The sequence below is a fragment of the Cololabis saira genome, chromosome 10 (genome assembly GCF_033807715.1).
Source record: "Cololabis saira isolate AMF1-May2022 chromosome 10, fColSai1.1, whole genome shotgun sequence".
In the NCBI taxonomy this organism is placed as follows: Eukaryota; Metazoa; Chordata; class Actinopteri; order Beloniformes; family Belonidae; genus Cololabis; species Cololabis saira.
Window position 1 is genome coordinate 4,580,303 of NC_084596.1, and position 225,000 is coordinate 4,805,302.

The following is a 225,000-nucleotide window of genomic DNA, read 5'->3' on the forward strand; positions in this document are numbered from 1 at the left end:
GCCCCCAGTTTATTTCAGAACTTTGGTCGTCGTTGGCAGAAGCTTTGGGAGTGCAGGTACACCGTACCACTGCATACCACCCACAAGCTAATGGCCTTTGTGAACGTTTTCACAGGTCCCTCAAAGCAGCGCTGCGTGCTGCGCTCTCGGATGGTAACTGGGTGGACCGCTTATCGTGGGTCATGCTCGGTTTGCGCACGGCCCCGAAGGAAGATTTAAATGCGTCGCCCGCAGAGCTCGTGTTCGGTCAGCCACTTCGTGTGCCAGGAGAATTTTTGCCTGAAAGCTCGGCTCCGCAAATTCACCCAGCAAGCGGTCCCTTCGCATCAAATCGTTTTTTGACCCCGGGGCCCATTCACCACTGTTTTCCGCGGACATTCATTCCATCGGAGCTCAAGTCGGCTCAGTTTGTCTTCGTGCGGCATGATGCTCATCGCTCTCCTCTACGGCCTCCATACGACGGCCCCTTTAGAGTCCTCGAGAGAGGCCCTAAGGTTTTTTTGTTAGACCTAGGTGGCCGCAAAGAACACGTTGCACTAGACAGGCTTAAACCCGCACACACTGTAGCGGATGAAGCTGTGGTCCCGGCCCAGGTCCCCCGTCGTGGACGCCCTCCACTGAGACCTCCTGTCGATGCTGCAAAGGATGGACGTTCTAATTTACCACTGAAGACTGTTATTTTTTCTCCGCAGCATCCTGCTCACACTGATGCTCCTGTGGTGGTACAGGAAGGACGGCGCAGCCGTTATGGTCGGCTGATTAAGCCACCAGTGAGGGACTGATGGGCCCTTCCAAGGACAACCTTCTGGGTGTTCTGGGGGGGGCTGTGTGGCGGACACAATAACGGACCTCGCACCCATCAGGACTGTATGGAAGGGGGCGTGGTCACAAGCATGTATTTGGTTGCTTAGCAACGTGTGTTAGTTTACAGTTGTCAACTGACAGTTCTTTTAGTTCAGTGGGATTCCGCTGTCACGGAATAAAGACGTGTTTTACCAACCTCTGGAGTCGAGCCTCATCCTGCCACAATATATGAATAGTTTTTATAGTGATGTAATTGTGTGGGATGCTTTTGTATTTTACTATGAGGTAAGGGAACTGTTAATTGAATTTGTGCACATAAATCAAATGTGTGCATATTCTACAGTTGTGCATACATAAATAGAAATGTAATTCATGTAGTTCAGTGCAATAATGAAATTAAATTAAGTTTCATCAAACTTTATTTTCACAGTACAAACATCTGTTGGTTCCTAAATAAGGCTGCTCATTTTGGTTTTAAAATGCTGAGATATTTACTGCAGAACTGTAACCTTCCCTCAACAAAATCATCAATTTTTGGGAGTATGTGAAGTTGGTTGGTGATGGGGGGAGGCAGAGCTGCAGGAGAATATTCCAGGGCTGGTCCTCCACTCTTCATGAGTCCTACAGAGTTTCACCTCCTGTGCCGGTTCTGGAGCGGTAGAAGATGCTGTTGGTGACGGCTGGTAAAGATCCTTCCTGTTGTGTGTGTGTATTGTGATAAAGTTCTTTATTTTCTGTAATGCAATTTAAAAAAAAACAAAAATGTCAACATTCTGGATTCATTACAAATCAACTGAAATATTGCAAGCCTTTTATTATTTTAATATTGCTGATTATGGTTTACAGTTTAAGATTAAGATTCGCAGAATATTCAAATTTTTTGAGATAGGATATTTGAGTTTTCTTAAGCTGTAAACCATAATCAGCAATATTAAAATAATAAAAAGCTTGCAATACTTCAGTTGATTTGTAATGAATCCAGAATGTATGACATTTTTGTTTTTATAATTGCATTAGAGAAAATCACAATATTCTAATTTTCTGAGACAGTCCTGCACTTCATCTTCTTCTGACCAGCATTTCTTTCAGACCCAGCTGTTCTGTCAGTCAGTGCAGGCAAGCCCGGTTTTCCCGTCTCACAGCATTTTCTACCTAGAGAAAAAAAAAGCCAAGTAAACTATGATGTTGTTCGGATACCAAAAATGAAGACATATATGTCAAATAATCTTGTTACCTTCCATAAGATCGCAGCTGAATGGGAACAGGAACTCCAGGTCCAGCAACACGAACATGACGCAGGTTTGATTCTCCAGCTTCAGTTACAGCAGCCGAGCTTTAAGCCCCGCATTGTTCAAACACTGGCCAGGCTCGACATTTGCTTTCAAATAAACAAAACGATCATGTTTGTATGACATGACAAAACCGACTTTGTCTCTGTGCAGATATTGATAAACCTCAGAAACTTTCAGTTTGTCCGTTGCGGATTGCAGGAAGTAGGAGCAGATCAGCTGTCAGTTCTGCTGCTGTCATCACGTTATCATCCCAGTTCTGCACTGAATTCTGGTGGTGAGAGTAACGCCATCTCCAGTCAGAGTATAGAACCGTGTTCCCATGACAAAGACATAGTTGTCGACATTAAAAGCTCACGAGCAGCGAGTCTTTGCTTTAGGTTTGTGTCCACGCCGCTGTGTTTACACCAGTAAACGCTGAACAAACCCCTCCCGCCGGAAATGACAAGCATTGATGCAGAGGAATGGCAGCGCCCGTGTTTTGGCGCGTAAACTTGTCTATAAGATTAAGGAAGAACAACAACAGCAGAGGGCGCTGTTGCTACATTTGGTAACGTGTACAATTCAGAGGCGTCCTGGCTACTTTTGCACCCTGGGTGAACTGTCCAACAATCAGATAAATCAATCACCGCTTAGGAGGCAGGTAACCATATATGGTAAGTATAAAAGTTACCATCCTTCATAGCTCTGTTACTTCACATAAAGCCAGGACAGTAGTGGAACAGGTTTGTGTACTAAATATATCACAGTGAGGTGAAATAAAGCTGCTCCAGACGTAGAATGAACTTGTTGTGTCAACAGGGTTTTTATAACAAGTTGAAGGCGTGTGTTGAGGGCCCTGTGGCTTAGTTGGTCAAAGCATCTGTCTTGTAAACAGGAGATCCTGGGTTCAAATCCCAGCAGAGCCTTTAAACTCATGAAGACAAAGGTAAAGGCTGAATTACAGTTCTGCGTCGCACACGGCGCAGCCGTGACGCCGTCACGAACCGTTCAGACTTCTCCGTCTCTCCATTTGGTCGCGGTGCAGTACCCCCCGCGGCCACTAGTTAGCGATCTTTTTCTGAATGGTTTATCCGACTTTTTCCGGTCACAGTAAATCAAAGAAATAAGGACAACTATTGTGCAAAAAACAAAAACAAAAAAAAATCACACATAAACGAAGAAAAAAGCCCTGGAAGTTCAATACTGCTTCAAACCGGAAACCGGAAATGCTTCGCTTTCAAACGAACCAATCACAGCCCTCTCGGTCTGCGAGTGGACGGCGTCTCCTCGGCGCGTAGTTACAATTTTCGGGAGGTGCACGTCACTGACGGCGCATGTGACGGCGTGTCCTCTGCGTCGATCCAAACCACACGCCGTAGGCACGGCGTCGTTTTGACGCAGAAGCATACTGACACCTTAAGGATGTAACTCTTGTAATGTTTAAAACCATGTACATGTGGAAAAAAAAGTATCCAACTTCTGGGTTTTCCACACGGTTGGATAAAGTCTTCTCCTCCGTTAGGGAGGAAACTGTTTGTCAACAATTACAATGTTTCTCAGTGTAGTAAGTTCTTCATGTGACATTTCCTAAGCAGTAGAAAGCAGACTGAACTCATCACATTTACCAGCCCTCATGAATATTGAGGTGATTATTGGTCATCAGTGAACAGTCGTTGGCTGACCGTCACTGCCAGGGTTCTTGAGAAAGCTTTGATCCAGTCAGGAGTGGGTACAAAGAGAGATCTGTTCATTCAAATGTCAATGACAAACCTCTCCAAGTCTATGGTCTCTTTCTAAGAGGATGCTGTTTCCACATGTCTAACTGAATATACCTGCAAACATGAAGACAGTAATCTAGAAGTTGTTGTATAAGCTGAGGGACAAATGGAGGTAAGTATCTTGTGATATTGGAGAAACATCATCAAATAGTTACTTTCCCTGACATGGAGACTGCTCATCTGGTCGTAATGCTGGAAAACTGTGACGTCTCATTCAGCAGTTTCAGGTTCTTTCCTGCAGCGTTGGTGGTGTAGTGGTCACTCAGCATGGCTGCTTACCAAGCAGTTGACCTGGGTTTGATTCCCAGCCATCGCAGCAAACATGAGGGTGTTAAGAGTTCTCTTAACGCTGGGGGAAAGTTAGCAGTCTTTATGAAAATGAACTCAAACAGTCAACACGTATGTCTACATGGACAACAATACTCTGATCAGAATCACATAAAAGGTGTTTGTGTTTTGTTGAAGTGGAGATAGCAGCTGGGTTTCAGCTAAACATGCGGTGAAGTACCAGGAGAATGCTAGAGACAGACAGGTGGGAGGTGGACGGGTCCAGCATCTCCTGGTGCCGTAGGAGACGATGATGGAGCAGTAGCAAAACCATGAATGAGGTGGAAGATGAGACCTCCATCTATCTGGATCTCCTTCTGCCTGAAGCCTGTTCTTCTTCCTCCCTGATCGGACATCTCTCACATTGTTCTGCTGCAGCTTGTTCTCCGGCTTCCTCCTCCTTATCTTTAATCTGGACTTTCACTAGTTTTTGTCCTGGCTCAGAGTGAACAAGTCCCACTTTGCTGCCATTAACATTGTTACATTATTGTTTGGAAACATGCAGGTCCCTCGGATTAAGAGTCTGATGCTCGACATCTGAGATACCGAGGTCTCGCATGAGAACTTTGTTTCTGTCTTTCCTCCATTTGTTTTTTTAATAGCTTAAGATGAATATTGAAAATGATCATGTCATTACTTAACAGTCAGAAATAGCTGTCAGCAGTTAATCCACCTGAACAGGGACTTGAACCCTGGACCCTCAGATTAAAAGTCTGATGCTCTTCCAGCTGAGCTACTCAGGTCACATTTGGAGTGTTTTGTTTCTTCTTTTTCTTCATGTTTTTTCAAATATAAGGCATTTGAGAGGTTTTGAAAAGTCCTGGAGGAACTTTCAGTGGTTGTTCCTCTTAAACATGACAGGAAATGCTGCTCAATTCTGCTTTAAACTTTGTAGGTTTTTCTTCCATTGAAGTCTTTCTGTCTGGAAAAAGTCAGTCTTCAGTTTTCCAGTATTTGAACTTAATAACTGTGTATCAATGTCATTGGAAAGTCAGTGTCCATCTCATTTTGAACCTTAATATTGTTGCAGGGGATCTGAAAGACCACCATGTCCACCGTGCCCCAAAAGTCATCTAACCACAGAGGGACTCTAACCCTCAATCTTCTGATCCAAAGTCAGACACCTTGTCCATAAGGCCATGTGGTCCACGAGCTGCTCCTCTTTATCATTCCATTGTTGGGGAGAAAACACCAACATGGAGACGAGGTGACATTTGACTAAACTCAAATGTCTTGAGATGAGATGAGAGAGTAGCTAAACTAAAGTGTCCTCTAAAATGTGAATGTGAGTCAGGAGACCAGATCTAACTACCTGAAGGTTAGCATTAGCATACCAAACAGAGGAGAAGGTGAAATATTTAACCAACCATGTGGAAGACCAGACATTGGATACATTTTTCCACAAAGTCTGTGTTTTTTATCATTCCAGGAGTGTATATATGTTTATATATTTAATTTATTTGATGAATTGTCTCTTTGTAGGCCTTGGTCTCTGCAGGGTCTCATATGTAGAGATCTTTATGATTGTTCAGATGCTGCTGTGGTAAGTTTGTTCATTCAGTTGTGTTCAGTGGAACAGGTTTGTGTACTAAATATCTCACAGTGAGGTGGAATAAATAAATAAGGTGGGTTCATTCAACTGATACTTCAGTCATTCTAAAATGTGTGAATGAGTTTTAAAGAGACCTACCTCCACCGACGTAGACACAACACCTGGGTCTTAAAGCTCAAATGAAGGTTCCCATGTTCACATAGGACTGTGGCCCAACACACCTATGGAAACATTTACCGGTAAATCATTAGTATTATTGATACCTGTACTGGTCTGGAGTGAACCCAATCGCAGCACAGATGAAGCAGGTTGTTGTATTTAAACAGTGTTTATTTGGAGGTTATAGCAGGTCAGAGCAGCAGCAGGGACTGGATCAGAGTTGGATCAGTTCCTAGAGGATGTTAGCTGGTGTCGTGCAACAAAGGGAGTGCTGCTTCACTTATTACACAGTTATTCATAATTATAATTATAATAATAATGAAAATGACATATCAAATTGAATCATCAAAATGAAAAAATTCAAACGGGGCACAAGCAACTTATCAGGAAATAATAATAAACAGCTCAATCAGTCTTAATGTAGCTGTTATTCTCTGCGTGCCAGACTGTTGCCAGGGTTGGTGCTATAGAATAACAGTGAAGGAAGTCGTCACTACACACCTACAAAATACCTCTTTGCTGCTATTAACGTTGTGATGTTATTGTTTGGACACATGCAGGTCACTCAGATTTAAGGTCTGATGCTCTAAATCTGAGATACCAAGGTTTTGTATGAAAGCTTTGTTTCTGTCTCTCCTGCATTTGTCTTTTTTTATTTGATAGGTTGAGATGAGTCTTGAAAATGATCCAGTTGTTTCTTTACAGTCAGGAATTGTGGTCATCAGATAATCACCTGAACAGGGACTTGAACCCTGGACCCTCAGATTAAATGTGTGATGCTCTTCCAGCTGAGCTACTCAGGTCACATTGGGAAGACTTTGTTTCTTCTTTTTCTTCATGTTTTTCCAAATATAAGGCATTTGAGAGGTTTTGAAAAATCCTGGAGGAACTTTCAGTGGTTGTTCCTCTTAAACATGACAGGACATTTACAAAGGAAATCCTGGATTGCACCAAATGCTCCAAGATGAATGATTTTCCACTTCAGAGTGTAGAGTTCACCTTCTGGATTGTAGATGGAGGTTCTGTGGCTTAGTTGGTCAAAGTGCCTGTCTAGTAAACAGGGGTTTTGTCCGTTGGCGACACTCACTGGTGATGCAGTGAAGTGCAGAATATGAGGAAACTTAACGTCAACAATAAATTCACGACCACGTGAAGGACATGACAGTCCCGACATCACCAGATAAATTACACAAGAGTGGAGCTGCAACAATCTCACAATCAACCACATGATCTGAACAAACAACTAAAGGAGCTCAACGATGGAACCTGCAAATCCTGATGGAGCTTTGGCTCCGTTAGAGGAACCTGCTGATGCAGGATCAGGAGCGAGTCCTCAGGCACCAAACTGATCTGCTGGTCCAGGACTAAGACTGGACCATCAGCTGGTTTAGTCTGGACCTGCTGGTCCAGGACTAAGACTGGACCATCAGCTGGTTCAGGTACCAAGAGGATCTTCTGGATCTCTGCCCTGAACTGGACCAGCTGCTCCGGTTCAGACCAACATGATGCTTCAGCTGGAGCTGCAGGTCGGACATCTGTCTGTTGTCATGACGACCGTATGGGACGAGTACTGGAGATAAAAGCCAGATCCTAAAACATCCCATAACTGTGTCTGGACAAAAAACATTAAAATACATTTTGCAGCAAAAACCGGTTCTGTAAAGATGTCTTAAATAAAAAAAAGGTGTCACGGAAAGGTTGGTTGAACTGATGTGATTCAGAATGAAATACGTTTTTATTGAATGTTTAGGCAACTTTCAGAGTCTGATATGGACTCGGCTGCAGGTTCTGCAGGATCCAGAAAGTGTTTCTCCGGTGTTGTGCCAAAAAGTGATTGCCTGCCAGAATGTGATTTCTTCTGATTTGTGGCCGCGGGAGCGCGCACAGCAGCCCGTTGAGCGAGAGCGCTAAAACGTCAGAGTTTCAGATTATGAAACTCAAGAATGAGATCAAGTCATATTTAGGCAGAAACAACTTTTCATTAACTGTATTTGGCCTTCAATCAATATTTGGCAGGTAAAAAGACCCATTTTCAGGGGAGAAATCAGATTCTGGGAGGCAATCACTTTTTGGCACGACACCTGTCTCTCCTCCTGCAGATGCAACACTCCGAGTTACAGCAACTTTGCTCTTTTTTTCTCACGTTTGCACCTCGATAATCCCGTCGGCACAAATTGTCTTTATTTCTGCAGCAGAGGAATCAGATCGTAATGCTTCATGTTTTAAATATAAATTGTATATTGTTCACATTGTTATACTTATGAGAGTGGTGATCACGGACATCCATGTGTAAGACTCAATAAACGTGTACATTGGTCTTAATCCGTTAGTATATAATATGCATGACAATAAAGCAGAACGAGGAGCCGTTTTTGATCCACCAAACATTCTGGTACCCGTACCCGTACGATCATAATAAAACCACAACTCTTCACCGAACGCAACGCAAAGCAAAGAACACCATAATGTAGGTGTCAAACTGAATCCCAGAAGGGCCGGTGTCCTGCATGTTTTAGATGTTTCACTGCTTTAACACACCTGATTCTAATTAATCATCGTCACCAGCTTGTCATCAAAGTCTGGATAGTTGTGTTGATGACACAGTCACTTGTATCATGGTGCAATGAAGCAGGGAAACATCTAAAACCTGCAGGGACACCGGCCCTCGAGGACTGGAGTCTGACACCCCTAAATGCCCCAAAATGAATTATTTATTCCAGCTCAGAGCCGATGTTTTCTTTTTTTATTTGTTTTACCTGTTTTTGCACATTTGTTGTTAGGATGAGCAGTTTTTAATGGATAATTGTCTTCATTATCATATTCAAACATATTTGAGGGAGGAGACAAGGCGGAGTGTTGTGCTCCCGCATGTGCGCTCAAATCCACGCTGATTGGGATGTACAGAGAAACCTGCGTGGATTTGGGCGTACGCACAGCTTTGTACATATGAATTTTTGCGTTCTTGTTAATTCCACGCACGGATTCAAGTTGAAATCCACGCACTCTTAGTACATGAGGCCCCTGGTCTCCTAACTCACATTCATTCTTTTACAGGTCACTTTGGTTTAGCTACCCTCACGGAGGGTACGGAGTTCAATAATACACACAATATTTGATCATTTAAAAAAGGGTGGCATCTAAAACATTCAGGATGAAAGGAAAAATTGGGAACGCTGCTACAGAAGATGTACACCCATGTTCCACTCTGGTCAGGATGTACTAAATCTCTCTTGAGTGGATCTGCGTGCACAGCCACCTTTTACAATAAGCAGGCTTTGGTGTTTATAAAAGGTAACTCAAAACGCCAATGTAAGATGAGGAAAGAAGTTTATGTGATAATATCTTTTCCCAAAAATTGTATCCAAAGACAGAATATCTAAGGAGTGAAGCATCACATATATTTCAAGGAGGGAGTAAAGAATCTTTCAAAGGCTACTGCTGAAGTCCTAGTGGCCGAGTGGACAAGGAACTGGCCTCCTAAAGCAGGGATTGTTGGTCCAAGTCGTCCCATCTAATTTTTGCAGGATATGAAAATAGAGGCTCCAATAGAATGAAGAATTTTGTTGGCCAGTTCTGTGTTTTATAGTTCGTTGGTTAGTATGATTCTCGCTTCGGGTGCGAGAGGTCCCGGGTTCAATTCCCGCAATGCGCCGCACTCTTAGTACATAAGGCCCCAGATCTAACTCTCTGACGGCTCAATAACCACAGAGGGACTCGAACCCTCAATCTTCTGATCCGAAGTCAGACGCCTTGTCCATTAGGCCATGTGGTCCACGAGTTGCTCCTCTGAGGTGACCGAGAGGTTAGGGTGAAGTATGAATCTTCCACCGAAAGCCAACGTTATCCACAACGTTGCAAATGTTTCCAAACGTAGTGGGTGTTTTGAACACACCCAGGACGCTCAGTCAGGCTCCCTTCAGCTCCTCCCTCTGCTGCCCAGGTGCAGCATATCAGGTTCATCTGGACCAGGGGGGTATTCCAAGAAGGAGGTTCAACAAACACTGAGTTAAAGTCTCATCTTGAGGTTAGTTGAACCCATGACGACTAAACCCGCTCAGTTGGTTCCAACACACCGGTTATGAATCAACTCAATTGGTTAACCCAGAGTTGTGCGAGTCCATAAAGACATCATCTATCGAGGGTCGAAAAATGGAGCAGCAAGTCCTCCTGGAGGCGTATGAGGAGGAGAGGGCAGTGATTACAAAAAAAGTAACACTAATACATCTGCCAAAGCACCTGATATGGCAGAGGAATTACTGATCGCGTCAATGCGTAAGTTTAGGCCATTATGTGAATTTCCTATTAAACAATGGGCAAATGAATCGAAAAAATAAAAATAAAAAAAGTGAAAACTGTCAACTGTATTTTATTAATTGAAATGATTAAAACAGATTGGATCACGCGCTCTGTGACCATCTGCCATGTCAACCTGCTGCTGAAAGGGAGCGACCGGTACCGGCTCCTCCGGTACCGGCTCCATGCAACAATTCTATCCCAGCCCTGTCTGGGCAGACCCTCAGCCTGCGCAAGCACTGAAACCTCTCCTTGAGAATCCCAAAAGTCATTTAAATCCCCCCCCGGGATCTGCTGTGAGTCACGTTGAAGCGCGTTTCCGCTCCAGCATCTGGATCGGGGTACGGGGTAATGAGCGTGGGGAGGCACGGATATCCTCTATCCCCCAGGAGATAGCCATAAAATTCTCCTGCAATTGCACATATAGCATAAAGTTAGACACATTAATATTTGCAAAACTGATCAATATAATATTAGTAATATAACGCACTCTGTAGAAATTTGATGTTCAAATTTGATTCCCTACATCCTGGCATCATGCACAGAGCCTGGCCATCTCGCCTGTTTGATATTAGATTTCACAGCAAAAAAAACAGGGTTTACGGCTGTGTATACCCCCGTTATTTCAGGTGCTAGCACGGGAATTTATGTAAGGTAAACCAGCCGAAAACTAAAAATTTCCCCGGTCCGGAAACACCCGTATTGTACTGGGACCTCCTGCTGTGTTTGGAGTAGCCAGCTCAGCAGGGTGCCATGCTGGCTATTGTCACACAAAGGTGTGACATTCCAGACTTGAGGGGGGCGGGAACTTCACCCCCCCAAGCCTCACCCCCCCCCCCCCCCCCCCCCCCACACACACACCTCCAAGCCCCACCCCCCCAACCTCCCCCAACCCTCACCCCCCAACCTCCCCCAACCCTCACCCCCCCAACCCTCACTCCTCAGCCCCCCCCCCAAGCCCCATCCCCCCAACCCCCCCAAGCACAGCAACCTCTACTGGTGCAAAAGAAAATTGCACCCAAGAGAGGATTACTGCAAGCTACCTGCAGTTTACCAGGCTACAAATACATGCACATTTCAGAAATCAAATAAGCAACCACCTCAGTACAAGTAAATGTATTTATTGCAGAAAATTAAAACACAGTATTCCAAAAAGTTCAGTGTGTGTCCACATGAAAAAAACAAAAAAGGCACTTTTAAAAGCAAATCTCCGACAAAGAGATCAAAACTTAGTCCAGTCAGTGAGCACTTCTCTCTCTCGCCCTGGAGGCCAGCAACTGCAAAATATAGAGTAGCAATTAAAATGTGTATAATTTTTTACCAATATTCAATTAACACTAAATTAAAAACATCTCAGTTCCATATACTGTAACTCACTAACCCAAATATTGCTGTAACTTACCCTTGTTTTCCGTTGTCTAGTCTTCATTGCATTGTTTAATTTCTTTTTCTGGGGAGCATTTTCTGGCTGATCGAGACGATGGCTCCTTTTCAAAGACTCAAAATAAGTCTTGCAAGCAGCTAAAGCACAAGCGAAAATACAATTAGAATTTAATTAGTTTCAATATCTATTCAAAGCAATTCTAAAAGAACAAGGATGGATGTGCCTTTCTTTTTACCTGTTATCACGTCGCTGTCTGTGTCAGGAAAAGCAATGCCGACCTGCTCCAACATGTATGTCGTAACTGCAAGGTTATGTGGAGAATTGATACTGTTGGGAAAGAGAGGAGCCATGTTAGTTGATTAAAAACAAACTCAAACCCCAAAGCAACCTTTTATTTATTTTTGTGTGGAGAAAATAGATCTAGATCACACGTGACTACACTGAGCACACGTGACACGTTACTAAGAATACTATAGAAATATTGATTTAATATAAATACCATGTCATAGCTATCTGTTTCTGGTTATTTTCATATAAAAGTACGTTTTTCAATGTTTATAATTATTCACAAGTATGCAGTGTCATAACTACATCTCTGATGTTGATAAAAAACCAAACTGTTTGAAAATCTGTTGAGAATTGAGCAAGTTAAGGTTGTTTAAGCAGTACAGGCACCATTAAACACAATGTTAGAGTGAGCGAGCTCTCCTGTGGCAAGATGGCCGCCGTGTGACGACGTCGCTCTGCATTGGCAGCAGCGCGGACGAGTCATCTAGCCTTTAATAAAGTCCATAGACATATATAAAGTTTATATATGTCTATGGTCCGACCCATCACTACTAAATCAGTTTGGTTTTTCAACAATTTCTTTCCTAATGCCGTTTATTCATTTATTTTTTATTTTGCTGTGGTAAATTACAGTGATTACAAACAAAAAACATATATTTACCTTTGTTTTGGATCCAGCTTCATAGCGTTGTTTTCAGAATTGTGTAAACGTCTTACAGCCTCCTGTATAGATTAATAATACAAAGTTAGTGTGATTCTAAAAGTATTTAAGCATTATTACCTCATGTGGACATGCAGTTAAATGTAAAAGGAATTGTGCACAGTCCTTAGTCATAAGCAAACTTACTTACAGCAACACGTGTGTTCTTTGCTCTTTTAATCCGTTTTGCGGGTGTGGAATCGGAGCTGAAAGTTTCAACACGATCAGAGCTTAAGTTCTTCACTTCCTCGTCCAGTAGCTCAAATCTGCCGTCGATGTCCTGTAGTCTGCGCTCTATCTTTTCAAATCTGCTGTCTACTTTTTCTTCGAATTTCGATATTTGTCGCGACAAAGAATTTAAAGCATTAACAACAACAGATACACCTGAACCGGGACTTTCTCATGGGGAAGAAGATGGAGTTGACCGTCCTTGTCGCTCTACTGCAGGTCTGGTCAGAGTAACATCTGCTTCAGGTTGATTTGGATAAAAGCACAAGGACCGTTTATGCGACATGTTTTACAACAATGCAGCAGTATCTCCTCAAAAGCAAAAAAAGTTCTACCGGGCGGGAGCAAAACAAACAGTAACTGACTAGGACAAACTTTAAAGACCCCCGCAACTCTCAACGCTGTGAGACAGGAACCAATCACATTGCTGAATCAATTCTTAGCCACGCCCCCGCAATAACATGCGCTGTGATTGGTCTGTCAGGACTAACAGTAAAAAGTGGGGTCAGTAAACTCCCGATTACAGCTCAGAAATGGCCGTATTTCACAGTAAACTTCTTTCACCAGTAAATTCCCAATAACAAAAAACAACATTTAGTTGAACAATGAACTAAACATAGCCTGCCCAAACTAAGCAGTCAGACTTTGTGTGGTGTCCCTGAACAGCAAATGTAGCTTTCTGGTAAAAATGTGATTGTGTTGCAAAAGTGTTTTTGTAGAAAGAACACTGAACTAAATGAGGTCAAGTTTGTGATCTGTTCATGATGGTCTACACATTCCAGTGATAGGCCCTATGTCCATTTGCTATTCATGTGGGCCAATTGGGCATAAACAGGTTGGGGGAGTTTGAATGGTAACTCACAGAAGTGTTGATGGCCGTTTGATGGCTCTCGATGGCTGCATTTTTTGAACAAAGGCCTAAAGGTCCCCTGCTGTTCCTCTACCCGTGGCAAAAAAGTGGGGTCAGTAAACTCCCGATTACAGCCCAGAAATGGCCGTATTTCACAGTAAACTTCTTTCACCAGTAAATTCCCAATAACATCTACATACACCCAGCAAACACAAACATTACCGGTTAAATGCTATGTCAGCATATTCCCATAAACTCATCTTTTCGTGCTGTGTTTGCAGCATCGCATATCATCCTGGCAAATGAAAAAATATGTTTTCAAACATTAAGAGAGCGCTCAAAAATAAAAGCAGCTTACGGTTCCATTATACCTACTTGCACATGCTGTGGAAACCTTTCCTGGGCGGGTATTCCAAAGGAGGTTTACTGGCTAAACTGGGTATGTTAACTCAGGGTAAATGGTAAACCTGCATGGGATTTCCGTTCCAAAATGGTCAGGTTAAGTAAGTCACCATGGTAACATAGGCTCTGAACCAAACCTGGTAGGGGGTAGGTTTTATGCCGGTTTTGTTCAGATAACCCAGTTATGTTCGGGTATTTAAGCGCAAGTTCAGGAGGGCTGCTGCGTAACTTGTTACACAATGGCGTTTCCCTTTGACGAAGGTCGCATTATTGATAGAGAAGCCCAAATTGTTCGTGCAATTCACCGTGAGAGGGTGATAAGACCACGGTATGACATCTTATCTTTCCCCGATGAGCATTTGCGGGAGCGCTACCGTTTTTCAGCCGAATCCCTGCTGTATTTAAATAACCTTCTCCATCCATATATTGAAAACGTTACACATCGTGGGTCTGCCCTCTCGTCGCTGCAAACAATGTGCATTGCTCTTCGGTTTTTTGCGTCTGGGAGTTTCCTCTACAGTGTCGGAGACGCTGAACACATAGGAAAAGCAACTGCCTGCAGGTCGGTGCGTAAAGTGTGCCTTGCGCTAAAGCGCTTCATGCACCGTTTTATTCGTTTTCCTGGCCACAAACCAACGAGGGTCATTAAGACGGAGTTCCACCAACTGGCAGGTAAGCATCGCTAGGTTTCTCAAATATGCACAGAAATCTTTGCTGGTTAGATTACATTTAATGAGCATTGGCTTTATTGCAGGCTTTCCAAACATCATTGGATGCATCGATGGGACGCATGTGCCAATTACAGCACCATCCCAAAATGAGGCTGACTTTGTCAATAGAAAAGGTTTCCACAGCATCAATGTGCAAGTAGGTATAATGGAACCGTAAGCTGCTTTTATTTTTGAGCGCTCTTTTAATGTTTGAAAACGTATTTTTTCATTTGCCAGATGATATGCGATGCTGGAAATCTCATATCCAACGTGGAGGCGAGATGGCCAGGCTCTGTGCATGATGCCAGGATGTACAGAGAATCAAATCTGAGCACCAAATTTCTACAGAGTGCGTTATATTACTAATATTATATTGATCAATTTTGCAAATATTCATGTGTCTAACTTTGTTTTATATGTGCAATTGCAGGAGAATTTGATGGCTATCTCCTTGGGGATAGAGGATATCCGTGCCTCCCCACGCTGATTACCCCGTACCCCGACCCAGATGTTGGAGCGCAAACGCAGTTCAACGTGGCTCACAGCAGAACCCGGGTCAAAATAGAGATGACCTTCGGGATTCTCAAAGAACGGTTCCAGTGCTTGCGCAGGCTGAGGGTCTGCCCAGACAGGGCATGTGATATAATTGTCGCATGTGCCATATTGCACAATTTTGCCACATTGCGCAATGAATTCACTCCAGTCGTCGAGGAGCCGGTACCGGAGGAACCACTTCAGCAGCAGGCTGACATGGCGGATGGTCATAGAGTTCGAGACCAAATATGTTTAAATCATTTCAGTTAAACACAGTTGACGGTGTTGACTTTTTTATTTTTTCAATTCCTTTTCCCATTTTGCTTAATTTCCTGAAAAGAGAAACATTGTATTAAAGTTACAATATGGAATCACTGACAGGTTGTTCTGCACATCATTTCTCTACCTCAATTTTAACTTTTAGATACTCCATCTCCAGATCAGCCTTGGCTGTCTGGCGCTGCAGATGGAACATCTCCAGATCAGCCTTGGCTGTCTGGCGCTGCAGATGGACCCTGTAGAGTTCCTTTGCCGACATCTAAAATAACAAAGCAGCCATGTTCAGCATTTGATGGAGTTTGGCTCATTTACGCATAAACTATGATTATTTCTTACGTTGCTGTATTGATTGTAGCTTGTAGCCGGCTCCTCAGCATCTGCCTCGTTATCAGTCTGAAGTACAAATTCATTTCACTTAAGTGAAGACTGAACTATAGGTTGAATAATTTGAAATTGATCACGGCAAAGGCTTTACCTCTGTAGAGAGTGTTGGTGGCTCCTCTATGGCCGACAGTGTTTGTTCATCCTCCTCCTATGGGAAACAAAATAGGCTACTGGCTGTGGGCTTGATTAATAGCCTAAAACACTGAAATAAGGACTTACAGCAGCAGTATCAGCATCTATGGGTAGCTGCTCCACCAGCAGCAGTACTCCACCTTGAACTAAGAGGTTGACAAATTGGTCATTTTCGTGTTAAAGCAACACTTAACACACAAGGAGGTTTTTTTATACAATATGGTAATTGAAAAGATAATAATCGAATATTCCAATTGAATATTTTATATTGAATAAGCCTAGGAAACAGCAATAGGTCATACTGGATACATGAAGGGCTGACTATTAGGCGTAATTAGGAATAATACATTGGACAAGAGGGTTGTGCTCCTCCTGGGAGGTGGCCGGCTCTGACGACGTCCCCCCAGGAATCCCCTCCATCATCGGCCGGCCCCGATTTACAGAGACTGCCAGCTCCTCGACAGGGGTGAGGGGTTCAGTTACCCCTGCGCCCGTCCTCCTCGCCTCTGCAGTCTTCTTATTAGCTTTAAAATAGATGCATCTTGTTGGAGCATGACAATAAAAGGACCATATGGGAGACAATAATAAGAATCTTATTGGGCTTAATTTGTGCCAGATCCTGCTGGAACACCTCCTTTTATCCACATTCCCTCGGTGTTTTATTTCTCATTGAAGTTACTCATAGATCGCTTGTTTGTCTATTTCGGATGCATTTAATTTAATTTATTTAATCAGAAAAAAGAGAAGAGGGCCTTTTTCTTTCTCTGCGCTCTCTCCCCGATCTGCTGCGCTGTGTCCCGTCACCGTCTCCATCACCAAGCGGTTTCCCAAATCCAACTCAGCCTGGATCATTTCTCGTGTCCTCTGCTTTTTCCCCACATCCAAGTAATGATCTGACATGTTTGCTGCATTTAACACCACACGCCGCTCACTCCACGCTGTTCGCTGTTTGATTGCGTCACCAAACACGCCGTTATTAGGCCTAATTGTTCGTTTTTTCCCACTTATTCCACCGAATAATAAGCTTGTTTTCTGTTTAGAAAGTACAAACGTAGGGAGATTACACGTAATCTCCCATCTTTTACTTGTCTCTTTACTCTTTTAGGAGTTATTTTCAGAGTTTCTTTCAGGAGCACGGGCGGGTGGTGCGGTGAAAAAAGGCTGATTTATGGTTCCGCGTAAAATCGACGGCGTAGCCTACGGCGTAGTTACGCGGCGACGCGCACCTTTCAGTGCGTGTGCCGCGTACCCTACGCCGTTGGGTCTGCGTTGGTGTAACGCGGAACCATAAATCAGCCTTTTGAAAGGCGAGTTTCAGCTGTCAATCAAAAGAACGTGGTAGAACTTGGGGGCCGATAACGCGTACAGTGTGGACAGAGCGCGTCCGATGCCACGCAGTGCGACGCAATAGTCGGACGCTCGCGTCCATAGGACATGGTGTTAATGACCCTCGTAGGTTTGTGGCCCAGGAAAACGAATAAAGTTGTGCATGAAGCGCTTTAGCGCAAGGCAAACTTTACGCACTGAACGACAGGCAGTTGCTTTCCCGATATGTTCAGCGTCTCCAATACTGTACAGAAACTCCCTGATGCAAAAAAAACGGAGAGCGATGCACATTGTTTGCAGCGAAGAGAGGGCAGACCCACGATGCGTTAACATTAAAAACATTAACAATGGTTAAAGTTAAAACAATTTTTAATGGTTAAACATTCAAAATGGTTGAATTGTAACAGTGGTGTCGCTTTCATTTTTTCTAACATTATTAGCTGATTATATGTATAGTGGGCTGGCATCAGTATTTGATTTTAGAATTAATTTTGAGTATATTTCCCACAGACTATAAGTTGTGGAATATTACTTTTTTAAACATAATATTAAGATAATTTAAGGCAACTGTAAGTGTAATTTTTATTCTATATAAACTTAAAACATTTAGAAATATTTTTATATTTTTGGGTAGGTAATCAGTTACAAAATATTTTATGAGTTCTGTGAACTTATTAGGGTTTACAGTGTATGGATGGAGAAGGTTACTCAAATAAATCAGGGATTCTGCTGAAAAACGGTAGCACTCTCGTAAATACTCATTGGGGAAAGATAAAATGTCATACTGTGGTCTTATCACCCTCTCACGGTGAATTGCACGGACAATTTGGGCTTCTATGTGTAACAAGTTGCAGCAGCCCTCCTGAACTTGCGCTTAAAACCCCGAACATAACTGGGTTATCTGAACAAAACCTGACGTACTTAACCTGACCATTTTGGAACGGAAATCCCAGGTTTACCATTTACCCTGGGTTAACATACCCAGTTTAGCCACTAAACCTCCTTCTTGGAATACCCCCCAGTTGAACAATTTGTAGGCAATGCACCCACACTCAATGTAAATAATCTTTAAACTTTATGGTGACTGAAAACTGCCTGATCAGCTCTGTTTTATAAAGCACATTTTTACATGAATAAAATAAGAATAACAAGAAAATAACACAACAAATGTTGAAGCACAACAGCCATGAAGACCATTTCTACAAGTGTTTGAACCAGCAATTTTAAATGTCTCATACCTGTTTAGATGTTTTTGTATAAGATTAAGGAAGAAGAACAACAGCAGAGGGCGCTGTTGCTACATTTGGTAACGTGCACAATTCAGAGGCGTCCTGGCTACTTTTGCACCCTGGGCGAACTGTCCAACAATCAGATAAATCAATCACTGTGTGAGAGGAGAAGGTGAAGACTTGATTCAAACATGTGGAAGAATCCTTTCCTCAGCCCTAGTGTGTAATGGATAAGGCACTGGTCTCCTAAGCCAGGGATTGTGGATTCCAGTCCCACCTAGGGTGGCAATGTTTAAAATTGCTCAATGCAAGACTAAGTTAATATCTTCACATCCTAATTTCAATACAGCAAGATTTGCACCTTCATTCAATCATTACTGATTGAACCCCAGAAGTTTTTTTTTTTTTTTAATTTACTATTCCTGTTGTTTCGATTGTCAAACAAACTTGACACCTTTGGACATTTTAATGCCTTTTATATATTTAATTCCGTTGATGAATTGTCTCTTTCTTCACAGTGACTCTGTCGATGCTAACATTCCAAGTCAATTCTATATTATAATCACACAGACATATACATATATATATATATATATATATATATATATATATATATATATATATATATATATATATATATATATATATATATATTTATATATATATATATATATTTATATATATATATATATATACATACATACATACATCCACACATACATACATACATACACATCCACACATACATACATACACACATACTCATATATATCTATTATATAATAACACTACTATGCAATAATACCATTATATCTCATGTACTAAAACAATCATATTACATACACAACTATTCCATACCGAGACCATTACTTGGATAGATATTTTTTAAGTAGTATTCTGAATTGATTATTGTTAGCAAGTTTTACATGATTGGGTAAAGAATTCCATTCTTTCATTCCTCTATACAGGACTGTACGTTTGATGGCATTAGATCTAACCTTAGGTATTGTAAAATTCCCAACAGTTGCATGTTGCAACAAATGCTGCTTCGTGCAACGTTTCAGTCACCTTTTTCTAAATCTGCTATCCCGGTACTTTCTACCGTCTACAAACAGCACCTGAAGCCCGGCTAGCTCAGTCGGTAGAGCGTGAGACTCTTCATCTCAGGGTCGTGGGTTCGAGCCCCACGTTGGGCTGAAATCACATTTATGAAGTTTGTTTGAAGTGTAGAGTCCAGGTTGAAGGTGAGCAGAAAGTAATCACCTCCACTGCTGTTCTGGTCACTGAGATGGATTTTACTGGGTGAGACTGGTGACATCATCAATGACATCACATGTCTTTGATGACAGTCCAGGGTTTGATTATTTGTATTTATAACAATGTATGTGAAGCATGTAATTGATTTGTTGTTATCAAATGTAGCAACAGCGCCCTCTGCTGTTTATATTGAAACGTAAACATTTTGCTTAACATTCTGCAGTGTAAAACATAATCTCAGGTATCTGAGACACTATGGAAACCATCCCAATCTCACGCGCAGTGCAGTCACATCAGAAATTATAACCGATGTTGTAGTTTGTTAAGGATCTGGGGCCTCATTTATAAAAGAGTGTGTAGGATTCATACTAAAAGTGTACGTGCGCTCAAAAGCCGAAAATGGCGTGTGCACAAAAAAAATCCTGTGCCATCTGTGCGTAATGTTCGCTTTATAAATCACAGTCCAGCTGGAAGGTTGCGCACGTGTATTCGCCTCATACCCCGCCCTCTACACGCCCACTTTATACCATGAATGGTGAATGCAAACTACTTGATGACTGTATTTGCATATGAATGAGCCTGCTGAGCATGCGCAGCGCCACCTGCAGTCTGTTTCTGCTGTGCGTCAGGATGAATGAGATGTGTCGAGCCACCGTGCCACTAAATTTCATGGAGACTGAGATGGAGATGTTGTGGATGAGGTGGAGGCAGGAAAACCACATTATTTGGTGGTCACAGTAGTGGCATCACTAACAAAAAGAAAGCGAGTGAGTGGCAGCACGTCGTTGCTGCTGTAAACGCCGATGTCGTGCCAAAAAGGGATTGTCTGCCAGAATCTGATTTCTGGCCGTTGGAGCGCACAGTTGAGCGAAAACGTCAGATTTTCAGATTATGAAGCTCAAACCCTGTCCAATAACAGCTAACCTGTCCAATAACAGCTAACATGTCCAATAACACCTGACCTGTCCAATAACACCTGATCTGTCCAATAACAACTGACCACATAGGATCTTTGCTGGAAAACACAAGACCTTTCTTAACTGAACCCTTTTTCGGGGCAGGTAACCATTTATGGTAACTGTATACCTAGATACCAAGCTTATTTCCAGGAATTCTTAACAGAAAAAAAGAAAAGAAATAGCATTGTTTCACCTCGTTCATAGCTCTGTTACTTCACATAAAGCCAGGACAGTAGTGGAACAGGTTTGTGTACTAAATATATCACAGTTAGGTGAAATAAAGCTACTCCAGAGGTATGACGAACTCCTTGTGTCAACAGGGTTTTTGTAAGAAGTTGAAGACATGTGTTGAGGGCCCTGTGGCTTAGTTGGTCAAAGCATCTGCATTAACCGTTGTTGGCAGGATTTGAACCTGCGCGGGGAATCCCCAATGGATTTCTAGTCCATCGCCTTAACCACTCGGCCACAACAACTTGTCTCATGCTTGAACATTTTGCTGAAATAAATGTGTGTTTGTTTGAATCAGAAACATTAGTCTGAGGTTTGTTCCCGTACTTATCTCACAGCTAACCTGTCGGGACCAATTTCAGTGTGAAATATTGATCACAGATTATCAGATGTCCTCGTTAGTATAGTGGACAGTATCTCTGCCTGTCACGCAGAAGACCGGGGTTCGATTCCCCGACGGGGAGAAAGCCTGTTTTGGATATGCATGACTGATACATATGAACAATGGTCAATAAGATAAAAATCACTCTTCCACCCACCAGGCAGTTGATCTATTCCTGCTAAAAAAGCTGTCATTGATGAAGTTCTTCTAATACAAAACAGTGCTGTAAATCTTCCAGTGGATGATATGCTCTGTTCACTGAGAGGTCCTGATCCAGAAGTTCAGCCAGACAAGGACCTTTTTCATGTGAGACAAACACGATAGCCACTAAACTACAGAAACTGTGCAGCAGGTTATTGATCATCATTCAATTTCTATTTCTATTCCCCCTTAATGTTATAAAAAAAACATCCAGACAGGTATGAGGCGTATAAAAATGCCGGTTCAAACACTTGTACAAATGGTCTTCATGGCTGTTCTGCTTCAACATTTTTCTATTTTAATGATTACTGTTATTGACATCCAGAACCATCATCCTTGGTGATGTCATTAATGACAGCACCTGCTTCTGATGATGTGACCGTGATTTTTTCATTGCCGGATATGTGTTTTGTGGCTCGTTGGTCTAGTAGTATGATTCTCACTTTGGGTGTGAGAGGTCCCAGGTTCAATTCCCGGACGAGCCCCACAGATTTATGCAAATTGTGGTTTTTCTCCTCCAAGTAGCAAAGTTTCAAGACTGTAGTACAATGCTTTACCTGAAAACCAACATTGGCATGATGTGTGAATGCTGAAAACCTACATCTTGCTTCTCTTTCATGCCAAGAGGTCAGCCGGTAAGGCGTAGTCCATAAACCCTTTCCCCTTTCTTTAATTGGGCTCCTTTTTTGTTTTATTGCCCCAACCAATGTGCCTTTTTTAAATAATAAAATATTGTTTGTATTATTGAACTCTGTCCCCTATCTCCATCCCTGAGTGAACGAACCTTCGTGTCCTTTTGTAGAGGTGATGATTGACCTTTAGTACGGGTCCTTGGGCCCTAATCAAAGGTGGTGTTGTCGGTAAACAGAAAAAGATCTTCAGATCTTAAACTTAAATAATAGTGAACGTGCCGCCACATAAAGATATATGTTACCTGTCTTCTTGCACATATATGTGTGAGACTATACATCTGATTATATGTTTGACAAGTCATCAATTAGGACCCTGTTGGGCCACATTCCTACGTGAATTATGTGATTATGTGATAATATGAACAGTGGAGGCCTTAAGCAAACTTTAAGGCCTTGTTCTGAGACCAGCCTCAATTTTCCTCACAGACCGCATGTTTGGAACAAAGAAAACCCCCCATGGACTCAAAGCTCAAGCAGGATTTGCATCTAAGGCCCTTCAGTGATAAGGAACAGCACTCTGATTGGACACAGACCCCAAACTGCAGGAAGACTTCCTGGGCCCAGCTATAAAGGGCAAAGCTTCCCTCTCCTCCTCATCTTCTCTTCTCCCCTGCTCCGCTCTTCTCTTTTGCTTTTTTCCCTACAGGATCTCTGAACCTCGGACCTGCCGAGAGAGTTCCCTGGGAGCTGGAACTACCACTTTAGCATGAAGAGCTACTAGCTACAGACCGGCCTCCTCCATGATTGTGACTGAAGAAGCGTCTGTCTGCAGAGCTGCAACGAGTGACCCACGAGGTTCCGAGCCCCAGAGGAGCTGAAACAGGGACCCTGCAGGCCTCGACGTGAACGCCTTTGGACCGACCTGGAGCTGAACGAAACCAGCGGCTGTACCCATAATGCACCACTCATCCATATGGAGACAAGGACCAGGAGAGAGAGAGAGAGAGAGAGAGAGAGATTTTTTTTGATTTTTACAAAAACACTTTATTTACATTTTTGTAAATTTACAGGCGTTTCACATTAGAATGATACGTGGAACGTTTAAAACAGATTAAAATAAATTAGTCCCTTAAAAACTGTGCGAATAGCAGCTCATTGTTTTTTACAGAACATAAAATATCCTCCCAACACCAACAATCTTTAAAATCATCCACGTTGCCAATGTTTTTGCAATACCTAAATTCTAAAACAAGCCTGGCTCTGATATTGGTTAAAAACACTTCTCTGGCCCCCTGCCCTTCTCTGTTCTCAACCCTGTTCTTCCTGCTCACATATATGGCCATCTTTGCTTCACCTGTTAAAAAGTTTAGGAGCTGCCACTTCTGTCTTTCTTTCCGCCTGTAGCCAGCTCCCATGATAAATACTTCTTTACTAAAAGCCACATTAAAAAGACTAAAAACCATGGTTAAAAGAGAGAAGAAACTAGTAAGTCTCAAACACTCTGTAAAAACATGGAAAACAGTCTCTTTAAGATCACAGTAAGAACATTTGCTAGAAACGGCAGGGTTAAGAACGGAGATAAAAGCATTAGAAGCAACAGCACCATGTAAAATCCTCCACTGGAGATCACCAGCTCGTTTTTTGAGGGGAGGTTTGTACAAGACCCTCCACTGTGCAGTCCTGTCCATTTTTTTCGTCCATATAGTGGAGGGTCTGTTGCTCAGTCCGACCTTGTGGATGCTTTTTACACAGTTCGCGTAAACAGTTTTTTTATCCGCTCTGTGCAGCGTCATCTTCTTCTCATTGGTTGTCTTTAGTAGGGGGCCGGTCAGCTCTCCCAGCCCCGGGCTCAGGATGATGTCAGGGAAGGGGTCTGCAGGGTCAGGTTTCTCTGTTTTGGCACAGTAGTCCACCAGGAGACGCCTCTCTTCTCCTGAAACCTTCTGGGCCCACAGCTCCAGGATCCTCCGGGCCACCCGACCGGACTGCAGCCCCAGCAAAGAGCCCAGGGCTCGGGCATCGCTCAGCGCCGGCCCCACTGCATCCACCAGCTGCCCCAGAGTGTGGGTGCCAGACTGGACCAGTGCCGCCGTCAGTCCAGGTGTCGTGTTGTTGCTGACGTCCAGTCTGGCTCCATAGATCAGTGGTTCTCTCAGCAACCAGTGCAGAGAGTCGGCTGCGGGACATCTGTTTTTAATAAAAAGAGCCCAAGACTTAAAAACACCTTGATAAAACGGAGGTAACCCATTTAATTTTAAAAATTTAGAATCAGTTAAAAACAGAACATCATCCAACCCCAGGTTATTGGCACGTCTGAGGATGCAGCTGGTCACATCTCTCCACACCAGATCCGCCGGACCTGTGAGGTATCTCTGTATAAACTGGATTCTAAACGTGGCGGTCCGGCTGGCCAGGTGGACGAGGCCCTGTCCCCCCTCCTCCCTGGCTAAAAACAGCACCCCTTGTGGCACCCAGTGCAGACCCCCCCAGAAGAAATCCACCATCTTCCTCTGGATCTCAGTCAACAGGCCAGAGGGGGGGTCTATACAGTTTAATCTGTGCCACAGCTGGGATGCCACAAGGTTGTTTAAAACCAACACTCTTCCTCTAAAAGACATGTGAGGGAGTAGCCATTTCCATTTGGCCATTTTTCCTTCTATCTTTTCAGTGACGGTCTCCCAGTTTTTTTTTACATTGTTCTCGTCCCCCAAGAACACTCCCAGGTATTTTAAACCTCCTTTCTTCCATTTGAGGTTCTGGGGGAGAGCCGGGAGACCGCCACGCCACTCACCTACAGCGAGGGCTTCACTTTTTTTCCAGTTTACCCTCGCTGCAGAAGCTGTACTAAAATTCCTCACAATGTCGACTAAAAGGTCTGCGTCTCTCCGGCCTCCAATAAAAACAATGAGATCATCCGCATACGCTGATAAAATCATGTTCCCATTAAAACCCGGTAAAAACAATCCCTGTAGGCTAGAGCGTAATTTATGGAGGAGGGGTTCCAGGGAGAGTGCATAGAGCATCCCAGACAGAGCACAGCCCTGCCTGACACCTCTACACACCCTAAAAGGAGCACACAGACCGCCGTTCAGCTTCAACACACCCTCAGCATCACTGTACAGCACCTTGATCTTAGCTATGAAACCAGCGCTGAACCCAAACTTCTCCATTACTGTCCAGAGGAAGCTGTGTTCAACGCGGTCAAAAGCCTTCTCCTGATCTAGAGAAATCAGACCAGTATCTAAACCCAATGAACTGGAGACATCCAAAACATCCCGAATCAGGTGGACATTGTCCACCATGGACCTGCCGGGTACACAGTAGGTCTGGTCCCGGTGGATGACCTGCTCCATAGCCCTCCCCAGCCTGGAGGCCAGTACTTTGGACAGAATCTTGTAATCCACACAGAGCAACGACACGGGGCGCCAGTTCCGGATGTCCCGCAGGTCCCCCTTCTTTGGCAGCAGTGTGAGGACTGCTCTTCTGCAGGACACCGGCATGGAGCCAGAGGCCAGACACTCATTAAAAACAGCTAGGACATCCTCAGCGAGGATGTCCCAGTACGCCCTGTAGAACTCTGTGGTGAGTCCATCTATCCCTGGAGCCCGCCGTCCCTGCATTCCCTGCAGGGCGGCGGTTAGCTCTTTCATCTCCAGGGGGGCTTCCAGCTGTGAGTTGGTCCTGTCGGGGACCTGAGGCAGTCCGTTGCAGAACCCCTCTAGGAAAGCTCGCTCTTCCTTGTATTCACTTTGGTACAACTGGGAATAAAAACTCACAGCGTGGTGTCTTATCTGGCTTGGCTCCATGAGTTCCTGCCCCGCGTCAGATAGCAGTGTGTGGATTACCTTCCTCTGTCCGTTCCTTTTCTCCAGGCTGAAGAAAAAGCTAGAGGGAGCATCCATCTCCCTAATGTTCTGAAACCGGGACCTGACCAGTGCACCCTGTACTTTCCTGTCTAACAAGTCTGCTAACGCCATTTTTTTGACTTTGAGGTTTTCAATATAACCTCGATTTCCTGTGGACTCACTTAAGCGTTCTAGATCCACTATGTCGGTCTCCAGATCCCTCATAGATCTGGTGATGTCTCTTGTGACATTGAGGGTGTGTTGTTGACACAGGAGTCTGATTTGAGTCTTACCATGGTCCCACCACTGCCTAAGACTACTAAAATCACCCTTCCTCTGTCTAAAAACATCCCAGAAAAAAATAAAAGCCTCCCTACAACTCTTATCAAGTGTTAAAACTGAATTAAAATGCCAATATGCACTTTTAGGTAAAAAATTCCTAATAAAAACATTACATAAAAGCAGTGAATGATCAGTAAAACCAACAGGTAAAATGTCACACCGTTTAAATACATTAAAATGATGTTTAAAACAATAAATACGGTCCAGCCTGGCTAAAGAGACCCTACCCTCTCTAAGGTGGGACCAGGTGTACTGCCTGCAGTCTGCATGCATCCTTCTCCATACGTCCGCCAGGCCGTGGGAGTGGACCAGCTGCTTTAAGACGCGCTGTGAGGCTGGATGAGGTTCTGTATGGTTGCGATCTATAGTCGCGTCTTCTGTACAGTTAAAATCCCCACCCAAGAATAAAAAATCCTCCGAAGCGCAGCTATCTAAAACACCATTTATGCGTTGTAAAAACTGCTTCCTCTCTGCACCGGTTGCTGGAGCATACACATTAATAAAAACAGCTTTAAAATGGCCGAACTGAGCTTTTAGCATCAACAACCTCCCCTCGACGAGCTGCTGGACCTCCAGTGAGTTAGGATTAAAAGCCCTGGAGAGGAGGAAGCCCACTCCTCCACTTAAAGGGGTGTTGTGGCTTAAAATGGCCTCCCCCTCCCACTCCCTCCTCCAGTCTGTCTCATTTCTAAAATCACTATGAGTTTCTTGTAAAAAGAGGACGTCAGTTTTTTTTATTCTGGCCGTTTGGTATATTGCTTCTCTTTTTTTTGCTTCCCTTGCACCGTTAACATTTAAAACTCCCACTTTAAAAACATCCATGTTAAATGAGATGATAAAAACAAGTGTAAAAACTAATAAATTAATTAAAACACTTATCCTTCTCATCATCATTTATTTGTTTTTTTGCTTTCAGCACCAGTTGAGTCCAGACTTATCTTTGTTGGCCATATGAAGCCTGGCCGAAGAACAAAATAAGTTCAGATCAGGAAACCCATCTTCAATTTTCACATTATGTTGGTTTTTTGTTTGTTGAAGGAAGATCTTTATTTTTCCTGCTGTGTATAATTTTCTCCTTTGACTGCTGCTGAGCGTCGCCACCTCACTATCCGTGCTCCAGTCCTCGCTGTCCTCATCACTGAGTGTTTTCTGTGATTCTGTTTTTCCCACTTTTGTCTTTGTCTCACTTTTATTTTTCGTTTTTCTCCTTCTCTTAGCTGCTGCCCTTAAATTCACTCCTTCTGCCACTCCCTCCATTTCTACCTCCTCTACTTGTTCTGCCCATGATCCTCTGTTCTCACTGCTGTTTTGCTCAAAGTCTCCTCCTGCTTTTTCTGACTTCTCACTCTCCTGTCCTTCACCTGCCTGCTCCTCTTCCTCACCAGTCATCTCCACCTGTCCATTCTTTTTTTCTGTCTCCTTTACATTTTTATCACACACACGCTCTCCATTTATCACCCTTTCCTCTTCTCCCACCTCTTTTCCTCCTGTCTCATCCACACTCTGTCCTGTCTCCTCCACCTCTCCTCCTCCTATTTCACCCATACTCTGTCCTCCTGCCTCCTCCACCTTTTTTTCTCCTGTCTCCTCCTCATGTCCACCACACTCACTCACATCATTCACACAAACACCCGGTGTATGAACAGAACTCACCCCGTCGGGGTCGGACACAGCAGCGGATCCCCGCGTCATCATCCGCGGAGCTACGATCGGCCGCTCGGACGCCGCAGCCGCCACCGGGGGGGGCGGTGCTCCGGGGGCCGGCGTCCCGGGCGTGGGGGCCGGCGCCGTGGGGGCCGGCGCCGTGGGGGCCGGCGCCACGGGGACCGGCGTCCCGGGCGGGGGGGACCCCCCGCGGGGTCCGCCGCCACGGGGGCCGCCCCCCAGGCAGCGGCTCCCCGCCGCTCCGGCCCCGGCCGAGCAGCGGGAGTCTCTCCCGGGCCAGGCGGAGTCGGATCACCCTTGTCTGGACAGGAACGCACCGTGTGTCCCTCTTTGCCGCAGCCGAAGCATTTCATCACTGACGTGGTGGCAAAAATCACGTATTCATAATCATCTACTTTCACTTGGAAACGAAGGTTTAACTCCTCGCTTCTGTTGTGAAGTATCATATAAAGTTGTCGACGGTGCGACACAACGTGTTTCAGCAGCTGAGACTTACATCCAGACAGGATCTTTCTGACAGGTGAAACCACCTTGCTGTGTCTAGAAAGCTCTCTAATGATAAATTCGTCAGTGATAAAGGGTGGGATGTTACTCAGGACCACCTTGGTCGCAGGCTGCGACAGCGGGAGCACCTGCACTAAACTCCCGGACACCGTGATTCCTGTCCCGACGACTTGGTTCACCTTCTCCACCTGGTCTAGGAAGATGACCACCGCGCTGTTCATCCGAGCAGCCGATCTCACACTGCCATGCCCGACTTTCTCCCCTACAGCCAACCCGATGTCCTCCACGCTGCAGGGGAACCCAGTGCTGATTTTAATCCCGTGTTTCCGTGTCAGGGATTTAAAATCCGCGCCGGCCATGGCGTCAGCCAGGCCGGCAGCGAGACGCCGAAACAAGGGATCAAAAAAAGAAAAGAAAACCCCCAAACCCCTCAAAAGAAACTAAGGGCCAAATCCACAAAAGGATTGCGCGGCTTTTGCGGCCGCTAAACCGGTGCAAATGAGACAAAAAGAGAGCGTCCAATTCACAAAGCACCCGCAAAGGGCGAATTGCTCCACAAACTGCGCTGCCAAGCAAATAGTGGCAGTCTGCGCCGGTGCCATTTGCATGCATGCAAATTAGGTAATATTGATATTACGGCGCGAAATTGCCCCCTTTCTATGCAAATAAGCCTCATTGCAAAAAGCGTCTAATTCACAAAGGCCAGGGCTATTTGCCACACGCAAAAATAGTGGAGCAAATACCGTCTTTCAGAAGCGTGTATTAAACTGCGCGCAAACTCCTCACTCCCCGTCTGTCTCTGTTTCTCTCTCTCTGTTTCAATATCCTTCAAGCCTGTGTGATAATGATATTAAGGGTGAAATTCAGACATGTAGACAATCAGATCAAGTGGGGTTGTGGACTGATTTAAAAATAAAAGTAACAGGACGGAGCTCAGGATTCATCCATACAGTAGGGGCTGCTTTATTACAAACAATTCCACCATATAAACAATCTAGAATGTGTGTGTTTAACAGCTGACCTGTAGGTGTGTGTAGCAAAACACAGAACATGAATTACCGTCAGATCCTGATCTGGGACCTCATCTATAAAGCTTGCTTGCGCACAAAAGGGGCCTGAAAGATGCGGCGACGCGCACTCTACGGTGCGCGTTGCTCTGCGTCGATTTAACGCGGAACCTAAAATCAGCCTTGAACAGCACTGAGGGAGGAGGGAGGAGGGGGAGCGGGGCTCTTCGCACGTAAATCCACAAAGAACAGATTGCGCCCGCAAATAGCGCTGTGAATTGCGCTGCATTAGCGCCCGCAATTTGCCCTGCTTTAAGGTCCTATTCACAAAAGATTTTGCTCTAATGATATACCGGAGCAAACACGCCCATAAAGTTTTGCGGCTGAGTGCAATTTGCCCTTGTCTGAGTAAGTGAGCGGAGCTGTTTCCAGTGTTCTCCATTTCTGCACACACATTGGTCCATAATGAAAACTGCAGAAATAAAAAAATAAAACGAGTGAAAATAAAACGTCCCTCCCCACTTTTCAAACTCATGCTTTTGAAAATGTATTTTTAAAAAAAGTTCAGTGAGTTTATGACGCTAGAGAGCAGAAATATTACATTAAAGCGCTTATGTCCCACTGGTCCTCTCGCCACGATGCGCTTGTTGGGTTGAGGCACAGATATGGAGACATTATGAAGGCCCTTATCAAACTATCCCTTACAAGTGACAAAAAAGATGAGCGTGATGAAGCAAGTGCCCTCAATGCCATATGCAAATTTTCATTCATATGTTTGGTCAACGTGCAGACCAAGATTTTGGAGTGCGTAAACGCTGCCCGGCAGCAAGCGAAAGACACTGATATCCTCAAAGCATCTACTCTACTGAAAAATGCTGTCAGTGTTTTGATGGAGTACAGGGAGCAATTTGATGAGGTAAAGTCCACCTCTCTTGCTCTAGCCACTAAATGGGGCAGTCAAACACAGTTTGAAAGAAGCAGGGCGAGAAAAATTAAGCGTCACTTTGATGAACTCTCTGAAGACAGCCGCCTCACTGACACAGAGAGCAATTTTAGAGTAAATGTTTTTAATGCCTGCCTGGATATAATCATCCAGCAACTGTCCCAAAGATTCAGCAGCTTATTTGGAACTGCAAACTTGTTCGAGGCCATTCACCAGCACACTGCAGCACGCACAGGATGACGAGTTATACCGAGCTGCCCGGCGGCTTACTGACCACTACAGTCGGGATATCGCTCCCAGCTTCCCCGGCCAGCTGCTGTACTTTAGGACATGTTTCAGGAACATTATGCCAAAGCAAAAAACTGTCACGGATCTAGCCAAGGTGCTGATTGTAAACCATCCAGCGGTGACTTCCACATTCAGCGAGGTTTGCGCAGCCTTCATGCTCTTTCTGACTCTTCCCATCACTGTTGCAACCGCCGAGCGGTCATTCTCCAAGCTAAAACTGATTAAAAACTATTTGAGGAGCACGATGGGACAGGAGAGACTGAGTGGACTGGCCATGTTGTCCATAGATAATGATCGAGTGAGGAAATTGGATATACAGCACATAGTGGATGAGTTCGCGGAGCGCAAGGCACGTTGCGTGCCCTTCAAATGGTGGTGAATAAGCCTGGGACATTAAACTGCATTAATACAGAATTAAGGAGAGTGGGTTTCAAAATTATGTCAGGGTCCGACGTTATATAGCCTATATATATATCACTGACAGGTGATCACAGGTGTCACTGACACTGCAGCGCACGTCTCCTGTGACAGCCTGCACAGAGGTGGAGACGGCTCAGTGATAATAATGTTATAATCAGACACATAGCCGCACGTCTTCTCAGGAGGAAGTGCTGAGGAAAAAAACTCTCACACTGATTCATTTACTTTTTATTAATGAACTACGCCAAAACTGACAATCTTCATTGGGTTTAAAGGGCCCGGTCCTTTGCCCCGCCACCCGGCCCGCCTCTGACTCGTTCCGCTATACTGATAAGTCTGATATATGTTGTGATATGTGATGACATTATTAAGCTGTTAAACACACACATTCTGGATTTATATGTTTATATGGAATTGTTTGTAATAAAGCAGCCCCTTAGGATGAATCCTGAGCTCCTGTTATTTTTATTTTTAAATCCGAGATAAGTCCACAACCCCACTTGATCTGACTGTGTACAGTCATGTCTGACTATAGATTTCACCCTTAATATCATTCAGTATCACACAGGCTTGAATGACATTGAAGAGAGGGAGAAACAGAGAGGAGTGAGGAGTTTGCGGCAGTTTAATACACGCTTCTGAAACACGGTATTTGCTCCACTATTTTTGCGTGTGGCAAATAGCGCTGGCCTTTGTGAATTAGGCGCTTTTTGCAATGAGGCTTATTTGCATAGAAAGGGGGCAATTTTGCGCCGTAGGCTCTGCGTTGGTGACGCAGAACCATAAACCCGCCCTGAGCAGCTCTGAGGGGAGACGGGAGGGGAGGAGGGGGAGCGGGGGGTGAAGCGGGTCTGCCGGGCCCTTCGCACAGGGTGTGATTTGCAGTTAATGGCTGATCCTAGCGTTAGTTTTTAAACTGTAAAAAGTGGGGGGGACAAAAACATGATTTTGAAAAGACGGGGGGACGTGCGCCGGGGCACTCACGGCGTTCCGCGCAGCAACGGCGTTCTGCTACTCACTCGCTTTATTTTATATTATTTATTTTTCTACTTTTACTCTGACCACCAAATAATGTCGTTTTCCTGTCCTCCACCTCATCCACAACATCTCGATCTCAGATCTCAGTGAAATTCAGTGGCACTGTGGCTCGACTTTATTTTTTATTTCTGCAGTTTTCATTATGGACCAATCTGTTTGCTGAAATATGGAGAACACTGGAAACAGCTCCGCTCGACTCAGACAAGTGCAAATTGCACTCAGCCGCAAAACTTTATGGGCGTGTTTGCTCCGGTATATCATTAGAGCAAAATCTTTTGTGAATAGGACCTTAAAGCGGGGCAAATTGCGGGCGCTAATGCAGCGCAATTCACAGCGCTATTTGCGGGCGCAATCTATTCTTTGTGGATTTACCCCTAAATGTGAAACGGTGTGAAACTATACAAATAAACTATGTTAAATCAAAACCCATCACCATAAGAAAATACGGAAAAAAAGTCACTCAAACACTCGCACCTCCACCTGCTCACAGCTCACACTCCCAGCATGCACCGAGAGAGAGAGAGAGAGAGAGAGAGAGAGAGAGAGAGAGAGAGAGTGTTCACCAAGGAACGCTGACCAGCCAGACTAAACCACCTTTTTCTTCATTTACAAAGTTGAGGCTGTTTTGTGTCTGGGCAGAGGAACTTAGTTAACACAAGTTTAGTTTTACGTTGTGAGCCGGATTGTTTTCATCCGCTCCTACTAACCTACTTATCTTGGTCATAAAACCTCTGAGCTTGTTTCACTAGATGAGAGCAAATCTCTCTGCCATTTTAAGTCGCGTGACACACACACACACACACACACACACACACACACACACACACACACACACACACACACACACACACACACACACACACACACACACACAGTTTTGTGTTTATGTTAGTTAGTTGTTGTTTTTGTGTAGTTTAACCATCAGAATTTATCCAAAGTGTTGTCTTACCATCTTCTAGACACTTGTGTAAATAAATTCTGATTAATTTGAATGAGAGAAGTTGTTTGTGTTTATTCTATACATATTTGTCACAACTGCTGGTTACAAAGGTCTGTGTTGAAACTCCTCCCTTCACTATTATTCTGAAGAATAACTTACTCTGAGACTGATGTTGCTGTTTAGTTTTCATTTTCCTGATTACATCAGGTGGTGCCTCATTTTGATTACAGTTTTTTCTGAATCCTTAAGCACATTTTTTGCAACATTGGCTATTTTTGCTAAACTCTACACACAAATGAGAAAACCTTTCACCAAATTATCAAAACGTTATAGTTCTCTTGCAAAATCAAACACAGCTTGATTAACTCTACACACCTTAGTAAAAATGGTGTTTTCATATCAGACAGTAAACACATGCCATCATTTACTAAGCACATAATGTGCCAACTACACACTGATGGTATGAATACAAAACACATCTGGCTTTTGCTTTTTCTGTGCACAAGGTGGCTAGGTCAGTTTGAGGTCATACTTTTGTCATAGTTCTGTAAACACACACTTCAAGTATTGGTGTTTATTCACACTCGTCAAAACAAAGACACAGCACAGAACACAAAATAATACATTCACAAAAAAAAAGACAATCAGCCTACATCATGCCGTCACTCTGGGTCCGGCCACAAAATCTCATCCACATCACATGCAATGTCCTCCAGTCCAAGGCACTGGGGAAAATACCTCCTTGCATGCCTGACATGATGCCTGCTCAATATCTCCACATGCCTCCTCCATTGCTTGTAAAAGGGCTGCGTGTTGATGGGGATGGCGGTTGTGGGCTTTCCAGCGCCGGGCAGAAAAGAACTCTTCAATTGGATTTACAGTAAGAATGGAGAGTATGGGGGGAGGTTGAGTGCCATGAAGAGTGGGTGATCAGTGAACCAGTTGCGGACCAAAGCAGCCCTATGGAAACTAACATTGTCCCATATGATGACATATCGGGTCTGCTCTGGCCCTTCTTCTTCCCCCTCCTCGTCCTCCTCTTGCTGCTCCTTATCCTCTTCCTCTAACTTCCTCTAAACCTCTTGCTTCTTCACCTCCACGTCCTCTTCGTCCAACTCCGCTGATTCTTACTCTTCTTGCTCCTTCCATTGTACTCCACACAGACAGCTTACCTGTGGCTTATTCATAGTGCTTAGGCTGATTGCAAAGTGAACTAATTCTCTAAAATTGTTTTCTCATGTGAAAGTGTGCCAGACAGTTGGCAAAATAGTGTAAATAATAGCCATACATGTGTATAATTTTGCTAGGAGTGTTTTGGAAATTTGGCAATTGAGTGTAAGCAGTGAATTGTGCCTACAGTTTTGCAAAGTGTGTGTTACAAAATTACAAACTGAGTGCAAAGCAGTATTTGTGCTTTTAGTTTGGCTAACTCAGTGAGTGGTTTTGCTATGTGTGTTAATAGTTTTAGAAATTGTGCTACAAGAACAAAATTAGCGCCTAAGCTTTCAGAAAAAACTGTAATTCATTTTGATAATTCAATTTGATAAATAATCTACTTTATTATTAAGGATTGTCCTTCGACAATCATTAATAACTCTTTGATAACGCCCTTTGTTGCACAACACCTCAATATAAATTGTCACCTTCATTTTTTAAGTTCAGCCAGATTATTTATGAGACTCTTCCTCCTCCTACCTGTCCATCCTCCTCCTATCTATCCATTCTCCTCCTCCTCTTCCTCCTCCTCCTCCTCTTCCTCCTCCTCCTCTTCCTCCTCCTCCTCCTCCTCCTCCACCACAGGTGCAGCTCTGACTCATTCCAGGATCAGTTCAGTTGCGTCTCAGTAGATTTTGTTCAGACTGCAGAATCTTCATCTTCAACTCTTTGGACTGTTTGAAGAAACTGTAAGTTTAAACTTTGTCTTCAGGGACTTTCCTGTTAGTTTCTGCTCCGTCGTGGTTGGAGAAGGTTTTCACTGCAGACTTTGATCATTCTTGTGTCTGAAGACAAATCTACATGATAGTTAGATGACGGTATTTTTAACTGATTTATTTTCTATCTGTTGTAGCCATTTTACATAAATGTGATTTATGTTTAAGTTGATTAATACCTTTTGTAAGACTTTGGTTTTATATTTGTTCTAACCAGTGACAAGTCAAAAAGCAGAATATTGGATTTCTATTGGCTGCTGTTTGTAGAATAAATATACGGTAACTCAGTGAAAGTTTACAAGTCACTGGACCTTTGAGCCACACAGTCTTTAGACCAGCATACTTTATTTCATACATAAACGTTATGGGTTTGATTCTGTATTTTGTATGATTTTTCAGTTTTTGAAGTAAACATAGAAAAGAAGAACTTTGCGTTAAGACCTTTCCTTTCCTTTATCAGTGTGCTGCGTGCAAAAAACTTTATGGTCCAAAGCTGGTGAGGCAGCAAAGCTGCTGCACAGATCAGAGACACAGTGAAGATCAATGATGATTAGTTTTCTTCATCAATCAAACTGTAAGGTGTTTTTATTTCCTGGAATGAAGCTGTCGTCTCCAGCTTTAAAGTCAGTTTGGTTCCTGGAAGAAGTTGTTCTTTGCTGCTTGTGTAACTACTGAACATGGCGTCTTTTCATCCAGAAGTCTTCCTGACTGAACTTCCAATAGTATCAATGTTGAAACAGAAGCTCCCAGAGGTTCATGCAGACGGGGTTAAAAACAACAGGCTGATTAACTGAAACATTTTTACTGAGAGACGTAAAAGAAGTTCCTTCTCCCAGGTCATAAAACCTCTTAATCAAGACACACCCAGCACTCTGGACTCTGAACTCTGTCAATCATCACACCTCGTATCACATTTATTACTCTTTTTCACTGTATACAGCATGTTTATATCTCCTTATATTTGCACATTGAACCTTTGTCTCTGCAGATCAACCTCTGAGCTTCCTCACATTTGCAGTAACACGATTTTCGAGTTTCTGCAGTAAAAACTCTGTTCACAGAATCACCTCATTGTTGTTTCACACTTGTTCCAGCTAGTTAGAGCATGTTAGTCCTGGTGGACTGATTTGGTGGAGGACAGGGTGATTACTTTGGGACCCTTTCCAAAATCTGGAGGATAAAGAAATAAAATAAAAATCGAGCCAAGTGACCTGTACTGCTCAGTAGAAGCAGAAAACACAAAAGAGGGGAATAAACCAGTGCAGGACCAGCTGTTCTCTGTCCAACACCAGTGATTTGTGTTTCCTCTGCAGGTGAAGGTGTGTGTGTGAGCTGATGTGTGTTTCCTCTGCAGATGAAGGTGTGTGTGTGAGCTGATGTGGACGTGAATTCAGCAGAATGGACCAGTGTGAGGACGGAGAGGACGGAGTCCCTCCCTCTAAAACCTCTCTGTGTGGGGAACATGAGAGTCGGAGCAAAGCTCAGAGGTGAGATGAGCATCTCTAACTGTCCCTGACTCTTCTGCATGTCAGAGCTCAAGACTCCTCACATCACCAAACCTCATTATTACAGGAATCGACCTGGACCTGGACCTGGACCTGGACCTGGACCGGGACCTGGACCTGGATCTGGACCTGGACCTGGACCTGGACCTGGACCTGGACCTGGACCTGGACCTGGACCTGGACCCGGACCCGGACCCGGACCCGGACCCGGACCTGGACCTGAAGCTGAAACTGATCATGAACCCAGCTGTGTGTCCTTGAAGAGTGACCAGTCAAAGAACATTATTATTGAGTTTAAAGGAGACCAAGGTCCTGCTGGAAAGAGGTGATTGAATAAAAATTCTGCCAATGAATGTTTAATAATTTTTAAATAGCCTGAAATAGCCTGAATATTTTTATCTTGATAATGTAGTTTTAGTATAAACAACATTTGTTCATTTGAATTGTTTTTCTTCTATCAGGGTCCAAGAGAAAAGAGACTCTCTTGTAGATGAACCCAGCTGTGTGTCCTTGAAGAGTAACCAGTCAAAGAACATTATTATTGAGTTTAAAGGAGACCAACAGTCTTCTTCAGAGAGGTGGGATGTATTTAAATGTATTAAATGAATTTAAATCTTACTGATCCTGATGATGGACCAGAGTTCCTCTTACTGATCCTGATGATGGTCCAGAGTTCCTCTTACTGATCCTGATGATGATCCAGAGTTCCTCTTACTGATCCTGATGATGATCCAGAGTTCCTCTTACTGATCCTGATGATGATCCAGAGTTCCTCTTACTGATCCTGATGATGATCCAGAGTTCCTCTTACTGATCCTGGTGATGATCCAGAGTTCCTCTTACTGATCCTGATGATGATCCAGAGTTCCTCTTACTGATCCTGATGATGGTCCAGAGTTCCTCTTACTGATCCTGATGATGATCCAGAGTTCCTCTTACTGATCCTGATGATGGTCCAGAGTTCCTCTTACTGATCCTGATGATGATCCAGAGTTCCTCTTACTGATCCTGATGATGATCCAGAGTTCCTCTTACTGATCCTGATGATGGTCCAGAGTTCCTCTTACTGATCCTGATGATGGTCCAGAGTTCCTCTTACTGATCCTGATGATGATCCAGAGTTCCTCTTACTGATCCTGATGATGGTCCAGAGTTCCTCTTACTGATCCTGATGGTCCAGAGTTCCTCTTACTGATCCTGATGATGATCCAGAGTTCCTCAGCTGCTTCATGTCTCCATCAGTTGTCCATGTTCCTGATCTTGTTGTAACTTTTCACTGAGGTCACATGTTCTCGTTGGATCAGCAGGACTAGTAAACCTTCAGCACCACCAGTCCTCTGATGGACTGTCCTCATCCCAACAGGACTTCATGGACCTTCAGCTGGTGTTTGTCTCTGTGAGGACAGACATGATGTGAGCTAATTCTTCCTGGTTCCTCCACAGAGTGGACCAGCAGATCTCAGAGTCCCCCAGCGGTCCGTCTGTCCAGCAGCATCAGACCCAGCTGGACTCCGTCTTTCAGGTCTGTACATGAACAACAACTGCTTCTCCATCTGTTCTGTTGATGTTTGTCTCCATGCTGGTCTCTGGAGACCAGTGGACTGTCAGTCTGTCCATCATGGACCTGATGTTTGTCTCCATGCTGGTCTCTGGAGACCAGTGGACTGTCAGTCTGTCCATCATGGACCTGATGTTTGTCTCCATGCTGGTCTCTGGAGACCAGTGGACTGTCAGTCTGTCCATCATGGACCTGATGTTTGTCTCCATGCTGGTCTCTAGAGACCAGTGGACTGTCAGTCTGTCCATCATGGACCTGATGTTTGTCTCCATGCTGGTCTCTGGAGACCAGTGGACCGTCAGTCTGTCCAACATGGACCTGATGTTTGTCTCCATGCTGGTCTCTGGAGACCAGTGGACTGTCAGTCTGTCCATCATGGACCTGATGTTTGTCTCCATGCTGGTCTCTGGAGACCAGTGGACTGTCAGTCTGTCCATCATGGACCTGATGTTTGTCTCCATGCTGGTCTCTGGAGACCAGTGGACTGTCAGTCTGTCCATTATGGACCTGATGTTTGTCTCCATGCTGGTCTCTGGAGACCAGTGGACTGTCAGTCTGTCCATCATGGACCTGATGTTTGTCTCCATGCTGGTCTCTGGAGACCAGTGGACTGTCAGTCTGTCCATCATGGACCTGATGTTTGTCTCCATGCTGGTCTCTGGAGACCAGTGGACTGTCAGTCTGTCCATTATGGACCTGATGTTTGTCTCCATGCTGGTCTCTGGAGACCAGTGGACTGTCAGTCTGTCCATCATGGACCTGATGTTTGTCTCCATGCTGGTCTCTGGAGACCAGTGGACTGTCAGTCTGTCCATCATGGACCTGATGTTTGTCTCCATGGTTTCAGTCTGATTGTGTCCTTCATGTGGTCTTCTGTTCCAGCTGCTGGAGGACAACTTTGTCATGTTTGTGAAGGACGAACTGAAGAAGATCCAGAGGGTTCTGAGTCCAGATTACCCAGAATCCCTAGATCTGTTGGAGGGTGAGGATGAAGAACAGAAGAGCAGCAGCAGAGAGGCGTTTGTGAAGATCACAGTGAACTTCCTGAGGAGAATGAAGCAGGAGGAGCTGGCTGAGCGTCTGCAGAGCAGTAAGAGGATTTCTCTGAACATTTAAGCTGCTGGATAAATGACCCAGAATGCCTCAGGAGATAAACAACATTCACAGATCAGCCACAACATTAAAACCACTGAAAGATGAAGTACTGCTCTTCTTGTTCCAACAATGTTCTGCTGGAATCAAATCTGCATTCTTGATCCACATGAAGGTTATTTTGACCGTTGACACCCAGCTAAATATTTCTGCAGACCAGTTGCCTCCACATGGTCCCACCACCCCCCTACAGTAGCAGCCTCCCTGTACTCAATAAACATGTTTAATAATGAATTTAAGTTATAATGCACTTTACATTTGTGTGGCTGCCATATTGTGCCAACGGCCCCTCAAACCACCACACATTCCATACACATTCAGGGCAAGGTGGGTAAGGTGTCTTGCCCAAGGACACTATGACAGCAACTGGGATGGAGCGGGTTTCGAACCGCCAACCTTCCGATCATTGGACGATTCGCTCTACCACCTGAGCTACTGCCGCCCTTTTAACTGACCAACACCACAAGATAACTGGAAGATTTTAGTCCTGGTTTTCCTCTTCCAGGAATCCTGCTGAACTCCAGATTGTCTTGATGGTTCTGCATATTATTGGATCAGATAATATTCTGGTGTTTTCCAATCCTAAACCTGGAAAATCCACTTCACAGACAACACAACAATAACAAGAACACAACAACCCACAAACCCACAACCCACCAGGGCTGTACTGCTAACATCCTGGTACTAGAAACTCCAGGACCACCAGATGCTCTTGTAACTTCCACGTCCTGAATGTTCAGAGGTGTTTGGTGGTAAAAGTGATTCTACTCAATATTGGACAGCTCATTGTAACGTTAGAGTCGATCAGTGTCGGTTCACATCCTGATTCTTTAGGAGAATTAAGTTGAACTTTATAAAATACTAATTGTTTTTTTTTTTACGTGTTTTCAGATGTTTCTGCTGCAGTTTGTAAAAAGCGGCTGAAGTCTAAGCTGAAGAAGAAGTGCCAGTGTGTGTCTGAGGGGATTGTTAAAGCAGGAAACCCAACCCTTCTGAAGCAGATCTACACGGAGCTCTACATCACAGAGGGAGGGACTGGACACGTCAACGATGAACATGAAGTCAGACAGATTGAAGCAGCTTCAAGGAAACCACACAGAGCAGAAACAGCCATCAGACAGGAAGACATCTTTAAAGTCCCACCTGGAAGAGATGAACCAATCAGAATGGTGATGACGAAGGGAGTGGCCGGCATCGGGAAAACAGTCCTAACACAGAAGTTCACTCTGGACTGGGCTGAAGGCAGAACCAACCAGGACATCCAGTTCCTGCTTCCATTCACCTTCAGAGAGCTGAATGTGCTGAAAGAGAGAAAGTTCAGCTTGGTGGAACTTGTTCATCACTTCTTCAGTGAAACCAAAGGAATCTGCAGCTTTGAAGAGTTCCAGGTCGTGTTCATCCTTGACGGTCTGGATGAGAGTCGACTTTCTCTGGACTTCCACAAAAATGAGGACCTGACTGATGTTACAGAGCCCACCTCAGTGGATGTGCTGCTGACAAACCTCATCCGGGGGAACCTGCTTCCTTCTGCTCGTCTCTGGATCACCACACGACCCGCAGCAGCCAATCAGATCCCTCCTAAGTGTGTTGACCTGGTGACAGAAGTCAGAGGGTTCACTGACCCACAGAAGGAGGACTACTTCAGGAAGAGGTTCAGAGATGAGGAGCAGACCAGCAGGATCATCTACCACATCAAGACATCACGGAGCCTCCACATCATGTGCCACATCCCAGTCTTCTGCTGGATCACTGCTACGGTCCTGGAGAACGTTCTGGAGAAAGTCCTGGAAACCAGAAAGGGAGGGGAGCTGCCCAAGACCCTGACTGAGATGTACATCCACTTCCTGGTGGTCCAGGCCAAACTGAAGAAGCTCAAGTATGATGGAGGAGCTGAGACGGATCCACACTGGAGTCCAGAGAGCAGGAAGATGGTGGAGTCTCTGGGAAAACTGGCTTTTGAGCAGCTGCAGAAAGGAAACCTGATCTTCTATGAACCAGACCTGAGAGAGTGTGGCATCGATGTCAGAGAGGCTTCAGTGTACTCAGGAGTGTTCACCCAGATCTTTAGAGAGGAGAGCGGCCTGTATCAGGACCAGGTCTTCTGCTTCATCCATCTGAGTGTTCAGGAGTTTCTGGCTGCTCTTCATGTCCATCAGACCTTCATCAGCTCTGGAGTCAACTTGCTGGAGGAACAAAAGAATACTTCCTGGTGGTTTAAAAAAAGACCAGAGACTGACCTCTATCAGAGTGCTGTGGACAAGGCCTTACAGAGTCCAAACGGACACCTGGACTTGTTCCTCCGTTTCCTCCTGGGTCTTTCACTGGAGACCAATCAGACTCTCCTACGAGGTCTGTTGGAACCACAACAAAGAAGATCACAGAACAAGCAGGAAACAGTTGAATACATCAAGAAGAAGATCAGTGAGGATCTGTCTGCAGAGAGAAGCATCAACCTGTTCCACTGTCTGAATGAACTGAACGATCGTTCTCTGGTGGAGGAGGTCCAACGGTCCCTGAGGTCTGGACGTCTCTCCACAGATAAACTGTCTCCTGCTCAGTGGTCGGCTCTGGTCTTCATTTTACTGTCATCAGGAGATCTGGAGGTGTTTGACCTGAAGAAGTTCCGAGCTTCAGAGGAGGTTCTACGGAGGCTGCTGCCGGTGGTCAAAGCCTCCAAGAAAGTTGTGTAAGGACAAACACGGACACATCTGTTTTAGTTACAATCACATGTTGTGTTCATGGAGGAAACCAGTTAAATTCACTGTTCAACTAAGTTCAGGTTCATGTGGGACCAGTTCTCCTCAATGATTCATCTCAGGAAACTCTACATACAGAGAAGAGAAATGCAGTGATCACTATGATCAATACTTATTGATTATTAGTTGAAATAATCAGCATCTATGATATTATATCATTTATTTCTTTGTTAAATGACATAATCAACTTTTAAATAACCTCATGATCTCTCTTTAATCTCCTCTGCAGGTTGAGTGGTTGTAACCTCTCAGGGAACATCTGTCCACTTCTGTCCTCAGTTCTCAGCTCTCAGTCCTCCAGTCTGACAGAACTGGACCTGAGTAACAACCACCTGCAGGATTCAGGACTGAAGAATCTGTGTCCTGGACTGGAGAGTCCACACTGTCACCTGGAGTCTCTCAGGTCAGAATCCACCAAGTGTTCAACTGGTGACCGTTAAAACTGTTTGTTTGGTTGTTTTGTTAGATCCCCGTTAGCTGCTGACCTTTCACAGCAGTTTCTCTGGGGTCTTATCAGAATCATCAGCGGAATTACAACATTGTCATTAATTAAATACATAAACAAAATGGTCACAACTCAGACAACAGACACTAGGAAACCTGCTAAAAGTAATACAAAAAAAACATTATAATCAGCACAATGGCATTATGACTCAGGATGTACATTTTCTCAACTCACTCTCAAACAAAATATTAAGAAAAATCTAATCAATCAAATCAAGAGCTCAATACAGGTGGGTGGCTTCGGTCCCGGCCGGTCCGAACAGGTCACATTCCCGGTTAAAGCCGCTGTGACGCGCGCTGCTCCACCCCGCTGGGGAGAGACGGGCTCTGCGCGGTGGAGGATCCGCACAACGGGGTATGAAAAGTTTATTTACTGTTGTGCAGAAAGTGACTGACACCGAGGAAATTCGGACTGGCGCAGCTGAATTAGCGGAGCTCTTTAATGCAGAAACAGAGGTTTTGCTCCCGCTCTATTTTTTAAATAAGCGCTTGTGTGCTTGTGTGTGCGTTCTGCATGTGTGTGCGTTCTGCAGAAAAACATGATAATCTTCTGTAGTGTTTCTGGTGTGTTAGTCATAACTACTTTATTGATTAAACTCATCAATGGATATTGCCTCCTACATTCTCCACTTCACCAGGATGGATGGGGATTCATTACTTCCACTGGTCTGATAAAGTTGCTGAATGGCTCAGCCAGCTGCTTTGTTCTGATTTACCTGCAGCCTGGCCAGGTTACGTTTGGTTGTACTGGACCAAATCACAGAGCAATAATTTACATTTGACAAGACCGATGCGTGTATCACCTGTTTAATCAAATCATTAGGCAGAAACTTCCTGCAGTGTTTAATCACAGCTATACCTCTACCCATTCTCTGCACTGTTTGGTCAACTTGTCTATTCCAGGACATTTGACTCTCTATAACATCCCCTAATACCTTCACTTCTGTTACTTGCTCTATCACTACTTCACCCATAGTTAAGCATAGCACAGGGTAATTTATTAATAAATGTTTTGAACCTAAAACAGTGCACTTTCTTTTAACCTAATTCAGAACTAATTTGTTTCTTATCATCCATTTTTTAAATCTCATTTTAAATCTACCCTTTAAATCTCAGTTAATTCAGCAGGCACATTTGCCGATGTATAAACTGTCAAATCGTCAGCGTACATTGCAATGGTGGCATGATTTAGAATAAACAGTAAATCATTGATGAATATTGAAAATAAAAGCGGACCCAAAGAACTGCCTTGGGGAACCCCACAGCTCACGCTCTCAGCTTGGAATCACTACCATTAAAGGAAACAGTGCTTTTCCCATCAGATAATAACTCTTACCACATGCAATAGTAGCTGATTCAAAACCATAGCAGCTTAACCTATTTAATATCACATTATGGTCATTATTAACCTAGAGAACATGTGGAGGAGAGCAGACCATACCCCTCCAGTTCTTAGATCTTTAGACTGGTTTCCTGTCTGTCCCAGAATAGATGTTAAATCCTGCTGCTGGTTTATGAATCTCTGAATGATTTTGGATCAAAATACATCTCTGATCTCCTGGTCCATGATGAACCAACCAGAACCCTCAGGTCGTCGGGGACACGCCTACTTTCTGTCCCCAGAGTTAAAACCAAACATGATGAGTCAGCATTCAGCTTTTGCTCCTCACCTGTGGAACAAACTCCCAGAATGCATCAGGGACGCTGAAACTCTCTATAGCCTTAAGTCAAGTTGAAAATATTTTTATCTGTTTACCTTTTTATTGACTTATGTCTGTCTGTCTTTAATTACTGCATTTAAGTTCTTCAATTTTCAAGTCATTTTTTTAAATATTTTTATTTTAAGCACTTTGAGTTGTCTTGTACATGGAATGTTATATACAAACTTTCCTAAATAACCTCATGATCTCTCTTTAATCTTCTCTGCAGGTTGATTGACTGTAACCTCTCAGAGGACATCTGTCCACTTCTGTCCTCAGTTCTCAGCTCTCAGTCCTCCAGTCTGACAGAACTGGACCTGAGTAACAACCACCTGCAGGATTCTGGACTGAAGAAGCTGTGTCCTGGACTGGAGAGTCCACACTGTCACCTGGAGTCTCTCAGGTCAGAATCCACCAAGTGTTCAACTGGTGACCGTTAGAACTGTGGTTGATATTGAAGATTGTTGATGTGTTTCTGCTGATCCTCTGACTTTTCCTTCAGCTCTATCATCAGGTGGACACGAGGACAGAGTCAGCTTTAGTCTCAGAGCAGTTCTCTCATACCCCTTTTACACCAAGCTGGTTCCAGGGCTGGTTCTGGGCTAGAGCCAGACTTAGTACCAGTTCTTTGGTTTTACACAGCCTAAGCTCCGGCTCCTGACTCTCAAAACGGGAGCTACGCCAGCCCCTTTGAGCTGCTGGGCCAGCTCAAAGAACCGCTTTACGTCGGGGGCTGGGGGCGGGGCTGGGGACGGTGTTACTGAACAACCAAAGCAGAATAAACGCGGAAGCGCGCCGTTTTTAAACAACGTAGCGTTGAAGAAGGCGGTTAAGTTAGCAGACTCTTTTATTATTACATCCATTTATTTAATAATGGATGTAAAACAGAAGCAGCAGTGGTCTACGGTACAATCCACCAACAGTAACGTCTGCGGGCTCCGTGCCGCCGATGCAGCGGCGCAGCCTCGCGTCCGAGCCCGCGGGGGAGCGTTCCAGCCCTGGGACGCTTGGACGCGAGGCTGCGGAGCCCGCCGATGCAGCGGCAGCTCCATCCATTTATTTAATAAAAAATCCTGGCCCGCGGGGACGCCTCCCAGCCCGCGGTTCTGGTTCCACGTTACACCAACGCAGAGCCTACGGCGTATGTTACGGAGGAGGAGAGCAGCTCCTGAGGAGAGGAGAGGAGAGAAGCTGCCGGCTCAAATTTCTTAACAGGCGTTATTTGGATAAACTGAGCCCAGGTTGGGGATCTTAAAGGTTACTTTACCTGAAAAAAATATTAAAACTTAATAAAGTGCCATATTAACAGCGCTACAGCTGAAATTAAAACAGCTTTTGGCTCTCAGCTTCCTGATCAGGGTAGGGATGAAAACGAGGGGGCGTGGTGACGTGATGACGTGTCTCTCTGGCCAGCTCCAGGCCAACACCAGCTGTGTAGAAGCAAACGGTTCTTACTTAAGAACCAACCGCGAACCGGCTCTAGCTCCAGCACTAGCACCAGCCCTGGAACCAGCTTGGTGTAAAAGGGGTATCAGAGTCTCTGCATGTGTGTTGTGTTGTGTGTCTGCAGGCTGTCAGGCTGTCTGATCTCAGAGGAAGGAAGTTCTTCTCTGGTCTCAGCTCTGAACTCCAACCACTCCCACCTGAGAGAGCTGGACCTGAGCTACAACCATCCAGGAGAGTCAGCAGGGAAGCTTCTGTCTAGACTGGAGGATGCCCGCTGGAGACTGGACACTCTCAGGTAGGAAGACAAAAGGACATCAGTGTGCTGGACTCTTCATGGTGTTGTTGTGGACATCATCTTTGTGGCTCTCTGGATTTTGTCGTGTAAAACACAGATATCTGCACCCGACATGTGGATGCTAGTCCTCTTAGAGGAAGGTATACATTACAAAAGAGATGTGACCCTTTCATCTGCATTTGCATGTTTTTTACATCCCTCTTCCATCCTGTTCCTTCCAGCTGTTGGCCTTTTGTTACAAACCATATCATGTGTGAATGTTTTCCATGACACTTTGAGCAGAGATCTTTGAGCAGACGGAGCTGCTGCAGCAGCTCATCTGGTGCTGCAGCAGAGCTGATAGATGCAGTTCACAACTCTGAGCCGTTCTTGACCCAGTAAACATCCCAGAACCACAGCAGTGTGGTTTTCAGGCCCATCACAGAATAATAACAGCTGCACCTTCACTCATCCATGACACGGTCTCCTCCTGCTGCTGATTCAGCAGAGATGAAATCAGATGAAAATAATGTGTTGAAACTGTGCTGGAAGGTGACGAAGACAGGACACACTTCCTTCATCAGTGTGTGAGAGCCATGTAATGTCCATGTTTGCTGAGAGAGACTGAGCTGGTCTGACCCCCGTCCTCCTTTCAGGGTGGAGCCTGCTGGACAACGATGGTTGACACCAGGCCTGAGGAAGTGTAAGTGTGTTTTTATTTCATTCACACATTCAACCATCTTCACACTGACACATCACTTTAGTTTAGTTTAGTTTAGTTTAGTTTATTTAGCACATACAATAAAAATAACATCACACAAATACGTGCAGTTAAAAGAAAACTGTGCAAGGAGGAGCGAGCAAGCCAGTAGGCTTATAAGGAGCCCCCACCTAATAACATTTAACAATATAGTTATGAGGATACAAAATCATAAAATAAAAATAAATAATACATCATAAAAATTGCATGCAGAACATGAATGAAAATAAAAAAATTACTGTTGACCTATAAAGACATGATCATGAAAATATGGATATTATGCTGAACAAATGGCAACACAGAATATGAAGTACAAAAGAAACATTAACAGTGGGTAAAGCAAGAGCTTGACTACATTGTTGAATTAAATGCTCTCTTGAGTGACTTTTGAAGATGGATAGGGACCTACAATTGTTTGCAATCTGGTACCAACTATTCCAGACTTTGACACCTCTATATCTAAACAAAAATTGGCTTCTAGATTCCAGACATTTAGGCGGATGTAGGGCTAGGGCCTACCGTGTTGAGTAAGAATGAACTTGAGAGTTTGTAGCGAAGTATGTCCTAAACTGCTCAGCAACATTTCCTTCTGAGGAAAATATCTTGTAAAGAAAAATGCATATTTGGTAACTGTTGACGTCATAAATAGTAAGAATCTGTAGATTTTTAAATAAAGGAGCAGCAGTAGCATCCCAGACAGATCGAGATGCAAGTCTTACAAAACGGTTCTGGAGAATTAAGATTTTTAAACAATATTACAATATGAAAGGTGAGGATAGATTAGACTATAATAAAGAGTAAGTAGACACTGCTTAGAAACAAGGTGTCTAACTTTCCTTATTATGCCAATAGATTTGTTTATTTTCTTACTCACACAATAAACCTGTTCTCTCCAACACAAACGCTCATCAATATTTATTCCTAGAAATCTTGTATCTCATCACTCATTCATTCATCCATCAATGATCAATGACAGATCAATAATAACTGCAGCTGGGTTGTTTGTTCTCTCCATCAGATTCCTGTCAACTCACCGTCGACACAAACACAGTCAACAACTGCATCCAACTGTCTGACGACAACAGGAAGATGATGTGTGTGGAGGAATATCAGTCATATCCTGATCATCCAGACAGGTTTGATTCCTGGTACCAGCTGCTGTGTAGAGAAGTTCTGACGGGTCGCTGTTACTGGGAGGTCCAGAGGACAGGAGGAGTTTCTGTATCAGTGAGTTACAGAAGAATCAGCAGGAAAGGAAACTCTGATGACTGTGTGTTTGGAAGGAACGATCATTCCTGGAAACTGTTCTGTTCTGATGATGGTCGGTACCGTGTCCGTCACAATAACAGAGGAACACCTTCCTCCTCCTCTTTCTCAGTCTCTGGCAGAGTAGCAGTGTACGTGGACGTTCCTGCTGGAACTCTGTCCTTCTACAGCGTCTCCTCTGACAGACTGATCCTCCTCCACACCTTCAACACCACATTCATTGAACCTCTCTGTCCTGGGTTCGGGTTCAATCCTGGTTCTTCAGTGTCTCTGTGTTGAGTTCAGTCTCCAGAGTCTCCTCCTGTCAGAGAAACTGTCTCTGTTGGACAGATAGTTCAGTCTGTACATGTCTGTCTCTGTTTCCATCAGAACACCTGGATCACATGTTGGTGAAATTGTTCTGAATGATTCCTTGGAAACTTCTTCCTCTTCCGGTCCTTTAAAGGTGAAGCTGCTGTTATGCAATCAGCCAAGATGAAGTTACAAAACTGCTGACAGATCTGAGCACAAGGTTGCTGTGCAGCCAGGATTCATCCTGGTCTTTATTCACACCACTTCCTGTTCCAGCCATGACATCACTACTGGACTGTCAGGTCTCTGTCATGGTAAAGAGTTTGTTTATATGTGAGCTCTCACCAAGATGAATAAGATGATCCATCCATCATCTAGAACTAGTTTAGGGTTCCGGGGGTCGGCCTTGTTGATTTTAAATGTACTATGATGATTTTTATGTACATTTGTCAGTAGAAGGAGAAATCAACAACAATAATGTGCTTCTATGGTTCCTAGACTGTAGAAGAACTGGACAAACCCTCCATGACGTCATCTGTAACGTTGTTTTCAGCTCTCATTTTCTCACCTAATGATTTAGTGAGTCAAGAAAACTGTTTGGAAATAAGATGTTTTTATTGTAACCACAGATTTTATGGTCCATCGTCCACTGGATCACATTTCTACCAAATCTATACTTCTGTATATACCAAATATAATCAGCTGTCTCCTCCATCAGAAGCTGCTTCAGCATCTAGATGCAGACTGCAGCTCAGGGAGGGGGTTTTGTGGATTACTGATCAATATTAAAGTGTTTATGATGTCACCACATGAGTGTTGGTTTTTCTTTAAGCCGCTTAGATAAATGTCATTCTGCTTGCTGCCATCTTGTCCGTACAAATCAACCATCAACATCGATGCCAACTACTGTCCACAGATGCAAATGGGGAACAAGTCCTGGTGTCGGCCTCCGTACAACCTGACTGGAACATATTTATGACCAAATAAATGTTGGAAACAGCCAGATCCAGACCTGCAGGTCCTCTACAGACCACTAGGGTCCAGATCCAGACCTGCAGGTCTTCTGTTGACCACTAGGGTCCAGATCCAGACCTGCAGGTCCTCTACAGACCACTAGGGTCCAGATCCAGACCTGCAGATCCTCTACAGACCACTAGGGTCCAGATCCAGACCTGCAGTTAACAGATCATAATCGTACAATTTTAAAGCTTAAATAACCAAATAATACATCTCTTTGTGCAGTTATCTTTTATTAGAGATTTCTGAAACCACTTTTGTGTCTTCACCTCTTTTTGAGCGCTGCTGACCACGACTGCAGGATGCCAGTCAGACAAGTTTCCGATACCTTGAGATTCGGGAGAAAACCCAGATATCCAAACAGAAATTCTGCAATGGAGACGGCTCTAATTCAAAAACCTCCAGAATATCCAATACACCTTTTTACACCTCCAGGAGGTGGTTTTTCAGCTAATAATCCAGTTTAGTGTCAAAGTGGAAAACAGATCTCAGTAGAAACACCGATCCTATGGAAGTAAATCTGTTCCATCAGATTTTGAACTTTACAATTCTTTGAATTTCACCCAGAAAGATTTCACGCATTAAATTAATTGATTTACATTTTTCTGTAACTGAATTAAACTCCTTAATTTTTCAACACTTTCTTTTCTCCACTATTTTTTCAGTGTTTTAAATTTCAAGAGCCAAAGATGAGAAATTCAAAGTAAAATAATTCAGATTGCCAAGAGATCAGTTGGTAAGCCATAGTCCATAAACCCTTTCCCCTGTTTTTAGTTGGGCTCCCTTTTTTGTTTTATTTCACCAACCCATGTGCCTTTTTTAAATGATAAAATACTGTGTGTATTATTGAACTCCGTACCCTCCGTGAGGGTAGCTAAACCAAAGTGTCCTGTAAAGAATGAATGTGAGTTAGGAGACCAGATCTAACTATCTGCAGGCTCTATAACCACAGAGGGACTCGAACCCTCAATCTTCTGATCCGAAGTCAGACGCCTTGTCCATTAGGCCATGTGGTCCACGAGTTGCTCCTCTGAGGTGACCGAGAGGTTAGGGTGAAGTATGAATCTTCCACCGAAAGCCAACGTTATCCACAACGTTGCAAATGTTTCCAAATGTAGTGGGTGTTTTGAACACACCCAGGACGCTCAGTCAGGCTCCCTTCAGCTCCTCCCTCTGCTGCCCAGGTGCAGCATATCAGCTTCATCTGGACCAGTTGAACAATTTGTAGGCAATGCACCCACACTCAATGTAAATAATCTTTAAACTTTATGGTGAATGAAAACTGCCTGATCAGCTCTGTTTTATAAAGCACATTTTTACATGAATAAAATAAGAATTACAAGAAAATAACACAACAAATGTTGAAGCACAACAGCCATGAAGACCATTTCTACAAGTGTTTGAACCAGCAATTTTAAATGTCTCATACCTGTTTAGATGTTTTTGTATAAGATTAAGGAAGAAGAATAACAGCAGAGGGCGCTGTTGCTACATTTGGTAACGTGCACAATTCAGAGGCGTCCTGGCTACTTTTGCACCCTGGGTGAACTGTCCAACAATCAGATAAATCAATCACCGCTTAGGAGGCAGGTAACCATATATGGTAAGTATAAAAGTTACCATCCTTCATAGCTCTGTTACTTCACATAAAGCCAGGACAGTAGTGGAACAGGTTTGTGTACTAAATATATCACAGTGAGGTGGAATAAATAAATAAGGTGGGTTTATTCAACTGATACTTCAGTCATTCTAAAATGTGTGAATGAGTTTTAAAGAGACCTACCACCACCGACGTAGACACAACACCTGGGCCTTAAAGCTCAAATAAGGCTTCCCATGTTCACGTAGGACTGTGGCCCAACACACCTATGGATACATTTACCGGTAAAATCATTAGTATTATTGATACCTGTACTGGTCTGGAGTGAACCCAATCGCAGCACAAATGAAGCAGGTTGTTGTATTTAAACAGTGTTTATTTGGAGGTTATAGCAGGTCAGAGCAGCAGCAGGGACTGGATCAGAGTTGGATCAGTTCCTAGAGGATGTTAGCTGGTGTCGTGCAACAAAGGGAGTGCTGCTTCACTTATTACACAGTTATTCATAATTATAATTATAATAATAATGAAAATGACATATCAAATTGAATAATCAAAATGAGAAGATCCAAACAGGGCACAGGCAACTTATCAGGAAATAATAATAAACAGCACAATCAGTCTGAATGTAGCTGTTATTCTCTGCGTGCCAGACTGTTGCCAGGGTTGGTGCTATAGAATAACAGTGAAGGAAGTCGTCACTACACACCTACAAAATACCTCTTTGCTGCTATTAACGTTGTGATGTTATTGTTTGGAAACATGCAGGTCCCTCAGATTCAAGGTCTGGTGCTCTAAATCTGAGATACCAAGGTTTGTTGTTTTTATTTGAGAGGTTGAGATGAGTCTTGAAAATGGTCAGGTTGTGTCTTTACAGTCAGGAATTGTGGTCATCAGATAATCACCTGAACAGGGACTTGAACCCTGGACCCTCAGATTAAAAGTCTGATGCTCTTCCAGCTGAGATACTCAGGTCACAGTCGGAATGTTTTCTTTCCTCTTTTCTTCATGTTTTTACAGATATAAGGCAATTCAGAGGTAGACTTTACCTTGTAAGGCAGTTTATTAGGAGGTGTGATCATGAAGAACCACTCTTCTGTTATTCAGCAGGCGGGCCATTAGAAGGCCGTCTATTAAGTTTGGTAAGATATAAAGACGTTCACAGTCACGATAGCCAGGAACCGAACCTGGGCCGACTGCTTGGAAAGAAATGTAAAACTAACTTAATGTAGGCTGATGTTACCTATTAATGCATGCTGGGGATAACACAAAAACCCACTGATTAGTTTTGAAAGACATTTTAGTCTATGGTTAACAACTGCAAGTCTTCTAGCATGTTCAAACATTAACCGTTGTTGGCAGGATTTGAACCTGCGCGGGGAATCCCCAATGGATTTCAAGTCCATCGCCTTAACCACTCGGCCACAACAACTTGTCACATGCTTGAACATTTGGCTGAAATAAATGTGTGTTTGTTTGAATCAGAAACATTAGTCTGAGGTTTGTTCCCGTACTTATCTCACAGCTAACCTGCCGGGACCAATTTTGTTGTGAACTATTGATCACAGATTATCACATGTCATCGTTAGTATAGTGGACAGTATCTCTGCCTGTCACGCAGAAGACCGGGGTTTGATTCCCAGACGGGGAGAAAGCCTGTTTTGGATATGCATGACTGATACATATGAACAATGGTCAATAAGATAAAAATCCCTCTTCCACACACCATAGGCATTTGCGCTTTTCCTGCTAAAAAAGCTGTCATTGAGGAAGTTCTTCTAATACAAAACCGTGCTGTAAATCTTCCAGTGGATGATATGCTCTGTTCACTGATACGTCCTGATCCAGAAGTTCAGCCAGACAAGGACCTTTTTCATGTGAGACAAACACGATAGCCACTAAACTACAGAAACTGTGCAGCAGGTTATTGATCATCATTCAGTTTCTATTTCTATTCCCCCTTAATGTTATAAAAAACATCTAGACAGGTATGATGTGACCGTGATTTTTTGTTTGCTGGATATGTGTTTTGTGGCTCTGTGGCGCAATGGTAGCGCGTCTGACTCCAGATCAGAAGGTTATGTGTTCAACTCACATCAGGGTCATAATGAACTTTCAATTTTTTTATTTATCCATCCTCACGAGTTCACCATATATATGGTAAAGTCCCCAAGCATGTGCAAAACCTTGAGTTACAGTCTCCCAAACTAAGTAGAGACGTTCTAATTGAGTTCACACTTGGGGGGGTAACTGACTGTCAGACACACCACGTAAAGAAATACACACTTGGTAAAGAAGAATTGGAGGAGTTCTCCACCATGTGGCATGAGTGACGGCAAAGCATTAAAGTCATAAAACTGACTAGAATATAATTGGTATAATTGATCACACATGGGCAGAATTAAAGACTGAATTATAATTCCTGTTCCAGCAAAAATCAGACTTCAAAGTCTTGAGTTGTTTGTAGCAAATATAATCAGACTACAACCAAGTGTGGGCAAGTGCAAGGCTCGACTCAAGGAGCTGAATGAAGGACAATGAAACACTGAGACCAAGGTTTGAATTTAACTGCAGTATATTGTCAAAATGATTAAAAAAAAAATTACAAAAAGGACACAACATATATCGTAAAAAAAAACAAAGACAAAGGCCTTTCAAACAGGGACTAGATTATCACCTATTATCACCTAGTCCAGGTGGTTTGCAGATTTCCTTTAAGGTTTGAGAGAAAATGTTTGGTGATGGTGCAGGTGGAGCTGCTGATTGGTTGAGAGTGGAGGATGGTGCAGGTGGAGCTGCTGATTGGTTGAGAGTGGAGGATGGTGCAGGTGGAGCTGCTGATTGGTTGAGAGTGGAGGATGGTGCAGGTGGAGCTGCTGATTGGTTGAGAGTGGAGGATGGTGCAGGTGGAGCTGCTGATTGGTTGAGAGGGGAGGATGGTGCAGGTGGAGCTGCTGATTGGTTGAGAGTGGAGGATGGTGCAGGTGGAGCTGCTGATTGGTTGAGAGTGGAGGATGGTGCAGGTGGAGCTGCTGATTGGTTGAGAGGGGAGGATGCTGCAGGTGGAGCTGCTGATTGGTTGAGAGTGGAGGATGGTGCAGGTGGAGCTGCTGATTGGTTGAGAGTGGAGGATGGTGCAGGTGGAGCTGCATCCATTGGCTCAGGGTTCAAAGGGCGTTTCCAGTGGGAGTGTCTAGTCAGTGAGGTAGTGGGCGTGTCCACAGGTAACAAGATTCACTCAACTCTTTTTAGCAGGGTTACATACGGGTCCACGGTGGGAACGGGTGAAAGAAAGAGTTAAGAAAATAAGCATTAAATATTTTTTTTCTTCTTCCGGCTCTCGGTGAAGGCGGACGCTTTTCTGCTCCCTCTCCCTCCCTATCTGCCCTGCTGCTGCTTTTGTCTTGTCTTAGAGCCTCTCTTTTTCACATCCTCCAAAACTCTCTACAATCATGGAATTGGTTAACTGGTCTCTCAGCACAATTGACCAAATTTTTCCGACGAGAAGTCAAGGGACAAGGGAGCCCTCCTGCCCCGACGGGACATTTTTTTGCCGGATACATGATGGACTCCTGGAAGCACTGGAGGATCATGTGTCTGTCCATTCTGTCGGTCGAGGATGTTATTATGTAGATGCCTAAATAATTGGATTAATTATAAAAGGATTTCTGCTTTTTGGAGTTGGCGGTTTCCTGGCATATCGACTAATTAAAGGTATAGTCTGTAATCATATTCAAAAACATTTATTGTTATACTGGGTGAAATGGTCCTTCCATCCTGAGAGTAGCCAGTGAATAATGTGTTCAGAAAAAGGAAAGAAAAAAATCCGACCTCTCTGACAGCTTTAATCCTGTAAAATCCTGTGTAGGATTGGAAGGGGGAAAAGAACCAATCAGATGCCTTCATTTTAAGCCCCGCCCACGCCCCCCTCTGTCCCATGTGTGCACTTGTCACGTCAAAAATCTTGTTGGAAAACTTCACACACTCGAGTCACGTTTGCTGAAGAATGACGCAGAAAACGAGAAAACGCAGCCAAAAATACCACCTCCCCAGTATGGGGGTCCGTGGGGATGGAGGTGTCTCCATCCCGGCGAGGGCGGAGAGCGCCTGTGCGTGTGGCGGTGCGCTGCGGTGCCGTGCAGGCTCTGTTGCCACGGCTACGCCGTAGGGTACGCCGTAGCCTACGGTGTAGGGTACGCGGCGACACGCACCATTCTGCGTTGGTGTAACGCGGAACCATAAATCAGCCTTCAGTGTGTGCTCTGTCTGCTGTTCTGAACTTCTCTGTTGTGCTCATTTTGCTGGGACGTCGGGTCCCTCCTCCGAGACACAACTTCTGCGGTATGCGTTCATTGTTGTGTCTAAAAATGATGCGCAGTGCCGACCCAATCAGAAACGGTACAGATATTCTGTAATATATTTTTAGATTTACAAAAAAATTAAATTATAAAAAAATAATCCCCATAACTTTGATTGGGTGGGCAAGGACGCACGATTCGACTCCTGCAAATGCGCGTTCCCCAAAGTTTGTGGGAGCGCTGACAGGAGGGGGAGGAGGGGGTGGGGCTTAGAGGAGGTGCCACTTTCAAATCTTGCTAGGTCCAACATTAAAGACTATACCTTTAACTAACGTAAGTCGTTGACAGCTGTTCTGGCCCTCTCAAAGCTGCCTGACATGGCTAGAAGGATAAGCTGTGCGACCAACACTCAGACTTTAATGTTGGGGGAGCTAAATCGCAAGCTAGCTGCGGTTTTTGAACTAATTGGCAAGATGGAAAAGACCTTGGAGAAATTGGAAGCTCAGCTTGGCATTGGAATTGACCACAAATTTGTCTAATTGGAGTTACCAATTTATGAACCAGAGACTTAAGGCAGATGTAAAATTACTGGAATCTGTCTGTCCAAAATACAATTGTTGATTCTACAATCTGACCTTGACAGGGCGGCTTGGCAGGCCGCTCCAGTCACAATCTCCCTGGAGGAATGAAAAACAAGATATTCTGCCCCCACTAACCTCCCTTCCCCTCAGGACACCTGAGGCAAAGTTCAAAGACTTACCGCTCACACACACTCACTTGCTGATAACCACACCCCCCTCATCTCAACGCCTTCCCCGGCTCCAGCTCCCCTCCTATCAGCCCCCCAACACAGTCTCCGGGTTTGAGCGCCACGAAGGCCACAGGCCCCCCCACCCCCCAGTAATAACTAATTAAAAAAACTGAAATTCATTGACAGTTCCACAGGACAAAGTACTTCTTTACATATTGGTGAAAGTAGGTTTTGTTCTCGGCAGGGAAAAGAAAAAAAAGAAAATATATATATGAGGGAATTTTAGCACACATCGTATAAACTTCCTGTTTGGGTCTCATGTGAACCCTGATCAAATTGATTTAGATTTAAATGTTTTAATGAGACTCTGGGTGTCACACCGTGGTGAGGTTGTCTTGTCCTGGGTTTGTTTTGTCCTGTCATTTCCTGTTTTATTTTGAAAAGTAATTCTCCTCTCGCTTCAGGTCACCTGCCCTTCCTCATGTGGCACCAGAGCTTTGATCCATGTCCATAGCCATAGTAATCGCCATAGTAATCGCCATAGTAATCGCCATAGTAATCGCCATAGTAATCGCCATAGTAATCGCCATAGTAATCGCCATAGTAACCGCCATTGTAACCGCCATAGTAATCGCCATAGTAACCGCCATAGTAATCAACATAGTAATCAACATAGTAATCAACATAGTAATCAACATAGTAATCGCCATAGTAACCAACATAGTAATCAACATAGTAATCAACATAGTAATCGCCATAGTAATTGCCATAGTAATCAACATAGTAATCAACATAGTAATCAACATAATAATCGCCATAGTAATCAACATAGTAATCAACATAGTAATCAACATAGTAATCAACATAATAATCGCCATAGTAATCAACATAGTAATCAACATAGTAATCAACATAGTAATCGCCATAGTAATCAACATAGTAATCAACATAGTAATCGCCATAGTAACCAACATAGTAATCAACATAGTAATCAACATAGTATTCTCCATAGTAATCAACATAGTAATTGCCATAGTAATCGCCATAGTAATCGCCATAGTAACCGTCATAGTAATCGCCATAGTAATCACCATAGTAACCACCATAGTAATCACCATAGTAACCGCCATAGTAAGCCGTTGGTTCCTCGTGACGAGTGTTTTTTTTGTCTGTTAACTTATACCCTAGCTTAGATTCATAGCCCTTTGTTTATTCCTCGTTAAAGAGTAATTTGTGTTTGCAACCAAATTATTTTATATAGACAGGTTTTGCCTCCATATGGAACGTTTTGTGTTTATTTGTTTCTTTTTATTAGTTATGTTTCCCTCCTCTTGGAGTGTTTATTGTTCTCTTTATAGTCAAAGTATAGTGTCTAGTTTTGTTCATAGCCATTTGTTTGTCACTCAGTCCGAGGTCTCCGGTGAATTCAATAAAAGCCTTTTGTTATCTCTTTTCTCCATCTGAGTCCTGCTTTGTGTCTCGGCCTGACTCTGGGAACCTCCCAGCAGAGCAAGGTCTGGTGTCAGCTACAGGTTCGCACCGGTCCACTACAGCCTGGATATCTCCAATCTTGTTGCTGTGAAACATCCCAGAGACGACTGTGGATTTGGTTTCCCTGTCTCTGTAGTAACGATTCACTCGTGCGGTGAAAGGGATGTTGCTCTTGTACATAACACCCAGCATCTGGACTCTGCAGTGGTGGTTTGCTGGGGTGGTGAGTGTTGTAGAAATGGTGTTGGAGGACTCGTCTTTTATGGTCTGTCCTCTGGAGAACTGGAACGTCATGTCAGCACTGACTTCAACTTTGCTGGAGAAAATCTTGGGCAGTCCTCCTGTGAAGGTGGACCTGACTCCAAACCCAAAGGAGCCGTTGATGTCCCACCTTCTCTCTTCTGTGGTCGACTTCGAGATAGTCACTGTCTCAGTGACTGGCCTGCATTCGTTGTTGATGATGGTGGAGGTATGCATGTTCTCCGGAGGATAATGAAATATTTCAGAATTGTTGGTCTGGTACTTGACTTCAAAGATGTGCTGGCTCTCAAACTCCTGGGTAATGGTTAGGACCTCGTAGTCTGTATATTGATATACAGAACCTATCCAAGGAAGAAGAAAAGCTCTGATTCTCTTGTCTACCATCCCGAGACCATACTTGTTCTTACCTACATAGATATCCTCAGTGGAGCAGGTTCTGACTGAAAATTCTGGCACTAAACCATATGAAGCTGACTTCCACTCAATGACTTCAAAGTTGTCTTCATTCACAAGAATCTCAAAGGAGGATGAGCGTTGCTCTTTCCCATCTTGAGGGTAGTTGCAGTAAGAACCCATGTCAGCGTTGTAGAAGCCGGCATGACACTTGTGTTTGCAGACAAAGTCAGTGCGTCTGGCATAGCTGTTCTCAATTGAGACCACTCCATTTGGAAGAGAACCGGTCCACTCCTTCCATTTCAGGTTGCTGTTGAAGTCGAAGGTGGAGGTCAGGCGACTCGCCTGCCGTTTCTGTCTGGACCGACGTGTCGACAGAAGATGATGGAGAGTCATCGCCAGTACATCAGCTTTTATTTCAGCAGCTGGTTCTGTCAGATCTCTGTTCACAGACGAGTCTGGAAGACACATGCAAAAAGATGCACATGCTGTAATCAAAGCGTTAAACACATTCAATTACAAAAATACACATCCATCCGAAGGGTATCTGTGACGGGGTTCCTGTTGTGCCATAAAAATGATGGCAAGCCGATTTGTTGGTGGTGGGTTTATTCTGTCCCTGCTTTCAAACTTGTGCTCATCAGTGCAAACCAACAAAAAACACTATTTACAAATATGTACAGGAGAGTATCCACTCTCAGGGTGATAGTCCAATTATTTCAATATCCTCTTTTCTTCACTTTTCACACCATCTCACTAGGGGAAATCATCAGCTCTCATGGGTTCTCCTACCGCTGCTATGCTGATGACACCCAGCTCTTCCTTTCCTTCCCACCTGGCAACACTTTCTGATGTCTCTTTATGGATGAAGGACCGTCAACTTCAGCTAAATCTGTCCAAAACTGAGTTTATTGTCTGTCCAGCCAGTCATTCCTTGCCTCCTCAGATAAGCAGCTAGGTTCCACCACACTTGTGCCCACATCTTCTGCCAGGAATCTCGGTGTCATGTTAGACAGCCACCTGACCTTTAATGACCATGTTGCCTCGGTTTCCTGGTCTTGCCGATTCGCTCTTTACATCATCAGGAAAATCAGACCCTACCTGACAGAACATACGACACAGCTCTTGGTTCAGGCTCTGGTCATATCACTTATTGACTACTGTAATTCCTTGTTGTTCGGCCTCCCTGCTGCTCAGTTAAACCTCTGTAGATTACCCACAATGCAGCATTATGTCTGATTTTCAACCAACCCAAGAGAGCTCATGTTGCTAATCTTCTGCACTAGCTTCCAGTTGCAGGATCAAGTTCAAAGCTCTGCTTCTGGCTACTAAACAATCACCCAAGTGGCTCCTGCCTACCTTCACTCTTTCATCCATTATTTCTACAACAATCTGAGTTGACCAAAGTGCTGTCCAGGCTAAAACCAGTCAAAATCCCAAAACAACAATGAAAAGAAACAAAACTATCAAGCAAAACAATACAAAATAAAAGTGTAAAAACAGAGCAAAGGTTGAGGAAAGTTTGAGTCCTGCTGATATCAGATCTCAGCGTGGATCATCAAATACCTCTAGACAGACCAGCACAATCACACGTGTCAGTCAGAGGAGATGTAAAAGCAAATACATTCATAATCCCACTTTTTTCTCACCCTCTTCCTGGATGGCACCCAGCATGGTGTCCGGGAGACTGACAGACAACAGAGGCAGCAGCAACAACACTGGCAGCTGTGAGGAACAAAGAAATAAACTATTGGGAGGTGAAAGCTACAGGTGGATCAGCATCTGTAGTCATGTGGACTGTGTTCTGCTGTAGTGAAGAGACACCTGAGACGCTGTTGACTGAGATCTATGTTCCCCCCTCACCTGTGGAACTGTGGGTAGTGAAGTATCAGATGGAGTTATAAAGTTGATTGTTATATAATTATATAGTTGGTTATTATATAGTTATATAGTTGGTTGTTATATAGATAAAAGTTGATTGTTATATAGTTGATTGTTATATAATTTATAAAGTTGACTCTTATGTAGTTATATAGTTGGTTGTTATATAGTTATATAGTTGATTCTTATATAGTTTTATACCACGGACTGTGTGAATACTCGATTCTGATTGGCTGCCAGGTGTAGGTTAGAACTTATAACCTACACTTGGAAAAACAAGTTTGGTCAAATTGCCTGATAACTTTAATATCATTGCGGTGAATCAACTGCCTGGTGGTAACCACGGCAACGGAGATTCAGAAAAGAAGAACCGGCTACCGCAGGGAGGCGACATGAGTGATTTTGTAATTTATTTTAATTTATTTGGTGAATTTAACTATTTTGATGACTGGGATGCAGAAGAGGTAAGAAAATGAAAGAAACCGGAGAAACGGCACAAGGAGGTGACGTAGCCTCTGGAGCACAGCTGTAGTCGTCTCTCTGATGCTGGGCTGGAAACTGGCCAGATCATGTCGGTGACGGGTCATCGCTATGAGAGCAGCCTGCAGGCTTACGGCGCTCCATCAGTACAGGAGGAGTGACGAATATGGAGCAACATTTTCTCATTTCCCAAAGCTCTGGCAAGCAGGGGCGAGGATCGCAAGCCACAAACTTTAAACGAACAAGCGGCTGCAGACGAGAGATTCAATAGTCGCTCAGTCGCTCAGCTGTGGCTTGTTATAAAACAAATGATTTCAACTGAAAACACTTTAAGCATGAATAACTGATTTAATATTTATGTTTTTTGGTAAGTGACCTTGGTATAAGTGGGATAATGCCCTTCGAGGTGTACATTATCATAAATATATGGACTTCGCGGAGGCAAACTGTCCGATGCAAAGCGGAGGACGGTTCACGTCTCCACGTCGTCCATATTTTAATGTTAATGGACACCTCATCGGGCATTATCCCTTACATATAGTTGATTCTTATATAGTTATATAGTTCATTCTTATATAGTTATATAGTTGATGTCACACAGTGGAGGGGTTGTCTTGCCTTGGGCCTTTTTGTCTTGTCATTCGTGTTTAATTTTGAAAGAAGTAACTCTCCTCTCGTTTCAGGTCACTTGCTCTTCCTCATGTGTCACCGGTCTGATTGCCCTCCCTGATTCCTGATTGTGTTCACCTCCTCCCCATTACCCTCATGTGTTCATGTAGTCTGTGTCTCCCCTTGTCTTGTGCCAGTGTGTTCGTCTTTGTTCATGTGCGTTCACCCCAGCCGTCTTCACAGTTTTGGATCACAGTTGTTGCCACAGTTACAGAGAGATTTTTTGTTGTATTATATCCTAGTGGAACTTTCTAGTTAATTTTTGCCTAGCCTTTTGTTTCCTCTATGTGGAGTGATTTTGAGTTTTGGTATTGATTAACCCTGAACTTCCTGAAGAAGTACGTCATAGAAAATATTTCATAGCCTGCTTTTTTTTCTCAGCCTTGGGATTAAACCAGAATTTCTATTAAAGACTCTGATACCTTGCATCTGTGTCCTGTGTATAAGCCTGTCCTGACAGTTGATTGTTATATACTTATATAGTTGATTGTTATATAGTTATATAGTGGATATATATCTTCTTGCCATATACCTGCACTTTTATCCTTCTTTTGCACAGGTTAAACTTTGTTGATATTTTAAAAGGCGTGAAGAACAAATTCAGTTTTATCTATATAGCGTCTATTACGATACAAGTTGTCTCCAAGATCTTTCTAGAGACCAGAACATGACCCCGATCAATTATTACATAATCAACAACAGATAAAAACTCCCCTTTAAGAGGGAAGAAACCTGGATCAGGACCTGGATCACAAGGGGGAGCGTCCTGCAGACCAGCCCGCTAAAGGAAGAAACAAATCTGAAGCCGATCAGTTCACTTCTTTTGTAGGTTTTTTTTTATTTCTAGCCACAACCATCCTGGTCTGTGTGAGATAAAGAAGCAGACCTACCATCATCATCCTGTTCTCCTGCTGATATCTGGTTCCAGGAACCTTTGTGGTGGTCCAGCATCCAAGGGTACTGGATCCTGTGATGCAGCTTTGAGCGAACCATCAGCTTTTATATTGTTTCTCTCTGTGACACTAACGAAGGTGGAGTTTTATGATGATGATCAGGTCAGGATGAATTCATGATGGACCACATGACCTCCATCTGTTACAGTTTGTTGAACAAACAAACATTTTCTGGAATCTTCAGGTGAGTTATCACACCACCTCTCCTCGTGTTCCTTCTCTGGTGGTTTCCATCGAGTTTCACTTCCTCATAAACAGTTACTGTAAGTTAAACAGTGATCACATTTAGCCTCAGGTGGTTCGGTTTGGTCCAATCCACGAATCTGTCCACCAGTTCCCTGTACTCCCCCTCCTCTCCCCCACGTATACACCCGGCAACAGCCATCATCCCAGGGTTTCTGTGGGTGGCATGAATCACTGTTGTACTGGAAGTCAGTGATGTATAAGGTGTACAGAAACTGAGAAAGAATGGCCCCCTGAGGACCTCCAGTATCACTAACCACCACATCAGACAGAACTAGTGTAGTCCCGATCGATCGGGCCCGATCACGTCATTTTCAAAACATCGGTCAAAAAAGTATCGGCACATATGTTACGGGTCCCAATGGTGAGGACTGTGGTGACAGATATGTTTACCTGTAAAAAGCAGGTGGAGTGTGGAGCAATTAAAGCATGATTTCATTTCTGAAGTGACCGAGGCAGGTGCACCTCCTTTACCGAACCCCGGAACCTCTGGAGCGACCACACCGTTCCGCCCCACTGCTTCCCAGTATAAAACGTTCTCCTTCACAACGGTTATTAGACATCAAAATTCCCCTTAACACAAAATCACTGTCTTCAACAGGTAGTACTCAAAACTCTCAAATAAAATCAAAACTCCCAAACGTACTTAGGAATGTTTGGTTCGTCACTTATGTCAGTTGTACTTGATTACAGCTATTCCCTTCTAACAAATGCATATGGGATAAAGAAACAGTGAATATGGAAACTGGACCAAAGGTGGACCTTGGACCAACGGTAAGTATGACTGTGAACACCACAGGTTAGTAGAAGGTACTGAGCAAGTATCCACTGCATTCACCATGGGCCTTGACTGGTACGTAGGATGACCTAGGGATGAGTAGGTAAGCATTTGGCCTGGCCGCCTCTGTCGAGTGGACCGCCTCAGTGAGGTTGGTGGACTGGACTGAGAGTCTGTTATCTGCTCCTCAGATAACAGACTCTTCTGCTCCTCTGCTCCTCACTACATCCGCACTGAGGGGATTCAGACTCGACATCTGACTGAGGTAGGTTCAGGGCTGCTGGACTGTCACTGCTCTCTAAGGCATCTTTGTGAGTCCCAACTTCATTCCCCAATTGCCACTCATCTTCACCTGTCTCCTCCACCACCACATCAGTCTCTTCCTTCTGACCCTCTTTCCCAACTTGACCTTCCCCGTGGAGCCCAGCCATACCTGGCAGGTCCTCAACAGTGTCTGCGGTCCCCATTACTGGCAATCGTCGCCCAGACTCATCATGACCTCCCAAACCCTGAACACGTCTTCCGTCGGACTGGATCCGCGTTTGCCTTACTGGTTCTCCCCTGCTCTGGCTAACCGCTAGCTTTTCAGGAGTAACTGCTGTTCTGGGTTCAATCCAGGTTTGTGGTATTCTTAGCCAATACCCATTACCTGAGTTATCATCTGAATCAGAGGTCTCCGCTTTTCCTATCTCTTTGTCACTGCCTGTCTGCGCGTTGGTTTTTAGGTTGGCTTAGTTAATGGTTGTGGGCACTCCACTGGCAAATCATTGACCAACAGGAGCAAGTTTCGGTGCAAGGTTCTAGTCCTCCCCTGGCCATTCCCCTCTGGATGGACGATGTACACTGGGTTATCTGAAGCTTGTTCTCTGACCAAATATATCCTGTTCTCCCAGTAAGAGCGCAATTTCCCAGGTCCGCCACACTCTCCTAGGTTCCTGACCAACACTCTATCCCCCGGTTTCAGTACTACTCCCCTCACCTTCTGATCATAGTACAACTTTCCCTTAGCACTAGCCGAGAGGCTATTTTTGTTTAGCCACCTGGTAGGCTTCTGTCATTCTTTTCTGCCATTTTTTCTGCCATCTTTTCTTTGTCTGTCAGGGTACGCAACATCTGCAGCAAAGTTCGGTTAAAGCGTTCTGCGGGGTTTCCTTTGGGGTGGTATGGGGATGTTCGAGAATGTCCAACCCCCAAGTTGTGTTGCAGCCTGGCTGCAACACAACGTCCTGAGAGGAACCAAAAGGACAGCCACCCTAGCGACTTCTTTCTGCTGGGCTACTCGTGTTCCCTCCCAAGCCGCGCTTACCACCTCCTGAAATAACTCTTCTGTGCACACTGACGTGAGGTCGCTAATATCAAGTGGAACACGGGACAGTGTGTCTGCATCTATGTTAAATTTCCAGGGTCTGTACTTTTTTTTTTTTTTTGTTTTTGTTTTTTTATTTACACCGGTCATGAAATCACTACACTGGCTTCCAGTGAGTCAAAGGATAGAGTTTAAAATCTTACTGCTGGTCTACAAAGCACTGAATGGTCTTGGACCAACATACATGGTTGATCTGTTAGTTCCCTATGAAGCTCCCAGACCCCTTAGGTCTTCTGGATCTGGTTTGTTGTGTGTCCCAAGAACCAGAACCAAGCAAGGTGAGGCAGCGTTCAGTTATTCTGCTCCTCACCGGTGGAACAAACTTCCTGTAGACCTGAGGTCTGCTCCAACTGTAGATCCTTTAAATCAGGCCTAAAAACATTACTGTTTACTCAAGCGTACCCCTAAATTAAACTTACCTGCTGTACTCTACTGCCCTTATTTTTAACAGCTCGTGCTTTTTATTATTAGGGCCCGAGCACCTTCAGTGCGAAGGCCCTATTGTATCTGTAGGAATTTTTCTTTTTTCTTTCTTTCTTTCTTTCTTTCTTCTGACGAAAGGAAGGCCTTTTTGCCCCCCTAAACATGCCCAAAAAGTCACCAAATTTTGCATGCAAGTCAGGCCTGGCGAAAAATTTGATATTTAATGGTTTACATTAATGGGCGTGGCGAAATGGCTCAACAGCGCCCCCCGGAAAACTTTGTGACTCAAGCCCCACAATACGGTTTGACGTACATGCACGAAAATCGCTACAGACCTGTATCAGTACACAACTTAAAGAAAAGTCTCTTGGCGACATGGTCGAAACCAAACAGGAAGTCAGCCATTTTGAATTAATCGTGTCACTTTGGCGCAATTTATGCCATTCCTTCGGCAGTTAATACGGCCCGAACCGTAACGTGCCCCCAAGTGTGTTATACATCAAAATATGCGTCTCCATCCTGCGACAACATGCATTACTTTTCTCTTTCAAAAGCGTTACCTTGGCGACGCTAGACGCCAAAAAGCGCGCCCACCCTTCATCTGGTTGGTTCAGACAGAAAAAACTTTGCGCCTCAAGCCCCATAATACGGTTTGACGTACATGAACGAAAATCGGTACACACCTGTATCATGTCGCAACTTAAAGAAAAGTCTCTTGGCTCCATGGCCGAAACCAAACAGGAAGTCGGCCATTTTGAACATTCTGAATTAATCGCGTAATTTTGGAGCAATATATGCCATTCCTTCGAGAATTAATACGGCCCGAACCGTATCGTGAACCCAGATGTGTTATACATCAAAATGTGCGTCTCCATCCTGCAACTACCCGCATTACTTTTCTCTTTCAAAAGTGTTACCGTGTCGACGCTAGACGCCAAAAACCGCGCCCCCCTTCATCTGATTGGTCCATATTTTTATAGTTCCCCAAAAGTCACCAAATTTTGCATGCAAGGCAGGCCTGGCGATAAATTTGATATTTCATGGTTTGTATGAATGGGCGTGGCAAAATGGCTCAACAGCGCCCCCCGGAAAACTTTGTGCCTCAAGCCCCACAATACGGTTTGACGTACATGCACGAAAATCGGTACACACCTGTATCATGTCGCAACTTAAAGAAAAGTCTCTTGGCGCCATGACCGAAACCGAACAGGAAGTCAGCCATTTTGAATTAATTGTGTAATTTTGGCGCAATTTATGCCATTCCTTCGGCAATTAATACGGCCCGAACCATAACGTGCACCCAGATGTGTTATACATCAAAATGTGCGTCTCCATCCTGCGACTACCGGCATTACTTTTCTCTTTCAAAAGTGTTACTGTGGCGACGCTAGACGCCAAAACGCGCGCCTCCCCTTCATCTGATTGGTCCATATTTGATAGTTCTCCAAAAGTCACCAAATTTTGCATGCAAGCCAGGCCTGGCGATTAATTTCATGGTTTGCATTAATGGGTGTGGCCTAACGGCTCAACAGCGCCCCCTAGAATACTTTTCTCTGCCATAACTTTTGAAAGGTTTGACATAGAGAGTCGTGGGTGGTGTCATGGGACTCGGTATTGAGTCCTTGACCATAATTGGTGAAAATTAGCCCCGCCCCTTCTTCTGATTGGTTGTCCCTATTTCCTGCTATAACATTTGAATGTTTTGACATAGAGAGTCGTGGGTGGTGTCATGGGACTCGGTATTGAGTCCTTGACCTTTATTGGGCTGAATTAGCCCCGCCCCTTCTTCTGATTGGTCGTCCCTTTTTTCTGCTATAACTTTTGAATGGTTTGACATAGGAAGTCGTGGGTGGTGTCATTTCTGATATGCTTATGGGGGACGGTGGCCGTGAGTGCGAGGGCCCGTTCATCGCTGCTTGCAGCTTTAATTTTACTTCTTTTCTTATCATCTTATTCAATCATATTTGTTATTTACTGTCTAATTATGTCAAATTATTTACTGTCTAATTATGCCTTGCCACTTTTAATGTCAATGTAAAGCACTTTGAATTACCTTGTGTTGAATTGTGCTATACAAATAAATTTGCCTTGCCTTGCCTTGCCTTACTTGTCTGCACACATATTAATGGTTAATACCATGCTGGTAAGTACCTAAGGCATATATATGTGCATTGTTAATATATTTATCTCATTAATATATTTACATATATATATGCATACATACGCATACACATACATATATATACACATACAAACCCAGTTTTTTTTTGGGGGGGGGGCGCATGTCGAGCACTGGAGATCTGAAAAAAAAAACAGAACAGACACGAAACAGGCATGGAACCGGCAGAAACACAAGCAGTAACCGTCCCAGGTCCCGAGGCCCCGAGGTGTGTGTGTGTGTGTGTGTGTGTGTGTGTGTGTGTGTGTGTGTGTGTGTGTGTGTGTGTGTGTGTGTGTGTGTGTGTGTGTGTGTGTGTGTGTGTGTGTGTGTGTGTGTGTGTGGCTCACGTCACGTCATGTGGACATATAGCCAAGATGGCGGACCACGTCACATCACGTGAACCAAAGGGAAAATGGCAGACAACGTTACTTAGACCAAAAGTAAAATGGCGAAACAACGCCACGTGAGCCTAACAAAATGGCGGAACATTTCACAACCAAACAAAATGGTGAGATAACGTCACGTGGATCTACCTTACATGTGATGGGCTGAGACAAAGGAAAAGATGGCTGACCAAGTCACGTGGTGACTGGGTCACGCGCTGTTTAACTACGGGGAAGGTTTCTCTACCCCGGTCTCTCTATCCTCCCATGCAGCAGGACCTCTGCCACCTGGTCAAAAACAATCATCTAAAAGTGTCTGTAATGTGAGGTTTCATCAGTGTTTCAGAGTAAACCAGTTTTCTGTCTGGACTCCTCTGGACACCCAGACAGTTGAAGGACAACATGTGACTAAACTTGTGATTTGTATTTTCTAGTTTTACACAATTGTAGATGCTCACGAATTTGCTATTTCAGACGTGTCCATTTTTTAGGAGTTGGTGCAGTTAGAAGCCAACTACCTGGTGATGATGTCACCTACTCTCATCCACTTGGCATTATGAGAGCATTTAGCAGGAAAACCACAACTGCCTATGGTGTGTGGAAGAGTCATTTTTATCTTATTGACCATTGTTCATATGTATCAGTCATGCATATCCAAAACAGATACACTCCCCCGTCGGGGAATCTAACCCCAGTCTTTTGCGTGACAGGCAGAGATACTGTCCACTATACTAATGATGACATGTGTTAAATTTTGTTATAGAAAGTACTCAATGGCCAAAGGAAATCCTGGATTGCTCCAAATGCTCCAAGATGAGAGATTTTCAACTTCAGAGTGTAGAGTTCACCTTCTGGATTGCAGATGGAGGTTCTGTGGCTTAGTTGGTCAAAGCACCTGTCTAGTAAACAGGACATCCTGGGTTCAAATCCCAGCAGAGCCTTTAAACTCAAATGTCTTGAGATGCCTGAAATATCACATATCTCTCACTGCTGGTTCTGGCAGTATTTCTCACATGCTTGCTTAATTATAGCAGAGTACTTTGTCGAAAGTACTCCTGCTCTTAGTGAATGTGGATGCTCTCTGTTTTGTCATTCTATTGGAGAACTTCTATTCTCTCCTTATTTTTGTAATAACCGGAGGGTAGCTAAACCAAATTTTCCTCTAAAGAGTCATCGACAGCTGCCCGACGTGGCTGAGGGGATAAGCTCTGCGACCAACACTTAGACTCTAACACTGGGAGAGCTAAATCGCAGGCTGGCAGTGGTTTTTGAACTCATTGGCAAGATGGAAAAAACCTTCCAATGTACGATTTGTTGCTGCCATTCTTTCATTTGTCTCTGTGTATGCCCGGAAATGTACACTTCAAAGGTGCCGCAGGATAGGCCGTCTTCCATAATGTTTCCAAAGCTGCCCCGGCTCATGCATTATGTTTGTCTTTCATGGGACCTCTTTTATTCATTCTCTTCCTTCCTCATATCTCATTTGAAGCAAATGCCCTTACCTGTCGACAGGGGCGGCACACCTCCGTAAACTCTTCTTCCAACCTCACACTGTGTTCACTGACATAACTGCGGAAACCGAGCACATATCTAAAGCTGGGTACAAGTACCCTTTCAAGCTGTGATCGTGTAGTGGTGAGTACTCTGCGTTGTCGCTGCAGCAACCCTGGTTCGAGTCCGGGTCACAGCACCCCTGTGGCAGCAAGAGTGCTTCTCAAATTTTTGGAAAAAGAAAGAAAAGGTGCCACGGACCCCACTAGGGCAGGGATATTCAATTGGCGGCCCGCGGGCCACATGCGGCCCGCCAGGAGCTTTTATGTGGCCCCTGGTCATATTTCAAAAAAGGGGGTGTTTGTTGATTTTTTTTTTTTTTTTTTTTTTTTTTTTTTTTTTAAAATAATATTTTTAGAACTGGCTACTATGGACTAAAATGCTTGTGCTCAATGCTTAATATAATATTCAAATAAGGAAATCTTGGTGGAAAGTGGTGCTTTGTCATTATGGTGTGTTTTATTAAAAGTAGGTCAATATCAACTTCATTAAGTTTGCACAATGCATGGTTTCAAAATGAACTTGCATTTAAAATAATATTTCTTTATCTTAATATTATATTTAACATTCACAATTACTAAATCTGGAGACAATTAATACATAATTCATATGTAAACTAGATATATTCAAATGTATAATACAAATGTATTATATTTACATAAGTCTTCGTCTTTGAGTGCAAAATACATTTTGAAAACCCCCACATTTTCAAATTGTGCGGCCCTCTCCATACAGTCCTTTTGCAGATGTGGCCCCCGGCCGAATCTAGTTGAATACCCCTGCACTAGGGTGTTTGGATAAGATTTTCACACCATTCACACTTCAATTGATTGCGGTGGAGAGGGGGGGTGCTACGGCCCGGACACTTAGCCAAGGACAATGGACTCTGCCAGTGGTAAGGACCCGGCAAGCGGCGCATAAGGGAGACAATAATTCATTTAAAATGTTTCCTTTTCCCAGTTTCAGGCCTTGGTAGAAAAATACACAGAAATCATGGAGCTGTCAACATGCATCCTCCTTCGATAGCTCAGTTGGTAGAGCGGAGGACTGTAGAACCAGTAAAACAGGTATCCTTAGGTCGCTGGTTCAACTCCGGCTCGAAGGATTGTCATTATTTTTCATCTTCCCAGAGCGGGACTCTATTTCATCACTGTACTCGGCTATGGCTTTGGCCACTGCCATCTACTTTGGTTGGGACATCTGAGTTGTTACACCACGTGTGTTTCCACATGTTTCAATCAAAACTACTAGACCAACAAGCCACAAAACACATATCCGGAAAACAAAAAATCACGGTCACATCATACCTGTCTAGATGTTTTTTTTTTATAACATTAAGGGGGAATAGAAATAGAAACTGAATGATGATCAATAACCTGTTGCACAGTTTCTGTAGTTTAGTGGCTATCGTGTTTGTCTCACATGAAAAAGGTCCTTGTCTGGCTGAACTTCTGGATCAGGACCTCTCAGTGAACAGAGCATATCATCCACTGGAAGATTTACAGCACTGTTTTGTATTAGAAGAACTTCATCAATGACAGCTTTTTTAGCAGGAAAAGCACAACTGCCTATGGTGTGTGGAAGAGGGATTTTTATCTTATTGACCATTGTTCATATGTGTCAGTCATGCATATACAAAACAGGCTTTCTCCCCGCCGGGGAATCAAACCCCGGTCTTCTGCGTGACAGACAGAGATACTGTCCACTATACTAACGAGGACATCTGATAATCTGTGATCAATATTCCACAACAAAATTGGTCCCGGCAGGTTAGCTGTGAGATAAGTACGGGAACAAACCTCTGACTAATGTTTCTGATTAAAACAAACACACATTTATTTCAGCCAAATGTTCAAGCATGTGACAAGTTGTTGTGGCCGAGTGGTTAAGGCGATGGACTTGAAATCCATTGGGGATTCCCCGCGCAGGTTCAAATCCTGCCAACAACGGTTAATGTTTGAACATACAAGAAGACTTGCAGTTGTTAACCATGGACTAAAATGTCTTTCAAAACTAATCAGTGGGGTTTTTTGTGTTATCCCCAGCATGCATTAATAGGTAACATCAGCCTACATTAAGTTAGTTTTACATTTCTTTCCAAGCAGTCGGCCCAGGTTCGGTTCCTGGCTATCGTGACTGTGAACGTCTTTATATCTTACCAAACTTAATAGACGGCCTTCTAATGGCCCGCCTGCTGAATAACAGAAGAGTGGTTCTTCATGATCACACCTCCTAATAAACTGCCTTACACTGCCTTACAAGGTAAAGTCTACCTTAAATACTTAAATACTTTCTTGTTGATGTCACCAGAGTTTCATGCTAATCTAAACTGACAAGTGTAATGTTTGATCAATTGTGTCATTTACATGATGAATTTAAATAAAAAAGACCTACCAAAGAACGTGTTAGTCAGTTCTTCAAAGTGTCAGTTCTTCTCTTCAAACATATAAGTTCATCAGTGGACTCTGAAGTTGAAAACCAGCTCATCTTGGATGAATTGGAGCAATCCAGGATTTCCTTTGTACATGTGCCATCAAGTACTTTCTCTGACAAAACTCAAACATTAAACAAAAGTGTCCATAAAGTGGAAGTACATCAGTTATCCTTTCTTTAAATCTGAAATAAATATGTTTGTTTGATTGAATCAGAAACATTAGTCAACAGAATGTAGTAATACAACCCCTTTAAGAGAGCATAACGTGTTTCCCTGGAGGTCTAGTGGGCAGGATTTGCTGCTTTCACTACCATGGCCCAGGTTCAATTTCCATTCAGTTTAGAAATATGATCAGGTTCTTCTTCTATTGTATATATGTTTGTGCTTCTGTCTGATTGTTGTGTTGGCTGCCTAACCTCTTCGTAATTATGACCAATTCCACTGTGCCCATGTCTTCATCAAACTGGACATCATTTCAGCAGTTGAATGTCCACCTGTTCTTCAAGAAAATATGTAAGGAATTAGCTTTAAAAACCAAATACCGTTAGTTTTTTTGGTTGAAACACAAGTCAGACTTGTGCATTAGCATTGGCCCAAAACAAACACTGACAATGTTTCTCAGTGTAGTAAGTGCTTCCTGTTGGTCCATAACATTATCTAAGCATTAGAAAGCAGACTGAACTCTCATCACATTTTAACAGCCCTCATGAATATTGAGGTGATTATTGGTCATCAGTGAACAGTCGTTGGCTGACCGTCACTGCCAGGGTTCTTGAGAAAGCTTTGATCCAGTCAGGAGTGGATACAAAGAGAGATCCCTGTTCATTCAAATGTCAATGACAGTTGTCATTATCAAACCTCTCCAAGTCTATGGTCTCTTTCTAAGAGAATGTTGTAATGCAATGGATGACAACACATGTCTAACTGAATATACCTGCAAACATGCAGCTTATACAACAAGAAGTTGATGTATAAGCTAAGGGACAAATGGAGGTAAGTAGCTTGTGATATTGAAGAAACCATCATCAAAGAGTTACTTTCCCTGACATGACTGCTCACCTTCTCATGTGGCTGGAAAACTGTGACGTCTCATTCAGCTGTTTCAGGTACTTTCCTGCAGCGTTGTTGGTATAGCAGTCAACATGGCTGCTTGCTGTTGTGCTCGCCCATATGCCCATGTGAACTCTGGACTTATAAATGTATGAACATTTTGTGATTATGAAGGCCAAAAGCCATGGTGTCCCTTTCTCCCCCCGTTTTATGACCGCATGCCACATGGCCTCAACAAAGGGAGCAGTGGAAAATCCCCAGAGAAGAGCACCCCTAAAGTTTATGACACCTGGGGGAGGTGAGACACTCTGGAAATTCCACTGAAACCAGCAGGGAGTCTGTGATCCCCTGAGGGGCGGACCGACTTACAGTAAAACCTCCTCCAAAACCTTTAAATACCAGGAGCCCCCAAAAGACTCTCTCTTTCTTCCTTCATCAACCGGTGGGCCAGCACGTACCTTTGGCTCCGGGCCAAGGTCCCCATCTCCCTTCCTCCCCCCGGCTGGGGGGAGGTGTAAGGCCCCCATCGGATCGGGCCGCTCCGTTGGACCTGCAGCCCGTTGAAGCCGCGGTCCGCGGAGCCGCTCCCATTAAACCTTGGTCTCAACTTTTCATCCGGAGCGCCGACTCCCACTTCACGGGTCCCCGGTCCCTGGGAGCTGGAAAGGGGGGGAGAGCCGCTCCTAAGCTCGGGCCCTAGCCCAGGGTGAGACCCGTTCCTCTTTCCTAACTTCTCTCTCTCTGCTCTCGAGTTCACCTGAAAGGACCTGTGGCCAGCCTGCCCAGCGCAGAACCGAGACGCATCCCGCCGCCCCGTCCGGGGCCACGCGCTCACCAGCCCGACGGTAACCCGCACGTCCCAGAAGTGGACCGGCCCCGCGCGCACCCGAGACGACGTGATAGCCTCCGGACCGGGGGGGGAGCGCCGGCTGCTTCATGCTGCACCACCGTCCTGTTTTGATTCCAGAGTCAGGAGGAGGAGAGGTAGAGGCGGGAGACCTCTTGGGTTGGAGACTCCGACCAAAATACCCGGCAGGAACCCCTGATCAGCACCCGGAGACCCGAGGAGGCGTGAGGTTTTGAGACCTGGGTGTATGAGTTTAACTGGGAGTGTTACAGAGCTAAATCTGTGTTCAGAGCTGAGATTACATCATTATCATGACTGTTGTCATTAATTTGTAGTCACCACTTTCTGCTAGTCATTCATGTTTTAAAGCGCCGTTTCGCCAGTAGATCACGGTTTAAACACCGGGATCACCATCCGGTCTAAGTGCACGTGGCGTGGTTACAGTTCCGCCATCTTTAAATGCGGAAGCCATCTTTATGCGGCCACCATGTTTTAAACCATAGAGGTTCGTTGATATCATGTTTATGATTGCATTTGATTTCTTTTTCATTCCATGCATTTAACTTTCATTTCATTTTTATTGATTGTTGTTTTTCTTAATTAATGGTTTTGTAATACGTAGTGTGCCATCGGATTTATTCGGGTATTTCTTTACATCTCCTTTGATACCCGTATGTAAATAAATTCTGATTGATTTTTAATGAGTGGTTGTTGTTATTTCATGCAAGATTTGGTCACAAACTGATTGTTCAGCAGAGCCAGTGCTCGAATTGCACACCTTCAACTGTTATTCTGTAAGTGATAGTGAGATTTACTGTTATGCAGGATAATGCTAATCATATGAGACTGATTTTCTGCTGTTTAGTTATCATTTTCCCCCGGATTAAGGCCCCGGGGGTGGTGCCCCTACGAGAATTATTATCATTTTGATAATTCAATTTGATAAATAGTCGACTTTATTAATTATTAATAATTCTTTAATAGAATTATCATTAGCCTTTGATAACTGGACAGCCAAGCTACCTGAGTTGCACAACATTGCCAAGCAGTTGACCTGGGTTTGATTCCCAGCCAATGCAAGAAACATGAGGTCTTCATAAGTGTAATGCTTTTTGTTGGGGAAGAATATGTTTTGGACAATCAGACTTTATGTATGTGTACATGGCTTCAAACTTTTTTTGGAAATGAGTCGTAATTGTTGACTTGACAGACATTAAATTAGACATATAGTCTCACACATATATATGTGCAAGAAGACAGGTAACATATATCTTTATGTGGCGGCACGTTCACTATTATTTAAGTTTGGGATCTGAAGATCTTTTTTCTGTTTACCGTCAACACCACCTTTGATTAGGGCCCAAGGACCCGGACTAAAGGTCAATTATCACCTCTACAAAAGGACACGAAGGTTCGTTCACTCAGGGAGGGAGATAGGGGACAGAGTTCAATAATACAAACAATATTTTATTATTTAAAAAAGGCACATTGGTTGGGGCAATAAAACAAAAAAGGAGCCCAAATAAAGAAAGGGGAAAGGGTTTACGGACTACGCCTTACCGGCTGACCTCTTGGCATGAAAGAGAAGCAACATGTAGGTTTTCAGCATTCACACATGATGCCAATGTTGGTCTTCAGGTAAAACATTGTACTACAGTCTTGAAACTTTGCTACTTGGAGGAGAAAAACCACAAATTGCATAAATCTCTGGGGCTCGTCCGGGAATTGAACCCGGGACCTCTCGCACCCAAAGCGAGAATCATACTACTAGACCAACGAGCCACAAAACACATATCCGGAAAACACAAAATCACGGTCACATCATACCTGTCTAGATGTTTTTTATAACATTAAGGGGGAGTAGAAATAGAAACTGAATAATAATCAATAACCTGCTGCACAGTTTCTGTAGTTTAGTGGCTATCGTGTTTGTCTCACATGAAAAAGGTCCCTTGTCTGGCTGAACTTCTGGATCAGGACGTATCAGTGAACAGAGCATATCATCCACTGGAAGATTTACAGCACGGTTTTGTATTAGAAGAACTTCATCAATGACAGCTTTTTTAGCAGGAAAACCACAACTGCCTATGGTATTCTTCAAAATTTGAAATTTGAGAGTTCAAATTTTTGGAGAACTTCTAATCTCACCTTATTTTTTCACTGACCAGAGTGTAGAGTTGCAAATGGAGGTTCTGTGGCTTAGTTGGTCAAAGCGCCTGTCTAGTAAACAGGAGATCCTCGGTTCAAATCCCAGCAGAGCCTCTAAACTCAAATTTGTTGAGATGCCTGAAAGATCACATATCTCTCACTGCTGGTTCTGGCATTTTAGTTAATGTGCTTGCAGTTCTTAAATGTACTAAGCGTTAGCAAACCAAACAGAGGACAAGGTGAAGCCTTTAACCAACCTTGCAGAAGACCAGACATTGGATCATTTTTTCCACAAAGTCTGTGTCTTTTATCATTACAGGAGTGATATTCTTAATTGTTAGTTTAAAGGCTCTGCTGGGATTTAAACCCAGGATCTCCTGTTTACAAGACAGAAGTCACTGAAATCACAAAATAAAGTGCAGCTACGGGTGGGCAAAAATATTGATACGGCAATATATCGCGATACATACATTGAATATCGATATCGTATCGGGAGACTATGTATCGCGATGTATATTTTTGCCCACCCCTACCCACGACTCTCAATGTCATTTTGCCACGCCCGTTAATGCAAACCATGAAATATCACATTTTTTGCAAGGCCTGGCTTGCATGCAAAATTTGGTGACTTTTGGGTCACGTTTACGGGGAAAAAAGGCCCTCCTTTCGTCAGAAGAAAGAAAGAAAGAAAGAAAGAAAGAAAGAAAGAAAGAAAGAAAGAAAGAAAGAAAGAAAGAAAGAAAGAAAGAAAGAAAGAAAGAAAGAAAGAAAGAAAGAAAGAAAGAAAGAAAGAAAAAGAAGAAAGAATAATTCCTACAGATACAATAGGGCCTTCACACTGTAAGTGCTCGGGCCCTAATTAAAGCTGCAAGCAGCGATGAACGGTCCTCCAGCCTTGTGCACATTCAGGCTGCAGTGGAAGCTTGTATGACTTGCATGTAGATTCTTCAGGCCTGGACATTTAGCGGATGAACCACCCACGACTCTCTATGTCAAACAGTTTGCATAACCCATGGCTTATAATAAAGCACCTGATATCATTTACAAAACACAGTAACAGAATGTTTTGATGACATTGATAGTTCAACCATGGTGGTACCAGGCCATCTGATAACATCAAGGATAATAGCTGAGTAGTTCTGGGGCAAAGTTCACAGACTTACCGCTCACACACACACATTTGCTGATAACCACACCCCCCCCATCTTCAACGCCTTCCCCGGCTCCAGCTCCTCTTATCAGCCCCCCTAACACAGTCTCTGGGTTTGAGCGCCACGAAGGCCACGGCGCTCACTTGGATGCACCGTTTCTACAGATTTTGGAACAATCTATAATAACAGCACCAACACTCCCTTTTTGGCACAACACTGGCCTGTCCTCGCGTCGAGAAAGATTTGGTCAATTGTGTTGAGAGACGAGCTAACCAATTCCATGATTTTAGAAATTTTTGCAGGATATGAAAAGAAGAGGCTCAGAGAGCATCCACGTTCACTAAGAGAAGGAGTACTTGTGTGAGAAAAACTGCCAGAACCAGCAGTGAGATATATGTGATCTTTCAGACATCTCAAGACATTTGACTTTAGAGGCTCTGCTGGGATTTGAACCCAGGATCTCCTGTTTACTAGACAGGCGCTTTGACCAACTAAGCCACAGGGCCTCCATGTTATAGACAAGTTTACGCGCCAAAACACGGGCGCTGCCATTGCTCTGCATTAATGCATGTCATTTCCGGCGGGAGGGGTTTGCGCAGCGTTTACTGGTGTAAACACACCGGCGTGGACACAAACCTAAAGCAAAGACTCGCTGCTCGTGAGTTTTTAATGTCGACAACTATGTCTTTGTCATGGGAACACGGTTCTACTACTCTGACTGGAGATGGCGTTACTCTCCCCACCAGAATTCAGTGCAGAACCGGGATGATAACGTGATGACAGCAGCAGAACTGACAGCAGGATCTGCTCCTACTTCCTGCAATCCGCAATGGACAAACTGAAAGTTTCTGAGGTTTATCAATATCTGCACAGAGACAAAGTCGGTTTTGTCATGTCATACAAACATGATCGTTTTGTTTATTTGAAAGCAAATGTCGAGCCTAGCCAGTGTTTGAACAATGCGGGGCTTAAAGCTCGGCTGCTGTAACTGAAGCTGGAGAATCAGACCTGCGGGATGTTCGTGTTGCTGGACCTGGAGTTCGTGTTCCCATTCAGCTACGATCTTATGGAAGGTAACAAGATTATTTGACATATATGTCTTCATTTTTGGTATCCAAACTACATCATAGTTTACTTGGCTTTTTTTTTCTCTAGGTAGAAAATGCTGTGAGACGGGAAAACCGGGCTTGCCTGCACTGACTGACAGAAGAGCTGGGTCTGAAAGAAATGCTGGTCAGAAGATGAAGTGCAGGACTGTCTCAGAAAATTAGAATATTGTGATTTTCTCTAATGCAATTATAAAAACAAAAATGTCATACATTCTGGATTCATTACAAATCAACTGAAATATTGCAAGCTTTTTATTATTTTAATATTGCTGATCATGGCTTACAGTTTAAGAAAACTCAAATATCCTATCTCAAAAAAATAGAATATTCTGCGAATCTTAATCTTAAACTGTAAACTATAATCAGCAATATAAAAATAATAAAAGGCTTGCAATATTTCAGTTGATTTGTAATGAATCCAGAATGTATAACATTTTTGTTTTTTTAATTGCATTACAGAAAATAAAGAACTTTATCACAATACACACACAACAGGAAGGATCTTTACCAGCCGTCACCAACAGCATCTTCTACCACTCCAGAACCGGCACAGGAGGTGAAACTCTGTAGGACTCATGAAGAGTGGAGGAACAGCCCTGGGAATATTCTCCTGCAGCTCTGCCTCCGGCCATCACCCAACCAACTTCACATACTCCCAAAAATTGATGATTTTGTTGAGGGAAGGTTACAGTTCTGCAGTAAATATCTCAGCATTTTAAAACCAAAATGAGCAGCCTTATTTAGGAACCAACAGATGTTTGTACTGTGAAAATAAAGTTTGATTTAATTTATTTTCATTATTGCACTGAACTAGGATCATGAATGATAGGCCTTATCTTCCTTAGAGTGCTACAATGTCTTTTAACAGTTCATCATTCATAATAAGCTCATACTGTACATTAATAATGGATGAATTTTGAGTTTTGAGGAAACTAAACAAATGGCTTCAACAAGAAAATTCATGTTTAATCTTAACAGGAATAAAAAAGTAAAATATGGGGTAAGGGAACTGTCAATCGAATTTGTGCACATAAATCAAATGTGTGCATATTATTCTACAGTTATGCATGAATAAAAAATTTAAATATTTGTCAAATCATACATATAGTGTGTATTTTCTTTGTAATCTGTGTTCATAATCTTCTAATCACAGAGAAAATACACTACATATTATATGTTTGATTTGACTTAAATGTTTACTCACTCACTCATCATCACTCACTCACTCATCTTCTCCCGCTTTATCCGTTACCGGGTCGCGGGGGCAGCAGCCTCAGCAGGGATGCCCAGACTTCCCTCACCCCAGACACTTCCTCCAGCTCTTCCGGGGGGAGTCCGAGGCGTTCCCAGGCCAGCCGAGAGACATAGTCTCTCCAGCGTGTCCTGGGTCTTCCCCGGGGTCTCCTCCCGGTGGGACATGCCTGGAACACCTCCCTAGGGAGGCGTCCAGGAGGCATCCGGTACAGATGCCCAAGCCACCTCAGCTGACTCCTCTCAATGTGGAGGAGTAGCGGCTCGACTCCGAGCTCCTCCCGGGTGACCGAACTCCTCACCCTATCTCTAAGGGAGCGTCCAGCCACCCTGCGGAGGAAACTCATCTCGGCCGCTTGTATCCGCGATCTTGTCCTTTCGGTCACTACCCAAAGTTCATGACCATAGGTGAGGGTAGGGGCGTAGATTGACCGGTAAATCGAGAGCTTCGCCTTTCGACTCAGCTCCCTCTTTACCACGACGGTCCAGTACATCGACCGCATTACTGCGGACGCTGCACCGATCCGCCTGTCAATCTCACGCTCCATTGTTCCCTCACTCGTGAACAAGATCCCGAGATACTTGAACTCCTCCACCTGAGGCAGGACTTCTCCACCCACCCGGAGAAGGCATGCCACCCTTTTCCGGTTGAGAACCATGGCCACGGTCTTGGAGGTGCTGATTCTCATCCCTGCCGCGTCGCACTCGGCCGCAAACCGCCCCAGCACATGCTGGAGGTCCCGGTCTGATGAAGCCAACAGGACAACATCATCTGCAAAAAGCAGAGATGAAATCCTGAGGTTCCCAAACCGGATCCCCTCCGGCCCCTGGCTGCGCCTAGAAATCCTGTCCATAAAAATTATGAACAGGACCGGTGACAAAGGGCAGCCCTGCCGGAGTCCAACATGCACCGGGAACAAGTCTGACTTACTGCCGGCAATGCGAACCAGACTCCTGCTTCGATCATACAGAGACCGGACAGCCCTTAGTAGAGGGCCCCGGACTCCATACTCACTCAGCACCCCCCACAGAATGGCACGAGGGACACGGTCAAATGCCTTCTCCAGATCCACAAAGCACATGTAGACTGGTTGGGCAAATTCCCATGAACCCTCGAGCACCCTGCGGAGGGTGTAGAGCTGATCCAGTGTTCCACGACCGGGACGAAAACCGCATTGTTCCTCCTGAATCCGAGGTTCGACTATCGGCCGTAATCTCCTCTCCAGTACCCTGGCGTAGACTTTCCCCGGGAGGCTGTGTTAAATGTTTACATTTCTATTTATTTATGCACAACTGTAGAATATGCACACATTTGATTTATGTGCACAAATTCAATTAACAGTTCCCTTACCTCCATAGTAAAATACAAAAGCATCCCACACAATTACATCACTATAAAAACTATTCATATATAATATTAAAAAATACAATGCACACAGTATTTGTTGTTTATCTTTATTTAATGAACAACATCACTTGTGTAGCAGGCTCGGCCTCAGGCAGGCTGACCGGTTTCAGGACCATCTAAAAAGGGGGATATAAAACATGGATGGAGCAAAATTAACCATGTACCATTTGTGTTTGTGTTGTACATTGTACTCACACACACACAATCATCACAACAGCCTGCCAAATTGCATTATATTTATGTTGCACTGCAAAAACTCAAAATCTTACCAGGAATATTTGTCTTATTTATAGTTAAAATGTCTCATTTTTAGTCAAAAAATCTCATTACACTTAAAACAAGAGTATTTACCAAAAAAATAACTTATTTGACAATTTTCACCTGTTTCAAGTACATTTTCATTTGAAATAAGTAGAAAAATCTGCCAGTGGGACAAGATTTATCTTCTCATTACAAGCAAAAAAATCTTGTTCCACTGGCAGATTTTTTCACACGCAGGCACACACACACACACACACACACACACACGCACACGCACACACACACACACACGCATCTCAAAACCATCAACTGCCTTATAAAAATACCAGTAGCAATGTTAGTGTATGACAACTTCTTCATAATTAACAGTACTGTCAGCTTCACAGCTAAAGTTGCTGAACTTACCTCAGATCCATGTTGTTTCTCCGGGGGAGGCAGCGGATCTGCCGGGTGAGTTTAGTTAACTCCTCTCTGGCTGGGGAGAGTGATTATAAACCAACCACAACTCAGGGAATGGATTATCCTTTGTTGGTTTTTTGTCAACAAAGTGGTGTGAACAAACAAAAATGTTGCGCGGTGGTTTTTTAGATGTAAAGCCTCCAGCCCGGTCCCTGGCTTCAGAAAAAAAGTAAACAAAGCAGCGCATGGACGTGTCTCTTTGTAGCTGGTTTGTGGTCGCAGCTCTCTCTATCCAACCACTCGTTCAGCTGCTTCCTCGAGTCCTTACATCCAACTGCCGAGACATGTCGTTCCCGAACCACTTTTTTTCTTTGAAATATCCATTTTGTCCCTCTTTGTCAGAGCAATGTTGCCATTCTAATCAATGGGAAAACGGAAGTGGACTGCTTAGAGGGGAGGAGTTTAGGAAGTAGAGCGGAAACGGCTCGTAAACTTTTCTATAGGTCTCATACCTGTCTAGATGTTTTTGTATAAGATTAAGGAAGAACAACAACAGCAGAGGGCGCTGTTGCTACATTTGGTAACATGCACAATTCAGAGTTGGTCCTGGCTACTTTTGCACGCTGGGCGAACTGTCCAACATGCAGATAAATCAATCAGTGTGAGAGGAGAAGGTGAAGACTTGATTCAAACATGTGGAAGAATCCTTTCCACAGCCCTAGTGGCCTAATGGATAAGGCACTGGCCTCCTAAGCCAGGGATTGTGGATTCCAGTCCCACCTAGGGTGGCAATGTTTAAAATTGCTCAATGCAAGACTGAGTTAATATCTTCAGAGCCTAATATCAACGAAGCAAGATTTGCACTTTCATTCAATCATTACTGATTGAACCTAAGAAGTTGTTTTTTTTTAACTTACTATGCCTGTTGTTTTGATTGTCAAACAAACTTGACACCTTCGGACATTTTAATGCCTTTTATATATTTCATTTCGTTGATGAATTGTCTCTTTCTAGGTCATGGTCTCTGCAGGGTCTCATACAGTATGTAGAGTTATACAAGATACAATAATACAAGATACAAATACAAGAAGAGTTGGAGGAGTGCCCCACTTTGTGGCACAAGTGAAGATGAAATAAAGCTGATAACAATATAATTGATATTATTGGTATAATTGATCACATACTGGCAGAATTGAAGCCTGAATTATAATTCTGGTTCCAGCAAAAATCAGACCAGCTTAAAGTCTTGAGTTATTCAAATCTAATGACAACATCAGATCTTTGCTGGAACACACAAGACCTGCTTTAACTGAACCCTTTTCAGGGCAGGTAACCATATATGGTAAGTATAAAAGTTACCATCCTTCATAGCTCTGTTACTTCACATAAAGCCAGGACAGTAGTGGAACAGGTTTGTGTACTAAATATATCACAGTGAGGTGAAATAAAGCTGCTCCAGAGGTAGAATGAACGTGTTGTGTCAACAGGGTTTTTATAACAAGCTGAAGACGTGTGTTGAGGGCCCTGTGGCTTAGTTGGTCAAAGCATCTGTCTTGTAAACAGGAGATCCTGGGTTCAAATCCCAGCAGAGCCTTTAAACTCCTGAAAACAAAAGTAAGGATGTAACTCATGTAATTTTTAAAACCACGTACTTTGTGATTTTCCACACATTTGGATAAAGTCCTCTCCTCTGTTAGGGAGGAAACTGTTTGTCAACAATTACAATGTTTCTCAGTGTAGTAAGTGCTTCATGTGACATTTCCTAAGCAGTAGAAAGCAGACTGAACTCATCACATTTAACAGCCCTCATGAATATTGAGGTGATTATTGGTCATCAGTGAACAGTCGTTGGCTGACCGTCACTGCCAGGGTTCTTGAGAAAGCTTTAAACCAGTCAGGAGTGGCTAGAAAGAGAGAGCTCTGTTCATTCAAATGTCAATTATCAATCTTCTCCAAGTCTATGGTCTCTTTTTAAGAGGATGCCTCTCTGGTGATCTGCCAGGCCCGTTAAAGCTTGGTTGTGTTTCCTTGACGTGCATAAAGCTTGTACAAGGTTGAAAAATGGAATGGCGACCGCCATCCAGCGTCTTGAACGTGTTAACGGTCGGCTTATGTACGTTACCCAAGCACACCTCTCCTATCACCACCCAGCCCAGATCCAGACGTTGGGCAAAGGGAGCATCATGTGGTCCGTTTATCTGCCGCCTGACCTTGTGTGCTCTGAGCATGTCTCTTTCGAGTAGCAGAAGTATTTCAGCCTCTGGGTCCAGCTCTGGAATGTGTTTGGGAATATGAAGGAGATGAGGCTGGTGCAAAACTGCGCTGGGTGTTGGAATCTCCATCCGGTTGTTCGGGATCTCAGGACACTCAAGGAGTGGTGGAAGGGACATGAGGACTTTGCTATCCAGTGACTCGATTTGGTATCCCTCTACCTTCTTGCCATATGTTTCTATAATGCCAGAGCAAGTTCTGAGATGATACGAGAATGGTTCGCTCTCCACACTGAACACATCGAAGAACTCTGGTCTAGCTAAGGAACGATTGCTCTGGTCATCAAGAATTACGTAGGCTTTGATGGCTTTGTTCTTGAAACCCTTGGGATAAATCTTTACAAGGCAGATCTTAGAGCATGAACGACCCCACTGACCTAGGCCACAAACTTCATTGCAGCTTGTCGTAACATCAGTCACGTTAGAATAATCTTCTCCCTCCCCGCCATTCTCTTGTGGATGTGGAGGAGCGTTGACGCTCTGAGGTGATGGGCCAGGATGCATGGCTGCATCATGATAGGTGCTGTCACATTCAGAGCACTTCACAGAAAATTTGCAGTCTTTGGCAAGGTGGGAGGTCGAACCACAACACTTGAAACATATCCCTTTCTCTTTCAGGAAGGCCTTTCTGTCCTCGAGGAGTTTGTTTCTGAATGTCCTGCATTTTGTAAGCGGATGCGGTTTGTTGTGTAGTGGGCAGTTCTTGTTAGGGTCGTTGTTGGTCATAGAGACATCTGTTTTCTATACTGTGATGGGTTTGTTGGTATTAAAGTTCTTCACAGTGAATTTATCTGGTTTTGCGAGGGCCGTGTTGTTGCTTTGATGAAAGAAGCTAGGGTAATTTCGTTTCTTTGCCTCATTGCACACAAAAGCACAAAAATAGTCAAAGGGAGGGAAGCGGCCATGGTTGTCTTCTTTGTACCATGACCCAGACGACACCCACTTCTCCTGTAGCCCATATGGTAGCTTGTCCACAATTGGTCCAATTCCACGGGAGGTGTCGAGATATGACAAACCTGTAAGGTATCCATCCTCCTTGGCGCCTTGTATCTCCATAAGCAGATCTTCAAGTTCACGCAACTTGGTGTGATCCTTGGCTGAAATCTTAGGAAAACTGTCCAACCGCTGAAACAGTGACTGTTCAATTATTTCAGGGGCAGCGTAGCAATCATGTAGTCTCTCCCAGGCTTTTTGTAAAGCCAGGTTGGGATTTTTTACATGCACTGAGCGAATGCGTCTCACCTGTTCGCAAGACTCTTTTCCTAGCCATTTGGTCATGAGGTCCAATTCTTGGATTGCTGTGAGATGCACTTCAGCTGCTGCATTGGTGAATGAGGACTGCCATGCACGAAAATTATCTGGCTTATCATTGAATTGGTACAGTCCTGATGTAACAAGATCTCGTCGTGCCAAGGATTCAGGGAGAGATGGTGTGATAGCTGGAGGTTTACTTTGGGAAGTGTGGTACTGAGCGTGTAAGTTTATGGGAGAATCTTTCTTTTTGACTTCAGATTTTGCCTCAACTCTGGTTGGCTCAGGTAGGTTTGATTCTGTAATGTTCACAGTTGGTCGCCATGTCTTGAAGCTGTCATGTGATTGTGCAGGTACTGGAGGTTTGACAGGTGGATCCGGTAACTGTGGGGAGGGAGACTGATTTTGAAGGTCAATCTGAGTTTGAACATATTCGATTCGCTGGTGCGTTGTATTATAACCTTTTCTGATTCGGATTTTCCATTATGGCATGTACTTCTGCAGCATCTTCCCACACCTGTGCTTCCACCATGGCTGCATCTGCTTCTCAATGTAGCATTAGCACTTCCTTTTTTTTTCAGTCAGAAATAGCTGTCAGCAGTTAATCCACTTGAACAGGGACTTGAACCCTGGACCCTCAGATTAAAAGTCTGATGCTCTTCCAGCTGAGCTACTCAGGTCATATTTGTTACTTGTTTGTTACTTCTTTTTCTTCATGTTTTTACAAATATAAATCATTTAAAAAAAAGTCCTGGAGGAACTTTCAGTGGTTGTTCCTCTTAAACATGACAGGAAATGCTGCTCAATTCTGCTTTAAACTTTGCAGGTTTTTCTTCCATTGAAGTCTTTCTGTCTAGAAAAAGTCAGTCTTCAGTTTTCCAGTATTTTAACTTAATAACTGTGTATCAATGTCATTGGAAAGTCAGTGTCCATCTCCTGTTAAACCTTTATATCGGTGCAGGGGATCTTAAAGACCACCCTCAACCCTCACAGATCAGTAATTTTGAATCAGGCCAGACAGCCATGACTGAAGGAGAATCTTCTGAATCCCAATTCAGTGTCACTCCTTTCTTTTTATTGCTAAAATCAGCCTATCTACATACATGTTTGTTCAATTGAGGGCCCTGTAGCTTAGTGGTCAAAGCGCCTGTCTCGTAAACAGGAGATCCTGGGTTCAACTCCCAGCAGAGCCTTTAAACTCACAACAGTAAGGATGTAACTCAGGTTAACTTTAAAACCAAAGAGTTTATAGAGAATTCTTCCACATGTTTGGATCAAGTCTTCACCTTCTCCTCTCACACAGTCATTGATTTCTGTGAGTTATGATAGTTCAACAGAGCAACATTATCTTGGAGCTGTCAGTGTTGGGATGGAGCACAGACATTTGTAGTGCATATGAAAATATGTTATTCTAACATACGTGCATCAAAATTACACTTGCATTGTATTTCAAAAGAACACTAACATACTTGAGTTGAGTCCAACTTTGACCCGGGGCACCTCGCTTTTCTTTGGTGGCATTTATGCTCAATTCTGGGCAGCCAATGTTCCTCAGTCTTGTTCGGTAATTTGCCATTTTATACTTCAAACTAATTTTCCATCCATAGAAGCCAGTAACTGATCCCTGCTCCTTTAAACAAGGATACGTTGTTATGAGGGTCTGGGCCACGTCATCCAACTCTGAACTTGAAGGGCAAACTTTGTATTTGACAATTTCTGATGCCAAACCATCAAGTATACCCGACTTTAATTTCGGACTTGGACTCAAAAGAGTACCACTGTTCAGGAAGGCTTGGTTGGCCCTTTCCAACTGAATCTGTACCTCATAATTAAACTGAGGTATCTGGAAATGTTGGGGCCATGGCTGTGACCTAAGGGAAGAACCTGAAGATGTGGATTCGGAAGAGGAAAGTATATCTGTGTCTGATGCTGTGGACAAAGAACTGTCATCTAACCACCGTGAAACAGGTTGACATGTGGTTGTGTCTGACTCATCTGTTAAGTAAATGACTTTACAGTTTTTTTCAATTGTTTACACGCTATTTTGAAAACTGGGTTCTTTTTTTCAAAATATAATCACAATTATCCAAACACAACACTCAATTTGTATAAGTCCTAGATTGTTTGCAAAATGACACACTTCAGTCAAAACATACACACTTCAGTCAAAACATATACACATATTTGTGAAAATGTTATTCGTTTTCATTTAACCAACACAGTCCTCAATGATCAGACATTATTGCAGCCAGTTTCACACTGCTGTGATAAATAAAAAACACATTTGTAAAAAAACTAATTTTAAGAAATAGCATGTGCTAGATTTGCCAGACATTGTTATGTAAGGGATAATTTAGATGTAAAAAAAAATAGTGACAAACCCACAACATTCTTCATGATTAGTTTGAGATATAGGGAAAATGTACACAAATAGGCCTACTATAAACTTACCAAGCAGCACTGCGCAACACTGATGCTGCAGACTGAATATTTCAAGTATTTATTCCAATGCTTACAGTATTTCTTACCATAATCAGTTACAGTAATCAACCAACAATGAAATCAATGAAACAAATACAATCCGTAAACAAATAAAAATTACTGCATGAAGTACATACACTTTGACTCTGAAAAAAAAAACTACTGCAAAAGCAAAAAGAATAGTGTAACTATTCATCATCTCTCCGTCTGGCTGGATGAGGCCATAAGATTTCATCCACATCTCATGTCTTCATTGGCAAGGCACCGTTGGAAGAATCGCATCGTGTGACGAATCCACCCCTGCACAGAAGCTTCTTCGATATCATCACAGGCCTGCTCCATGGCCTGAATGAGGGGCAAACGGTCATAGGGCCGCAGGTCGTACACCTTCCACCGCCATGCTGAAAAAAACTCTTCTATTGGATTCAGGAAGTATAGCAAGATTCAGTTTCAATGTACAGTGTGGTTAGCTTACCTGTTTTCTCGACGAAATGTCCGAATTACTGACGCAACAGTATTTTTGCTGAGATTAGGTTGAACTCTTTGTCCAGCTTCCATCAGTGTCAGTCCATGGTTGATGACATGGTCAATAAGTGTTGCACGGATTTCAAGAGTCAAATTTGGTCCTCGTCTTCTTTGTTCAGGTTCTATCAACTCTTCAAGTCCTTCTTCTCCTCTTCCTCTACCTGGGCCTCTTCCTCTATTTCCTTCTTCTCTTCTTCCTCTACCTGGGCCTCTTCCTCTACCTACTTCATCTCCTCTTTGAGCTCCCCCTCTCATTCTCACTCTTCTTCTTCTTCTTCTTCTTCTTTTTCTTATAGCTCCTTCCATTTTTGTTGAAGACAACTCACCTGCTGCCTTTTATAGCACACCTGAGTGCTGCGTTTTCAAATAAGCAGATGTGTGCTTCCACACCTGGTGGATGTGATTACCCAATTTGTTCATGAGTGTGGTCATTGGCAATCCAGGGCTTTGTAATGACAAGAAAGTAACCTCACAATCCTTATCTGTGTCTAAGGTGTGAAAATGTGTGTAGAGTTTTACAAATCACTGGGTGTAATGTTTTGCAAAAAGGGTGAAGCAGACATTGTGTGCAATGTTGTGCAAATCTGTGGAGATGTTTTGCTCCTTGGAGTAGAATTTCGCAAATTGTGTGGAAATTTTTATTTTAGTGTGTAAACAATCGTAAAAAACTGTATAGGCCCCTAGGTGGGCGTGGCGGTGTACGATGCCATGGTGGTTCATGGCTGCACACATTGTGATGTTCCCACCATGCTGGCCGGGGACCTCAACAATGGCCCGCTGGCCAATGATATTTCGGGCCCTGCGCCTCCTCTTTCTCTCCCTCCTCCTCCACCTTGTTCTTCTCCACCATGTCCTCCTCTTCCTCTCCCTCCTCCTCCACCTTGATCTTCTCCTTGTCCTCCGCCTCCTTCTCTCTGTCTACCTACTCCTCTATGTCGTCCTCCTCTCACTCTCAACCCTCTTCTTCTCTGGTTCTCCATTGTTCACCAAACAAAACATTGCTCTCAAGGCCCTTTGATAGTGCAGTCCTGATTGCAAATGGCTCACCAGACGTGGATGTTTTGAGATTTGACTATGTGTGTGTTGTAGATTGATGCTTTGTGATTTGATGTGATAAGTGTGTCCAACAACTAAACACTGTGTGTAGTGTTTTGACAACAAGGTTGTGTGAAATTGACAACAGAGTGTAAAGAAGGAAAGTCAGAGTCTAATGCAGATAAGGGAGTGTGATGTAGTGTAAATTGTGTTGATTGATTAGGTACTTAAAGTGATGGTTGTGCAAATTGTGCCAAGTTTTCGTTTTTTGTGTGTTAACAATTGTGAAAAACTGTAACATCGCCTTAACCACTCAGCCACCTTGTCTGTTGTGGTGCATAAGGGAGACAATAATTCTTGTAAAATATTTCCTTTTCCCAGTCTCAGGGTAGTGAGCTGCCAACATGCATCCTCCTTCGATAGCTCAGTTGGTAGAGCAGAGGACTGTAGAACCAGTAAAACAGGTATTCTTAGGTCGCTGGTTCAACTCCGGCTCGAAGGACTGACATTTTTTTTCATCTGCCCCAGAGCGGGACTCTATTTCATCACTGTACTCGGCTATGGCTTTGGCCACTGCCATCTACTTTGGTTGGGACATCTGAGTTGTTACACTACGTGTGTTTCCACATGTTCCAATCAAAAAGGGCTAGTGGCGCAATGGATAACAAAGCTGCCCCGGCTCATGCATTATGTTTGTCTTTCATGGGACCTCTTTTATTAATTCTCTTCCTTCCTCATATCTCAATCGAAACAAATGCCCTTACCTGACGACAGGGGCGGCACACCCTTTATGCTCCTTTATATAGGCTACCACTTTGTCTTCTAACATCCGTAGGATGATCATTCCTAAACTTATAATACGTAACATTTTGATCTGACTAAGTGCTGTCCCATTCTTATTTCTACCATTTGGAGCCCTCACACCCTCTCACCCTTGATCACTTCCAGCTGACGTCACTTAAGTCTGTGAGGGTTCAGGGCTGGAGGGTTTAGGGTGGAGATTGGAATTTGGGCATAGTCTCCCTTATGCGCCCCTTGCCGGGTCCTTACCACTGGCAGAGTACATCGTCCTTGGCTAGGTGTCCTGGCCTCAGCACCCCTCTTCCCCACCCCAATCAATTGAAGTGTGAATGGTGTGAAAATCTGATCCAAACACCCTAGTGGATTTTGTTGTGTCCGTGTCACCTTTTCTTTCTTTTTCCAAAAACTTGAGAAACACTCTGGCTGCCACAGAGGGGCTGTGACCCGGATTACTGTGAATGGTGTCTATTTTGTTCTGGGAAAAATGAGAGAAAGTTGTTGCATCTGGTTACTGTGAAGGAGCTGGAGATGGTATCACTGGGTTTAAAGAGTTTATTTGTTGTGGAGAAGAGAGCCTTGGGGTTGGATGAGCCGGAGTGGATGAGGTTTGAGTAGTAGGTGGACCGAGTTGAGTTGAGGGCGTCCTTGTACTGGTGGAGATAGTCCGTATAGGCTTGGTGATGGATGGTTAAGCCAGTTTTTTTTAAGAGTCTTTTGAGCCGACGCTTGCAGGATTTCATCTAGTGGAGTTCAGGGGTGTACCAGGGGGCTGAGTGTGTGGAAGTGACTATTTTGGTTTTAGATAAAATGCCCAACATGCAACAAATACCTCCGAATCAAGGACATTGAATCCCATGCCAGTACTGGTGGAGCAAAGTAAGTGGTGAATGTCCTTTGCATGTAATATCACATTTATTAGTTTTCTATGATTAGATGGCATTCATTGCAACTTCCATTCTCAGTTTTAGTCCTGTACGGAGCTCGAATGCTGGACCTGAAAGTTCCCATTTTGTGTTGATTCTTGCATCTACAAGAAAATCTAAATCAAAAATTCAAAATCCAATAGATGACGTCTCATGGTAAAAAAACAAAAGGGATCCGGACACTTTACTGCCAAAATATCGAGAAAAAAACGACATTGTCAAGCTTATATGAAACGATGTCTTTGTTTCTTAATTTTTAACCCCCCCCCAAATGTTGAATATCTGTAGATATTTGATTGTTTCGTTTCATTTGCTTTTTGTTGTAAACCCTACAGAATGTTGTTCAATAAAGTTTGTAAACCTCCAAGCGGGAGCTGTTGTTGCTCCATATATGGTCAATTGGAGGCGTTTCTGAATGCAAATGACGGTAACCATGCACGAGCACGGCAGTTTAGAACAGGTGGGATTTATCATCACTGATGTGCGTACGACCAGTGTCCGCACGTTTGATAAATCTGGATTTTTTTGTACTTACACACATTCTAAATTTCATTCCTACGATAGAATTTAGAACTTTTTCTACGAACGGTTGATAAATGAGGCCCCTGGTCTCCTAACTCACATTCATTCTTTAGAGGTCACTTTGTTTAGCTACCCTCACGGAGGGTACGGAGTTCAATAATACACACAGTATTTCATCATTTAAAATCATCTATGATTTAATGGTTGGGGCAATAAAACAAAAAATGAGCCCAATTAAAGAAAGGGGAAAGGGTTTACGGACTACGCCTTACCGGCTGACCTCTTGGCATGAAAGAGAAGCAAGATGTAGGTTTTCAGCATTCACACATCATGCCAATGTTGGTCTTCAGGTAAAGCATTGTACTACAGTTTTGAAAATTTGCTACTTGGAGGAGAAAAAACACAAATTGCATAAATCTCTGGGGCTCGTCCGGGAATTGAACCCGGGACCTCTCGCACCCAAAGCGAGAATCATACTACTAGACCAACGAGCCACAAAACACATATCCGGCAAACACAAAATCACGGTCACATCATACCTGTGTAGATGTTTTTTATAACATTAAGGGGGAATAGAAATAGAAACTGAATGATGATCAATAACCTGCTGCACAGTTTCTGTAGTTTAGTGGCTATCGTGTTTGTCTCACATGAAAAAGGTCCTTGTCCGGCTGAACTTCTGGATCAGGACCTCTCAGTGAACAGAGCATATCATCCACTGGAAGATTTACAGCACGGTTTTGTATTAGAAGAACTTCATCAATGACAGCTTTTTAGCAGGAAAAGCACAACGGCCTATGGTGTGTGGAAGAGTGATTTTTATCTTATTGACCATTGTTCATATGTATCAGTCATGCATATCCAAAACAGGTTCTCTCCCCGTCAGGGAATCGAACCCCGGTCTTCTGCGTGACAGGCAGAGATACTGTCCAATATACTATCGAGGACATCTGATAATCTCTGATCAATAGTTCACAACAAAATTGGTACCGGCAGGTTAGCTGTGAGATAAGTACGGGAACAAACCTCAGACTAATGTTTCTGATTCAAACAAACACACATTTATTTCAGCCAAATGTTCAAACATGTGACAAGTTGTTGTGGCCGAGTGGTTAAGGCGATGGACTTGAAATCCATTGGGGATTCCCCGCGCAGGTTCAAATCCTGCCAACAACGGTTAATGTTTGAACATGCAAGAAGACTTGCAGTTGTTAACCGTAGACTAAAATGTCTTTCAAAACTAATCAGTGGGGTTTTTTGTGTTATCCCCAGCATGCATTAATAGGTAACATCAGCCTACATTAAGTTAGTTTTACATTTCTTTCCAAGCAGTCGGCCCAGGTTCGGTTCCTGGCTATCGTGACTGTGAACGTCTTTATATCTTACCAAACTTAATAGACGGCCTTCTAATGGCCCGCCTGCTGAATAACAGAAGAGTGGTTCTTCATGATCACACCTCCTAATAAACTGCCTTACACTGCCTTACAAGGTAAAGTCTACCTTCAATACTTAAATACTTTCTTGTTGATGTCACCAGAGTTTCATGCTAATCTAAACTGACAAGTGTAATGTTTGATCAATTGTGTCATTTACATGATGAATTTAAATAAAAAAGACCTACCAAAGAACGTGTTAGTCAGTTCTTCAAAGTGTCACTTCTTCTCTTCAAACATATAAGTTCATCAGTGGACTCTGAAGTTGAAAACCAGCTCATCTTGGATGAATTGGAGCAATCCAGGATTTCCTTTGTACATGTGCCATCAAGTACTTTCTCTGACAAAACTCAAACATTCAACAAAAGTGTCCATAAAGTGGAAGTACATCAGTTATCCTTTCTTTAAATCTGAATAAATATGTTTGTTTGATTTAATCAGAAACATTAGTCAATAAAATGTAGTAATACAACCCCTTTAAGAGAGCATAACGTGTTTTCCTGGAGGTCTAGTGGGCAGGATTTGCTGCTGTAACACAGATAACCCAACACTTATATCACCTTGCCATAAGCTTGACTACTGTATTAATTCAGGTTCTTGTCAAGGAGGGAGTGATCACAGTTAGCTATAATGTTACAACACAGAAACCTTTTATTTCAAAGGAACGAGAAATATTGAATTCACATCTGTTATTCCAAATCCTCAATAAAAAATAATAATAAAAGAAAGTGTCCCTTCACAGCAGCAATCTGCTGTCGCAATGTCTCTTTGTGGCAGCGGTCTGCCGTTTAATGTCACTGTCTGTTAAAGTCCGATCCGTCCAAATGTATTCAGTCCGTAGTGTATGTGTGTGCTACCCGGGAAGTGTGTGTTTTGCGCGCATTCTGGTTCAGAGATTCAGGCTTATCTGTTTCGGGAGCAAAGCCTCTGCGATGCAGATAGCAAAAGGTGCTGGATGCCTCCTATCCTGCCCTGGCCTTGGACAGAAACCCTGGTCGCTGATCAACGCTGTCTTACCAAGATGTAGACCAACAAAAAAAACCAACCTGCCATTGCAGGGAATAAAATCAATATTAATCACTGTACAGTATTTTATCTCTTGCTTCAAATCACAGTGTAACTTTAAATACTGACCAAATTCAAAAATAAATCTGCCTCATGGTGATAAGGGAGGAAAACAAACATGGCGTCCCGTCATGACGCAGTCAAATTAACGTTACTCTCTTCAAAATAACCACACTTCCATTAAACCAAAATCAGCTTAATCTTACAAAAACAATATGTCTATAATGTTTCCACTCGACTCCGATTGGTTTTTGGTTATAAAATAAGTTCAACATCGGTAAAATAAAAGATTAACCCATCCGTTTCAGTAACTAGAAACATAACATGCTACAGCTTATACTAAATTGATACACTCACCGGAGTTCACGTCGAGTCTAACTCAAAAGAAAAACAAATCCTCCGGACAAAACAATCTTACATCTTCCTTTTGGCAATCAGGAACAAACTTGGAGTCTTAGAAAACTTTTACAAATGAAATAAAGTAGTATTTATCAGCTGACAAAGTTCGTTTTTTATCTAGTCTTGTTAACTCAGGCTAGACTCTTCTTCTGCGTGCATCAGTACGCAAAAACGGTACACAAAATCAAAACTTATACACAAGGCGCCATCTAGCGGTCATTTTGTAAAACCACAATCCTTGTGAAAAGACGCAGTTATCTTATAGATTCACTCATGTGAGATGAATAAACAAAGTATGAAGGATGATAAAACAAAATAAAATAAAATAAAATGAACTTAACCCATTGTTCAACTTTATGTGGGTTACACTGCTTTTACTACCATGGCCCAGGTTCAATTTCCATTCAGTGTAGAAATATGATCACTTTCTTCTTCTATTGTATATATGTTTGTGCTTCTGTCTGATTGTTGCGTTGGCTGCCTAACCTCTTGGTAATTATGACCAATTCAACTGTGCCCATGTCTTCATCAAACTGGACATCATTTCAGCAGTTGAATGTCCACCTGTTCTTCAAGAAAATATGTAAGGAATTAGCTTTAAAAACCAAATACCGTTAGTTTTTTTGGTTGAAACACAAGTCAGACTTGGGCATTAGCATTGGCCCAAAACAAACACTGACAATGTTTCTCAGTGTAGTAAGTGCTTCCTGTTGGTCCATAACATTATCTAAGCATTAGAAAGCAGACTGAACTCATCACATTTACCAGCCCTCATGAATATTGAGGTGATTATTGGTCGTCAGTGAACAGTCGTTGGCTGACCGTCACTGCCAGGGTTCTTGAGAAAGCTTTGATCCAGTCAGGAGTGGGTACAAAGAGAGATCTCTGTTCATTCAAATGTCAATGACAGTTGTCATTATCAAATCTCTCCAAGTCTATGGTCTCTTTCTAAGAGAATGTTGTAATGCAATGGATGTAGGGGTGTAACGGTATTTGTATTCGTCCCGTCCCGTCACGGTACGGGGGTCACGGTTCGGTTCACGCAGTCATACGGCGAATACGTCTGACTGAGTTAAAAAAAAAAAAAAAAAAAAAAAAAATCAATCATCGTTTTTTTTCCCCCTTATAAATATCAACAGTCACGTTCCATTACAGACCTAAATGTGTGCTAGTCTGTGCATATCAATAAATATATGTGCAATTCATATATCATCATAAATTGTAGGCTATAATAACGATAAAATGTTCTAATTCTTAATTTACAACTGTCCTGAACGCATCAGGGCCGTGTGACAACGCGGATTGGCTGTAAAGCCTGATTTATGGTTCTGCGTTAAATCGACGCAGAGCATACGCCATAGGGTACGGCGCAGTCTACGGCGAGGTTATGCGGCGACGCTCAACCTTCGCCGTAGGCGCTGCGTTGGTGTAACGCGGTACCATAAATCAGCCTTAACAGTCACAGTGAAGGAGATTAGCGCTAAAGTTTAAAAGAGGACTAAATTTGTACAAAGTTTTGAATGTTACCCCGTTTTCCAAGTTACCTGGATTATTTTGGGTTATGGAAGAGTCAACTACCGTTGGTGAGTGAGTGTAACCTTCATAAATAATGTATTTATCAGTTTCTTGACCAGCTGCCTATTTTAATGAGCTTGTGTTGTTGTGAACGAGACCGCCGAGTCTATTCTCTGTTATAGAGCTCAGAAATTATGTTATAGACCGCTGTGTCTATATCTATCTAAATAGATTGTGTAATTTAGACCAGTTATGTTTTTTTTGTATTTAAATTGTATCAAAGAATGAACTGAGTCAGTCCGTGACTACCTGAGTTTTCAGAGCCATGTGATTGACAGCTGTCAGTCCTGTGTGTGTGTGTGTGTGTGTGTGTGTGTGTGTGTGTGTGTGTGTGTGTGTGTGTGTGTGTGTGTGTGTGTGTGTGTGTGTGTGTCTGCAGCATAGGCCTATAGGCTTAGATCAATAAAAGTGAGAATAAATGTAGTTTGATGGGTAGGATGATGTTGTTGAACGTTAAAATGACTATCATAAGGCCCATGGAGAATGCTCCGCCCCCAGACGGCTCTGCCCATATGCAGCAGTAGAGGAGCCCGGGTTCAAGTATTTATTAAAAGTGCTCGAGCCTCGTTACAATGTCCCATCCCGCGCTCACATAAACCAGTCCGTGGTAAAATTAAAAACACTAATGCACAAGTTAAATGTTTTATTCTATTTATTTTACACTTTAATAAGAGATGCTTTTTAGTTTTGTAGCCAATTGAACAAACTTTAACTTTCAAATGCTATGATCAAAATAAAGGAAGAAAAAACTCGTCTTATACATTTGGGACTTTTTGTATTTTTTTTCCCGTTGTACCGAACCCGTACCGAACCCGTACCGAACCGTGACCCCTGAACCGAGGTACGTACCGAACCGTGACTTGTGTGTACCGTGACACCCCTAAATGGATGACAACACATGTCTAACTGGATATACCTGCAAACATGCAGCTTATACAACAAGAAGTTGATGTATAAGCAAAGGGACAAATGGAGGTAAGTAGCTTGTGATATTGAAGAAACCATCATCAAAGAGTTACTTTCCCTGACATGACTGCTCACCTTCTCATGTGGCTGGAAAACTGTGACGTGATTCCCAGCCAATGCAAGAAACATGAGGTCTTCATAAGTGTAATGCTTTTTGTTGGGGAAGAATATGTTTTGGACAATCAGACTTTACGTATGTGTACATGGCTTCACACTTTTTTGGGAAATGAGTCCTAATTGTTGACTTGACAGACATTAAATTAGACATATAGTCTCACATGTATATGTGCAAGAAGACAGGTAACATGTATCTTTATGTGGCGGCACGTTCACTATTATTTAAGTTTGGGATCTGAAGATCTTTTTCTGTTTACCGACAACACCACCTTTGATTAGGGCCCAAGGACCCGTACTAAAGGTCAATTATCACCTCTACAAAAGGACACGAAGGTTCGTTCACTCAGGGAGGGAGATAGGGGACAGAGTTCAATAATACAAACAATATTTTATTATTTAAAAAAGGCACATTGGTTGGGGCAATAAAACAAAAAAGGAGCCCAATTAAAGAAAGGGGAAAGGGTTTATGGACTACGCCTTACCGGCTGACCTCTTGGCATGAAAGAGAAGCAAGATGTAGGTTTTCAGCATTCACACATCATGCCAATGTTGGTCTTCAGGTAAAGCATTGTACTACAGTCTTGAAACTTTGCTACTTGGAGGAGAAAAACCACAAATTGCATAAATCTCTGGGGCTCGTCCGGGAATTGAACCCGGGACCTCACGCACCCAAAGTGAGAATCATACTACTAGACCAGTGTTTCTCAAGCCTGGTCCTCGAGTACCACTGTCCTGCATGTTTTAGATGCTACCCTGCTTCAGCACACCGTAATAAAAGTACCTGTGTCATCAACAGAGCTGTGCAGACCTTGGTGACAAGCTAATTAGGACCTTTAATTAGAATCAGGTGTGTTGGTGCAGGGAAACATCTAAAACATGCAGGACAGTGGTACTCGAGGACCAGGATTGAGAAGCACTGTACTAGACCAATGAGCCACAAAACACATATCCGGCAAACAAAAAATCACGGTCACATCATACCTGTCTAGATGTTTTTTTTATAACATTAAGGGGGAATAGAAATAGAAACTGAATGATGATCAATAACCTGCTGCACAGTTTCTGTAGTTTAGTGGCTATCATGTTTGTCTCACATGAAAAAGGTCCTTGTCTGGCTGAACTTCTGGATCAGGACCTCTCAGTGAACAGAGCATATCATCCACTGGAAGATTTACAGCACGGTTTTGTATTAGAGGAACTTCATCAATGACAGCTTTTTTAGCAGGAAAAGCACAACTGCCTATGGTGGGTGGAAGAGTGATTTTTATCTTATTGACCATTGTTCATATGTATCAGTCATGCATATCCAAAACAGATTCTCTCCCCGTCGGGGAATCAAACCCCGGTCTTCTGCGTGACAGGCAGAGATACTGTCCACTATACTAATGAGGACATGTGATAATCTGTGATCAATAGTTCACAACAAAATATGATCACTTTCTTCTTCTATTGTATATATGTTTGTGCTTCTGTCTGATTGTTGCGTTGGCTGCCTAACCTCTTGGTAATTATGACCAATTCAACTGTGCCCATGTCTTCATCAAACTGGACATCATTTCAGCAGTTGAATGTCCACCTGTTCTTCAAGAAAATATGTAAGGAATTAGCTTTAAAAACCAAATACCGTTAGTTTTTTTGGTTGAAACACAAGTCAGACTTGGGCATTAGCATTGGCCCAAAACAAACACTGACAATGTTTCTCAGTGTAGTAAGTGCTTCCTGTTGGTCCATAACATTATCTAAGCATTAGAAAGCAGACTGAACTCATCACATTTACCAGCCCTCATGAATATTGAGGTGATTATTGGTCATCAGTGAACAGTCGTTGGCTGACCGTCACTGCCAGGGTTCTTGAGAAAGCTTTGATCCAGTCAGGAGTGGGTACAAAGAGAGATCTCTGTTCATTCAAATGTCAATGACAGTTGTCATTATCAAATCTCTCCAAGTCTATGGTCTCTTTCTAAGAGAATGTTGTAATGCAATGGATGTAGGGGTGTAACGGTATTTGTATTCGTCCCGTCCCGTCACGGTACGGGGGTCACGGTTCGGTTCACGCAGTCATACGGCGAATACGTCTGACTGAGTTAAAAAAAAAAAAAAAAAAAAAAAAAATCAATCATCGTTTTTTTTCCCCCTTATAAATATCAACAGTCACGTTCCATTACAGACCTAAATGTGTGCTAGTCTGTGCATATCAATAAATATATGTGCAATTCATATATCATCATAAATTGTAGGCTATAATAACGATAAAATGTTCTAATTCTTAATTTACAACTGTCCTGAACGCATCAGGGCCGTGTGCCAACGCGGATTGGCTGTAAAGCCTGATTTATGGTTCTGCGTTAAATCGACGCAGAGCATACGCCGTAGGGTACGGCGCAGTCTACGGCGAGGTTATGCGGCGACGCGCAACCTTCGCCGTAGGCGCTGCGTTGGTGTAACGCGGTACCATAAATCAGCCTTAACAGTCACAGTGAAGGAGATTAGCGCTAAAGTTTAAAAGAGGACTAAATTTGTACAAAGTTTTGAATGTTACCCCGTTTTCCAAGTTACCTGGATTATTTTGGGTTATGGAAGAGTCAACTACCGTTGGTGAGTCAGTGTAACCTTCTTAAATAATGTATTTATCAGTTTCTTGACCAGCTGCCTATTTTAATGAGCTTGTGTTGTTGTGAACGAGACCGCCGAGTCTATTCTCTGTTATAGAGCTCAGAAATTATGTTATAGACCGCTGTGTCTATATCTATCTAAATAGATTGTGTAATTTAGACCAGTTATGTTTTTTTTGTATTTAAATTGTATCAAAGAATGAACTGAGTCAGTCCGTGACTACCTGAGTTTTCAGAGCCATGTGATTGACAGCTGTCAGTCCTGTGTGTGTGTGTGTGTGTGTGTGTGTGTGTGTGTGTGTGTGTGTGTGTGTGTGTGTGTGTGTGTGTGTGTGTGTGTGTGTGTGTGTGTGTGTGTGTGTGTGTGTGTGTCTGCAGCATAGGCCTATAGGCTTAGATCAATAAAAGTGAGAATAAATGTAGTTTGATGGGTAGGATGATGTTGTTGAACGTTAAAATGACTATCATAAGGCCCATGGAGAATGCTCCGCCCCCAGACGGCTCTGCCCATATGCAGCAGTAGAGGAGCCCGGGTTCAAGTATTTATTAAAAGTGCTCGAGCCTCGTTACAATGTCCCATCCCGCCTCACATAAACCAGTCCGTGGTAAAATTAAAAACACTAATGCACAAGTTAAATGTTTTATTCTATTTATTTTACACTTTAATAAGAGATGCTTTTTAGTTTTGTAGCCAATTGAACAAACTTTAACTTTCAAATGCTATGATCAAAATAAAGGAAGAAAAAACTCGTCTTATACATTTGGGACTTTTTGTATTTTTTTTCCCGTTGTACCGAACCCGTACCGAACCCGTACCGAACCGTGACCCCTGAACCGAGGTACGTACCGAACCGTGACTTGTGTGTACCGTGACACCCCTAAATGGATGACAACACATGTCTAACTGGATATACCTGCAAACATGCAGCTTATACAACAAGAAGTTGATGTATAAGCAAAGGGACAAATGGAGGTAAGTAGCTTGTGATATTGAAGAAACCATCATCAAAGAGTTACTTTCCCTGACATGACTGCTCACCTTCTCATGTGGCTGGAAAACTGTGACGTGATTCCCAGCCAATGCAAGAAACATGAGGTCTTCATAAGTGTAATGCTTTTTGTTGGGGAAGAATATGTTTTGGACAATCAGATTTACGTATGTGTACATGGCTTCACACTTTTTTGGGAAATGAGTCCTAATTGTTGACTTGACAGACATTAAATTAGACATATAGTCTCACATGTATATGTGCAAGAAGACAGGTAACATGTATCTTTATGTGGCGGCACGTTCACTATTATTTAAGTTTGGGATCTGAAGATCTTTTTCTGTTTACCGTCAACACCACCTTTGATTAGGGCCCAAGGACCCGTACTAAAGGTCAATTATCACCTCTACAAAAGGACACGAAGGTTCGTTCACTCAGGGAGGGAGATAGGGGACAGAGTTCAATAATACAAACAATATTTTATTATTTAAAAAAGGCACATTGGTTGGGGCAATAAAACAAAAAAGGAGCCCAATTAAAGAAAGGGGAAAGGGTTTATGGACTACGGCTTACCGGCTGACCTCTTGGCATGAAAGAGAAGCAAGATGTAGGTTTTCAGCATTCACACATGATGCCAATGTTGGTCTTCAGGTAAAGCATTGTACTACAGTCTTGAAACTTTGCTACTTGGAGGAGAAAAACCACAAATTGCATAAATCTCTGGGGCTCGTCCGGGAATTGAACCCGGGACCTCACGCACCCAAAGTGAGAATCATACTACTAGACCAGTGTTTCTCAAGCCTGGTCCTCGAGTACCACTGTCCTGCATGTTTTAGATGCTACCCTGCTTCAGCACACCGTAATAAAAGTACCTGTGTCATCAACAGAGCTGTGCAGACCTTGGTGACAGCTAATTAGGACCTTTAATTAGAATCAGGTGTGTTGGTGCAGGGAAACATCTAAAACATGCAGGACAGTGGTACTCGAGGACCAGGATTGAGAAGCACTGTACTAGACCAATGAGCCACAAAACACATATCCGGCAAACAAAAAATCACGGTCACATCATACCTGTCTAGATGTTTTTTTTATAACATTAAGGGGGAATAGAAATAGAAACTGAATGATGATCAATAACCTGTTGCAGTTTCTGTAGTTTAGTGGCTATCGTGTTTGTCTCACATGAAAAAGGTCCTTGTCTGGCTGAACTTCTGGATCAGGACCTCTCAGTGAACAGAGCATATCATCCACTGGAAGATTTACAGCACGGTTTTGTATTAGAGGAACTTCATCAATGACAGCTTTTTTAGCAGGAAAAGCACAACGGCCTATGGTGTGTGGAAGAGTGATTTTTATCTTATTGACCATTGTTCATATGTATCAGTCATGCATATCCAAAACAGATTCTCTCCCCGTCGGGGAATCAAACCCCGGTCTTCTGCGTGACAGGCAGAGATACTGTCCACTATACTAATGAGGACATGTGATAATCTGTGATCAATAGTTCACAACAAAATTGGTCCCGGCAGGTTAGCTGTGAGATAAGTACGGGAACAAACCTCAGACTAATGTTTCTGATTCAAACAAACACACATTTATTTCAGCCAAATGTTCAAGCATGTGACAAGTTGTTGTGGCCGAGTGGTTAAGGCGATGGATTTGAAATCCATTGGCAGGTTCCCCGCGCAGGTTCAAATCCTGCCAACAACGGTTAATGTTTGAACATGCTAGAAGACTTGCAGTTGTTAACCGTAGACTAAAATGTCTTTCAAAACTAAAATGTCTTTCAAAACTAATCAGTGGGGTTTTTTGTGTTATCCCCAGCATGCATTAATAGGTAACATCAGCCTACATTAAGTTAGTTTTACATTTCTTTCCAAGCAGTCGGCCCAGGTTCGGTTCCTGGCTATCGTGACTGTGAACGTCTTTATATCTTACCAAACTTAACAGACGGCCTTCTAATGGCCCGCCTGCTGAATAACAGAAGAGTGGTTCTTCATGATCACACCTCCTAATAAACTGCCTTACAAGGTAAAGTCTACCTCTGAATTACCTTATATCTGTAAAAACATGAAGAAAAGAGGAAAGAAAACATTCCGACTGTGACCTGAGTAGCTCAGCTGGAAGAGCATCAGACTTTTAATCTGAGGGTCCAGGGTTCAAGTCCCTGTTCAGGTGATTATCTGATGACCACAATTCCTGACTGTAAAGACACAACCTGACCATTTTCAAGACTCATCTCAACCTATCAAATAAAAACAACAAACCTTGGTATCTCAGATTTAGAGCACCAGACCTTGAATCTGAGTGACCTGCATGTGTCCAAACAATAACATCACAACGTTAATAGCAGCAAAGAGGTATTTTGTAGGTGTGTAGTGACGACTTCCTTCACTGTTATTCTATAGCACCAACCCTGGCAACAGTCTGGCACGCAGAGAATAACAGCTACATTAAGACTGATTGTGCTGTTTATTATTATTTCCTGATAAGTTGCCTGTGCCCCGTTTGGATTTTTTCATTTTGATGATTCAATTTGATATGTCATTTTCATTATTATTATAATTATAATTATGAATAACTGTGTAATAAGTGAACCAGCACTCCCTTTGTTGCACGACACCAGCTAACATCCTCTAGGAACTGATCCAACTCTGGATCCAGTCCCTGCTGCTGCTCTGACCTGCTATAACCTCCAAATAAAGACTGTTTAAATACAACAACCTGCTTCATTTGTGCTGCGATTGGGTTCACTCCAGACCAGTACAGGTATCAATAATACTAATGATTTTACCGGTAAATGTTTCCATAGGTGTGTTGGGCCACAGTCCTACGTGAACATGGGAAGCCTTATTTGAGCTTTAAGGCCCAGGTGTTGTGTCTACGTCGGTGGTGGTAGGTCTCTTTAAAACTCATTCACACATTTTAGAATGACTGAAGTATCAGTTGAATGAACCCACCTTATTTATTTATTCCACCTCACTGTGAGATATTTAGTACACAAACCTGTTCCACTACTGTCCTGGCTTTATGTGAAGTAACAGAGCTATGAAGGATGGTAACTTTTATAGTTACCATATATGGTTACCTGCCTCCTAAGCGGTGATTGATTTATCTGAATGTTGGACAGTTCACCCAGGGTACAAAAGTAGCCAGGACGCCTCTGAATTGTACACGTTACCAAATGTAGTAACAGCGCCCTCTGCTGTTATTCTTCTTCCTTAATCTTATACAAAAACATCTAAACAGGTATGAGACATTTAAAATTGCTGGTTCAAACATTTGTAGAAATGGTCTTCATGGCTGTTGTGCTTCAACATTTGTTGTGTTATTTTCTTGTAATTCTTATTTTATTCATGTAAAAATGTGCTTTATAAAACAGAGCTGATCAGCAGTTTTCATTCACCATAAAGTTTAAAGATTATTTACATTGAGTGTGGGTGCATTGCCTACAAATTGTTCAACTGGTCCAGATGAAGCTGATATGCTGCACCTGGGCAGCAGAGGGAGGAGCTGAAGGGAGCCTGACTGAGCGTCCTGGGTGTGTTCAAAACACCCCACTACGTTTGGAAAGATTTGCAACGTTGTGGATAACGTTGGCTTTCGGTGGAAGATTCATACTTCACCCTAACCTCTCGGTCACCTCAGAAGAGCAACTCGTGGACCACATGGCCTAATGGACAAGGCGTCTGACTTCGGATCAGAAGATTGAGGGTTCGAGTCCCTCTGTGGTTATAGAGCCTTCAGATAGTTAGATCTGGTCTCCTAACTCACATTCATTCTTTACAGGTCACTTTGGTTTAGCTACCCTCACGGAGGGTACGGAGTTCAATAATACACACAATATTTGATCATTTAAAAAAGGGTGGCATCTAAAACATTCAGGATGAAAGGAAAAATTGGGAACACTCCACGATTGTGCGTGTCATCCTTGCGCCAGGGGCCATGCTAATCTTCTCTGTATCGTTGCAATTTTAGTACGTGTGCTACCGAAGTAACACAACAGGGAGTTCTCTGTGAGCCCTATTTAGATCCCCCTGGTGTTCCACCCTGGATTCTAATGGTTGCCTTACCGGAGGACAGAAATGGCCTTGGGAGTGTGCTGCCTCTAAGGCATTCTTTTGTTTCTTATTTATTTGTCTCTTAAATAATTAGTTGGTATTCATTACAGTTTGAAATGATGTATTAATCTGCTATAAGTTTAACTTGTTTAAAAGAACGATTTATTTTGGTATTTGGTCACTGATGACATCACGTCCTGTTAGGCACTTCCTGTTCTTGAGAAAATGGTGGCAGACATGTAATGCATGCTCTGAATATAATCTGCGTCCGTCTGCTAGGAAACATCATAGAGGCAATGCTGTAAGTTGCTATATTTAATGTTTAGGATGTTCAAAAACATAAATAGTAATGCTTTGTTAAAAAATTACATTTGATGAACGGTTAAAAAAGAAAGTTTTATTTACATTTACTTACATGTTTAAAAACATTTTAATTTCAACTTAAAGTGCATGGAGTGATGTAAATTAATGTTTAAATTCATGTACAATGCAATATTTAGTTAAATACAGAATATTTTGTATTGTTTTATTCACAGTTTTCACCGCGATGTTAATGAAGAAGTGTGACAGTAAATGCTCAACCTTACTACGACTCTGTCTTCATTAGCGATGGTTTAACTTGGTGTTTAGTCGGAGTTTCAACACACTGAACGAGAACACTACAGTGAAAAGGCACCATTTGATGTTTAGGTGGAGTCAAGATGGAAGCAAGCAACAAGTCGTCTCTATCCAGTTCTAGGAGCAGCAAGTCATCGGCATCAAGTGTGGCCCGCGCCAGAGCTAAAGCCGAAGCTGCCATGGTGAGAGCATCATATGCTAACCAAGAAGCTAAACTGAAAATGGAAAAGGCTGCCAGAGAAGCAGAAAGGATAACAAGAGATGCTCAAAATCAGTTGGAAGCAACTAGGATAGACACAGAGTTGGAAGTGCTAATGCTACATCGAGAAGCAGATGCAGCCATGGTGGAGGCACAGGTGTGGGAAGATGCTGCAGAAGTACATGCCATAATGGAAAATGGAAAATCCGAATCAGAAAAGGTTAGAATACAACGCACCAGCGAATCGAATATGTTCAAACTCAGATTGACCTTCAAAATCAGTCTCCCTCTCCACAGTTACCGGATCCACCTGTCAAACCTCCAGTACCTGCACAATCACATGACAGCTTCAAGACATGGCGACCAACTGTGAACATTACAGAATCAAACCTACCTGAGCCAACCAGAGTTGAGGCAAAATCTGAAGTCAAAAAGGAAGATTCTCCCATAAACTTACACGCTCAGTACCACACTTCCCAAAGTAAACCTCCAGCTATCACACCGTCTCGCCCAGAATCCTTGGCACAGTACTTGGCACGACGAGATCTAGTTACATCAGGACTGTCCCGATTCAATGATAAGCCAGAGAATTTTCGTGCATGGCAGTCCTCATTCACCAATGCAGCAGCTGAAGTGCATCTCACAGCAATCCAAGAATTGGACCTCATGACCAAATGGCTAGGAAAAGAGTCTGGCGAACAGGTGAGACGCATTCGCTCAGTGCATGTAAAAAATCCCAACCTGGCTTTACAAAAAGCCTGGGAGAGACTACATGATTGCTACGCTGCCCCTGAAATAATTGAACAGTCACTGTTTCAGCGGTTGGACAGCTTTCCTAAGATTTCAGCCAAGGATCACACCAAGTTGCGTGAACTTGAAGATCTGCTTATGGAGATACAAGGCGCCAAGGAGGATGGATACCTTACAGGTTTGTCATATCTCGACCCCTCCCGTGGAATTGCACCAATTGTGGACAAGCTCCCATATGGGCTTCAGGAGAAGTGGGTGTCGTCTGGGTCATGGTACAAAGAAGACAACCATGGCCGCTTCCCTCCCTTTGACTATTTTTGTGCTTTTGTGTGCAATGAGGCAAAGAAACGAAATGACCCTAGCTTCTTTCATCAAAGCAACAACACGGCCCTCGCAAAACCAGATAAATTCACTGTGAAGAACTTTAATACCAACAAACCCATCACAGTATAGAAAACAGATGTCTCTATGACCAACAACGACCCTAACAAGAACTGCCCACTACACAACAAACCGTATCCGCTTACAAAATGCAGGACATTCAGAAACAAACTCCTCGAGGACAGAAAGGCCTTCCTGAAAGAGAAAGGAATATGTTTCAAGTGTTGTGGTTCGACCTCCCACCTTGCCAAAGACTGCAAATTTTCTGTGAAGTGCTCTGAATGTGACAGCACCTATCATGATGCAGCCATGCATCCTGGCCCATCACCTCAGAGCGTCAACGCTCCTCCACATCCACAAGAGAATGACGGGGAGGGAGAAGATTATTCTAACGTGACTGATGTTACGACAAGCTGCAATGAAGTTTGTGGCCTAGGTCAGTGGGGTCATTCATGCTCTAAGACAGTGATTCTTAACCATAGGGCCGCGGCCCACACTTGGGCCGCGAGCGCCATCTAGTGGGCCGCCAAAAAGAATTCAGTTTTGTACGTGTGGGCCGCGAGGGCCGCGGGACTGCATAGCAACTCCCAACCAAATGAGGAGAAGAAGACACTCAGCTAGCTGTACGTGTAATAGTAAGAGAAATGGTGTGTCTTTACAGAGAAAATCCTTCATTTTGCACAGAGTAGGTTTAGATCCGCCAGGATTAGGGATCGATTAATTGGGTCTGCGCCTAGAGCGAGCGCGCGCGGCGTCATCATTTATCCCGACGCGTCCCCGCGGCCGGGGAGGTCGGCTGAGCCTTCAGCTGCCGCTCGGGCGGTGGGCTCCGTCGTTACTGCTGAAGGATGGTAGATGTAGATGCGTGGGCTGTCGTGTCTGCTGGACTGGACTGTTCGGGCTTTCGAAAAAGCATCGGAAAGAAACTGCTGCAGCGCGACCAGAGAGCTGCGGTGCGGGCTGTGCCCGTCCAGCTGATCAGGCTCGGATGAACCCGACACACTGAGTCCTGACAACTTATTAATGTAAATAACTTAAAGTAAAATCAAACTAAGTTTTGTCCTCGCTGTATTTTTAAATATGCAACCCGGAATGGACAAATTCATCCTGTTCAGTCTTCCCACTGGGACAAAACCAGTGTCTCATACGTTCAGAGACCGTGCTGTTCAAAGTGCGAAAGTGAAACGCCACTGAAACAAAACACAAAGTTTTTCATCAAACATATCCACTGAAGTCTGAACTGAAGTCACAGAAAATAAGCTGAGCATCTTAAAACACCCATGTTTGAGTCCACATACAGCTGTGAAGCAGCTTTCTCCACAGCGAACATAATTAAAACTAAATATCGTTTCAGGCTCATCAATGAGCACCTCCACATGCATATGAGAACCTGAACCTGAACCTTAAATTGTTAAGATGTGTTTATATTAATTTAGTATAAAAATGTGTTGAGACAATTTACAAAGAAAAGGGGAAATTCAAACTGCTGGTAGAGAAATAAAATAAGATAGCATTTGAAAAATAAAATAAAATCTATTTTATTTTTAAGAGAAAAAAATATGTTTAATTCAAGTTAAACATGTTAATTGGCAAATATGTACTTTTTTTAATATAACAGTCAGATGCAGATGTTGATACAACTATGAGGCTACTTGAATATATACACACACACACACACATACACATATATATATATATATATATATATTATGATGTTCTGGACCTTCGCTTGAGTAAATTTTCTCTAAATGGACCTCTTAAAGTTGAATACCCCTGCTATACAGTGTTAATATTTAACGGGCCCCGGGCCACTCTGTACTGAAAAAATTGGGCCCCAAGGTCAGAAAGGTTAAGAACCCCTGCTCTAAGATATGCCTTGTAAAGATTTATCCCAAGGGTTTCAAGAACAAAGCCATCAAAGCCTACGTAATTCTTGATGACCAGAGCAATCGTTCCTTAGCTAGACCAGAGTTCTTCGAGGTGTTCAGTGTGGAGAGCGAACCATTCTCGTATCATCTCAGAACTTGCTCTGGCATTATAGAAACATATGGCAAGAAGGCAGAGGGATACCAAATCGAGTCACTGGATAGCAAAGTCCTCATGTCCCTTCCACCACTCCTTGAGTGTCCTGAGATCCCGAACAACCGGATGGAGATTCCAACACCCAGCGCAGTTTTGCACCAGCCTCATCTCCTTCATATTGCCAAACACATTCCAGAGCTGGACCCAGAGGCTGAAATACTTCTGCTACTCGGAAGAGACGTGCTCAGAGCACACAAGGTCAGGCAGCAGATAAACGGACCACATGATGCTCCCTTTGCACAACGTCTGGATCTGGGCTGAGTGGTGATAGGAGAGGTTTGGGTAACGTACATAAGCCGACGGTTAACACGTTAAAGACCCATGTGCTGGATGGCGGTCGCCATTCCATTTTTCAACCTTGTACAAGCTTTATGCACGTCAAGGAAACACAACCAAGCTTTAACGGGCCTGGCAGATCACCAGAGAGGCATCCTCTTAAAAAGAGACCATAGACTTGGAGAAGATTGATAATTGACATTTGAATGAACAGAGCTCTCTTTTTCTACGCACTCCTGGCTGGTTTAAAGCAGGGGTAGGCAATTCCGGTTCTCGAGGGCCGGTGTCCTGCATGTTTTAGATGTTTCTCTGCTTTAACACAACTGATTCTAATTAATCATCGTCATCAGCTTGTCATCCAGGGCTGCCCAATTCTGTTAATGACACAGGTACTTTTATCACGGTGTGCTGAAGCAGGGTAACATCTAAGACATGCAGGACACAGGCCCTCGAGGACCGGAATTGCCTACCCCTGGTTTAAAGCGTTCTCAAAAACCCTGGCAGTGACGGTCAGCCAACGACAGTTCACTGATGAGCACTTACTACACTGAGAAACATTGTAATTGTTGACAAACAGTTTCCTCCCTAACAGAGGAGAGGACTTTATCCAACCGTGTGGAAAACCCAGAAATTGGATACTTTTTTTTCCACAAAGTATGTGGTTTTAAACATTACAAGAGTTCCATCCTTACCTTTGTCTTCATGAGTTTAAAGGCTCTGCTGGGATTTGAACCCAGGATCTCCTGTTTACAAGACAGATGCTTTGACCAACTAAGCCACAGGGCCCTCAACACACGTCTTCAACTTGTTATAAAAAACCCTGTTGACACAACAAGTTCAATCTACCTCTGGAGCAGCTTTATTTCACCTCACTGTAATATATTTAGTACACAAACCTGTTCCACTACTGTCCTGGCTTTATGTGAAGTAACAGAGCTATGAACAAGGTGAAACAATGCTATTTCTTTTCTTTTTTTCTGTTAGGAATTCCTGGAAATAAGCTTGGTATCTAGGTATACAGTTACCATAAATGGTTACCTGCCCCAAAAAAGGGTTCAGTTAAGAAAGGTCTTGTGTGTTCCAGCAAAGATCCTATGTGGTCAGTTGTTATTGGACAGGTCAGGTGTTATTGGACAGGTTAGCTGTTATTGGACAGGTTAGGTGTTATTGGACAGGTCAGGTGTTATTGGACAGGTTAGCCGTTATTGGACAGGTCAGGTGTTATTGGACAGGTTAGCCGTTATTGGACAGGTCAGGTGTTATTGGACATATCAGGTGTTATTGGACATATCAGGTATTATTGGACAGGTTAGCCGTTATTGGACAGGTCAGGTGTTATTGGACAGGTTAGCCGTTATTGGACAGGTCGGGTGTTATTGGACATATCAGGTGTTATTGGACATATCAGGTATTATTGGACAGGTCAGGTGTTATTGGACATATCAGGTGTTATTGGACATATCAGGTGTTATTGGACAGGTCAGGTGTTATTGGACAGATCAGGTGTTATTGGATAGGTCAGGTGTTATTGGACAGGTCAGGTGTTATTGGACAGGTTAGCTGTTATTGGACAGGGTAGCTGTTATTGGACAGGTTAGCTGTTATTGGACAGGTTAGTTGTTATTGGACTGATCAGGTTTTATTGGACAGGTTAGCTGTTATTGGACAGGTCAGGTGTTATTGGACAGGTTAGCTGTTATTGGACAGGTCAGGTGTTATTGGACAGGTCAGGTGTTATTGGACAGGTTAGCTGTTATTGGACAGGTCAGGTGTTATCGGACAGGTCAGGTGTTATTGGACAGGTTAGTTGTTATTGGACAGGTTAGCTGTTATTGGACAGGTTAGCTGTTATTGGACAGGTCAGGTGTTATTGGACAGGTTAGCCGTTATTGGACAGGTCAGGTGTTATTGGACAGGTTAGCTGTTATTGGACAGGTCAGCTGTTATTGGACAGGTTAGCTGTTATTGGACAGGTCAGATGTTATTGGACAGATCAGGTGTTATTGGACAGGTTAGCTGTTATAGGACAGGGTTCATAATCTGAAAATCTGACGTTTTAGCGCTATCGCTCAACTGTGCGCTCCCACGGCCAGAAATCAGATTCTGGCAGACAATCACTTTTTGCCACGACAACGGCGTTTACAGCAGCAACGACGTGCTGCCACTCAATCGCTTTCTTTTTGTTAGTGATGCCACTACTGTGACCACCAAATAATGTGGTTTTCCTGCCTCCACCTCATCCACAACATCTTGATCTCAGTCTCCGTGAAATTTAGTGGCACGGTGGCTCGACACACGTCTCATTCATCCTGACACAGCAGAAACAGACTGCAGGTGGCGCTGCGCATGCTCAGCAGGCTCATTCATATGCAAATACAGTCATCAAGTAGTTTGCATTCGCCATTCATTCGAACCCACGCGTGCAGAGCACAATGGATTAGCAGTCCATCGCCTTAACCACTCGGCCACCTCGTCCTTTTCCTAGTTTCAGGCCTTGGTAGTGTCTGTAATGTGAGGTTTTATCAGTGTTTCAGAGAAACCAGTTTTCCGTCTGGACTCCTCTGGACACCACCCAGACAGTTGAAGGACAACATGTGACTAAACTTGTGATTTGTATTTTCTAGTTTTACACAATTGTAGATGCTCACAAATTGGCTATTTCAGAGGTGTCAATTTCTTAGGAGTTGGTGCAGTTGTAAGCCAACTACCTGGTGATGATGTCACCTACTCTCGTCCACTTGGCATTATGAGACAATTGGAGCGCATCTCAAGTTCAGCTTGACTACGTCAAAATGCTAACCAAGAAGCTTGCTATCAGGTTGCTATGCTCCTCAAGCTAGCCTATAGCTAGCTAGTGCAAAATGTCCTACTATCTATGTCTCTACATACCTGTCTAGATGGTTAACAACAATGCTTAATGGGGAGAAAAAGGCTTGTTAAATCTACGATGTCTTAACCTCAGACAAGAATGTGATTTATAACTCATCCATCAGGGGCCTCTTTTACAAAGAGTGCAGTGCACAAAAAATGTCCGTACACCACTTTCTACGCTCACGGTCTGATGTTCAGAAAGTGACTTGAATGTAGAAAGTTGTGGTGCTTCATGCACCGATCAATTCTGGCGTATGCACATTTGTAAAGTTTTTTCTGTTGGCGACACTCACTGGCGATGCAGTGAAGTTGCAGTGAAGTTGTCATGTCATGTCACATGCGTCCCTGATGGTCTAATGGCTAGGATTTGGTGCTTTCACCACCACGGTCCGGGTTCAATTCCCGGTCAGGGAAGAAATGTCTATTTCTCCCCCAGCCGGGGGTGATCAATCCCCGGCTTGTGTCCAAGTAGCGCACCACAGATCCCCCCTACGGATCCACAGCACCGCGAGGCCTTTTCTGTGGCCTCGAGGATGTTCTTGGTGGCTCTCCTCAACTGCAGTCCTTTAACTCCAAGGAGTTTGAGCGAATGTCCTGCGAAACCTCTGCACTCAATTTCAACTGGCTCGCAGCGAGCTCTCCAGCCATTGCTCTGGCACTCTGTGGTGAGCTCAGAGTATTTGGCCCTCTTGCACTCATTGGCCTCACCAATCTGGCCCTCCCAGGGGACAGTCAGTTCCAGCAGGACCACTTACTTGGTGGACTCCAAAGTAAATACCATATCTGGGTAGAGTGAAGTGGCAGCTATCTTAGCAGGGAACTTGAGTTTCCTTCCCAGGTCAACTTGGAGCTGCCAGTCACGAGTGGTAGCGAGGAGTCCTGCAGAGTTTGGCTGGTGTTTTGCATTCTGCCCAGCTCTAACAAACGTGATTGACTGCTTCGGGGCGACCTGGGTCTTGCTGTTCTGTATCGCTGGGCAGATGGAATCCGCCAAGGATTTTAGAACTTGGTCGTGGTGCCAGCGATACCGCCCCTCTCCTAACGCCTTTGGGCAGCAGCTCAGAATGTGCTCCATGGTGCCCCTCCTCTGGCACAACTTGCACTCAGGCGTATCTGCCAGGCCCCAGGTGTGCAGGTTGGCCGGGCTTGGGAGGACGTCGTACACTGATTGAATGAGGAACTTTGTGCGCAGAGGTTCAGCTCTCCAGAGTTCTTCCCAGGTGAGTTTGCAAGGTTCTGCATGCTCCCACCTTGTCCACGCCCCTTGCTCTGACATGCTGACCATCTTGCTGCAGCGTTCCTCCTCCATCTCAGCACGTATCTCCTCTTGGACCAGTTGGCGCTTCTCCTTTCCACGATCGTGGTCGTGGCGTGGCTTGGGAAAGCTGCCAAGGCCTGCCCTCCCAGCTGCCATGGTTCCAACCAAGGTTTTTTTTATATTTAGATAAGTCAGTCACACCTTGTTCAAACACTGGATGTAATTAAAAATAAATAAATGAACAAAGCTCCAAGTGTAGAACATCTCATATATTTTACATCTATTTTTCTCTGCATCATAGCAACCCACTGAACCCCTTGATGGACTGTCTCAGAACTTTAAAACATGGATGAAGCTTCATGAAAACAAGACGGAAGTTATTTGGTTTGGAAGGTGTGCCCGCTATGATCAGATTGGTGTAAAACCTCAGAGAATATCAGAAAAGGCTCTGTGGCGCAATGGTAGCGCGTCTGACTCCAGATCAGAAGGTTATGTGTTCAACTCACATCAGGGTCATAATGAACGTTCAGTTTTGTTTTATCCATCCTCACGAGTTCACCAACCAGACAAACTTTAGCTGCAACAGAAAACTTTGATATGTACCTGGAATTATGCAAGTCTGCACAATCACCTGCCTTGAAGAAAGGAGGAACAATCTTTAAATAAAAGGAATTTGTTTATCTGATTCTGCAGATTCACACATTTTAGAGTGGTTGTTGTGGCCGAGTGGTTAAGGCGATGGACTCGAAATCCATTGGGGATTCCCCGCACAGGTTGAAATTCTGTCAACAACGATTCATGTATGAATGTTAATCCTAATCTCAGGGTCGTGGGTTTGAGACCCACGTTGGGCTGAAGTCACATTTATGAAGTTTGTTTGAAGTGTAGAGTCCAGGTTGAAGGTGAGCAGAAAGGAATCACCTCCACTCCTGTTGTGGTCACTGAGATGGATTATACTGGGTGAGAATGATGACATCACATGTCTGATGACATTCCAGGGTTTGATGAAAGAATTAGTAATTATGACAATGTATCTGATGCATGTAATTGATTTGCCGATGACGATGATAACATGTGCACGTTACCAAATGTATCAACAGCGGGCCCTCTGCTGTTTCTATTGAAACGCAAACATTTTGCTTAACATTCTGCAGTGTCCATGGAAACAATCCCAATCTCACACACAGTGCAGTAACATCAGAAATGTTTCACCTCTATACTCCAAGACTGACCTACTTAGGTCATCATATTTTCATGTTCCTGTGGCAGAATTATTTCCCTATTTCTGTTAAATAGCTCCATGACTTGTGTATTCTTCTACCAAGGCCTGAAACTGGGAAAAGGAAACATTTTAAATGAATTATTGTCTCCCTTATGCGCCGCTTGCCGGGTCCTTACCACTGGCAGAGTCCATTGTCCTTGGCTAAGTGTCCAGGCCGTAGCACCCCCCCTCTCCACCGCAATCAATTGAAGAGTGAATGGTCTGAAAATCTGATCCAAACACCCTAGTGGATTTTGTTGTGTCCGTGGCACCTTTTCTTTCTTTTTCCAAAAGTTTGAGAAGCACTCTTGCTGCCACAGGGGTGCTGTGACCCGGATTCGAACCGGGGTTGCTGCGGCCACAACGCAGAGTACTCACCACTATACGATCACAGCTTGAAAGGGTACGTGTACCCAGCTTTAGATATGTGCTCGGTTTCTGCAGTTATGTCAGTGAACACAGTGTGAGGTTGGAAGAAGAGTTTACGGAGGTGTGCCGCCCCTGTCGTCAGGTAAGGGCATTTGCTACGAATGAGATATGAGGAAGGAAGAGAATGAATAAAAGAGGTCCCATGAAAGACAAACATAATGCATGAGCCGGGGCAGATTTGATCACGCACTCTGTGACTATCATCTTGACCCGGGTTCTGCTGTGAGTCACGTTGAAGCGTGTTTGTTCTCCAGCATCCGGATAGGGGTACGGGGTAATGAGCGTGGGGAGGCACGGATATCCTCTATCCCCCAGGAATAGCCATCAAATTCTCCTGCAATTGCACATATAACACAAAGTTAGATACATGAATATTCGCAAAACTGATCAATATAATATTATAATATAACGCACTCTGTAGAAATGTGGTGTCAAATTTGATTCCTATATCCTGCATCCTGCACAGAGCCTGGCCATCTCGCCTCCACGTTTGATATTAGATTTGCAGCATCGCATCATCTGGCAATTGAAAAAATACATTTTCAAACATCATTAAGAGAGCGCTCAAAAATAAAAGCAGCTTACGGTTCCATTATACCTACTTGGACATTGATGCTGTGGAAACCTTTCCTGTTAACAAAGTCAGCCTCATTTTGGGATGGTGCTGTAATTGGCACAAGATCTCGGATCATTTGTTTTGTACCGTTTCAGAGCGCGATTGCTGTGTTCACATGTACATGTACCAAACGTTCCGATCTTTAGGGGGAAACGTTCCCTGTTCCGGAACAACTGCTTGAAACGGGACAGGTGTGAAAGCACCCTTAATGACCCTCGTAGGTTTGTGGCCAGGAAAATGAATAAAGTTGTGCATGAAGCGCTTTAGCGCAAAGCACACTTTACACACCGACCGACAGGCAGTTGCTTTTCCGATATGTTCAGCGTCTCCAATACTGTACAGAAACTCCCACATGCAAAAAAACGGAGAGCGATGCAGATTGTTTGCAGGAAGAGAGGGCAGACCCACGATGCGTTAACATTAAAAACATTAACAATGGTTAAAGTTAAAACAATTTTTAATGGTTAAACATTTAAAATGGTTGAATTGTAACAGTGGTGTCGCTTTCATTTTTTCTAACATTATTAGCTGATTATATGTGTAGTGGGCTGGCATCAGTATTTGATTTTAGAATTAATTTTGAGTATATGTCTCACAGACTATGAGCTGAGGAATATTGAAAATTGTGAGTGTATTTCTCCCAAACTATACGTTACTTTTTTTAACTATACTTTTTTTAAAGATAATATTAAGATAATTTAAGGCAACTGTAAGTGTAATTTTTATTTTATATAAACTTAAAACATTTAAATATCACTAAAATATTTTTGGGTAATCAGTTTAAAAAAAAACTTGAGTTCTGTGAACTTATTAGGGTTTACAGTGTATGGATGGAGAAGGTTACTCAAATAAATCAGGGGTTCTGCTGAAAAACTGTAGCGCTCTCGCAAATTCTGCTGAAATCTCATCGGGGAAAGATAAAATGTCATACCGTGGTCTTATCACCCTCTCACGGTGAATTACATGGACGATTCGGGCTTCTATGTGTAACAAGTTGCTTAAACACCCGAACATAACTGGGTTATCTGAACAAAACCGGCATAAAACCTCCCCCCTACCAGGTTATGTTCAGAGCCCTAACCCTGTTACCATGGTGATTTACTTAACCTGACCATTTTAGAATGGAAATCCCAGGTTTACCATTTACCCTGGGTTAACATACCCAGTTTAGCCACTAAACCTCCTTCTTGGATTAATACCCCCCTGGTTGTTTCTTTTTAATCAGGATTTGTGGTCATCAGATAATCACCTGAACAGGGACTTGAACCCTGGACCCTCAGATTAAAAGTCTGATGCTCTTCCAGCTGAGCTACTCAGGTCCTATTCAGAATGTCCTCTTTCTTCTTTTCTTCATGTCTTTAGATACATGTGATGTCATTGATGATGTCACAAGGAATAGTGCTCATGTGGTTATAGATAGCAATCATTAAAGTCAGGCAGGAGAAAAATACAAATAATGTTTTAGAGGAGGAAGATTTTTTTTTCATAATGCACTTCGAGAAAAAAGTCCAAATGTCGAGCAAAAGTCGAAATGTAGAGATTAATTTTGAAGTACAATTTCGATAAAAAAGTCGAAATGTAGAGATTAATGTTGAAGTACAATTTCAAGAAAAAAGTGGAAATGTTGAGGCAAAAGGGCCCTGTGGCTTAGTGGTCAAAGCGCCTGTCTCGTAAACAGGAGATCCTGGGTTCAACTCCCAGCAGAGCCTTTAAACTCACAACAGTAAGGATGTAACTCAGGTTAAGTTTAAAACCAAAGTATTGCTTTGGATCAAGGCTTCACCTTCTCCTCTCACACGGTGATTGAGTTATGAGAGTTCAACAGAGCAACATTATCTTTGAGCTGTCAGTGTTGAGATGGAGCACACAGACATTTTTAGTGCATATGAAAATTCTAACATAAGTGCATCAAAATTACATTTGTGTATCTTGTCCTACGCACGTGTGAATTGTTCTGTGCATTTGTGAATGTTGTCCTGTGAAGGGTGGTGTTCCTTCTCCGGGTGGGGGAGAAGTCCTGCCTCAGGTGGAGGAATTCAAGTATCTCGTTGTTCACGAGTGAGGGAACGATGGAGCGGGAGATTGACAGACGGATCAGTGCAGCGTCCACAGTTATGCGGTCGCTGTACCGGACCGTCGTGGACCCTCTGTGGTTATAGAGCCTTCAGATAGTTAGATCTGGTCTCCTAACTCACATTCACTCTTTAAAGCAGTGATTCTTAACCATAGGGCCGCGCAAGCTTGGGCCGCGAGCGCCACCTAGAGGGCCGCAAAAAGAATTCTGTTTCGTACATGTGGGCCGCGAGACTAGATAGCAACAATGAATTCCATTGTCGACAATTGTCGGCAGACGCGTTTTTCCAATGGAGTGAGGCGTCTCCCTTCAATACAATCTCTGCAGTGAGTCGCGCATGCGCGATAGCGTCTCTGCCGAGCGGTAGCGGGTCAACACAAATGACGGCGTCCTGTAGCAGCTGCTGCGCGTAACAAAACTTCTAAAGTTTGGGAGCCTTTTAGCCTGGATACGGTGAATAAAAAGATTACTTATCACGGGAGCACGTCGGTAATGCACTGGATTTCAAGTCCATCGCCTTAACCACTCGGCCACAACAACCTGTCAGCTGTGTGTGTGTGTGTGTGTGTGTGTGTGTGTGTGAGAATCTTCAGAACAAGACAATTTAGAGCCTTTATTTGAAAATGGTTGGTTTTATTTTATCAGTTTGAGACATATTTTCATCCTCATTTTTTAAAAACATTTTGATGCAATGCATTTTCATCAACAGTCAGTGCAGTATGTTCATACATCCACTTTCTTGTTTGCAAAAAGCTCTGGATAGATTTCAGTTAATCTCTCACAGGAATCTCATGTATGAGAGGGAGTCTTAAGTAGCAGAGGATGTTTCCATCCATCCACCTCTGGGTTATGGGCCCAGCACGCTTCCGCTGCGCCACTCTGCTGTTTGACCAGGATGTGACTCCGCCACACAGTCCGTGACTTTGGGGGATGGTTCACTCCTTTCAAATCTTCTGACAGTGTCAAAAATCCTACAACTCTCTCAACTAACTAACCAGCTTAAATGACATCATGTGACCAGCACAATTCTCTCAGATATGAATGAAGCAGATCTCTTCTAAGACTGATTTCTTTCTGATTATCTCTTAAAATTGATCAGATTTGTTTGGAACTGTGAAGGGAAACAACTGTTGGAAATGATCTTTCGTATTGATCAGTGACCATCATTAGCATCACTAGCTGAAAACGACTGTATAAACTGCTTAAACATCATTCAAGAACATACTCATGATATTAGATACATTCATCACATATTTAAGGGTTCTTATGGACATTTTAGGGTAACTCCAGCCCCCTAAAGCAGGTCTAATGGTGTCCATGTTTCCATTTCCCTGTGTTGTCCTTGTGGATACTACAACATCATGTGTGTAAAACCTTGATACCTTTTGTACCTGGTTGTGTGGAAGACTGACAGGTTCCACTGAGATTTGAACTCAGATTACTGGAGTCAAAGTCCAGAGTGCTAACCATTACACCATGGAACCCTGTTCAGCTTTTATTGTGGTTTTATGGTGGTCCTGAAACCAGAACATGAGTGAAATGCAGGGTCTGGTGGTGGTGCTAGTGTACGTTAATGGAGAATGACTTTGGTCAGTTGTGGAACTGCAACAAAAGAAACTTGCATGCTTTGAAAATGGCGGGCATAAAAATAAAATCCTGTAAAAAACTCTGCTACAATTAGTAAGATTAGTAAGATGGATACTGCAGGTTTTCTCCTGGCTGCTCTCAAAGACTCTTGCTGATGTTAACCATTACACCATGGAACCCACTTCTGCTGTTATTGTGGTCTGACATTGGCACCTGACAGAGTGCTGTCCATGAGTCCTGTCCATGGTACCGAGAGCGCCTGGGTGTTTAGGGTACCAGGGCCCTGGTCCTCCAGCTCCACGGGCTGGCTCTTTCACTCCGGTGGCCGGTCGGGGGGGAGCTTAACAGCGGGTCCCCAGGTTCGCACAGTGAGCCGGATCTTTGGGTGGCTCCGGGTCTGGACGGTGAGTCAAAGGTTAGTTGCTGAGCAGCGGGGCGGCAGGAACTTAATAACTGTGTACCAATGTCATTGGAAAGTCAGTGTCCATCTCCTTCTAAACTTTTATATCGGTCCGCGATTCTCGGCTCTCCGTGGTCTCAGCGCGACGGGAATGCAGGTGAAGCCCTGTGAGTCTCGGCTCGGTTTGCCGCAAAGCTCTGGTCCAGCTGGTCCGGGGTTCCCCGCACCTCCGGGGACCCCCTCTCGGAACCTCTGCTGCTGGGGTCTGGTGGTGGAGCTAGTCTACGTTAATGGAGAATGACTGGCTTTTGGTCAGTTGTGGAACTGCAACAAAATTAATTTCTGCATGAGACCCAATGCGAGAAAGAGATGGTCGGCCTTCCTGTCCTGTGCACCAAGAAGAGGACTGGAGTGGTTTTCCAAGCCCAAATAATGTTATTGCAAAGTCATACATGTTTCCACCCAGTTTCGAACAGGGGACCTTTCGCGTGTGAGGCGAACGTGATAACCACTACACTCCGGAAACAGACATGCTTTGAAAACGGCGGGCATAAAAATAAAATCCTGTAAAAAACTCTGCTACAATTCAACTGGATCCAGGGGGGGGGTTATTCTGCTCACAGCGTTTCTAATCAGTCCTCAGGTTCTTCATCAATGCTGAGTGAGTGAATGTGGTCAACAAAAGGTTGCCAAGTTTTGTTAAAGGCTTCCAAGGAACCCCGACGGGAGAACCTAATCTTCTCCAGCTTAATGCAGTATAGGATTTCATGTATCCCTCTATTGTGTGTGGGCGGAAGCGTATGTGTCCATTTGAGGAGGATGAGCCCCAACCAAAATAAAGACAATTTCGGACATGACCAAAACATATGCATGTAATCTGCCGGTGATAATTTACATCTGTTACATGAGTCAGCCCTATCTGGGTAAATCTTCGCTAATCTTGCATTGGTGTAGTGGCTCCTGTGTAGGATTTTGCATTGAATTAGACAGTGTCTTGCACATATAGAAGATGCGTGTACCAGATCTAACATATGATCCCACTGATCATCAGTGATATCAGTCCCAAAGTCCTGACTCCACACAGTTCGAAGTGAGTCCAGTCTGGTTGGATTAACCGCAAAAATGTTTCTATAAATGATAGAAATCAACCTCTTAGAGTCTGTCTTCAGAGATAGAAACGGGTCTAAACTAGAGTTTGGGGGCTGACTAGGGAATTGCGGGTATTGTTTCTGAACAAAATGTCTAACCTGAAAATAACGAAACCGATGGGAGTTTGGGAGAGTGAATTTAGCAGCCAGATCAGAAAATTGAGGGAAAATCCCATCAATGTATAGGCTACTGACAGAATGTAGACCTTTCTCATGCCAATCCCGAAATGTTGGATCTGAGTAAGAAGGGACAAAACAATGATTGCGGTAAATAGGAGCCAGACCTGATGGTACATGTAAACCAAAGTGCTTTCTGAATTGGCTCCAGATTTTTAAGGTGTTAGTCACAATCGGGTTAATGGAGACCTTGAGCGGCAGAGGTAATTGTGCACAGACCACTGACCACAGTGAGTGCCTGGATGAGGATATCTCCATTTGAGCCCATTGGGGTAAGCCAGCTTGTGCAATTTTGGAGTTCCAAAAGAGGAGTTTATTAATATTACACGCCCAGTAATAATGACGGAAGCTTGGCAGCGCCAGGCCACCCTCTGCCTTGGGGAGTTGGAGAATCTCCTTCCTAATACGAGCCTTTTTATCACACCATAGAAATGAATTAATTATTTTATCAAGAGAGAGAAAAAATGAGTTGCGTAAGAAAATCGGAATTTGCTGAAAGAGATATAAAAATCGCGGTAGAGTAATCATCTTGATCAGGTTAGCACGTCCCATTAAAGAGAAAGGCAGGGAGGACCACCTGGCTAAGTCTTCTTTGCAGCGCTCAACTGAGGGATCAAAGTTCTTGGCAGCTAGTTCTGTAAAGGATTTACTCACAAAGATACCCAAATATTTAAACCCTTCCGAGGCTTTCCTAAAGGGAAAAATATTTTGAGGAAGAGCATTAGCCAGATCGTTAACTGGAAAATATTCACTTTTATCAAGATTGAGTTTATAACCGGAGATTTTCTTAAATACCTCTAATATGTTCAAAATTACAGGAAGGGAGTTCGGGGGGTCCGAGATATATAGCAGGAGGTCGTCCGCGTACAACGACAACTTGTGAGTTAACCCTTGGCGCATGATACCGTCAAAACGACCCTCATTACGGAGCCAGATAGCCAACGGCTCCACGGCGGACACAAACAGAGAAGGGGATAAAGGACAGCCCTGTCTATTACCTCGCGAGCGCGGAAACGAGTTGGAGCGGATTCCATTGATATTGACTGAAGCAACCGGGGATGTGTAGAGTAACTGAATCCAGGAAATAAAATTAGCGCTGAAACCAAACCTGTTGAGAGCATAGAACATGTACCTCCACTCCACCCGGTCGAATGCCTTTTCGGCATCTAAAGAAAGAACGATTTCGGGAGAGTCCGCGGTGGGGGTGTAAATAACGTCGAATAACCGTCTGGTGTTAAAGAAAGAGTGTCTACCAGGGATAAAACCAGATTGGTCTGGATGAATAAGAGCAGGCAATACTCTCTGGATGCGGGTGGCAAGGACATTAGCCATTATTTTAAAATCCACATTCAGTAAGGATATGGGTCTGTAACTGCCACACAGCAACGGATCTTTGTCTTTCTTTAATAAGAGAGAAATTGAGGCTTCTGTCAGGGTGGGTGGAAGTTGGCCTTTCTGGAAAGCGTCATTAAACATTCTGACCAGGATCGGAGTGAGTAAGTCTGCAAAAGCTTTGTAAAACTTCGTAGTGTACCCGTCAGGGCCGGGAGATTTCCCAGTTTGCAAAGATTTAATGGCAGTTGTTACCTCTGCTGCGGTCAATGGTGCACCTAAATCGTCAGCGCCTTCCAGGTTGATTTGAGGAAATGCAAGGTCATCCAAGGGGTTACGGCTGTCCCAGTCCTGTGAAGAGGACTCAGAGGAGTAGAGTGAAGAATAGAAGTCGGAGAAAACATTACAGATCTCGGTGGGGTCTGTTTTGATATCACCCGTGGATGATTTTATATTGGGGATCAGTCTAGACGCGCTAGCCGAACGAGCCTGGTATGCAAGCAGTTTACCTGCTTTATCTCCCTGTTCGAAAAAACGTTGTCTGGTATGTAGTAGCTGTTCTTCAACTTTACTGGAGGCTAACATGTCATATTGCGATTGCAGCAGAAGCCGTTTCTTATACAGAGCCGCTGAAGGGTTTTCTGCGTATTGAGTGTCCAAGTTTCGGATCTCAGTTGAAATGTCTGCCATCTTAGTCTGTTCAGATTTTTTAAGATGGGAAACGAAAGAGATAGCCTGCCCCCGAATATAAGCCTTGAAAGTCTCCCAGAGCGTGTCAGATCCGATGCCCGGCGTATCATTGGTCTCAAAGAAGAATTTAATCTGCGAAGTGAGGAAGGATTTGAATCCTGCTTCTGAAAGCAAATGCGAGCTAAATTTCCAGTGTTTTGAGGGAGCTTTGCAACCAGAAAACTTAATATCAACAGTGGTTAGCGCGTGATCTGAAATAACTATGCTATGATATTCACTGTTGACAACGTTATGTAACAATTTACTATCCAGTAAAAAAAAGTTGATCCGGGAGTATGAGTGGTGAACATGTGAAAAGAAAGAGAAAGCTTTGCTGGATGGAAATCTGGCCCTCCAGGGGTCCTCCAAGCCGAGCTGACTGGCGTGAAATTTTAAAGCTTTGGCAGATTTGGATAAAGAAGTTTGTTTCCTTGATGATCTGTCAAGGTCTATATCTTGAACCAGGTTAAAATCACCACCGATTATAATTCAATTTTCAATTCAATTCAATTTTATTTATATAGCGTCTAATACAACAGAGTTGTCTCTAGACGCTTTACAGAGACCCATACCCAGAACATGACCCCCGAGCAGTTATTACATAAACAATGGCAGGTAAAAACTCCCCTAGTGGGAGAAAAACCTTAAGCCAAACAGTGGCAAGGAAAAACTCCCCTTTAGGAGGGAAGAAACCTTGAGCAGGACCAGGCTCATCAGGGGGGACCCTCCTGCCGAGGGCCAGACTGGTGGGTCAGGGACGGCAACAGCACAGCAGGCAGGTGGAAGCAGCAACGGGATGACCGGGGGTGGGGACCGCAGGCCAGCACACAGCTCCCGAAGCTCCGGCCCAATCAGCAAGTCCCAGGTTGGGGTGCAGGGTCAGGAAAAGACTTGTGCTCCGTAATGCAAGCTACAAGCCACCCACGGCCACCTGCAGGACAAAAGAGAGAAAAGGGAGGAGAAGGGGGGGCCAGCAACGGGATGACCAGGGGTGGGGACCGCAGGCCAGCACGCAGCTCCCGAAGCTCCGGCCCAATCATCAAGTCCCAGGTTGGGGTGCAGGGTCGGGGAAAGGTTGAGAAGGGGCAGGGCCAGGGAGAGGAGTCTTGAGGGACGAACATTCTCCCCCGCCCAAAAGGGGCCGTTACCCTGCCCCCCTCACTCCCACACTGCAGGTTCCGGTGTCCGGCAAAGGATGCTGCAACATGGACAAAAGAGAGAAAAGGGAGGAGAAGGGGGGGCCAGCACAAGAAACCACAGGATTATAATCTGGTGATCATCCAAATTGGGTATGGTGGAAAAGAATCTGGATATAAATTTGTCATCATCCCACGTTGGTGCATATAGCGAAGCCAGAACCACGGGAGTATTTTGCAATTTGCCTGAAACGATGACATATCGGCCGTTAGGGTCAAGTACAGATGCTTCAAGCTCAAAAGAAACGTTTCTATGTATAATGATAGCCGCCCCCCTGGCCCTCTCAGAGTACCTCGAGTGGAACAGGTGTCCCATCCATGGCTTCTTAAGACGGGACACTTCAGAGGTGCGAAGATGCGTTTCTTGAAGGAAGCATACATCGCCCCTAAGATGTACTAAGTGGGATATCACCTTATTGGCTTTAGAGACCTCATTCACTCCTTTGGTGTTCCAGGAGACGAACCGGATGTTCCTACCAGTCATTTGTGACTTGGAACTGCCGATGTAAAGATACCTGAGCAGAAAAGGAAGGGGTGGGGTGGGGCGGGGGTGGGGGGTTGTAGCCACTCACACACACATTCATTCAGGACGAAGACAGACATAAACAAACCTAGTCCCTAAGGAAACGCTAAACACTTGTATCTCCTAAGATACAGAACTACCTGACTTAGTCAGTTATAAACTTCCCCTACAAAACCTCTCTTCCCTCAGTGTAAAATAAATCCGTACAAACCCCCCAAGAATGTAACAACGTGGCTCGTGGAGGCATGAACTATAACGAGCACACTCATTTATGTGGTGCTGATGGTAATAAGTCCACATTTCCTAATAATGCCAATCAGAGCAGTATGGAGGAAATGTAAAATAAAAACAGTCAAAGTAAACAAAGACATGTGAACAAACTCGCAACACCACCTAATATGTTAAGCAAGGCATATTAACTGGCAAGAATGCGGTAATAAATTAAAATAAAATTATCGTTAATTGTCCAGAAAGAAAGCAAAAGTCCAAAGGGTAGGTGTCGGACCACGTTGCTCCACTTACAGATTAGGCACCTCCGGGAGCGGAAGCGGCGCCCAAAGTTTCAAGACTGAAACATTAAACATTAAATATAGCAACTTACAGCATTGCCTCTATGATGTTTCCTAGCAGACGGACGCAGATTATATTCAGAGCATGCACCACATATCTGCCACCATTTTCTCAAGAACAGGAAGTGCCTAACAGGACGTGATGTCATCAGTGACCAAATACCAAAATAAATCTTTCTTTTAAACAAGTTAAACTTATAGCAGATAAATACATCATTTCAAACTGTAATGAATACCAACTAATTATTTAAGAGACAAATAAATAAGAAACAAAAGAATGCCTTAGAGGCAGCACACTCCCAAAGCCATTTCTGTCCTCCGGTAAGGCAACCATTAGAATCCAGGGTGGAACACCAGGGGGATCTAAATAGGGCTCACAGAGAACTCCATGTTGTGTTACTTCGGTAGCACACGTACTAAAATTGGAACGATACAGAGAAGATTAGCATGGCCCCTGGCGCAAGGATGACACGCACAATCGTGGAGCGTTCCCAATTTTTCCTTTCATCCTGAATGTTTTAGATGCCACCCTTTTTTAAATGACCAAATATTGTGTGTATTATTGAACTCCATACCCTCCGTGAGGGTAGCTAAACCAAAGTGACCTGTAAAGAATGAATGACAGTTAGGAGACCAGATCTAACTATCTGAAGGCTCTATAACCACAGAGGGACTTGAACCCTCAATGTTCTGATCCAAAGTCAGACGCCTTGTACATTAGGCCATGTGGTCCACGAGTTGCTCCTCTGAGGCTTGGTGGTGACCAATACATTTGTTTCATTCATTCATTCACCTGGTCCTGGGCCCCAGACCGGTCCCCCGACACCAGCTTCTCCTGGCCCTGGGCCCCGGACCGGCCCCCCGACACCAGCTTTTCCTGGCCAAGGCGGATGATGCGGTCGGCCCGCTCGGCCAGCAGCCGCAGGTTCTCCACCTCCTCCGGCCCGAACACGCCGTTCTGCAGCAGCCAGTCCCGGCAGGGGATGAAGGGGACCAGGGACTCCACGGACCAGACCGACTCGTCCAGCCGCGTCCGGGCCCCCAGGGACGTGAGGGGGATCAGGTCCGCCGTGGTCTCAGGGTCATCCTCCATGAGCTAAATGTATAAAAAAATACTTAAAAAATCCATAATATACATTTATATATTACTATATAATAATAATAATAATAATTAAAGCTGCAAGCAGCGATAAACGGGCCCTCGCGAGTGCAATTTTGAAGGTCAAGTACTCAATACCGAGTCAGATGACACCACACACATGTCTTTATCACAACCTGTTCAAAACTTGTGGCAGAGAATAGGGACTATCAAATATCGACCAATCAGAAGAAGGGGCGGGGCTAATTTGCACCAATTATGGTCAAGGACTAAAAAACAGTCCGATGACACCACCCAATAGTCTTTATGTCAAACCATTCAAAAGTTATGGCAGAAAATAGGAACTCTCAAATATGGACCAATCAGCTACTAGTATCAATTCCTGTTTAATGTTGAAGTTTGACGCGGCGCCACGGCCACTTCACGAAAACTCACGATTTTGATAACTTTTTGCGCCAAAATTACACGATTAATTCAAAATGGCCGACTTCCTGTTTGGTTTGGGCCATGGCGCCAAGAGACTTTTCCTTAAATTTCGACATGATACAGGTGTGTACCGATGCACCGTGCATGTACGTCAAACCGTATTGTGGGGCTTTGTGGGGCTGAGGAAACATTTTAAATGAGTTATTGTCTCCCTTACGCGCCACTTGCCGGGTCCTTACCACTGGCAGAGTCCATTGTCCTTGGCTAAGTGTCCGTGCCGTAGCACCCCCCCCAGAGCCGGATTAAATAAATGGACTACACTAGGCAGACTGTGATTTTTGGGCCCCCCTCCATCGATGTTATTTATGAAATCTTAAACTTACCAAAGTTATTAATAAAACTTAATTCACATTTTACATAGCATAGTCATAGTCAAGTTGGTTCTTTGTATTTCAAAATAAGTCATGTGTTGTATATTAAACAGTCTATCAGACTATTTTTAGATTTTTATTATTTATACGTTATTACAATGCTCTATTAAATGCTATTAAATTATCCTTATCTTATCGATTGTGAGCATTTTGCAGAAAATCTTAATTAAATGTGTTGATTAAATTGAATAGTTAAATAAGAAGTCAAATCTACAAAGACCAATACAATTTGCAGTAAGACAAAGTGTGCTGTAGTATGTATGTCTGTATGTGTATATGTATGTATGTGTATGCGTATGCAGAGCCGTTTGAGAGATTTGCGAAGCCCTGTGTGAAATAGGCAGGGGGGCCCTTGCGCGTGAGCGTAGCGAGCGCGCGCGAAATTTTTGGGTTTTTCGGGTCGGATCGGGTGTCTATATGCGCAATTTTAACTCTCCAATTAGCAAAATACTGGATACCTTCCCCTGCCTCATCATCATCTGGGCTTACCTCGACGCGGGGCCCCATGGCTGCTTGAGACCCGGGCGGATCGGTGATTTTTGTAACAAATTTATCAAACGTGCCTTTCAGAGAGGCATTAAACTCTTCCATTTTCTTTTGTTTTTTTCTTTTTTCATCCCCTGATGGAAATTTCCTGAATCTGTCTCGTTCTCTCGACATTGTGTGACAGTTTGTTCCAACTCCACCGTCTGGATCAGACTAGCTTGTGTCCGCGCTTGGTCTGATCAGTTGTATTGAACAACAGACACGCGTCATCATTTCACATATATTTATTGATATGCACAGACTAGTACACATTTAGGTCTGTAATGGAACGTGACTGTTGATATTTATAAGGAAAAAAAAATAAAAAATTGGGGAAAAAAAAAAAACGCCCATAGCGCCAGGCCCCTTGGGGCGCCAGGCCCCTTGGGGCGCCAGGCCCCTTGGGCTTGGGGCGCCAGGCCCCTTGGGGCGCCAGGCCCCGTGCGGTCGCACGGTTCGCACATCCCTTGCGGCGGCCCTGTGCGTATGTATGCGTATATATATATGTATGTATACTAAATATAGTAATAATGCACATATATATATGCCTTAGGTTTTTACCGGCATGTTATCAACCATTAATATGTGTGCAGACAAAAAAAAAAAAAAAAAAAAAAAATTTTTTTTTTTTTTTTTTTTTGTCCCGCTGTGTGGGCCAACCAACCAAAGTACATGGCAGTGGCCAAAGCCATAGCCGAGTACAGTGATGAAATAGAGTCCCGCTCTGGGAAGATGAAAAACAATGGCAGTCCTTCGAGCCGGAGTTGAACCAGCGACCTAAGGATACCAGTTTTACTGGTTCTACAGTCCTCCGCTCTACCAACTGAGCTATCGAAGGAGGATGCATGTTGACAGCTCCATGACTTGTGTATTCTTCTACCAAGGCCTGAAACTGGGAAAAGGAAACATTTTAAATGAATTATTGTCTCCCTCATGCGCCGCTTGCCGGGTCCTTACCACTGGCAGAGTCCATTGTCCTTGGCTAAGTGTCCGTGCCGTAGCACCCACCCTCTCCACCGCAATCAATTGAAGTGTGAATGGTGTGAAAATCTGATCCACTAACCCTAGTGGATTTTGTTGTGTCCGTGGCACCTTTTCTTTCTTTTTCCAAAAGTTTGAGAAGCACTCTTGCTGCCACAGGGGTGCTGTGACCCGGATTCGAACCGGGGTTGCTGCGGCCACAACGCAGAGTACTCACCACTATACGATCACAGCTTGAAAGGGTATGTGTAGCCAACTTTAGATGTGTGCTCGGTTTCTGCAGTTATGTCAGTGAACACAGTGTGAGGTTGGAAGAAGAGTTTACGGAGGTGTGCCGCCCCTGTCGTCAGGTAAGGGCATTTGCTTCGAATGAGATATGAGAAATGAAGAGAATGAATAAAAGAGGTCCCATGAAAGACAAAAATAATGCATGAGCCGGGGCAGCTTTGGAAACATTATGGAAGACGGCCTATCCTGCGGCACCTTTGAAGTGTACATTTCCGGGCATACACAGAGACAAATGAAAAAAGCAAGTAAATAAATGACACAGAAGAAGAAACGTGTACATCAACCCAGTACAAGATCATCGGATCAGTCAAATATTCTTTTTTCCCTTCCAAAAAGACTTCAATAATAACAATAACAGTATTATTAAGCAAAGAAACAAGTTTTATTTTAGTTTTAAACTTACTTTGGCAGTTCTGCAGTGACCGACGACTCTGAGCAGAGCTATGTATTATTATTATATTATGCCGCGTTCCATTTGTCCTTGGAAGTGGGGATTTCCCAGTTTCCAGTCGGGATTTTCAACTGGAACGCCCCTCGAAGTGGGATTTCCCACTGGAAAAGTGGGAGAGTCTTCACCATCCCCGAGTTCACATTCCAAGATGGCTGCCCCGGTTGTAAACAGTAGAAGAGAGCTCTGTAAAAATTCGTAGCACTTCATTCTAGTTTTGGTCACACTAAATCAGTCGTATTCAAGTATTGTTCGGCATATATATGCTGCTATAGTGTAATTTACATTTTTCAGTGGTATATGCGAACTACAAACTTGTTTACCTACTTTGTAACTGGAACGCTGATAACTCGGCTGTGACGTCATTCCCAATTCCGAGTTCCGACTTCCGAGGTAAATGGAACGCAGCATTAGTCTCCTAAAGGGGCGGGACAGTCACGTGACACAGATACAGGAAACAACCGGAGTGGGGGAGAGTTTAATCCACATTTTCAGCATAGACATATATACATAGACGCCGCATTGACTGACGCTTCCTATTGGGGCCGACGTCGGGAGTGGCCGCCATCTTGGATCGGTGGCGCTTTGACTCCAGTGCGTTCACTTCTATTGAGGAAGGAGGTGTATGCATAAGTAAAATAACTATAACTCACTTAATTTTCAACCGATTTTCACGCAGTTTGCTTTGTTACAAACGGCAGACATGTAGCTATGATACAGGATGCTTGATGTACGTTAAGAATGCAGGCTTTCATGCTAAAATACGTTCTGCAGGTAGTCACACTACTGGTTATATGCTATTCAGGTATACACACACATATATGTATATATATATATACATATATATATATATATACATTGTGTTGTGTATACATATATATATATTTTGTATTGTGTATATGTATATATATATATATATATATATATATATATATATATATATATATATATATATATATATATACACACACACACACATGTATATATATATATATATATATATATATATATATATATATATATATATATATATATATATATATATATATATATATATATATATATATATATATATATATATATACAAAATACAGTATGGCATATTAATGAATGTATTAATATATTTTAATAACAGACAAACTTAAAAACAAAAAACATAACGGATGACAGCATACAACTGTCATAATGGAGAAGAAAAAGGAACATTTGGTGTTATAAATGAAAATTATATAATAAGGCAATCGCTATGATATATAATTTTATAATATAATAAAGTCAAAAATATATTAAATGAAGCAACATACAATAAGATAATACAATATGCTATATTACTGGGTACGCTAATATGATGTAACATGTAATATAATATGGTATAATAGATTAATATAATATCATACATTCTGTTATACTATAACATGTAATAAGGGATAACAAAAATAAGGTACACTATGATAATAATGACAATAATAATAAAAATAATAATAAAAAGAGAGTTGAGTTGAGTTTATTTCATTTACACTATTTACATTTTTACCAACTGATCTTCACACTTCACAACAGTTGTTTGTCTCTCTGTCTGTCTGTTTCTCTCACAGAGCCACTGTATTTTCAGTGTTTTTTTAAATGAGGAACTCATAAAAAACATGACTCTACTTGTTCACATCACACACACATACAGAGACAATCATGGCGGTACAGATGAAAGGATAGTAGTTAAAATCAGATCACGATCATACAGTACAGCTGTATCTCATGGTCCAGAATGTATGATATTATATTAATCTATTATACTGTGGCAGGATGAGGCTCGACTCCAGAGGTTGGTAAAACACGTCTTTATTCCGTGACAGCGGAATCCAACTGACCAAAAGAAACTGTCAGTTGACAACTGTAAACAAACACACGTTGCTAAGCAACCAAATAAATGCTTGTGACCACGCCCCCTTCCATACAGTCCTGATGGGTGCGAGGTCCGTTATTGTGTCCGCCACACAGCCCCCCCCAGAACACCCAGAAGGTTGTCCTTGGAAGGGCCCATCAGTCCCTCACTGGTGGCTTAATTAGCCGACCATAACGGCTGCGCCGTCCTTCCTGTACCACCACAGGAGCATCAGTGTGAGCAGGATGCTGCGGAGAAAAAATAACAGTCTTCGGTGGTAAATTAGAACGTCCATCCTTTGCAGCATCGACAGGAGGTCTCAGTGGAGGGCGTCCACGACGGGGGACCTGGGCCGGGACCACAGCTTCATCCGCTACAGTGTGTGCGGGTTTAAGCCTATCTAGTGCCACGTGCTCTTTGCGGCCACCTAGGTCTAGCAAAAAAACCTTAGGGCCTCTCTCGAGGACTCTAAAGGGGCCGTCGTATGGAGGCCGTAGAGGAGAACGATGAGCATCATGCCGCACGAAGACAAACTGAGCCGACTTGAGCTCCGATGGAATGAATGTTCGCGGAAAACAGTGGTGAATGGGCCCCGGGGTCAAAAAACGATTTGATGCGAAGGGACCGCTTGCTGGGTGAATTTGCGGAGCCGAGCTTTCAGGCAAAAATTCTCCAGGCACACGAAGTGGCTGACCGAACACGAGCTCTGCGGGCGACGCATTTAAATCTTCCTTCGGGGCCGTGCGCAAACCGAGCATGACCCACGATAAGCGGTCCACCCAGTTACCATCCGAGAGCGCAGCACGCAGTGCTGCTTTGAGGGACCTGTGAAAACGTTCACAAAGGCCATTAGCTTGCGGGTGGTATGCAGTAGTACGGTGTACCTGCACTCCCAAAGCTTCTGCCAACGACGACCAAAGTTCTGAAATGAACTGGGGGCCTCTGTCAGACGTGATGTCAGACGGGACACCAAAACGAGAGACCCAGGCACCCAGGAAAGCACGCGCCACATCTTTTGACCCTGTAGAGGAAAGGGGCACTGCCTCGGGCCACCTGGTGGTACGGTCCACCATGGTGAGGAGGTGCGTGTAACCCTGCGATGGAGGAAGAGGGCCCACCAGGTCGATGTGGACATGGTCAAACCGCCTGGCTGGAATGGGGAACGGTTCCAGGGGCGCCTTTGTGTGCTGGTGAACTTTAGCCCGCTGGCATGCTACACATGCAGCTGCCCACTCCTTAACCTCCCTGCGGAGGCCGGGCCAGACAAACTTGGCCCCAACCAGTTTCACTGACGCCCGGATGCCAGGGTGTGAGAGGGAGTGTACGGAATCGAAAACCCGCCGGCGCCAGGAAACTGGGACCACCGGACGGGGCCGACCAGTGGAGATGTCGCAGAGAAGAGCTGGACCTCCGACCTCTACCGCCAAGTTCTCTAGTCTGAGACCGGTACCAGCAGACCTAAGAGTCGCAATGTCCTGGTCATCAGCCTGGTCAGCAGCCATAGCAGAAAAATCAACTCCCAGGTTTACAGGGCACACCAGCGCGCGTGACAGGCAATCGGCCACCAGGTTTGTTTTACCCGCGACATGCCGAATGTCCGTGGTAAACTCTGAGATGGACGCTAGATGGCGCTGCTGGCGAGCGGACCACGGCTCTGTCACTTTAGACATTGCAAAAATCAACGGCTTATGGTCTACATATGCCGTGAATGAACGGCCTTCTAGAAAAAAACGAAAATGACGGGTGGCGAGGTACAGCGCCAACAACTCACGGTCAAAAACACTATACTTTCGCTCACTGTCACGTAGTTTGCGGCTGAAAAATGCAAGAGGTTGCCAAACTCCTGCCACCCGCTGCTCTACGACTCCCCCTACTGCTATGTCCGAAGCGTCGGTTGTCAAAGAAATGGGGGCCGAAGGTGATGGGTGAGCTAAAAGTACTGCATTGGCCAGGGCAGACTTAGCATCCTCAAAGGCACTGATGCGGTCAGGTGTCCAGTCCACTGGGTCACAGCCTTTCTTTTTTTGCAAGGCTCCATAAAGCGGCTGCAGGAGGTGGGCGGCGCGAGGGAGGAAACGGTTATAAAAATTAATCATACCCAAAAACTCCTGCAGCGCCTTAACCGAGGCCGGGCGGGGAAACTCTGCCACCGCTTGAACCTTAGACGGCAGTGGAACTGCACCCTGAGCTGAAATCCGGTGCCCTAAAAAATCAATAACCGGCAGGCCGAACTGGCATTTAGCCGGGTTGACAATAAGGCCGTGTTCATCTAGCCTCTGGAAGACCAGTTTGAGGTGTGCCAAATGCTCTTCTGTTGAGGAACTGGCCACCAAAATGTCATCGAGGTAAATGAACACGAACGTGAGGTCTCGCAACACAGAGTCCATCAACCTCTGAAAGGTCTGCACTGCCCCCTTCAGGCCAAAGGGCATGCGCAGAAATTCAAAAAGCCCAAACGGGGTAATTACAGCGGTCTTAGGCACATCCTCTGCTCTCATGGGAACCTGGTGGTAACCGCGTACTAAATCCACCTTTGAAAAGATGGTTGTCCCTGCTAAATGCGCGGAAAAATCCTGAATGTGTGGGACTGGATAGCGGTCGTGCACCGTGACGTTGTTAAGACGGCGAAAATCCCCACACGGGCGCCACGAACCGTCTGCCTTGGGCACCATGTGAAGCGGTGAGGCCCAGGGGCTCTTGGAGCGTCTAACAATGCCTAAACGCTCCATAGAGGCAAACTCCTCTTTAGCAATGGCTAATTTCTGTGTGTCTAACCGACGAGCACACGCAAACACCGGGGGCCCCGTGGTGGTGACGTAATGCTCGACGCCGTGCCTGGTTGTCGCGGTGGAAAAAACAGGCTTGATCAGCCGCGGGAATTCTGCCAGCAGACGTTGGAACACGTTACCTGCTGCTAAAAAACTAGCGTGTGCTAGCGGTCCAGATCCCCCAGTCTCACACGGGAAAGTCATAAAAGTCACTGCGTCGATCAATCTGCGGTTTGCAACGTCCACCAGCAAACCGTTAGCACACAGAAAATCAGCACCGATGATAGGAACAGCAACACTGGCGATGACAAAGTCACTCTCGAACCGGCGTCCGTTGAAACAAACAGTCACTGACCGGGTCCCGAAAGTGGTGATGGAGGAGCCGTTGGCGGCGCTTAACGGCGGTCCGTTACCTCCGGTCGACCGGTCCGTGGCGGTCGGCGGGAGGAGGCTCAGCTGTGAGCCTGAATCTACCAGGAAACGTTTTCCTGATGCAGAGTCTGCAATAAACAGCAGCTCCTGACCGCCGATCGCTGCTACTGAGCGCCGGTTTCCCGGTGGCTCCAACTGACACGGAGGGACGCAGCGTCTCGCCTTGGCGCCGAACCGTTGGTGGAAGAAACAGAGATCTGTACCGCGTCGTCTCTGGGTCTTCACCGCAGCCACCACCGCTGGGTCCGCGTCCTCCGACGTCGATCGCTGGGCGGTTGAGCGATCAGGACCCGATCCGCTTCCTCAGCCAAGCCGCGGTAGTCGCCCGTTACAAGGCAGCTGGAGTTCGCCAGCGCGGCGCGGACGGGCGGCGGCAGTTGGCGCAGGAAAAGATGTGGAAAAAGAAATCCACCATCGTCCTGGACCAGCAGTAGAAACATCTGGTCCATCAGCTCCACCGCCGACCTGTCACCCAAGCCCGGCAGGGAGAGGAGTCTGTCCGCTCTCTCCGAGGCGGAGAGGCTGAACCTCCGGAGCAGCAGCTGCTTCAGCGCGGCGTACTTGTCCCGTTGCGGAGGCGCACGGAGCAGCTGCAGAGCCCGCCGGGTGGACTGTTGGCCCAGAGCGACGACGACCAGATGATACCGGGAATCATCATCAGTGATTCCCCGTAGCCGGAAAAGCGCCTCGATATGCTGGAACCAGGAGCCTGGGTCCTCCTGCCAAAACTCAGGCAGCCTCAAAACCGCAGCGGAACCTGCGGCCTGCGGAGGCTGATGAGATGAAGACGAGATGTCTTCTGTTTCTTCAAACATGTTCAAACAAGGGGTCACCAATGTGGCAGGATGAGGCTCGACTCCAGAGGTTGGTAAAACACGTCTTTATTCCGTGACAGCGGAATCCAACTGACCAAAAGAAACTGTCAGTTGACAACTGTAAACAAACACACGTTGCTAAGCAACCAAATAAATGCTTGTGACCACGCCCCCTTCCATACAGTCCTGATGGGTGCGAGGTCCGTTATTGTGTCCGCCACAATACCATATTATATTACATGTTATTATATCATATTAGCGTACCCAGTAATATAGCATATTGTATTATTGTATTGTATGTTGCTTCATTTCATATATTTTTGAATGTATTATATTATAAAATTATATATCATAGCGATTGCATTATTATATAATTTCATTTATAACACTAATATACAATTCCTCACACACACACTCTTTCCAAATGTTTCTTTTTCTTCTCCATTATGACAATTGTATAATGTCATCCGTTATGTTTTTTGTTTTTAAGTTTGTTATGTCTGTTATTCAAATATATTAATACATTCATTAATATGCTATACTGTATTTTGTATTGTGTATATTGTGTGTGTGTATATATATATATATATATATATATATATATATATATATATATATATATATATATATATATATATATATATATATAGATATGTGTGTGTGTGTATATATATATTTTTTTTAATATATATATATATATATATGTATATGTGTGTGTATGTGTATATATATATATGTATATATATGTATATATATGTATATGTGTGTGTATATATGTGTATATATATATATGTGTATACCTGAATTATAGCATAACCAGTAGTGTGACTACCTGCAGAACGTATTTTAGCATGAAAGCCTGCATTCTTAACGTACATCAAGCATCCTGTATCATAGCTACATGTCTGCCGTTTGTAACAAAGCAAACTGCGTGAAAATCGGTTGAAAATTAAGTGAGTTATAGTTATTTTACTTATGCATACACCTCCTTCCTCAATAGAAGTGAACGCGCTGGAGTCAAAGCGCCACCGATCCAAGATGGCGGCCACTCCCGACGTTCTCAGGCAGTCAATGCGGCGTCTATGTATATATGTCTATGAAAAAAAAGCAAGTAAATAAATGACACAGAAGAAGAAACGTGTACATCAACCCAGTACAAGATCATCGGATCAGTCAAATATTCTTTTTTCCCTTCCAAAAAGACTTCAATAATAACAATAACAGTATTATTAAGCAAAGAAACAAGTTTTATTTTAGTTTTAAACTTACTTTGGCAGTTCTGCAGTGACCGACGACTCTGAGCAGAGCTATGTATTATTATTATATTATGCCGCGTTCCATTTGTCCTTGGAAGTGGGGATTTCCCAGTTTCCAGTCGGGATTTTCAACTGGAACGCCCCTCGAAGTGGGATTTCCCACTGGAAAAGTGGGAGAGTCTTCACCATCCCCGAGTTCACATTCCAAGATGGCTGCCCCGGTTGTAAACAGTAGAAGAGAGCTCTGTAAAAATTCGTAGCACTTCATTCTAGTTTTGGTCACACTAAATCAGTCGTATTCAAGTATTGTTCGGCATATATATGCTGCTATAGTGTAATTTACATTTTTCAGTGGTATATGCGAACTACAAACTTGTTTACCTACTTTGTAACTGGAACGCTGATAACTCGGCTGTGACGTCATTCCCAATTCCGAGTTCCGACTTCCGAGGTAAATGGAACGCAGCATTAGTCTCCTAAAGGGGCGGGACAGTCACGTGACACAGATACAGGAAACAACCGGAGTGGGGGAGAGTTTAATCCACATTTTCAGCACCAACGCTCGAGTGGAGGCCACGTGTTTGCAGACGGACCGGGACCAGAACCAGAACCAGGAGATGGACCAGAACCAGAACCAGAACTCCTCATCCAGCAGGACTAAAGCTGCTGGTCTGCAGGTCAGTGTTCGGGTCCAGAACCAGAACCCGAACCCGAACCCGAACCCGAACCCGCTCGTTCTCGGTCCGTCTGTTTCCTGCTGACGAACCGAACCTAAAGGTTGATTTATGGTTCCGCGTTACACCGACGCAGAGCCTACGCCGTAGGTTCTGCGTCGGTGTAACGCGGAACCATAAATCAACCTTAAATCGTAGAGACGTCACATGGAGAGCGTTTGCTCATTAACATCATGTCGCCCTGGGATCAAATAAGATCCAGTTATATATTTAAAATGGGAGAGCAATTCAATGTTAACTGTAAAAATGAAACTAAATAAGTTCCTACTTGATGTTTAGAGGTTTGTTGCTGCTGCTGATGTTACTGATGCATTTTCACATCCTCACATTAAACCCACACAAATGTCAACCTAGACATTAAAACATAGAATAGAATAGAAAGCCTTTATTGTCGTTATAATAATATAATGAAATTAAGCAGCAGCTCCATAAAAGTGCACACATGTAAAAGACTATTTAAAAACAAAATAAGAAACAGACAATATAAAGATATTTATATACACGATGAAAATGAATGGATGAAAGAATATTGCACATGAATGGATGGAAGAATATTGCACATGAATGGATGGAAGAATATTGCACATGAATGGATGAAAGAATATTGCACATGAATGGATGAAAGAATATTGCACATGAATGGATGGAAGAATATTGCACATGAATGGACCTGAAACTCACCTTTTTAAATGAGCTTTTAACTGAGTCCCCTTTTACTTGTTTAGCAATACTTATTTATTGTTCTCAATTTCCTCTTAAAGGTTTCATTATGTACTTATTTATTTCTTATGAATAAGTAAGTTCTTATTTCTCCTGTCCTGGTCTGGATAGTTGGGGGTAGTGCTGGGCGGTATGACCAAAAATTTATATCACAGTATTTTTCAAAATGATATCGGTTTCACGGTATATCACGGTATTTTTTTTTTTTCATGCACAACTGGGTGTTGTGCATTTTCTAATGATTTGGAAAGGAATTGCTGCAGTAAATTGACTTAGAATGGCCTATTTTACTGTCATGAGGAGGAAATATTGTAGAAAAACATTAATGTCCACACTAGTATAAATACAGCATGGCCTCACAAAATGATGCCGTTTACAATGAGGTGGCAGCACTTATGATTCTAATGTAGGGCTGAACGATTTTTGAAAATAATCTAATTGTGATTTTTTTCCTCAATATTGCGATTGCGATTTAATATGCCATTTTTTTTTCAAGGTCCTGTTCTCATGTATTTTTCAACTACACAAGCAATAAATCAGTCTGTTTCAAGTAGATTTTCACTTGAAATAAGTAGAAAAATCTGCCAGTGGAACAAGATTTTTTTGCTTGTAATAAGAAGATAAATCTTGTCCCACTGGCAGATTTTTCTACTTATTTCAAGTGAAAATTGACTTGAAACAGGTGAAAATTGTCAAATAAGTTATTTTTCTGGTGTTATTTTTCTGGTGATGAGTCTAAATGTTGAAATAGCAGTAAAACCACATTCATTGATGAAATGACATAAGGGATGGAAAGGGGGATGGCAGTTTTACAGGGGGGATGATTTGGACCGTTTTTATTTCAGGGGGGATGATTTGGACCGTTTTTATTTCAGGGGGGGGTGATTTTGACCGTTTTTATTTCAGGGGGGATGATTTGGATCGTTTTTATTTCAGGGGGGATGATTTGGATCGTTTTTATTTCAGGGGGGATGATTTGGATCGTTTTTATTTCAGGGGGGGATGATTTGGATCGTTTTTATTTCAGGGGGGGGTGATTTGGATCGTTTTTATTTCAGGGGGGATGATTTGGATCGTTTTTATTTCAGGGGGGATGATTTGGATCGTTTTTATTTCAGGGGGGGATGATTTGGATCGTTTTTATTTCAGGGGGGATGATTTGGATCGTTTTTATTTCAGGGGGGATGATTTGGATCGTTTTTATTTCAGGGGGGGGTGATTTTGACCGTTTTTATTTCAGAACTTCTTCATAAATAACTCAAAATTCCCAGAGAGAAAAAAAAAACACCAGCAAACTAACAAACAAACCAATACAGCTCTCAGAGTTGACAAAACGAACCAGCAATGAACAACTCGCAGCCCCGCTGTTTTAACCTCTCCTCCTGATGAGCTGACGGGCTGCAGCAGGTGTGGTTTAAGGCTGATTTATGGTTCCGCGTTACACCAACGCAGGCCTTACGCCGTGGGTTACGCCAACTACGGCGTACCCTACGGCGAAAGCTCTGCGTCGATTTAACGCGGAACCATAAATCAGGCTTCACAGGGCCCGGCTCATACTCCTCGCCGCGCGCAGCTCCTCGCCGACTCCGCGCTCATCTATTTCATACATTTATGAAGCCCAAATATTTATAAAGCCTCACTTGGCCGAGCCCTAACGCCAGTGGCGGAACGTTATGTCTACGGGCCCCAGTGCAAGACTGATGTACGGGCCCTTTAGTATGTCGCACTGTACATTGAGACGCAAACTGCAGGACAACGTCTTTAACTGAATAGACCTACTCACTCACGGTGGCTACACTAGACTTTAATATCATAAGCGTGCGGTGACTCTTATCCACTGAAACCTTCCCTTGCTGAGTAAAAGTTTATATCAACATTAATACATCGCTGCACATTCACTTTACAATCAGTAGAAAACAAAAAGTAATATAAAATAAAACCTCATTCAATTACCCGTTGCATGCTGGGAGCTCCGCCTCTCCACCTTCAATACATTATAGGCTACAGCTGTGCTGTATTGACCAGCGTCTTTGCTGCTGTAAGAAGTGATTCTTACAGATATATATATTTTTAACTTTAAATTAGTTCTGAGTTATCGTTCTCCAATGGATATTTGTTACAAATGTGAATTCTATTTTTGGCTGTTGGATAATGGAGTCACAAGAGTGCGCTGTGACAAAAAGCAGGTATATGGAGCTGTCTACTGTCTGTGGTGCTGAAATGAGCAAACAACGCAAGCTATTTTAAGCTACAGTAAATGAAAGTGCTTTATTGTCATTGTACAACCCCCCATTTTTAGCACATACAAATTTGTATAAACACCAGAAGTGCCCTAGTCTGTTTAGGTGATCATCGCTAATTTTGATAATCTATAGAATAAAGCAGCCGTTTAAAGCAAAAATAATTACAACTAACTGCACTCCTCTTTGAACAAGAGGCAAGGAATTAATCTTATTAAAAACAAAACGGCAATAGGCACCAACACCATGCCCAATTTGCGCACAAACCACGCAGAAGCACACAGTTTAACATACACAAATCACGTAGGCTAATGAACTCAGTGAAACAATATGGTTTTGAAATGGTTGTGCTCAGACAAGAGACCGCTAGCACATTCCAGCTGGAAAAAGAACTGAATGTGAAGTGACAGTGAATAGCTATTTTCAAGTGTCAAAATATAGCCTATCTTACACATCTAAACTTGTAAAAATGTAACGTTGCGTCCCTTTGAAGAGCCGAAACGTAGGTTTTAAAAACCGGCTTGACAAAAATTGTCCTATTATTCTCTTTTCAGCTTCACACACACACACATACACATACACAAACACACACACACACACACACACACACACACACACACACACACACACACACACACACACACACACACAGCACTTGTGTTGGGCTCGTCTAGCCTATATGAATGGCATCTGACGAGCCTTGCGTTGAGCAAAATCATCCACAATGTCCTTGATGTCCAACTCCCGGGCTCTGTTGTGCTCAATAGATAGAATTGCTAGCCCACTCAGCCTCTCCTGTCCCATGCTGCTCCTCAGATAATTTTTTATCTGTCTTAATTTTGAGAAGGAGCGCTCAGCTGTTGCAACGGTCACAGGTAAGGTCAAAAATAACAGCAGGGCGGTGCACACCTCATCAAAGGTAGATGTTATGGAATGATGATCCACTATCGGCAACTTTGCCTGTTGGGAAACTGTGGATTTCTGAGCAATCTCCGCCCTCAAGCGTGCCCTGAATGACAGCAGCTGTGCGGGGAACGCACCTCCTATGTCCCTGTTGTAGTGGTCAGACAGGCGTTTTGCTTTGCCATATAACTCATCATCACCTGCGAGCTGGAGAGTCGTTGGGTGTAGTGCTTCAAACAGGTCAGATGTTTCTTGCATACTGATAAATCGTTGGGAGAGCTGTTTGATTATTATGTCGAGATTGGCATAAAAAATGTTCACTCTGAAATAGCTCTCTGCGTTGGATAGACGCTCATCTTCGCATAGTTCGTCATGATGACGTTTCGTTTTTCTGACTCTCACATTTTCGAAGGTAGTCTGAGCTCCCCATTTTTCTGCAAGCGTCTCTGCAGTCATCTTTGCCTGGTCAAAAGCGCCACGGTACTCCAGACAGGTTCTGTATGATGCCTTCCAGCAATGTCACTGCTCTCTGTATGTCAGTGTTTGTAGCTTGTAACAGTTTGGAAACCACATTCACGCTCTCCAAAACTTTATTCTGCAGAACCACCTGATAAACGAATGTGAATGTTTCCATTTTTTTCTTTAGTCCTGCTGCTTCAGCACACTCTTCCTTCTTGTTACTGATCAGAGAAAGTTTAGTCAGCGCTTTCATTACATCCACATATCTGTAACGTATAGCAGCAATGGCACCATATCTGGAGGACCAGCGGGTAGGGCAGCGTTGCTTCAGTGTTACACCGGAGTGGGCTGAGGACTCAGTGGAAATGATGTCATTGAGCATTGCCCACCTTTTAATACTGTGTCCAAAAAACGCATACAAATGTTCTATGGTGTCATAGAACTGTGCCACCTCGGAAATGTTTTTTACGGCATCATTCAGCACTAGGTTAAGGTTATGTGCACCACAGTGTACATATGTCGCAAGAAGCTCCTTTTCTCTTATTCTCGCCTGCACTCCCGCATAAATGGCGCTCATGTTGGCCGCTCCATCATAGCCCTGTCCACGACATTATATCGAGGCCATTTTTTGTGATGCTGTCAATGATTTTCTTTTCAATTTCACTTGCAGATGTCTGATACTTGATAATTTTTATATCAGTCGCTATGTCCCACACATTTCTTACAATGGTGACATATCTGAATACTTGGCTGAGCTGATCTCGCTTGGACAGATCTTGTGTCGTATCCATAATGACTGAAAAAAACGGTGCATTGTTCATATCAGCTGTAATGTCCGTCTGAACCCGTTGTGACAATATATATATCAGTTCATTTTGGATCTGAGGGCTGAGGTATTTGACTGACCCTTCAGGCCGTTTGATAAGCTCTCGCAGTGTAGGATCATAGTTTGCCAGCAGCTCGATAATGGCAATGAAGTTACCACTGTTTGGCTGTCCTAAAAGCTCTCTGTGCCCCCGGAACGTAATGTTGCAAGAAGCCAGTGTAAGTGTCACATTCACAATGCGCTCTAACACTTGTCTCCAAAAAAGCGCAGCATTACGCACGTCCCTCTCCAGCTGCGCATCAATGGTACCATTAACTTTCCAATGTTCGTACACTACACACGCTCCGACGTGTGACTGAGAGGACTCGTGCAGTTCAATCTTTTCTGACAGATGCCCCCAATCTCTGACTCCTTTCACCCAGGCATCGTTATAGTGTGGTGAACTGCGGTCTCCAAATAGCCAGCAGGGCTCACAATATGCGCTATCCAATTTTGGGGAATAACAAAGCCAGCTGCGGGGCAATTTAATGCCGGCTTGTGTTTTTTTGTTATAATACTCCTGAAAAACAGCGATTATTCTGATTCCTGGGGAAAGTATTACCCCTGGGTTTGCAGGACCCTTTAGTCAGAATGTAGAGTTTTATATCTGGATCGTTGATGTCTTCATCAAAATGCCCCCTGTCTGTGGGGTAAGGCTTAAGTGGCTCTGCCTCACTGGCACTGACTTGTGCCACCTCAACTTCCCTCTGACCTCTTCCATCTCTGGTAGCAGTGCTGACTGACGCTGAACAGCCTGGTTCTGGTTCTGAGTCTGACCCTGATTCTGACTGCCTGAAACCAAAGATGTAAGCAACTTAAGTAGGCTATATGGCAAGGATTAGCATGGTACTCTTCATGATCACTTAAGCCGGGCATACACTGTGCGATTATCGGCTCGTTTTGAGCCGATTTTCCAGTCGTGCGACTTTTTTTTGATCGGGCCCGATTTTGACCCAATCGTTGCTCGTGCCTCGTGCAGTGTACGTGGGGTAACGACGAGAGATTAACACCTCACAACGAGCTCCCGATCACAAATCGTGAGGTCGCAAGAAAATCAAGCGTGTTTGAAATCCTGGTCGCTCCTCATTATTCATTCATACACATTCTCCCCGGTGGTGGTAGCTACGTTTGTAGCCACAGCTGCTACGTTTGTAGCCACAGCTGCTACGTTTTGTAGCCACAGCTGCTACGTTTTGTAGCCACAGCTGCTACGTTTTGTAGCCACAGCTGCTACGTTTTGTAGCCACAGCTGCTACGTCTTTAGCCACAGCTGCTACGTTTGTAGCCACAGCTGCTACGTTTTGTAGCCACAGCTGCTACGTTTTGTAGCCACAGCTGCTACGTTTTGTAGCCACAGCTTAGTGCTGGGCGATTCTGGCCAAAATGAGAATCTCGATTTTTCTCCACAAGAATCTAGATCTACGATACGATTCTCAAACGATTTTCATTTTTCCATGAAAAATTAATTTTTTCATTCAACTACTTGCAAGGTAGCAGGCAACAACAGTGGAAGAAACATAAATGAACAACAACAAACTGCAAGCCAACTACTGTGGCTTCATTAAACAGTCACATTACTCAGTCAGTGCTGCTCACATAGTACATAATACATAAAATCAAACATCAAATTAAAGTGCTCTCACTCACTACTTGACCAACTACTCAAGTCTCTTTGGTAAGCGAAAATGAATACCGGCAAGTAGGGGTGGGCGGTACACCGGTGTCATAGTCATCACCGGTGTGAAACTGCGCCACGACATGGATTTTGCAATACCGTCAATACCGTAATAAATCAATTATAAAATAATAAGCCTAAATAAGGCATTAAAAACGTCGGTGATATGCAAGGCTTGCTGCAGTGTTGTGACAGCAAGAGGTTGAAACACAAGCAACCTGTTTCATCACTTAAAAAACACGCACGCCCGTGAATATGAAGAGGCAACCCGGGCCAAAACGAGCGCAAGTGGGACCAGCAGCTGCTGCTGGGACCGCTGCTCCGCTGAGCAGCACCAGCGGAGCACGTCCCAAGACTACACAGCTTTCACTGCAGGCATCGTGTAGGCTACTGCTGCTACACCTTACGACAAGAGTAGTAAGAAATGCAGGGCTTAAAGTATTCCGGCACCGTGCCGGATCTCCGGCGTACGGAGTTTTTTTTTCTCGGCGTGCGAGTTTGACTGCTTTAAAAAAAAAAAAAAAAAAAAAAAATTTTGAGAGAAAAAAAAAGTCTGAGTCAACCGAGTTCGTCTACCAATGGAATGAGAGGAAAGCAGCTCTGGCTCAACCAAACTAACACCAGCCAATCAGAAGTAGAGCTGGGCGGGTCTTTGACGGCAGCGGAGCGCAGAGCGCTGTTTCAACCTGCTGGAAGAATCACCGACTTCAAGATGGAGAAAAAATTAATGAATGTCGGTTTAAAAGAATCTTTTTTCCCAGAAGAAAAAAAGAGTGACAAAAAAATACCCATAACCATGTTCTTCTCTCGAAAAAACACACCTGTACCGCGGGCTTTAGAAGAAAAAGACGCTGCAGCGCAAGTCGGGATGGAGCGGCTCAGAAGAGCAGGGAAATACGTGCGAGGCGGTGTTGAACTCCGCAATTTGAAGCTTTGTATAATAATTATAAAAAAAAAGGGTTGCTACTATGTGAATATCACTTATCACGGGTTCTTTTTGGAACGTAACCCTCTCGAAAAACAAGGGATTAGTCATGGCATAAACCTGTCAAGTTTTGGATTTAAAATTAAGGGAAATTTTCCACCACCCGCTGTCCAACCAGCCCAACCGAGGTCCAGTATTAGATTTTAAGACAGGTTTACAAAATATTTAAAATATAATATAATAAAAATAAATATAATATATATATATATATATGTATATATATATATATATATATATATAAGGATACCTACCATTTACTTATTATATTATAAAAATATTAACCTTATTCACATAAAGGGACAGGACAGGCTACTCTTCCCAAAACCTACCAAAAAATACCGTGATATTATACCGTCACCGTTCAAAAGATGAAAAATACCGTGATATTAATTTTAGGTCATATCGCCCACCCCTACCGGCAAGTAACAAAAGCTTACTGTAATGCTGCCTCAGTGTCAGTGCTGCTGAACATAAGTTGCACTGTTGCAGCTATATATCAAAATGTAAACTTGAACACAACTTTGCTATCTCAAAATGTAAACTTGTCTTGACTTGTCGCGGGACCCAACGCAAATCTCGCGGGATCGGGCGGTTTGAATTTTGCTGCGGGCGGGAGCCATGGATGTATTATAGAACGGAGCGGGCGGACAAAAAAAACCCCTGCGGGATCGGGATGTAGTCTAGCAACCAGATGGAAATAAATGACGTGAAAAAGAACCTAAAATAAGGTCTTTACAAAGCAAAGACAAAGCAAGGCCAGTCAGATATTTGGAGAAACTGCATTTAGTGTCTGTGGCGCATTGGAAGAGAGACGCACGGGATTGGGACCGCAGCTGGTCAGCAGCATTCTCTCCCTCCACAGCAATGTAATGGCCAAGCGATTAATTTGTTAAATTACAGTAATTCGTTTCATTCATTAACATTGTTTATTTTATGTTATTTATTAGTCTTATTTGAGCCACTCGCAACCTACTCTCGTTGCTATAACCACAATCACATAATTGATGCGTGCGCAAAAGGCGAGTTTTGCGGGAGCGGATGAAAATACTGCGGGAGCGCAACACACACGTTGCAGGTGCGGGATGTAATGGTCAGAAATGCAGCGGGAGCGGATGAAAACACTGCGGGAGCGGGCGGGAGCGGAACACACACGGTTCAGTCGGTAATGGTCAGAAATGCAGCGGGATCGGGATGAAAAAAACAGTCCCGCGCAGGACTCTACCACACACACGTGCAGTAAATGAGTGCGTGTTGCCATAGCAACGGGGTTTTTGCACATGATCATGACAAGAAGAGGAGACGGACACAGAACACAACCACACAACTTTTAGTTTTTGCCTCGGATGATTCAGAAGGAAGGAACATAAATAAATAATGCAGCGTGACGTCACAGAATCGCCGGGGTTCGATCTTATTAAAAATGAGATCGCATTAGTGTCTGAATCGAGATCGAGATCTAATAAACGATTATCGCCCAGCGTTACCACAGCTGCTACATTTTGTAGCCACAGCTGCCCTCAGGACTGACAGAAGCGTGGCTGCCATATTGCGCCAAACGGCCCCTCCGACCACCACCAAACATTCATACACATTCAAACACATTCACACGATGTTATAATCTCCTACATCATCCAATATTGTCCTGTAAACTTGTTCATTGTTCTAATCTGCTACCGCTGCTACTAAATATATATCACTTTTCCAACTGTTGCTCTGCTTACTGCCCCCTATCGGTCACCACCGGTATGACGGGCTCTCCTCGCGTACTACGTGAGGAATGTTGCCGTTGTTGGGGGACCCGACCGGACACGGTCACCAACTGCAAGTATAAAAGGTTAAAGTGTGGTGCAGCGCATAGATGGAGGGGGAATATGAACTGGTCTGAAAACATTTTTTCAGTCAAATTTTTTTTTTGCTTTAATCCCTGGTTGTGTGAAAAAGTGTTTGCCTCCTTCCTGATTTCTTATTTGCCAAAAACATTTTTTTTGCATGTTTGTCACACTTAAATGTTTCAGGTCATCAAACAAATTTAAAGGGGACTTATTATGAAAACCAGGTTTTTCTGTCTTTAACATATATAAAGTGGTCTCATCTCAGCCTGCCAACTCAGAGAAGGAGGAAAGCAACCAGATTCTGCAGTGTCTGTACAGCCGCCCGGATGATCGTCCAGTGTGATGTGGATCTACGAGCCAATAAGATTCTGCTCCCGTCGTTACGGAACGACGGGGGTGATTTACATCGGTTGGTCTCCGATGCGTGAAACCACACCCACAACTAACTCCACCGGCTGGAGCTTCCACCATTTTTTCGTAGCGGTGTATCGCGTCATTCAGGCAGCCAATCAGCCCAGTGCCTCATTATCATAGCCCCGCCCACTCAGAGTCCCGCATAGATAATGAGTTAGAGAATGGGAAGATAAAGACATGACTCAGAGGCTGAATTTTATAATTTATTTAGCAAAAAAAATGAAAAGCTTGTTTTTAAGACTTTCAAGGCCTGTTTAAAATAGGTATTAGATGCCATAATAGGTCCCCTTTAAATATTAGACAAAGATAACACAAGTAAACACAAAATGCAGTTTTTAAATGAAGGTTTTTATTAAGGGGAAAGAAAAATCCAAACCTACATGGCCTTGTGTGAAAAAGTGGTTCCCCCCAAACCTAATAACTGGTTGTTCCACCCTTAGCAGCAACAACTGCAATCAAGCGTTTGCGATAACTGGCAATGAGTCTTTTACAGAGCTGTGGAGGAATTTTGGCCCACTCATCTTTGCAGAATTGTTGTAATTCAGCCACATTGGAGGCTTTTCCAGCATGAACCGCCTTTTTAAGGTCATGCCACAATCATGTCTCAATTGGATTCAGGTCAGGACTTTGACTTGGCCACTCCAAAGTCTTTATTTAGTTTTTCTTAAGCCATTCAGAGGTGGATTTGCTGGTGTGTTTTGGATCATTGTCCTGCTGCAGAACCCAAGTGGCTTCAGCTTGAGGTCACCAACAGATGGCCAGACATTCTCCTTCTGGATGTTTTGGTAGACAGCAGAATTCATGGTTCCATTTACCACAGCAAGTCTTCCAGGTCCTGAAGCAGCAGAACAGCCCCAGACCATCACACTACCTCCACCATGTTTTACTGTTGCTATGATGTTCCTTTTCTAAAATGCTGTTACTTTTACGCCAGATGTAATGGGACATACACCTTCCAAAAGGTTCAACTTTTGTCTTTTCAGTCCACAGAGTATTTTCCCAAAAGTCTTTGGGATCATCAAGATGTTTTCTGTCAAAACTGAGACGAGCCTTTATGTTGTTTTTGCTCAGCAGTGATTTTGGATTTGGAACTCTGCCATGCAGCCATTTTTGCCCCGTCTCTTTCTTAAGGTGGAGTCATGAACACTGACCTTAATTGAGGCAGGTGAGGCCTGCAGGTCTTTGGATGATGTTCTGGGGTCTTTTGTGACTCTTGGATGAGTTGTTGCTGCTCTCTGGGTCATTTTGGTCGGCCGGCCTCCTGGGAAGGTTCACCACTGTTCCATGTTTTCTCCATTTGTGGATAATGGCTCTCACTGTGGTTCGCTAAAGTCCCAAAGCTTTAGAAATGGCTTTGTAACCTTTTCCAGACTGATAGATCTCAATTACTTTGTTTCTCATTTGTTCCTGAATGTCTTTGGATCGCAGCATGATGTCTAGCTTTTGAGGATTTTTGGTCTACTTCCCTTTGTCAGGCAGGTCCTATTTAAGTTATTTCTTGATTGAGAAGAGGTGTGGCAGTAATCAGGCCTGGGTGTGGCTGGAGAAATTGAACTCAGCTTTCCAGATGTGAAAAACCACAGTTAATTTATGTTTTAAAAAGGGGGTGCAATCACTTTTTCACACAGGGCTCTGTAGGTTTGGATTTTTTTCCCCCTCAATAATAAAAACCTTCATTTAAAAACTGCATTTTGTGTTTACTTGTTATCTTTGTTTAATATTTAAATTAGTTTGATCTGAAACATTTAAGTGTGACAAACATGCAAAAAAATAAATAAATAAATAAAGCTGCAAGCAGCGATGAACGAGCCCTCGCACTCATGGCCACCGCCCCCCATAAGCATATCAGAAATGACACCACCCAGGACTTTCTATGTCAAACCATTCAAAAGTTATGGCAGAAAATAGGAACTATGAAATATCAACCAATCAGATCACCAATTATGGTCAAGGACTCAAAACCATGTCCGATGACACCACCCACGAGTCTTTATGTCAAACCATTCAAAAGTTATGGTAGAGAAATGTTTTCTAGGGGGTGCTGTTGAGCCATCTTGCCACGCCCATTAATGCAAACCATGAAATATCAAATTTTTCACCAGGCCTGGCTTGTGTCAAAATTTGGTGACTTTTGGGGAACTATCAAATATGGACCAATCAGATGAAGGGTGGGCGCGCTTTTTGGCGTCTAGCTTCGCCACGGTAACGCTTTTGAAAGAGAAAAGTAATGCGCGTCGTCGCAGGATGGAGACGCACATTTTGATGTATAACACACCTGGGTGCATGTTACGGTTCGGGCCCTATTACCTGCCGAAGGAATGACATAAATTGTGCCAAAATTACGCGATTAATTCAAAATGTTCAAAATGGCCGACTTTCTGTTCGGTTTCGGCCATGGCGCCAAGAGACTTTTCTTTAAGTTGCGACATGATACAGGTGTGTACCGATTTTCGTGCATGCATGTCAAACCGTATTGTGGGGCCTGAGGCACAAAGTTTTCTAGGGGGCGCTGTTGAGCCATTTTGTCACGCCCATTAATGCAAACTATTAAATATCAAAATTTTCACCAGGCCTGGCTTGCGTGCAAAGTTTGGTGACTCGGGGCACGTTTAGGGGTGCAAAAAGGCCCTCCTTTCTTCGAAAGAAAGAATGAAAGAAGTACCTAACTTCCAGTATTATTTCTTAGTTAATAAGTTACAGTATATCTTAAAATGGTGCAAAAATCACTCACTAGATAGTCAATGGCTGGATTCAGAACAAGTGTTTTGCAATGATTTGGAAATCTGGAACAACCTAGACATTCTGAAAAACTGTACTCAATGGAGAGACCAAGTAATAAAGTATCTACAACATATAATCATAAGCGGACAGTTTGTACCTTTTTAATACACTCACTGTTCAATATGGAATTAGCATTAACACATTTTTAGAATACCAACAACTTAAGTCCATAATAAATAAAAAATATAAACTTAACCAATTGGATCTGCAACTTCCCGCTAAGATAATAGTTACTTAATCTAAACACCCCAAAATTACTATCGAAACTCTACAGGTTTATGTCCAAAATAGATAATTGAGTCTCTTCCGTTTTCCAAATGGGCGGCTGATCTCTCTCTTAACACTAACCAAATCTCTTGGTCACAAATGTGTTTAAATACTTTCACTATGACCAAGAATCCAAACTTGCAACTTATACAGTACAAAGTTCTTTACAGAATACATTATACAGGACAAAGGGTGTTCCAGATGGGTTTTGCGACCTCTAATATCTGCTCACAGTGCACAGAGAACACCCCTGATAATTATATGCATGCTTTGTAGTTTTGCACACCGGTACGGAGGTTCTGGATGGAGATTTGTGAGGATTTATCCACATGGCTCAATTAGAGAATTTCAGTGTGGCCCCCACACTATGTATACTAGGTCACTTGGGAGACATCCACATGGAATCTAACCTGGCTCACTTGGTTCTCACTGCCTTATGTATCCCAAAGAAAACAATTCTAATGAACTGGAAACAAAAATACAATCTATGTATTAATCAATTTAGGAATCTTCTGTTAAATCATATCAGTAATGAGATAATATCTGCCTCCACTAAACATCATTCGGCAGAACTGCATTCTCTCTGGTCCCCGATTATAGGCTTCATTACCTAGTGGGGGCGGGTGGGTGGTGATGATACATACATAAATATATATCTGCTGTTTCTCATCATCATTTCCTGCATCGGCAGGACTTGGAGCTCTCCAGTCTCCCGACGGCTCTGGTTGAACGGCCCGACAAACCATCTCCGATCGCGCTGTTTTCTTTACCGAGATCACAAGAAAAGCAGAGCAGTGATCTCCTCTCCATCCCGTGTTGCTGTCTTGTTTATTTATCTTTACTCCACCAACTCGAAATATTGAATCACTTTTCTAAGCGAATGGCGCAACGCAGCTCAAACAGCAGGTGTATCCGCCCCTTTAATCTGATTGGTTTACGAGTAAATCGTCCCCCACGTGGGGTGCGCTCTTATGATTGGCTGAAACGAAGGAAGATATCTGATTGGTTGCAGATCCTTCCGTGTTAAAAAAAATGCATTTGTGAATCGAGTCAAGTCAGGGGAGTCTCAAAAGTCACACGCAAATCCAGCGCAGCTCACAGAGAAAAAAAACGTTTGTAAATCAGGTTATATTTGTGTGTGCATCAAAAATACATTTGTGTATCTTGTCCTACGCACGTGTGAATTGTTCTGTGCATTTGTGAATCGGTCTGTGCATTTGTGAATTTTGTCCTTTTGCATTTGTGGATCGGCGTGTGCATTTGTGAATTATGAGACTGTTCTAGCTCCATACAGTACTTGAAACTGAAAAGGCTTTTGATAATGCAGCCAAGATAATGTAACTCATCTTTCTCTGTTACAGAATCCTAAAGGAAGACCCAAAAGATACAGCTGTGATCATTGTGAGCAAGTCTTCACCACTTCATCAAACCTGAAGATCCATAAGAAAACTCACACTGGTGATGAACTGTACAGCTGTGGTCACTGCGGGGTGGCTTTTACCCGACAATTTGATCTAATAAACCACCAACGTATTCACACTGGAGGAGACAAGCCTTACAGGTGTGATCAGTGTGGAGCGGCTTTTGCCCAGCAAGGTTCTCTAACGACTCACCAACGCATTCACACTGGAGAAAAGCCTTACAGGTGTGATCAGTGTGGAGTGGCTTTTGCCCAACAAGGTTCTCTAACGAGACATCAACGTATTCACACAGGAGAAAAGCCTTACAGATGTGATCAGTGTGGAGTGGCTTTTGCCCATCAAGGTGCTTTAAGGAGTCACCAACGTATTCACACTGGAGAAAAGCCTTACAGATGTGATCAGTGTGGAGCGGCTTTTGCCCGGGAAAGTCATCTAACGACTCACCAACGCATTCACACTGGATTCAAGCCTTACAGATGTGGTCAGTGTGGAGCGGCTTTTGCCGAGCAAGGTGTGCTAACGAGACATCAACGTATTCACACTGGAGAAAAGCCTTACAGGTGTGATCAGTGTGGAGCGGCTTTTGCCCGACATGGTTCGCTAACGAGACACCAACGTATTCACACTGGAGAGAAGCCTTACAGATGTGGTCAGTGTGGAGCGGCTTTTGCCGAGCAAGGTGATCTAACGAGACATCAACGTATTCACACTGGATTCAAGCCTTACAGGTGTGATCAGTGTGGAGCGGCTTTTACCAATCCAAGTCACCTAGCGGCTCACCAACGCATTCACACTAGAGACACTAGTGTGATCAGTGTGGAGTACGTTTTGCCACATCAAGTCATCTAAGGAGTCACCAACGTATTCACACTGGATAAAAAATTTACATTTGTGATCATTGCTGATTTATTTTAACATTGGTTAAATTCTAATGCAACAGCAGGTCAATACCAGTGCAGTACACTTGTAATGTCAGTGCAATACCGGTTCAGTTCCAATGCAGTAACTTTTCTGTACTTGTCAGGGTTTGACATTTCATGTTGACATTTCCTGTTTTATTTTGAAGCCCATGTCCTTGTGTTTAAGTTCTTGTCTGACCTTCCTGTTTCCATCTGCCCTGATCGTCTGCACCTGTGTCTCGTTAACCTTTGTGTATATCTGGTCTTGTCTTTCCCCTGCTCCTTGCTGGTCCGGACTGTTTTGCCCTTCATGTTTTTCCCATCAGGTTTTGTCATAGTTTTGGATTCTTGTTCACAGTTTGGTTTTTGTATCCTGCTTAACAGTGTTTTTGGTTCTGTTTTTAAGTTAATAAACCACAGTTTTTGGGAACTCCTGCCTCCTGCTCTCCTGCATCTGGGTCCTCACTACAACCTCCTGACAGTACCAGTGCAACCCCAGTTTTACACCAGTGCAATACCAACTCAATTCACTTTTATTTGTTGACAGGGACTGTACATATTAATAAACACATGTAAATATGCTGGTTGTAGCCAGAGGCTAATTTCCACCATTCGTCCCCCTGGCAACTTAATGCCAGACACAGAATCGGACACCAGCAGACAAAGGAGACAAGATATGACATCCATACCAACAAAAACACAACATTAAAAGACACGACTGAGCTAGATAAAAATCATTAAGGAATAAAACATGTTACAATTGATACCAGCAATTAAGTGACCGTCATGTTTAAAGTACTAAGTGCTTAAGTGCAGGAGTTTGTAAAGTGTTGATGCAGATTACACGTCGCCCCATTGCTTCTTTAAAGTGCTCTAATGCTCACAGTTGTAAAGTGCTAATGCATATTGCACTTTGCCCTATTCCACTTTTCTGGCACACACTGACGTGTGTGCTGATGTTATTGCACAAGTGGACATTATAGCATATAGCATACATATTTGTTATTATGTATGGACCATTGTACATTTGCATAAATACTGAAAGTATTTACCGTATTTTCCGCACTATAAGGCGCACCGCATTATAAGGCACACCTTCAATGAATGACGTATTTTACAACTTTTTCCATATACACACGTGGACAAAATTGTTGGTACCCCTCAGTTAAAGAAGGAAAAACCCACAATTCTCACTGAAATCACTTGAAACTTACAAAAGTAACAATGAATAAAAATGTATTGAAAATTAAATAATCAAAATCAGCCATTACTTTTGAATTGTTGATTAACATAATTATTAAAAAAAAAAAAACTAATGAAATAGGGCTGGACAAAAATGATGGTACCTATAACTTAATATTTTGTTGTACAACCTTTTGAGGCAATCAATGCAATTAAACGATTTCTGTATTTGTCAATGAGCGTTCTGCAGCTGTCAACAGGTATTTTGGCCCACTCCTCATGAGCAAACTGCTCCAGTTGTCTCAGGTTTGATGGGTGTCTTCTCCAAATGGCATGTTTCAGCTCCTTCCACAGATGTTCAATGGGATTCAGATCTGGGCTCATGGAAGGCCACTTTAGAATAGTCCAACGCTCTTCTCTCAGCCATTCTTAGGTGTTTTTGGCTGTGTGTTTTGGATCGTTGTCCTGTTGGAAGATCCATGACCTGCGACTGAGACCAAGCTTTCTGACACTAGGCAGCACATTTCTCTCCAGAATGCCTTGATAGTCTTCAGATTTCATTTTACCTTGCACACATTCAAGACACCCTGTGCCAGATGCAGCAAAGCAGCCCCAAAACATTACTGAGCCTCCTCCATGTTTCACCTTAGGGACAGTGTTCTTTTCTTCCTATGCTTGGTTTTTGAGTCTATGAACATAGAGTTGATGTGCCTTACCCACAAGCTCCAGTTTGGTCTCATCTGTCCAAAGGACATTCTCCCAGAAGCTTTGTGGCTTGTCAACATGCATTTTTGCAAATTCCAGTTTCGCTTTTTTATGGCACATTCTTTTTTTTCTCATGTTTTTTAAAATACAAGGCATTTCAGAGGTTTTGAAAAGTCCTGGAGGAACTTTCAGTGGTTGTTCCTCTTAAACATGACAAGAAGTGCTGCTCAATTCTGCTTTAAACTTTGCAGGTTTTTCTTCCATTGAAGTCTTTCTGTCTGGCAAAAGTCAGTCTTCAGTTTTCCAGTATTTGAACTTAATAACTGTGTATCAATGTCATCGGAAAGTCAGTGTCCATCTCCTTTTAAACCTTTATATCGGTCCAATGTTTTTTCACCAGGAAAAATAGTTTTCCTATTATGAAATAGAGGACACTTTGGTTTAAAGTTAACAAGTTTAGATAGATAGGTAGGTAGGTAGGTAGGTAGATAAAAATTAGTTTGGGTTTTGATGAACCTTCAGATAATTATTACGTTTAAGTTTTTGTGTGGAGACCATTGTTGGTATTTTCATACTGAAATAAAAAGTCAATTCATGATGCAGGTTCGAAGCCTTTTATTTTCTGCAGACAAAACAAGGCAGTAAAGAACAAAATCACACTGTATTGAGAGGCAAGAAAAGATCACAGAATAGAATAGAAATATTTTTATATATATATATATATATATATATATATATATATATATATATATATATATATATATGATTACTATATAATTGGCAACACTGATGGTAAGGAACTGTGCTTGAAAAAGGTGAAAAAAAAGATGAAAAAGGTCCCTTGTCTGGTTCTACCAGGCTGAACTTCTGGATCAGGACCTCTCAGTGAACAGAGAATATCATGCACTGGAAGATTTACAGCACTGTTTTGTCTGTTTTAGCAGGGAAACCACAACTGCCTATGGTGTGTGGAAGAGTGATTTTTATCTTATTGACCATTGTTCATATGTATCAGTCATGCATATCCAAAACAGGCTTTCTCCCCGTCGGGGAATCAAACCCCGGTCTTCTGCGTGACAGGCAGAGATTCTGTCCACTATACTAACGATGACATGTGTTAAAGTTTGTTAGAGAAAGTACTCAATGGCACATGTACAAAGGAAATCCTGGATTTCTCCAAAAGCTCCAAGATGAGTGATTTTCAACTTCAGAGTGTAGAGTTCACCTTCTGGATTGCAGATGGAGGCCCTGTGGCTTAGTTGGTCAAAGTACCTGTCTAGTAAACAGGAGATCCTGGGTTCAAATCCCAGCAGAGCCTCTAAACTCAAATGTCTTGAGATGCCTGAAAGATCACATATCTCTCACTGCTGGTTCTGGCAGTATTTCTCACACTTGCTTAATTCTAGCAATTATACGCATCTAAAACATGCAGGATTGCAGCCCTCGAGGACTGACTTTGGACACCCCTGTCTTAGAAGAACCTTAAGAATGGAATGTTTGGTTAAGAAACCTAAGTGCCTTTCTTTTTTTAAGCTACATGCCATTTTTCCATTTCACCACCATGAACTATGAATGAATGAGACATATCTAATCTTTCTCTCATCCAAAGAGAGATGAGTTTAGAGGCTCTGCTGGGATTCCAACCCAGGATCTCCTGTTTACTAGACAGATGCTTTGACCAACTAAACCACAGGGCCTCCTTCTCCACCACGACGGTCCGGTACAGCGACCGCATAACTGCAGACTCTGCACCGATCCGTCTTCAATCTCCCGCTCCATCGTTCCCTCACTCGTGAACAACGAGATACTTGAACTCCTCCACCTGAGGCAGGACTTCTCCACCCACCCGGAGAAGGAACGCCAGGACAAAATTCACAAATGCAAGACTTGATCCAAATGTGGAAGAATCCTCTACGAATTCTTTGGTTTTAAACTTAACCTGAGTTACATCCTTACTGTTGTGAGTTTAAAGGCTCTGCTGGGAGTTGAACCCAGGATCTCCTGTTTACGAGACAGGCGCTTTGACCACTAAGCCACAGGGCCCTCAATTGCACCAAACATGTATGTAGATACGCTAATTTCTTCTAAAACGTCTGCAGCATCTTCCCACACCTGTGCCTCCACCATGGCTGCATCTGCTTCTCGATGTAGCATTAGCACTTCCAACTCTGTGGCCGTTTTCGAATTCGCATACTGTACTACAAGTATACACTGATTTGGCCAAAGTGTAGTAAGTAGTATGCTGTATGTGAACAGAAGGAAATCTGCAGTGTGCGAAAAATACCCGGATGTTGTACTGATCTGGAAAAAAATCCGCAGCATGCTTCAGACAGCCTACCTCACTTACAATATCCCAGAATGCAATGCGGCCTCGGCCGGGCAGCGATTTTTTCTTTTTTTTCTCAAAGCTTTATTGAGAAAACAGCTGCAACCGGACAGTGATGTGATGTGAAGGCAGAAAGGACTAGTTACACCGTGGAGAGGGAGAAGGAGGAATATAAATGTAAGTAACTTTAATATATAACCTTTTTATTTCAATTTAGTGTAAGGACAACGATTAAAAATTGTGGGTTTTTAATAGTATGTTAGGTTTTTGTTATTTATCTTAGCTAAGTTATCCGTAAATAAAAGTGAACTAAGTGTTATGACAACGTTATATATCGGTAGTTTGTTGTCTTTTCATGAAATAACTACTTTTCATTGCTGTGTTTTGACAGAGAATTTGTCCGGGAGCTGAAATAAATAAATGCAGAGAGAGCGACTCAACAGAGAGGAGAACTTGTTAATAATAAAATAAAATTAACTTCAATAGACTGATATGTTCATTTCAATACATTTATTAAAATCCATTTCCATCCCTTATGTCATTTCATCAATGAATGTGGTTTTACTGCTATTTCAACATTTAAGATAAGATAATCCTTTATTAGTCCCGCATCGGGGAAATCTGCAAAATATAGCCCGTCTGGAATCGAACCCCCGTTCGCTGTACGAAAGTCGCTAACCAACCCATTGAGCTATAAGATATACACCTCTCATCTGTCTGTGGTATATATATATCCATCTAGTAACAACACGAAGCTTCACTTTATATTCAGACAAACTAACGTGACAGCTACAACTGTTAGATTTAATCTATTAAACCAACATTTATTTCCTAAATGATTTATTTCAGCCGGTGACAATTCTCCACAGGGCTGCAGGTTTCTCCCCGGGACGAGGCCGTGGGTTGACCCGGCGATCGCGTCTGTTCTCCGGCCGTGAGCTGCTGATGCGGCCGGACCGGCGGCTCTTTTGATCCCCGAAACATCGGATCAAATTTCTACGCCTTACTTTTACGCCTGAATGTTAAAAGATGTTAAAACGTAATAAAGTGGCATATTAACAGCGCTACAGCTGGAATCACAACAGCTTCTAGTCCAGTGTTTCTCAATCCTGGTCCTCCTGCATGTTTTAGATGTTTCCCTGCTTCAGCGCACCGTGATAAAAGTACGTGTGTCATCAACACAGTTGTGCAGACCTTGATGACAGCTAATTAGGACCTTTAATTAGAATCAGGTGTGTTGGTGCAGGGAAACATCTAAAACATGCAGGACAGGGGCCCACGAGGACCAGGATTGAGAAACACTCTAGTCTGCTTTTAAATCTCATCTTTCGCTGACGTTTTGGTGCGAGATGCATTCTGGGATACACTGTAGCACACTGCTGTGTGAACGGTCTGCTGGAGCAGCGCACTGAATCCTTCATTCAGTAGGCAGTATTCAGTGCATACTTTGCAGTATGTAGCATGTAGTGCGGTAGTGTCTGAATTCGAAAACGACCTGTGTCTATCCTGTGTCTGCCACCATTTTCTCAAGAACAGGAAGTGCCTAACAGGACGTGATGTCATCAGTGACCAAATACCAAAATAAATCGTTCTTTTAAACAAGTTAAACTTATAGCAGATTAATACATCATTTCAAACTGTAATGAATACCAACTAATTATTAAAGAGACAAATAAATAAGAAACAAAAGAATGCCTTAGAGGCAGCACACTCCCATTAAAGGCCATTTCTGTCCTCCGGTAAGGCAACCATTAGAATCCAGGGGGGAACACCAGGGGGATCTAAATAGGGCTCACAGAGAACTCCCTGTTGTGTTACTTCGGTAGCACACGTACTAAAATTGGAACGATACAGAGAAGATTAGCATGGCCCCTGGCGCAAGGATGACACGCACAATCGTGGAGCGTTCCCAATTTTTCCTTTCATCCTGAATGTTTTATGTCACCCTTTTTTAAATGATCAAATATTGTGTGTATTATTGAACTCTGTACCCTCCGTGAGGGTAGCTAAACCAAAGTGACCTGTAAAGAGTGAATGTGAGTTAGGAGACCAGATCTAACTATGTGAAGGCTCTATAACCACAGAGGGACTTGAACCCTCAATCTTCTGATCCGAAGTCAGACGCCTTGTCCATTAGGCCATGTGGTCCACGAGTTGCTCCTCTGAGGTGACCGAGAGGTTAGGGTGAAGTATGAATCTTCCACCGAAAGCCAACGTTATCCACAACGTTGCAAATGTTTCCAAATGTAGTGGGGTGTTTTGAACACACCCAGGACGCTCAGTCAGGCTCCCTTCAGCTCCTCCCTCTGCTGCCCAGGTGCAGCATATCAGCTTCATCTGGACCAGTTGAACAATTTGTAGGCAATGCACCCACACTCAATGTAAATAATCTTTAAACTTTATGGTGAATGAAAACTGCCTGATCAGCTCTGTTTTATAAAGCACATTTTTACATGAATAAAATAAGAATAACAAGAAAATAACTCAACAAATGTTGAAGCACAACAGCCATGAAGACCATTTGTACAAGTGTTTGAACCAGCAATTTTAAATGTCTCATACCTGTTTAGATGTTTTTGTATAAGATTAAGGAAGAAGAACAACAGCAGAGGGCGCTGTTACTACATTTGGTAACGTGCACGATTCAGAGGCGTCCTGGCTACTTTTGCACCCTGGGTGAACTGTCCAACAATCAGATAAATCAATCACCGCTTAGGAGGCAGGTAACCATATATGGTAACTATAAAAGTTACCATCCTTCATAGCTCTGTTACTTCACATAAAGCCAGGACAGTAGTGGAACAGGTTTGTGTACTAAATATATCACAGTGAGGTGGAATAAATAAATAAGGTGGGTTCATTCAACTGATACTTCAGTCATTCTAAAATCTGTGAATGAGTTTTAAAGAGACCTACCACCACCGACGTAGACACAACACCTGGGCCTTAAAGCTCAAATGAAGGTTCCCATGTTCACGTAGGACTGTGGCCCAACACACCTATGGAAACATTTACCGGTAAAATCATTAGTATTATTGATACCTGTACTGGTCTGGAGTGAACCCAATCGCAGCACAAATGAAGCAGGTTGTTGTATTTAAACAGTGTTTATTTGGAGGTTATAGCAGGTCAGAGCAGCAGCAGGGACTGGATCCAGAGTTGGATCAGTTCCTAGAGGATGTTAGCTGGTGTCCTGCAACAAAGGGAGTGCTGGTTCACTTATTACACAGTTATTCATAATTATAATTATAATAATAATGAAAATGACATATCAAATTGAATAATCAAAATGAAAAAATCCAAACGGGGCTCAGGCAACTTATCAGGAAATAATAATAAACAGCACAATGAGTCTTAATGTAGCTGTTATTCTCTGCGTGCCAGACTGTTGCCAGGGTTGGTGCTATAGAATAACAGTGAAGGAAGTCGTCACTACACACCTACAAAATACCTCTTTGCTGCTATTAACGTTATGATGTTATTGTTTGGACACATGCAGGTCACTCAGATTCAAGGTCTGGTGCTCTAAATCTGAGATACCAAGGTTTGTTGTTTTTATTTGATAGGTTGAGATGAGTCTTGAAAATGGTCAGGTTGTGTCTTTTTAATCAGGAACTGTGGTCATCAGATAATCACCTGAACAGGGACTTGAACCCTGGACCCTCAGATTAAAAGTCTGATGCTCTTCCAGCTGAGCTACTCAGGTCACATTTGGAATGTTTTATTTCCTCTTTTCTTCATGTTTTTACAGATATAAGGTAATTCAGAGGTAGACTTTACCTTGTAAGGCAGTTTATTAGGAGGTGTGATCATGAAGAACCACTCTTCTGTTATTCAGCAGGCGGGCCATTAGAAGGCCGTCTATTAAGTTTGGTAAGATATAAAGACGTTCACAGTCACGATAGCCAGAAACCGAACCTGGGCCGACTGCTTGGAAAGAAATGTAAAACTAACTTAATGTAGGCTGATGTTACCTATTAATGCATGCTGGGGATAACACAAAAAAACCCCACTGATTAGTTTTGAAAGACATTTTTGTCTACGGTTAACAACTGCAAGTCTTCTTGCATGTTCAAACATTAACCGTTGTTGGCAGGATTTGAACCTGCGCGGGGAATCCCCAATGGATTTCAAGTCCATCGCCTTAACCACTCGGCCACAACAACTTGTCACATGCTTGAACATTTGGGTGAAATAAATGTGTGTTTGTTTGAATCAGAACGTTAGTCTGAGGTTTGTTGATAATGACAACTGTCATTGACATTTGAATGAACAGAGCTCTCTCTTTGTACCCACTCCTGACTGGTTCGGTTAAAAAAAAAAAAAACACTGAACACTGTGACTCTTTTAATGGGTTTTATTTGTATTTTCACTGTTCTGCCACTAGATTTTCTGTGTACGCCTCCATCTGCAATCCAGAAGGTGAACTCTACACTCTGAAGTTGAAAATCACTCATCTTGGAGCATTTGGAGAAATCCAGGATTTCCTTTGTACATGTGCCATTGAGTACTTTCTCTAACAAAATTTAACACATGTCATCGTTATCGTTATATAGTATAGTGGACAGAATCTCTGCCTGTCACGCAGAAGACCGGGGTTAGATTCCCCGACGGGGAGTGTACCTGTTTTGGATATGCATGACTGATACATATGAACAATGGTCAATAAGATAAAAATGACTCTTCCACACACCATAGGCAGTTGTGGTTTTCCTGCTAAATGCTCTCATAATGCCAAGTGGATGAGAGTAGGTGACATCATCACCAGGTAGTTGGCTTCCAACTGCACCAACTCCTAAAAAATGGACACGTCTGAAATAGCCAATTTGTGAGCATCTACAATTGTGTAAAACTAGAAAATACAAATCACAAGTTTAGTCACATGTTGTCCTTCACCCGTCTGGGTGTCCAGAGGAGTCCAGACAGAAAACTGGTTTGTTAGTCTCACGCGGCGTTGTTTCGCCATTTTACTTTTGGTCTAAGTAACGTTGTCTGCCATTTTCCCTTTGGTTCACGTGATGTGACGTGGTCCGCCATCTTGGCTATATGTCCACATGACGTGACGTGAGCCACACACACACACACACACACACACACACACACACACACACACACACACACACACGGATGATTGGAAGTTTTGTGTTTATGTTAGGTAGTTGTTGTTTTGTGTAGTTTAGCCATCAGAATTTATCTGAAGTGTTTTACCATCTTCTTCATACTTGTGCAAATACATTCTGATTGATTTGAATGAGAGAAGTTGTTTGTGTTAATTTCACACACATTTGTCACAACTGCTGGTTACAAAGGTCTGTGCTCGGACTCCCTCCCCTTCACTATTATTCTGAAGAATAACTTAGTTTGAGACTGATGTTGCTGTTTAGTTTTCATTTTCCTGATTACATCAGGTGGTGCCCCGTTTTGATCAATTCATTTTGAAGATTCAATTTGATAAATAATCTACTTTATTAATTATCGAGCCAGTTTTAACCAGAAGAATAAATCAGGTGTTGCATTATGGTCCTATTTTAGAACGACTGAAGTATCAGTGCATGTAACTCAAGGTTTTGTAAACAAGGCCTGGATCACTACATACACATACCTAGATACATACAGAAAAGAACCACGTCACATGAAGGCAGGTTAGCTCAGAAGGTCAGAGCGTGGTGCTAATAACGCCAAGGTCATGGGTTCAATCCCCATACTGGCCAAACTGGGGACCAGTTAAACTTTTTAAAGGGAACCCTGCGTATTAAGCCCCCGTACACTGTTTTGACTGTTCAACGAGATAATCCAGAGGATAAACATGTCATCTGTTCAGCCATTTCAATTTGAACCCGAGCACAAGGTCAATGAGGAAGACAACACTGAAAACATATCTCAAAACGAGCCAAATGAAGACCAAAAAAGACGGGATGAGGCGAGAGTCGGACAAAATCCCAGCAACTGCATCTCAATGCAAACAGAGGAGGAGAGCGTTTGCTGTCAAGAGCTCGTGTTTTTGTCAGCAGCTGTTCACTTTAAGCTATTATGTGATAAAACGTATTCCAATATCAATAATTTTGGAGATTATTAGCATCCCCCGCTGTCCTATGCTTTATAAATCATTAGGACAGGTGGCGCCGCCAGGATTCAATTTCGTAATAGGCACAGAAACAGTCCGTCCACTGCTCTATTTCAGAGTCTCACTCGGCCTGAATATTACACTATCCATTAGGGAGAGGATAGGTTGGTTGGCTATTCAGTGTTCAATAAGTATTTCAAAGATCTTTTTTCCTCAAACAAAACTTTGCAGTGACAAATTGGATAAAGTGCGCACGGCGCAATTTAAAGATTGTATGCTTCATTGTTAACTTTGACGTTGAACAAGAATTATTCACTTCTGCAGGATCACCTGCCTTGAAGAAATAAAGATGACAACTGGTGGTCTGACTAAATACTTTTACCTTTCTCACGAGTTCACCAACCAGACTAACTTTAGCTGCAACAGAAAACTTTGATAAAAGAAAAGAGGTTTTATAACTTTAATACTTGACTTTTCCTCCCAGATGTCTGCAAACCTCAGCTCTGTCCATGTACTGAAATGAACCTTTCTGTTCAGGTGACGAAGAAGCTCGCGGGTACCGCCACTGACATGGCCGCCTGGGTTACCAACGTGGGTACCGAGCACGGGCAGGTCCTCATCAGCGTCCTCACCTGCTCCGAGGGCTCCGAGGGCCTGTCCAGGATGGCGGCCGGATTGATGAGGCGGTACCGACTCGCCGAGGTTCCTCCCCCCCGGATCATTTACGTGGACCGCGACTGCTGCAACAGAGACGGCGTGTCAAAGACGGCTGCCTTATTTTCGGTATGAATTGACGTTACAGCTGACAATGATGCCGCATCAGCTGCACAGAAAACGGGTGTGGCAATAATTACACGTGCTTTTGTCTGTGTTGACAGGAGTGGACGCAGCTCGTGGTCCGCCTGGACATTTGGCACCTGATGCGTCGCTTCGCGTCAGGTGTCACCACCGAGAGCCACGAGCTGTACCCCACCTTCATGAGGCAGCTGTCTTACTGCATCTTCCAGGTCGACCCCGAAGATGCCCGCCGTCTCATCAGGGCAAAGCGGTCAGATCTGGAGGGGAGAGGCGGGATGGTTGGACTGACGGACGCCGAGGTGATCCGGAGGCTCACCAGGGAGGAGTGGAGGCTCCACTGTCGGCGCAGGACGCGTGGGGCCGAGGACACGGCGCTCCTCATCCAGGACCTCCTGGACACCTTCGGACCCGCAGGACGCAACACCCTGGACATCCCGCTCCTGGACGCTCTCCGCATCCAGGACATCTGGAGTACGCAGAGGTGCCACCTCAGCTGCATTCAGGACCCCCCCGGTGTCCAGCTGTACACCCAGACCGGTTCAGACCGGTACAGGACCCCCGGTGTCCAGCTGTACACCCAGACCGGCTCAGACCGGTTCAGACCGGTTCAGACCGGTTCAGGACCCCCCGGTGTCCAGCTGTACACCCAGACCGGTTCAGACCGGTTCAGGACCCCCGGTGTCCAGCTGTACACCCAGACCGGTTCAGACCGGTTCAGACCGGTTCAGGACCCCCGGTGTCCAGCTGTACACCCAGACCGGCAGGCTGACCAAAGGGGGGGTCAGTCTCCCAGTCTACCGCTGCGCCAGGGGCTCCGCCTCCCTGGAGTCGTTCCACCTCCACCTCCACCGGTTCATCCAGGTACGTGCACTCGTGTCTGTCGTCAGGAAAAAAATGTCATTTCATACGAGCTTGAACCTGATTTTGATTCAAACAAATGTCTCCCCTTAGGAACGTCTGCTAGCGCCAAGTACTTTCAGGCGTTCCTGGTGGACGGACTGGTGAGGTGGAAGGAAGACCGCGCAGCGGCGACTCTGGATGCAGCTGAGAAAGAACCTCTGCACTCCTACAGTTCCACCTCAAACACGCCCTTAACCTGAAGAGCCAAAGGTGCTTGGTCGTCCGATGGTCAGGAATTTCACCAAGCCCGCTGCGTACACCGGTAGATGACGGGAAACAGGCATTTTTTCCTGTTTGGTACAGCATCGTGACACAGATCTACAGCAGTTTCTGTTGACAGGGGAGCTCATGGGTCTGGAGTACCTGTACCAGCAGACGGGCAGCGTGTTTGAGGAACTGAACTTGGACCCTGACACTCCGGATGAGGATGCTGCCGTCACCGAGCTGGAAGAGGTGGATGAGGGTATAGAGGAGGAAGACCTGGACCCCTTTGTCTTTGCCCAGAAACCCCTGCCAGCACTGCAGCATCCCAGTCAGGTGATCCAAGTCAGGCACCAGGTCTGAGCCATCGAGTCCGGCCGCCCCTGACTCTCCCAGAGCCTCTGGAAACCGGTCTCCTGCTCCGCAGAACTCCTCAGATTCTGAGGTAACCACCACACCCACAGCTGACTTTAACAGACAAAAACATTGTACAGTGTTGCAGAAGATGTACATGATGGAGAAGCAAACAGCATTCTTAATATCGTGTGGTTTTATTTGTTCACAACAGTCTTTTTCTTGTCCATTTCCTCCTCAGGAGGAGGTCCAGGGTCCTGAGGGCCAGCCGGGATACCAGCACGTCCTGAAGCTGCCAGGGCCCTGGTGGAAGCCAGGAGTCTCCAGGGGCTCGGAGAGAGACGGGTAGACAGACTCATCGCGCTCTGGCAACGCCTGCCAGAGCAGGACAAGCGGCGAGTAGTCTACCCGTCCAGACACCAGGACAGACAGTCCAAGGGGCGGTTCAAGGCAGCAAAGGGGAAGAACACTTCCTGTCCTGGCAAGGAAAGTCTCCAGCGGTGAGTTTCACTTCAAACAGCTCTGGTGCTTCTGTTGCCGTCTGCCGTATTTTAAAGTGGAAATGAAGCAGTCAGTCAAGTATACATTATTTGCTAAATGGATATCCACTCTATTCACCAATTATGTAATAAACATGAAAAACGTAATACAATAAAAAATAAAAAGAACTCCCGTTATAGCTTTCATAGCACGGACGCCGCCATCTTGGCCGTGACATCACGGGGTTGGTTAGCTTTGCGGGAGTCCACAGACAGAGGTAGAGGTAGAGGTAGTGAGAGACAGAGACAGAGGAAGATAGAGACAGACAAAGATCCAGATAGAGAAAGATAGACATTTATAGATAGAGATAGTGACATATAAAGACAGTTATATATAAAGACAGTGATCTATATTAGTGATCAATAGAGTAAAAGAGGTAGCCTAGATAATTTGACAGACAGTCAAAGACGGAGACAGTTTTCACAGACAGACAAGATGGAGACTGAGGAAGAGCCACGACAGGACAGAAGAAGACAAGTCGGAGGTCATTATTGCATTGCTCCTGGGTGTAATAATGAATTTTACCGGGTTAAGGGCAGGGACAAAGCAGTCCATTTCCATAAACTGCCACTGAAACGGAGCGCAGTACTGCGGTGCTGGTTAACGGCGCTGAAAAGGAAGAGCCCGCCCATGGGCGCTGACTCTCGTGTTTGCAGTGAACACTTTTTGGAGGAAGATTATGTTGAGGAAAAGACCTTTGAGTCTGGCAAACTAGTTATTCACAGGACCAACAGACTAAAGCCAGAGGTTGTGCCATCTGTCTTTGATTTCTCTGAGTATAACTGGTGCTCTACAGACCGCCCTGTACACACTGACAGCCAGTCATCAGTCCGCCGCAAGGAAAGAGCAGTGAGACGCACCAAAGAGGCAGGGAAGAGACAGGTAATAGCCCCTAACGCAAAGGCAGTATTCACAAACATCAGTCACAGAAACCTAGCTGTTTGACATCATCATCACTGAAATAAAGTTTCACATCTCCCGCATTGAACACATCTTTCATTCCAAACAACAGCACTCATAACACCTGTCGCTGACAGCACAGACACTCCCCCTAGATTTCCATATCATCTCTGCAGCAGAAGAGTTTAGCTATACAATATAGCAGCCAAAAAGACAGTCAGAAATTAAAAATGAACCACATCTATTATAAACATCCGGGCTACAAAGCAATTCAGCCAAAACCTACGTTTTTCCACACCATACTGCTTCGTAAACAAGAGAAGCTAACAGCTGATGCACACAAATATTTGGACAGCAATAACGTTGAACAACTACTTCATGACAGATACTGTCAAATATCTGTCTCTAGACACAAATAGCCTACTGGTAACTATTACCAATTACGCCAAATAAAAAAAACTAAGTCTCGTGTCCCCTTTTGCCTATTAAAAAGGCTACCTCTGGTTGCTAACTTCACTTATTTGTGATGAATCATTATTGCACACGATGATGAAAATGTCCGCTTTTTCCAATAAAGATGATTTACTTACAGATCGTGTTTTCCAATACAACGAAATTCATCCAACTTTCTCTGGGTTTTACGTCCATTTTCCACTCAAACAACAATAAAAAAAACGTGGCTTTTATACTCCACAGCACGGTCAAAAAAGTTCACCTCTGCTCTGCAGCAACACCTGCGTCCATCAACATGGTGTGCAATCATCACCGTGATAAAATTAATTTACTTTTTTCCTAAGTGACAGTGCCGCCCCTCCCCCTAGTGTTCGCAGGCAAATTTCAAACAAAGCATACAAAAAACAACAACTATAAATCACACACTCTACTCAAAACAGATGGCTCTCACATTTAGAAATCAAAGTTAAGATTAGAATAGAAACTAGATTATCAATAATAATACTTATGATTAATATTATAATTATTAATAATAATAAAGATACTAGAGTATTTCATTAATCACAGGGAAATGAGTGTTACAGCACCCACTTGACACAAATCAAAAACAATGAAGTACGTAAAAGAAATCCAATTAAAAGATATTATATTAATTATATACAACTAAATACATAAACTTCAATATAAAAATATAAATAGCATACATAAAAATAGAATAGGCAGTGGAGATATACCCATAACTATAATATACTATGTCCTGAGTATACACTGAAATACAATTACAATACAATTAGTGGAAGTAAGGTTGATATTGCTGAAATATCAAAGTGCATTATTACCCATGGATGTAAGAAATAACTTTACATTAATACTAGTATTAATTGTCACAAAAGTATAATAACTAGTAATATATCATTCACAGGGGAGGATAGGCACTACTGAGAAAAGACGTCAGATCACTGAGGAGAAAACTACTGACATATGATTCTGGCTGCTACATTCCATACATATATGATATCAACATAATAATTTAGTTAATTTTGCCCGGTATTTACACATGTGAATTTCATGATAATAAAACACCAAAATTAAGTACTTTTAGTGATTTAACCCACACCACAACCAGAACTGGTAAAGACATTGAACCAAAAACAATTGCCCGAAACCACCACTTTAACAAAATATAAGAATAACTGGATAGTTTTCAAAGCATTGCTACTGTAAAAAATAACAACACAACACATGTATCAGTATATGATTCTTTAATATGTATTCAGCATATCAGTACAAAGTATTTCATGTTAAGGTTGTCGACATAATTTGGGTACCTAAAAACAGTAAATCTTGTTAACAGGTTGAGCAGACATGCATGCAACTGGTGGCCAGCAGCAAATCCCCAGAGGCTGACATCAGTGAGGACGTAGGGCAGAAGACAGGCAGTGTCCACATTCAGTCAGTCAGTGTCAGCACCCAGACTGATACATTTGAGCAGCACACACAAGAGGGAGGAAATAAGCAGTACGTTTGCACAGGCACTTTAACAGATGATATAGTTACCAACAAAGTAATCAAAAATGACCATTCATACCCTACTTCTACTACATACTCTCATACATCATCTATGGAAGGCCACGCCCCAGCGAGGTCCCCACCATCTCAGCAAGATCTCGACCTTAGCAGTGAGGGCTGTGAAGAGTCTGAGGAGGAGAGCTTGATGGAAGTGAGTCAAGACAGTGTCAGTGAGGATGAGTTTGACTTGAGTGGTGAAGGAAGCATCAGTGATGAGGAGCAAAGTGTCAGTGATGAGGATGAGGATGTCTCTCAAGAAAGAAAAAGTATAGTGTCAACAGGAGAATTGTTGAAGCTCTTCCGTGTGTGCCACTGGGAAGGTTGTGGCAAATGTTTGGTGAGGTCACCAACAGTCACCAAAAGTGGATTTGGCCTCAGGATTAACACCGAGTGCATTGATGGCCATGATTATCAGTGGCATTCCCAGCCTTTAGTTAGAGGAATAATGGAATGTAATGTTTCTGTCCCTGCTGCTGTGTTTGTCACGGGAAATGAGTGTACATTAATGTTCAATGATTATATAGCAGAGTTCAGTTTGACAGAAAAAAATGTTCAAATTTAGAGTTCTAAAATGTATTTAATTGTAAACATTAGGTATGAAATATAGATAATACAATATATAATATATATATATATATATATATATATATATATATATATATATATATATATATAATATATAATAAATAATATATATATATAATAAATAATATATATTAGGGGTGTCACGGTACACACAAGTCACGGTTCGGTACGTACCTCGGTTCAGGGGTCACGGTTCGGTACGGGTTCGGTACGGGTTCGGTACAACGGGAAAAAAAATACAAAAAGTCCCAAATGTATAAGACGAGTTTTTTCTTCCTTTATTTTGATCATAGCATTTGAAAGTTAAAGTTTGTTCAATTGGCTACAAAACTAAAAAGCATCTCTTATTAAAGTGTAAAATAAATAGAATAAAACATTTAACTTGTGCATTAGTGTTTTTAATTTTACCACGGACTGGTTTATGTGAGGCGGGATGGGACATTGTAACGAGGCTCGAGCACTTTTAATAAATACTTGAACCCGGGCTCCTCTACTGCTGCACATGGGCAGAGCCGTCTGGGGGCGGAGCATTCTCCATGGGCCTTATGATAGTCATTTTAACGTTCAACAACATCATCCTACCCATCAAACTACATTTATTCTCACTTTTATTGATCTAAGCCTATAGGCCTATGCTGCAGACACACACACACACACACACACACACACACACACACACACACACACACACACACACACACACACACACACACACACACACACACACACACACACACACACACACACACACACACAGGCCTGACAGCTGTCAATCACATGGCTCTGAAACTCAGGTAGTCACGGACTGACTCAGTTCATTCTTTGATACAATTTAAATACAAAAAAAACATAACTGGTCTAAATTACACAATCTATTTAGATAGATATAGACACAGCGGTCTATAACATCATTTCTGAGCTCTATAACAGAGAATAGACTCAGCGGTCTCGTTCACAACAACACAAGCTCATTAAAATAGGCAGCTGGTCAAGAAACTGATAAATAAATTATTTATGAAGGTTACACTGACTCACCAACGGTAGTTGACTCTTCCATAACCCAAAATAATCCAGGTAACGTGGAAAACGGGGTAACATTCAAAACTTTGTACAAATTTAGTCCTCTTTTAAACTTTAGCGCTAATCTCCTTCACTGTGACTGTTAAGGCTGATTTATGGTACCGCGTTACACCAACGCAGCGCCTACGGCGAAGGTTGCGCGTCGCCGCATAACCTCGCTGTAGACTGCGCCGTACCTGTCGGCGTATGCTCTGCGTCGATTTAACGCAGAACCATAAATCAGGCTTTACAGCCAATCCGCGTTGTCTCACGGCCCTGATGCGTTCAGGACAGTTGTAAATTAAGAATTAGAACATAGCCTACAATTTATGATGATATATGAATTGCACATATATGTATTGATATGCACAGACTAGCACACATTTAGGTCTGTAATGGAACGTGACTGTTGATATTTATAAGGGGGAAAAAAAACGATGATTGATTTTTTTTTTTTTTTAACTCAGTCAGACGTATTCGCCGTATGACTGCGTGAACCGAACCGTGACCCCCGTACCGCGACGGGACGGGACGAATACAAATACCGTTACACCCCTAATATATATATATAATACAATACATTGTTGTTTCTGTTCTCGAGTGAGCCTAACATAATACAATATATAATATATATATATGTATATATATATATATATATATATATATATATATATATATATATATATATAATTCAATATGAAAAAGTCCCTAGTAAGCATAGAAACCTTCATCATCATATATATAGGCATAGAAACCTTCATCATATATATATAGGCATACTCAAATCCATGGTACTCCAGGGAGGGAAAAATGTCTCTGATGGAGCTGACCACGCAGGCTGGAACTGGGATGCGGTTCCTCCTGCCCAGATATCCCCTGGCCCAAAGGGTGAACTGCCTGTAGGCAGTCAGCCTAAAGAGACTGATGAAACAAATGTATTGGTTAGATTTAGTTTATATTATAAGTGATATACATTCTGATTGTTTATATATAATACTTATGTTTGATATTTTTGAAGTATGCCTTTTGTATACTGCTTTATTCTATGTATTTCATTGAATTGTTAGTTGTTTTTGAATGTTTAACAATGAGTTATGTTGAAGTGAAGAATGAGGTTGAAGTAAACTTTTCTGGATGGATGAACACTTGGTGAATGTAATTGTAGGCTTACTCAAAAGCTATTGATAATGAACTTGCCTGAATGTCTGAATATCCAATATCAAACTGTCTACAACACAATGTTTTGACCACAATATCCCAAACATTGGTTTCATAATATGCCTTGCAACTGGACGTAAACAAACTACGCTCAGAAAGCTTTCATATTGCATATGGTTATATCTGACATCTGAGATGTTTTTCATCACATTGGCTCATTCACCAGTAGTGCTTATATAACATAGTCAAGTGTATCCCAAACTTTATTTCTGGGGACCCACTTTTTTTTAAATATATAAAATGACAAACCATTGTAACCCAATTCACAACAGGTCTTATCTATACAGGATTTTCACGGTCATGGAAAACCTGGAAAAGCCAAGAAACTTCACAAAGTAATTTCCCAGGCCTGCAAAAGCCTTGAAAATAAGTAAAATCAACAAACGTTTTGGAAAAGTCATTTTGTTGTCTGTAACGTAATTACTTTGTCTTACAGTACTATATGTACTATACTACTACTATACTACTTACAACTATTACTATAGTACCACAGTACTACACAATTACTATCTTACAGTAATTGTGGGCGCAAGAGCTCCATCTCTCCCAAAACTTTCTCCAGGACCCCCACAACTTTCTCCAGGACCCCCAAAACTTTCTCCAGGACCTCTAAAACCTTTTCCAGGACCCTTAAAACTGTTATTTACTTATCCTAAGAATAATTTTGGCGAACAAAATAATATCTCCTGCGACCCAGACTTATGAAAAACAGCGAACAACTACTATCATTGTTAGCTAACAGCTGTTAGCATCAACTAGCTAGCGCTAGGATTTAGCTAGTAATTATCACCAGAGAAGCGACATAAATAAATAGGTATCGGTCAATTAACGTTTTACAGTATGTTAAGAAAAACTGCACATGAAAACATTGTTAGCACTGTATACTATCATCCCTGTCTCTGGCCAACACCATGTAGTGTGTATGTTTTCCGTTTACTGTAGTTTCACTTACCTGCTGTTGATAGGACGCACCAGGGTCTCCGCTCGGACATCTCTCAGGGACAGCATAGCCACCTCCAGCACATCCACCTCTCGACACAGCATGTTATATGAGCGGTCCATCGTGATGCATATCTGACCACGCAATAAATGGTCCAGATCAGCCTCTTGGCAGCAGATACACTCCGGCACGGTGGGCATCACCGTGCATAAACCACACCTACACGGTTCACTCGTCCTCCATATGCGCTAGGCACAGCTTAGTACAGTGTAAGATCCTCTTCAGAGTGCATTACACAAATGCTCGGCTCGCAAAAATTTACCCAAACACCAGTGACAGCTGCAACAGGTGTAAGCAGCCATCAGCTAATCATACCCACATGTTTTGGTCCTGCCCAAGTCTTAAGGACTTCATACACTCTCATCAGTGTTGGACATGGAGCTTAGCCCCGACCCTCTCGTAGCCCTGTTTGGTGCTTCCTCGTCTATAACACTTAACTTTCCATCAACGAAGCGAAGGGTCCTGGCCTTTACGTCTTTACTAGCCAGACGTCTTATACTGTTCAAGTGGAAACACGTTCTCCCTCCATCTCACAACAGCTGGCTCAAGGAGGTCTTGACTCATATTAAACTTGAAAAGATCAGGTTCTCACTTTCAAGCTCCGGCAAAGCCTTTGACAAAACCTGGCAGCCTTTCATAGACTATTTGGGTAGAGTGGGTGGGTAGGGAGGGTTGGCAGATAATACGGGATTGTTGGAAGCCGTTCTGGCTTATGTTAGGATTTCTGTTGTTTATTGCCCTTGTAGCACCTTTTATATAACAATTGCCAACAGAAACGCTTTGCCACTTTGAATTGTTTATTGAATTATGTTTACTGTTACTGTATGTGAACTGGAAAAGAAAAAAACCAAATAAAAAGATTTGTAAAAAAAAAAAAAAAAAAAACATCAGACAAGACAGATCCTGCTTTTCGGAGCAAACAGAAAATGGATATGTCAACCAGGTACCACAATGACACAGAGTTCAGACTACGTCGCATACAACGCATTAGCCAGCACAGAGTAACCAAACTGGCCACAAATGCTGATTTTGGCCTCCATTACAAGTTGCAAAGATCACTGAGGATACAAAGAAAATACAGACGGCTTGTAACCCATCACCAGCAAACTCCCCAGCGTGTGATCAATCCTCTGACGGAAGCAGCCATAGCTGCCTTCCGTGAAGCCATTAGACATGGACCCACGTATGTTTGCCCAGTCTGTAACAGAACAATGTTTCCTAATCAGGTCAAGTTATGCAGAAGGGGCAAATATAACAAATACGCTAAAATGGCAGCAGCCTGCTCGACAGGAAACTACGTTCACTTTTGTGACACTGACTGCTCTTCCCCTTGCTCTGCTCGACAAGAGAGTTTGCAGGAGTGGATCTGCCACACTTGTGAAAACCACCTGAGCAGAGGTAGCATGCCACGGCACAGGGCTGTGCACGGAGCTGTTGTGTGTGTTCCATCAGAGATACAAGCAACCATTAACAGTCTCCCAAGGCCCAGAAGTGAAGCACCGCTACTGCAAGTAAAACTAAAAAGACACATTAAATACAAAGGCTACCAGCATTTTTACACCATCAACATGAAGAATGTGCTAGCTGGCCTGTCCAAACTCAAACAGCAACATTCAGAGTACAAAGATGTGTCTATTGATGAGAGTGCCAAGATGAGTCAGTTAATGGAGAAGACTCACAGCACACACTGCAGCTGCTGTGCAGCCAGAGCAGGAAACGGACATGGACGTAGACCTAGAGGAGGATGAACCAGACCAGTCCAATCCAGCAGCTCAGGTGGAGCAGAGTCATCAGACAAAGAAAAGGAGGACCTGAGACCTGGTCTGGCTCTGGACACCTGCATGCAGCCACCCGACATTGCACAGGAAATCCTTTCGTGTGGTGAAGGAAAATTCAGCATTGCATCCCAAGGCAACAAACCAGTAAGTTTATTTGCCATACCAAATTTAGAAGCCATGGCCTTTCCTGTGCAGTTTCCAACAGGAGAGAACACTCTAGATGAAGCCAGAACCGCCCGACTGTCCCCCAGCATGTACTTCAACACTAGGCTATTTGCTGCAGATACACGGTTAGCCAGTGACCAAAGCCGCCTTTTCTTTGCAGTTTGTCACAGAGACACACTTGGCTACAAACAGTATGAGAGGAGAGGCTTATTAAAAACAGAGTAAGATTCATGCCACCCCTCAGAGGCTCCAGCTTATTGGGACAAAACACTGAAGGATCTCAATGCCATGCTTAGGCAGATTGGGAAACCCGACATTCTTCCTAACGTTCTCCGCTGCAGAGATGAGATGGCCTGATTATATTTATGTTTATGTTCATGTTCTGGATCTCTGGAAAGCGTCTAGAGACAACATCTGTTGTATTAGACGCTATATAAATAAAATTGAATTGAATTGAATTGAAGTTGTAGAGCTCATTAAGGCTCAGCAGGGTGAGCTCGGGGACTTTTCGGAGCTCGATTGGAACGCCAAATGTGACATTCTGCGCAGCAACCCCATCACAGTTATGCACATGTTTGAAAAGAGAGTGGATGCTCTGATGAACATCCTCATCCTCTCACCAGCACAGCCCATTGGTGAAGGAGAGGATTACTTTCACTGTGTTGAGTTTCAAGACAGAGGAAGCCCACACATTCACATGCTGGTCTGGATCAAAAATGCACCCAGGTTTGAAGAAGATTTAGACACCGGTGTCTGCAATTTCATTGATAAATACATAACATGCACGATGCCTGACCCAGAGACAGACCCAGAGCTGAACAAAATTGTATCCGAGGTTCAGGTGCACAGCAGGAACCGTTCAAAGTCTTGCAAAAAAGGTAAAGTTGCCTGCAGATTCGGCTTCCCTAAACTGCCCATGGAGGAAACACTCATCACCAGGCCAGAAGTAAACTTCACACCACCAAATACAGACGTAGACCCAGCTGTAGAAGCTGAACAACTAAAGCAGCATAGGCAGATGATTGCAAGGATGCAAAGCGAAGCCAAGACAAAGCTTAAGCCAGTCAGGGACTTGCTGATGAATCCAGACGCCTCCATTAGCAGCTTGTCAGACCTGCTCCACCAATGCAACATGACACATGACGAGTTCCTGCGCTGTCATTCGTCTGACAAGCAGCTATGTAGTCACGCTAAAGCGTGATACAAACGACTGTTGGATCAATAACTACAATCCAGATCTGCTGCGAGCCTGGAATGAGAACATGGACTTTCAACATGTTATTGATGACTATAGTTGTGCCATGTTCATGATGTCATGTGTGACCGAGCCAGAGCACGAGATGATTGACTTCCTCCACTCGGTCATCAAAGAAGTAAAAAAATCCAACGTTAATGAGCGTGATGAAATGAAGCAAATCATTCAGGCGTACGGTAAACACAGAGAGGTCAGCGCTCAAGAAGCCGCGGCGCGTACTTGCAGCTTGCCTCTAAAGAAGTGCTCTCGTTCCGTTGTGTTCCTCCAGACTGCTGAGGACGGTCTGAAAATGAGTCCCCCCATCAGTAGAAAACATGGAACCAGGTTCAGAGGACGTGTGGATGTCGGGGCTGACTGAAAAATACGTGGACAGACCTTTCGCACAAGGGTTTGAACTTGTGTCTCTGGTCATGTTTGCATCAGCTTTCAGGGTCGTGTATGGCAAGCAAACACAAGGCAAAAACGTCATTCCCCTCTGTGGCAGGGTGGAGTAGCTGCAGCCACTCAGGCTGACGGGACACAGGTGTGTCCCATCAGCCTCTCCACCCTGCCAGCCTTGATAAGGAGGACTGGGAGACTGCAGCTGGGTTCGGACTGAGAAGCTGCTGCAGAGAAGGAGAAGCTGCTGATCGTGAGGTGCTTGTGCACTGTGTCCTGGGTGTGTTCTTAATAAAAGGGATCTGCACAAAACTCCGTGTCCTCCTCTCTATCCTGTCGGTCGGGCCCCGTAGCACTCGCTCTGCTACATTGGCGCCCAACGTGGGGCCCGACGGGATGGAGAAGGGAGGCACGGAGCGGGCCCTGGAGGCGCTCGCCCATGCCATGGCGGACCTGGCCGCCCTGCTCCGTGACCAGGGCGAGCAGCAGCTGGTGAGGCTGGAAGCGCTCGTGGCCGCGGACCGACCCACCCCTGCGCCACGCTTAAGGTTCGCTGCAGCAGCGCGGGAGGGGCTGGCGGCGCCGCAGCTGAGAGGCCGGGAGGCAGAAGCTGCGGGCCGCCAAGTGACGGCTCCCGAGACGGCTCCCGAGACGGCAGGACCCCCGGAGCGGCCCACCCCGGCTCCACGCCTGAGGTTCGCCGTGGCAGCGCTGGTGGCGCTGCAACCGACCGGCCGGGAGGCAGTGGCTGCAGGTCGCCAGGCGACGGCTCCTGGGGCGGAGTCGGAGGCGGCTGCGGAGGCGGAGTCAGAGGCGGACCAGCAGGGCTGCGCCGTGGAGGAGGCGGATTGGCAGGTGGCACGGGGCCGCGGCACGGAGGAGTTTAGATATGATATTCAGATTTCTATGACTTCTGCAACAGTGTTTCCTCCAAACTCCTGGCTGGTTAGGAGGGTGTAGAAACCGCTAGCTCTGAGAGCCTCCTGACTAATGGAACAGGGCCTATTTTGTGTCTTTTTTTGCATAGTTCACTAACGCCTTTAGCTAGGATTCTGAAATTTGTATATGTTGTTTGGGGGCATCCCCTGAACAGACAGACATTAGTTTGGTGCAGATCAGACCTGTACTTTTCGATGGGCGGGGCTTTGAAACGTCACCTTTTCCAACATTCGAACGGACACCGTTGCCACAATATTTGGCCAAACCAAGTAAAACTCGACCTGTGGCCTCCATATGGGGCCTAGATTGGGCTTGCCAAGTCTCAACTCTGTGAACCTTCTGCAATGCCAACTAGCTCTGTGGAAGTCGTACAGCCACGGGACCAAAAGATCCTAGCAAAGGGCCTTCTGCACTGCAACATAGTCAAAAATCCGCTTCCCAGCTCAAAGCGTTAGTGAATTATTCCAAAAACACACAAAAAAGGCCCGAAAAAGGCACCACACACGGTGACCTTTGGCACTTCCGAAGGTCGCATGGGTCTGGACCTCGGCACAGTGGATGAGAGTCACCTCCTGATACAGAGTCTAGAATTTCAGCCTCTTAGCTCAAAGCATTAGTGAACTGTTCAAAAAAAGACACGAAATAGTCTTCGCAGACCGAAAAGCGTGACCTTTGACACTTCCGAAGGTCACACAGATCTGAAAATCCGCACAGTGGATGAAAGTCACCTCCTGATACAGAGTCTAGAATTTCAGCCTCGTAGCTCAAAGCGTTAGTAAACTGTTCAAAAATAGACACGAAATGCTGCTGACGCCCCCCCCCCCGGATGTCCTTAACATGAACCTATTGTATTATTGAATTATCAAGGACACTTTCGTGTTTTTGTGTTTAGAAATGTTAAAATAGTTATATATAATAATAATAATAATAATAATAATAATAATAATAAATAATAAATTTAATATTCTAAAGTCACACTTAAAAGTAACTCCACTTCTCTGTCACTCCAAACGAAAGACTCGTTCCGTCTTCATCAACAAATGACACGTGTAACTTCCAGTTAAGGCTGATTTATGGTCCCGCGTTACACCAACGCAGAGCCTACGGCGTAGGGTACACAGCGATGCGTACCGTACGGCGCGTCGCCGCGTACCCTACGCCGTAGGCTCTGCGTTGGTGTAACGCGGGACCATAAATCAGCCTTAACTGGAAGTTACACGTGTCATTTGTTGATGTTTTTCCAGGATTCTGATTGGCTGGCATGATGCTCTCAGTGGCTTAGCTGAAACTAAAGGTTGATGTCTTTAGACACCGATTTAATTATCAATCACTTTTAATTAACGCTTGCTCACATTCACATTCTGTTTAATTTTGGAATAAATAGTTAAAACGATTTTGTCAAGCAAAGCGGACTGGCGTCGTCTCTATAGCAACGGTAGCTGAGGATTACCATTAACCACATCCGGGTCCCTACCTACTAACAACCAGCCCCGTGATTGGCTGAGACTTACCAAGCGTAAAAATCATTACTGGGCTACATTAAGTGGCTGGTAACTACTAGCAGGTTACTAGCCCCCATCTAGCCTACTTATGGGACTAAATAACGCCTCATTCAATGGGCTGACACCAGTCAACGGCCCACGACCGGGGCATCTGTCACGTGTCCAGGATCCCCCTCGTCACTATGACGTAGAGGGAATTCCCAGAGGGGGTTCCAGAATCTTGAAAGTCCGTGACTTGGTCGCAAAAGGAATAGTCAGAAAAATGTATTTATACAATTCAAGGGCTATTATTGTAATCCCTCTACGTTTTTGTACTTTGGAACAAGTAGGCAGGGTACGTTTTTATCTGAGAGGAGTCGGCAGTGTAGTGTTTGGTTGTCATGGTGATTTGGTGATTACTTGCCCTGGGCGTCAAGTAGTGCCGCAGCGTAAGCGTCCTTGTTGGACGCATCGGGGGTAGCGGAAAGGTGGGGGGAGGATATAAAGCGAGACAACGGCTACTAGTCCCCTATTTAAGTTTTTAAAATATATATACATCTCCCAAAAATGTCAGACAACTAGTAGGCTACAAGCCCTTTAGGAGTACGCTTCCTCCGAACCGTCACCCAGCGGTCCTGACTGGCCGGCTGCTCGGGAGCTGCAGGGGAGCGGCTACCCTCAGCTGCTATGGGCCGGTCCGTCGCTAGCTTAGCCTGGTTAGCTGAGGAGGCTCTCGGACTATGGTTTAGTTGGCCGAACCGGACCTCTAACTGACTGAGCCTCGCCTTCAGTCCTGCAAATAAACTACATTTTAAGCACTTACTGTTTTCACTAAAGGAGGCAGAGGAATAACTAAACATTTCACACACTGAGCAGCAAAGAGGTGAAACGGTGGGAGACGGAGAGGCCATGCTAAGATGCTAACAGAGGCTAAAGGACAGAAAATGTATCGGTGATTGGTGACAGTGAAAGTTACGGAAGAGAAAATAAGCGAGTGTTGAAATAAAGACAGAACTGTACCAGATATAGTGATATTTTACCAGAAAACAATCTAAATTTTAGACAAAAAAAGTCGGGAGAGATCTGAGCCTGCACGCCGTGAGACGGCAGCAGACCGCAACACCAGGAAGTGACGCGATGCGTGACGCAATACGTTACCCAACCAGCACCAATTCCACAACAGCAACAGACAGCCCCAATCATGCACTTCTCAACTCCAGAGATCAAGAGCCCAACTGTTAATGCTTGGAACACCTTTGCACCTGAGGTAGAATTGGACAGCTTGGAGTGTGTTGCTGAGCGTGAACCCTTGGAGACGGAGCAGGAAGAGACAACATCTCCGACTATCAAGTCCACAATGATGGGAGGGGCTTCGTGCCAACAGTAGATGCACCACAGCTGAGTCCAGACTTCATGATAAAAATGTACCGAAGTCTCAATGAAACGCAGGCATCGATATTTTACGGAGTGCGTAAGTGGTGCTTGCAACGTGTCTGGGGACACGACCCAGAACCATTTCATTACTTCTTGTCAGGAGGAGCTGGCTGTGGAAAATCATGTGATGAAGTGCATTCATCAGGAGGCAACGAGGATTCTGCATGAGCTCCCCAGATTCATATCCCAGCATGCAGTGCTGCTGACTGCATTCACGGGCACAGCAGCCTTCAACATCTTGGCCAAAACGTTGCACTCCATCCTCAAGCTCCTTTATCCTTATCAGGGCCTTGGAAATGCACTTGATGAGGTCCGAGCGACACGGTCCAACGCTGAGAATCTCATCATGGACGAGATATCCATGTTTTCTAAAGAGATGTTTGCCTACGTCCACTGGCGGCTTCAGCAGATAAAAGGAAACAGGAAACCATTAGGAGGAATGTCTGTCCTTGCTGTAGGCGACTTTTACCAACGGCCACCCCTAGGTGAAGCCAAACCACTGTGTGTGTACGAAGAGACTGTGTTTGATCTCTGGAAGGATTACTTCACAATGGTCAACCTGACAGAGATCATGCGACAGAAAGATGATCTAGTTTTGGCTGAACTCCTGAACCGCCTCAGAGTGAAGCGAAAGGAAGATCCCCTGAGCAATGAAGACAGAGAGTTGCTCACACAAGCAGTGGTTGATATCAAGGATTGTCCAGCAGACTGGCTACACATCTACGCTACAAACAAAGAAGTCGACTGTCACAATGCTGCTACTGTAGCCGCTGGACAATCCTACAGCACGACAGAAATTCTGTAAAAAGATCCAAGGTCCCTCAGACAACTTGGTGTACATGGAAAGATCTCAGGAGAACACGAGCAGGAAAGGAGTCATTCGACGTCAGTTTCCCATCAAGTTGGCCTTTGCATGTACAGCCCACAAAGTGCAAGGCAGGACCATGATGTCGACGTCGGCCTCAAACGTGTTTTGGAACCAGGAATGGCTTATGTTGCTCTGAGTCGCACAACTTCACTTCAGGGTCTCGCCATTACGGACTTTGAAGAGAAAAAGAAATATTCTGACCCTGCAATCACGACAGCTCTGGAAAATATGAATCAAGCATCTTTCCAGAGTGCCAGACCACTGTTGAGTCTTTTTAAATCAATGGACCAAACTCTAAAGACTTTGACAATCATCCACCACAACACGCAAGGACTTCCATCTCACATTGTGGACCTAAAACTACATGATGAATTCGGACTTGCAGATGTGTTGTGCCTCACAGAGACACATCTGTCCGGGTCCTCTGAATCCCCAGGTTTCCATCTGGAGGATATAACATGTTCACAGCAGCAGACAGCTTTCTTTCAACACCTGTGTGAACATGGTGGAGTTGCAGTGACTGTAGCAGCAACGTTCAGACAGAAACTCGCAGATACATGTACGCTGTCACTGATTCAGAGTTTGTTGTTGTAAACATTGAGGCTCCAGTCAAAGTACTAATAGCCACTGTGTACAAACCTCAAAGTTTCCGGTTATAACATTTCTCTCCAAACATGAAAAGTCTCTTGGACGCATTGGAATTGCTAAATCACCAGCCCATCATTATTTGTGGGGACTTCAATGAGGATCTCCTGGGCAAAGGAGCAAAAAGCCACACTCTCCCCAGCAAGGACCGGAAACCCCCCCAGCAATCACTGTAAACATAAAACAGCCCTCATGAAGCAAAGAAAGAAGCTTGCAAATACTGACGTATTCATGAATGAACACCTCACTAAAAAGAATGGCACCATTGCAAAAGAGGCTCGCTTCCAGAAGAAGCAAAAGAAAATACATCAAATCAACCTGGACATGGAATTGTGCTGTGTTCATAAAACTGATCTACACCCGAGGAAGGAAAGATCATAAAGGTAAAAGAACTCAGCGACCTGGACAAGTACAAATAAGGAAACGCTGATGACTTTACTAAAAAAACTAAAGAAAAAAACTCTAAAACTACATGGATATTCTATTCTTTTTTTTCCTTCAATATGCAATACCTGAACTGAGCTTTTTATTTTTTTGCATGGACTCTTTCTCCATGACTTGCTTCCAAATGCATGGATTCTGCACGCATGTTTTTTATTCTTTAAGATGCGCATATCCTATTTTTCCCTCCTGCATGAGACAATTATCTGCCTTCCGTTGGAGTTCTGTCTTTGTGTTGTGGACTAAATGTGCTGTATGGAAGCATAACCGCACCGCGGGGATGCACTGACTTTTGTTTAGTTTTTTCTACTCATCCTCTGGATGCTCTGAGGGATAACGGCGCTGCGATTAGTTTTCTTTGTTACTTTTCCCCTGTAGGCTACCCTGTGTTAATTTATTTTTTCCTTCGCTGGACTTTGTTTGATTTGTTTTTCTGCTTTTGTTTTTGTTGATGCGGTTATCAACCAGGCATTATTGAGAGCTAATTGTGACAAAATGTTGCTGTGATTTTCAGCGTGAGCCTCTTTCAGGACAGCCCACAGGAGCCTTGTAATTGTGTATATGTAGAATCATAAAAAGTTTGAATTACTGCTTTATTCCCAATATTTAAAATTATGTCTGTACCCTACACACATTTCCATTCACTGCAAGGCTTTTTCTGTCCTGAAATAAAATTAAAGAAGGTTTTCTTTCTTCCCCTATAGTGGCGATGTTATGTCCATCTATCCATGGACCTTACTAACTTGGTTTTTTCCTTCTGACTCCTCTCTCCCCTTATTTTCTGTCCAACTCCACACAGTTTTTAGTTAACATGACTGATATTCAGATGCAAAGGATGGAGTCTGGTCTGTAAGGATCCTTCTTTGTGTCACACTAACTTTGTATTTTCCTCCAATCAAACTCAGCACAAAATGAAAATGATTCAGCTCAAATCAGAGAAATCACAAGCCCACCAAGTTAACGTGGTTATCTTGTTTCTGTCTGCAACCGTCTTTTTAGGATGGTAGATGTCATTGTTGCAGGTTTTGGTGTTCAAGTCTGTCAGGCACTCAGGCCGTTGAGACTTCTCAGCAGAGTTCCAAGTAAGTTGATTTGTTCAAATATTTATAAGAATTGTTTAAAAAAACTCCTTTTTTCTGTTATTGATTTTCAAGACAGACCACTTGAAAGTATATCTGGGAGAAAAGCCTTTGTTTAACATCTTATCCATCCAGAAACTACACCTGGTAGGGAAGTTTGAGAATCTTTTCAGGAATCTTGCAATTTTAACCAATCACTGCAACTTTTCTGCAAATTTGATCAATAACCGTTGTAGTAATAATGTTGATATAGTTTATCACACATCACAGATGTGCTGTGTACATACAAATCAGATCTGTGTGTGTGCATTCCATTTATTTACATGACGTGGAGGATGAACTGCATTTAGCTTGCCTTGCTGTCCTTAATGTGGACACTTGCTCTTTGTCTCCACCTAGTGGATGAATTATGTTATTATAACAGATGTAATGTATCTAGCGATGGACGCTCTTTCTGGGGGGAGTTTGCTGTTTTTCATTGTCGTCACTTCCGTAAGTGCTGACTAAAGTCTTCCTCGTAGTTTAATGTTGAGCGTGAGAGGTGAAATAAACTCATCACCTTTATGTTTCCCAACCAGCTGGTGTGCATTATCATGTTGAAGATGGTCACGTGACTTCTTTGATAGCGGGGAAGAAACCCCGGTAGAGCAGTTTGATCTGGATGATGATGACGTGACAATCAGGACCGTGATCATTTGGCTGGAAGACGTGGTGGACTGGAAACATATGTTTGAAACATATGTGTTGCTTTGGGAAGATTAGACTATTCTTTTATCTACACAGGATAAGAGTGTACATAGATGTTGGCAGCAGACCGCCTGATGATGATTCCTTTTTGGCGAGAGTGGTAGCAACTGGCTTTACATCAGATGTTGTACTGACGTCACACAACTCACTCATTGGCTTCTTGTTGTGGCTCCAGTTTCATTTCAAGGAAAAACTTGATGCCGTGGTGAAAGGAGAGCTCTTCTCCAATGTGGCCACAGTGATTGTTATGGCCGATGTCATCACCATAACCAGGTGAGATGTCGGTGTGTGTGGAAAAGTTCAATGTTTCTGGCTGACTGTTAAAAACAAACAAAATGGAGGCTGAAAAAATAAACACTGTATCATTGCACCCAAGCATTTTGCTCATCCCTGTACCCCTGAAAAATAATATATTTGTATTTTATTTTAAACGGTTTAATATTTGGACATTGCTTTAATTCCAATGAAAACTTGTTCCATAGCCTCACCCCGCTGACTGAAACACAAAAACCTTTCCTGTTTGTGCGTATTAATGTGACATTAAAATTACTTTTGCCCTTTAAACCATATCTTCCCTCATGAATACTAAATCATTTCTGTATATTTGTTGGTAACAGATCATTTTTTGCTTTGAACATTATTTGCGCTGTTTGATAGCCCACAATATCCATAAATTTGAGTATTTTGGACTTCAGGAATAATGGGTTTGTGTGTTCCTTGTAGTCAGCATTGTGGATTATTCTTATTGCTCTTTTTTGCATTATGGTTAATGGCTGTAGAGATGTTTTGTAATTGTTGCCCCAGATTTCTGCACAGTATTGAAAATATGGTGAGACCAGGGAACAATAAAGAGTGTGGAGTGATTTCTGATCCAAGACCTTTTTAACTTTATTTATAATGGCAATGGTTCTTGATACTTTACTTTGTACATGTTTGATGTGTGATTTCCAGTTGATTTTATCATCTATGATTACTCCCAAAAATTTTATTTCATTAACTCTTTCTATTTCAACTTCATCTATTTGTATTATTACCTTAGTATTTAATGTATAATTGCCAAACAACATTATTTTAGTCTTACTCAAATTTAATGATAATCTGTTTCTGTCAAACCATTCTTTCAGTTTGTTCATTTCTATGGTAATATCCTCTTGTAGCTTTTGTAAATTATCCCCGGAAAAAAAAATATTAGTGTCGTCTGCAAATAACACAAAATGCACTAACTTAGAGATCTGACATATGTCATTGATGTACAAAATGAAAAATTTAGGGCCCAAAACTGACCCCTGGGGTACCCCACATGCAATGTCCAAGCATGGAGAAACACAGTCACCCAATTTCACAAACTGCTGTCTCCCGCTTAAATAACTTTTCACCCAATCCAACACTATTCCCCCGATGCCATATTTTTCCAGTTTCTTGATTAGTATTTCATGATTGATCGTATCGAAAGCCTTTTTTAAATCAATGAATATCCCAACGGCATACTGTTTGCGATCTATTGCATTTGTTATTTCTTCTATTGCCTCTATTAGTGCCAATGATGTAGATCTGTTTGATCGAAACCCATACTGATTCTCCACAAGTATTCTGTTCTTCTCTAAAAATGAATCCAGTCTGTTGTTAAAGAGTTTTTCCAGAATTTTTGAGAATTGTGGTAACAAGGAGACAAGTCTGTAGTTTGTGAATTGATGCTTGTTTCCAGCTTTGTACAGAGGTATGACTTTAGCTATTTTCATTTTTTGAGGGAATGAACCAGTTTGAAATGATAAGTTACAGATGTATGTTAATGGCTTTGAAATTCCCCCAATGACCCTTTTAGCTAGTGACATATTAATATCATTTAAGTCAGTGGACTCTTTATTCTTACACTTCTTAACAACACTCAAAATTTCATTTTCATTCACTGCTTGTAGGAATAATGAGTTATGATTCCTCTCTACCACGGATTCATCATATGTACCTGAGTCAGGGATTTCTTTTGCAAGGTCAGGTCCGACACTTACAAAAAACTCATTGAGGTTGTGTAGTTATCAACGATTAACTTCAGAGACTCAAGATGCTACTTGAGGAAACACTCCTGTTTTTCCACACATACGCCTTTGTTTATGGTTTTTCAGGGTCTGTTAATAATGGATTTGGAGTCTTTGGATAGCCAGCCGAGTCCAGCAGTGATGAGTCTTTGGATAGCCAGCCGAGTCCAGCAGTGATGCAGTCGAGTCTTTGGCTAGCCGGCCGAGTCCAGCAGTGATGCAGTTGAGTCAAGCAAACAGGATGAAGAGAATACCGGTGGTATTCAGGAGGATGTAAGTTAAAGTATTGATTTTTCAACATTTACACACCTTTACAAGCTTGTGTCAGGGTTTGATACTTCCCCCAGTTTGACTTTCAGTTTCTGTCTTGCCCCGCCTGTGTCCCATCTGCCCTGATTGTGTCTGCACCTGTGTCTCGTCATGTCTCGTTATCCCCTCAGTATATCTTGTCTTGTCATTCCTTGGTTCCCTGTCGGTCCGTACTGGTTCTTCCTCCATGTCTCCTCGTCGTTTTTCCCCTGTTCCTGGTTTTTGTTTTTCCTGCTCTGCAGCGCCTTGTGTTTTTGCCTTTTTTGGATTAAACCCTTTTTGTTGAGAACTCCTGCCTCCGGCCTCCCTCTCTCTCCTGCATTTGGGTCCTTAACTAACCAAACCTCAACAGCTTGAGGTCTTGAATGGTACAAGAAGTAGATGTTCTAATAAACTCCCATAAATACATCTTACCAAAACTCACTTGAATTCCAAGAGGAGCTTGTTGTGTTTGTGTGGTTTTTCTTTTTAATGCATGTATTTATTTATTGGGATGATTTTGGACCTGCAGAGATCTTCAAGATGGATCCACAAGGCACACCAGTGGTATAAGGAGCGTCAAAACTGCTCCCTCTTTTTGTTCCCCCCATAATAAGGAAGTTGATGATGCTAATACAACATGACTGACACATTTACATGATGCTGAATCCAATTCCTTCAGCCAAGGGGGGTATGAAGACTGTTAGCAGCAGTGCTGGCGAGAGTGGTAGCAACTGGCTTTACATCAGATGTCGTACTGACGTCCCACAACTCACTCATTGGCTTCTTGTTGTGGCTCCAGTTTCATTTCAAGGAAAAACTTGATGCCGTGGTGAAAGGAGAGCTCTTCTCCAATGTGGCCACAGTGATTGTTATGGCCGATGTCATCACCATAACCAGGTGAGATGTTGGTGTGTGTGGAAAAGTTCAATGTAAAAACTAACAAAATGGAGGCCAAATATAAGCTGCCTGGACTGTGGCTTTGTTGTACAGTAAACTGTTTGGCATTTGTGACTTTTTACAGATTTTTCTTTCATTGATTTCTTGTATCAACATTCTTTCCTATGTCCTTATTGCATTGTCACATATCTCCTTTAGCACATGTGCTCCTGCTCTCTGTATTGTCTTGCTCTGTTTTAAAACTCTCCAACTTCTCAGATGAAGACAAAGGCCCTGACTGTCTGCCAACACATCACCACTTTCTTTGTGGTAGAGATGGTATTGAAGTTCCTGACTTTGAAAGTGGCATATTTCATAGATAAAAGCAACCTCTATGACTCTATCACCGTTACCGTGAGGTAGAATTCAAATCATTAATACATAACCTCATGGTAATGACTTTTGATTTGCTTATTGATTTCTACAAATACAACCCTACTTCCAAAAAAGTTAGCATTTCTATGTGTAATAAAAACATCAACAGAATTTGGTGGTAAACAGGCTCCTTGTTGAAATCTATTGCTGATTTTGCTGAGATTCTATGATTTCTGCACTTCACATATTGAAATGTGGTTGTTTGGCCCTCAGTCTTGTGGAAAACGCATTGGTTGTGAACCCTGGTTGACTGTTGAGTATCTTAAGTCCAGTAAAATGTTTGTATTGATTACATTATTAGTATTATTTTGCTGTTGAAGAACCATCTTGTCTGTTGACATGAAACAACAACCAAACCTGAACATTTCAGTTTTGTGTTAGGGAGCAAGGAGCAAACAGAAAGGTTTATCCGGCTCAGAGCGGTGCATGAAGATTTGTTCACCGGGGCCAGGAATAGTGCCAACGTGGCATGGAGGTAAGACAATAAACTAATATTTACATCTTGTATTTAAAAGTTAGTTTAATTAGCCCCAATCCTATACAAAGGCTAAAATAAAAAGACAATACAGTAGAGAAAAAAACACATCCAATGATTATTTGACATATTGGGACAGAGGCCTTCTGTGGCCCCCCCTGGAAGAGGATGAGGAGGATAGCCGGCCAGGGCCTTCAGCAGCAGCAGGGAGGAAGAGGGGTAGGGAGAGCGACATTCTGGAGCTCATCAAGGAGGACATGAGGCTGCAGAGAGAGGCGGAAGAGAGGAGGGCGCAGGAGAGCAGGGAAAGAACTGACAGACTTTTTTCGCTGCTCGAAAAAATTTTAAATAAATAGTTGCTGTTGTTTTTTTGTTGTAAATGTTAATTTGTTTAATTGTTAGGTTGTTAATTTTTAATTTGTTCATTTTGTACATAGTTTTTTATTTTTCCAATTTAAGTTATTACCTTTTAAGAAGTTTATTGAATAAAAATATTGTTATTAAAAATATAATTGTACACTTTATTTGTAACTATTTACAGATAAAGCACAACAGTAGAGATCAACTATTTACAATAGACAGTTACAATAGAACAATAGATTGACTTTGTTTTATTAGATTTGTCTGAACATTCACAACTATTTTAAGTACTATTAAAACAACTATTTACAGCTAAAAAAAAACGAATATAAATGAATAAATACAAATACAAAAAATAATATATAAAGAAAATGAATATAGAAATGTGAATGATGTTGCTGAGCAGGAGTCCCTGACAGTGCTGCTGGGCTTGATGGGAGGCCACAATGACCTGGTGTCTTCTGCTGGCAGTGGGACATCATCTGGGGGGGTCTCCAGAGTGTCTCCACTGTCCACCGCATCGTCCATCAACTGGGTTTGCAGGGCTGACGCGATCGACGGCTGCCATGTCACTGAGATTATTTTCAGAAAGAGGCGAGAATAAAAGACCATGCATACAAAATACTACTTCACAACCTTATTTACATGAAAGAAATCCCATCACAAATTATTTCAACAAACAAATCTGTCTACAAAACAGTTTAAATAGGAATAATAGCTTTACAATGATTTCACCTGCCTTCTAAAGATAATCATGGTCACATGGCAACTCCTCCAGGGCAGACACCTGTGCAGACAGCTGGTCCCGCCACGGAGCACCGCTGACCCTCCAACCCATTCTCCCCCTCATCCTCCACAGACTCATCCTCCAGGGTCTCACACACAGAGCAGTCAGAACTCAGCGGAGCAGGCTGGCTTCTCCTTCTGCAGAAGACTATTAAACTCTGTCCCAGTCTTCTGTCCTTCTTTAACTTTTCCAGCTCGATCAACAGATCCGGGTTGATCAGGTTCGATCACAACATCGGGCACGTGAAAAAGGAAATGGCAGAAAGAGGTCTCACACTCCCGTTACTAAGTCCACTGCTTGATTCACCAGCGAGCACTGTGCTGCAAGGTTCTGAGGTGGGAATCTGTCACGAAGCTGGTTGTGTCCTGCATAAACTTCATCCGAGCAAACGGACTTAAACACCGGCAGTTCCAAGCCTTTCTCTCCAAGCTAGAATCAGCCCACGGAGACGTGCTTTACCACACTGAAGTCCGCTGGTTAAGCCGGGGCAGAGTTTTGAAGCGTTTTTACGACCTGCTACCCGAAATCGACGCCTTTCTCCTAACACAGGGAGAAACTGTCCCACAGCTGATCGACAGAATGGAAATGGGACCTCGCCTTTTTAACAGATGTGTCAGAAATTTTAAACGGCCTCAACTTGCAGCTTCAAGGCAAGGGAAAACTAATTTGTGACATGTATTCCCACATCAAAGGATTTGAGCTTAAACTGGCGGTGCTTATTGGACAGGTGCAAAAACACGACTTTACCATCTCCCTAGCAACCCTCTCCCTGCCACTCAAAGCCTCTCAGCTGAGAAACCAGCGGTTCCGTTCCCAACCGAGAAGTGCAAGGACGCACTGGAAACACTGAGGGCGGAGTTCGGTGTTCAGTTCCATGAGCTTCATGTCCCCGCTAAAGAAATCTGCATATTCCAGAACCCTTTTGCTGCCGACGTTAGCGACTCTGCCTTCTCTTCAGTTTGAACTGGCGGAGTTGCAGACCTGTGATGTGAAGGTTAGTGGTTAAGATTAGTGTTAGGAAAAGGAACCTGTCCCCGTAGACAGGAGGTGTCCGGTCTGTCCGGGCAGCTCCCAATGACGCTGGTTCACTCATTCATCACCATTAGGATGTTTTTAATGAGGAAGATGAAAAAAGTGATTAATAATCAATAAAACAAATGTGTGCACAAAGAAACACTGGCTCAGATGTGAAGCACGTCTGCACTGTCCGAGGAGCGAGAGCAGAATGAATATGATATATATTAATATAATATATTAATGTAAGCTCCTCCTGCTCTCCGTCACCAGATCTTAGGTTACTGAAAATTGGTTTTAAATAAATGTTCAAATGAAATCACCAATGAATGAAAAAATGAATGTAACAAAAATGCTTTTCCAAAAAGAAGGAAAGAAATCCTCTGAAAGAAAGTACGTGTTCGTTTGTCTGGTGAATCAAGAAAGACTAGTGGAAAGAATTACAGGTTAATACAACTTTTAATCATGTCAAGGTTTTTCCGGCCGGAGGTACATTTGTCTCCGGCCGGGGTGCACCTCTGTCAGACCGCGTGAGTCGGAGAGAAATGCACAACGTTTTCATGAGTCCAGTTGAATTTATACTCTAAAGGGGGGTGTTCTTTGCAAGTGAATTTCATTGGTGGAGAGAACGGGAAAAGACCCCCAAAAGGTGTCACTTCTATCTCCTTTGTTATTTCTCTCACCTGGGGTGCCACCCCAGGACGCAGATAAGACCCCGAATGCTAAACCACCTATTTCCCCCCCCCAATGTCTCCTCTCAACAATGGTATGTATATTGTATTTAATTTCTAGTCTACCCGTAACACCAGGAGGTGGCTCTGTGTCTTGCTACTTGGGCTACTTTGAATATAAAGAGAAAGCCCAACAGTGTTGGAAATGCTTTGAGCTTTTAACAATTTTCATGAAATCCTAACACCTCTATTTGATGTTTTGAAAAAAATCTAATAATTTTTATAAAAAGATTAAAGGAATTTTACACTCATTTAAATGAAAAAGAATTAAAGAACATTTTATGGAATAAAATAAACAAAAAGGTGTTTTTAAATCAAAAACAACTAAGGAAGGTGTGCCAAATGAAAACGTTTGGACCCCAGCATGGCGTAGGAACGCCCGTCAGTGTCCGGTTTGTCCGGGTGGAAGGTGGACTGTGGCTGAGCCCGTCAGTGTCCGGTTTATCCGGGTGGAAAGTGGACTGTGGCTGAGCCCGTCGGTGTCCGGTTTGTCCGGGTGGAAGGTTAAAACAAGCTTTTTTTGTGCTGAAAGAAAAAAAAAAGATGAAAAATAAATAAAATTTGTTGAAAAAAAAAGTTATATTAAAGATTATGTTTATTACAAGCTCTGCGTGACGTGTTTGGGTCCTGGAAAGAACCTTGTTCAGGCTGGCTGGTAAAGTTTTAGAGAGTATGAAAGTAGCTCAGAGATTCTGCTCAGTTGTTCTCAAAGTGAGTGATGTGAGGAGCTGCTGATTATAGAATATAATAGAATAATATAATATATAATATATATAATATCCTGCTCCGGAGGGGAGGAGGCCTCTGGTTAGTCCGGCTGACAGAAAAAACTATACAAGTAAAAGGAAAAATCATTAAAATACAAGAGAAACATGCACAAATGAATAAGATAAATATAAAACAAATAATAACAAATAAAACTGATAAAATAAAATAAATAATAAAATAACAAATTATATTATATATTAAGATGAAATGAATAGAATAGAAAAACAAGACAATAGAATAAATAAAATAATTGAAATGAAGGAAAAACAGGTAGAGGAGAGGAAAATGAAATAAAATGTCTGAATAATGTGTGATTTGTTTCTTGTGTAAAGCAATAGTTGGGGAGAGAGAGATGCTTCCTCACCGACTACCAGCAGCAGAATGAGCCTCTCCTGCTGGCTCCGCCTTTTATACTCTCCTGCTGGCTCCGCCTTTTATACTCTCCTGCTGGCTCCTTTTATACTCTCCTGCTGGCTCCGCCTCCTTTACCTTTTATACCTAGTTTTTAAATTTTTTTTAAACTTTTCAAACATTCCCAATAATTTTGTCTTAACCATTTTAACCCCTTTCTAAATGTAATATATTTATGTATTTATTTATTTATTCATATATATTTATTATTTTGACTCTTCCTCAAAGCCCCTCATAGTGTACCAGGTTATTCAGCTTAAAACAAGCTTTTTTGTGCTGCGTTTTAGAAAGAAAAAAAAGAGATGAGAAATAAATAAAATTTGTTGAAAAAAAAAAGTTATATTAAAGATTGTGTTTATTACAAGCTCTGCGTGACGTGTTTGGGTCCTGGAAAGAACCTTGTTCAGGCTGGCTGGTAAAGTTTTAGTGAGTATGAAAGTAGCTCAGAGATTCTGCTCAGTTGTTCTCAAAGTGAGTGATGTGAGGAGCTGCTGATTATAGTATATAATAGAATAATATAATATATAATATATATAATATCCTGCTCCGGAGGGGAGGAGGCCTCCGGTTAGTCCGGCTGACAGAAAAAACTATACAAATAAAAGGAAAAATCATTAAAATACAAGAGAAACATACACAAATGATTAAGATAAATATAAAACAAATAAATATAAATAAAACAGATAAAATAAATAATAAAATACAAAATTATATTATATATTAAGATGAAATGAATAGAGTAGAAAAACAAGACAATAGTATAAATGAAACAATTGAAATGAAGGAAAAAAAGGTAGAGGAGAGGAAAATGAAATAAAATATCTGTGAATAATGTGATTTGTTTCTTATCCTTTATCTTATAATTTATCTCTTATCTTTTTATCCTGTAGTTTTTAATTTAAATTTTCTTGATCTTGATGTTTTATCTTTGTGTATGTGAAGCGTCTTTGAGATTTTTTAAAAGCGCTCTATAAATAAAATGTATTATTATTATTATTATTATTATTATTATTATTATTATTATTATTTATTTTTTATTATAATAAAATATAACTTAAATTAGAGTTAGGCTCCAAACCAGAGTTTACGGCCAGGGTCAAGAAAGGAAAGGGAGAGATGAAAGTCAGTTCTTTGGTGTTTCCTCTATTTGTTGTCACGACACAACACTGAGGTAAAAACCCCCACCAGGGGAGACACAACACTGAGGATATATATATATATATATATATATATATATATATATATATATATATATATATATATATATATATATATATATATATATATACACACACCGTGTAAATATATATATATATATATATATATATATGTAACCGCTGTGTACCCGTCCCACCAAGAATCCACATTCAGGCTGGACTGGATGATGAGGCTTTTATTTTGGCAGCTGCAATGATCGAGACAATACACACACACGATGTGGTTAGCACCTCCACTGGTTTTCAACATCATTAGCAGCAAGCTGGAAACTGCTAACAGCATATTAAATAAAGTGCATTTCAAAAGAAAAATCATAATAAATAATAAAATCGACATACATTTTAACAAGATACTTTTATCAGGTGATCGTATAGTGGTTTTAAGTTTTACAATAAATTTAACCAAACATATTTTTAAGTTTCATTTCAACCAACATCATCCTTTTTAAATATTTATGAAAATAGAAAAATATTATAACAAAAAAATTGGCAGTTAAAATAAATAACCAAATTGCCTTAAACCAGCAAACACATCAGACTACATGAATAACAGCAATGATATTGCTTAACAGTATGAGCCTGAAAATGTGACTTAAAATAATATGAATGAATGAATGAAAAACTTTATTTCGAACATGCTAAAAAATATATATTTAAACCAAAGAACAATAGTTAAATAATAATCATGATAAATACAGTATAATACAAATCATAAACAAAAACATGCCTCACTGGCTTTTTTTTTCTTTTTCTTCCTTTTTTTGCATGCTCGAAATGGAGCAGGGAGAAGTTAAAAAACTTATTTAGCCCTGCCCCGGTTATTTACAACACAAAATATAATTTGCCACCCGAAATTAAGCCACATACATACATACATACATACATACATACATACATACATACACACATACACACATACACACACACACACACACACACACACACACACACACACACACACACACACACACACACACACACACACACACACACACACACACACACACACACACACACACACACACACACACACACATACATACATATTCATATTCTCCATACATTATAATACTCAATATACACCATGGAGCAATACATTATACTTTATATATTATACATTTAAATAGAGCCTTCCTTTGGCATATATCATATACTGGTCCATACATACATCATACAAATTCAACTATCTAACACGCTATTTTTTAATGTAACTCTTCCTGTCTATATCTCATAATAATGCATTCTTTATATCTTTTTTTGAACTGGTTCATACTTGAGCATTGCTTGAGTTCTACATGAATACTGTTCCATAGCTTGACTCCGCATACTGAAATACAGAAGGTTTTAAGTGTTGTCCGAGCCACTCTGGTTTTTAGATTTAATTCCCCCCTTAAATTATACCCCCCTTCTCTATCAGAGAACATCCCCTGAATATTCCTAGGGAGTTGATTGTGTCTTGCTTTATACATTGTCAAGGCAGTTTTATATTCAATAATATCTTTAAATTTTAAAAGATATGAATTTGAAAATAATCTATTAGTATGATCTCTATATCCAGAATTATGTATTATTCTTATAGCTCGTTTTTGGAGTATAGTTAATACTTTCAGTGATGATTTATAAGTATTTCCCCAGACCTCTGTACAGTAGTTCAAGTATGGCAAAACCAGGGAACAGTATAGCATGCGTAGTGAGTTATAATTTAATAAGTGCTTAGCTTTATTTAAAACTGAGACACTTCTAGATAATTTATTATGTATATATTTTATATGAGATTTCCAGCTAATTTTATCATCAATTATTACCCCAAGAAATTTGTTTTCTGAAACTCTCTCAATTTCAACACCATCTAGCTGTATTTTTACCTGATTATCTATCTTATAATTACTAAATAACATTAGTTTAGTTTTAGCCAGATTTAACGACAATTTATTTTTATCAAACCACCTTTTTAACTTATATAATTCAGATGTAACCTTATCCAATAGCTCCTGTAAGTTTTTTCCAGAACAAAATATATTTGTGTCATCTGCAAAAACTACCATTTTGAAGATATTAGATACATCACACATATCATTTATATACAAAATAAACAATTTCGGACCCAGTACTGACCCCTGTGGGACCCCACAAGCAATGCTCAAGCATGTAGACACAGACTCACCCAACTTCACAAATTGTTTCCTATCACTTAAATAGCTTTGCACCCAATTTAACACTATTCCTCTAATCCCATATCGTTCTAATTTATTAAATAATATATCATGATTAATAGTATCAAATGCTTTTTTAAGATCTATAAATACCCCAGCTACATACTTATATTCATCTATAGAATTCGTTATTTCCTCAATAGAATCCATCAATGCCATAGCTGTTGATCTGTTTGCTCTAAATCCGTATTGACTGTCACTGAGTAGACAGTGTTTTTCAATGAATGCATCTAATCTATTGTTGAAAAGTTTTTCTAAAATTTTGGAGACTTGAGGAAGTAAAGAAACAGGTCTATAATTCGTGAAGTTGTGTCTGTCCCCAGCTTTAAATATTGGTATCACTTTAGCTATTTTCATGCCATCAGGAAATTTACCGGTTTGAAATGATAAATTGCAAATGTATGTTAATGGTTTAGAAATCCCTCTGATTATCTTCTTTACTAGTTTCATATCTATATCATTACAGTCAGTGGACATTTTATTACTACAGTTATCAACAATATCTATAATTTCACTCTCCTCTACTGCTGTAAGAAACATTGAACATGGATTTCTTTCTATAATATTGTCAGTGTATTCTTCAGATGTCACAGGATCAGGAATATTCTCAGCCAATGCTGGTCCTACATTCACAAAGAAGTTATTAAAGCTGTTAACTACCTCATCCATATTATAATTATTAGTGTCCTTATCAATAAAATATTGTGGGTAATTCACCTGTCCAGATCTATTTTTAATAATACTATTTAATATATTCCATATTCCTTTAATATTATTTTTATTGTTATCTAATAGTTTGCTATAATAATCCTTCCTGCATCTCTTTATAATATTAGTTAACTTGTTTTTATATTTTTTATATTTATCTTCTGCCTCCTTAGTTCTTCTTTTAATAAATTCTCTATACAATGTGTTTTTCTTTTTGCATGCATTTTGCAGTCCTTTAGTGATCCACGGTTGATCTATATAATTATGTTTTCTGTTATACTGTTTTATTGGACAGTTCTTATCATATATTATTTTAAATATTCTTAAGAAATTGTCATATGTTCTATCAATATCATTTTCTGTATATATAGATTCCCAATCCTGTGCATTTAAGTCATTTTTAAGTGCATTGATGGCTTCCTCTGTTTTTACTCTTCTAAATTGCAGCTTGGGTTCTAACACATTTTTTTTACAATTGCAGTCATATAGAGTAAACACAGGTAAATGATCACTTATATCATTAATTAATAACCCGCTCCTTGTTTTATTATCTATATCATTAGTAAATATATTATCTATTAATGTAGTACTATGGGATGTAATCCTACTGGGTCTAGTAATGTTTGGATGTAAACCTAAACTATACATTGTGTTAATGAATGCCTCTGTCATTCTATGATTGCTTGATTTCAAAAGATCAATATTAGTATCACCAGATATAAATAGTACTTTTTGATTATTTAATGTATACATTTCTTCTACCCAGGCATTAAAAACCTCGATACTAGTATCTGTTGCTCTATATATACAACTAATCAATACATTTTTACTATTCTCCATACATATTTCAACTGTTAAACATTCTACTAAATTATCAATCACAGTTGTCATATTTTCTATCACCTTATAGTTCAAGTTACTATCTACATAGACAGCTACTCCTCCTCCACCTTTGCATTTCCTATTTATATAATTAAATTCATAACCCTCTAACCCAAAGTCCACACCTTTTTCCTCGTCAATCCACGTTTCTGATATGGTAATTATGTTGAATGGTTGTGTGAAGCGACTTAAGTACTGTTTGATTTTTGTGAAGTTAGTATACATGCTTCTGCTGTTAAAGTGGATTATTGATAATTGTCCAGCAGCCTTGATTGTCTGGTTATATTGTTCATCAGTATAATAGTAACAGTTGTCATTGATGTTGGAAAAAAAATGATTGTCCGGGTCAATGTCATTTTCTATGTCCAGTTGCTTATGGTCAGTATATTCACATGTTTTAAGTTCCAGGGTGTCGCAGTCCATAATCATTTGCCTTAACTGTTCATTGTCTCTTGTGATAGATGAATGAGTTATTTCTGTGTGTGCCATGATTTAAAGATGATTATGTCACGTATGTTGAGTATGGAGTACCTTGATTCCGTCCATGAAGCCATTATAGCCTGTCCAAGTCCTCCATGCTTCGTATGCATTGTACCTTTGCTTCCTCCGGTGGTCCGTTCAGCTTGATGTATACTTTGCAGTTGGTGGTCCATGTGGCTTGTATCTTGTCCTCCTTATATATAAAACGGAGCAGAACAATTTACCTGCAATGAGCGAGACAATACACACCAAAACGATGTGGTTAGCACCTCCACTGGTTTTCAACATCTATGATACAAAATACAAAGTTCGGCAAAACCAAGGTAAGTGACGGCAGAAACAAAACAAAAACACACCGAAATGGCAACTTGTTAGTTAGTTACATGACTGTGCATGGTAAAAGATTTATCACGTTAGTTTTAATGCAGTTAATAAACCTTTTTGCAGAGCATCAAAAACTCGTGGCTTACCATTAGCAGCAAGCTGGAAACTGCTAACAGCATCCGGTTTCCGGTAATAAAAATAAGAGACCTGAACTTTACTTTGTACCAGCAGATGGCGCTGTTGGACTCGTCATTGCAGGACACATCCACAGATTATATAGATGTTTCCCTGCACCAACACAGCTGATTCTAATTAAAGGTCCTAATTAGCTTGTCACCAAGGTCTGCACAGTTCTGTTGATGACACAGGTACTTTTATCACGGTGTGCTGAAGCGAAATTCAATACTGAGGGTAAGATGGTTTCCTGATTGCTCAGACACAAACTAATTAATTAAAAATATCTATGCTTCATATAAGTGACCAAATATGCACTCATGTTTTCATAATGTTACCCAGTAACATTCGTTGTGTATTGTTTTGTATGTAATTGCTTATTTTATGGTGTAGAAAAAACGTTTAGCATGTTAGCTCGTTATGCTAACGGCTGTCACATAAGAACCCACTGACATTCTGAATGCTGTGTCTGAACAGGAGATGACCACAAGTTGTACTGTGTCTGAGCTGTGGTTGTGTGTCCCACTGTGTTTTCTCAGGTATGTTCTGTGCATATGTGCAATACTGTTTAATATTGTTTTTGCTGTTATGTCTGCAAAGTATGCAGACTTGGAGATGCAAGTAGCAATGACATCACATGTCTGATGACATTCCAGGGTTAGATTAAATAATTCTTAATTATGACAATGTTAGTATAGTGGGCAGTATCTGGGCCTGGGGTTCGATTCCCCAATGGAGAGACCAGCTATTTGGTACAATGGACATACATGACTGATATAAGTGAACGAAGGTCAATAGGATGAAAATGACTCCTCCACACACCAGTTGCCGTTGGCCTGCTAAAAAAGCTTTAATTGATGAAGTTCTTCCAAGATAAAACTGTGGATGTTCTGTTCACTCGTCAGTCCTGATCCAGAGGTCCAGCCTGTTAGACTCAGACCAGAGACCTTTTGCATTTGCGACGAACCAAATAACCACTACACTACAGAAACTGTGCAGCAGGTTATTGATCATGATTCAATTAATTCAATCATTTAGTTTCTATTCCTCCTTAATCTTATACAAAACCATCTAGACAGGTATGTAGAGACATAGATAGTAGGACATTTTGCACTAGCTAGCTATAGGCTAGCTTTAGGAGCATAGCAACCTGATAACCGCCAGGTCTACACAGATTTTGACGTAGTCAAGCTGAACTTGAGATGCGCTCCAATTGTCTCATAATGCCAAGTGGACGAGAGTAGGTGACATCATCACCAGGTAGTTGGCTTCCAACTGCACCAACTCCTAAAAAATGGACACCTCTGAAATAGCCAATTTGTGAGCATCTACAGTTGCGAAAAACTAGAAAATCACAAGTTTAGTCACATGTTGTCCTTCAACTGTCTGGGTGGTGTCCAGAGGAGACCAGACGGAAAACTGGTTTCTCATGAGACTCTTAATCTCAGGGTCGTGGGTTAGAGCCCCACGTTGGGTGCTGAAGTCACATTTATGAAGTTTGTTTGAAGTGTGGAGTCCAGGGCCCTCATTTATCAACCGTGCGTACGCACAGATCTGAGCGTAAAGCGTGCGTACGAGCATTCCCACGCAAAGCATGGTATTTATCAACATGTATTTGTGCGCAGAAACACGTGTAAATATACGCACAGCTCCGACCATGCGTACACACAAAACCTAGTGGTAGAACAGTGAAACTACAAATAGAACCCATTAAAAGAGTCTCAAACTTTACATGTGAAGTTTGAGATCGCTGAACTGTGACTGAACGGGGAACATGTGCACATGTTCCCCGTTTCCTCCAATTAATACAAATTCTCAATAAGTAATTCAGACATTTTGAATAATTGGTGTGAAAAGCTATAAAAGACAGCTTTGGCAGGACGACCTGAAAAGAAAATACAAGTACCATGGCTTATCTTGCACTGTTGGAGGATTTAGAGACCGTGCGCTCCGCAAAAACACGCTCCGCAGAGAGCGCGTTTTCTAAGAGCGCGCTGATCTGTTCAGTGAGAGCACGGAGCGGCTTCTCAGCAGGAATCGCTTCCCCCAAAACATTCTGATGGATCTATGCTGTGATTTAGCTCCATCCCAGTCACATCCAGCTCCTGTCCACCCTGGGATGTTTGTCCACCGGAACATTTCAGAGAGAGTTTGGAGACATGCGGCATTTCGCAGCAGAATCATGCCGGCAGTGTTGGATGCAATAATTTCTCTGGCCCTAATTTACACCCAGTTTCCATACACACATCACCAACAAGCCCAAATTAAACGAGGATTTCACGCCATCGCCGGATTCTCAAACATAATTGGAGCTATATTGCACCCAAATCACAATAAAAGCACCATCACACAATGCATTTAGTTACGTGAACATGAAAGGATTTCATTCAATCAATGCACAAATAATCTGCGATGCAACTATGTCTCTGTTGCCCGTCGTTGCCCGGTGGCCTGCAGGAACGCAACACTCATTTATTCTGCAGAACAGCTTTATTGTGTTTGCACCTCCAAGCAGGAGCTTTTGACTCCAACCAAATCTTAATTTATGGATAATCTTCCAAGAAATGTATCAAACATGGTCAACATAATTATTTTACAAGCCAAATATCACATACATAAATGCAAATGGAATAACAGCAAACCCTCCATTGTACAACTGAAAAATGAATGTAAACTGTACTTAGCATCTCTTAAACCAGTGTTTCTCAACTCCGGTCCTCGGGACCCCCTGCCCTGCATGTTTTAGATGCTACCCTGCTTCAGCACACCGTGATAAAAGTACCTGTGTCATCAACAGAGTTGTGCAGACCTTGATGACAAGCTAATTAGGACCATTAATTAGAATCAGGTGTGTTGGTGCAGGGAAACATCTAAAACATGCAGGACAGGGGCCCACGAGGACCAGGGTTGAGAAACGCTGTGAAAAAAACGATATTGCCAAAAGCTTATATGAAACAATGTCTTTGTTTCTTCATTTTTATTAATACACTTCCCATAGCTTGTCAGTAAATGTATCTTTTTTTTTTTTGCTCTCAACCCCCCCAAATGTTGAATATTTGTAGATAATTGATTATTTTGTTTCATTTGCCTTTTGTTGTAAACTCTACAGAATTTTGTTCAATAAAGTTTGAAAACCTCCAAGCGGGAGCTGTTGTTGCTCCATATATGGTCAATTGGAGGCGTTTCTGAATGCAAATGACGGTAACCGCGCACGAGCACGGCAGTTTAGAACAGGTGGGATTTATCATCACTGATGTGCGTACGACCAGCGTCCGCACGTTTGATAAATCCGGATTTTTTTGTACTTACACACATTCTAAATTTCACTCCTATGACAGAATTTAGGACCTTTTCTACGCACTGTTGATAAATGAGGCCCCTGGTCCCGACCAGGTTAGGTTCAGAGCGTCTGTTACTACGGTAACTGACCTGGGGCCTGTACTACGAAGCGGGATTTGGGCTTAGCGAGGTAACTTCAGGTTTAACCCTGGGTTTTCAGGACTACGACGGTGGTTCACTTCTTACCGGGGTACATCGCCATGGTAACTTATGCTGAACCGCTAACCTGCTCCGGAGCAGGTTATGTTGGAGATACAGATCGCCGGGTATAAAAGCACCGCCCACTGACCAATCAGCTCTCTTGGAAAATGAATCCAGTGGAGCTCGGTGCGCGGATCGTGAGAGGATCCCTCCGAAGAGAACGCGTATTCAGGGACCGCCAAAACCCCTTTGCTTTCCCTGATGAGTACCTGTATGAACGATCCAAAAAAAAAGGAAAAAAATAAAAAAGAGGTGGAGGAGAAAATAAAAAATAAATCAATCAATGAATAAATAAAACAAATCATCACCCAAAATCCGATGTACAGTCAATCCAAAACTAATACCAATTAAATAAATAAATCAAGAAGAAATCAAAAAGAAGATGCATTTGTAAGGGGATAGCAAAAAAGGGATTTTCAATTTCGTCCCTCGAACATTCTGAGAAGTCACTTTAAAATACTAAACACCCCCCTCCTGAAAAAAAAATAAATAAAATAAAATAAATAAAAACACCCAATTCTTTGGTACAGCATCAGCACAAGTTATCGGTCAACAACAATAGTTATAGAACCAATATATACAGACTGTCTCAGAAAATTAGAATATTGTGATTTTCTGTAATTCAAACACAAAAACAAAAAAATGTCATACATTCTGGATTCATTACAAATCAACTGAAATATTGCAAGCCTTTTATTATTTTAATATTGCTGATCATGGTTTACAGTTTAAGATTAAGATTCCCAGAATATTCAAATATATGTTTATATCCCTATGAATTTACGCATTTATACAGTCAGCGATCTTTTGCCAGCTGTCTTTCTGTGTGACCGCTTAGCGTGATTGCAATTGTCCGGGTTAGTGAATCTGGATAAGGAAAAGATATCCTGGGTATGTTGAACTTGCTTCGTAGTACAGGCCCCAGGTTAGGTTCAGAGCGTCTGTTACTACGGTAACTGACCGAGAGCTTAAGTTACCTCTCTTTGTGAAACAGGCTAGAGTTACCTCTCTTTCTCTGGTTTGAGTTACCTCCCTTTGTGAAATGGAAAACTCAGAGTTTCCCTCATTTCAGGGTTAACAGACTCAGAGTTTTCACTAAACCTGCTTTGTGAAACGGGCCCCAAATCTAACTATCTGAAGGCTCTATAACCACAGAGGGACTTGAACCCTCAATCTTCTGATCCGAAGTCAGACGCCTTGTCCATTAGGCCATGTGGTCCACGAGTTGCTCCTCTGAGGTGACCGAGAGGTTAGGGTGAAGTATGAATCTTCCACCAAAAGCCAACGTTATCCACAACGTTGCAAATGTTTCCAAACGTAGTGGGTGTTTTGAACACACCCAGGACGCTCAGTCAGGCTCCCTTCAGCTCCTCCCTCTGCTGCCCAGGTGCAGCATATCAGCTTCATCTGGACCAGTTGAACAATTTGTAGGCAATGCACCCACACTCAATGTAAATAATCTTTAAACTTTATGGTGAATGAAAACTGCCTGATCAGCTCTGTTTTATAAAGCACATTTTTACATGAATAAAATAAGAATTACAAGAAAATAACACAACAAATGTTGAAGCACAACAGCCATGAAGACCATTTGTACAAGTGTTTGAACCAGCAATTTTAAATGTCTCATACCTGTTTAGATGTTTTTGTATAAGATTAATGGGTAACACTTTATAATAACTACACACTATTAAGCATTAGTCAAGCATCAATAAATGCTTAATTGATCATGAATTCACCATTAGTAAAGCATTATTCATACAATACTAAGCATTAATAAACACAGTTATAAACCTTACAACTATACACTATTAACCATTAGTTAAGCATCAGTAAATGCTTTATTGATCATGAATTCATTATTAGTAAAACAATATTCATACATTACTAAGCATTAATAAACACAGTTATAAACCTTACAACTATACACTATTAACCATTAGTAAGATGCTTAATTGATCATGAATTTATCATTTGTATAGCTGGATTCTCATACTTTGTAAATGATAGGTTAACCATTTATAAATAAGTATTATATGTCTGTTAATGGTTCATAAGATCATTTAGAATGTCTAAGTAAATTATATACAAACCATTTGTATGTATATTTATGCGTACATTTGTACACGGTTAGTGTTAATACATGTTTTATAAACACTTTTTCATACTCAATGAACGATTTATTAAGGTGGTTACTACTCATTAGTTAATGGTTTCACGAGAGCCCATCTAAAGTGAGGACTATCTATGCCTTATAGGGCATTTATAAATGAGATAGAAGCAGTGATATACAAAATGTCAATTTTTATTTCAAATGAACGGTAACACTTTATGCCCTTGCAGTTTAAAAACAAAATAAACATTTTTGTACTTAATGAAAATTATAAACAATCTGCAATCTTTTAAACATGAAATGGAAATAAATAAACATTCTTGTAGTGTAAACAAATTGCCAAAAATAAAATTAAATAAAATCTTTATAAAAAAATTGCAGGTGTGAAAACCTAAAAAATTACAGAAGTAACTAGTAATTAAAACATTCTGTTTTTTATGGAGCCAAATCAAGGCCAAAGGTTTTGCTAATTGGAGAAAAAAAAATTTGAACCTGAAAAATTCTTTTTTACAGTTCAAGTACAGTTTTTTTTCCAGTATCAGAACTTTTTATTTCAAATCTTTTTATTTCAGTTTCACTTCTTTTTTTTTCCAGTTTAACTTTTTTTTTCAGTTTCACTTCTTTTTTTCAGTATCACTTCTTTTTTTCAGTTTCAGATTTTTGGCCCTGATCTGGCGTGGGGGGCGTGGCATCATTCAATTCAATTAAATTCCATTCAATTAAATTTTATTTATATAGCGTCTAATACAACAGAGTTGTCTCTAGACGCTTTCCAGAGACCCATACCCAGAACATAAACCCCCGAGCAATTATTACATAAACAATGGCAGGTAAAAACTCCCCTAGTGGGAGAAAAACCTTAAGCCAAACAGTGGCAAGGAAAAACTCCCCTTAAGGAGGGAAGAAACCTTGAGCAGGACCAGGCTCATAAGGGGGGACCCTCCTGCCGAGGGCCAGACTGGTGGGTCAGGGACGACAACAGCACAGCAGGCAGGTGGAAGCAGCAACGGGATGACCAGGGGTGGGGACTGCAGGCCAGCACGCAGCTCCCGAAGCTCCGGCCCAATCATCAAGTCCCAGGTTGGGGTGCAGGGTCGGGGAAAGACTTGTGCTCCGTAATGCAAGCTACAAGCCACCCACGACCACCTGCAGGTTCCGGTGTCCGGCAAAGGATGCTGCAACATGGACAAAAGAGAGAAAAGGGAGGAGAAGGGGGGCCAGCAACGGGATGACCAGGGGTGGGGACCGCAGGCCAGCACGCAGCTCCCGAAGCTCCGGCCCAATGAGTGACAGCAGAACAGAGAAGGCTGGGGGACCTTCCTCAGTCATGTTGCCTTCAGGAAACATAGGTTGCAGAAGTTATCAGTAGAAGTATGATTCAACACTGTATCCATATTCACGTGATTGGCAGTGGAAAAAAAAGGATATTAATGACACATTTCTGTTTAAAAAGCTGTACAGTTCAACAGCCAAAAGTTTGACATTTCCCACTTCCACATACTACCAAGTACAGTCTAAAACAGCTTTTTAAACAGAAATGTGTCACTAGTATCCGTTTTTTCCACTGCCAATCACGTGAATATGGTGTATATACAGTGTTGAATCATACTTCTACTGATAACTTCTGCAACCTACGTTTCCTGAAGGCAACATGACTGAGGAACGTCCCCCGCCTTCTCTGTTCTGCCGTCACTCATGATGCCACACCCCCTACGCCAGATCGGGGCCAAAAGCCTGAAACTGGAAAAAAAAGAAGTGAAACTGAAAAAAAGATCTGATACTGAAAATAAAAATTTAAACTCTAAAAAAGAATTTTCAGGTTCAAATTTTATTTTCAAATTAGCAAAAACGTTGGCCTTGATTTGGCTCCATGGTTTTTAAACTACTGAGCAGGTGTCAAAACCTTCCTAGAACACCTCTCCTACTCTCCTACCCCAGCACCAAAGCTCACTTCTTTGAGATGGGCAGCAGCTTTCCAGAAGCCTTATAGGCTTGGATTGCACCCTGTATGTCTGGGTCCTGCTTAATTGCAGCCTCACATTGTATAGCAAACGCAGAGAGTTTCGCCCGCCGAACATTGTAGTCCTCAATCAATTCATTGTACTTGCTAGGCGCAGCAAGGAACAGCTCTGCGATTGGAGCATTGGCCACCACCGTGTTGTGGTCCACGCTGACCCGACTGAAAGCAGCAGACATGGTCCCTCCTTTATTGAAGAGTTTAAGTATTTTGGTGTACCGGGCCACCACCTGGTTTGGATTTTGGGCTGCAATTCAGAGAACATAGAATTAGTTTAATCCACATTAAGGTTTACACACACATAAACTCACCTACACACAAACACACATTTAGTTTGAATCTACATTATGACAGTTGCTGCCAATTACAAGCGATACACTTGCATGGAGAAAATATCAGTTGGCAACCAGCCTATTGGCTATGCATTGCTGCATGGATGCATTTTGTTGTCATCGGCTATGCTTGGGACAATTTAACTCAGAAATAATTGCATGAACAAGAAGAAACATGAAATAATAAACAAAAATAAGTAAAGGAAAATATAAAATAAGAAAAGTACAATTTTTCATTCATGGTCTTAAGTTCCCAAGATAAAGGTTGTCTCAAGATACATGAGTTAATATAGCATCAAAATCTGTTTAAACCACTTTAAACTTATTTTACACTGAATTCAAAAATAGATGATCTACAATCTATGAGCTTGTAGATCAGCTATTTTCTAAAAATTTTGAAATATATATCAATTGGGGGTCCTTGACATGAACAAGTTTGAGAACCACTGGTGTAAACACATGCGAAGGGCCGTGTTGGTTACCCACACATATTGCAATGGGCAGCAACTCTGATGCGAGACCAGAATGTTTTCAACTCATACACAGCTACATGCACATGGTTTTCCCAGGTAACTCCTCTCTGTCCATAATGTGATTTGTTACAGTACAACTTAGCAGAACTAACAATCGCAAAGGCAATCTAGGGCTGGGCATCAGAAAATACCTTTTATTGGCAGAAATAGACCAGTACCAAGTACTATATCAAAACATCTCCAGTCAAATGATACCTACATTTGTTCATTTTTGTATACAGATCTAGAATTTTTCATCTGTTTTTACCTCTCTGACGTGTCTTTGTGTTCATTTTCTTTGACTTCTTCCGCTTCTTTTCCCCTTTCCCCTTCTTCTTCCTCCTCTTCTTCTTCTTGTCCTCTGATGAGGACGTGTCGAAGGAGGAGTCAGAGGTGCTCTCAGAGGAGGATTCCATTGAGATGTCAGAAGAATGTGAGGACAAACGGGTTGTGGAGGTGGATGTTGTGTCCAGGGCGGAGGTGGATGCTGTGCCATCTTTTTTAAGAGCTGTTAAAACAGATACAAATTCAAACATAAGGAATCACACATTTTTAAGCTTGTTTTGCATGCATTTATTTAGTGAATGCATTAATTGAGTTTATCTGAGTTGTGGTGGACCAGTTATGTCAGTGATGCACAACTTAACTCGAATCAACTCTCTCTAATAACCGTCAAACTGTTATATTATAATATAAAATATAATAGATAATATAAAATATAATAAGGAAATCCCCTGTTAACATGGCGTTAACATTCCGACTGTGAACGGGTTATCTAGGTGCTGCAACCCCATTAATAAATGTCCGACATAGGTCCGAAATAGATGGGGTTCAGGTGTTTGCATGCAGTTTTAAAGTCAAAACGATGTCTTATACGATAAGAAACCCGATTGAACTGCCGCATGTAAACCTACTGACTGTCTTCTGACTTACCTGCAGCCAACTGTTCCTTCAAATAATCTCTCTCCTCTCTTAACTCATTTATCTTCTCCTGCTGCCACTCTGCCTTCAGTTTGCACATTTCCAACTCATGTTCCATTTTTTTTTCTGCCAGTCGTTTAGTCGGGGCCATGGGCACACCTAATAGAAAGTAAAGTTCATTATTGAATGAATCTATCGTCTATATCGGATGAATGAATTAACCATAGACATATATAAAAGGCTAGATGACTCGTCCGCGCTGCTGCGACGTCGTCACACGGCGGCCATCTTGCCACAGGAGACTCGCTCACTCATAACATTGTGTTTAATGGGGCCTGTACTGCAAAACAACCTTAACTTGCTCAATTTTCAACACATTTTCTAACAGGTTAGTTTGTCATGAACGTCAGAGATGTAGTTATGACACTGCATACTTGTGAATAATTATAAACATTGAAAAACGTACTTTTATATGAAAATAACCAGAAACAGATAGCTATGACATGGTATTTATATTAAATCAATATTTCTATAGTATTCTTAGTAATATTTATATTTACATTATAACATATATACATATATTATTACCTTATAACATGTTTATATATTATTACATTATGATGTATTTATATCATGCAATTATAACATGTGTACACACATGTTATAATGGCATGATATAAATACATCATAATGTAATAATATATAAACATGTTATAATGTCATATACATACATGTTATAATATATATATATATATATATATATATATATATATATATATATATATATATATATATATATATATATATATATATATATATACACACACACACACACGTTATATGGTAATAAAATATATGTATATATGTTATAATGTAAATATTACTAAGAATACTATAGAAATATTGATTTAATATAAATACCATGTCATAGCTATCTGTTTCTGGTTATTTTCATATAAAAGTACGTTTTTCAATGTTTATAATTATTCACAAGTATGCAGTGTCATAACTACATCTCTGACGTTCATAACAAACCACACAGTTTGAAAATCTGTTGAGAATTGAGCAAGTTAAGGTTGTTTAAGCAGTACAGGCACCATTAAACACAATGTTATGAGTGAGCGAGTCTCCTGTGGCAAGATGGCGCAGACGAGTCATCTAGCCTTTATATATGTCCATGGAGTTAACCATCACACGCGGGCGCGCACACACACACACACACCTAACGTAACTGTACATCAGAGGTGGGTAGAGTAGCCAAAAATTGTACTCAAGTAAAAGTACTGTTACTTCAGAATAATATGACTCAAGTACAAGTAAAAGGTGTCATCTAAATAATTACTTGAGTAAAAGTAAAAAAGTAGGCTACTTGGTGAAAAAACTACTCGTTTGCGCGTCGCCGCGTACCCTACGCATGGATGTATTATAAAACTGGATGGGGCGTCAAAAATGGCCGCCCATTCATTTCAATGCATTCTGCTCAGCCAGCGCATAAGCCGAAAAAATCTCTGACTTCCGGGTTTACTTCCGCATACAGCGGCCCATAGAGCATGCGCAGTTGAGTCACCTCCCATGATGCTCTGGGGCCTCCCATCATCAGCCCCGGGGCAATGACGCGAGTATTAATATAATATGTATTAATATAATATCTTAATTAATGTATATTATTACATGTATAGCATTACATATATTATTAATGTATTAATATAATATAATGATATAATATATATTAATATAAAACATCCGTGGAATGCACGGACACGGCTGTGACGTCAGCCGTGACGTCACGCCCAGAAAGAGACTTTTCTTTTACTTTTCTGGCCGTTATAAAACATTTTTGACGGATATAAAGTCCATGACTTAAAAATATAGAATACAAAGATTAGTAATTGCCGGTGATTACAGCTGGAGGTTCCTGTGAACAGTTTTAGAGGCTTCTCTTTTACTATTGCGGTCTATGGGAAAAAAGCTTTCTGGGCCGCATGGGATTTTTGGTTGCAGTACCGCGGCTGGACACTGGAAAAAATCGGCGCGCCTTCTGAGTGGGAGACCCGGGGGCTGACCCTACGCCGTAGGCTCTGCATTGGTGTAACGCGGAACCATAAATCAGCCTTCAATGATTGACGCGTAGGCGGAGGGGATAAAAGAAAAGTAACGAGCTCAACGTAGCCTAATGTAGCGGAGTAAGAGGAACAGTTTCTCATTCACAAATCTACTCAAGTAAAAGTAAAAAGTATAGTGATTCAAAACTACTCCTAAAAGTACAAGATTTCCCCAAACTTACTCAAGTAAATGTAACGGAGTAAATGTAACTCGTTACTACCCACATCTGCTGTACATGGTGACATCGAAAGGAAACAAGTTACTCACCACTTGTTAAATCCACGGGCATGTCTTCGGTATCTGGCTCCACATTTTTTTGTGCCCGTCTCCGCACGCCTTTTCGAGTTGGCGCCGAGTTTTCCATCACCTCCATCACCTCTCTGCAATCCGCTTGGTTGTTTGAAACAGCAACGTGTTTGCTCTGCGAGTGTGGAGCATGCGCAGTAGTGTCCTGAACGCGAAGTCCTACAATACCCATAATCCTCTGCGGTTCTGGGCGCTCAAAAAACCCGGGTTTTTCAATCGTTTCATGTAGCGGACTACACAGAAGGCAGTTAGTAGTTACTTTATCAACAGGCCGTGGAAAAACCTCAAATTTGGCAAACGATGAGCAGATTCAGAAAATTAAAGAATCTTATTTCCAAGGACACTTCACAAAAAAAATCCCTGAAGCTGATAAAGTGGCTTCAGAAGAAGAAACTGATCAAAAGAAAAATTAAATGCAGAATATGCCATCAGAAAATGGAATTGAAGAAGAGAGTGAACAGTGGAGATCACTATGCTTGGTAAGAATATTTTATATTTTTTTTATATTCATATATTAGGTCTGTTAATCCTTTGAAGAAGTCTGTTATTTTCACGTCCTTACTAGTATAGTAACCATCGTTGGGGTAGTTACTCAAAAAAAGTAATTAGTTATTTATTGCTAGTTCTGTAATTTGTAATGAGATTACTTCACTAGTTACTGCATTTGAAAAGTAACTTCACTACTTATTACTTTACTTTACTGTTTCTTAATATAGCATACTGGCATATAAATGGCATATAAAACCAGATAGAACAATGCCACTACAAGTCTGCCATTTGTATCAAAACAAGCGGCGTCCTTGGGGGGGGGTTCCAGCAAATAAGGGAATAAGTTATTTATTGAATTATGAATTATTCCATCCGTAGATGACACAATGACAGAATGTATGGCAATTCTGGCCATGGGTTTCTTACACTCCATGTAATAACACAGAAATGGTATCAGATGTGAATCTGTGGTCTAATTTGTGTGAGTTTAGGGGTCCTCCGTGAAAGTTTGAGAACCAGTGATTTAGAGCAAAACAAAGTTTAGTTGCAGTAACGTTAACTCCTTACTCCCTACATGGTGTGGGGGATGTTGGTATTTCCTTTATTTAAAAAAAATGTTTTATGTTCTTTTAGGGTTTGTCGACAAGGAGCACACAGGCCGAAACAAATTTCGGTCAGACACAAGTCTATCTTCAGTCGTTCAAAGATCTCCATATGTAAATGGATGGAATTCATGTACAGGTAAGCAAGTAATAGCCTAACATTAAACACATATCATAGGCTCACTACATTGCCAGTCTCATAAAATATACAAAATGCAAAATCATGCATAGAATGTTTTGTCAGTTATTTTGATTAGGTTGAGTTACTGAAATCCATGCACATACTTGCAGCTCACTTTTACCGAAAGGTTCTTATGCATGCATCAAATTCAAGACATTGGTGCTAGCCTACAGTACATGGCAGTACACCTGATTCCTCCTCCATACATGCAGTCTATGGTCAGACTCCAGACCTCGCACCGCTCCCTCCGCTCCTCCACTAGTGCAGGTCGCCTTGCCCCTTCTTCGCTACACGGGGCTCAAATATGATATTGTAAGTCACTTTGGATACAATCATCTGCCAAATGACATAATATAATGTAAAGCCATGTTTACTCTCCTTCATTCACTCATACACACTCCCGGACACCGCTGTGTGTTACTCACCCTCTATATGTCCACTTGAATCTACCCGATTACATCAGAGGCCATAGAACAAAGAGTAGCTCACTAGGATAAATACAGTCCAAAAACACCTGTAAGGAAATTCACTTATGCATTTTCACCATGGAGAGCCCATAGTCACTGTAGCCCTCACTTGATTGCTGCTGATTGATTCCACCTGCATCAGGGAGGAGTTCAGGTGGATTAAACCAAATTAAATGTTCCTTTTTGGGTGTTATGGTAAATAAATGCTGTTAAAAATGACATTACAAAATATAGATTGGGAATGATTGATTTGTTAAAAGAGGGGAGGACCCTGATTAAAGGTACAGGTTTGTTAAGTTTTAAATACTGTAATGGTTTATGCCGGGTGGGTGGAGTCTTGAAGAAGGCTTGGGTTTAAAAGTAGGTGAAACCCTCAGTTCATTCTTTTGGCCCTGCTGTTGCTGTGAGGAGCTGTTTTGCATGTTTTCAAGGTTTAACTTTTCATATGACCATGGATTTTGCATTTTTGTTTGTTTAATTAATTAATTAATCAATTAATTAATTAGCTTGTTTGTATGTTTTTGGATTAATTCATCATACACTGTTAATTTGTATTTTGGGATTAATGATGTACGTTTGGTTTTCCCCACTGGCATGTTGGGACCGCCCCAAGTAAATTGCCACTTTTGTACCTGAGAATAAAACACCCTGAACTTTGCCCTGTTGTGTTTGCCTGCCATCCCTTACCATTGTTGAGTCTCTTTACATGTTAACAATAAACATTATTTCTTTTTGTCTTTGAAGATTTTCTCAGGGTCTACGCCTGCGGCAGATAGACATGATGGAGGACACCATTGCAGGCAGTTCAACTACTTTAAGTAAAATGGCAAAAAGAATAAGGAACGTCTGTGTCACTGCAGTTGAAAGGATGAGAAGGCGTACAGGCCAGCAGATTGGTGGAAGAAGGGAGTTCGTTGTAATTGATGAGAGCCATTTTCGGCACAAAAGAAAGGTGCGTTATCGTAATAGTTAATTCACATAATTGTGAAATACAGTCAACTAATGTATTTGTTCATACTGTATCTGTGTACATGTTTGTTTTTTTTTGTTCCTGCATCAGTATGGGAGAGGAAGAATGGCTGGTGGCTGGAAAAGAAAGAAGTGGGTCTTTGGGATGCTGGGTGTGAAGCACGCTCAACAACAAACCTCTACAAAGCCAATTCTACGACTGGTAGAGAGAAGAACTCGAGGCCATCTAGTCCCCTTGATTGCTCATCATGTGAAGGTTGGCTCATCAGTTGTCAGCGACGAATGGCGTGCCTACCGTGTACTCCCTGCACTAGGCTATGATCACCACACTGTCAACCACAGCAGGTGGTATGTAGATCCACACACTGGTGCCCATACTCAGCACATCAAGAGGGCCTGGAGATCCTACAAGGAGCAGATCTGGAGGCTCAGGGGCAATCGTACTGAGACTTTGCTTTCTGACCATCTTGCAGTGATTGAGTGGAATGAATGGCTTGCAAAGAAACACCGTGATGGCGCATTTGGCAGGTTAATTCATGACATTTCTCGAAAGTACAAGTAGTTAGATTGGGGAGGGTGGTTAACAGTACAAATTCAGTGTACATACTGTATGCCAGCTATACTGTACTGGTCAATAAGGTTGATTGTTTTTTGTTCACTGTCACAACAAAGAGTGATATACAGGACTGTCTCAGAAAATTAGAATATTGTGATAAAGTTACAGATTAAGATTCCCAGAATATTCTAATTTTTTGAGATAGGATATTTGATATTTGAGTTTTCTTAAGCTGTAAGCCATGATCAGCAATATTAAAATAATAAAAGGCTTGCAATATTTCAGATGATTTGTAATGAATCCAGAATGTATGACATTTTTGTTTTTGTAATTGCATTACAGAAAATCACAATATTCTAAGTTTCTGGGACAGTCCTGTATAGCACTCTTGTGACACTGAACAAACATCAACCTTATTGACCAGTACAGTACAGCTGGCATACACTGTTGGCATAGTGTATGTAGGAGAGGGGATCTAGGGAGGTTTTGACACCTGTTCAGTAGTTTAAAAACAATGTTTGAATTACTAGTTACTTCTGTAATTTTTTAGGAGAGGTGAATTATTAGGTTTTCACACCTGCTCAGATTTTTTTTTTTTTTTTTTCTTTTTTATAAAGATTTTATTTAATTTTATTTTTGGCACTTTGTTTACACTACAAGAATGTTTATTTTATTTCCATTTCATGTTTATAAGATTGCAGATTGTTTATAATTTTCATTAAGTACAAAAATGTTTATTTTGTTTTTAAACTGCAAGGGCATAAAGTGTTACCGTTCATTTGAAATAAAAATTGACATTTTATATATCACTGCTTCTATCTCATTTATAAATGCCCTATAAGGCATAGATAGTCCTCACTTTAGATGGGCTCTCGTGAAACCATTAACTAATGAGTAGTAACCACCTTAATAAATCGTTCATTGAGTATGAATAAGTGTTTATAAAACATGTATTAACACTAACCAATTGACATTTTGTATATCACTGCTTCTATCTCATTTATAAATGCCCTATAAGGCATAGATAGTCCTCACTTTAGATGGGCTCTCGTGAAACCATTAACTAATGAGTAGTAACTACCTTAATAAATCGTTCATTGAGTATGAATAAGTGTTTATAAAACATGTATTAACACTAACCAATTGACATTTTGTATATCACTGCTTCTATCTCATTTATAAATGCCCTATAAGGCATAGATAGTCCTCACTTTAGATGGGCTCTCGTGAAACCATTAACTAATGAGTAGTAACCACCTTAATAAATCGTTCATTGAGTATGAAAAAGTGTTTATAAAACATGTATTAACACTAACCGTGTACAAATGTACGCATAAATATACATACAAATGGTTTGTATATAATTTACTTAGACATTCTAAATGATCTTATGAACCATTAACAGACATATAATACTTATTTATAAATGGTTAACCTATCATTTACAAAGTATGAGAATCCAGCTATACAAATGATAAATTCATGATCAATTAAGCATCTTACTAATGGTTAATAGTGTATAGTTGTAAGGTTTATAACTGTGTTTATTAATGCTTAGTAATGTATGAATATTGTTTTACTAATGATGAATTCATGATCAATAAAGCATTTACTGATGCTTAACTAATGGTTAATAGTGTATAGTTGTAAGGTTTATAACTGTGTTTATTAATGCTTAGTATTGTATGAATAATGCTTTACTAATGGTGAATTCATGATCAATTAAGCATTTATTGATGCTTAACTAATGCTTAATAGTGTGTAGTTATTATAAAGTGTTACCGATTAATGAAGACGAACAACAGCAGAGGGCGCTGTTGCTACATTTGGTAACGTGCACATGTCATCATCGTCATCGTTGGTCCTGGCTACTTTTACGCCCTGGGTGAACTGTCCAACAATCAGATAAATCAATCACTGTGTGAGAGGAGAAGGTGAAGACTTGATTCAAACATGTGGACGTTCACTATTATTTAAGTTTGGGATCTGAAGATCTTTTTCTGTTTACCGACAACACCACCTTTGATTAGGGCCCTAGGACCCGTACTAAAGGTCAATTATCACCTCTACAAAAGGACACGAAGGTTCGTTCACTCAGGGAGGGAGATAGGGGACAGAGTTCAATAATACAAACAATATTTTATTATTTAAAAAAGGCACATTGGTTGGGGCAATAAAACAAAAAAGGAGCCCAATTAAAGAAAGGGGAAAGGGTTTACGGACTACGCCTTACCGGCTGACCTCTTGGCATGAAAGAGAAGCAAGATGTAGGTTTTCAGCATTCACATATGATGCCAATGTTGGTCTTCAGGTAAAGCATTGTACTACAGTCTTCAGTGTTGGGCAAGTTACATCCAAAATATAATACATTATATATTACTAGTTACTGTCATTTGAAAGTAATTAGTTACATTACAATATTACTATATCTGAATTGTAATGCGTTACACTACTTGTGTATTACTTTTGAGTTACTTTCAACAAAATAGCAAAAAAAGATAAATCTTGTCCCACTGGCAGATTTTTCTACTTATTTCAAGTGAAAATTTACTTGAAACAGGTGAAAATTGTCAAATAAGTTATTTTTCTGGTGTTATTTTTCTGGTGATGACTCTAAATGTTGAAATAGCAGTAAAACCACATTCATTGATGAAATGACATAAGGGATGGAAAGGAGGGATGGCAGTTTTACAGGGGGGATGATTTGGATCGTTTTTATTTCAGGGGGGATGATTTGGACCGTTTTTATTTCAGGGGGGGGGGGGGGGGAGGGGGGTGATTTGGACCGTTTTAATTTCAGGGGGGGTGCCATCACATCACCCCTCATCCCCCCTCAACTCGAATACTGCTCACACGGAACTCAGAACTTCTTCATAAATAACTCCCAGAGAGAAAAAAAACACCAGCAAGCTAACAAACAAACCAATAAAGCTCTCAGAGTTAACAAAACGAACCAGCAATCATCAACTCGCAGCTGTTTTAACCTCTCCTCCTGATGGGCTGCAGGTGTGGTTTAAGGCTGATTTATGGTTCCGCGTTCCACCAACGCAGGCCATACGCCGTGGGTTACGCGAAGTACTGCGTACCCCACGGCGAAAGCCCTGCGTCGATTTAACGCGGAACCATAAATCCGCTCTCACAGCGCGACTGACTGTGAGCCCGGCTCGTGCTCCTCGCCGCGCGCAGCTCCTCGCCGACTCCGCGCTCATATATATTTAATAAATGTATAAAGCCCATATATTAATAAAGCCTCACTTGGCCGAGCTCTAACGCTGAGACCATGGTAGATTTAAGTTACACGCGGACACGCCGCACTGTTGACTTTTCCCTGCCGGCTCTGCTCACTGGCTAAACAGTCCCCACACAAACAGTGTCCAGCGGCGCTACGTTCCGCCGCGCCGCGTTCCCAACGCTTTTTTCTGTTGTCGGGATGTCTCGCGGACGCGGTGTTGGTGAATTCTTTAAAAAAACAACAGCTAAACGGGTTAAAATGCGTTGTAACGCGCGTTACTTAGATTGTAACGAGTAAAATATTACCGAAAATTTATTAGTAATGCGTTATATTACTGCGTTACAGCAAATAGTAATACATTACTGTAATTGCGTTACTTTTGTAACGCGTTACCCCCAACACTGACAGTCTTGAAACTTTGCTACTTGGAGGAGAAAAACCACAAATTGTATAAATCTCTGGGGCTCGTCCGGGAATTGAACCCGGGACCTCTCGCACCCAAAGCGAGAATCATACTACTAGACCAACGAGCCACAAAACACATATCCGGCAAACAAAAAATCACGGTCACATCATACCTGTCTAGATGTTTTTTATAACATTGAGGGGGAATAGAAATAGAAACTGAATGATGATCAATAACCTGTTGCACAGTTTCTGTAGTTTGGCAGTATCCTGCCAACAACGGTTAATGTTTGAACATGCTAGAAGACTTGCAGTTGTTAACCGTAGACTAAAATGTCTTTCAAAACTAATCAGTGGGTTTTTTTTGTGTTATCCCCAGCATGCATTAATAGGTAACATCAGTCTACATTAAGTTAGTTTTACATTTCTTTCCAAGCAGTCGGCCCAGGTTCGGTTCCTGGCTATCGTGACTGTGAACGTCTTTATATCTTACCAAACTTAACAGACGGCCTTCTAATGGCCCGCCTGCTGAATAACAGAAGAGTGGTTCTTCATGATCACACCTCCTAATAAACTGCCTTACACTGCCTTACAAGGTAAAGTCTACCTTCAATACTTCAATACTTTCTTGTTGATGTCACCAGAGTTTCATGCTAATCTAAACTGACAAGTGTAATGTTTGATCAATTGTGTAATTTACATGGTGAATTTAAATAAAAAAGACCTACCAAAGAACGTGTTAGTCAGTTCTTCAAAGTGTCACTTCTTCTCTTCAAACATATAAGTTCATCAGTGGACTCTGAAGTTGAAAACCAGCTCATCTTGGATGAATTGGAGCAATCCAGGATTTCCTTTGTACATGTGCCATCAAGTACTTTCTCTGACAAAACTCAACCATTCAACAAAAGTGTCCATAAAGTGGAAGTACATCAGTTATCCTTTCTTTAAATCTGAAATAAATATGTTTGTTTGATTGAATCAGAAACATTAGTCAACTAAATGTAGTAATACAACCCCTTTAAGAGAGCATAACGTGTTTCCCTGGAGGTCTAGTGGGCAGGATTTGCTGCTTTCACTACCATGACCCAGGTTCAATTTCCATTCAGTGTAGAAATATGATTTTATGAGGGTAAATGTCGATGCAAAACCTCATTATTACTGTCCCTCGTTGAAACAGCCACACGATCCACCGCTTCCAAACAATGGCGGACGCTCCAGCCGGCGGAGTTGGTTGTGGGCGTGGTTTCAGCAGCGGGCAGGGTATGAGGCGAATACACGTGCACCTTCCAGCTGGACTGTGATTTATAAAGCGAACATTACGCGCAGATGGCACGGTTTTATAAATCAGGATTTTTTTGTGCGCACGCCATTTTCGGCTTTTGAGCGCACGTACACTTTTAGTATAAATCCTACACACTCTTTTATAAATGAGGCCCCAGATCCTTAACAAACTACAACATGGGTTATAATTTCTGATGTTACTGCACTGCGCATGAGATTGGGATGGTTTCCATAGAGTCTCAGATACCTGAGATTATGTTGTACACTGCAGAATGTTAAACTAAATGTTTATGTTTCAATATAAACAGCAGAGGGCGCTGTTGCTACATTTGATAACAACAAATCAATTACATGCTTCACATACATTGTTATAAATACAAATAATTTCATCAAACCCTGGACTGTCATCAAAGACATGTGATGTCATTGATGATGTCACCAGTCTCAGCCAGTAAAATCCATCTCAGTGACCAGATCAGCAGTGGAGGTGATTCCTTTCTGCTCACCTTCAACCTGGACTCTACACTTCAAACAAACTTCATAAATGTGACTTCAGCCCAACGTGGGGCTCAAACCCACACCCCTGAGATTAGGATTAAGATTAACATTCATACATGAATCGTTGTTGGCAGGATTTCAACCTGCACGGGGAATCCCCAATGGATTTCGAGTCCATCGCCTTAACCACTCGGCCACAACAACCACTCTAAAAGGTGTGAATCTGCAGAATCAGATAAATAAATGCAATTCCCTTTTTTTAAAGATTGTTCCTCCTTTCTTCAAGGCAGGTGATTGTGCAGACTTGCATAATTCCAGGTATATATCAAAGTTTTCTGTTGCAGCTAAAGTTAGTCTGGTTGGTGAACTCGTGAGGATGGATAAAACAAAACTGAAAGTTCATTATGACCCTGATGTGAGTTGAACACATAACCTTCTGATCTGGAGTCAGACGCGCTACCATTGCGCCACAGAGCCTTTTCTGATATGCTCTGAGGTTGTACACCAATCTGATCATAGCGGGCACACCTTCAAAACCAAGTAACTTCCGTCTTGTTTTCATGAAGCTTCATCCATGTTTTAAAGTCCCTGAGACTGTCCATCAAGGGGTTCAGTGGGTTACTATGATCCACCTTAATGGATAAATACATCTGGACAACTTCAGCAATTTAGTGTTAAGACATTTTTTACTCAGTGACAAAAGACAGCACAATTAAGATGTTAAATGAAGACAGTTTAGGGATTAAAACAGAGTCTCTATCAACAGTTACCAATCCGAATGTCTTTAATGTGAGGTTTTATCAGTGTTTCAGAGAAACCAGTTTTCCGTCTGGACACCACCCAGACAGTTGAAGGACAACATCTGACTAAACTTGTGATTTTCTAGTTTTTCGTAATTGTAGATGCTCACAAATTGGCTATTTCAGAGGTGTCCATTTTTTAGGAGTTGGTGCATATGGAAGCCAACTACCTGGTGACAATGTCACCAGGTAGTTGATAGTTGAACACATAACCTTCTGATCTGGAGTCCGACACGCTACCATTGCGCCACAGAGCCTTTTCTGATTTTCTCTGAGGTTGTACACCAATATGATCATAGCGGGCACACCTTCAAAACCAAATAACTTCCGTCACCACAACTTTTCACATTCAAGTCAATTTCTGAACATCAGACCGTGAGCGTAGAAAGTGGTGTACGGATTGCTTTAACTTCTTGTATAAAAAGCTTGTTTCAATTTCACTCGGTGTCAGCCCACCGAACGAGACACTGTCTGTGTCGGTCTGCTGAACGCCGGCTAGAATAAAATCTCTCATCCCACAGCGGACTCCTGAACTGGACTTTGTAATATTCTTCAACAATTTGGTGCTTGTGACCCGGATAACAATAGACTTTCGATGGGAACTCCTTTTTCCAGACCAACGACACAACCAGCGACTTCTATCTAAATTAAATCAGGTAAGGGATCCATTTAAAAAATCCCAAATTATTGTTTCTGGGCTGTTGTCGAAAGTCTGTGAACTGGAGTGCCAGAGAAAGTTGACGTTATCCTGAAATTTAGGTAAGTCCGCTGTGTGGTTGTGAAGGTTATATTTTATTATTTTGTGTTATTGGGAAGGTTATTGTAGAGCTGTTTTTTAGGAATGCTGGCAATTTCATAACACTTGAATTTGATTGTGTTGTGAGAATGTTCTGCTTCTCCTGCCTTAAGAATCTAACTCGCTCTTCTAAAAAAAAGGTTTAAAATCTCGGGTAACATTAAAGAGAGAAATGGCGCCATGGTTGGTCTGAGTACCAATAAAAAGATAGTCCAGGGGGACTATTCTTATGCATGCAGGACGTGGGGTCCGTAAGTGTTGGAACACTGATATATTTGTGAGAAATAGACATATACTGTATGTAGAGGAACTGTTTTTATTTTATAAGTGGGGATGACACGCTCTCCCAAATGGGGTATATTTCATTTCTGCAAGAATCGACTCGCTCTTCTTTGCATCAACAGGAATGATTTTATGCTCAGGTAGACTGATAGTTGGAAAGTTTTTGGGAAGTTTTTCAGTTCTTTAAATACATGTATGGTAATCACGGTACCAATAGTTTTATTTGTTAGTTTTGTTTGTTACTTAGTTAGTATTAAATTGTTAAAATAACGCACTTCAAACTCCCTCAGATTTTTGGAGGGATGAAAGTAGACGCCGTAATGCAGAATCCCAAATAGCTTCGCTTACTGATCAAATAGATAAAAAGCTGATGGCTCTACTAAGGAAGGATTTAAAAACACAACGCAGACAAAAATGAAATTAGAGAACCAGTTAAATGATAAAATCAAAACCTTTATCCGGTGAAACTGATTAAAGAATCAAATGACGATGACACTTCTGATGACGACTGGATTTTACAAAAATCCAAGATCTGTTGCCTACAAAATTTGGAGCCAAATAATAGTAAGAGATTTTAAATTAATAAACAAAAATGGCTAGAGGAAACAGCTGTTAAACTAACTTTGCCACATGATTTGAAAAGTAAAGTACTTGATGCGCAAAGTACTTGATGCTTGTAGAATTCCCTTTAATCCCACAGCTGTTGCCAAAATCACACCGAGCAAGCTCAGACCTTTTATAATATTCATTGCCATAACAGTTCAAAGGGAAGTAGATTACAATCCCAGGGAGCTTTATGCTAAAATAATGTTGACAGCAAAAGAGAATTGTGGTCTGTCACGAGATCAGATTGATGGATTTCCTCCAGGGTACATGCAAAATATATATTTTTCTAATTGCCCTCAACAAAGGGTAGGACTGGATAACACAGGAAAAAATAATCTGAAATGTATGAAAATACTAATGCTTCCCCAAAGTGTTTCCTACAACAGGTTGAGCGCAAAGAGGAGGCGCAGAGGAACCAGCCAATTAATTCATTCACACTAATTCAACAAAGGCCCCACATCACACGTCTCAAACAAAGAAAATGAGAACTGCTGGTGAGCCTAAACTTATCCTGCCTATGGTAACTTCATCATGTAAGCGCATGGAAATCTGACTGTGAGCCAACTATAGTGTCTATAAGCCTTTTCTGAAAGCATGTATAACTAATCTCTAACTAGAGGTGTCAAGTAACGAAGTACAAATACCTCATTACCTTACTTAAGTAGAACTTTTGGTTGTGTATGCTTCACTGGAGTAATTATTTTTCAGACGGTTTTTACTTTTACTCCTTACATTTTCACGCAATTATCTTTACTTTTTACTCCTTACGTTTTAAAAACAGCCTTACTCTATTTCATTTCGGCCTTTAAAAAACTATCCAGTTAAATTGTGCCATCCGGATAGAGTGAATTTGGTTGTGGTTGGATGAGAAGTATAAACACATTTGGTTTGTACGTGTCTGCTCTCTGAAACACATGTTAATGCTCAATAATGCACATATATGGTTCTTTAATATATTTGCATTATACTAAGATGCATTCATTTTCAATGGCTTTTAGCCTTAATGGTTTTTACCCGCTTATATTACTTTTACTTTTATACTTTAAGTACTTTTGAAACCAGTACTTTATACTTTTACTTGAGAAAAAAAAAAAAAAAAAAAAAATTTGAGTTGATACTTCAACTTCTACAGGAGTATTTTTGAACTCTAATATCTATACTTCTACCTGAGTAATGAATGTGAATACTTGACACCTCTGTCTTTAACACTCGTCCTGACCTTTCCTGTTTTCCTCACTGACGACTCTGCTTATAAAAATGGAATACCATACGCAGGTTATACAATTTGTGATAATTCTTAATTGTTGAAAGCGCCCTCCTCCTCCAGCTCCACCCAAGTAGATGAAACTATATATACTGATCAAAAGGTAAAACTGTTACAATCTATACAGATTCCAGATATGCTTTTGGTTGTGTATATTGTATTTTATAGATTTTATATATTGTGGGCGAACCGAGCATTTATCTCATCCTCGGAGATAAATGTGGTTAATTGATTGGTGAACTGTTACAAGCCTGTCAACTACCTTCATCTATTGCTTTGTTAAATGTGAAGCCCACACCCAGTCCAACCCTGTTTTCACTAGGCAATGCTTCAGCTGACCATGCAGCAAAAGAAACTGCCAAATTTGGCTTACCTGTCTATGTAAAACTTTGCCCTTCTATACCCGCTAACGACCTGGTTTCTCCTAATGATGTAGCCCTCCTACAAGAAGACTACTGAGGTGAAGAAAAAAACGGATTGTAGCATTCCCATGGTTGTAAAAATGTAAATAATTATGGGTCAGCAACGACGGCCGCGTTGTTGCACCCACATCCTTGTACCCGTGAATAGCTGATCACAGTTGGCAATCACAGATGAGCAAAAGGGGGAATGTGTCAGATAGTGTTGAAAGACTGATAAGCTCCAAGATTTGCATCCTATAAAAATATTGCAAACATTATCAACACTTCCCCCCACCGTGACTTTTTTTTGAAGCTCTACAAATAGACATTATGTGAGGGATATGAAATTATTCTTGTATGAAAATGTTCATGTATGAAAATGTTTTTGTATGTGCAGAGAATTTTAAACTGGACTTAAATGGACAATGTTGACACCTGTTAACACCCATTAGGAAGCACAAAACTCACGCCTCATGAAATGATTATGGGTAGACCTATGACCATACCAAGCAATTCAGTTCTGTATATATGAAGAAGATGGACTTCCATGCCATGGATGAATCCATGATATCATTCTGTTCTGCTCTAACTTTTGCTGTCCAGTCAATCCACAGACAAGTAAAAGCTGTCCAGTCTCCTCCTAGTGACAAACCGTGCCATAACCTCCAACCCGGAGACTGGGTCTGTGTCAGGGAGTTCCGACGGAAAAACGCCCTGAAACCTCGCTGGTCTAAACCTCAACACGTCCTGCTCACCACCAACACCGCCGTCAAGTGTGAGGGGCGTCTAATCTGGATCCACGCATCCCACTGCAAGAAAACAACTCCTCCGCCATGCACCGGAAACCAGCTGGTACCATCTTCTTCCTGGGGGTCTTCGTCCTCACCACCGTCGGAGCCAGTGAAAGAAACAACGCAGGCTCGGACAGCCCAGAAGTAGATGAACTTCAACACCCCAGACTTCGACGACTGGCAGAGGAGCAGGGGAGCAGCGCAGGCCACAGAGGCCCAGAAGCAGATGAACTTCAACACCCCAGACTTCGACGACTGGCAGAGGAGCAGGGGAGCAGCGCAGGCCACAGAGGCCCAGAAGCAGATGCATTGTACGCGCCAAAACACTCACATCTGTCGCAGGAACAAAACAGACACCCTTGCAAACACCACAAACGAGACCTAACCGTTTACCAGGAGAAAATAACTCCTAAAATATATGAAACACAACCCTCAACAAACACATACCTCCAACTGACAAAAATGGTTGCTGAAAATAGCCCACACCCTGATAACTGTTATGTGTGTGGGTTTATTCCACACAGCACAAAAGAAGGACTCCCATTAATGACTCTGCCCATTACTTCATGTGACACCTGTTACATTTTGAACCTCAATTCCTCTTATGGGCATTGCAAATGTCACAAACCCCCCCAAATGAGACAAATGTATTGTGATAAAATTCACACTAGCTGTTATTCCTGCAGCACACCGATTCCTCTCACCCTCACCATGATCCCAAAGACATTAAAGTGGTGTGTTGAAGGCAAAGGAACTATCCACCTAGGAACATCAAACTGTGACTCCACATACTCTCCTTCTGAAGAACCGCTTGTTAAGCCTAAAACAAGCCGAAATCCACTGCCCGATTCCATTAAGTATTATAACTACCTTGCTACAATGGTTAATCGCTGTTCCATACCTCTACCAAAAGGTGTTTACTGGATTTGTGGCATGAAGGCTTACGAATATCTTCCAAACGATTGGTCTGGTATATGTGGTCTGGGCCATGTGGTACCAGCCATGAGAATCGTCGCTGTACCACCGAAAGTTCGCATTGTTAAAAGAGAATTGTACACACACACCCAAACACCATGGACAAGATTTTTTGGTGCCCTCGTTCCAAATTACGGAGTCATGGCAGCTTTGGATCAGATAAGGGATCTATCTCATGCAGTTGAAGACTTAGCAAATACCACAGCAAAGGGCATGTCTATGCTTTCACAAGAGATGACTGCTGTAAGGATGATGGCCTTGCAAAATCGTGCTGCATTGGACTACTTATTAGCTTCTCAAGGGGGAACTTGTGCTGTGATTAAAACTGAATGCTGTACCTTTATACCTAACCACAATGCCACCATCCAAGAAATAACAGATCACTTGAAAAACATTGCTAACACATTACATACACCTGTCACGACTAGTTTGTTTGGTTGGTTTAGAGAACAGTTAGGACACGTTGGTTACTTGATATTTGAATTTGCTTTATTGGGGTTTGTACTCCTAATTGTTATTTGGCTTCTGATTACATGTCTAAGGTTCACTTGCAAAATATGTATGGCTCAAACTACTACTACAATCATGTACTCCACTGTAATTCCACCTCTACCGTCAGTGGAGGAGGAAAATTCAGACTTTCTGTTCAAAATTGGGATTGACTGTACTTAAGTGAAAGAAAAAAAAAAAGAAAAAATTGTGAATTGTCGAGCCACATTGTCATGGGAAGCTCCAGCCCCTACCCCCTACAGGGCTTTGAACTGGACTCAAGACCTTTTGTTGTGACTCCAGCTTCCTACCCCATGTGAAGGTCCCGACACCTCGGAAGTTGGCTCAAACAGACAACTGGACTCAACACCTTTTGTTGTGACTCCAGCTTCCTACCCCCGTGCAGATCCCGACACCTCGGAAGTTGGTTCAAACAGATTTGAATCACGAGAGCACCCTATGGGGTGATTTGGAGGTCTGTGACAGTCATGGCAAATGTCTGATAATGACATTTGGCCCGAGTCACATCCGACTGTAAATTACTTTTTGTCTCTCGCCTGATTTGTGTATTCTTGCTTTAACTTCTTGTATAAAAAGCTTGTTTCAA

At 42.6% G+C, this 225,000-nt stretch overlaps 5 protein-coding genes and 51 non-coding genes across 58 annotated transcripts; 27 read left to right on the forward strand and 29 right to left on the reverse strand.

Annotated features, from left to right (window-relative positions):
• Nucleotides 1-2,927: 2,927 nt before the first annotated feature.
• Nucleotides 2,928-3,001, forward strand: trnat-ugu (transfer RNA threonine (anticodon UGU)). Its single transcript has one exon. It is a non-coding gene; the product is annotated as a tRNA-Thr (tRNA).
• Nucleotides 3,002-4,093: 1,092 nt separating this feature from the next.
• trnag-acc (transfer RNA glycine (anticodon ACC)) lies at nucleotides 4,094-4,169 on the forward strand. The gene has a single exon. It is a non-coding gene; the product is annotated as a tRNA-Gly (tRNA).
• Nucleotides 4,170-4,850: 681 nt separating this feature from the next.
• Nucleotides 4,851-4,923, reverse strand: trnak-uuu (transfer RNA lysine (anticodon UUU)). Its single transcript has one exon. It is a non-coding gene; the product is annotated as a tRNA-Lys (tRNA).
• Nucleotides 4,924-9,590: 4,667 nt separating this feature from the next.
• On the reverse strand, nucleotides 9,591-9,663 carry trnar-ucg (transfer RNA arginine (anticodon UCG)). The gene has a single exon. It is a non-coding gene; the product is annotated as a tRNA-Arg (tRNA).
• A 4,530-nt stretch (nucleotides 9,664-14,193) lies between these two features.
• Nucleotides 14,194-15,557, forward strand: LOC133452341 (putative nuclease HARBI1). Its single transcript, XM_061731591.1, has 4 exons — nucleotides 14,194-14,708; nucleotides 14,791-14,903; nucleotides 14,984-15,095; nucleotides 15,177-15,557. The coding sequence occupies exons 1-4, from the start codon at nucleotides 14,276-14,278 to the stop codon at nucleotides 15,548-15,550; spliced, it is 1,032 nt and encodes a 343-aa protein (XP_061587575.1). The 5' UTR covers nucleotides 14,194-14,275; the 3' UTR covers nucleotides 15,551-15,557.
• Nucleotides 15,558-19,753: 4,196 nt separating this feature from the next.
• trnak-cuu (transfer RNA lysine (anticodon CUU)) lies at nucleotides 19,754-19,826 on the forward strand. The gene has a single exon. It is a non-coding gene; the product is annotated as a tRNA-Lys (tRNA).
• A 1,411-nt stretch (nucleotides 19,827-21,237) lies between these two features.
• Nucleotides 21,238-21,319, reverse strand: trnas-aga (transfer RNA serine (anticodon AGA)). The gene has a single exon. It is a non-coding gene; the product is annotated as a tRNA-Ser (tRNA).
• A 147-nt stretch (nucleotides 21,320-21,466) lies between these two features.
• Nucleotides 21,467-21,538, forward strand: trnad-guc (transfer RNA aspartic acid (anticodon GUC)). The gene has a single exon. It is a non-coding gene; the product is annotated as a tRNA-Asp (tRNA).
• A 13,542-nt stretch (nucleotides 21,539-35,080) lies between these two features.
• On the forward strand, nucleotides 35,081-49,229 carry LOC133452318 (protein NLRC3-like). 3 transcript variants are annotated; one of them, XM_061731560.1, is made up of 12 exons: nucleotides 35,081-35,185; nucleotides 36,567-36,699; nucleotides 36,785-37,042; nucleotides 37,179-37,295; nucleotides 38,161-38,239; nucleotides 39,158-39,365; nucleotides 40,319-42,113; nucleotides 42,413-42,586; nucleotides 44,617-44,790; nucleotides 45,958-46,128; nucleotides 46,764-46,810; nucleotides 47,886-49,229. In XM_061731560.1, the coding sequence occupies exons 2-12, from the start codon at nucleotides 36,611-36,613 to the stop codon at nucleotides 48,410-48,412; spliced, it is 3,639 nt and encodes a 1,212-aa protein (XP_061587544.1). In that variant the 5' UTR covers nucleotides 35,081-35,185; nucleotides 36,567-36,610; the 3' UTR covers nucleotides 48,413-49,229. The 3 variants fall into 3 exon arrangements, with proteins under 3 accessions (XP_061587544.1, XP_061587545.1, XP_061587546.1); XM_061731561.1 differs by lacking the exon at nucleotides 37,179-37,295; XM_061731562.1 differs by lacking the exons at nucleotides 45,958-46,128; nucleotides 46,764-46,810; nucleotides 47,886-49,229 and adding an exon at nucleotides 44,890-45,918.
• A 1,155-nt stretch (nucleotides 49,230-50,384) lies between these two features.
• On the reverse strand, nucleotides 50,385-50,457 carry trnar-ucg (transfer RNA arginine (anticodon UCG)). Its single transcript has one exon. It is a non-coding gene; the product is annotated as a tRNA-Arg (tRNA).
• A 1,483-nt stretch (nucleotides 50,458-51,940) lies between these two features.
• Nucleotides 51,941-52,013, reverse strand: trnak-uuu (transfer RNA lysine (anticodon UUU)). Its single transcript has one exon. It is a non-coding gene; the product is annotated as a tRNA-Lys (tRNA).
• Nucleotides 52,014-52,388: 375 nt separating this feature from the next.
• Nucleotides 52,389-52,470, reverse strand: trnas-uga (transfer RNA serine (anticodon UGA)). Its single transcript has one exon. It is a non-coding gene; the product is annotated as a tRNA-Ser (tRNA).
• A 601-nt stretch (nucleotides 52,471-53,071) lies between these two features.
• trnaw-cca (transfer RNA tryptophan (anticodon CCA)) lies at nucleotides 53,072-53,143 on the forward strand. The gene has a single exon. It is a non-coding gene; the product is annotated as a tRNA-Trp (tRNA).
• Nucleotides 53,144-57,158: 4,015 nt separating this feature from the next.
• LOC133452332 (natterin-3-like) lies at nucleotides 57,159-59,908 on the reverse strand. The gene is made up of 2 exons (XM_061731581.1): nucleotides 59,882-59,908; nucleotides 57,159-58,690 (listed from the first exon to the last, which is right to left on the reverse strand). The coding sequence occupies exons 1-2, from the start codon at nucleotides 59,904-59,906 to the stop codon at nucleotides 57,531-57,533; spliced, it is 1,185 nt and encodes a 394-aa protein (XP_061587565.1). The 5' UTR covers nucleotides 59,907-59,908; the 3' UTR covers nucleotides 57,159-57,530.
• An 8,528-nt stretch (nucleotides 59,909-68,436) lies between these two features.
• On the forward strand, nucleotides 68,437-68,510 carry trnat-agu (transfer RNA threonine (anticodon AGU)). Its single transcript has one exon. It is a non-coding gene; the product is annotated as a tRNA-Thr (tRNA).
• Nucleotides 68,511-70,136: 1,626 nt separating this feature from the next.
• Nucleotides 70,137-70,225, forward strand: trnay-gua (transfer RNA tyrosine (anticodon GUA)). The gene is given in 2 exon segments: nucleotides 70,137-70,173; nucleotides 70,190-70,225. It is a non-coding gene; the product is annotated as a tRNA-Tyr (tRNA).
• A 762-nt stretch (nucleotides 70,226-70,987) lies between these two features.
• On the forward strand, nucleotides 70,988-71,069 carry trnas-uga (transfer RNA serine (anticodon UGA)). Its single transcript has one exon. It is a non-coding gene; the product is annotated as a tRNA-Ser (tRNA).
• A 4,092-nt stretch (nucleotides 71,070-75,161) lies between these two features.
• Nucleotides 75,162-75,233, reverse strand: trnap-ugg (transfer RNA proline (anticodon UGG)). Its single transcript has one exon. It is a non-coding gene; the product is annotated as a tRNA-Pro (tRNA).
• Nucleotides 75,234-75,639: 406 nt separating this feature from the next.
• trnat-agu (transfer RNA threonine (anticodon AGU)) lies at nucleotides 75,640-75,713 on the forward strand. Its single transcript has one exon. It is a non-coding gene; the product is annotated as a tRNA-Thr (tRNA).
• A 1,469-nt stretch (nucleotides 75,714-77,182) lies between these two features.
• On the reverse strand, nucleotides 77,183-77,256 carry trnat-agu (transfer RNA threonine (anticodon AGU)). Its single transcript has one exon. It is a non-coding gene; the product is annotated as a tRNA-Thr (tRNA).
• A 5,442-nt stretch (nucleotides 77,257-82,698) lies between these two features.
• Nucleotides 82,699-82,772, forward strand: trnat-ugu (transfer RNA threonine (anticodon UGU)). Its single transcript has one exon. It is a non-coding gene; the product is annotated as a tRNA-Thr (tRNA).
• A 2,534-nt stretch (nucleotides 82,773-85,306) lies between these two features.
• trnak-uuu (transfer RNA lysine (anticodon UUU)) lies at nucleotides 85,307-85,379 on the reverse strand. The gene has a single exon. It is a non-coding gene; the product is annotated as a tRNA-Lys (tRNA).
• A 440-nt stretch (nucleotides 85,380-85,819) lies between these two features.
• trnat-cgu (transfer RNA threonine (anticodon CGU)) lies at nucleotides 85,820-85,892 on the forward strand. Its single transcript has one exon. It is a non-coding gene; the product is annotated as a tRNA-Thr (tRNA).
• Nucleotides 85,893-89,153: 3,261 nt separating this feature from the next.
• On the forward strand, nucleotides 89,154-89,242 carry trnay-gua (transfer RNA tyrosine (anticodon GUA)). Its single transcript is given in 2 exon segments — nucleotides 89,154-89,190; nucleotides 89,207-89,242. It is a non-coding gene; the product is annotated as a tRNA-Tyr (tRNA).
• A 2,166-nt stretch (nucleotides 89,243-91,408) lies between these two features.
• trnap-ugg (transfer RNA proline (anticodon UGG)) lies at nucleotides 91,409-91,480 on the reverse strand. The gene has a single exon. It is a non-coding gene; the product is annotated as a tRNA-Pro (tRNA).
• Nucleotides 91,481-92,080: 600 nt separating this feature from the next.
• trnas-uga (transfer RNA serine (anticodon UGA)) lies at nucleotides 92,081-92,162 on the forward strand. The gene has a single exon. It is a non-coding gene; the product is annotated as a tRNA-Ser (tRNA).
• A 9,607-nt stretch (nucleotides 92,163-101,769) lies between these two features.
• Nucleotides 101,770-101,852, forward strand: trnas-uga (transfer RNA serine (anticodon UGA)). Its single transcript has one exon. It is a non-coding gene; the product is annotated as a tRNA-Ser (tRNA).
• A 395-nt stretch (nucleotides 101,853-102,247) lies between these two features.
• On the forward strand, nucleotides 102,248-102,320 carry trnak-uuu (transfer RNA lysine (anticodon UUU)). The gene has a single exon. It is a non-coding gene; the product is annotated as a tRNA-Lys (tRNA).
• Nucleotides 102,321-103,804: 1,484 nt separating this feature from the next.
• trnar-ucg (transfer RNA arginine (anticodon UCG)) lies at nucleotides 103,805-103,877 on the forward strand. The gene has a single exon. It is a non-coding gene; the product is annotated as a tRNA-Arg (tRNA).
• Nucleotides 103,878-104,036: 159 nt separating this feature from the next.
• LOC133453211 (U6 spliceosomal RNA) lies at nucleotides 104,037-104,143 on the reverse strand. Its single transcript, XR_009783334.1, has one exon. It is a non-coding gene; the product is annotated as a U6 spliceosomal RNA (small nuclear RNA).
• Nucleotides 104,144-109,221: 5,078 nt separating this feature from the next.
• Nucleotides 109,222-109,295, reverse strand: trnat-ugu (transfer RNA threonine (anticodon UGU)). Its single transcript has one exon. It is a non-coding gene; the product is annotated as a tRNA-Thr (tRNA).
• Nucleotides 109,296-111,722: 2,427 nt separating this feature from the next.
• On the forward strand, nucleotides 111,723-111,794 carry trnae-uuc (transfer RNA glutamic acid (anticodon UUC)). The gene has a single exon. It is a non-coding gene; the product is annotated as a tRNA-Glu (tRNA).
• A 1,288-nt stretch (nucleotides 111,795-113,082) lies between these two features.
• trnaw-cca (transfer RNA tryptophan (anticodon CCA)) lies at nucleotides 113,083-113,154 on the forward strand. Its single transcript has one exon. It is a non-coding gene; the product is annotated as a tRNA-Trp (tRNA).
• A 196-nt stretch (nucleotides 113,155-113,350) lies between these two features.
• On the forward strand, nucleotides 113,351-113,432 carry trnas-cga (transfer RNA serine (anticodon CGA)). The gene has a single exon. It is a non-coding gene; the product is annotated as a tRNA-Ser (tRNA).
• Nucleotides 113,433-114,222: 790 nt separating this feature from the next.
• Nucleotides 114,223-114,294, reverse strand: trnah-gug (transfer RNA histidin (anticodon GUG)). The gene has a single exon. It is a non-coding gene; the product is annotated as a tRNA-His (tRNA).
• Nucleotides 114,295-116,190: 1,896 nt separating this feature from the next.
• trnak-uuu (transfer RNA lysine (anticodon UUU)) lies at nucleotides 116,191-116,263 on the reverse strand. Its single transcript has one exon. It is a non-coding gene; the product is annotated as a tRNA-Lys (tRNA).
• A 317-nt stretch (nucleotides 116,264-116,580) lies between these two features.
• trnat-cgu (transfer RNA threonine (anticodon CGU)) lies at nucleotides 116,581-116,653 on the forward strand. Its single transcript has one exon. It is a non-coding gene; the product is annotated as a tRNA-Thr (tRNA).
• A 1,777-nt stretch (nucleotides 116,654-118,430) lies between these two features.
• On the reverse strand, nucleotides 118,431-118,502 carry trnaq-uug (transfer RNA glutamine (anticodon UUG)). The gene has a single exon. It is a non-coding gene; the product is annotated as a tRNA-Gln (tRNA).
• A 6,570-nt stretch (nucleotides 118,503-125,072) lies between these two features.
• On the forward strand, nucleotides 125,073-125,179 carry LOC133453200 (U6 spliceosomal RNA). The gene has a single exon (XR_009783324.1). It is a non-coding gene; the product is annotated as a U6 spliceosomal RNA (small nuclear RNA).
• A 159-nt stretch (nucleotides 125,180-125,338) lies between these two features.
• Nucleotides 125,339-125,411, reverse strand: trnaq-uug (transfer RNA glutamine (anticodon UUG)). Its single transcript has one exon. It is a non-coding gene; the product is annotated as a tRNA-Gln (tRNA).
• A 2,498-nt stretch (nucleotides 125,412-127,909) lies between these two features.
• On the reverse strand, nucleotides 127,910-127,998 carry trnay-gua (transfer RNA tyrosine (anticodon GUA)). Its single transcript is given in 2 exon segments — nucleotides 127,910-127,945; nucleotides 127,962-127,998. It is a non-coding gene; the product is annotated as a tRNA-Tyr (tRNA).
• Nucleotides 127,999-128,303: 305 nt separating this feature from the next.
• On the reverse strand, nucleotides 128,304-128,375 carry trnah-gug (transfer RNA histidin (anticodon GUG)). The gene has a single exon. It is a non-coding gene; the product is annotated as a tRNA-His (tRNA).
• An 8,198-nt stretch (nucleotides 128,376-136,573) lies between these two features.
• LOC133452345 (zinc finger protein 239-like) lies at nucleotides 136,574-152,785 on the forward strand. Its single transcript, XM_061731594.1, has 2 exons — nucleotides 136,574-136,704; nucleotides 151,264-152,785. The coding sequence occupies exons 1-2, from the start codon at nucleotides 136,645-136,647 to the stop codon at nucleotides 152,170-152,172; spliced, it is 969 nt and encodes a 322-aa protein (XP_061587578.1). The 5' UTR covers nucleotides 136,574-136,644; the 3' UTR covers nucleotides 152,173-152,785.
• A 2,568-nt stretch (nucleotides 152,786-155,353) lies between these two features.
• Nucleotides 155,354-155,427, forward strand: trnat-agu (transfer RNA threonine (anticodon AGU)). The gene has a single exon. It is a non-coding gene; the product is annotated as a tRNA-Thr (tRNA).
• Nucleotides 155,428-155,732: 305 nt separating this feature from the next.
• trnat-agu (transfer RNA threonine (anticodon AGU)) lies at nucleotides 155,733-155,806 on the reverse strand. The gene has a single exon. It is a non-coding gene; the product is annotated as a tRNA-Thr (tRNA).
• Nucleotides 155,807-156,079: 273 nt separating this feature from the next.
• Nucleotides 156,080-156,152, reverse strand: trnat-cgu (transfer RNA threonine (anticodon CGU)). Its single transcript has one exon. It is a non-coding gene; the product is annotated as a tRNA-Thr (tRNA).
• Nucleotides 156,153-158,246: 2,094 nt separating this feature from the next.
• Nucleotides 158,247-158,353, forward strand: LOC133453201 (U6 spliceosomal RNA). The gene has a single exon (XR_009783325.1). It is a non-coding gene; the product is annotated as a U6 spliceosomal RNA (small nuclear RNA).
• Nucleotides 158,354-158,510: 157 nt separating this feature from the next.
• trnar-ucg (transfer RNA arginine (anticodon UCG)) lies at nucleotides 158,511-158,583 on the reverse strand. Its single transcript has one exon. It is a non-coding gene; the product is annotated as a tRNA-Arg (tRNA).
• Nucleotides 158,584-160,068: 1,485 nt separating this feature from the next.
• On the reverse strand, nucleotides 160,069-160,141 carry trnak-uuu (transfer RNA lysine (anticodon UUU)). Its single transcript has one exon. It is a non-coding gene; the product is annotated as a tRNA-Lys (tRNA).
• Nucleotides 160,142-160,519: 378 nt separating this feature from the next.
• On the reverse strand, nucleotides 160,520-160,601 carry trnas-uga (transfer RNA serine (anticodon UGA)). The gene has a single exon. It is a non-coding gene; the product is annotated as a tRNA-Ser (tRNA).
• A 1,471-nt stretch (nucleotides 160,602-162,072) lies between these two features.
• Nucleotides 162,073-162,146, forward strand: trnai-aau (transfer RNA isoleucine (anticodon AAU)). The gene has a single exon. It is a non-coding gene; the product is annotated as a tRNA-Ile (tRNA).
• Nucleotides 162,147-202,151: 40,005 nt separating this feature from the next.
• Nucleotides 202,152-202,224, reverse strand: trnar-ucg (transfer RNA arginine (anticodon UCG)). The gene has a single exon. It is a non-coding gene; the product is annotated as a tRNA-Arg (tRNA).
• Nucleotides 202,225-205,065: 2,841 nt separating this feature from the next.
• On the reverse strand, nucleotides 205,066-207,051 carry LOC133451754 (coiled-coil domain-containing protein 106-like). The gene is made up of 3 exons (XM_061730894.1): nucleotides 206,913-207,051; nucleotides 206,248-206,487; nucleotides 205,066-205,382 (listed from the first exon to the last, which is right to left on the reverse strand). Exons 1-3 carry the CDS (start codon nucleotides 207,049-207,051, stop codon nucleotides 205,066-205,068), a joined length of 696 nt encoding a protein of 231 aa, XP_061586878.1.
• A 9,215-nt stretch (nucleotides 207,052-216,266) lies between these two features.
• On the reverse strand, nucleotides 216,267-216,338 carry trnap-ugg (transfer RNA proline (anticodon UGG)). The gene has a single exon. It is a non-coding gene; the product is annotated as a tRNA-Pro (tRNA).
• A 1,773-nt stretch (nucleotides 216,339-218,111) lies between these two features.
• On the reverse strand, nucleotides 218,112-218,193 carry trnas-cga (transfer RNA serine (anticodon CGA)). The gene has a single exon. It is a non-coding gene; the product is annotated as a tRNA-Ser (tRNA).
• Nucleotides 218,194-218,394: 201 nt separating this feature from the next.
• On the reverse strand, nucleotides 218,395-218,466 carry trnaw-cca (transfer RNA tryptophan (anticodon CCA)). The gene has a single exon. It is a non-coding gene; the product is annotated as a tRNA-Trp (tRNA).
• Nucleotides 218,467-225,000: the final 6,534 nt, after the last annotated feature.

Excerpts from the sequence above, each read along its gene's own strand:
- LOC133452341 (XM_061731591.1), top strand. The coding sequence starts at position 14,276 with ATGGCGTTTCCCTTTGACGAAGGTCGCATTATTGATAGAGAAGCCCAA. Across the intron at positions 14,904-14,983 it reads TCCACAGCATCAATGTGCAA|ATGATATGCGATGCTGGAAA; the intron begins GTAGGTATAATG and ends TTCATTTGCCAG. Across the intron at positions 15,096-15,176 it reads GAGCACCAAATTTCTACAGA|GAGAATTTGATGGCTATCTC; the intron begins GTGCGTTATATT and ends GTGCAATTGCAG.
- LOC133452318 (XM_061731560.1), top strand. The coding sequence starts at position 36,611 with ATGGACCAGTGTGAGGACGGAGAGGACGGAGTCCCTCCCTCTAAAACC. Across the intron at positions 36,700-36,784 it reads AGTCGGAGCAAAGCTCAGAG|GAATCGACCTGGACCTGGAC; the intron begins GTGAGATGAGCA and ends TCATTATTACAG. Across the intron at positions 38,240-39,157 it reads AGCTGGACTCCGTCTTTCAG|CTGCTGGAGGACAACTTTGT; the intron begins GTCTGTACATGA and ends CTTCTGTTCCAG.
- LOC133452332 (XM_061731581.1), bottom strand. The coding sequence starts at position 59,906 with ATGCTGGGTGCCATCCAGGAAGAGG. Across the intron at positions 58,691-59,881 it reads GGGTGCCATCCAGGAAGAGG|ACTCGTCTGTGAACAGAGAT; the intron begins GTGAGAAAAAAG and ends TGTGTCTTCCAG.
- LOC133452345 (XM_061731594.1), top strand. The coding sequence starts at position 136,645 with ATGGACCAGAACCAGAACCAGAACTCCTCATCCAGCAGGACTAAAGCT. Across the intron at positions 136,705-151,263 it reads CTAAAGCTGCTGGTCTGCAG|AATCCTAAAGGAAGACCCAA; the intron begins GTCAGTGTTCGG and ends TCTCTGTTACAG.
- LOC133451754 (XM_061730894.1), bottom strand. The coding sequence starts at position 207,051 with ATGGCCCCGACTAAACGACTGGCAGAAAAAAAAATGGAACATGAGTTG. Across the intron at positions 206,488-206,912 it reads GAAGGAACAGTTGGCTGCAG|CTCTTAAAAAAGATGGCACA; the intron begins GTAAGTCAGAAG and ends CTGTTTTAACAG. Across the intron at positions 205,383-206,247 it reads CACAAAGACACGTCAGAGAG|CCCAAAATCCAAACCAGGTG; the intron begins GTAAAAACAGAT and ends TCTGAATTGCAG.